The following is a 288,358-nucleotide window of genomic DNA, read 5'->3' on the forward strand; positions in this document are numbered from 1 at the left end:
TTGTCCTGGGTGATTGTAGCTCAGATCCAGCTCTCTCAGGTGTGAGGGGTTTAAACTCAGAGCTGAAGACACAAAACCACAGCCTTCCTCTGTCACCATACAGCCAGATAACCTGCAGACACCGAGAACAGTAAACGTGGTTGTTTTAAAGTAGTCTTTTTTTTCTCTGAGATCCACTTAGGTCTATTACTTTGACCTCTTATATGTCAAAAGTTCAAGGAAATTTTGATTTCTTAATTCATGGACCCTTTCTGGTAAAATGTACTTAGAATCTGTTCTCTGCATTTAACCCATATAAGTTAAGACCGGCTCACACTGTGTGATTTTGACCATGACCTGGTGGTATGAAAAAAAGGTTAAATCGTAAAAGATTCCTGTGATCATAGGCTAAAATCTGTGGCCTTTTATTGTTAGTTTGATATGTTCACCGAGAGCTACTTAATGGCAGTTGTGATAAAATGTTCCCTACAATTAAGTTCAAGTAGGGTCAGGGGATTTCAGACAATTTCCTGTGATGTGGCTTCTCTTATGACAATGTCAAACCAAGAATCAATGGAAGTGCTGATTTCGGTTGACCCCATCAGCGGGGAAACTACAAAACATGTCATGACAACTTAGATCTTACAGTCCGAGATGCAAGTCATGTTTGTACAGTCTGACAAGCTAGAATCATGAGGGATTATTAGAAAATGAACACTGTAAGCCCAGTTTACCAGTAAAGAATGAACAACTGCAGTAGTGGAGCAATTGGGAGTTAGGTGTCTTACTCATGGGTTGTAAGTATTCATTTCAATTTGGTTTTAGTTTTAGTTTGCAAACTGAACCTTTCAATTATGTATCAATATATGAATGAGTCAATGCTGAAATAATACCTCAGTATCTCCAGGTGACAGTTTGGACTCTTCAGTCCATCAGAGAGCAGCTTCACTCCTGAATCCTGCAGGTCATTGTTACTCAGGTCCAGCTCTCTCAGGACACAGTTTGAGGATTGAAGAACTGACGACACTATTTCACAATCCTGAGCAGAGAGATTACACAAGGCCAATCTACACAGAATGGAGAAGTAACAGAAATATATTTAATACAAATTCCAAGACTAAGAGTCAGATTGCAAACATTTGTAGTATTTTTTATGTTGTAACATTGACACTGTCAGACATGACAGGTAAAGATCTACTATGGGCTAGGTTAATATAGAATAACCCCATTCCATACTTTTTACAAGGATCGTCCACTGTCATCATTTACAACCTACAGGTCCATACTTTGGTAGCAAGCTAGTAGGTGGAATAAGACTGCACTGCAGAATGCATATCATCAAAGATTAAACACTGATATTAGAATTGATATAGCCATATATGATGATATAGTGGGCCAGGAGGCCTTGCTTTAATGAGCCACCTGAATTTTCCAAAGATTGCAGACTAGCCTCTGAGCTAGACTAGCTAGCCCAGGTGTGTCTGATTGTGGTTGAAACTAAACTTTGCAGGACACCGGCCCTCCAGGATAGAGTGTGGACACCCCTGGTCTACATCAACAAAATCTTTATTTTAATCCGTTAACCTGACTGACCATTGCCACCATGTCATGCAGGTCCTACAGGACCTGAGAGAACACCATCTCCATCTGAAGATGAAGAAGTCTAAGATCCATCAGTGCTTATCCAGGTCATGTGACACAGTATGTCATCAACATGGCCTGTGTTAAAATGGACGAAGGAAGGATGAAAGTAATCAAATATTGGCCACAACCCTCTACTGTGAAAAAGCTCTATCTTTCCCAAGAGTCTTTTATTGATTTATCAAGAACTTCAGTCTAATCTCTGCCATCTCACTTCTTTCCCACAAGGTAAACCCACACCCCTCTTCTAGACTCCATTGCCCACAAAGCCTTTTTTCTTGACCTTAAGACTTTTAGCACAGCCCCTTTTTATTACATCATCCTCACAGCTCTCTTTCACTATTGAGGTTGATGCTTCCACCACCTGGGTATTGGGATTCGACCATCTCCTCATTTATCGTCATGACTTCAAGAATGAGAAATCTGGGCCTCTCTCCAGAATGTACTATTGTAAGGATGGCTATATCGTTGGCTATTGTTACTTAAAGGAAGTAGCTTCCAGTTATATTCTTTGACTAAGCTAAATCAAACTTTCTTTAAGTATGAGCAAGCTTATTATTACTTAAAGGAAATTAGCTTATCTGCTAAGAATCAGAACTGGCGAGGATGTGTCCGTGAGCAGATGAAACTGGCCAGCATACTGACTCTAAGCAACTTTGGGTAAATTATGAACCATTAATAGAAAATAAGTATTTATTAGGTTAACCAATCTAAATTAGACAATCACGACCTATAAGGTAATCAGATTGAATTAGATGAATCTAAATCTAAAATTATTATAAATTGGAGTCAGATTAAAATTCGGAGTTGGAAACAAACTAAAATAAATTTTAACTAATAAAAATGTTTCTTTTCACATGTGCTAAAAGGCTTACACGCATTTAACCTTCACCCATGCTGTTAGTTCCGTCATAGGACTAATAGATGGACCCCTACACTATCAAAATTATCCCACTGATCCTGAACCCATAGTCCCCTCAACCACTATTAGTCCCATTAAAAGGAGTATGGACTAGGATATATGTGCCACAACCCTTACAAGCCTGCTCTGCTGGGATGACCAGAAGGAAGGACCTACATACTATCTTCATGTCACCAACACCTTCTGGGCACAGTTTATAAAAATTTGGGCTCTGGACACCTAGGGAGCTGACAGACCCTCTCACTAATCCAATTAAATTACTGGTAGCTCGGTATGACTAATGACCTTACCAGGTACATCCCTATTTGCTCACTCTGTGCCATATTCAAGACACCAAGACATTTGCTGGTAAGTAAGCTTGAGGAGGCATTCAGTAATTCAACAGAAAAGAGGCAATACACATAGTGCTAAAGAAGTTCTAATTAAACAAAGGAACTGTTAGTGCTCAGAGTAATGAGGGGGAGTGTTATGTTTTTTTAGTAGAGAGAAGAATGTTTCTACTTGTGTGAGTGTAACCCATCCTACAACGTCCTTTGTCATTTAAGGGAAATTCTGGATTCCTGATGCTGGGCCTCCTGATTAGAATACCTAATAGATTTAGAAGGTTATGGCCCTGAGGAGAGAACATTTATTCTCTGTAATGATAGGCCCAGCACTCCTGAAAGAATTCCATCATACGCAATCCAATTGTCACCCCTAGAGGTTGTGATTGTCCTTGGCATCGCAAAAAGGTGTCATGAGTCACAAATGGAAGAGAGGGTAAAATCAGACATTCACCAGCTACCATGCCCCCACAGCAATCCCAACACTCACTTTCACCTGACTTTTGATTAACGTTACTTGTGCACTCCCTAATAAACTTCACTAAAAAAGACACTCACCTCCAGTGTAATAGTGTCTGGTCTACCTTTTACACACCTTGCTCACTCCTGTGTTATTCCTCATTCCCCTTCTCTGTTTTCCATGTTGTCACTGATATCCTCAGGGATAACCTAGTATCTACAGTGTTCAATGTACCTGGTCTCCATACAGATCTCAAGATAAGCATCTCTAGGTTAGATCTATATCATCTAGATCTGCACATCATATCCATTGTTGTCAGTAAACTATTTAATGAATATAATAGATAAAGTTATATATTATATTTTAATATATTTACATCTACATCTACAAAACATATCAGCATTATCACCAACTGACTGTACGTTATGCTTTATATGTTCTTAATACCTCAGTATCTCCAGTTGACCGTTTGGACTCTTCAGTCCATCAGAGAGCAGCTTCACTCCTGAATCCTGCAGGTCATTGTTACTCAGGTCCAGCTCTCTCAGGACACAGTTTGAGGATTGAAGAACTGACGACACAATTTCACAATCCTGAGCAATGAGATTACAGAGCACTAATCTGAGCAGAACAAAATGGGGAAAGAATCATAAGAAATCACAATGTAGTAGTCATTGGGAAATAATATAAGCTTCTTTTGAAAAGTAACAATCCAAATAATGTTTTGTTCTCTAATTATAGTATTTCATCTATAGTAAATGCCAGGTTTGGTAACAAACTGGATGGCAATTAATTCGGACATTTTTTTAAATACCATAAATCATTTACCTCAGTATCTCCAGGTGACAGTTTGGACTCTTCAGTCCATCAGAGAGCAGCTTCACTCCTGAATCCTGCAGGTCATTGTTACTCAGGTCCAGCTCTCTCAGGACACAGTTTGAGAATTGAAGAACTGACGACACAATTTCACAATCCTGAGCAGAGAGATTACAGCCAGCAAGCCTAGGGGACAAAATATACAGTAAAATGTTTCTTATTAACAGAAATAATAAAATCCAATGCCATTTTTGGAATATGAAAAGTAACAAAATCTACAGTGTCACTGTGCCGTAACTCACAAAGCTCTTGTGCAGTTGCTGACGGCTGGTATCAGTCTTCTTCTGCCCTCATCTGATGTGTTGTATTTCTGGAGCTCCAGCTCATCCAGCACCTCCTCTGACATCTGAAGCATGTAGGCGATTGTTGAGCAGTGAGCAGGAGACATATCAGTTTTTGATATTTTACTCATTTTTAAAAATTCCTGAATCTCTCTGGACAGAGTCTGATCTTTCATTTCCAACAGACAGAGGAACAGATTGATGGATCTTTCAGTGGAGAGACTGTATGGAGCACTTCTTATGTTTTTAATTTTGTCTATAACATAAGTAATTGTTTTCCTGATGCTCTCTGAGCTCTTCTCTGTGTGTGTCAGTAGATCCTGTAAGAGTCTCTGATTGGACTCCAGTGAGACGCCCAGCAGGAACCGCAGGAACAGATCCAGATGACCACTCTTACTCTCACATGCTTTTTCTATCATTTCTTTATGGAGATTATGTATAACATCAAAAAAAACCATTGTGTCAACATTTTTCATTACATAATGGTAAAACACATAGAAAGCAGCGAGAAACTCCTGAACACTCAGATGGATGAAGCTGTAGACTTTCCTCTGATGAATCACAGATTCCTCCTTAAAGATCTCAGTGCAAATCCCAGAATACACTGAGGCTTCAGAGACATCTACGCCGCTCTCAATCAGGTCCTCCTCATAGAACATCACATTGCCCTTCATCAGCTGTTTGAAAGCCACTTCAGCAAGTTTGACAATCACTTCTCTGTTGGACTGCAGGAGTTTCTCTGGATCTCTCTCTTCATACTTCTGATTCCTCATGTTGATCTGAATCAGCAGGAAGTGGATGTACATTTCAGTCAGAGTTTGAGGGATTTCTGCACTCAGATCTTCTTCCAGGAGCTTCTGAAGCACAGTGGATGAGATCCAGCAGAAGACGGGTATGTGGCACATGATGTGGAGGCTTCTTGCTCTTCTGATGTGTGAGATGATTCTGCTGGCTTGATGCTGCTCACTGATTCTCTTCCTGAAATATTCCTCCTTCTGAGGCTCAGTGAATCCCTGAATTTCTGTCAGACGCTTGATGTATTTGGAGGGGATCTGATTGGCTGCTGCTGGTCTGGAGGTGATCCAGATGAGAGCAGAGGGAAGCAGCTCTCCTTTCATCAGCTTTGACATCAACACAGCCACTGATGAAGTCTCAGTCACATCACAAACTTTCTGAGCGTCTGAAAACATCAGTGTGATTCTGCTTTCATCCAGACCATCAAAGATGAACACAACTTTACACTCCTCATAAATCTTGGGCTCCAGATCTTCAAGTTCAGGATGAAAGTCCAGCAGAAGTCTGTGAAGACTGTACTGATGATCTCTGATCAAGTTCAGCTCTCGAAATGGAAGCACAAACATGAAATCTACATCCTGATTGGCTTTTCCCTCGGCCCAGTCCAGAATGAACTTCTGCACAGAGACGGTTTTTCCGATTCCAGCGATGCCTTTAGTAAGAACAGTCTTGATTTGCTCTTTCTCCTCTTTAAAGATGTCATTGCAGTAGATTGGAGTGTGTTGTGAGTGTTTTGTTCTGGCTGTTTTCTCCATCTGTAAAACCTCATGTTCTTCATTCACTCCTTCACTCTCTCCTTCTATGATGTACAGCTGGGTGTAGACCCCACTCAGGAGGGTTTCTGTCTCTTTTACTTTAATTCCTTCAAATAATCTCTTAAATTTGTTCTTCATGTGGGTTTTGTGTTGGTCTTTAATTCTTTGTAGTTCATCATTCTCTGGTTTGTCCAGTATTTCACTCAGCACCAAGTCAAATGTCATTGGTTCATCACTGAAGTTTGAAGGTGGGGTCATCGATCTGCTGCTCTTTACAGACACACCTCTGGGTTCAGGAGACTCTGATCTCTGTCTTTTTCTGCTGCTGATGATTACATAAGAGCAATTAAAAAACATTTTACACACACTTACTATTAAGCTTTAATGCACTATACATATCCGTTTATTCATTAATTAGCAAATAACATTTTAAATCATGTAATAAATCCTGTAATACTAAGTGTAAATAGTGAATTAGTTTACAGATTGCAGAAATTATACAGAGATTTGTAATACTTATTTTTGAAATAGACAAGAGGTACATTAATAGAATATAGGTGTCTTTTTTACTCTTAAGTTCAGACAAACTCCTCTGACAAAATCCTGAAATAACCAGTGTCTTACCCGAGGTCACAGGTCAGTGTATCATCACCAAAGTGAGGAGGAGTTTTCTCAATGGAGCCATCACTCTCTACAGATTTACAGCTTGATCCAGGAGATGCAGAATTCATTTCTGAGTCAATATCTTCTCTCTTCTTTTGACTCATTTTAGTGTTCACCTGCTGTCATTTACATAAAGTATTGAGCATAAGAGATTAATTTTAGATATTATATGCAGCAACACAAGAGTTATTTTGGCACAATGATACATCTTAATGTGAATTACATTACAGCTTAATAATTACCAACCCTATAATAACAATTAAAAATAAATTACTACAAAAATTATAGTAAAATAAATTACAAAGCAAAAGTATCTCTGATTAAAGTTGCTTTTAAAACATATTAGTGCCAAAATTGTTGTTTGCATGTTTTTTTTTTTTTTTTTATTGCTGACTGCCTGGCCACAATCAATATATATATATTCTGTGTTTTTCATATTTCTTTAAGCCATTGTAAAAGAAGTGTCATAATTCATAACTTTTGGTCTTGGCAAACATTATTGGCCTATCTATAATTTGACCAAAAAACAAACAAACAATAAACATCATTAGTTGATTTCTTTATTATTATTAATAATAAAAAAGTGATTAAAACAAAAATGACAAGGACAAAATATCATGGTATTTTGATGGTCCATTTGAGTGCTGATACTGCTCTTTCAACAGACATTTAACTGACTATAAGAAACTTTGCAAGTACATGTCAACTTACACTAACACTAACCTAACAGCCTACTTATAATCTAATGAGAATTAGTTGCAATGTAATTTAAATTCACTGACACTAAAAAGGCAACATGAGATGCAAATCTAGGCAGTAAATATCTGTGGGCCAATGCTTTTTTTTTAAATTACAAGTAATTATTCTTTATAAGTTTACAGCCCTCGTGGTCATTTAAATGCATTTCAACAATGATTTTTGCACAGTGTCAAATTTAGGCCCACTACTAGAATTAACCCACATGGAAAGAACCTATAAACATATATGTTTTAATATAGATTAGATTAGATTCAACTTTATTGTCAGTACACATGTACAAGTACAAGGCAACGAAATGCAGTTTCGGTCTAACCAGCAGTGCAATAGCAGCAAGTGCAGGATACAGGTATAAGTTATAAAGTGCAGTTATAGAAAAACTATAGTGATATTTACAGATGGATGTACTATCAACATTATATACAGGTTGTATTAGCTATGAACAGAAATTTACAATAAATGAATATATGTACAGGATACTATTAATAGGTTTATATTATATAGTATAATAATAATATAGGTATAATAATAATAAAGGTTTTAATATAGGTCTTTGATATATGTGACATATATAAAATTGGCCATTTTCCTATATTATATGCACATATATGGGTACACATATGTTTGCCTATATGTTAGTAAAATTATTAAAATACAGCTGCTAGACAACATTATTTACTTAATCAAATAATACAAGAAATATATACTGTACAAGAACAAAAATATGGCAAAAAAAAAACAACAATAATAAAAAAAAAAAAGAAACCATTTTGTTATACATTTCTTTTTTTTTTCACTTCATACAAGAAAGAATTGACCTTGTAAATGTTTCAGGAAAACATGTAGACATCATAGCTTACCATCTCCTCTCACTTATTTGCCATAGTTAAAATCCATAACATGCCAATTACAAGCGATACCAAATTTAAGTGGCACATACATAAGTTTTTTCATTTTTTAAGTTAGTTCTTAACCAGATAGCAGACCTAAGTTAAATTAACATTGAATAAATGTTAAAACATCAACCAAACTATCACTGAAACAACGTTAAAACTCATAAAATTGTTGAATTATCATTGTTGATTCAATGTAAGTATTTTTCAATGTTGGGTAATGGGTAAATTATCAAAATTTATCCAATATCAGTATTTTCAACAATGGCAAAATGATTTAATAATCAATGTTGATTCAATGTCAGTATTTTCAACAATAGTAAATGACCAAAATATCAATGTTAATTCAATGTAAGTATTTTCAGTGCTAAGAAATGTGTAAATTATCAACATTGGTTCGATGTAAGTATTTACAACAACAGGAAGTGATTGAACTATCAATGTTGATTCATAATTTAAATTAATGCTGAATATTAAACCTCGACCAAAATAATGATTCTGATAGAATTTCAACAGTTAATTAATGCCGCTCTGCTATCTGTGTAGTTACTGCCTTGATAATAGAAAATATGACCTATAGGCAAGGCATCATGCATGACAGTTGCCAAAGTGAGATATGAGCTACTGTATATAGGACACAAATCATGTATGAACATAAAGGGCTTAAATGTGGATATGAAGAAGCAATACAGGAGACCTATTTGGCCTGTATATGCACATATATGCAACTCAATTCTGCCTATATGTGGCATAAATACACATATATACAGCATATATGTTATCATATATGTGTAATTTCATATATGCACATCCTCATATAGATTCTTTCCATGTGGGAACATGCTTAATGACAACCTTTATTCTCTTTTGCAACAGAATCAGCGTGAACATATTCATTAAATTGCTGAGTTCGTGCACAAGTACAAGATACTAAATTATTTTGAATATGGAAATGTGTTAACCTCACATGTAAGGTTTTGGTGATATCACATACCTGAAGTATTTGTGTTAAGAATTGTGTCGTATGTTCCAACATAAAACCGAGAGAGCGGGATAACAATGCATTACGTGAAGATGTCGAACGTAAACACTTCCGCCATTTTAATTAACTAGTTTGCAAAGGTAGGCATTATAATTTGCGTTTTATATCAAATGTCGTTCAAAGAAAGTAAATAAAATAGCAGCACGTTTTTACATGACGTTGGTACATGAAGAATAGGCTATTTGAACTTACCAGAAAATATCCGTCTGTTCAGGCTTGCTGAGTAAAGCCACTGAATGGCGTCTCTTTAAACATTTTTACTTTCAGTTCTACCTGTTTAAGAATATACAAATCAAACCGAACTGCTCTCTCTAGTGGCGCAGAGCATCATCACAGGTTCAACACTGCAGTGCATCGTAAATCTTCATTACGATGGTAATAATGAGGAAAAAATAATTGATCTTTTTTGACTTTTCACTCAGAATGTCAACACTGAAAATGTCAATCAATATTGGTGGGCGGGGGGACCGCTCTCCTACGTAAAGTTGCGGTCGATCTGAAATCAGCTCCAATTGGTCCACTGTTTTTATGTTGTTAAATTGAAAAAAAAGCACTGAGTGTGTTTATATCACCCCAATATGACGGTCTATACACCATACATGCACATATGTCTGTCCAAACAGCTTGAAAAGTAGATTTTACAGGCAGAGGAGCAGCATTATCTGTATTCATTTGTGCGAATAATTTTTTATATTCATTCATTCATTGAAATTCACTCATGCTATGAGTTTGTAATTCCATTCATAATTAAATTAAACTATTTATTTACAGTTATTTCATAAAACATTATTACTAAACTAGTACAGTCTTGTGTTTGGTTTTGAGTGAGCTCAGTCTCCACAGGTAAGAGAAATACTGTATTTTGTGGTTTTTAATTTCACAGAATGAGGATGTGAAGCTGTCCATTTCCTAATTTGCTTTGCTGTAAATAGACTGGTTGGGTTTGTACTTGACAGATTCAACATTTACTCACAACTACTGTATTCATGAATGCATTCAGAGCTCCTCCTATACAAAGTAAAAAGGGTGGTAAACTATTTTTCTTTTCTTTATAGGTGAAAAATCATGAAAAAATGCTCGCAGAAGCGTGCAAAAAGAAAAACATGAAGAAAAAAAGCTGCAGGGGAGATGAAAAAACTGTAAAAGTTTAAGAGAGAAAGCTTCTGGGGTGGGGTTTAGGAGATAAGTACGGGGAAGTTCAGACTGAGCGTGTACTTACAAGAAAACTCTTCAAGCAGAATGTAAGTAGTGCACGTTTATTTTTCTAGCGTTTTATAAGACACAGATAAAAGCTGCTTTACTGTCAGCTAATACTAATGAAAATGTGATTAATTATCATTAAAGCAGCATTAAATACACAATACAGTGTTATTAATGTACAATTATTCAGTGACCCGAGCAAAAATACATAGCTTGGTTTTTTTGGAAGGGCAAATACATTTGCTTGATAATTTGCAAGGCTATAACTCATATCAGAAATTAACAGAAGCTCGATTTTGCTTCAGATAAGATAAAATAGTTACTAAACAACAAAAGTGAAATGCTCGCTATAAGCTGGGTCTGCAGAGAGTGTAAGTCTACAGTGTAAATGAAGCTACTGTAAATAGGCTACTGTACATTTACTTCAATGACTTTTCATGAATAAACAATATAATTACAGTATGTATCGATCTGCAAGTCTTTTACAGATTACTCTATTTACTTTTGCCTTATTTTATAGGTCAGTAAAATTGTAATTTAGTTTACTTTACAAAGTTTGGAAAGTGTTTTCGAGGTCTCTTTGTGCTCAATGTGCTTCCTTTATAAGATACAGTACACATGTGATCATCAAGAAATTAATTTAATGTAACTTTCCATCACCGCAGTAAAACATGTACATTTTACAACTGATTAATTTAATATGAACTAATATACAGCCTACATGCTGAATGCAGACTTGGTGAGCAGAAGAATCTTAGCGCATATCTTAGAAATCTTAGAAATCTATTAGTCTGGATTGTATTCCACGAATGCAAATAGTTTAAACATACCAAACTTGATTTTTTCAGAAGCGACTTTTCACCAACAGCCTGAGGCAAAACTGAGGCAAGCTCTTATATGCAAATCTGATTCAAGTCACTCAACAGAGTAGTGATGCTCTTTGGCAAAGTTGTTTTTCACCTAGAAATGTTTGTTTTGTCTGACTGCACACACAAAAAGAGCATTTACAGTTCAAGTCAGAATTATTAGCCCCCCTGTTTATTTTTTCCCCAAATCTTTGTTTAACAGAGAGCAGATTTCTCCAACACATTTCTAATCATAATAGTTTAATAACTCATCTCTAATAACTGATTTATTTTATCTTTGCCATGATGACAGTAAATAATATTAGACTAGATATTCTTCAAGACACTTCTATACAGCTTAAAGGGACATTTAACGGCTTAACTAGGTTAATTAGGTTAACTAGGCAGGTTAGGGTAATTAGGCAAGTTATTTTATAACGATGGTTTGTTCTGTAGACTATTAAAAGCATATAGCTTAAAGGGGCGAATAATATTGACCTTAAAATGGTGTTGAAAAAACTAAAAACTGCTTTTATTCTAGCTGAAATAAAACAAATAAGACTTTCTCCAGAAGACAAAATATTATCAGACATACTGTGAAAATTTCCTTGCTCTGATAAACATCATTTGGGAAATATTTAAAATAGAAAAAAAAAAAAAAAAAAAAAAGAATCGGGGGCAAATAATTCAACTGAACATCCGAATTAGTTGCTGATCTCCCACCCCAAACATAAAAATCAGAAATCGTGTAGAAACGAGTACCTTTTGAAAGGGTTAATGCTCTCATTGGTGCTGTTTTTGCCCCATTCACTTCCATTATAATCATATTTTTGATTGCAAAGCCATGACAGCAGATAATCAGGCATTCTTGAGTGTTGCTGGTTTTGTGACATTTTTGCTCTTGATCATCAGTTGCACTGCAAAAAAAAAAAAAGAAATAAAGCATAGTTTCTGGCTTTTATATGGGGTATAGTGTGTGTGTGTGTGTGTGTGTGTGTGTGTGTGTGTGTATATTAGGCATGGGCCGTTATAAGATTCTGATGGTATGATAATAATCTTGGATAAAGATATCCCGGTTTTACGATATTGTGATTACTGCTCTTAAATATACTCTAAAATATAAACTGCTTTTATTCTAGCCAAAATAAACCAAATAAGACTTTCTCCAGAAGAAAAAATATTATCAGACATACTGTGAACATTTCCTTGCTCTGATAAACATCATTTGGGAAATATTTAAAAAAGAACATAAATTAAATAGGGGGTGAATAATTCTGACTTCCACTTCTGAATTAGTGGCAAATCTCCCACCCCAAACATAAAATCAGAAATCGTGTAGAAACGGGTACCTTTTGAAGAGGTTATTGCTCCCGAACATTTATTTTATGTTATGTTACAGTGTTGGAGAGTTTTCATCCACTCTGGGCTGATTTGGAGTCTTAATTTGGCCTCAACTTTCTCTGTGTTTCAGCAAATGCAATGGTTTCACTGATTAATCTTACTTTAACACATCATTTGGGAAAATGCTTTGGAATTTCTCAAAAATTCAACACCCCAATCTGGCCAGATTGACTCCTCCTTGTTCATTTTGGTGGCTGTTTTCGCTCCATTGACTTCCATTATAATCACATTTTTGATTGCAAAGCCATGACAGCAGATAATCAGGCATTCTTGAGTGGGAAGAGGGACATTTTTGCTCTTGATCATCAGTTGCAGTGCAAAAAAAGCATAGTTTCTGGCTTTTATATGGGGTATTGTGTGTGTGTGTGTGTGTGTGTGTGTGTGTGTGTGTGTGTGTGTGTGTGTGTGTGTGTGTGTGCGTGTGTGTATGAGATAAAAAGACTTGTGCACTTAATATGTCTGAGAATTTTTTTTGCACACACTCTATAATCTGCTGTTTTACTCCACTGAACTCCAAATGAAAGACAGGTGCTTTTTGCCACAGGCCTATCTAAAGCAGGCGAGCCCAAACTTGTTTCCACTCGTTCACAGCATATTTTAGCTACAACTTTCCTTCAACACACCTGTCTGGAAGCTTCTAGTACATCTAGAAAGAGCTTGGTTAGCTGGATTAAGTATGTCTCATTGGGGCTGGAACTAAACTCTGCAGGACAGACTTCGTCACGCTGCAATAACGAAGTGCACTTCGAATGCACCCTTCGGAGGATGCAGCCTCTGAAATGAGACAGTGATTATAAAGCTGCGGTCACACTGGGCTTTTCCTCCCATAGACTTCAATTCATACGCACGCGAATACGTCAGACCGGAAACGCAAGGTCATGCGTCAAGTATTGCAGGTTGCTGCGGTGCAAAGTTCAAGCTTGGTGAACTCTGACCTGCGAAATCTCGCAACTTGACTGCGTGAGACCAATCGAGGATCAAAACATGACCTCTCTGGACAGAAATTTAAAGCATGGAGCAATCGCTGGCTTTTTTAATGTCTAATCATCTTGTCTAATCCCGCCCCTTTTCGCAGCACCGCGCAACAGAAATTCGCACACACAAAGCCCGGTGTGACCGCAGCTTTATGGTGTAATGCAGTGGTGCTTAACCCTGTACCTGGAGATCGACCTTCCTGCAAAGTTCCGCTCCAACCCTGATCAAACACACCTGAACCAATTAATTCGGACCTGAACAGCACTTGATAATTACAGGCAGGTGTGTTTGATATGGGTTACAACTGAAATCTGCAGGAAGGTAGATCTCCAGGAACAGGGTTGGTCACGCCTGGTGTAATGCATCGGCTGTGCATTTAAAAATGGTGCTTCATCTGTTTTCATTCTCCTGGCTTGTACACACGCTAATGATGTTTCTCTGTAAACCAATAGCATTCATCTGTGCTTCAAGTCTTCCTTCCCTACTGAAAAAACCAGCTTAAACCAGCCTTGGCTGGTTTTAGCTGGTCGACCAGCCTGGTTTTAGAGGGGTTTTTGGCTTCCAGCCATTACCAGCCTGGTCTTAGCTGGTCAGGCTGGGAGAAGACCAGCTAAAACCAGCTTGACCAGCCTAGGCAGTCTGGTTGCCCAGCCAAAACAAGCTATGTCCAGCTTAAACCAGGCTGGTCAGGCTGGTTTTAGCTGGATTTAGCTGATCATTTTCCAGCCTGACCAGCTAAGACCAGGCTGGAAATAGCTGAAAACCAGCCTGGAAATGGCCAAAACCCCTCTAAAACCAGGCTGGTCAACCAGCTAAATCCAGCCAACCAGCCTAGGCTGGTTTAAGCTGGATTTTTCAGCAGGGTTATGGTACACCTTTGTTGTTCTGGTGCCCTTTGAAAAGGGTACCCAAAAGGTGGTACAGTACAGTTTGCTTTTTGGTACCCCTTGACAGTGAAAACAGACATAAAATCTTCCTGAATTGTATTACTCAGTGGAAATGGGCCATATGAGGTTGCATAGAAAGTTCTTTGTAACCCAATCGCATGTCGGTGTGGTGTCCGAGAGCAAGGCAAAAGCAAAGCTTTATAGTTGCAGTAGGTATTTAAGTGATCTGGTTTGTCTCTACAAAAGTGTACATCCAACAGGATGGACATGGAGCACATGTCGGGCACATGGAGTCGTGCAATAATGTCTTGTGAGGCAAGGTTTGCTGTCGAAAGGCTTGTAGATCACCATTGTTGGTCAACCACATTACCAAATTTTGTGCCCAAATAGGGGTTCCCCAGAACATCTGCTGAAGACATATTAGCAAAACTAGTCAAATAAACTAGCTCTCCGTTCTCCTGTGATGGGGTTTTCTCTGTTCTTAAATGAGTGACACCAGACAATATGGCACCTGACCAAGATTTCAGATTCAGTATTGGACTGGTTTTGATTCTGCAATCTGCCAGTGCGTCCCTACACTCACAATGATTGTTTCTCTTCTAGTAACAGAAAATGGAGGCCATTAACCAGCTGGTGACTGATGTGCTCGAGGATCTTGTGGAGTCAGAGCTCAAACAGTTCACCAGGCAGCTGTGGATCGGTGTAAAACCAGACGTCGATCCCATTCCTCGGGGAAAGCTGGAGAATAAGGACCGTCAGGATGTGGTGGACAGTATGGTGCAGCATTACAGCGAGGATGCTGGGAAGATCACAGTACAGGCACTGCGCAAAATCAAGCAGAACGAACGTGCAAAGCGTCTCGAGTCGAATCTGCTGAAAGGTTAAAAAATAAAAATAAAGGTTTAGTTTTAGTTAAAGGGACAGTTTACCCCAAAATGAAATCTTCCTCCAAACCTGTTTGAGTTTCTTCCTTCTGTTGAACACTAAAGACGATATTTTGAAAGAAGCTTGAAACCTGTAAACATTGACTTCCATAATACACTGAAAAAAATATTCATTTGATTTACTAAAAAAATGTAAGGTAAGTATTTGCAAACCATTTATATGGGCTGAATTTAAACAGACAAATTAAATGTAGTAATGTTCAACATAATTTGTTAGTTTATATTCAGCCCGTATCAATAGTTGGCAAACACTTACCCTAAAGACATTTTTGTAAACCCAAGGAATTAGTTTTTCAGTGTGTCTGATTTTTCATGCTATGGAAGTCAGTAGTTACAGATTTTCAGTTTTCTTCAAAATATAAAGATTTTTAACCGGCTGAGTACATTTTCATTTGTGGGTGAACTTTAAAGGGCCACGAAACCCCTCCTGTCTCAGCAGGGTGTTTTCACACCTATAGTTTTAATAAAGTCAGGAAAGTGGGTGTGTCCAGCTCTGTTTAGGTGGGAGTGTCGGGGGAGGGCAATAGGGAAGGTGCATAAAAATGGGAGTTTCAGTTCAAGCACGTGCTGATTTTCACAGAGGCAACACAGACAGACACACACACACAGGGGAGAAAGACAGTGACTAGGTTTACATGGACATCAGTAATCAAATTATTTGCTTAATCATTAATTTGTGGACTTTAACTTCAGTTCGGCACTTTCAGTTTCATCCAAGAACATTTCATGCATGCCCCTGTGACGAACCAGATATTAGATGCGAGGAACTGCTGGAAGAGTGTTGTTTCAATGGTGTGTGTATAGACTATCCCAGGCATGGGCAAACTCGATCCTCGAGGGCCAGTGTCCCTGCAGAGTTTTGCTCCAACACTAATCAAACACACCTAAACACCCTAATTAGTGTCTTCAAGATCACTAGAAAGCTACAAGCAGGTGTGTTTGATTAGGGTTGGTGCAAAACTATGCAGGGACACCGGCCCTCCAGGATCGAGTTTGCCCATCCCTGGACTATCCTGTCACAAAATGCAGCGAAAATCCTACACGACGGTAATTGTTTAAGATGTTTGCATGTGTTTACATTCGGAGAGCAGCATTTACAGCAGATCTTTCAGTCCATAATATTGTATCGATGTTAACGTACTGTAAACTGTGTAACTGAATGATTTTGACTAAGGTTTGTCTTTAAAAACTGAAAGAGTGCTGCTGACGATACGATCTAACTTTACCTGTGAATAAACATGAGCAAAGAGCACAGATCACACACTTACCAAATCTGTAGAGACAGGACAATCAACACCAACTGGAGCTGGGTCATTTTTAAAAGGAGACGAGCGACAAATCCGGATTTTACCATTTCCAGATACGAAAAGCTCTCGGGTAAAAATGTTCCTTACAAACGTATTTCTGTCGAGAGAGTCCAGCTGCGCTCTCATAGCAGGAAATGAAAACAAAACCTTCATTGCAGCACATTTATAAACGAAACACTGACGACCCGTGTCTCCAAACAATTCTTGTTCCACTTGCTTTGGCAACACAACGTGGTGTCTCTCTGCCATCTGAACACTGTAATGCTTCCTATTCACTTTGAATGGGTGACTTCAGGCGTTGCTGAATTGCATTGTGGATCCGTCGGCGCCGCTTCAGTGGCGTTGCTTGCTGCAAAACTTGGGAACTTCTTAACTTTCCAAACACAGATGGAAGTGCCAGTCAATCAGATTGCTTTATGCAATTACACCAGCTCAGAGAGTAGCCAATTGCTGACTTAATTTCATTGGCTAAGACGATCGTGTCAGCCCCAACTTCAGACAAGCCCTCTGACGCTGAAGCCCTGTGTGAATAGGGCATAACCGGTAAAACCAGGCTTCGAAGCTATCATGCATATAATTGAAGTTGCACCTCATTCACAATAGAGGGCGCTGATTGGTCTGAACAAAGTCTTTCTCATGAATTAATGCTGAAAGACGTCACGTTGTACTCGCTGGTATAGACATCCAGTCTCCACGCTGGAATACATGCAAGGATCTAATCAGCTTGACGCAGCTTCAAAAATTAGTTTCAAACTGAACGAATTTGCTTGAAATAACGATAAAACAACCAATTTGTAACTTCTTTGTGAAATATATGTGTCCTAATAGTGTTTTTAGCAGCGTGGGACACATATATGACTGTCAACAGCTCAACTAATGTGTTCTGGTGTTTCGTGACCCTTTAAGCACTCTTTCCATATATACATTTGCATGAATATAAATGAACAACATGCTTTACAATCCACAACAACAGGTGTGTTTTCTGTCTTTAGTTCAGCCGCAGGCGCAAGAAAATGAGCGAAACCCTGAAGACCTGCAACCCATCCAGCAGATCATCCCGCAGCCCATTAACACTGCTGGGTCTGAGGATCTCCAACCCATCCAGTCTGACTGGCAGAGACCACGGCAGATCATTCCCTGCAGTCAAGAGTTTAAAAACAAACTTCTTAACGCAAACAGAGATGATGCAAGTATTTTAATCAACTTTTATGAACAGGGCACACTCAGAATCTTCAGAACTGCTTTCAGACAGCCATTTTACAGCACAGTTGGCCCAATAAGACATCTGCATGTCGCAAATTAATATTGTTATTGCTATTCTCAAACCGGCACAGGTGTCATTCTCACATTTTACTCCACTTTGTTTAAACAGCAAATGCATTTGCGCCACTTTGTGCGCTCATGGCCATGCTGATCTGAATAGGAGGTGTGTTTGGGCACATTGTTGGCATGTTGACATTTTGAGGCAACTCAAATAGACTGCACCACTGACCAACAAAAAGCTGCTCTACAGTCTATAGTGCAGGGGTTTTATTTGTTATTTAAAGAGTGCATCAGTGTTATCTACCTATGCGGATTCAAAACGCATGTGCACTTTGCTTAATACACACACAGGGACGTACAGCAACACACAAATATCTTTAAATATGAAAAATTAAAGGATATATAATGTTGTCCGCATAAATATAAACAACGCTTCTCCGTCTATGCCTTCTATATCTCAGGGGGCTTAGGTAGAATCCACCTCTTGTGGTCATTTGTAGTGAGTTTGCTCATTACTATAAATGTGTAACCTAAAGGCCTGTGCACACCGGGACGCTTTTTGCTCACGTTTTACATCAACGTTTAACGTCTTGTGAAGAAATAAAGGGCACCAATGTTTTTTAGAGAAACGCCTCATGCAAGGAGCTGCCAAAGTTACAGTAAACAGCACTTGGAGGCGCTTAAGCACAAAACTGTCAATGCGAGCGCACATTGAAGATGCCCAGAGGTGACATGAACGTGGAGCTGCTCATTGCATTGCTGAACAATAATCATTTCTTCATCGCTAGAGCTGGAGCTGCTGCTAGAACCATCCATACTTGTTGGAATCGCCAGTAACTTTAACAAGCACGTCAACTTTCTCTCTTCTTCTTCTTCTGTGTTACAAGCGGGTGTCAGAAGCTTAAAAGTTATGTAGAGCCATTTAAGGTCAAAGACGTGATACTCTTCTGCTCGACGCCAGTGAATATCGATTGGGTTTGAATCCGGAAAAACATCTCGAAAAAATGCTGACGGTAAACGCAAACGAAAAGCGTGTACGAGCCGTTAGGCTGCGTTTCGACCAAAGAGTTTTTTGGGTTGCAGAAATGCTAACACGGTTCTAAAAATGTTTAGTTGTGAAATGTTTTGCAATGCAGTGTTTTTTTCTGTCGGTGGCTGTACCATTATGCCTGATTCACACGGAGCATCAGCGTCAATGCTTCCCATTCACTTTGAATGGGTATTGTGAAGCGTTACAGAACTGAATTGTGAATTCGTCTGCGCCGCATCAGCAGCGTTGCTTGTGGCAGAAGTTGGGAATTTCTCAACTTTCAAATATCAACGGAAGTATCAGCCAATCAGATCGCTTTATGCAAATACTCCAGCTCAGACAGTAGCCAATTGCAGTCTGAAGCCTGGTTTATACTTCTGTGTTGAGTGATCGACATGACCCATGGCGCATGCAATGAGCGTAGCCGTGCATTTATACTTCTGCATGCTGTTTAAGTTGCTCTGCAGTAGGTTATGCTATGTTCCTCTGTGTCGAGTTTCTTCACTGGTGTTTTGTTTTTTCTGAACTCTACCTTAATGTACAAGTGGCTCAAACTCGCTCATTCTGAGGTAGAATCGACGGACGTGCAACAACTTTAATAATGAGTCAAACTGAACACAACAGTTTCTATGTGGAGCTCCTTCACGAGACTCGACACTTGTAAACATTCGCTCCATGTGGGTCTCGCCTCCACCCACACTCATCAGTGCTACCAAGCCGACTAATCACAGAGCGTCGTTGCGACGTGTAGTTAAATTTTTTGAGAGGTGCACGGCAAGGGCTATGCAACCGTGTGTAGGCTGTGGCGTACCATACGCAAGCGATTAACACTTAAATTGCTATGACGATCACGTCAGCACTGAGCTTCAGGGGCACCCTCCATCCAGCGTTGATTGTGACGCCCTGTGTGAATGTACCAGTACAAGTTAAATGTCTTTAGCAGATTTGTTGACAGTTGTGTGGTATTGTCCCGCCCCTCCTCCACTGTGATTGGACGGCTAGCTCAAGAGTGACACTAATAGGGGCTGCGTTTTTTAACTTTCAATGGCTGAAAAAAGTCAGGGGTACCCACATAAAGACGTAAATCGTTTTCGTTTGGAAAATGAGTGATGTAGTGACGAGTGTTTCCCAAAACCCCTAGTTTCTCTGTCGCAGATCCATTATTTGAACCGCGTTAGTTATAGCGTAAAACGCCCATAATGATGCTCTAAACGGGGCGGAGGAACTACTTCTTTAAAGAACCCCATCACTTCTTTGAGCAAATTATATTGCTTTACACGCACACGCATTTAAAATAAAATCCAATATTAATTTTGGTAAAAACATGCACCCACTTTCCATATTAATTAAAATATATATAAATGACACATATAGGGCCTGTGTTTACTTTACTAATATTATAGAGAATATTACATATTCTATTCTAAAACATAAAAATCACTCACAGAAGCTAACTCGGGCTCTTATCTCATATATAAATCATATAAATAAATAAATAATTAGGCTATTTATTAAGAAATAAAATGTAATATTTAATATTTATTAGGAAATGATAAAAAAATCTTACTTTAATAATATTAATGATGATGACGATTGTTGTTATTATTATTATTATTATTATTATTATTAAGTAGGATATTTTTTATATTATTTTTTCAACTTAACTTTTCAATTTGAAAGTACCACTACTTACTTAATTGTAACTACTTACAATTTGACATGTGCAAACCACTGCAGAAAAGTTCTAACCAGCAGGCCTATGTCATATACTGTACAGATGCTTAATAAAGAACCTACTATAAATGAAAACCATTAACATATGCTATGTGTTTTTTTTCACAAGCTTTGGAGACGTAACATACATTCCGCTTTTAAATAACAGGTCACCTATAGCTTTCATCGTAAGTCATGGCTGTGTTTAAAACGACATCAATGTTTTCAAAGTGCACTGCGAATGGAGCGTAATTGTAAACATAAAGAGAGATGACTTTAATGCTTTATTTAAAAATTTAAAAATTAAATAGGGCATAGGGGGGATAAGTGGGAATAGCACACAGCCAGGAATTGTGTTTCTAACTACAGCTCCAGAGGTGTAGTTGCAAGCATAAAAGTTTGCGAATGTTCATTGGAATGACGAATTTGGGAAACGGCAAATCAACAAACTTTGTTTGTAACGACAACTTGCGACCTAAATTGGCTAACAATGGTTTTCGGAAACGTACCAAAGCTCAAGAAAAACGCTTTGGTGGACAGGCATCCTAAAAGCCAGGACACACCAAACTAACAGTCAGCCATTGGGCATTTCCAACACAATCTCACGGCAATTCGTAACTTTTTAATTTAGTGGCTAATTCGTATGAATTCGTACGATTTAATTCGTACAATTTAGTACGATTTGCTCATCCCCCAATGACGGTTGGGTTTAGGGGTGGGGTTAGGTGCCACGCCTCCTTTTTAAAATCGTACAATTTCGTACGACTGCACTCATACGAATTCGTGCGAATTAGCCACTAAACTGACAAAACGTAAAATAATTACGTTTTCTTGTGAGATCAGGTTGGCATTTCTCAAATATTTCACAAAAAACAAACAGAAACATCCAATACGAGGCAACAACACAGCTGGTTTTCATCACCGTTATTTTTTTGGGTCACACTTTATTTTGATGGTCCGTTTGTTGAATTTAAGCTACATTGCATCTACATGCAGACTAATTCTCATTAGATTATAAGTAGACTGTTAGGGTTGGGGTTGGTGCAAGTTGACATGTTCTCGCATGTTTCTTATAGTCTGTTTAGCAACAGTATCAGCAGATATCAAGCAGACAGTCTACTAATACTCAAACGGACCATCAAAATAAAGTGTTACCTTTTTTTTTTGAGCTGGCAGATTTATAAGTAATCCGCCAGCTCTGCACACTGCCAGGCAATCTTAAGGGTTGGGAGGTTCTGATTCAGTTTATTTAGTGTAATCTTGTATAATTGTGTTTATTTTCTGTATAGATTTACACACCAGGGAGCAGTACTCAAAGAAAAGGCTTGGCTCTGTTAATCACCAACATACAATTCGCCAATAAACAACACAACCGAGCCGGAGCGGAGAAAGATGAGGAGAACGCGGAGTGGCTGCTGAGAGCTCTGGGCTTTGCAGTTATAAAATACAGAAATCTCAGTGGAAAAGTGCGTAAGATTTAATCCCAGTAATGCCCCCTGATAAAAGAGGGACTAATGAATGAATGTTTGGTGTGAGCTCCCCCTTTAAAGTGGCCTATGTTTGCTATACCAAGCATTTTTAAAACATTATATTTATTCTCAGGATATCAGCAGAGCAGTCGAGAATTTCTCTAGACGTCGTGAACATGAAGACGCAGACAGCACCTTTGTCGTCATCATGTCTCATGGGACTAGAATTGAAAATAAAGATGCCATTTTAGGTTTCAGTGACGACGTCTACTTTATTGAAGACACTTTCTCCCATCTGAACTCTGTGAACTGTCCTGGTCTGATCGACAAACCCAAGGTTATCCTCATTCAGGCTTGCAGAGGAGGTATGACACAGTTAATCAAATGCAGATATTTTGTTTGTACACGCCTGTGTGAACAGTAATTTTGTAAACCGTTTCTGTGTCCAGGGCAAGCCAGTGGAGTGTATGCTCAAGATTGTGCGTTTACATCTGACTCGTGGGTGCACATGGAGAAAGACTTTGTCTGTTTTATGTCCACCATGCCTAGTAAGTTTGTTAATAACACACGGACTGCTCTGAAAAGACTGATACCTGTTCATCTGGCACATATTCTCTGCAAAACAAGCTTCTCTTACTTTGAGTTTGTGTCTTGTTTCTAGTCCAAATATCAAAAATTCTAATATCAAGAAGCACTTTCTAGACAAGCAAAAAATATGGTAGATTTTACAGAAACAATGAGTCAAAATGAGGAGTTTTCCCTTAAAATAAGCTAAATAAATAGCCAATGAACTACACTGTTCCAATTTACTATGACCTCTTATGTGAAGCTGCTTTGACACGATCTACATTGTATAAGTGCTATACAAATAAAGGTGGATTGAATTGAATCAATGAGGCAAGCAAAATAATCTTGTTTATCGCTTTAGCATCCCTTTATTTTAGCTTACCCCATTGGCAGATTCTTTTGCTAAGGAAAAACTCACTTCATTTTGACTCGTTTCTGAAAACGAGACAATATTTTCTACTCGTCTGGAAAATGCTTCTTGATTTAAGATACTTTTAATATTTGGACTAGAAACAAGACAAAAATATCTAAGTGAGAAAAGCGTTTACTGCAGTGTGAATCAGTGTTTATTTTGACAGCAAATTTATTTATTTTTTTATTCTTATGACTAAAATTCCATTTTAATTTTATTTAGTCTTCTGAATCATTTTAGTTTTAGTCTAATTTTAGTCGACTACATCCAAATCTTTCACGCTAGCACTTTTGGTCCGCACCTGGGTTTGTTTGACGTCAGAGTACGATATGTTTAGCTAGTATGAATGTGTCTTCTGAACTCCTTATTTGACGTCTTTTTGTGTTGACATCTAACATGAATCTTCTATTTCTCTCAGCTGTTGCCATCTCATTATGCATAGTTTAACCAGACAGACGTCCCTATGGAAGATGTAATGGCATTCTGTGTCTACTGTGGACCAGTTTTCAAAAGTCACATTCTCGTCTCGTTTTCATTAGTCAACGAAAATGTCATAATTTTATTATAGTTGTCATCATCATCGCTTAATTTTCATGTAGTTTTTATAAGTAGAAACTTGTTCATTATGAAAATTATGACGAAATTAATGAAATACCGTGTTAATACCGTTAGACTGTCCAGAAAACAACACAATTTGTGTCTTTGCTTTATTTTATTCACGCTTGTAATTGGCATATTATATTTTACGTAGTTTAACTGTCCTAAAAAGTCACCCCAGTTAGACTAAAATTATGATTTCTTTCCAAATCCCAAGTCATTCTTTTTTGAATCCCAAGTCATCTTGGGAAATTATATGTAATGGAAAAAACAGACCTTGAAATATTGAGGTTTTCTTCTAATATCGTGCAGCGCTATCCTCAACAAAACCACTCTGTCTGATAAACTGCCATTAGCAAATATACTAATTTAAAAGGCACACACTATGTCTTTATAAGGTCCCAGGGTTGACAGTGCATGTCAAAGCACAAACCAAGCATGAAGTCAAAGGAATTGTCTGTCGACCTCCAATAAAGGCTTGTCTTAAGGCACAAGGCTGGGGAAGGTTAAAGAAACATGTACTGTATGTCTAAGAGCAAAGTTTGCTTTGTGAATTTAATAACCTGCCAATGAATCATTTCCACAGATACTTTCGCATACAGGAATCCAATCGAGGGAAGTTTTTTTATCAGCTACATAGTGGATGTGTTCTGTTCATCAGCCCACAAGGATGACATTATGGAGCTGTTTAGGAAGGTAAATGCTGAGCTTGCCATCTTATTTCCTTCAGAAAAACCTTTTAGATTTTTTTTCTTCACTCCAAGTGCTCTGCTCAGGTAAAATGAATGGATTTGCTGCTTTTTAAGTCTGTGTGAAACTAAATTCAGTATGTTAGTGTACGTCCAACTGAAACTGAATATTGAGTAGGGGTGGGACTTTCTTTTGCAGATCATTCCCTCATAGCTAACTAACAGTAAGGGCCAATCCCAATTCTACCCCTTAGCCCTTCCCCTTACCCAATTCTCTTTAGCTTGAAGGTGTAGGGCTAAGGGAAAGGAGTAGATACCTTTTCAAACTGAGATTTTTCAGGACCACACTCGAAACCAAGGGGTAAGAAAATTTCCTAGAATACACCAGCCACAACAGCAGCACTGCTGAACCCGGAAGTAAGGAGATACACAAATTAGTATTTTTTGTCATTATTACGAATTTTTCCAGAAAACAAGCACATGTTTTAATATATTCATAACCACGTTCATGTTTTACCGTCATGCTTTAAAAAAAAAAAAAAAGACGCTAAAATAAATTATTGCCACATAAGATCATCATGATAACATCATATATGCCTTCAGTCATTTCCTGAAGATAATTACCAATAAATAACACAACTGGAATAACTACAGCAGTCGCGATCGTCTGAGCTCATATAGAGCAAGAGATCGCGATGACATGACGACGTGTGCAGGTGCTGTAGTGCTGTCCCAATTCTTAGGGGTAAATTTTGAAGCCCTTCCCCTTCACACTCAGTTTTAAGGGCCAAGGGGAAGGTGTACAAAGATAGAATTGGGATTGGGTCTAAAAGAGGGTATCAAGGACCAGGGAGTGCCAAGTAAAAGCACTCACTCTGGTCTTCTGCGCTCTGCGACTGGTTGGGGAAATTTCAAATTGAACCAAAACAAGCCATAACGATTGGCAATCAAAATTCGGGACATTGCAACTTGCAGAACCTGGGAAGTTCAAAAAAAATAAATTAAGAGAGGGTATCAATCATATTAATATGCAGTTGCTATGGAAACCCTCAGGTTGACGTCAACAAAAGCACCGCTACTCCAAATGAGGAAACAAATGGTCAAACTTTGTTTAAAGATCACCAAAAAAAAAAAATTTTTATTCCAGTTGATTAACTTGCACAGATTAATTATTTACTTTAAGAGTTGAAACTGCAATACATGGAAATTCCACTAGTCCTGGCTCCATAATAGAGCACATTTCTAATGAGCTCACTGTTAAAATGGCCAACTTTACAGCAGAAAAAAAAGGTGTTTACAGCCTGGTACAAAGACAGATTTTGGTTCATATAGTTGACAGCTGTGAGGGGGATATGTAGTCAAGCATGTGGTCAGAACACAAGCGAGTCGCAGGTAATGAAGTATTAAGAGTTTCCTTTATAGTAAAGCCTGTCTAAGCAAAATGCCAGCAGGCGTCTGTAACTTTGCTTACGCTCCGCCTCTTTGCCCTTATTTGGTATCCCCAAGTTAGTACGATAACGCACGAACAAAATGGCGACAGTTGGCCACGCCTACTGTTAGCTTCTTTTGGGTTCTTCAGAAACCTATAGATGACGTCACGAATACTACGTCCATATCTTTTACAGTCTATGGCTTTTACACACACTTTAAAGTCTTCGATCAAAATCTGTCCATTTGCTTCCCTTCTGGAACAGTGGTCCTTCTCTGATGACTCTGCTGATTGGGTGAAATATGCTTAGCCACACCCCTTCAACTGTTAATATGCTGTGAGTGAAAGAATAAAGGAGGGGCTCTAAAATAAAGCCCCACCCCCTGCTCAATATTCCATTTCAGTTGGCAATACATCATCACACTAATATAAAGTATAATATATAACTAATATAAATTTCTAATAGATTACCTTACGTATGGAGAAAGACCAACGTTTCCTGGGTAAGGCGAAACTCTTGCCGTGCATTGAAAGGACGTCCATTTCAAAGAAATTCTACCTGTTTCCTGGACTGTGAAGACATGAAGAGTAAACCTGGTTTAGAGGAAAAACAGCACAGGTGATCAGGGTAAAACATGTATATCACCATGCTGAAGGTCTTTATTTCCTGGCAGAAAATTACCTCAATACAAGTCATTATTAAAAACACAGGTATTATCAGTTTTTATATGAACATACTGTTTCTTTGGAGAGTTCTTAGAAGACGGTACATTACTTGATTAGTCAATCTACTGTAAACACTGTAATGAGGGGCATTCTCTATTCATCTGTGGTGTTTTACTTTTCTTCTTATTCATTTCTTTATCATTTATCATGTAATCACTTTATTATAACATTTAATTGACATGAATTCAACCATATTATCGATTCATTTAATGATCAGTAATGTTATAGCATGTGTTATAATCTTATGATTGTGTGGTTTCCAGGGGATCAGTCTTAAATCTGTAGGAGAATTACTGTATCTCAAGGTGTTTAATGGTACTTTACTCGGTTATTAAACAGTATATTTTTATTACTTGTGCTTTAATATCACTGGAAGGAGTTGTGCTTGTCTGCTCATTCAGTAAACTGGTAAATAATAAATTGATTGGGTTTTGTATTCAGTAACACACACACACACACACACACACACACACACACACACACACACACACACACACACACACACACACACACACACACACACACACACTAGTTATATATTACAACCTCCCCAGTCTAGGATTGGGACAGATTAATAAAGAAAGTGGTGGAGGTTTGGATAAAGATTTTCCCTTCTACTGACTCAAAAAACAACAAGCTTAGCGCAAAAAAATAAGTGTACGTTTAACATAAGAAGCAAACAAGTCTTCAGGAGGGGTCAAGGCCAACGTAAAAAACAGAACATCCTAACTTCAATATTTCAGTCTAACTAAACTAAACTAATAAATAAAAGAAAAACTACAAAACAATACACTAACTCTCTTTCTGTTCGTACACAGGAGAAAACTTAAGACAAAAGAAAATGGCAACCACCTCCCTACAGCTTCCAGTAAATTGATCAACAAATAAATAAATCTTTTTACAACAAAGATAAAGACAGGAACTCTTTCTAACAGGTTAGGTGTTAACTCGCATGATTTGACAAATCCTCTCACAAGAGGAGTCAATCTGCGGTCACACTCGAGTTTGTGCACGTAAAATTCTGTTGTATGGCGCTGCGAAAGGGGGCGGGATTAAACAAGATGATTAGATATTAAAAAAAGCGAGCGATTGGTCCAATATTTTACATTTCTGTCTAGAAAGTTCCTGTTTTGATCTTCGATTGGTCTCACACACTCTCACACACACACACAAAAAAAAACAATAACAAGCCAGCAGAAGGGATTCTTGCTCCAAAGTGAACCAATCAGGACAGGAAATCCATCAGTAGAGCCAATTTACAGGGTTAACTCCACCTGATCAGAATGAAAGCCTCATTGAAGGAGAAAGAGGTAGAAACAAACACATGATATTCACAAGAGACATTCAGAGAACATAACTATATATATATATATATATATAAATAAGTAAACTGATAAACTGTATTAAATTTTATACAACAGTTCTGTCTGGTTCTCTTCTGACTGGCTGATAGCTGTGCAATATTGTAATAATATCAGCACTCGTACAGCCTCTGCCCACACCAAGCAGAGGAATAAACTCATTACAGTTTGACAAATATTGCCGCTGTTGGACAACAATGTACTACTGAGTTTTTTCGGCGAGAATTTTGTTGTTTAGATTGAAACTATGCAGTTTATTAAGAAGGACAATGCCTATTAAAAATCCGATTGCACAATTTCAGAGATTTCAAAGCGTCAGCAGCCATCAGCCTGTCATACTGCAAAGAAATTGATGGTTGATATTCAGCCACAAGGTGGTGACAGAGACTGGATAAGTCCTTAAGGAAGAAAAACTACTGAACAAGTAATTATAGAACAGGTAAGTGACAAGTCGATCCCTCTTTTTTGCATGTTGTATTTATACCATAGTAATCTAAAAGTGTTTACTTTGGCTTTCTTCAGGGAGAATTTTTGTTAATGTCCTATTGCAACAGAGAAATACTGGGAGATCTCTGCCAAATCAGCTGTGTTATCATCACTAGACATTACTATACTCTATATTATGCAGGAGAATTGTTCAAAAAGGGACATTTGTGAATTAGCAACGGTTTCTGCAGTTCTGACGCCAGCTGCAGATGTGAATGAATGGCGGAAGAAAGTAGTTCCTCTTGCAAAAGGGTTTTTGAGATCCTCTGTGTTTGATTTGCTTTATTATTCACATGATTATGCCATTGAACTGTTGTATAAACACAATATCACATGAGTAGCAGTGCAATATGGCTGTATATCAGCACTGCTGGGCCGATCCAGCACACACCTGATCCAGCACACACCTGCCCCAATGGGTTGCTCAGTGAACGCAAGTATGATACTGTGATAGGAGCCATCTGTGCAATACGCCCATTCATGAAATTTACAATATAATCCAAATATTTTACAGTCAGCTGCTATGTAATACAGTGGAACTGAAACTCTTTAGCTACACAGTTTTTCCTTTTCGATGTAAACACACTAGATGGACACGATAAGCCATTGCGATTACGTTTGTTTAGCGATGTGCACATTTACATTCGGTCATTTAGCATAAGATTTTGTACAATAAATTATTCCAATAAATTAAACCCAAAAACTGATTAAAGTGCTAACTACTTGTAATTGAACAACATCTCGGTTGTTTGTGATGTCTCAGTCTGCAATCTGACTCAGAGACACCGAGGATTGAGGATACGCTCTGAATCCAGCATAGAGGGGTTCAGTGAATGTGGTGTTGAATGTGTGTAAGTGTGTGAGTGTGTGTGTGTCAGAGACACTGTAGAAGGACAGAGAGCCGGACGACACGTCCACATACACTCCTACTCTATTAGAGGGTGCTGAAAGAGCTGGTATGGGATGGCTCTCATTTACATGCCATGCAGTGAATCCATTAGTATACCAATAGAGACTCCAGGATTTATCATTGTACCCAAACCAAGAGTCACTCCCACCTTTCTTGGTGATTTCCTTATAAGCCACTGCTATATCAACACCAGAGCCACTCCGTTCAACCTCCCAGTAACAGCGTCCAGTCAGAATCTCTCGACTCAGAATCTGAGGATGGTGCGCAAACCTCTCTGGATGATCAGGATACGGCTGACACTCTTCCACAAATGTGATTGTTCTGTTCTCCTCAGACAGGATGAGTTTATTGTGTGCGGTGTTGGAATCCAGCGTGAGATGAAGTGCATCTGAAGACAAGGACCAATGTATATGAAGACAATGTGTTTAAGCTGTGTGATTGAGTGAGAAAGGAAGAAAGCACTTACATTTTTTCAGTCCTGGTGCGATTCTTGAATGTTCTCCATGATCTAAACTAGAAAGACACAAATACAAAGTCTTAATTATTAATTCAACCATCCATCCATCATTAACCACTTATCCAGAACTAGGCATGGACGATAACCTAAGTTTCAAGGTTTACAAATGTTTGGAAAACATTAATACCACTGAAGTTTACTGTTATAGCGCTCCTACCATGAAACTGTGATATTTTTATCCAAGGTTATCCATACTATCAGAGTCTTATACCGGCCTATCCGGAACCAACGTGGGGGCAGTCTTAGCAAGAAGCTCCAGACCCACACTTCCTCCAGTTTCTCTGGGGTGATCAAGGTATTCCTGGGCAAGTAGGGAGACAGTCACTCCGGCATGTTTTGGGTCTTCCCTGGGGCCTCCTCCCCAGGTGGGCATCCAGGAGGCATCAGAATCAGATGCCCGAGCTTGCTCAACTATCTTCTCTTGATGTGGAGGAGCAGAGGCTTGACTGTCTGAGCTGGTGCATAAAGTAATCTGATTGGCTGACGCGTCCGTTGGCGTTTGAAAATGTTGAGAATTTCCCAACTACTACAGCAAGAAATGCCACTGAAGCGGCGCCAACAGATCCACAATGTAGTTTGGCAACGCCTGACGTTACCCATTCAATGTGAATGGGAAGCGTTGATGCTGATGCCCTGTGTGAATGGGGCGTAAGGGTACACCATGCGAACGAAGCTCGTTTCAGCCCCTTGTATGCAAGATCTTATCCTTTTGGTCATGTACTAAAGCTCATGACCATAGGTGAGAATAGGAACCTACTGTAGATTGAACAGTAAACTAAGAACTGTGCCTTTCAGCTCAGCTCAGCTCCTTCTTTACCACAATGGACCAGTACATCGGCTGCATTACTGCTGCCACAACACTGATCCATCTGTCAACCTCACGTTCCAGCATTCCCTCACTCATGAACAAAGCCCCAAGATACTTGAAATTCTCCAACTGGGGAAGAACTCTCCTCTGACTTTGAGATGGCAAGCCAACCCGGTCAAACTCTACCTATCTTTCTGGTCAAACACTATAGCCTTGGACTTAGAGGTGCCCATTGAACCGCAACTGAGATTCTGCTATAGGCAGATTCTACCCTCCAATAAACTGGAATAGATTTTTGCAGATCTGCACAAAAAGTTAGGCCAGAGGAGAACTGGTTGTGGCCAACTGAGCCTGGTTTTTCTCGAGATTTTTTCTCTTTCACTTTAGTCCATTGGTGATGTGTGTTCCTTACCACTGGCTAGCTTGGTTTGGAATCTGTGGAGCTGCGCATCGATGGATTTGCTCTTCAGTGTTTGGACTTTCAGCAGTGACATTTATATTACACTGAAGTGAACTAAACTGAACTTCAACACTGAAAACTGACAGTTTCAGTTTACTATAATCCAGGGGTCACCAATCTCGGTCCTGGAGGGCCGGTGTCCCTGCAGGGTTTAGCTCCAACTTGCCTCAACACACCTGCCCGGGTGTTTCAAGTATACCAAGTAAGACCATGATTAGCTTGTTCAGATGTGTTTGATTAGGGTTGGAGCTAAAATCTGCAGGACACCGGCCCTCCAGGAACAAGTTTGGTGACCCCTGCTATAATCTTCTGTGTTCAGCTGCTGCCACACAATCTACATTGCAAACAATATAGAAACAAAGATTAATTGAATTATCATCATGCCCTAGTTTATAAGATTAGCTGCATAACTAAAAACATAACTGCCGCACATACTTGAGTTTCTGTAGTGTATAGAGTGGATCCTCCAGTGTGTGTTGAAGCAGCTGGACTCCTGATTGTCCTGGGTGATTGTAGCTCAGATCCAGCTCTCTCAGGTGTGAGGGGTTTGAACTCAGAGCTGAAGACACAAAACCACAGCCTTCCTCTGTCACCATACAGCCAGACAACCTGCAGAGACGCACACAGATACATCTATGGATACACATCCATAATCATAAGTACTTTTTATATAATGTGGGCTCTCAAGGTAAACAGGATCTGCACTTCAAATGAAAAATAAACTACATGAAATTTGACGTGTGCCTGCTTTAATGTGTATTATCATTCCTGCTATCCAAAAATATTTGTAGAAATAAACTAACCTACAGAAACAACTTTAGAAATGGATATTCCAAATCACCCAGCCTCAATTGTACCTCCCCCATTATATGCACTTCATACTCCACACTAGAAAGACACATCCACAATCCATTTAGTTTAAAAGTAATACAGTATTAAACAGTTGTAAAGTCACTACAGTAACGAACTTCAAAGTCCGTATTGTAAACCTGTCTTGTCTGCCCCTGCTGTGGATCGACCGTTTAAAGGGTCACGAAACACCAAAACACATCAGTTGAGCTGTTGACAGTCGTACATGTGTCCCACACTGCTAAAAACACCATTAGGACACATATATTACACTAAAAAAGTGAAAATTGAGTGTTTTTTCGAGCAAATTCGTACTTCCGGTTTGAAACGAATTTTTGAAGCTGCGTCATGGCCATGAGATCTTAGCATGTATTCCAGCGTGTAGACTGGACGTCTGCACCTGGGAGTACTTCGTGACGTCTCTGAGTGTGCTGCATTCATTCATGAGTAAGCCGCACTCTAATGTGTATGAGGTGCAACTTCATTAATATGCATGATAGCTTCGAAGACTGTTTTTACTTGTACAGTGTTCAGACGGCAGAGAGACGACACATTGTTTTGCCAAAACAAGCAGGAGAACAAGAATTGTTTGGAGATACGGGTCATCAGTTTTGCTTTTATTGTTTGCTACAGTGAATGTTTTGTTTTAATTTTCTCTCTATGAGACCGCAGCTGGCTCACGTGTGGATTACAGAGCGCTCGACAGAAATACGTGTCTAAGGAACTTTTTTTTTTTACCCAAGAGCTTTTCGCATCTGGAAATGGTGAAATCCGGATTTGCCGCTCGTCTCCTTTTAAAAAAGACGCGGCTCCAGTTGGTGTTGATTGTCTTGATCTCTCTAAGTGAGCGATCAGTCCTCTTTGTTTGTTTATTCAGAAGCAAAGCTACTTCGTATCGTCAGCTGTACTCTTTCAGTGTTTAAAGACAGACCTCAGTCAAATGATTTCTAACTTAATAAAGTTTACCGTACGTTAATATCACTACAATATTATGGACTGAAAGATCTGCTGTAAATGCTGCACTCCGAGTGTAAACAAGCACCACAATCAAACTATTACCGTCGTGCAGGATTTTCGCCGCATTTTGTGACAGGAATAACACACACGGCTTTCTGACGCTACCTACAGAGTGCATCTAAGTTACAGAGAAATGCGGAGGGGTTTTTTCCTCTCATTTGCTGTGAGGTAACAAACATTGCATGAAAAATACACGCTTCCAGCAATTCCTCGAATTAAATTTAAAATAAACTTTCATTTGTCACGAGGGGCATGAATGAAATTCCTGAACGAAAGTGCCAAACTGCAGTTAAAGTCCATCATTTAATAATTTAGCAAATAATTCGATTACTGATGTCCATGTAAACACAGTCACTGTCTTTCTGCCCTGCGTCTGTGTGTTTGTTTGCCTCTGTGAAAATCAGCACATGCCCAAACTGACACTCCCATTTTTATGCAAATTTTTACAGACCTTCCCTCCTCTGACACTCCCCCTAAACAGAGCTGGACACGCCCACTTTCCTGACTTTTTCCAGAGTATAGGTGTGAAAAAACCCTGCTGAAACAGGGGGGTTTGATGGCCCTTTAAGTTAGAGGTGTATGCCAGCAAGACTGGAGTTGGAGCGGTCCTGCTTCAGGATGGTGCTAATGGTATCACTCACCAAGTGTCTTATTTCACTTCGAAATTAAATCGCCATCAAATTAATTATTCTGTTATAGAAAAGAAGACCCTGACAATGTTGCTTGCCTTGCAACATTTTGACATGTATTTTGGCTGTAGTTCTACTCCCATCATGGTCTATACCGGCCACGATCCACTGGCTTTCTTAAATAAGATGTACAATCATAATCAGAGATTATTGCGCTGGGTGTTGGTGGCCCAACGTTATAATCTAGAGATCCAGCACAAAAAGGGGCGTGACAATGTTGTTGCTGATGTCCTTTCACTGGGGTAAATTTAAAAAGGTAAGAGTCTTTTTTCCTTTTCTATTTACTATTATTTTCTGGTTGGCTTTTGGATGCTTCACCCAGAATCCTCTCCCTTTAACAGCAGATACTCACAGATAACTCACTGTTTGTTTCCTAGAGTCTGGTCCGCCTTTGCACATCTGCGGCGAGTTGCGCTATTTACAAATTGGCTATAATGGAGCGACGTTGAGCGCAGAGAAGAGACTTCACTGCCAGCCATCAAGCTTCATTTATTTTTAATTTCCTGCCTTTTTTTCTTTAAGTCTTTTTTATACTTTGTTAATCATTGGTTTGTTATGTTAGTGTTGTGTATTTGTTGGAGAACGTGGGTTTTGATTCTTTATTCATTTTTGCTCAGTTGTGACACAAGATATGTTTGATTGTTTAGTTGTAATAAATTTATTGGTTTAGACTACTTGATTCATGTGTACTCTTTATGTTGCGTTCCATTGATGGATTAATCCTTTTATTTTTGGAAAAAAAGGGTTCGTAATGCATCTAAGATATCAAATCTTACACACCTCAGTATCTCCAGCTGACAGTTTGGACTCTTCAGTCCATCAGAGAGCAGCTTCACTCCTGAATCCTGCAGGTCATTGTTACTCAGGTCCAGCTCTCTCAGGACACAGTTTGAGGATTGAAGAACTGACGACACAATTTCACAATCCTGAGCAGAGAGATTACAGCCAGCAAGACTGAAAGAAGAGCAAAACATATTATAATTCAGTTTTACTCAAAACAAGAGGGAAATCCATTTAGAAACGTCTCTCCACAGACACTCACAGAGCTCTTGTGCAGTTGCTGACGGCTGGTATCAGTCTTCTTCTGCCCTCATCTGATGTGTTGTATTTCTGGAGCTCCAGCTCATCCAGCACCTCCTCTGATATCTGAAGCATGTAGGCGATTGTTGAGCAGTGAGCAGGAGAGAGTTTCTTCTCTGACTGTTTGTCTGATTTCACAAACTCCTGAATCTCTCTGGACAGAGTCTGATCTTTCACTTCCAGCAGACAGAGGAACAGATTGATGGATCTTTCAGTGGAGAGTCCATGTCCATCTCTGATCTTCTCTTTAATGTACTGTGTGCTTCTCCTGATGCTCTCTGAGCTCTTCTCTGTGTGTGTCAGTAGATCCTGTAAGAGTCTCTGATTGGACTCAAGTGAGACACCCAGCAGGAACCGCAGGAACAGATCCAGATGCCCATTCTCACTCTCAATGGCATCATCTACAGCACCTTTAAGCAATTTTTGCAATGAAGCAAATGTCTTCAGTACCACCATAGTTGTGTTCACATGGTAGTAAAACACATGAAAAGCAGCGAGGAACTCCTGAATGCTCAGATGGATGAAGCTGTAGACTTTCCTCTGCTGAATCACAGATTCCTCCTTAAAGATCTCAGTACAAATCCCAGAATACACTGACGCGTCAGAGACGTCTATGCCGCTCTCAATCAGGTCCTCCTCATAGAACATCACATTGCCCTTCATCAGCTGTTTGAAAGCCACTTCAGCAAGTTTGACAATCACTTCTCTGTTGGACTGCAGGAGTTTCTCTGGATCTCTCTCTTCATACTTCTGATTCCTCATGTTGATCTGAATCAGCAGGAAGTGGATGTACATTTCAGTCAGAGTTTGAGGGATTTCTGCACTCAGATCTTCTTCCAGGAGCTTCTGAAGCACAGTGGATGAGATCCAGCAGAAGACGGGTATGTGGCACATGATGTGGAGGCTTCTTGCTCTTCTGATGTGTGAGATGATTCTGCTGGCTTGATGCTGCTCACTGATTCTCTTCCTGAAATATTCCTCCTTCTGAGGCTCAGTGAATCCCTGAATTTCTGTCAGACGCTTGATGTATTTGGAGGGGATCTGATTGGCTGCTGCTGGTCTGGAGGTGATCCAGATGAGAGCAGAGGGAAGCAGCTCTCCTTTCATCAGCTTTGACATCAACACAGCCACTGATGAAGTCTCAGTCACATCACAAACTTTCTGAGCGTCTGAAAACATCAGTGTGATTCTGCTTTCATCCAGACCATCAAAGATGAACACAACTTTACACTCCTCATAAATCTTGGGCTCCAGATCTTCAAGTTCAGGATGAAAGTCCAGCAGAAGTCTGTGAAGACTGTACTGATGATCTCTGATCAAGTTCAGCTCTCGAAATGGAAGCACAAACATGAAATCTACATCCTGATTGGCTTTTCCCTCGGCCCAGTCCAGAATGAACTTCTGCACAGAGACGGTTTTTCCGATTCCAGCGATGCCTTTAGTAAGAACAGTCTTGATTTGCTCTTTCTCCTCTTTAAAGATGTCATTGCAGTAGATTGGAGTGTGTTGTGAGTGTTTTGTTCTGGCTGTTTTCTCCATCTGTAAAACCTCATGTTCTTCATTCACTCCTTCACTCTCTCCCTCTATGATGTACAGCTGGGTGTAGATCCGGTTCAAGAGGGTTCGATTCTCTTTTACTTTAATTCCCTCAAATAACTGCTCATACTTGTTCTTCATGCTGGTTTTATGCTGGTCCTTGACTCTCTGCAGGTCTCCAGTCTCCAGTGTTTGTGTCTGCAGGACAGTTTCTGTGTCCTCCTGCATGACGTGAGTCTTATAGTGGGATGAAGAGGACACCCCGGGTTTGATCATCTGATCTATATCCTTCCTGAAAAATGAAAAGAGTGATCCATCACATGACCAGAACATTCTAAGGGTAATCAGTCTGAGTAATAATAAGGTCAACAATTATAAGTTTCACAATCTATGATAATAACAAACATTGTTTTATGCATTAATTTAAAGTTAGCAAGTGCACATGCAACTGGAATAGAAGAAAGGGATTGCCTAACATGACTGAAATAATAAGAGATTTGATTTGATCTGGTGTCTTACCTGGGGTCAGAGGTCACCAATGCATCACTAAAATTAAGAGGTGGATTAATAGACCAGTCACTCTTCACAGATACGCCGCTGGGTTCTGATCTCGGTGTCTCTCTCCTGTTGATACTGGCAAGAAAACAAAATACCACTTTGCACTTACTTTATAGTTTTAATTCATGTCAAATTTGCATTTATTCATTCACCAAACCACGTATGTAAAACAATGCACATGCAACTGGAATAAAACAAAGGGATTGCCTAACATGACTGATATTATAAAAGATTTGATCTGGTGTCTTACCTGAGGTCAGAGGTCACCAACGCATCACTAAAATTAAGAGGTGGATTAATGGACCAGTCACTCTTCACAGACACGCCGCTGGATTCTGGAGACGCTGATCTCGGTCTCTTCCGCCTGCTGATACTGATAAAACAGAGTATTTTAGACCTACTGGTAGTCATTCTTTCATAGGACTGGCGTAAATTGTTCTATCATCAATCTAAGAGAGTATAAATAACAGGTGATTAACAGAATTCAGTCAGATCCTTCCCAAAAAGATGGACTTGGTTACTCATTCAGTCAATCGGGATCAGTGAATCTTCTGGGAAGTGACTCTGTGCCCTTTATAATGGTATTATGGTTTGCTAATTTGACTGCAGGCATCATGAATATTTTCTTTTATTTGCCTTGAGTAGCTTACCTGAGGTTAGAGGTCATTGTCTGGTCACTGGGCAGACTCTCTGTGGGTTCATCAGAGTTTGATTCAGAGTCCGTGTCCTCGTCCTTCTCCTCCACTCCTTGCTTTTGGAGACTCATGTTAGATCAACAAACCTATACAAAGAGGAAAAACAGATTTAACATAAATGTTAAACAGACAGACATGTGGATAATACTTTGGGCAGTTTAATGTACAGTGGTTGTATGTTTTATTACTGCAGTTTGAATCCAAATGTTCATCTTACTAAGGAAAAAAAAAGGTTAATTGGCTTTATTAACCTATTTTTCCCTTAGTAAGAAGAACGTTTAAATAACAACAAATCTTTTCCTCTGTAAAGGACTTTTAATGCAAAGTTGCATGAATGTTAAAGTTTCTTTGTGGACTTATTATTGCTTCTAAGAGTCAAATCATCATTGAGAGGTGTGAGCAAGTCACTCCACAATATAAATAAACACAATGCATTAATTATGATCAAACTAGAAAAACTGTTCCATTAACTGGTTATGAGAACAGCATTGAGGTTAATGGGCAGCTTATTTTTCCATTACCGCTCTTCATTGCAGAAGTTCACATTAAAAAATATTACCATAGAGTGGACAAGGTTTAAAAGGCCATGAAATCCCTCTTTCTTTCAGTTCAAGTCTACCTCAGAAATTGAACCTCACTGAAAACATATCTTAGTAATGAATGAATATAGAACATACTGTGTCCTCAAGCCTTATAAGTTTCCTGCTCTTACCTGAAGCTGCAGGATGCCGAAGCTCAGCTGAACAACAGCATGCACACTAGCTCAAGATCACATGCTGATCTCACTGGTGTGATTTTAATGTACATGCACACAAATGATATGAAGGTCCAGCACATCTACAAAGACAACAGAAAGTTTAAAACAGTTTCAAAAAGGCTATTTATTTTTATTATTTTTTCTATTTTCCCAAATCTTTAGAAATGAAAGAATTTCCCTTGTGTGTTGTTCAAATTGACTCCACTTTGGTTATGTTTGTGCTGTTGTTGCCCCATTGGTTTCCATTATAATCACATTTATTGATGTCAAAGCCATGACAGCATTTAATCATGTTTTCTTAATTGTTGCTGGTTTTCCATGTTGGAAAGAAGGACAGTTTGTCATTTTTACCGTTAGCATTAGCACTATTTAATTGACTGAACAATCTTGTACTTTGATAGTTATTGACTGTTAATATAATTCCCCTATTTAGACTTTTCTGAAATATATTATTAAGGAAAAAGTCTGAATGTGCGAATATATAACCAACTCTACCTTAATCTACACAATATATACTGTACAACGTCAAATATTATGGGCGATAATGCAATTATTCTATCCCCAATAGTCAAATAGCAGGACGATTAGGGTGGTGTCAGGTTACAGTTGACCAAGAGCCACAGTTCTGCAAAGTTAATAATAGATGCCAAATACCAAAAAGAAATGACCGAGCTGCATGTGTTTCTATGGCCTGTGACTGTGTGAGCTTTTCCAATAAGTTTAAAGCATTCGAGCACAAGAAGTTGTATTGTTTGCAACTTTAAATCAACACAAATTTTGTTAAAGTATTTATGCTACACGGTGTTATTGTACATTTTAATCTTCGATTTCTGTACTTGATTACTGCTAGACTCCTCACAAGACCATGAAGCCCTGTTCATTTCATGTGTATCATTAGTCTATTGTATTTATCTACATCTGTAATTTGTTGTTTATTATACAGTATGATTGAGGTAAAGTTGTATTTATATTCAAACATTCGTTCAGTGACAACTTGTGACATGCTCCCTACATTGTTTACCATGGTACTTTGAATATTGGGTCTGGAATCGCATGCAAGTATGACTTTAAGACAACGTTAGCACTATTTAGTTGGCAGAATTATGTTGTACTTTAACAGCCACTGGCTGCTAATTTAATTTCCCTAATTAGAATTTGCAAATTAAACTCTTCTGAAATTATATTATGAAGGAGAAAGTCTGAATGTGTGAATATAAAACCAACTTTCCCTCAATCTACACAATATATACTGCACAACATCGAATATTATTGTCGATAATGCAATTAATGTATCCCCAATAGTCAAACAGCAGGATGGTTAGTGTGGAGTCAGGTTAACAGTAGTCCAGGGGCCAAAGTTCAGAATGCATGAGGCTTGTGGTGTAACTGCAAAGTTAATAATAAACACATTAAAATAATAATAGATACATAAAAATGTTCGAGCTGCACGTGTTTCTAATGAATGTGACTGTGTGAGCTTTTCAAATGAGTTTAAAGCCTTCGGACACAGGAAATTGTACTGTATGTAACTTTATTAAAGACAAAATTTGTTAAATTATTTATAACACACTATACAGTGTTATGTTTCAGTTAAATATTCAATTCCTGCACTTGATGACTGCTCGACTCCTTAGAAATTAGTTTATTTTATTTATCTACGCCTGTAATATGTTTATTATATGCACTTCAATGCAAAAAATCTATCTAAAATGCCTAAATATTTGATAATTGAGCTATTAAAGTCATCTGGTGAAATTATATTCATATTTTAAAATATTAAGCATGTGTCATTAACTAGAAAACAGGCAGAGGAGCTGCAATTAATAAGATAACTGTATAGAAACATATGTAAAATCAAGCCATGTGGTCAAATACTGATGTGTGTGGCCTATCATAGACCAGGCTAACGTTAAATGCTATGTTAGGCATACAGCAGAGCATAACGTTATTACATTTACTACATTACAGCAGAAAAACAGCAGAAATACAGCAGAAAAACGAGTCCACTTACTGTGCTGCAGTGTTGAGAAGCTGATTTTCATATTAAACTGAACTGCAAACGCTATCAGCTCTTTTTTTACGTTTAATGTGCTGCTAACGGCACTGAAATAGGAGTAAATAAGGAATGCACCTTCAGCTGTGACGTATCCGCCATTTTAAGGTAGAAGCTGTCGAAAAACCCGTGTAATCTTCATTTGTCATTTAAAAATAAACTCAAGCCTCAGAACACAATATGTACACGTTTAATAACCCATTCTGTTTCTTTCGCCGTTTTTATAGACCCAGACTGATCAGAAAATAAATAAATAAAATAAATAAATGAGCTCTCTCTAGTGGCTGCAGACGGTAAGGTCTAGAATGGATACAGCTGCGGAATCGGATACCCACATTAATATAGCATAATTTGTGTGATACAGTACAACAATAATTCATACTTTTACATTACTGTGAGGGTTGGATTTAGGGTAGACGTTAATAAAATACAATTCAATGGGTAATTTAATAAATAATATGAATTACACTCGGTATAATTAGTGGTTTTACATTACTGTAATGATTGGTTTTAGGGTTGGGATAGGGCCAGATGTTAATAAAATAAAATGAATGGGTAATTTTATAAATAATTCTCATTAACTTTTGGCGAAAGCGGTGTCCCTAATGCAGATAAAGCCAGATACTCAGATTTTACGCGCCATGTTGTTCCTGCTGCGTCCAAAAGAGGGAGGTATAACATGATATATGCTTTAGAACTTTTAATATTTACCACAAAAGGCTAATAAATGAGTCTAAAAACATGCTTCTTAAGAAATGTAACAAAATTGAGTATTTCTATGATTGTTATTTATATAAAATAAAATTAAAACATTGACATCTTTCCATGGTTTAAACACAGAAGAGGTTAAATAAGATAATGCACGTTAAAGTCTGTTTCTTTTAACAAATCCTCTGTTCATTCATGCTTTAATCTTCGTATAACTGTAGTAAATCTCTTTTGCGTTCACGATGAGTCCACACTTGCTTAAAATAAAAAATATTAATAAAGAACAAATAAAGATTTATTTTCTGTTATATTCATTTAATCAAATTCACTTATGATTTTGTGATTCCATCAGTCATAATCATTGTCATAATTACAAACCCTTAATTTACAGTTATTTTTTTATTTGACAGTATTTTTTAACATTTTAACCTGCACCTAAAATGCCTTACAGTTAATAAGGTTGCAGCAAAGCCTGTCACAATAAATGCTTTATACACTCACTGGCCACTTTATTAGGTACACCTTTCCAACTGCTGGTTAACACAAATTTCTAATCAGCCAATCACATGGCAGCAACTCAATACATTTAGGCATGTAGGCATGTAGGCATGGTCAAGACGATCTGCTGCTGTTCAAAGCGAGCATCAGAATGGGGAAGAAAGGGGATTTAAGTGACTTTGAACGTGGCATGGTTGCTGGTGCCAGACGGGCTGCTCTGAGTATTTCAGAAACTGCTGATCTACTGGGATTTTCACGCACAACCATCTCTAGGGTTTACAGAGAATGGTCTGACAAAGAGAAAATATCCAGTGAGCGGCAGTTCTGTGGGCGCAAATGCCTTGTTGATGCCAGAGGTCAGAGTAGAATGGCCAGACTGGTTCCAGGTGATAGAAAAGGCAACAGTAACTCAAATAAGCACTCGTTACAACCGAGGTCTGCAGAAGAGCATCTCTGAACACACAACACGTCCAACCTTGAGGCGGATGGGCTACAGCAGCAGAAGACCACACCGGGTGCCACTCCTGTCAGCTCAGAACAGGAAACTGAGGCTACAATTCACACAGGATCACCAAAACTGGACAATAGAAGATTGGAGAAACGTTGCCTGGTCTGATGAGTCTTCATTTCTGCTGACACATTCAGATTTACGATCGGAATTTGGCCTCAACAACATGAAGGCATAGATCCATCCTGTCTTGTATCAACAGTTCTGGCTGCTGGTGGTGTAATGGTATAGGGGATATTTTCTTGACACACTTTGGGTCCATTAGTATCACTTGAGAATCATGTCAACACCACAGCCTACCTGAGTATTGTTGCTGACCATGTCCATCCATTCATGACCACAGTGTCTCCATCTTCTGATGGCTACTTCCAGCAGGATAACGCACCATGTCATAAAGCTCAATCATCTCAGACTGGTTTCTTAAACAAGACAATGAGTTCACTGTACTCAAATGGCCTCCACAGTCACCAGAACTCAATCCAATAGAGCACCTTTGGGATGTGGTGGAACGGGAGATTGGCATTATAGATGTAGAGCCTGCAAATCTGCAGCAACTGCGTGATGCCATCATGTCAATATAATCTCTGAGGAATATTTCCAGTAGCTTGTTGAATCTCTGCCATGAAGGATTAAGGCAGTTCTGAAGGCAAAAGCGGGTCCAACCCAGTACTAGTAAGGTGTACCTAATAAAGTGGCCGGTGAGTGTATATGACTTTGACAGTGGTCATTTTCCTTGTAAAAGGCCTTTAAATGTTGCTGGAAGCGACATGCTGCTTTAAATTAGACACACTTGGACAGTTTCTTAAATCGGTCTTTAAGAAAATAATAATAGTTGTAAAAATCAGCTTTTCTTCAGCTGTCAGTAAGCACTGAATCTAAAGGAGTGACACCTCCAACAAAGATTAGATGAGACGATCGAGGCGATTCAGTCAGATCAAATGTTTCTGACATTTTCATTTAAACATAATGACCGATATATATTGCATATCCAAAAAAATATTGAGCTCATGCTCATGTATTGCATGATAATTTGACACGGTAATGAAGAGCATCTCTACCATCTACTCTTACTCTGATGAAGTTGTTGTACTTGACTTAATATCGGCTCCCACACCAACAACACCAACAGGAACACCACAAATAAAACCAATCCAACACAGATGAAAAAGAAGACTCCATATGTCTCCAGAGGGCACGGTTTCATTTTTTCAACAGTCACAATAACATCACTTGGCACAACACATAGTGGGGCAGACTGATCTTCTGCGATCAGAAAGGGAAAGATTTTCTCCTCCAGCGGTACTCTGTTAAATTCTGCAATACACAAGTCACTCCTGGCATCAGAAAAGATCACTTTCCTCCAGCATTTCAGTTCCAGTGGGTCCAGATGAAACTCGTAGTCATACACAAGCTTTACTCTCACTATGTCTGGATTTACCTTCACGTTTAATCTCGAAGTCCCAGTCGTCATCAATTTGTAGGAGCCTCCATCCCGTCTGAGACCCCAGAAGCCTCTTTCTGGAGTCAGCGGCTGCACAACAGATCTTCCCGCAGGTTTAAGACACACTCCGAGGCTCCAGTAGCGACTATTTCCCACATTAATATCCCAAGTATAAACAGCGTCGCCGTATCCCACGCTGCCCAGCACCAATCGGCTCCTGTGCAGAGCAACATTGTTGGCCTCACCTGAGGTCACAGAGGTCAGATCGTCTGACACAGAGAGCTCTGGTGCAGAAGTGTTTGGGTTCAGGATCACCGGGTTTGGGAAACACATAGCACATAACAAACAGCACAGAGTCAGATAAGTTGAACATCCCCAGGTAGCAAAGAATTTTGGCCCAGATTTGGCATAAAGCTGGCATTCATCTGTCACTGGTATACAGCATGTGGGCCAAACGTGGCTCGGGTTTGGCAGAGGGTGCTTTAAAGTGGCACACAGGATATGGAGGAGATGTTAAATGTAGTATTTGGCCCAGATGTTAAAAATCGAGTGCGTTCACATGGACACCAATAATACATGTTAATGCGATTAAGACAATACTCAGATTAAGAGTCGACCATGTAAACAGCGATCTTTGATTCATTTATTCCCATTAGGGTCATAATGGAACTAAAGAGAAAAGGAATTAAGACATGTGGAGTACGCAGGTTTCAGTGGCAGAATGACCTAGAGAAAATAATTATATATATATATATATATATATATATATATATATATATATATATATATATATATATATATATATATATATATATATAAAAAACACTCTTCCAGCAGTCCTTATGCGTCGTAGTCAAATACAATACCTGTTTGTCACGGGGGCATGCATGAAATGTTCCTGAATTAACGTGAAAGTCGACAAACTAAAAACGAAACACCTGAAAATAGATGAAACTCTGGGGGAGTCAGTGCAATAGCCTAGTGGTTAGCGCACTGACATATGGTGCAGTAGCACTTCAGGGCGTCCCAAGTTCGAATCCCGGCTCGTGGACATTTCCCGTCCCTACCCCCTCTCTCTCTCCCACTTCGCTTCCTGTCTGTAAAACTGTCCTATCCGCTTAATAAAGGCAAAAAGGCCAAAAAATAAATAAATTTTTAAACTCTGGGGGAAACGTGGATGGCGTGGTGACACAATGACGTTAATCGATCTCTGTGCTGTAATGTGTAAAACGGGATCATGAAAAACCATTCAAAAAGCAGCTCATGTAAACACCTTCATCATATTGTTGTCTTATTCACATTAAGACAAATCATTCCATTACTGATGTCCATGTAAACGTGGTCAGTGACGTGTGGGCCACGTAAGTTTGGCCTATCTTGAATTATGTTTTGAGTAAAGAAATATTTTAATACACACGGTCATTTCCATCGTCAAGTTTGCATCTTCTAATGCCTTGATTTTAATCCAGGAAACAATCGAGACTTAATTATTTGAATTATTATTATCTATTGTTTCCTGTATGTTGCAAAATAACCGAGTTTAACCTATATTATACATATTTTATTATCCAAATTATTATTTTACAAATGATATTATTATTAATCGACTGTCAAAATCAGTATTTACATAAAGATAGTAAGATAGAATTAGTTTTTTTTCAAGTCTGATCGTCTCATTTCATGCACAAGCACAGTAAATTGTTCTGCTTTAAAAGGAAAAAAAATCTACCAATCAGGTCACTTCAAGAAAAAGCACGCCCATAGTGACTACAGCGCAATGCTTTATCAACTCATGAACTTGCATGATGCTACAAGTCTGGCTTCCAGACAGTGGCCAAACATGGGCCATGTCTAGCCTAGTTCAGGCCCAGTTATGGGTTATTAACTTGGCTGAGATATGGCCCAGATATGGTCAATGCCTGGCCCTTGCCTGGAAGCCGACTTGGTTCAGTCATGTACCGTAATTCACTGCGACGTGTAGGCCAAGCAAAGTGTGTGGGCCAGAGCTGGGTCGGAGAAATTTTGCTATCACAACAGTTCTTACAGGAATAAATGAGTCCATTACTCACAGTAGGGGCAGATCTCCTTCATCTTCTCCCACACCTGATACTTCAAGTTTCCCAGATGTGTGGAAACACTTATCAGTGTTTCAGAACTCAGTTCCTGATCTGGGAGTGCGTTTTTAGCTCTAAAAACACACACACACACACACACCTTACAGAATCAGTTTTGACCTAAAGCTCATAAAAACTTATGTGATAATAAAATGTAGAATATACCTTTTGATAATGCCATCGTAATTCTGAACACCGGCGGGTGTTCAGGCTGGGCCAGGCAACACGAAGACTCGTCTGTCACAGGGGTCTTTCAGGAATCAGTCTGATTCTCTCCACTTCTCCATGACCGCCACAGCAGTAGCTCAGGATACAGCCTGGTCCAGAACTAATGTCTTAGAGGAAAATATCACTGCTGATTTCAAATTTATCTCAAATTAACGTCTGCTGCACAGCTTCTGACTTAAACCCTGCTATTTGACTTATCCTAATATGCATGTACAGTTGTATGAAGCTGATTTGAAACAGTCTGTGTTGCATTAATTGTTCAATTCTTCTTTATTTCTGTAGTGCTTTTACAATGAGGAATGTGTCGAAGCAGCTTAACACAGATGAAGCTCTCGTAAACGGAAACTGCATATGTTATATAAATCAGGGTATATGCAGGAATCCTAAAGGTAATTTCAATACCTTTTTAAGACTTTTTAAAGACCTTCTCAGATTATTTTAAGACCTCATTACCACTTCAAGTTCTAATCAGCATCAAACCTTTAACTTAATAAACAGTTGTTAATAAATAAATGAATGGAGCACAGCCATGCAACAGAACTCAGAAAAGCCCGGAAGAGCAAAGCATGTGAGAATAAATTACGCGGTTGTTTTCAGCGACAGGCTTCATCCACTGTTTAAACTCGTCTTTCTTCAACCAGGAGTACGCAAACTTACATTTTCCCATTTTGTCGTCTGTTATTCTCTATGGTTTCGCTACATGTGAAGAGCATCACATGATGCAAATTACGTGACATCACTCTGAGGGAGGAGCTTGGCCAGACACGCCCCGGCCTGAACCAATCGCGAGGATTGAGCACGTAGTTAATATTAGAAGTAAAATAAATATACTTATGCTTTTTTAGAGTCAAATATTTTGGACAACGCTTGAACAAAACTTTAGACCTTGTCAAAATGCAATTAAGACTTTTTAACACCCTTTAAGGCTTTAATTTTCTCATAATTGATTTATTCACTTTTAATACTTTTTAAGACCCCGCGGACACCCTGTAAATGTAATTTGGCATTATTTCTAATAACACAGTAACCCGAGACTGCCTTGAGAGTTTTCTTCCTGCTCCTTTAATTTAAAATCTCTGGACACAACTTAAACCAAGATGTACTTGCCAACCTCTAATCTATATGGCAGGCTTCAAATAACCAGCCAGTCTACAGTCCTCTGATAGCTGTAACCTGGCAACTAAAGTTTTGTAAACAATACATCTGTGAACTTGCTTCACTGGTTTATCCAGAACAGTAATCTCACCTGAATGTACCTGGAGATTTTGCCATTCGGTGATGTGTCATTCTGTAAGGAGACCAAACTCTTTTCAGCTGAACAAATGGCTGCTTTCAGCTCCACCTTCAAGGACAACACAAATGCTAATGCACACACTGATTAATACACATTTAGCATTTTATCATTAACCACCGGGGCTACCAAAGAATTAACTAATATTTATATAATATTAAATGAAATATCTCTTATGAAAACTCTCACCTTGCGTTGTCGTACAACTTGTCGCAAAGGCTGTGTTCTGTGATCATCATGTTCAAGACTCTTACACACCGAACAAATAGCCTTAAAATCCCATTCGCAGTAAAACTTTATTTTCTCTCCATGTATGTGACACTTCAGTTCCCCATTATCTTCTGTTCTCCTGTTTTGCTCTTTTAAGTACGACACACAGGTGCTTTTAAGGCTTAGATTGGACACCGGTTGCTGCTGTGGAACCTGCCAACAGACTGGGCATCTTTTGCTGGAGGTCCAGCGATCACGAACGCACTGACGGCAGAAACTGTGCCCACAGCTCAGCAACACCGGGTCACTGAAGATTTCCATGCACACAGGACACGACAGCTCATCCTCCAGAGAAAAAGCCATGAAGACAGGGACAGAGCAGTCGGATTGAGTGACTTCTTGAATCAGAAATTTCTGGAACTGAGCCATCGATGACAAAGTTAAAGGAAGTGAGTGTCAGTTTTATGAGAGGAGGAGTTCGCTGAACTGCATTATATAACATTCTTCAACACTAACTTGCATTAACAAAGCATTTGAATTAAGCATCTCCCCACATGAAAAATTACTATACTGTAGTATTTCAAGAGTTCACACTTAGATATTGCTTGATAATAATAGCAGGTTTGGCATGCTGTCCCGGGAGAGAACCCTGAGCTCGGAGATAATTGAGCCCAGGGCTTCCGACTGGTAGATGAGCATGTAGGGGGAGTACGAGATCAGGTAGTTCTCAAAACCTCCTCCTGGTAAAGGAGAAAAGAGGGAGATAGGGTGGAAGGGGGGATTCTTCCAAAACAAAGGGAGTAATTCTAGACAGGCTATTTAAAGTGAGTTTAGAATAATCCAATTGGCCTACTACTAATGATTACAGATGAGAGACCAGCTGCGATCAATCATGTCATGTGCTTCTCTCGAAATAAAGAGGCAGTCACACTGGACTTTTCTCCCTATAGATTTCAATTCATTCGCATGCGAATGCGTCAGACTAGAAACGCAAGGTCATGCGGCAAGTTTCGCAGTTCATTGCGTTGCAAAGTTCAAGCTTGGTGACTCTGACCTGCGAAATCGTATCACTTGACTGCGTGAGACCAATCGAGGATCAAATCATGACCTCTGTACAGAAAATTAAAATATTGGACCAATCGCTAGCTTTTTTTGAAGTCTAATCATCTTGTTTAATCCCGCCCTTTTTCGCAGCACGTTATGACAATATTTCGCAAGCTCAAACTCTAGTGAGACTGCGGCATAAAGCTGAGCTCACACTGCACTTTTCTCCACACAGACTTCCATTCATTTGCAAGCGAATGGGTCAGACTGGAAACGTAAGGTCGTACGGCAAGCTTTGCAGTTCGCTGTGGTGCAAAGTTCAAGCTTGGTGAACTCTGACCTGCGAAATCGCATCACTTGACTGTGTGAGACCAATCAAAGATCAAAACAGGACCTCTCAGGACAGAAATCTAAAATACGGACCAATCACTCGCTTTTTAAATGTCTAATCTTCTTGTTTAATCCCGCCCCTTTTCGCAGCGCTGCACAACAGAATTTCACGTGCACAAACTCTAGTGTGGCGGCAGCTTAAATCTAGCCAGGCTATTTATAGTGAGTTTGGATTAGTCCGATTGGTTCACTAATGATTACAGATGAGAGATCAGCCACGACCAATCATATCACATGCTCCTCTCACAATTAGTTTGTGAAACTTCACTTAAATTTCAATTGATCATTTAATATACATTAAAAATAATAATCAAATTTATATACACAAGACTTTTTAAACCATAGTGTATATTAGGTGTCTATATTATAGAATTTATACCTCTTTGTTAAAGCTAGGGATACTGTGGTATTGACTACAATGATATAATAAACAGATACTGTAGTATACTTTAGTTTTACTGCAGTAAACTGTGGTGTACTGTAGAATAATATACCCAACAGATGCATGATTTGGCCATCAGTAATATTGGTTGCATCTTTTTGTCTCGTGTTCTTTTTTAGTCGTACTTCACTTTTAATTATGTACACATTTAATTATTATTTTTTACGTGGCACATTCAAATCACTACTTAAAACACGTCTGTTTAGTTGTGCTGAATGAGCACTGTGCTATGTTTGACAGACCACACTTATGTCTTTCGATTCTCTTTTATTCCTTTAATACCCGTTTTACACATTTTTAATCCATTTTAAATTATTGTTATTCTGTTGTTTTTATTTCTTATGTATTCCTGTTTATGTAAAGCACTTTGAATTGCCATCATGTATGAAATGTGCTACAGTATATAAATAAACTTGCCTATGTACCAAATAAGGAAAACAACTGTACAGTGATGTATAAATGTATTTTAATAAGGATTTTATTGTTAAATATTAACATCCACATACAATTTTTACATTGTTGTTACAACCGGCTCAAAATTGTAACATTAGAGAGACAATACGGACCAGGTAAATCAAAAATGATTAACAAAAGCATTTAAAGCAATCAAAGTCAGTTGGAAGTCAGTAGTGAAAAGCGTGTACATGATAGTGAACTGAGCTCATGATCCAAGACAAACTAAAATAATCAAAACACCAGGCAGCGAAGTCAGGCTAATCGAGCCCTCCTCCCATGTCAAATGTTGGACTCTTTATAGCAGGGATCACCAAACTTGGAGGGCTGGTGTCCTGCAGATTTTAGCTCCAACCCTAATCAAACACACCTGAACAAGCTAATCAACGTCTTACTAGGTATACTTAAAACACCCAGGCAGGTGTGTTGAGGCAAGGTGGAGCTAAGCCCTGCAGGGCACCGGACCTCCAGGAACGAGATTGGTAACCCCTGCTTAAAGCTGCGGTCGCACTGGGCTTAGACTTCCATAGACTTCCATTCATACGCACGCGAATGCGTCAGACCGGAAACGCAAGGTCATGCGTTAAGTTTCACACGTTGCTGTGGTGCAAAGTTGAAGCTTGATGAACTCTGACCTGCGAAATCGCATCACTTGACTGCGTGAGACCAATCGAGGATCAAAACATGACCTCTGTACAGAAATTTAAAATATTGGAGCAATCTCTGGCTTTTTTAATGTCTAATCATCTTGTTTAATCCCGCCCCTTTTCGCAGCGCCTTACGACAGAATTTCGCACACACAAAGCCCAGTGTGACCCCAGCTTTACTAGGTATACTTAAAACACCCAGGCAGGTGTGTTGAGGCAAGGTGGAGCTAAACCCTGCAGGGCACCGGACCTCCAGGAACGAGATTGGTAACCCCTGCTTAAAGCTGCGGTGACACTGGGCTTTTCCTCCCATAGACTTCCATTCATACGCACGCGAATGCGTCAGACCGGAAACGCAAGGTCATGAGTCAAGTTTCGCATGTTGCTGCGGTGCAAAGTTGAAGCTTGGTGAACTCTGACCAGCAAAATCGCATCACTTGACTGCGTGAGACCAATCGAGGATCAAAACATGACCTCTCTGGACAGAAATTTAAAAGATGAAGCAATCGCTTGCGTTTTTTAATGTCTAATTGTTTAATCCCGCCCCTTTTCGCAGCGCCACACGACAGAATTTCACACACACAAAGCCCAGTGTGACCGCAGCTTTATAGGCACCACATAATGGGTCTCAGGTGAGATGACCCACCCACCAATCAGCAATCATGCAGGCTCTGCAAATCACAAAAAAAGAACCAAAAACAGCAGGTCCCACACAGGAAAATAAAACTGAACAAACAAAAAGCTATTTCTACATATGTTTGGTGATTTGAGGAATCTTTGGTTAACACAACTGTCTAAAAAACAGTACAGCAGACTTTTATTTGCCTGATCGCCATATCAGAATCACCAATATAACTATGAGAACCCAAAATAAAACATCAGTGAGCTCCAATTTCTTTTCCTCTTGCACAGCATATTCACCCGCCAGAGTGATTTTAGCAGGGACTGGAGTGACACGCAGCGGGATGGACTGATCTCCTGGGATCACAAACGGAAAAAGCTCCTTCCCCGAAGGAATTCCCTTAATCTCTGCAAAATGGGAGAAATTCCTGGCATCAAAAAAGCTCACCTTCCTCTGCCATCTGCCCATCGCGTCACGATCATCCTCCAGCCTGACCAGCACTGCCTCAGGATTTGTCTGTATGGAGAACTTCACTGGAGCGTGCAGGAAACTGTACAAACATCCATCTCTGCGGACACCCCAGAAACCGTTTGAAGAGTTTAAAGGCAGTGTGTTAGACTTTCCCTCCGATCTGAAACACATGCCGAGGCACCAGTGGCGACTCTTTCCCACCTCGATCTCCCATGTGTTAGTGCCAATCCCGTATCCCACGCTGCCCATAACCACACGGCTCCTGTGCAGAGAAAGATCGCTGGTTTTGTCCTGGTGATGGATTGAAGCGGTCACAGAGGTCAGATCGTCTGACACCGAGAGCTCTGGTGCAGAAGTGTTTGGGTTGAGGATCACCGGGTCTAAGGAGACCAAGGAAGAGATATAAAACAGTAGTCAACGTTTGAAGCAGTGGCGTTGCGGAGAGGGGGGGGGGGTTCTTTGGGGGCTTAAGCCCTGATTTATTGTCAAAAGCCCCTGATCTTTTATATGTTGCACTAAAAAAAGTTAAACAATCACTTTGTTATCCAAGTACTTAAAATTACCACATATATCAGGCGCATTCAACTTAACACAGCATTTGTATCTGGTATTTCAATAGTCAGCTGTTCAGCAGTACCTGTTTATACCAGCAGGTTGGAGTAGGATTGTTGTCACACGGCAAGAGTTAAAAAAAAAAAAATCCTGCCACTGCACCCTCATCATTCATACATTATTTTGAGGAGCTGAAGCTGATGAGGACCTTTATATTTGGCCAAATATTAGATATCCCTATAGGCTCCAAAACTGACAATTAATCAGCATAATATAACAATTATTACTTATACAATTAATCGTCAGGCAAATTTCAGAAATCGTGACAGCCCTATTTCCTACAATATAGAACGATAATAATGAATGTCCATGACTCACAGTAGGGGCAGATCTCCTTCATACTATCCCACACCCGATACTTCAAGTTCCCCAGGTGTTCGGAAACATCGATCAGATTTTCTGAACTCAGTTCCTGATCCGGAAGTGTGTTTTTAGCTCTAAACACAGACACAAGCATGACTCAAACTAATGCATCCGCTGATTATCTAACTATCTTTTTTATTTTTAGTAAATCCACAATACCTGTTCATTAAGCCGGTGTAATTCTGTGAATACACAGAGAGACCATTTTATAAGTAACATTAGAAATGCACTTAACACTGAATGTGTGAGTATGCGTTATATTTTCTGCACAAACCTGTAGGAATGTGATGTCGTCGTCTTTCAGTCCCTTCTGCACCTCTCGGAGCCGGTCAGTGAGAGAGCGTATTCGGCTCTTTGTTTTTCTCTCCATCTTTACCTTCTTTTCCTTCTCTTCATCATTTAGAGCTGCTATCCGGCTCTCCTCCTCCTTTTTCAGGGACTGATGGAGTTTCTTAAACTCCTCCCTGATTTTTCTCTCAGTCTGCTGAACTTAAACCTGGGTGACAATTAATTCATGTGTATGGTTTCTAAAATGTGACCAAACTCGGAAAATAAAATGTAAAATGACTTTAAAGGTGCAGTATAAGTTTGACACCCAGTGGTTGAACTAGGTATTGCACTCCTGGATCAAAATAAACGCAAGTGCAGGTTGCCAGATTGAGGACAGGAGCGAGTGATTTAAACGGTGCTCTAAATAAAAGCAACGGCACCTGAAAGAAGGAATATTCTCCAAACCAACACCTCAAATTAATATATATTAGAATCGGCTTCTATTTCTCACAGCTGAACAACAGAAAACTGACAATGATCAGCTTAGGTATACCTCATGTGCTTTATTCAGTGTTAAATGCTCATAATGTGAGTTTGAATGCCATTTTACATGATGTTTATTGCCATATACTGAAAGCAGCAGCAGATAGTTCAGCTCAGATCTGGACGATAAAACAAATAGTTTGAAATTGAAACTGAACAAGTGATTCCGCATCTACATTTAATAATGATAAAGAGGATTAATATGTATTAAATAGATTATAAACCTTACTATTTTTTAAGTGAGTGCATATTCTGTGCATCTGAATGGCTGTGTTTACATTTCTGTCGTGTTTCGTCTGGTGCAAACAGCCAAATTGCTTATCGCTGTGTATCTCGTCATGAAGCGTGTTGTTGAGACACGGGGTTACAATGTAACCTGCTCACCTAATGTTTACACTAGTGATATTTATATTATTTGATAATTAATAACCACCTCATGTGAAACTCTGAATCTGCGTCTGATTTCGGAGCCTGCTTCTGTCCACCAGAGGTCACAGACGCATGCTTTGAGAGCCTTTCTGAATGAATGAGTAAAATACGCTGTTTTCCACCATCTGGCAACCCGGGGTGCTGAAATATAATTGGCTAAACTGGCATTGGGTGGGTTAAATGACCAAATGAAAGACAGACGCTTCGGCACGGAAAACACACGTTTAAAGCAGAGTATCTGACTTCAGCATTGTTTTTCAGATTAATAAGAATGTTCACTGAGCATGTTTCTGAAATATCTGCAAACATATTATGGTATTTAATGCTTTAGAAGAGTCACAAACGTACATACAGCACCTTTAAAGTGGAAATCAAAATTTGAGAAAACCTACAATTTCCTAAAATTTGACATCTCTGAGCTGAACAATTAATCGAAATTCAATTTAGATTTCGAATGTTGGTTAAATCCGTGTCTGAATGCAGTGCTAAATCATGTAAAAATGTGTTAAAACATGCTGCCACACAAGCTCTCATTGTTGTGTAGTAAATGAACAGTTGAGAAGGAAAATGCATGTGTAACAGTCAATTGTATCCATGAGGCTCTTAAAGTGACAGTGCGCTATATTCCTGCTGCCGACTGTATATATGCAAATGTATATGTGTTATAGCAAGCTTATTTACAGAAGAAAAAAAACATTTGATTGTTGGTCATATGACCTACCCACTCAATCATTTTAAATAATCATAATTACAATACTGACTTAAATTATGACTTTTCAATAATCAAGCAATAATCAATATTTGAAGTTGCTAACAGGAGTAAAAGTGGAGTTAAGGACATTTCATGAGTTAAATATATTCTGATGCACAACATAAGACTTAATTACACATTTTTTAAAAAGTAGGCGCAGGTTTAGTGAACATTGTTCTCCTGGTATGTATATATATATATATATATATCCCTGATATATCTGACCTCTGGCATCAACAAGGCATTTGCGCAAACAGAACTGCCGCTAACTGGATATTTCCTCTTTGTCAGATCATTCTCTGTAAAGCCTAGAGATGGTTGTGCGTGAAAATCCTAGTAGATCAGCAGTTTCTGAAACACTCAGACCAGCCCTTTTGGCACCAACAACCATTTCACGTTCAAAGTCACTTAAATCCCCTTTCTTCCCCATTCTGATGCTCGCTTTGAACTGCAGCAGATCGTCTTGATCATGTCTAGTTGCTGCCATCTGATTGGCTGATTAGAAATTTGCATTAACGAGCAGTTGGACAGGTGTACCTAATAAAGTGGCCGGTGAGTATATGTATGGATAAATAAAAGCTTTAATCGGGTTACACCCAGTTTTTGCACCAGGCTAGAGAGCTTGAAGCTGAAATATAACTAAATCGGACATCTGACACCCTAACAAATGCATAAAATGAGATATGTTCACAAATTCATTGCAATATTTAATGAAAATATTTGCATATGAAATATAGGAGTAAGTAAAACAATGTGTCATCGTGCCACTCCCCGGTGTTCTCTAATGTAAACAGAAATCAAATATTTATTTTGGAATCAGTCACCTTATTGTGATTGGAGATCTTGGCATCTTGCGTTGAAGAATTCTGTAAAGTCCACAACGTCTTCTCAGCGGGACGAAGAGCTGCCTTCAACTTTTCCTTAATTAGACAAGAACTAAATGAACAGATATTGCTTTACAAACAAAAAAAAAATACACAAGGCGACGCAGTGGCGCAGTAGGTAGTGCTGTCGCCTCACAGCAAGAAGGTCACTGGTTTGAGCCTCGGCTGGGTCAGTTGGCATTTCTGTGTGGAGTTTGCATGTTCTCCCTGCGTTCGCGTGGGTTTCCTCCTGGTGCTCCGGTTTCCCCCACAGTCCAAAAACATGCGGTACAGGTGAATTGGGAAGGCTAAATTGTCGGTAGTGTATGAGTGTGAGTGAGTGAGTGAGTGTGTATGGATGTTTCCCAAAGATGGGTTGCAGCTGGAAGGGCATCTGCTGCGTAAAACGTGCTGGATAAGTTGGCGGTTCATTCCGCTGTGGCGACCCCAGATTAATAAAGGAACTAAGCCGAAAAGAAATTGAATGAATACACAAACATACATATGTATATAAATTGTTGACATTTTCACTGTCATAATGAAAATATAAATATATATAGTCAATTTATAAAGGAATAGTTGGTTAAAAATGTCTTTGTCTACCATTGATCGCTGTTGTGTTAATAATTTTATTTTACATTTTTGAGCCAAATCCCAAAGAATAGTTCAATAAATGAAAAAGAAAATAGTGTTCCTGAAGCCTTCTGTAAAGCCCATCGCACCTGTTAAGTTTTTGTCTCAGAATTAAAATTAAATATCAAAATAAGAAGATGAGTTTTAATTGAAATAAAAACACCCTCAGGCCATTTAAATATTATTAATAGTTGTTCTTCACACCATAAGACATCTTTACGGTGGCCTACAGTTCGATAAAAAAGTTCACAATAAGTCCATATAATGAAGTCTACTTCACAATAAGGTTTCACTAGGTAATCTATTTACCTATTTATCTATAACATGAACAATACCTGCACAGCATCTATTAATAATCTTAGTTTAACATTTTTTTTATAATTGTTTTTAAGTGTTTTCACCATTATTTTTGACAGGACAATAGAGAGTATAGACAGGAAAGTGTGAGGAGCAGAGAGAGGGGAAGGATCGGCATAGGCGGGAATCGAACCTGGGTTGCCGTGAACACCTGAGTGCATGTGTCGGTGCACATGATTAATGAACAACTTACTAATGTTATCTAACATGAACAAATGCTGTAATAAATGTATTGTTAATGGTTTGTTCATGTTAATAATTAACTAATACATGCTTGTTGTAAAGTGTTACCAAAAATAAAGTTTGGCCCCTTATACAGTGCTCAGCATAACTGAATAAAATGAAAATTTACATTTTTCTCCATTTCTAAGTGAATATAGGCAATGTATTTTGGTGCATTTAAACAAAACAGATGTATTAAACATGTATTTATTAAAAGAATATTTTAGTCACCAAATATATTTAGAAATTGAAAGATAATACAATTAAATTGAAGTTAAATACTTAAAAAAAAATTACAAGCTACAAAATTTCAACTATTTTTTATTTTATTTTTGCTTCTCTTGATTTTTCCTCTTTTCTAAATTTGTATTTAATATTTTCTACACATATAAATTAGCTTGTACTAGTTTTTGGAGCGTTACCGCAAGTTATTTTGTTAGATAAGCTCCAGATTTGGCTTCATTACTGACTAATCTAATGTATATGCACAAATATCATATTATATAGCCTCCTATTAAAAATATGACTTTAAAAGCTAGATTTGTGAGGGGTGAACTTATATATGCTGAGCATCAGAACTCAAAACTACATACACTTCAAATTCAACACTTGCTCACCTTGCGTTGTCGCACCGCCTGTTGAAGCGGCTGTGTTTTGTGGCCCCTGTGCAGTTTCTTACATTCTGAACATAACAGCTGCTCATCGTTTTGACAGAGGATCTCGATCTTCTCTCCGTGTATCGGACACTGTTGTTCATCTTCATCTTTGCGCTCTGTCCTGGTGTTTTGCTCTCTCAGGTAAGACTCGCAGGTGTTTCTCAAGCACAGGTTGGCCACAGGCGGCTGCGGGGAAACCTGCCGACAGACCGGGCAGTTTCTTGTTCCGCTGGAGGACCAGTGGTCATCAATGCACTGACGGCAGAAACTGTGCCCACAGCTCAACAACACTGGGTCACGGAAGACATCAGTGCAAACAGGACACGACAGCTCATCCTCCAGCGACATTAAAAGGAAAGAAGTCGAGTTTTAATCGAAAACAAAACTAAATTAGGCAAAACACTTGCGTTTGTTCCCTTTGCTATGAGGAAATGACATAAAAACTGGACTGGTAGAGAGCGAAGTCAGAAAAGATAATATCTGAACGACAGAGGGCGCCTCTTCTGATATGAAGTTTTAGACACCCACAGCGTGACATTCATTTGCATTTCATTCATTTTTTGATTGGCAAATATGACATTTTAACATGTCAATTGCAAACATATTTCAAAACCAACATTCAGAATTACAATTCTATGTTCACATTCAGATATAATGTGTTTTGGTTGAGATGTTTCCTTCAGGAAGTAGGCACAGATTTAACTGCGATAACCATGCTTAGTGCTGCAAAAATAAAGGCATCAAGGCAATATGTAATGTTTTGTATCTGTATCTGAACGCATGACCATACTTTAGTATTAGAAATATCTATTTTTATATAATTTATATTAATTTTAGTAGCCTAGGTTATTATTATTTAGACAAAATGATTGTTGCATTGACTTTTTTTTTTTTGGCTTTAAAACTTTTTATTGTTATTTTTTTTATTGATTAAACAGGGGAGTACAGGATTATACATAAAACAGTGTACAAGGGAATTAACAACAGAAATTAATCATGGACATTAAGTATTTTTTTCAGCAGTTGGGATGTCTTAATAGCTTTGGTATTGCTCTGTATAGAAGTGAGTGAATCATAAAAATTTTTTAGATCAATGAAGAATAGTTTACAATTTGGTACAGTCAGCATGCATTTTGTTTTGTGGATGTGATACTTTCCAAATAAAATAAGAATTTTTGTTATTTTATCCATTTCCAATATTCCAGAGTTGCAATCCATAAATAAAACCATTATATTAGTTATATTGATACATTTATAAAACACTTCAAAAAGAATTAAGGAAACTTGGGACCAAAACCGTTTTGTGTAACTGCAACTGAAAAATAAATGAAGAATTGTTTCCGGTTCCATTTTACAAAAACAACACAAGGGTGAAAAACCTTCTTTAAACTTACTAATAAAATCATTGCATGGATAATATCTATGTAATATTTTAAAATTAGTTTCTTTTATTTTATTAGGAATTATGTATTTTGTAATATCTGTCCAGATTTTTGAGGAAAAGAAGAATGTTGTTGCATTGACTGGAGAGCACTTTTAAATGTCGTTCTACTTGTGACAATGATATTAAAGTTCTATTTTCTATTGGCAACAATAGCATTACATTGATTTAATAAATACTGCACAGACTTTTGATGTAGCCCATCTAAAAATGTCCACAAAAATAAATGAATAGCAGGATATCAGTTGTTTTGATATTATGATGTATGTGGTGTTCATGCAATTGATTCTGTTGCACGATGCGTTTATCTCAAAATTTACTGATATTGCAATTACTTGTTCTTTCTGTCAGGAAAATGAGGAAACTTGTAAAATCTTACAAAAAAGTTTTGGTCAGATCTATATAATTATTTAAATAAACCACAATCATCAAAACAAATCTTTACATTGAAAGATATTATTTGTTATTAGGATAAAAATGAATATATATATGCAAAATTCTTTTTCCACAAACAAAAAATTTCTTAAATCCTCTTCCTCATTTGTCCATTTTTTTAAATTTACAAAAAAAAAATGCTGCAAATTAATAGAAACATATATATATATATATAAGTTTCTATTAATTTGCAGCATTTTTTTGTTGTTAGATAAACGTATCGCTTTAAGCAAGGAATTAATTTCAATTTAAAAAAATGCCAAATGAGGAAGAGGATTTAAGAAATTTTTTGTTTGTGGAAAAAGAATTTTGCATATATATATATATATATATATATATATATATATATATATATATATATATATATATATATATATATATATATATATATATATATATATATATATATATATATATATATATATATAAACAGTGTAGTTCAGGTTTCAGCGTTGAAGTTTAGTTCAGTTTAGTGTGGTTTAATAATCACTACTGAGAGTCCAAACACTGAAGAGTAATCCATCGATGTGCAGCTCTACAAGTCCCGAACTATGCAAGCCAGAGGCGACAGCGGAGAGAAAAAAAAAACATTACCAAGTGGCGAAAGTGAAGGATGAAACACCATAAGAAAAAACAGGCTCAGTTAGGCACAACAAATTCATTGATTGATAAATTGATTGATTTTATTTGACAATTTTAACAAAAATATACAAACAAGTCCAGTTAGACTAATTCATACATACTTTAAAAGCTGTCAAGGATAAAATACACAAAAAGCCACAGGCTTATTTCCATCGTAATCCTGAATATTTCTTTTTTTTTATTTTATTATTATTTTTTCAGGGTGTTACGTTTTTAAAGATGGTGAGTAAAGGGGAAGGAGAGTAACATTAATTTTGGGTGAAACACATAAGCAAACACACAATATCAACCAATGAGGAACAAAATACCAAGACTAACTAAATGCAATAAAGTGAGTCTATTTACAAAGATAGTGACAATAATAAATGCAAAACAATATGTAGAAAGAACATTAAATAATTACAAGAATATATTGAAACTACAGACAACAAAGGGGACACAAGATGGTTGAACAGATAGATGGGAGAGTTGAAGACATGAGAAGCGGGCGGCGTCCAAACAAAAGAAATAAATAAAACAAAAACAATCTATTGGCCCAACATCTACCCTAACTATCCAAAAGAAAAATACAGCAGTTATTGAAAAGAAATCTTGGCGTCTATTACGCACTACCTAACCTACTCTAATAAATACAATGAGAAAACAAAAGTACAGTGGGTGGAGCACGCCCATTACCTAGTCTAACAACAGTGAAATTCAAAACTACGTGTGCACAATGTATGTCGCGCGACATTCTTACCTGTCCCACTCTCCAACCTCAGATGCGCATAACACTGACGGCAGACAAATGGAGAACAGACAAATAACACACAGAAAACGGACAGCAAATTTCACAGACACACAGCATAAAAGAAATTCAGGGCCTCTCTAGTAGCGTCCTGTCACTACCTTTATGCCACGGTGGCAGCGGCTGGATTGGAGACCGTGGGTGACGTCAGGGGGGAACACGGCAAACAGCTGGGCAGCGGTAGCCAATCGGAGCCACTGTATGGGTGGAAGCGGGAGAGAGAGAGAGAGCGAGCACAGAGAGAGAGGGGAAGAGAGAGAGAGAGAGACTAGCGAGGGAAAATAATAATAATCACGCCACACAGGAATGTACAGGAACGTAACACAGGGTTTTCACCTTTATTAGACAAGACAGTAGAGGGTATTGACAGGAAAGTGTGGGGAGCAGAGAGAGGGGAAGGATCGGCATAGGACTGCGAGGTGGAATCGAACTCGGGTCGCCATGAGCACCTAAGTGCATGTGTCGACTCACTAACCACTACACCTCTGGCGCCGACATCCGGAATATTCTTAAAAATCTAACGAGCAAATCCTAAATGGAGTACAAACATCATCAGCTCACCAACTCGGCATAACAAAACCCTCAACTTCAACTGTAAAACAACCACTTTTTAATTTCCCCTCTAAAAACACTTTCAAAGTGGATCTCTTTAAAAATTGTAGGCAAAACATTCCAAGCAACAGAGCTGGTACACAAACAAGAGTTTCTACCTGATTCACTATTAAATCTATAAGAGTGATAAAGATCCCTGCTACTTGCTCTTGTAGAATGACAGTGTACCTCACTAACTAAAACATACGTGAAATACGTAGACGTGAAATATCTTGCTAAGGCTTAAATCTGAAAGTGCTTCGTGTTTAAAACTATTGATTCATTTAGAAAAGAGTCGACTCATAGTGCTTCAAATGAATCCTTTTGATAACAAGTCTTCAGCCATTTCGGCGTGACGTTGATACAAAACTTAAGCCCCGCCTAATTGTTGCACACTCAAACCCGGGGAAATTGAAACCTGCGGACCCGCCCACAAACAGACAAACACCGTAGCAGACAACGGTTGAATCAAGTCGCGAAGAGGCTGTGCTCAGCTGGATATTATTGGAAGTGTGAGGGGAAAATGACGTTGACTGAATCTTTGTCGCACACCACGCCCACCAAAAGGATACCATTGGTACCGACCCGTACCGTACTGTACCAGTCAGTAGAAACGAGACATAATAGTGACACCACAGATGTAGTCACATACAGTCATCAACATCTGAAGACGACCAAAAAGTTTTCCTAAATTGTCCTCAGACAAGAAGCGGGTGTTATTCGAACATTGTAGGACAACTTTGATTAAAGCAGGGTATATACAGAACTTCTTAAGTTGAATTTAATACATTTTACTGCCTTTTTTAAAACACCATTTGGAAATATTTTTCCAAAGATATGTGCCGATAGATTCTGTGTTGACATCGCGGCTTTGTTGCCAAGCTACCACCAGTGTTGCCAGATATAGCAAACTTTTTTCAGCTCAAAAGCTGCCCAAAACACACCCAAACGCACAAAAAAACACCCAAAATATTAGACTAATATTTTATTTACTTTTGATTTAAATCTAAATTAACCTAGTAACTTTAACTGTCATAATTGTTAACCATAGAGCAACCAACAGCAGCAGTCACAGAACCACAACATAACCGGATCGCATCGAAACACTCTCTCACCCACACACTGCACTACCTATTAGAGTAGGTTTTACTTTCGAATTGGGGAATCAATTCATCCCAGTTAATAATACCAATATAATTTAATTTAGTAATAAACCGCTGTGAGTTTAACTGCAGGCGCTGCATGATGCCCGTGCAAGCAAGGTCTTCTTGTAGATGTGGCAATAAGCCTCGCGGCTGTTGCAAACTACAGGCTTTAGCCAGTCTTTAAACCTTGAGTCTTCCAGCTAGAGGTCTGAAAACTTGCATTTCCCCATGTTTTAATTTAATTAATGAATGAAAGCGAGCTCGCCTATATGGTTGGCAGCAAGCCAGCCGGGTCCCCAGTTTGATATCGCATGATATTGCTCAGGGCCTACTCTCAACATATAAATAAATTCACGCAAGTTTTAGAATGAAGGCCTTCACCTTACACAAGTTGAAAATTCATCTAAAAAGTTTGGGCTTGAAAATTTACGTTTATTACTTTTTAATGCCCTTAATATTGGCTAATTTCATTTAATACCTTTTACAACACCCTGTAAAGGTTTGTTTGATTTGAGTTGACACCCTGTAAAGATTTTGATCCACTTCAAATGCGGACTACTGTACATAAACCACAGGAATGCTTTAGGATTATTTTTAGGTGCAAATAGGGGTGTGACGATAACCGCATCACCGCCATAATGAGATGTCAACCGCGGTGATGTGGTTATTACCGTCATCACCGCCCATTTTAGTTTAGTATTTATTTTTGCTTGTGAATCTTTCAGGATTGAATAGAAAAACAGAATAAACTAAATAAAAGGAATAAAAGGCCTGCCCTGAGTATTTTCCACTTAAATTACAAATTTAGATTACAAAACGCAAACACTGAATCCTTTTAATAACCAGCATAGGCTGTTTTTATTTGAAGCTTATTTTAATAAAGCAGGCCTACTAACTCAAATCAATCGCTCCACAGAAAATAAACATTTTTAACGCACCGCTGTAATTTCTATATCCCAATCCCTTTATCAACATGTTTAATACAAGTCATTATTTTAAAGATTATGACTTGAGAATATGATTTTACCTCAGCGCTGCACTTTTCTCCTTCGCCCTCGCGCTGAGTTCAGGTGACGGAGTGTTGTGAAGTAGTTAAACTATCAAACTGGCACAGGAATATCCAGCCTGATCTCACGAGAAAACGTAAGTATTTTACGTTTTGACAGTTTAGTGGCTAATTCGTACGAATTCGTCAAAATATATGTGATTGTTGACTCATCACCGTGGTCGCAGCATACGTGTCTGTTTTTAGCTTCTGTAAAAAAATACCTACATTTGACCAGCCTTTTAGCAAAGCCTATATTAATATACTGATATTCCTGTGCCAGTTTGATAGTTTAATTACTTCACAACACTCCGTCACCTGAACTCAGCGCGAGGGAGAAGGAGAAAAGTGCAGCGCTGAGGTAAAATCATATTCTCAAGTCATAATCTTTAAAATAATGACTTGCATTCAAAATGTTGATGAAGGGACTGGGATATAGACGTTACAGGGGTGCGTTAAAAATGCTTATTTTCTGTGGAGCGATTTTATATTTATATATAATACATGGTTTCCGCTACATTCATTCTTCCATGGTGGGGCGCCACGCCAGGATTCATCCCGCCACGGCTACATTACAGCTTCATTCAAAACATTTTTTTAATATGCTGGAGACATACTAGTTACATAAACGCACTAAATCGCACTTCAGCAACGTTTATTTGAGAGCGCACAAGAAGATCTGCGCGCTCTTAAAGCGGCTTATATTTGAGGGGGAGGCAAGGAGTTTTGTCATTAATGACATTTGTCATTGAAATAACGCCACAGGTAGTTTGTAGATCTGTGCCACAGCTGGAAAAAAATCCTAGAGGAAACACTGCATATATGTATATATATATATATATATATATGCCCGACATACCGCATGATTTCTTGCTTCATCATCGCGGTAACAGAAAATCCGTTACCGTCACAGCCCTAGGTGCAAAGCTCATCTCTCTGTAAGTTATCTGAGCTACAATCACAGTATGTGTGACTATTACACTCATTTCTTTTTTTATCTGCCTCGCTGCTCATTCTTCCATGAGAGAATTATTAATATAACCATGACAAAACCAAAACAGACCCTAAGCAAGAGTTCGTGTCTCTCCATGAAGGAGATTTTCTTTTCAACGGTCAGGATAACGTTAGCCGGAGCGACGCGCAGCGGGATGGACTGATCTTCTGGGATAAGAATGGGAAAGAGTTTATGTTGCAGAGGTACTTTAGTAAATCTTCCAATAACCTCATCACAGCCGGCATCAAAAAAGCTCACCCTACACCAGCGTTGTTTTTCAATTGTGTCATCGCAAACATAATCAAGCTTTACTCTCACTACCTCTGGATTTCTCTTAATGTTTAATCCACATGCCTCAGCGGTCATCAAGTGGTACATGTATCCCTCACATTTGAGACCCCAGAAGCCATTTGCAGGGATCAACGGTTGCGTAATAGGTTTTCCCTTCAATTCAAGACACACTCCGAGGCTCCAGTGTCGACTTTTTCCCACCTCAATCTCCCATGTGTGTTCTCCATCACTGTATCCCACGCTGCCCAGCACCAAAAGGCTCCTGTGCAGAGGAAGATCACTGGTTTTGTTCTGTCGATGGATTGATGAGGTCACAGAGGTCAGATCCTCTGACACAGAGAGCTGTGGTGCAGAAGTGTTTGGGTTCAGAATCACTGGGTCTGAAGAAAAGAGCAAACAGTCAGATATGCAAGTGCATACAAGTGCAAAACTAACCATATTGAAGTTGTTAGCTCACATTGCTGTGGTGAGCAATTCGTCTGTGCAGGTCATTAAAAACAAAAACAGATTGCTCTTGTAATCTTTAATTGAAATCTGATAATGCATTTCCTGTTTGTTTTCAGTTAAATTCTCAAATTAGGTCTGTCTAAGGTATTGGGTGTGGCTAACACGCTTAACCACGCCCCTCCAGGTGTCAGTTTTGACATTAAATTGAAATGTTGAGCAGGAGGAGTCTGTTGGGTTGAAATAACTCTCCTCAAACCCTTTACCACATCTTTCTGAATGAAACACCCACTTTACTACAGCCAATCAGCTTGCAGTAAAAAAACAAGCCACGCCCACTATTTTCTCATTTAATATTCCGTTTCTTGCAAAAACTGTCGCAGCTTTCAGTTCATGTGGACTTCAAAGACAGTTCACCCTATTTATTCACTTTTACACTCCCTAAACTGGTCCCAAACCTTCATGAGTTTCTTCTGTTGAACACAAAATCAGAAATCTTGAAGAAAGCTGGAAACTATTCACTTCCATACTTGGAAAAACGGTAAGACTTTAGAATGACGGTCCATTAGTTAATGTATTTACTAACATTATTTAAGTATGAATCATCTTGTAAAGCATTTATTAATGCGAGTTCAACATACAGCTGAAGTCAGAAATATTCACCCCCCTTTTATTATTATTATTTTTAAAGATATTTCCCAAATGATGTTTAACAGATTCAGGAAATGTTCACAGTATGTCAGCTAATATTTGTTCTTCTGGAGAAAGTCTTATTTGTTTTATTTCGGCTTGAATAAAAGCAGTTTTTAATTTTTTAAACACCATTTTAAGGGCAATATTATTAGCCCCTTTAAGCTATATATTTGTTTCAATAGTCTACAGAACAAACTACTGTTATACAATAACTTTCCTAATTCCCCTAACCTGCCTAGTTACCCTAATTAGCCTAGTTAAGCCTTTAAATGTCACTTTAAGCTGTATAGAAGTGTCTTGAAGAATATCTAGTCTAATATTATTTACTGTCATCATGACAAAGAGAAAATAAATCAGTTATTAGAGATGAGTTATTAAAACTATTATGATTAGAAATGTGCTGAAGAAATCTGCTCTCTGTTAAACAGAAATTGGGGGAAAAAAATAAACAGGGGGCTAATAATTCAGGGGGGCTAATAACTCTGACTTCAACTGTATACTAATGCATTACTAAAATCCAAAGTTGTTGTTAGTTAGTTGTTAGTTAACGCACAGTGTTAACATTATCAAAGATTATAAAATACCTTAATAAATGTATTACTGTATTATCAGGAGGAAAATAAATATATTTTTGCTTTTTTGGAGTCAAACACTTTGGACAATGCTTGAACAAAACTTAAGACCTCGTAAAAACGCAATTAAGACATTTTAAAGGGCCTTAATTTTCTCATAACTGATTCATCAACTTTTAATACTTCATAATAATACACTTTGCGGACACCCTGAACCAACAAGCGAGGTAAGCATCCACTTGTTCACTTAAGTGAGTGCGGCGAATGTGACGTCATCTCAGAGTTTGTGGAGGTTCGCTTTGGGTGTGCATGAAAAATCCTGATTCCGGCTGGCATGATTTTTTTTTTAAACTCGAGCGAACAGTGCGTGCGGCGCCACGTTTGATTTGAGTATGAAACACTGTGAAGAGATTTGAAACAGGTACGACTGTACAGATATCTTTATGATCCGTGATCATAGAGATAACCTAATGATCAATAATTATTGCCTAGAAATTGCACCTGCCATGGTAAAGGAGAAAGTTTTTGTTAAAAAGTTTGGAAAAACCTGAGGGATCAGTTTATTAAAACCAAGAGTCCATGGCAAAAGTGGAGACCCATGTAAACAACTACAGAAATCTGTTTTTCCAAGTATTTTTTTTGTAAGTGTAGGTTTTTCTTTTTTTTTTTTTTGCATTTCTTGCCATAATAAAAATATAATTGTGGAGCAACTCATATTGTGTTGTCATTAATATTTTAATAGACTTTAATAGGTAAAACTGTCCAATATATGAACAAAAGCAACTGATGCATAAAAGTTTAATGTACAAAAATCTTAAATGTTATAAAAATCCTTATAATCATTCAAATAATTCATAAAAATAATTAGTTAAAAAATATTAAATGATATTAATGATATGACGTAGTTCTGGAAACGTTCTACTTCTCCGTTTATCCTTCTAATTTTACGGTCAGTTTCTTTTGACCGCCCCCTGTCATTTTAAAGACTATCACAACGGCGAACGTGGCTAGTATAAAAACCTGGTCCATTTCGTGAGGTGCGCATGCAGTCAGCGGAGGTGCGTGATGCGGCGCCAGGCGAAAGTATAAATTCAGCTTAAGAGCCCCAAGAAGTCTGGTGGTCCCTAGTAAACATCTAGAAGCTTCTATAAATTATCTATCACACAGTCTATTGTGAGGGTCTTACAAAAAAACTTAACATAATGATCATGTCAATGCAAATGTGTCCCCCAACTCCCAATCATGGAGCAGTTCAGCAGTCAAATGAGGTAAAAAATTGGTTTTAACAACTATATTAATTCATTTATTTTCTTTTGGCTTAGTCCCTTTATTCATCAGGGGTCGCCACAACGGAATGAACCACCAACTTATCCAGCAATTCACCTGTACTCCAATTGTTTGAACTGCGGGGGAAACCGGAGCATCCAGAGGAAACCCACGACAATATGGAGAGAACAAGCAAATTCCATACAGAAACACCAACTGATCCAGCTAAGACTCAAACCAGCAACCTTCTTGCTCTGAGGCCACAGTGCTAACCACTGAGCCGTCCTTAAAAGCTAAATAGTTTATTTTTTCCATTGATTTTTAGTTCGTTTTTAAAAAAACAAATAATTTAAAATGAAGAGATACACGCAGGGTACACGCTGAATCAGGAGACCCTCCAACCGACATGATGATGAGAAACAAACTTGCTCGACAAACGTTTGGTGTAATAAAAATACAGTAATGAACAATCTAGAACTCACAGTAGGGGCAGATCTCCTTCATCTTCTCCCACACTTGATACTTCAAATTGCCCAGATATTTGGAAACATCGATAAGACTTTCTGAACTCAGTTCCTGTTCTGGGAGTGTGTACTCACTCCTAAACACACACACACACACACACACACACACACACACACACACACACACACACACACACACACACACATAGAGATGGAAGTCAGAATCAGCTTTTTATGTAAACACTCATGCACATTCTAAAGGGAAAACAGAAATCAAAATACCTGTTCATAATCCTCTGATAATTCTGAAAAAAAAGCACAAAAATACAGAGAAGTTATATTGAATAAAGATGAAAACTGTAAGCATCACCTCAGTGAGAGTTCACCACCTCATGCCAAAACCATTCTCTCATTGTAATACTACATATACACCAGGCCCGGATTGGCTAATCGAAATGACCGGGAGAATTCCCGGTGGGCCGTTCCGTTGTTTTGGCCGTGAGGGCCGGTGTCCCAAGCTGCTCGCACTCTCAGCAGTTGCACTTTTATTTATTTATTTATTTGACCATAGCCTCGCTCTTTTTATTCATTATTTTGCCGCAGCTCTGCTCTTTTTATTTATTTTTCTCGCAGCCCCGTGAGCAAAATGCAGCCTGCAGGTTAATGATGACATCGGCACCTTATGGCTCGTTTCCACTGACTGGTACGGTACGGTTCGGTTTGGTACGGGTCACCTTTATCAGGCTTGCGTTTCCACTAACAAGGGTACCATTTTGGTGGGCGTGGTGTATGACAGAAAGTTTACAGAAATGTCTACAGTAAAGCTGTACGGGTCACTTACATATTATATGAAAAGCACTTCTCACTAAACAGATGCTTCATACACATAAATACTTGTGTAGAAATGTTTATTACTAACTTTTCTATGACCTAAATGCATCATATATAAACACATACAGCCCCTTACAGTCTCCGATACACACAGCAGACATTTAGTCCTTATTTAGGATCAAAACAACACAAAATATAGCCTACAGTCAGTGAAAACCTCTCATCTGTATCTGTAATCTTCAGCAGCACATGTAGCCTCTGTTAGACAGTTATTCCCTCATTCCCAGTTCATAATAGTCCAAAAGGTGAAGATAATAAGTTAGTTATACATGGTATTTTGTTCGCGTTTGCTGAAAAAATAATGTGCTCCTGTTTTTCCGGCTTCTCCTTTGTTTCTTCACGCTTCACTCTCGCGTTTGTCTGACAGGATCGGGTTTCAAAAGCACATCAATAATCAAGCGCAGGTTATTATCATCAGCTCAAGAAGTTTGTTATTTCAGATATAATGTTAGACGCGCGCGAGCGCAAGCAAGAAAGCGAAACCGCTCGCGCCTCAGACTGGCTCGTAAAAAACTAAGGGGCACAGGGTAAATCTGCTCTTCTTCTTGGCTTTGTGGCTGTTCATCAAGACGACGACAAGGTTTGTTTGAGCCCAGATCGACCATGGCTCGTTATTATATGTATTTATAATCCCGCTATAATCTCTCGCTGTGTATTTTAAACATGGCGGGTTTTTTGTTTTCATTCTGGCTTGTTGCACAAGCGAATGACGTATCTCTGTAAACCAATAGAGTTCAGTTGCGCGTGTGGCTCCGCCTTTTGGTACCCTTTCTCGTGTTTGGTACCCTTTCGAAAGGGTGCCGAAAAAGTGGTACGGTACAGTTCGGTACGCTTTTTGACAGTAAAAACGGCCATAAAAGCGTACCAAACCAAACCGAACCGTACCACTCAGTGGAAACGGGCCATTAGTGAATACAAGACTTCGAATAATTAATATTAATGAATATTACACCTGCTTAATGAAAATGAGATGATTTACCACATTATCAAATCTGACATAAGTTGATCAGAAACCTAAAAATGGGAGAAAAGGTTTAAGCCATCAATAGAAAGTAATACTGTGGTTAAAAGAGTCTTGCAGATGACAGTGCAGTACTTATTTTTAAGTCCAAACACAGCAGTGTGATAGCGCCATTGTGGTCCTGTGGTCAGCATGTTGAGTTACCACGCCGCCAACCCGAGTTCAAACCTCACCTAAATAATAACTTGTTTTATTTAAATTTTTGTGTGTGTTAAGACATATAAACTGCTTGGGTTACTTATGTAGGTGTACATATTTTATTTTTATTTTTTGTGTGACCACCTTTACAAAGCACTGGAGATCTATAAAGAGTTCTGCACAGATATTCAGATATTGCAGGAAAGGACATTGTGATGTTAAGGAATAGTGTTGGAGATTTAGCCACCCTTTAATCTTCTCATATTTATGAAAAACTTGATAAGTTCTAAAGCAGCTGTGTCCTTGAAAAAGACGTGATCGTGTCATTAGGAACTGAATTGGAAATGACATTATTTTAATATAGTCAGTTGTGAATTGAGGTGGGTCGGTCTAAGGCTTGAAACTCCAGGGCTTAAACGGAGTCCCACTCCGGCCCTGATACACACTCACTATAAGATAAAAAATATACAAGAATGTAAATGTAATTTTTGCATATTTGATATTTCTAAATGAGCTGTGCATTAAAAATAGCATTGCATGAAAAATGAGAGGTGTCTGAGCTTATCAAATACTTTCTTATAGTCATTTTTACATTCACAAGGAAACTAGGTCACACTTTACAATAAGGTTTATTTACTAACAAGATCCAATTATGAAACTTCTACAGCATTTATTAATTATAGCTCAGCATTTACTAATACATTATTAACATCTAAATTCATGAGTGTTAACATTAATGCACCACGAGCTTACATGAATAATGAACAACTGTATTTTCATTCACAAATGTTAACTAACATGAACAAACACTGTAATAAATATATTGTTTATTTTTTGTTCATGTTAGTAAATGCACTAACATTAACTAATACAACATTATAGGGTATGTGCAGAAGTATGCAAAAGGACTATTCATTTTTCAGTAAACTGGGTCAAGCGCTTCCCGTGAACTGTTTGCAATAGGGTATAAGCTGAGCTAGTGTGTTTCCCATACTGATAAACTTCCGGTGACCTGTAATTGTGAGTTTTTTCCATTTTATACAGTTCCCTTTACAGCATTGACGTTGTAATGTAATTCAAATACATTCAGTTAAATAAACTTTGGCATTCATTCAGTTGCTCAAGCGCAAAACGAGACAAAAAGCCGTTTACTGGCACGCGCCCCTCAGAATCGGCAGGCTAGCGCAGAAGCTCCATTGATTATAATGGGGTAAAATAAATGCTCATATTATAAAGACATGGTGAGGGAAAATGTAATTGAATGCAGTGCTTCTTGTACAATCTGAGACCCACTTTATATTAGATATCACTCAGCAAGTGGAGATCGCTGATTTTTGAGGAAAACAGACCTTAAATGCACTGATTTTTGCATTGGCATACAGTTGACCGGAAGCGCTTAACCCAGGTTACTGGCAAATTAAAAGTCCTATTAGCATGCTTCAGCATACACCCCATTCCAAAATCAGCATGTTTAAGGTCTGTTTTTTTTTTTAATCGATGCTCTCCACTGCCTGATTGATATACAATATGAAGTGGGTCTCAGACAGTACAAGAATCATTGCGTTAAACTCAATTTTCCCACACCATGCCTTTAAAATATGAACATTTTTATTACTCAAGTATTTTTAATGGAAAAAAGTCACATTAACCGATCACCGGAAGTGTATCTGTATGGATAGAAACACTAGCTCTGCATAAACCTTATTGTAAAGTGTTCCACCAAATTACTACAGCGACTAAACAAAACCAAACAAAGTGGAAAAATACCTATGCACAAATCATAAACATTAAGCGTTACTCAATAATAACGAGACTTTAAAAATTAGTACGACTTATTATTGCTACTGTTAAAAGCTGATCAAAAGGAGTTTGATTGTGAGAGGACCAACCTGCAGAAAGCTGATGTCGTCATCTTCAATTCCTGCTTTCAGCTCTTTGATCCTGTCACAAATGGTCAGCATTTCTCCTTGTATTGATCGGTCAATTGTCCCTCTTTTTTCTTCCGCTTCTTCATTTAAAGACATTATTCTGCTCTCCTCCTCCTTTCTGAGGAACTGATGGAGCTTCTCAAACTCCACCTTTATTTTTCTCTGCGTCTCCTGAACCTGAGACTGAGCGTTAAGGGTAAAACTGTTAATAATGGACATGCACAAAATATCTCAATAACGTCAATAGTTACAGGTTTCCAGCTTCAAAATATCTTCCTTTCTCTCTTCACAAAAGCAGAACGTCAAAAAGCTTTAATGAAATAAGAGAGCTGATAAATACTTTCCCTTTACCAAGGTTTTGTGTAGTTATCTTTATTTTTAAGACTTTATTCTCACCTGAATGTACTTCGAGATTTTGGGATCCCGTGCTGTACCATTCTGTAATGACAACAAAGTCTTTTCGGCGGATCGAAGAGCTGCTTTCTGCTTCCCCTATGAAGATAACACACAATCACATTTGAAACCCGCCATCCTTGCATTGTTGAACAAACTACCATTGTTATTTGCATTTCTTTAATTTCCCTTATGTCCTTTAGGGTCATTTTCATCCACTCTGGGGTGATTTTAAGTCTTAATTTGGCCACAACTTTCTCTGTTTCAGCAAATGCAATGATTATTGGTGATAAATCATACTTGGACACATACTTTGGGAAAATGCTAGAACTTAAACTCAACAATACACTCTGGGCAAATTGACTCCACTTTGGTTATGTTGGGGGGTGTTTTTGTCCCATTGACTTCAGTTATAATCACATTTTTTGGAAAACCATTACAGCATATAATCATGCATTCGTGAGTGTTGCTGGTTTTCCCTCTTGGGAAGAGGTAAAATAAGTCAATTTTACTGTTGATCATCAGTTGCAGTGCAAACAAAGCATAGTTTCTGCATAGTTTCTGCATTTTGTATGGAGTATACTGTGTGAGAGAGAGACTTTTCCGCACATTGATATGTTTGAGAAAATCAAAATGTACCCCTCAGCTCTCACACTCTCAAAAAACTCGTCACTGGGGCAGTACCTTTAATGAATTGTACCTTAAGACAAAGGAACAAATGTGTACCATTGCAGTTTGTACCTTTAAAGGCATGATTTGTACCATGGGAAACCAAAATGTACCTTTGCTTTTTAATACCTGCAGATACAATATTGTGCCTTCATCAAAGTTACAAATCTGATCCATATTTACCACTACAGTGACAAGACACTTTGTGCCTTAACAGTGTCAAATGTGTTTCATCAAGAACAATTTAAAGGCTTTTTGTTTAATCCAAAATGCGTCAATTTATTTTCAGTAAATATAAAACATCAAATACATTTTAAACGATGTTTTTTAAAAGTTTATTTTTGAATAAATGCAGCTTTTCCATTTACAATAATCAGGTTCCTGGGCACCACCATCTCTCAGGACCTGAAGTGGGACACTCACATTGACTCCATTGTCAAAAAAGCTCAACAGAGGCTGAACTTTCTTCGTCAGCTGAGGAAGTTTAACCTCCCAAAGGAGCTGCTGAAACAGTTCTACACCTCCATCATTGAATCAGTCATCTGCACATCAATAACTGTCTGGTTTAGCTCAGCTACTAAATACGACCTCCAAAGACTACGTCGAATAGTTCGGACTGCTGAGCGAATCACTGGTACAACCCTTCCTACTCCCCAAGAACTGTACTTATCCAGAGCGAGCAGAAGGGCTGCCAAAATCACTCTGGACCCCTCACACCCAGCACACTGCCTCTTTGAACTTTTACCTTCTGGTCGACGCTACAGAGCACTGCGCACCAGAACAGCCCGACACAGAAACAGTTTCTTCCCTCAGGCAATCCATCTCATGAACACTTGATGATAATAATTGCGAAACCAACATCACTACTTGCCATACACTTTTATATACACTTATTTAACAACACACTTTACATGCCAATTTGCACAGAACAGCTGCACATATAACGCTGTATATAGTAATAAACATGTACATACACTTGTCAATCTGTATATTTGCACTCACTACTTCTATTTCTTTAAAAATATATTTATGATCTGTTTTTTGTCCTGTCTCTGTAATCCTGTTGCACTGTAGACGCTCTGTCACCAAAACTAATTCCTCGTATGTGTGAACATACCTAGCAAAAAAGCTCTTTCTGATTCTGATTCTGATAAAGAATAAAAAACCCTTTATTCAATCAAAACATTTCACAACCCTTTTCACAAAAATGTTACAGAAACACATTCTCCAATCTACAACAGAAAACATCTTTTTCTCCAGTTTTCACACGATACTTTTGTAAATCACTTAAAAGTTCATTTAATTTACTAAATTTTAAAATATTACAATACTCTTGCATAATTCTATTTCTGACATATGCACAATGTCTGATTAGTTTTACAGTACTAAAATGTCTGCATGAAAACTTTTCATATGCAGGACTGTTGCCAGCTCACGTGCATAGCGGAAAGCAAACGCCAAAAGGTGCGGATATCAATAATGAAAATGTTTTAAATCAGAAAATGCTCACCAAATGTTTATTAAAAATGCCTTAAAGTTTAATTTCCAATACCTATTGTTTTGTATTATAGAACTTAATAATTAATGTTGTTGAGTTTCTTTAAGCATATGCTTTTAAATGATGATTCTAGTTTTTGATTCGATTCGATCCAAGACCAACAACGAGATGATCCCAAGGTTTCCATATCCTGGACCAGGCCGTATCCTGAGCAGCTACTGTGATGGTCATGGAGGAGTGGAGAACATGAGACTGATTCCTGTGACGCTCCAGAGACAGACGAGTCTTCGCTGAGGCCAGCTTCCAGCCTCCGCCACTGAGACTGCAGCTCTGCACAAGACGTTTGGCCAGCGGAGAAATTAAAATGGTCGTGCCCAACTGAGCCTGGTTTCTCTCAAGGTTTTTTTCTTCACTTCCGCCATTTAGTGAAGTTTTTTTCTCTCTCCGCTGTCGCCACTGGCTTGCATGGTTCGGGATCTGTAGAGCTGCGCATCGTTGGATTTGCTCTTCAATATTTGGACTCTCAGTAGTGATTATTAAACCACACTGAACTGAGCTCAACTGAACTGATCTTAAACACTACAAACTGAACTACACTGTTCCTATTTACTGTGACCTTTTATGTGAAGCTGCTTTGACACAATCTACATTGTATAAGCGCTATACAAATAAAGGGGAATTGAATTGAATTTAATAGTTTTAATATGGAAATTATTCATAAAATCACTGCATTTACAGTCATATTTATTTTCATAGATATTGTAATAAAGGAGTTGTCCAACACATATGTATCCGTTTATGAGAACAATTGTGTACCTTCATTTCAGTTTTACCACAAAAGGTACAGAGCAGTATCATAAGAGGTCTTTTCTGTACTATATAAGGTACAACTTTTACAGAGGTACAAAACTGCTTCTTAAGGAACATTATTTGTACCACTGTGTACCTTTTGTTTCTGAGAGTGCAGAACACAGTAAACACAGTAAGTGTATTTATGCACACACACACTATATTCTGCTGTTTTACTCCAATGAACTCCATATAAAAGACAGAAACTCTTTAGCACAGGCCCATCTAAAGGGTTAATACTGACAACTGAAGTCAGAATTATTAGCCCCGCTTTTAATTTTATTTTCTTCTTTTAAATATTTCCCAAATGATGTTTATCAGAGCAAGGAAATTTTCACAGTATGTCTGATAATATTTTTTCTTCTGGAGAAAAAGTCTTATTTGTTTTATTTCGGCTAGAATAAAAGCAGATTTAATTTTTTTAAACCCATTTTAAGCACAATATTATCAGCACCTATAAGCTATATATTTTTCCGATAGTCTAACAAACCATCATTATACAATAACTTTCCTAATTACCCTAACCTGCCTAATTAACTAACCTAATTAGCCTAGTCAAGCCTTTCAATGTCACTTTAAGCTGTATAGAAGTGTCTTGAAGAATATCTAGTCTAATATTATTTACTGTCATCATGACAAAGAGAAAATAAATCAGTTATTAGAGATGAGACAGAAATTGGGGAAAAAATAATCAGGGGGGCTAATAATTCCGACTTCAACTGTATGTATGCATGTATATACACACACACACACATATACACATACATATATATATATATATATATATATATATAATTGCATTATAAGAAAAGTCAATGAGAAAAAAACAGCCAGGAGCAAAACGAAAGAGTAAACACCACAAGGGTTAATTAGGTCTAATTAGCCTCACCCTGCGTTGTCGTACAGCCTGTTGTAAGGGCACGGTCTTATGCCATCCGTGTCCACATTTCCTACACCTCGCACATAAAAACTGCTCATCGTTTTGACAGAAGAGCTCGATCTTCTCTCCGTGTATCAGACACTGCTGTTCTTCTTCATCTTTGCGCTCTGTCCTGTTGTTTTGCTCTCTCAGGTAAGACTCGCAGGTGTTTCTCAGACTAACATTGGCCACCGGGCGCTGCCGTGAAACCTGTCGACAGATCGGGCAGTTTCTTGTTCCGCTGGAGGACCAGTGATCATAGATGCACTGACGGCAGAAACTGTGCCCACAGCTCAACAACACTGGGTCACGGAAGACATCAGTGCAAACCGCACACGACAGCTCATCCTCCAGCGACATTTACACGGAGAAAACTAATCCGGACTAAACACTAGCGAAGACAGAAACATGCAAACTGCTTACTGATTTTAGCATACATGCACTTCGTATGAGGAAATGACGTGCCAAAATTCAATTGGAAGAAAGTTTGGGACTGAATCAATGGTAGGCTTGTACAGCAGAGGGCGCTGTTCAATGTTGATATGATGCTGATGATTTATTTTTATTATTAAGTGAGGTTTATTAATAAACTAACTTCGAGAGGATCATGTGCTTAAGATTCATCACAGCTGGTCTCGTATTAAGCTAATCAGTATCATCCAATCATATGAGCCATAAGCTACTATAAATAACCACAGTTTTCAGTCCACTTTATCTTCGTTTGGAAGAAACCCCCCTTCCTCCCCATTCTCCTCCTTCACTATAGATCGGGCGGCACGGAGGCCCAGTGGTTAGCACTGTTAGCCCCACAGCAAGAACACTGCCAACCCTGGTCCTGCCAGGTCAGTAGGTGTTTCTGTGAGGAGTTTGTATGTTCTCCCCGTGTCTGCGTGGGTTTTCCCCGGGTTCTACGGTTTCCTCCCACCATCCAAATATATACAACACGCATAACAATCAAGCATTTGTCTAGCCCCCTTTTTTCCTCACGTGTTCCCTTAGCTACTGCAGACGGGGAGTTCTGAGATCCACCGAGCTCAGGCTTCCCTCTCGCTCTGCAAACGGGAGGAAGCCCCGGGCTAGAGGATCCCTTGAGCTCGGGGCTCTCTCCTGGGACAGCATGCCAAACAAGCTATTGATAAATCATCAGCTAAGTGTGAACTCTTGAAACAGAGTACAACATCCCATAGAGCTAACAACATAGTATGAAACTAAGTTTTCCTCAGGCCATCTGCAAATTAAACAGCACATCTGTTGTTACCAGTTTTCTTATGGCCATAAACATATGGAACCCTTATTGTTTAAGGACTTTGTAAACAATAAAGCTGCTAGTTGAAAATACTTGTGTGTATTTCTTATTTATACAGTTAAACTCAAAGCACATATTGCACATAAACCATCTAGATTCACATACCCTATATTGAATAGGATATACATCTTTGTTTACTGTATTTAAATGTAATTCTGTTCCTGTGTTATTAATCTATCTATCCTGTGATCCTGAAAAAAATGTATTTGTGTCAGTTAAATCAGTTGTTTAATGAAATTCCAAATTTATAGAGTTATTAAATAACCAAATAAAGGTTTAAAATAACCCAACAAAGCACTAAACAGCTTTTTAACTCAACTGCCTTGAGTTCTTAATAAATAACCTAATAAAGGTTAAAAATAACCCAACAAAGCACCAAAAACTCAACCATTGGGTTAAATAAATAATTAGAGTTTTTTTAGAGTGTACTTTTTTTAAGTGCCTTAATGCTTAAAATAAATAAATAACAAATGAATAATAAATAAAAATGATTATTCTTTTCCCGAAGATTGTATATAAATAAAATAGTTTTAATTCTCACAACAAAAACAATGGCTTGGGGACTTTTTTCAGACGTGAAAGTCTGACTTGTGACAGATGTCCTCGGTTAACTCTGTAAACTCCGAATTGGAGTGTATTTCACTTTTTAAAGAAGAATTCCTTTACCTATTGGTCGTTTTTGTCCTTTTAATGTGTCCAACGCCTACAACCGATATACAGGTGCGACTCACGCTAGCGCATTACATTTACATTTAACATTACACAGCTACATTTGTTCACGTGTGTGTGTGTGTGTGTGTGTGTGTGTGTGTGTGTGTGTGAGAGAGAGAGAGAAAGAGAGAGCCACGCCCACAAACTTTCTGGCAGATTCCAGCCGAGCGCAGTTTCTCTTAAAGGGGCCGCCGCGAAATTAAAGGCGCACACACCGGATTAGCGGTTTGTCACTCATAACTCTGCAGTCGCTGCAGTTCAATTACCGCATAGTATAACAGCTCTGTCATTTACTAGTCGATCGAGATCAGTAAATCTTTCGGACTTCTTCCCTAAGCCAGCTTTTCTCTTTTTTAGAAACGGCCCTCCCCTTTAATTCTGCACAGGGGACCACCGTGGGTCTCTCCGTATTTAATGTCGGTGGGGATATTGGTCACTGGTCGCGTCAGCGCTTCACGATCAGTCTCTCTGCCCGATCTTCCGCTTTTTCTCCGGCCATGCATCTGCTGTGCTTCTTCTTCCTGCTGCTGTGGACCGGCCCGGCGCGCTCTTATTTCCCGGAGGAGCGCTGGAGCCCGGAGTCGGCTCTTCTGGCCCCGCGGGTGCTGGTCGCGCTGGTCTGCCGCAACTCCGCGCACTCCCTGCCGCATGTCCTAGGCGCAATCGACCGCTTAAACTACCCCAAAGACCGGATGGCTGTTTGGTGAGTTATGGAGGATTTTATGAAGCATTCGAGTAAACGAAAAGATTGGAGATATGAAGTCTTTCCGATTATTATTGCAATTTAATAAATGCGCATCGACTACCCCAATGGTATGGTTATTTGGTTCTGGAGGTTATTTGAGTAAACAGTAAGATTGATCACATCATCTCTTTGTGATTATGATTGTAATTTATTAATTTGAGCTTCTGTAAAGCTGATTTGGAGTGATAATTATCGTGAAAAGCGCTATACAAACCTGAAATAATGCGATTATACGCTCAGAAATGCTGTTGTTTTAACCAAACTTTGGGTCAAATATTGATAAACCCAACATTTGGGTTAATAAATCAATTTAATTAAAAATAGCCGTTGGGTTGTCCATGTTTGACGTTGGGTTATTGGAACAACCCAGCATGTTTTAGATGCGCATCTCGCAGGAATGATGCTTCGGTGTATAATATCACCGAGCTACACAGAATGCTTTGTTGTATTAACCTGGCGATGGGTCAAATATGGACAAACCAGACAGCTGGGTTAAAACGTAGTGTAAATTGCCCATTTAAAGTTGACGTATAGGCTATTTAATATACAAAGGCTATGCTAATACATTAGAGTGACTTTCACACTAGTCTTTCAGAAAGTAAACAGCAGTCAGATGTGTGTGTGTGTGTGTGTGTGTGTTTGGGGAACTGTACTGGCGCAGCTGTGTTTAGATTTAGTTGTGAGATGCATTTAGATGAACTCCTCTTCTGGTGACGTGTGATTTATTTCTGTTTGGAAACGAGAGAGGGAGGTTTGGATGTAGTTTATGCTGTGAATCGAGGAGAAATGAGCGCGTTCAGACGTGTCGAGGGCAGACAAACGCCCCTTCATACCCCCAGATCAGCTCTGCCCCTTCCGATCCCATCAGCCGACGTGTCTCTCTCGCTCTGTGTGTGTGTGTGTGTGTGTGTGTGTGTGTGTGTGTGTGTGATCTGAGAAAACAACAGTCACTGCATGAATGAGGGTCAATGAGCTGAAAACTTTCCCCGCGGCGACAGAATGCTTTTATGAAACACCTCTGAGAGAGAAAGAAAGACGTTGTGTATTTATAACCGGGGGACGCGTCTTAAGCACGCTATAACGCTTCCAAAATATGACTACTGTTTACCATTACTGATGTAGATTGGTAACTTTATTAAACAGTTATAACTGATTTATAATGAATAAATTAATGAATGAGAAAACATTTAAAGGGTTTATACTGTATATACTGTTAATACTTTTATGAATTATTTTTTTTAGATCGTTAAATGAATGGAAATGCAGTTATATGTTCCATAATCCAACTTAGAATTGCATTCAAGCGTTATACTGTAATGTCTTATACGTTTAAGAAGGCATTTTCATTCATGTTTTTATACTGTGCATGCTAGTAATATTACTGTTAGGGCTGTTTTTTAATGTGTTGAAAATAATTCACACAATATACTCCTTGTTACTAATGGCCGGTGGCTCAGTGGTTAGCACTGTGGCCTCACAGCAAGAAGGTCGCTGGTTTAAGTCCCAGCTGGGCCAGTTGCCATTTCTGTGTGGAGTTTGCACGTTCTCCCCATGTTGGCGTGGGTTTCCTCCGCGTGCTCCGGTTTCCCCCACAGTCCAAACACATGCGCTATAGGGGAACTGATGAACTAAATTGGCTGTAGTGTATGAGTGTGTGTGGTTCTTAATACTGAGTTGCAACTGGAAGGTCATCCATTGTGTAAAGCATATGCTGGAATAGTTGGCGGTTCATTCTGCTGTGGCAACCTCTGAAACAGAGACTAAGCTGAAGGAAAACAAATGAATGAATGACTTCTTTTTACTCATTATCCAAAATTCTTGGTTATTCACTGGCTTGTGTTTGTGTTTTTTTTAATAAGCACTTATTTTAGTTATTTGATGAAATTTCAAGTCTTACAAAGTTACTTTGTATTAAGTTTTTTATTTATTATTAAATATTACAAAGCATTTTTGGTTTTCAGCCAAGTCCTTCCAGCATTTTAATCATTATTTCAGTGCATAGATCTTACTCAAGGAGTTAACTCAAACTATTAATCTTCCTTAAATCAAGGAAGATAATCATGAGATGACCCCTTTAAATGAAATATGACAGAAAACTCTACATCTGTCAAAAATGTTAATGAACAGTTTCCATATTCTGTGATCCTCAAGTGTTTTGGGTTTATTTACGGTTGTGAATTGCATTATGGGGTGTCGATCTCTGCTCTGTTCACGTTTGACGTTAACAATTCAATTCTACAGTTTACCAAAGTGACCTTTATTGACATTTATTTGCTTAAAATAATAATATAACGTATAAGAAATAATATCTAGAGAAATAAATCTGTAAAATAACAGAAAATGTGCTGCAGTTTTTACAAGGTGTTTGTAGTGTAATATACAGAACAGACTACTATGAGCAGAAAAGACACTTTAAGTTTAACTTTAAGATTAAAAGTTGTTGGGGAAAAAAGGTCAAGATCCCATATAATGCAGTTCAAAAGCAGAAATAAATTAGGAAAAATAAAAACATGAGTCACAAAATATGGAAAACTGTTACTTAATGGAAATTTTTAACAGTGTACATCTGTAAACAGGGTTCACACACATGTTAACTAGTAAAATTCCATGACTTTTCCATAATTTTTTCCAAGACTTTCAAGTAAATTTTCAACACCTAATGTTTCATGCAATGTCTACATATGCCTGGTAAAAAAACAATGCATGTTAAATTAATAGACCAGTTCAATGTGGTCATGTGAATGGTCCATGAACATTTCCTGTTCTGTAAGAGGCAATTCAATCATAATCAGGGCCTGACGGAATCTGCGGACGTTTTTTGCTATTTCTGCTGAGAATTTTGGTAAAAATCTGCGGAATTATTTTGGGAGTATCATTACTAAAACCTTAATATGTGAAATAAAAAATAATATCTTTTTAACTTTTATTAAATATTTAAAATGCAAATCCAAATAGATTCACTTTATTTGGTAAACAAAGCAAGTCTCTCATATAATATCTCTACTAAAAGACAGAAAATATTACTGTACTCACTGTATTATACATAAATCAGATGAACATTTTCATATTAGTCAACAATTATTACTGTAATTAATAAAAAAAATATATAAAATATAGATTTACACACATTTACTCAAGTAAATAAACAGAATTAATGATGGGCTAAAAATCTGCGGAAAATCTGGGCCTAATCATAACTTAATGTTAAAACAGCTATCATAACCTTATCAGTCAGTCTTTCTTCATTTCCCAAAGGCAGTTTGGTTGCAGCATACAAGCATGTCACACATAATACACAAAAACACACTGTACAATACAAATTGTACCCTAAATTTAAAAACTTTACAGCTGAGGGGATCAATGAAAGTTTAAACCGATTCGTTTTACTAATAAGAGTTCTAAATCGAATACCAGAAGGGAGAAGATAAAACTCGTGGTGCATAGGATGGGAATCATCTGACAGAATACTCGGAGCTTGTCTATGGTATAACTGAGCCATGGTCAACAGTTTTCTCCCTGTTATTTTTCCTCCAAGGCTCTCGATTTTCTCCAAATAACTCTTATTTTTCCCACTTAGAGAATTGAACCAACAATTCAATATAATCAATATGTGCGATTAGTTTTGGATTCCCAGAGGCTGAAGAAATTAAAAACGTAGAACAGGAAATACGTTGGGGCCATTGTTTTTGTTTACATCCATCAAAATGCTCTATTACAGAATACTGTAACACACACAACAATCTATTTAGCTTCCATTTATATTTATTCATTCATTTTCAGCTTAGTCCCTTTATTAACCTGGGTTGCCACAGCGGAATGAACCGCCAACTTATCCAGCATATGTTTTACGCAACTGATGCCTTTTCCCATCACAGGGAAACATCAATACACACACTCATACACTACTGACAATTTTAGCGTACCCAATTCCCCTATAGCGCATGTGTTTGGACTGTGGGGCACCCGGAGGTAACCCTGGGGAGAACAAGCAAACTCCACACTGAAATGCCAACTGACCCAGCCGAGGCTCGAACCAGCGACCTTCTTGCTATGAGGTGATTGTGCTACCCACTGCACCACCGTGACGTCCAATTAATATTTATATCTAAATATTGATTTAGATAATGCTTACACCGCACTAATAACGTGAGGGTATGTGATTGGCCAAAGAGAGGAAAGAAGTAAAGACAACTAACCTATATTCAAGTGTACAGATATCTGTTTTCCATGACTTTACCAAAACTTTTCCAGGCCTGGAAAATGCCATGTCAAAATTCCAAGACTTTTCCAGGTTTTCCATGATCGTATGAACCCGGTGTATATCAGGTTATATTATTATATATATTTATAATATTATATTAAACTATTAAATAAGTGTATTTTGGCTAATCAAGTACATGACTACAAACATTTTCCAATATTGTGACTGTCTAATTGTCATGTTTGTTTAATATAGCATGCTACAGCACAGATTAGCATGTAGCATTTCGAGATCTCGTCACCTTGTGTGCTTCAAAAAGAGCGTTGGGCAACCAGAAGTGCAGACTCGCTCTCAGCATGTAGTTAACAATCAAAACCGAACCGCCAGGGTTTGTATCTCTGCCACAATTAGACCAGAACCAAACCACATGTGGTCCAAGACTCCCAGAAGGCATACGGGTGGCTCAGCGCTCGCTAGGGCTTTAGCAAACCCGCTAAACATCCAAGACTCGAGTCTAAAAAAGCTGCACTAAATTAAAACAAGCCTTTAATGAACAGACGGACATCTCCAGCACACGCTCGACAAATTCTATATAATCTCAAGGTTTATTACGGGAATGCTCTCTAAGTGCGCTTAAATCGTTTATGAGAGGCGCTAACCGCTAACAAGTAGGCGCGCTTCACAAGCATAGCATTACATGTGGAGATGGCTGCGGTTCACACGCTCACAGCAGCATCTGAAAACTCATCTGCTAAACACTGCAGTCTTCTCGTTTCTCTTAGACGTTTGATGGGTGTGTCTGCGGTCATGTGATTGGTTGCCACCTCAGAGCTGTGACCTCATAATGGAGGGAATCTGCGCTGTGGTTTGCCGCCTTTTTTCTACCGTGTCTTAATGACTTTAATTATCGAATGAGGGCCTTCGTTTGATGATAATCTATGAATAAGTTGGCCACATTACAGATGTGATTCTTCACATACATGCTTGTTTAATCACCGTAATTATGTTTAACATATAATTATCATATACATTGCTACTACTACTATAAAACTACTCCCTTCTGGGTCTGCAAGACTTATTCCATGTAGATTTTAAATCTCTTCAGTTCACAGTTTAATTAAAAATACTGTAAAGTCAGTACTATTATGAAATACTGTGTTATTTAATATTATAGTATTTTAAAATGTCAATGTCTGTTTTATATTAGGGATGCACCAATATCAATTTATTTTGGCCCATAATCGCTAACTGATAACTCTTAAGATTTGGAGGCCGATATACTATAGCTGATATATATAAATATTTTTAAAATGTTATATTTTTATGCAGTGATATTTGCTCGTTATAATCATTATATATATATATATATATATATATATATATATATATATATATATATATATATATATATATATATATATATATATATATATATATATATATGCCGATTAAACTGAATACAATCTTACATCAGCAACACATGGCAAGCAACGCGTTGATCAAAACAAATAATCATATTAAAATTACAAACAACCCAATGAGTTGTTTAGCACATGTGCATCCCTGCTGTTATGTTTACACATGTAATGTTTTTCCTGAGGCGATTTAAAGCAAAATACACAATGACACTATCAAACATATCTACAATGATGAGGAACATGGTGGCTCACTGAGTTATTAACGCACAGCAATACCACATGAAGAAAGGACGGACTTTGAAGGAATAAACAGTGTGAGGAAAGCTCCATTATAGTGCACTGGACAAGTCTGAACAAGTTCCATCCACACACGCGCGAGGCAGGTAGTTCTGTAAAACCTATCGGCTTCAGAGATTAGCCTAATTTTGATATGGGATCGGTAACAATAACACTAAAACTAGCATTTATTGGCCGATAACAATATGGCCGCCGATATATCGTACATCCGTAATTAGTACTTAAGAATGTAGTATAATTAAAGAATCATTTATTTCTTTAACTCCATCATAAAACATCCATTAATTACCAGATCTCCATATTTTGTGATTCATGTTTTATTTTGCTCATTTATTTCTGCTTTTGAATTGCATTATGGGATCTTTTTACAGCTTTAACAACTTTTAACCTTGAAAAGGTGATTTTTCTGAACATTTTTATTAGTCTTAACAGCAGGACGGCCTGATATATCGTTTCGGTATCGATATCGTAATGTGATTGTTCGCAATGATCACATCGCAAAATATGCAATGTTGAGTCTGGATTATAATTAGGGATGTCCAGATCAGGTTTTTTTTTGCCATGGAGTCAGAGTCATTTGATTTGAGTCTCTGCGATACTGATACCTGATCCGATACTTCTATAATACATAAAAAAAATAATAATAAAGAAGAGCAAAGAAACAAATCCAGGATGTTCCTTAGTTTTTATTTAATTCACCTTATTTTAACATTTAACAAAGCTGTTAACAGACAGAGCACTTCTGTGAGGGAGCATGAACAATCAAGTGATAAATAACATCAGTTCTTCACTTTTGGACTTTAGTGCAACAGTAAATATAAAACAAATCTAATATTAAAACAAAGAGCACCTCAACTTAAAATACCCAGCAGGCAATCCCAAGTTCACATCTCACAGTTTGCTATGGCAATGTTGTCATCATCAACTTTATAATACTCGCGCTTTCTGCATCAAGCTGATTCGGTGTCAAGAAAGAGGTCTAACTCTGCGCCACCACATAACTATAAATGCGTTTATAAAAATGATGAAAATATACATATATACATATATATCTGAGTCCTGATCGGGAGGTAATGTCCAATTGTGATAGACTCTCAAACCGCCAGGGCCTAATTATAATTTATCATTCATTCATTTTCTTTTTGGCTTAGTCCCTTTATTATTGCGGTGTCGCCACAGTGGAATCAACCGCCAACCTATCCAGCATGTTTTATGCAGCGGATGCCCTTCCAGCTGCAACCCATCTCTGGGAAACATCCATACACACTCATTCACACACATACACTAAAATTTAGCTTTGGACTTGTGAGGAAACCCACGCCAACAAGGGGCGTACATGCAAACTCCACACAAAAACAGCCAACTGACCTAGCCAAAGCTCGAACCAGTGACCTTCTTGCTGTGAGGCGAGAGCGATACCCACTGCGCCACCCCTCCAACATGTGTTTTTATTAAATTATTAAAAGCAGTTTTTTAAATAAATCGTTTATTATTATGTGTTTTTAAATGCAAGTGCTTATCTTTATTTAGGGAACATACGGGTGGGTCAAATGAGAAGTTTGGGGGGAGGGGTGTGTGGTTGATTTGATGTACAAGCGTTTGGTTGGAAGCTTGATTCTGCAGCTCCTCCTCTGGCTCCATCAGGCAGTCCTTCTGCGCATGCCCAGGCTCCAATTTCAGCAGTGTTTTGCGACAGTTTTTGCCTTCAAAGCGTTTAATTGGAAATGGAGCTGTTGCGTTGACTACACTTTTTACAGTCATTGGTCGCGAGTCTCTGGCATTGTTATTTTGGGTGTCGCAGGCTGAAAAGTTTGGGAACCCCTGGTTTCATGTATACTTGCTAAATAAATAGTTTTTTATTTTCAAATTCATGTCTGACCCCAACTCTTTAATAGTTTTTCAATAAAAGTGCACATTTATTTACCATGCAGGAAACATGTAGCTGAATGTAATGCAAATAAATGTCTCTTTTTAATGCGAACCATAAGATCAAATCATGTATCATCACCATCTATGTAGACTAGAGTGTGTTCAGATCGCAATCCTGACAGACATCAACTGACTGAGAAAAGAAAAAAAGAGGGAATGGAATGTGCCCGAGGAGGTGTGTGTGTGTGTGTGTGTGTGTTGGTTTTGCTATACTTGTGAGGACCAACTATTGAGAAACAACCAATGTTGTGAGGACATTTTTCTTTGTGAGGACATTTTAGGTGGTCCTCACAAATAAAATGCTTTAATGGCCTCCAAAGGGCCTATACTTGATGCTGTGCAAATTTCAGCAAAAGTCCTCACAGCAATAGTAAAACTGAAATTTGGTGTTTAGCCTTGTGTCCGCGAGCTCCCCCATCGGTCACACACGTGTACTGCAATCTTAAATCTCGGGAGGAGGAGCATGAGTGAGAGCGGATTTTTCCTATTGGACGACAGCTCCCTCGCTGGGGAATTTTTGTGATTGGCCATTTCAGTCCCATTACTACACTGTGGAGGGGGAAGAGGAGAGGAATGCCTGAAAGCATGATTAAACTAAACTATATGAGACCGGTTGGCAAACTGAAATGTCATGTTTGTAATACTACCTCACGAAAATTAACCAACTGAAGTCAATTTGCCAATAAACACGTTACTACACGTTTACTACATTAAAACCTTGGTTAATTTACTGCTGGATTTAATGTAATTACATATGAAATTATACATCATTAAAATGGTTCATCAAGACTCCATAATAACACCCTTATAATGTTAAAGTGAATGTAATTCCTATCTGGAGCCTTTGAAAAGCCTTTAGTTTCATACGAGCATCAGCCGCATTAGTGAAAGCACTCCTATATGATCGCCATGACATCGCGTGACAAAACTGCACCTCTCGACACTCAATGAACAATAATGAAATGTTTAGTGTCTTACCTTGTCTGATGTTATAACTCTAGAAGCTGACTGTGCTGTTTCGTCGCTTTAGTTTCCAGTAAAGTCAAAGATAAACTCTGTAAATTCTCTTTCCAAAGCCGTGTCCTGTTTATGAACAAAGGTTCGTTTAAAATGACTCTAGCGAATCAACGTCAATGATTCTAGCGAGTGAATCAGTGAATCAATTAAGCGTTCGTAAAGACGTCCGTTCATTCTAGAAAGCATCGGTTGTTCAAACAAATCAATTCAACTCAACTAATGATTCTGTGATGAAATTGACTCGATTTACTTCACTCGCCGTTTAGTTTCGATATTTTAATGTATAATTTCATGTTTCATCTATATCAATTTATATTAATCGTTAATTAAATAAGATCTTAATTAACATTAATCTCAACATGAATCTATGAATGTCATTGCACTCATTCACTCAGGTAGAGCCTCACTGAACGTCTGAAAATACATAATATCTACAACTTATCAAATGTTTTTCACCCTAACCCATCAGTCACCAGCAGCCTTAGTACATCACCATATTTTACAGTTGAATTTACATATTAACAGATGATATTTACACTTGTGCAAATGCCTAATGCTGTAGAGGTGTTATAAATGTTGAAATAAAATACATTAAGTACATATAATAAACAAAACAATAATATAGGCACTATAGGAGTAGTGAAAGTAGAATACTGCTTTAAGGAGCATTTGTTTCAGAGGGAGGCTTGGGGGAAGGAGCTGCTTCTGTGTGAGCTGCTCTGAAGCGCTGGGCATTCCTAGTCTTTACTCAAAATAGACTGTCTATACTGTTACAGGTTAACATAACCAAAAGTAGATAGATTTATAGAGCACATGCACACCGTTAGTGCTGAACAGCCGTTCACTAGAGATGTGGTGTGGAGGAAAGATGTACAAAACTGCTGGGTGAGAGTGAAGTGTGCCCAGTGAGAGAAATGAAAAGAGTAAAAAGAGTAATGCAAGGTAAACTAAAGCATTCAAACACTCTTCCAGTCAGGTGTGATGTCAGCTCTGTGTCAACCTTATTTAAAAACAACCAAGATTGATCAAAGTATTTCACAAAGTACAACACTAAAGCCGTAATATAATACATAATAAATCACAATTATATATATATATATTATAAAACACTGGTAGAGTTGTCGTGTCCTCAGCTAAGGTTGCCAGCCGCCCTGTATTAGCCGGGACATCCCATATGTTGAGCTTGCCTGGTTTGTCCTGTATGTGATTTCCCATGTATTGTTTATTGGTTGCTCCACAGATTGAAGCAGCAGTGGTGTTGAGAAGGCTTTACTGATTTAGCTTTTAGTTTTAAATGTTTTATAATGTACAGTACAGAATGTATCCTTTAAACAGTAAATGTAAATATGATGCAATGATGGAGTGCATATGCTAATTTGCATGGCTGCACTAGTCAAATTATGTCACATATTTCATAGCAACAAAGTTTGCAACCCTGTCCTCAACTTGACAGAAAAAGAGACGATTTAGAGTCCTTGAGAGTTCAGGCAATTCTAAAATGAATGGCGAGCTGCTTTACAAGTGATGGTCAGCTACAGCAAAGGCCTAACCACCTCTGGTGATGAGCCTTAGTTTAGGCTGCTAGTTCTGTTGAAGCAGACTGGCTGTGATATACCGTGTACACACTGATCCAGCACAACATTATGACCACAGACAGGTGAAGTGAATAACACTGATCATCTCTTCCTCAAGGCATCTTTTAGCAGGTGGCATATATTAGGCAGCAAGAGAACATTTTGTCTTTAAAGTTGATACGTTAGAAAGGAAAATGGACTAGTGTAAGGATTTGAGTGAGTTTAATAAGGGCCATAGTGTAATGGCAAGATGACTGGGTCAGTGCATCTCCAAAACTACAGCTCTTGTGAGGTGTTTCTGCAGTGGTCAGTTCACTCATCTAGTGAAATCTGTTCAAGGAGGGAACAGTTGTGAAGCGCAACTTATCACAGGCAGCCAAGGCTTACTGATGCTCATGGGAGTAAACGCTGGCCCGTGCCGTCTGACCCACACATGACTGCTGAAGAAGTTAATGTGGTTCTGATGGAAAGGCCACTAAATATACAGGACATTCCACTGAATGGGTAACATTTATGTCCCCAGAATATTAAATATATAAAAATGCATTAAATTAACTCAAAAATGCATTTTAGTAACAATCAAAGAGTCTTCAAATTTAACAAACTGCAAAATTTAGAATAAATAATTTAAATCATTATTAAGAACTATGTAGAACACTAAAAAGAGCAGCTGTTGCATGTCTCCACTCCCTGCTTCTAACATTTGCTAAAATATATAGTTTAAAATCCTTCCAAATTAGTTTTTTTTTGCATTTACATGCAGTTTTATATCCAATCAATGATTTCCTATTTAAAAAAAAATAATAAATCTGAACATTTTTGATAAAATACACATTTTAGTCGTGTCGCCAGGTTTTCACTCATTACTGTTACCCTAACACATTTACCCCTTTGATTAACTTGGGACATTCCATAAGGCATATTTTCAACAGGAAGTTGCATCATCCAGATCTTTTAAAGGCCATGGGAGAACAAAGGGGAAAGTCTTCTCATTTTATTAATTCATTTTAAAAATACATATCTTTGATAAACCGCTAAAACTTGCTCCATATCCTCATGCTATTAGCATATGTGCCATGTGGCTATTTAGCATGAATTTGATAATTTTATGCTGAAAACTCACCCTCAGACCCTCAGTCCCGTTACTCATATACTGTAAGCCATAACAGGACTGAGTAATAGTAACAGGAGTGAGATGCGTTCTCTGTTTCATAAATAATAATGCAAAACATTGTTAATGTAAGATGATTTACTTGAATCTTTTAGGTTTCAGTTACAAATACTTATATTGTAAATGTACACTCACTGGCCACTTTATTAGGTACACCTGTCCAGCTGCTCATTAATGCAAATTTCTAATCAGCCAATCACATGGCAGCAGCTCACTGCATGTAGGCATGTAGACATGGTCAAGATGATCTGCTGCAGGTCAAAGCGAGCATCAGAATGGGGAAGAAAGGGGATTTAAGTGACTCTGAACGTGGCATGGTTGTTGCTGCCAGACGGGCTGCTCTGAGTATTTCAGAAACTGCTGATCTACTGGGATTTTCACACACAACCATCTCTAGGGTTTACAGAGAATGGTCCGACAAAAAGGAAATATCCAGTGAGCGGCAGTTCTGTGGGCGCAAATGCCTTGTTTGATGCCAGAGGTCAGAGGAGAATGGCAGACTGTGTTCCAGCTGATAGAAAGGCAACAGTAACTTAAATAAGCACTCGTTACAACGAGGTCTGCAGAAGAGCATCTCTGAACACACAAACACGTCCAACCTTGAGGCGGATGGGCTACAGCAACAGAAGACCACACCGGGTGCCGCTCCTGTCAGCTAAGCTGACAGAATTTGGCCTCAACAACATGAAAGCATGGATCCATCCTGCCTTGTATCAGCGGTTCAGGCTGGTGGTGGTGGTGTAATGGTGTGGGGGAGATTTTCTTGGCACACTTTGGGTTCATTAGTACCAATTGAGCATGGTGTTGACGCCACAGCCTACCTGAGTATTGTTGCTGACCATGTCCATCCCTTTATGAGCACAGTGTCTCCATCTTCTGATGGCTACTTCCAGCAGGATAACGCACCATGTCATAAAGCACCAATCATCTCAGACTGGTTTCTTGAACATGACAATGAGTTCACTGTACTCAAATGGCCTCCACAGTCACCAGAGCTCAATCCAATAGAGCAGCTTTGGGATGTGGTGGGACAGGAGATTGGCGTCATGGATGTGCAGCGACAAATCTGCAGCAACTGTGTGATGCTATCATGTCAATATGGAGCAAAATCTCTGAGGAATATTTCCAGCAGCTTGTTGAATCTATGCCACGAAGAATTAAGGCAGTTCTGAAAGGCAAAAAAGGGGTCCAACCTGGTACTAGTGAGGTGTACCTAATAAAGTGGCCGGTGAGTGTATCACATGTATCATATGTATGTATTATATACTTGCAGAGTGCCAATCCACCTATAAGTGCTGCAGAAAAGCAACGACTTTATTGTAAACATGATGCAGACCCAGAGAAGAGACAGAAATATTTAGAGAAGGAATCTGAATAAGGGTGTCACGGTGGTGCAGTGGGTAGAATGATCGCCTCACAGCAAGAAGGCCACTGGTTTAAGCCCCGGCTGGATCAGTTGGCATTTCTGTGTGGAGTTTGCATGTTCTTCCCGTGTTGGCGTGGGTTTCCTCTGGGTGCTCCGGTTTCCTCCACAGTTCAAAGACACACAGTACAGGTGAATTGAATAAGCTAAATCGGCAGTAGTGTATGAGTGTGAATGAGTGTGTATGGATGTTTCCTAGTGCTGGGTTGCGGCTGGAAGTACATCCGCTGCATAAAACATATGCTGGATAAGTTGGCGGTTCATTCCTCTGTGGCGACCCCTGATTAATAAAGGGACTAAGCCGAGAAGAAAATGAACGAATGAATGAGTCGGAGAGATACAGGAAGGACCTAGAGTCAGGCAGGAAGAAACTGATCAATGACCTAAGAGAGAAAAGTGCAGACGCCACAAAAAGTGGAGAGAGATGTACCATAACATCAAAGACAAAAGAAGCCCTCAAACATCGCTCCACACAACCCAGTTATCACCAGACCAAGCTGAACATCCACAGTGTCTGGATATTCATTCCTGTTACTGCGTGTTCATTCCTGTTATTAAATTATTATTATTTTTTAATTAGGTTAAGTGGACTTTTTTGTCTTTGTTATGTTCATCATTTATTCAATAGTTCATACAGTGTATCCAATGTATTCTATCTACTTTATACACCTTAACTTTATTTAGTAATTTAAGTGCACTTACATTAATTTAATTTACAAATAACGTAAAACAGTGATATAAAACTGAATGTGGTCATAATGTTATGCTTTAGCTGTGTATGTACATTACTATATGTGTGTGGATGTGTAACACCTATAACGTGCTTAATTAAAATGATATTAAAACCACTTTATCAGTTAAATGTTTACCCCTTTTAGTAAATACATGCCTATATCTTATTACATATCATCCAATGTATTATATCTACTGTGTACACCTTAATTTATTTTGTAACTTAACTGCATTTATGCAATGATAAATTATTTATTTACAAATAAATAAATAATTGTCATAAAATATAAAATATAAAACAATATCAACTCAATTAATAAATTAATGAACATATAGCCGAGTGAAATGAAGTGCAAAAGTCGTGATATTGCTGAACCGGAGTAGAAGTCTTAATTGGTGAGACTGCTGCATGAACTTTTGAACTTGAGGCTGCGCTGGGGGAGGGGAGCTTGAGTTTCGAGTGGGGGAGGGGAGCCTGAGAGCGGGACAGATTCAGAACCGATCATTAACACAGATCAGAATTATGGCACGTGAACGCATGTCACGGAGGCTGCTAAAGCACATCACGAGACATGTGCTCGAAGACAGACGAAGCCAAGGAGGGAAACAGCGGAAAAGACGTCCAGCACTGTTACAGGTGAGGCTTAATTCATTTTAATTAACTTTAAACAAGGCTGAGGTGTTTTATAGTCTGGTCTAGCCTTCCTGATCGTCATTTAGCTAACGTTAGCATTAGCTTAGTTAACATTAGTTGGTCCTTACATGTGCTTCAACTAATACTGAAATTTGGTAACAATTTTGATGACAAATTAATTATTCGAGTCATTTTTGCAGCATAAAAGTGACCCTGGCTGTGAAAACTCTGCAAAAGTATTTGTTTGTGATTTTCTATGCAACTGTAACATGGATATATTTTCTATTAATGGTATGATAATTGTGGTGAAATTAATAAGTGCAATGAAACTTCAAAGTTATCAAGTTGATGCCTTATTCTGCTTTTAAATTTATTTAGGCTAAATTGTAGGAGCAATTAGCAAAAATATCCTGAATGGAACAAATTCATATTTGCCATAAAGTCATTTAATATTATACTAGCAATATTTAATGCATTCATGTGGCATAGAGGTAAAGTTGGTTTTATTTTCGCACATTCGTTCATTTAGAAGTCTCTTTATTGTTTACCATGTTACTTTGAATATTCAATCAGAATTAGCATGCAAGTATGATTTCTAAACAACATTAACACTGTTTATTTGACTGTGAACAATGTTGGTACTTTGATAGTCATTGCTGCTAATATGATTTTGTTATTTAGAGTTTGCAAATAATACTTTAATGAAATAATATTATTAAGGGGAAAGTCCGAATGTGCGAATATAAAACCAAATTTACCTCTATTCATGTGGCCACTATTTAAAATAAATGAATGAATTATACCACTGTGGTAATTTAATAATAATGTGTGGTGATCTTGCTGAAAGGTAATTGTTTTGTTTTACAGATAATGGGACAAAGAAAACCTTCTGGAATAAGCAGGTACAAATTGTTGTAGTTTCATGTACCACTGATTTTCTCATGTTAATTAAACATATTAAAACCTAATAAGCCTGGTGCTTAATAAATATTAATGTAATCACTTTTACACTTCACAGTAAATGTAAATGCTGAATTAAGACTGTTCTTTTGCTTATTATTTTATTTAAATTGTCAGACAGCTAAAACATTTCACAAAATGTGTTAAATCAGCTGCACAAAGGGATTGGTGTGGTTAAAATCTTATAAATTGATAAATATGAAGATTTTTTACATTTATCATTATAATTATCGATATCGACCGATATGAAAAAAATTATCGTTATAATTTTTTTGCCATATCGCCCAGCTCTAATATGATTGTTATTGAGTGTCTAACACTATATATTCACACAGATATCAGAGAAAGTTCAAGACAGAAAGAGACTAAGAGTGTATCACCACCCTGGCCAGGCTGAGAGAGATGATCATGATGAGCAGGTGAGTGTTAGCAGAGTGTTAATGATAGTGTCAGTGACCGCTCCTACAGGAGACACACACTTTATTATGATGCACCACTGCTAGCGCAGTGACCGCTCCTACAGGAGACACACACCTTAATATTATGCACCACTGCTAGCGCAGTGACCACTCCTTCGGCAGATGCACACCTTATTACGCACCACTGTTAGCGCAGTGACCACTCCTACAGGAGACACACACCTTATTACGCACCACTGTTAGCGCAGTGACCACTCCTTCGGCTGATGCACACCTTATTACGCACCACTGTTAGCGCAGTGACCACTCCTTCGGCTGATGCACACCTTATTACGCACCACTGTTAGCGCAGTGACCACTCCTTCGGCAGATGCACACCTTATTACGCACCACTGTTAGCGACAGTGACCACTCCTTCGGCTGATGCACACCTTATTACGCACCACTGTTAGCGCAGTGACCACTCCTTCGGCTGATGCACACCTTATTACGCACCACTGTTAGCGCAGTGACCACTCCTTCGGCAGATGCACACCTTATTACGCACCACTGTTAGCGCAGTGACCACTCCTTCGGCTGATGCACACCTTATTACGCACCACTGTTAGCGCAGTGACCACTCCTTCGGCTGATGCACACCTTATTACGCACCACTGCTAGCGCAGTGACCACTCCTTCGGCTGATGCACACCTTATTACGCACCACTGTTAGCGCAGTGACCACTCCTTCGGCTGATGCACACTTTATTACGCACCACTGTTAGCGCAGTGACCACTCCTTCGGCAGATGCACACCTTATTACGCACCACTGCTAGCGCAGTGACGGCTCCTACAGGAGACACACACCTTAATATTATGCACCACTGTTAGCGCAGTGACCACTCCTTCGGCAGATGCACACCTTATTACGCACCACTGCTAGCGTGGTGACCACTCCTTCGGCAGATGCACACCTTATTACGCACCACTGCTAGCGCAGTGACCGCTCCTACAGGAGATGCACACCTTAATATTATGCACCACTGCTAGCGCAGTGACCACTCCTTCGGCTGATGCACACCTTATTACGCACCACTGTTAGCGCAGTGACCGCTCCTACAGGAGACGCACACCTTAATATTATGCACCACTGTTAGCGCAGTGACCACTCCTTTGGCTGATGCACACCTTATTACGCACCACTGTTAGCGCAGTGACCACTCCTTCGGCAGATGCACACCTTATTACGCACCACTGTTAGCGCAGTGACCACTCCTTCGGCTGATGCACACCTTATTACGCACCACTGTTAGCGCAGTGACCGCTCCTACAGGAGACACACACCTTAATATTATGCACCACTGTTAGCGCAGTGACCACTCCTTCGGCTGATGCACACCTTATTACGCACCATTGTTAGCGCAGTGACCACTCCTTCGGCTGATGCACACCTTATTACGCACCACTGTTAGCGCAGTGACCACTCCTTCGGCTGATGCACACCTTATTACGCACCACTGTTAGCGCAGTGACCACTCCTTCGGCAGATGCACACCTTATTACGCACCACTGCTAGCGCATTGACCACTCCTTCGGCAGATGCACACCTTATTACGCACCACTGTTAGCACAGTGACCACTCCCACGGGAGATGCACTGCTAGTGCAGTAACAGCTCCCACTGCAGACGCACTGCTAGTGCAGTGACAGCTCCCACTGAAGATGCACTGCGTGCAGTGACAGATCCCACACCTTATTATGCACCACTGCTAGTGCAGTGACAGCTCCCACTGGAGACGCACTGCTAGTGCAGTAACAGCTCCCACTGCAGACGCACTGCTAGTGCAGTGACAGCTCCCACTGGAGACGCACTGCGAGTGCAGTGACAGCTCCCACTGGAGACGCACTGCGAGTGCAGTGACAGCTCCCACTGGAGACGCACTGCGAGTGCAGTGACAGCTCCCACTGGAGACGCACTGCGAGTGCAGTGACAGCTCCCACTGGAGACGCACTGCGAGTGCAGTGACAGCTCCCACTGGAGACGCACTGCGAGTGCAGTGACAGCTCCCACTGCAGACGCACTGCGAGTGCAGTGACAGCTCCCACTGGAGACGCACTGCGAGTGCAGTGACAGTTCCCACTGCTAGTGCAGTGACAGCTCCCACTGGAGACGCACTGCTAGTGCAGTAGCAGCTCCCACTGGAGACGCACACCATTATAATGCACCACTGCAAGTACAGCGACCGCACCCACCAGAGACGCAATCATTATTGATATAGAAATCATATCACAACACTGCAGATTACTGCCTCAACAGTGGCGGCTCCTTCTGGAGTACACATTTACATTTCATCACTGCCAAGCATTAACAGCTCCCAAGGAGTCACATCTGCATCACTGCACCCACCGGAGCCATTTTTCACTCTTTCCCAATGCGGTACAGCACCCCTCCAAATTTTCAAGGCTAGCATTTTGGGAGAGACCATGATATCTGTCTGGTTGCTGTCCTTCTATAAATTGCATCTTTGGGGAGCATTCTGAAGCCGGGCTAGACACTGCGCTCGGACCCTAACTCTCTCTATCCTGATAAGGGAAATAACACGAGTTAGGGTGTCTTCCCGAGCGCTCTCCCCGGACAGCACACCAAATATGCATATTCTATTTAGTCAAATATCTGTCAGTGTGAACTCGTGAACTGAGTGTTTGATAAGTAATGGACACAATATGATTGTTATTGAGTGTCTAACACTATATATTCATACAGATATCAGAGAAAGTTCAAGACAGAAAGAAACTGAGAGCATCACCACCCTGGCCAGGCTGAGAGAGATGATCATGATGAGCAGGTAACAGATTAACTCTATGGGCCCTATCATACTCCCATACTTTCTGTTTTGCACCACGTTGTTTAAATAGTAAATCCATGTGCGCTACTTTGTGGACTCATGGGTGTTCTGGTCCAAAATAGAGGTGTGTTAAGGTGTATTGTTGGCACATTGCTGAAGGTTGTTTTCAATCATTTGGTTCTGGTGACGCACAAAATTTAGATGGAGGGCAGGAACTAAAAACTGAATGGGAGTCATAGAGGAAGTGTATTTTGTGATTTATACCATATTTCAAAAGAAGATATAAATAGAAAATAAGCACATATGTTGGGCATGATCCTTATATCATGAAGAGGGCCGAGTTTTGTACTCAACTAAAATATGTTTGCCTGTCATCGAGGCAGTAGTAGCACTATATAAGCTATTATATCACAGAAAAAATAAATACTTTAATTAATTAACTGTCATAGTAATTGTTGCTGTGGGAAGACTACTGTAGTAATAAACTAATTATTTAAGAGGCTTCTCTTCTCTACGCTATAATCATACACGATCACAATGCAGCAGTATTACAGTTTATTAGTTTACTATGCTACAGTATTTGGTAGAATTCATTACCTTCGCTAGCATTCATTGTTCAATAAGAGTTCTACACATTATACACTTTACTATGTGGTTCAAAAACATCTTTTATTATAAATTACTATAGTTTTTCCCATGTGGATCTTCCAGACATCACAAAATAACAGATGAAAGCAGACAAAAGCGTGGACGCATAGTCTACATTATTATTTATTTATTTTTGTAAGGAGGTAAAGTGCTCCACAATAATAATCATCTAGTTTTGTCCAGTGAACTTACCATTAACAAACATTCACCGCTTCTGCGCATATAGACCTTAAGTAACAGGTGTTTATTCTGCAAACGCCAGTAAAGACTTGGATTAATGCAAAACAAGCCAGAGATTTCATTACAGCGATTAACATGGCAGAGTACGTTATTTATCTTTTCTTTGATATTGTATAAGTGTGCTGGTGTTTGTATCTGATTTTATATAACACATTAATATATTTATACACACAGCTAGGCCTGTATATAATCTTTATTGGTGCTGTTACGAATTATAGCGTTCAAAAAAAGTTTGTACACATAGATGTGTTGAGTAAATGTTATCACACGCCACCCTTTTTACATTTCTTGAACTTTTACCACTTTATGAGCAAAACCTTTTGAAGTCTATAAAGCTGTTCGGCATTTCTTTATATTAGCCACTTTAAACTATTAGAAACAACATAAAACAAATATTTTAATGTTCTGGTAGCGAATCTATGAAGAACCACTTCCTGCCCTCCATCTGAGTCACGTGTTCAGCAATGACGTCATGTGGAAAACAACCTATTTTGAGAACCTGAAACAGACTGCGCAATAAACCTAGGGCTGTGACGGTGACGATTTTTTACTACCGGGGTGGGAAATCACCAACAACTGCCGGTGGTGGGGGGGGGGGGGTAATAACAAGTTATTAAATAGGCTAACTAGATAAATAAAATCACAAGTAGCCTAATAGCCTAATTTTTTATTATTATTATTTTTTTTACAAATGCCAACCGGACAATTTCACGAAAAAAACCCCACTTATGATAGCATAACATACATTTTATTTTTACATTTAAAATTATAATAAAAGTTGTGCCTATTGAGTTGCGTGTTATCCATGCCTAACCAATTTTCACGGTAATAACAGAACTTTTTTTCGTTGAGGTCGCAGCCCTTTCTGTTGAGCGGGTGAAGGCAATGACCAATCATAAAGGTGTAAGACCTCAATTGACAGCGCTCAAAAAGCAAGCGGGATAATATTTACATTAGTTTATTTGCTATAAATGCTCATGCTGTCTTCTGTGCATGTACTGGAGTTTTGTTTGATACATTCAGAAAGAGTGTTTTCTTGAGCAGATCAAATTAAGGGTACAGTTCATATATCTGACTGCTGTATTTAAGAACAAAACTGTATTACAAATCAAATATAAATATTAATATATTTATAGATTTTAATAAAAAAAAATCTTGTGTTGTGAAGAAAAAATCTAATTATGTATGGAAAGCATCGTCAATGCACCGAGACATCGAATTGAACCAAATCAATGGCATGATATCATAACAGAACTGAACCTAGGACCAGTGTAGGTTCACATCCCTAGTATCTTGCTTCATTATTCCGCCGCCATTATTTCTCGGAAAGCAGGTTTCTCTACACCGCGAAGCGGCGCATTCTCAACTATCAAATATGTATGTATGTATATATATATATATATATATATATATATATATATATGCAATCAAGCTCATAAACACATAAACAGAAAAAAGGGATCTGAATATGTAGTTATTCAGATAATTAATGACCTTTTTCTATACAGATATAACTTGTGATAATCTGATGTTTATTTTCTTGTGTTACAGAGTTATCTAGAAGGCAGAAATGTAGACGTGAGCATGACGAGCATATTATTCCAACTTGGATGGTTTGCAGTTTTGATTATATACAGCTTAGACTTTCAGGCTTATAGAGTTCAGTAATTAATAAGTCAGTTTTTAGTTTATATATCACAAGCTGTCTCTTTTCTTTACCCAGAAAGCCCTGACTCCCACACAGACCAAAGAAAACAGAACGTCTAAGACTGGTAATGGAAATGGTAAGATTGTTAGCTATGTTATTCAGATAATTGATGAACTTTTTCTATACAGATTAGGGATGTCCCCGGTCCGGTATTTTTGCCCTCGAGTCAGAGTCCTTTGATTTCGAGTATCTACCGAAACCTGATCCGATACTTCAATAATAATGGAATAACTTTAAGGTTACAGTTACATTTTAGGTTACCTTATTAACTAATTTAAAGTCTCTAGGATGTACACTTTATCCTCATGCTGGTTGATCTCAACTCTTCAGCATTTTGAGTTATTTTGTTGTCACACTCCAACTAATTGATAATGCCATTAATTGACAACAAATGTCTATCAATGATTATCAATTAAGGCTGTGATGGTAACGGATTTTCTGTTATCGCGGTGTTGAAGCAAGAAATCATGCGGTATGTCGGTTACCCGCACACACACACATATATATATATATATATATAAAAATAAAATCGCTCCACTGAAAATAAGCAGTTTTAACGCTGTAATTTCTATATCCCAGTCCCTTTATCAACATTTTTAATACAAGTCATTATTTTAAAGATTATGACTTGAGAATATGATTTTACCTCAGCGCTGCACTTTTGTCCTTCTCCCTCGTGCTGAGTTCAGGTGACGGAGTGTTGTGAAGTAGTTAAACTCTCCTCAGTTTAATTTACAGTGTCAAACTGGCACAGGAATATCAGTATGTTAATATAGGCTTTGCTAAAATGCTGGTCAAATGTAGGTCTTTTTTTACAGAAGCTATACAGAAGCGCGAGCTGTGACCACGGTGATGAGGCAACAATCGCATATATGTTGACTTATTTAAAGTAGGCTATATGCTATAATAATTGTGTGTAAAGACTTATTTTTAAAAATGTAGCCAATATATCACAGGGGTTTGTGTAGCAGCAATTACAGTGGAGCATAATCCTTTTTTCCAGAGGAGCGAAACAAACACTGCACAGTTGTGTTTCAATTCATATATTTTTTACAATTAACGCATTTCGTTTTGTACAATTTATATCTTAGTTTTTGTCGGTCAGTAATCTATAAAATAAACAATAATAACTAATAGACTTTGAGGTGAAGCGATGTGCCTCAGGGCCTATCTACTGAAAGGGTTACCTACAACCTTAACGTCCCTGCTATGTAGCGCATATATAGCCTATATATACTCCATTGTAGGTAACCCTTTCAATAGATAGACCTCATCAATGACATATAAAGCATGGACATTTAAAGGATAAGTTATGCTTTGCGCTGTGAGATGCGTCCATGACTTTACACATTCAAGTAATAATCAAGTGTGCGCAGGTTATGTACCTTATGGAGTCACTCTCTTAATATTGGATATTTAAGAAGCAGAAAACGCTGTTATGAAACAAACTCTCTTATATCTGCTGGTGCTGCTGCTATTAATAATACGCAGATCTCGGTTATGCTGGTGCAGCCGTTAATACACGGTTCAGGTAATCAAAAAGCCAGCTCTCCTACATGATGTTTAATTATGGGTGGGTCGCAGGTGGAGAAGTTCAATCATTGGTTATGCAGACCACTTTGCCTAAAATATCAGAAAGTTCAAACTCTGATTAAACTAAAGCGAAACTGACCGATCAATGGATGTTTGTCATAAAGAGTGATAATATAGGCTGCTATTTTATTTTTGATACAGTTAACAAAGATTCAATATTCCAAACTGAATATTTCACTTTTATTTTATTTATATTACGATTGTATTTAACAGACCAGTTTGTGTTTTAGCCGCGGCATATAGCGGACCCTGAGGCACATCGCTTCACCTCAAAGTTTATTAGTTATTCTTGTTTATTTTATAAATAACTGACCGACAAAAACTAAGATACAAATTGTACAAAACAAAATTCGTTCAAAGAATATTTTTCTTCCAACAAAAATATCTGAATTGTATATTCTTGTGCGTCCCCATCCGCTACACAACTGTGTAGTGTTTGTTTCGCTCCACGGGAAAAAAGGATTTAATTATGCTCCATTCTAATTGCTGCTACACAAACCACTGTGATATATTAGCTACATATTTTTATAAATGTCTTTACACAAAATTATTATATAGCCTATAGCCTACTTTAAAGGGCACATAGTTTACCTCTTTTTTTATGATTTAATATTAATATTATGGCTCTTCTGAATGTGCCAGTTTAGGTTCAGTTCAAAACACAATTCAGATTGTTTTATTATAATGTGTTAAAAAGTGTCATGTTGGGGGCGTGTCCACAGCTCGCTGATTTATGGGTGTGTTGCTTCACATGTAAATTAGTTTCGGCTTCCCGCCCAACGTAACAAGGGGGCGGGGCCATGAGCTCACCCGCTCTGTGTTTGCAACAGAGGCAGACTGAGAGGAGAGGATCAGCATTCAGTCGTACATGTACAACTCTGACACAGACCAAGCAGAGAGTACAAAATCATTTGTGTCTTTGTACAGTTTTACAGCCAACTGTGTGCTAGTTTCAAGTGCCGAGCTTGTACACCGAGACTATTAACCACGCACACTGAATTAACTTTGACTGAGGCACCGGATGCGCCGCTCGAAGCCGCGACACGGCACACCAGACACTCTCTGTGGTGCGGCAGAGACATGAAGTGTCCCGAATCGTCGCGCCACGCATTTTTGAATTCTAAACATAGGTTTCTGCAGCGGTCCGCGGCACCCAGCCGTCGACTTGAGTGTACCCTGATAGAAACCGATGTTTAGAATTGTAAAACGCATGCTAGTTAAGATCACAGGGAGCTTCTGGGATCGTGAGAAATGCAAACGGCTGAAGTATAAGGTAGACTCAATGAGAAGTACACATGTTTGCAAACCTACCTAAAGATACAAGCAATAATTCCGATTAGAGCGATAATGTGGAGAATATTGATCTTGTGTTGAGCCCAATGAGCCTTGCATCTAAAAATAGAGCTAGCGTGTTCCTTTAGTGATATCGCTTCCACTCACGCTGAAAATGGCGGACGTGAATCAACAAACTGAGGATATGATGACACGCCTGTCAATCAATTTTGGTGGGTGGGGGGACCGCTCCAATGTAAAGTTGCAGTCGGTTGAACACCGCTCCAATTGGTCCACCATTTTTTATGTGTTAAATTGAAAAAAAAGCACTGGGTGTGTTTATATCACCCCAATATGACGGTCTATACACCATACATGCACATATGGCTGTCTAAACAGCTTTGAAAGTAGATTTTTTACCATAGGTGCCCTTTAAATAAGTCAAAATATATGCGATTGTTGCCTCATCACCGTGGTCGCAGCATGCGCGTCTGTTTATAGCTGTAAAAAAAGACCTACATTTGACCAGCATTTTAGCAAAGCCTATACTAATATACTGATATTCCTGTGCCAGTTTGAGAGTTTAACTACTTCACAACACTCCGTCACCTGAACTCAGCGCGAGGGAGAAGGAGAAAAGTGCAGCGCTGAGGTAAATCATATTCTCAGGTTATAATCTTTAAAATAATGACTTGTATTAAACATGTTGATAAAGGGATTGGGATATAGAAATTACAGTGGTGCGTTAAAATGCTTATTTTCTGTGGAGCGATTGATTTGAGTTAGTAGGCCTGCTTTATTAAAATAAGCTTAAAATAAAAACAGCCTATGTTGGTTTTAAAAAGGATTCAGTGTTTTCGTTTTGTAATCTAAATTTGTAATTTAGGTGTAAAATACTCAGGGCAGGCCTTTTATTCCTTTTATTTAGTTTATTCAGTTTTTCTATACAATCCTAAAAGATTCACAAGCAAAAATAAATACTAAACTAAATGGGCGGTGATGACGGTAATAGCCACATCACCGCGGTTGACATCTCATTATGGCGGTAAGGCGGTGATGCGGTTATCGTCACACCCCTATTATCAATTTTATGGATTAGTTTTAGGATCCCTATTATTTAGACTTTTTGTGATGTGTACTACATCAATATTTAAAATATATGCTCATAAAGCAAAAACATGAACCCTCATAGAAATTGAAATGATTGTCTCTCTGTCATCTTTACTACACTCAGTCATATAATTTTATGATTTTATTGTTATTATCCCTCCAGCAAAGTCATACTTACTTAATATACATGTTTACTTATGACTGATGGAATCATGTGCTTTTCTGATTCTTTTCTGTAGGTTCTTCCAGGCAGAACGAACATTCCCTGGAGTGATGCTGAAAAAAAGTGGTTTGGCGACAGCAAGGGACCTGCATAACACTAATGAAAGTTCCAGGGAAAGACAAATGTTTAAAGTGCCTACAGAAAGAACCAGTGCTTCAACCAGGGCTGGAGAGATGTCAGAAATCATGTTCACAATGTAATCTAATCACAAAAAGAAACTGATTGATAAATTTCTGTTCTTAAAGAAGTAAAGTAACCTTTAACTATCCTCTCTCCCTCATAAATTCATCCTGATTTTCTGACTCTTTATTCTGCACAACAAACAGAACTTTACGCTTTTCTTCCTTTAGTTTTGCCATCCAGATGTGTACTTTTAGAGCTGACTATGTTGTTAGATGTTGGGCTTGTGAACCTGTTTTTGACAGGTATTCTGTGTCGATTTTTTTATTAAATAAAATATTTCTGTTATAAATAAATTACCATCTTCTCTGATTTCTAATTTTGGAGCTTGTATTGTGGTGCTTGTCAAATAACCGGTTTTGTTTCTCTACTTTTTATCTAAGTGGGTATTTCACTGAACTGCTAAAACTAAAATAAACCTGTGACCAAGACCATGTCTGAGATTAGAGTGGTTTTTTATCATCAGCGTAAACTTTAACTGCAGTTTTTTTTGTCTTGTTTTCTGTGATTTGTAAACTCTTCAGTTGTGTAACTGCTCAAACTCACAGTGCGGCTCATATCACAGATTTTAATTCAGCTGCTATTCTTTATCATAATATAAGCCGGTTAGAGAATTTAATAAAAATGTTGTTTTGAAAGTACCCTGAAGATATCAACAGATTAACAAACTAATATTGGGTAACACTTTATTTTAAGGTGTCCTTGTTACAAATGTTACATGTACGCCAACCATAATCCTAACTATATAGTAAGTGCATGTAGTTAATTACTATTACTTGGTATTTAAATGTATAATAATGCTGTAACAAGGACACCTTAAAATAAAGTGTAACCAAATATTGTTTTTAAACAATTATGAGTTATTTATCATCTATACTGTCATTCAACATGCATTAAAAGCAATATCTACTGTAAAAAAATAAATATGAAAACATGCAACAGTAAACAGCTGACAAATCTCTGGAAAAAAAAAAATAACAAGTATTATTATTATTAGCCTGCTTTATAAGGTGTTTCGCATGGAGCAAGTGTCATCATGACTGACTGACTTTAGTCAACGCGACTAAAGAATCATCGTTTAGTGAATCATCATTTAGTGAATCATCAGTTTGCAGTGAGTCGATACTCCTGAAGTGCTGCGGCGCGCATGGATTCGTCATTTGCTCTCTTACTCAGTTTACGCAGCAGTTCAGATGAACGCGAGATGGACAGACATCATTCCTCCATGATGAATGAATTACAGTTAACCCGCAGCTCACGTGCGTTCTGTAGAGAAAGATCTGTGTGGATGGAATCAACCTCGATCCGTTTCATCACTCATTATAGTAAGTTCATTTCTTAAATCAACCAAATGTTGTCAGGGTTCGTGTTTATGGACACACAAAAATAGAAATGAGTGTCAATGACCATGACCGACCTAATGAAATGGCCATTGTGTGATATAGCAGAGTTTCCTTAGTCGAGACTATATTATCCAATCATATGAAATCAGCAGGCTATTAGCAAAATATATCCGCATTTTGAACCGTTTGAGTAATTAAAATGATAATCAAACTAATTATTCAGTGATTAAAAGTGTTATTTGGACTAAAATCAGCATCTCTGATCACTTTTAATAAGCGCTACCCATAACCGCAAAACTGAAATCTGCCTAGTAACAGTGCGGTCCTCGCAACCCCTCTCCCGACCTCACCATTTCTGTGAACATGGTGTTTTTACAGATTTAAAGTCATTTCCTGGTTGTCTGCTCCCCTCTAGTGGCACTACTATTTTTTTTATTTTCCTAGCATTAACAGAAAGGGGGGTCCTCACAACATGCTGCTGGGTCATGGCCCTCACAAGTATAGCAAAACACGTATGCGTGTGTGTGTGTGTGTGTGCGTGTGTGTGTGTGTGTGCATGTGTGTGTGTGAGAGAGAGAGAGAGAGATCCAGCACCTGTGAACCGTCTGTTCACCGCAGAACCTCCATCTCCAGCATTCATGATCTCAGTGATGATTAACTATCTTGATTCCTCAATCTGATCATCTGCTGAACACACACACACACACACACCTGTACACCACCTGTCCGGCCAGCAGTGTTATGGAGCTAGATTTGTTTCTTTATTATTTAATCAAAAATATTTACTTTTAAGGAAAAATTAAGCACATAGTAATTAAAAAATAAAAGATTGCAAATAAAAAAACATTTCATTCAAAAAAATATGTCAGTGATAATAAAATGTTTTGCATCGCAAAAATAAACTATGCAGTAAGCACAATTTTCATTGCACACTCATTAATTTTGCTCTCTGTTCTGCTGTCATTTATTGCACATCTAGAATCTTTGCTTGCGAATTGAAAGGTTTTGCTTGCATGTTGAAAAGTTTTGAACCACTGTATGCTAGAGTAATTTTTGTGTCTTTATTATTCAAATAAACATATTTAGTATTAGACCAAAACTAAGTACATTGTAATTAAAAAATAAAGATTAAAAGAAAAAAAAAACATTTAATTAAAAAAGTCATTGGTTAAAAAAAATCTGCATTGCAAAAAATAAACTATTGCCATTTTATTCAGTTACCAGTAGGGTTTTTATTCATTTTGCTTTCTGTTGGGTCAGATTTTTTTGCGGATCTTAAATTTTTGCTTGCGAGTTGAAAAGTTTTGAACTCTTCAGCGCAGGGGGCGGTATCTTCCCTCTGGGATGAGAGGCCTTTTTCTATTGGTCAAACTGGATTGACGTCACAGGTTGACCACGCCCACTACATGTTCGCGCGATTGGACTCCTAACAGTTAGATGAGCGAGCGATGGCGAGCAACAGGTCTACTTCGAGGTAAGTTAACAAAAACTGTATAACTTGTATATTATTATCCACATGTCCCATCGGATAACATAAGGACTGCTATTATTAGCTCGGAGTACTTCGTAATATGATGAATACTCTCGATTAATTTACATTTGCTGTCGGCCCTTCAGTAGTGCACAGCTGCAATAGGCAACGGAATATACAACGCTGTATGTCATTTTGGAAAATATACATTAATGTACCGTCACTGTAAAAACAGGCTTTGCTTATGTCTGTATGATGTCTGTAGATGAGGCCAGGTGTACCTTAACTTCCGGTCGGAAACTTTTGTAGTGAATTATCAAGGTTCACAAAACGAAGCATTCTTTTACCTGTAATGTTAGACATGTAAGAATAATATATAGATAAAGTTTCACATTTTTTAATTAAATATCTTGTTTAATTATGTAATACATAGTCTATGCTTTATATAAAATATTCTAACACGTTTTTTTCTTTTTGTGTTTACTGATTACTGTTTAAAAACCTTATTTTTCATAATTAAATTTATGTTAAATCTTCACTATTCCAAGCATGATGACATTCAAATAAGATTTATGCTGATGCTTATTTGCTTTACTTCTGTTACTGTAGTAACGTTAGGTGATATTTTCTATTCAGACAATCAAAATATTTAAGGATCAAATCTGAAATTATCTCAAATGCAGATATAACGTAAAATCCATGTTTCCAAATCCAAATTAGATCTATTGACCACAGAATTTGTTCTCTTTTTTATTGTATATACATAATCTCTGAAACTGAACATTTGATAAAGTACTGTAAGAAAATAAATATATATATTTTTAAATAAACATTTTTTGTTCAGCCAAATTTGAAGTTAAAGAAATGGCAATATTTTGTCTACAACTTACCAGTAAAAATTATACCCAGTCTTCCAGTGATAATAGGTTCAGTCAGGGTTGTACCATGCAGTCTGTGCTAAAGTAGATCATTCAATTTTACTTAATTTAATTTCTTTTCAAAAGATTACCTTTTGAAAAATCTTTTGTTTTTGTGAAGGAACATGATTTCATATCACATAATCAGGAAGAAACCATTATTTTGTAGAACAACATACCAGAAAATATTTTGAATTAATTTCAAGTCCATATCACCTATTCCTTCACATTTGATGCAATGCTATGCAATTCTTCTGAATGCCATGAATGTTACCTTTTCAAGTAATTTTGTTAATAGCTATATTGTTTATCTTTACAGATCTCTTCAGTGGGAGATTTGCGTAGGTCCACTGATAGACTGGGGCAAGTTATTGATCGGCAGCCCATTGATGTTGAATATCTGCAGTTGGTTTGCAGTCAAGAGCTACTGTTTCTTCGAACAGGAGCATCATATTTAGAAATTCCACAGTGCGTGGTGGATGCTTATGGACACTTATCTGAGGTCATCTCTAGCTACCTCTCACAGAGTTTTGTCCCTCCACTTTTAGAAAATGTAGCTGTGGCTGAAAGTTTTGGAAGTGTGGGGCATCCCAAGTTAAGCATACAAAGAGAAACACTTCAAGATTTGCTCAGCATGCACTTACCACTGGCCTCTTTGGCTAAAGTGCATGGTATTTCAAGATCTACCTTATACAGGCGAATGAAGGAGGAAAATCTGTCAGTAAGGAACAGCTATTCAGATATTTCAGAGGAATAAGGAAGAATGCCTCATATATTTATAATTTCTGAGAGACACAGCGTCAGTGGCCGTCAGCCTGTCATTAAGCAGAGCAAAGAGGGTTGATGTTGTCCATCCACAAGATGGCGACAGAGACCTCATAATAAGCCCTTAGAGGAGAGGAAACCCAGTGTAAATTTCATACTACAGCTGATCAAATCATTATAAAACTGGTAAGTGACTTTCTGAGTATCAACTTGTGATTGGTGTCTATGTGGAGAAGAGACAAGGGAGCAGGAACAGAGAAGTACTCCAGCACCATCTACACGTTGCATAGACATCTTTACTTGTCTCCATGTAACTCTGTGTCCCATTGCTTGTAGAGATCCCTTTACAAGCCTATATCCAGCATGAGGCATTCTTCCTTTTATAGATCTAACCTTCTGATCAAGCTCATGATCTGAAATATCTGAATAGCTGTTCCTTACTGACAGATTTTCCTCCTTCATTCGCCTGTATAAGGTAGATCTTGAAATACCATGCACTTTAGCCAAAGAGGCCAGTGGTAAGTGCATGCTGAGCAAATCTTGAAGTGTTTCTCTTTGTATGCTTAACTTGGGATGCCCCACACTTCCAAAACTTTCAGCCACAGCTACATTTTCTAAAAGTGGAGGGACAAAACTCTGTGAGAGGTAGCTAGAGATGACCTCAGATAAGTGTCCATAAGCATCCACCACGCACTGTGGAATTTCTAAATATGATGCTCCTGTTCGAAGAAACAGTAGCTCTTGACTGCAAACCAACTGCAGATATTCAACATCAATGGGCTGCCGATCAATAACTTGCCCCAGTCTATCAGTGGACCTACGCAAAATCTCCCACTGAAGAGATCTGTAAAGATAAACAATATAGCTATTAACAAAATTACTTGAAAAGGTAACATTCATGGCATTCAGAAGAATTGCATAGCATTGCATCAAATGTGAAGGAATAGGTGATATGGACTTGAAATTAATTCAAAATATTTTCTGGTATGTTGTTCTACAAAATAATGGTTTCTTCCTGATTATGTGATATGAAATCATGTTCCTTCACAAAAACAAAAGATTTTTCAAAAGGTAATCTTTTGAAAAGAAATTAAATTAAGTAAAATTGAATGATCTACTTTAGCACAGACTGCATGGTACAACCCTGACTGAACCTATTATCACTGGAAGACTGGGTATAATTTTTACTGGTAAGTTGTAGACAAAATATTGCCATTTCTTTAACTTCAAATTTGGCTGAACAAAAAATGTTTATTTAAAAATATATATATTTTATTTTCTTACAGTACTTTATCAAATGTTCAGTTTCAGAGATTATGTATATACAATAAAAAAAGAGAACAAATTCTGTGGTCAATAGATCTAATTTGGATTTGGAAACATGGATTTTACGTTATATCTGCATTTGAGATAATTTCAGATTTGATCCTTAAATATTTTGATTGTCTGAATAGAAAATATCACCTAACGTTACTACAGTAACAGAAGTAAAGCAAATAAGCATCAGCATAAATCTTATTTGAATGTCATCATGCTTGGAATAGTGAAGATTTAACATAAATTTAATTATGAAAAATAAGGTTTTTAAACAGTAATCAGTAAACACAAAAAGAAAAAAACGTGTTAGAATATTTTATATAAAGCATAGACTATGTATTACATAATTAAACAAGATATTTAATTAAAAAATGTGAAACTTTATCTATATATTATTCTTACATGTCTAACATTACAGGTAAAAGAATGCTTCGTTTTGTGAACCTTGATAATTCACTACAAAAGTTTCCGACCGGAAGTTAAGGTACACCTGGCCTTCATCTACAGACATCATACAGACATAAGCAAAGCCTGTTTTTACAGTGACGGTACATTAATGTATATTTTCCAAAATGACATACAGCGTTGTATATTCCGTTGCCTATTGCAGCTGTGCACTACTGAAGGCCGACAGCAAATGTAAATTAATCGAGAGTATTCATCTATATTACGAAGTACTCCGAGCTAATAATAGCAGTCCTTATGTTATCCGATGGGACATGTGGATAATAATATACAAGTTATACAGTTTTTGTTAACTTACCTCGAAGTAGACCTGTTGCTCGCCATCGCTCGCTCATCTAACTGTTAGGAGTCCAATCGCGCGAACATGTAGTGGGCGTGGTCAACCTGTGACGTCAATCCAGTTTGACCAATAGAAAAAGGCCTCTCATCCCAGAGGGAAGATACCGCCCCCTGCGCTGAAGAGTTCAAAACTTTTCAACTCGCAAGCAAAAATTTAAGATCCGCAAAAAAATCTGACCCAACAGAAAGCAAAATGAATAAAAACCCTACTGGTAACTGAATAAAATGGCAATAGTTTATTTTTTTGCAATGCAGATTTTTTTTAACCAATGACATTTTTTTAATTAATGTTTTTTTTTCTTTAATCTTTTATTTTTTAATTACAATGTACTTAGTTTTGGTCTAATACTAAATATGTTTGTTTGAATAATAAAGACACAAAAATTACTCTAGCATACAGTGGTTCAAAACTTTTCAACATGCAAGCAAAACATTTCAATTCGCAAGCAAAGATTCTAGATGTGCAATAAATGACAGCAGAACAGAGAGCAAAATTAATGAGTGTGCAATGAAAATTGTGCTTACTGCATAGTTTATTTTTTGCGATGCAAAACATTTTATTATCACTGACATATTTTTTTTGAATGAAATGTTTTTTTATTTGCAATCTTTTATTTTTTAATTACTATGTGCTTAATTTTTCCTTAAAAGTAAATATTTTTGATTAAATAATAAAGAAACAAATCTAGCTCCATACAGTGTGATTTGCTACTGTACACTAGCACATTCAGATAAGCCAACTGTAGGAAACTCTGTTATATACACCTAACAAATACTGTCTCCTGAGAGAACCCTTCATTCAGACAACTGATTCTAAAAGCTGCATCTCAACCAGCACCCTAGCTCCCAAGGTCGCCCGTACACAAATTTGTGCACCATTAAGGGCACTGATGAGCTTGGTTTACTACACATTGGGACAGTAGCATGAGAGTGTCCTCATTGTACATCATCAGAACTGGAGTTCATAAACAACAGCAGAACTAATCACTCATACATTAATTCAAGTATGTTTTAAGAGTCTTTATGACTGAATCACTGAATCATTGACTCAATTCGTTCAGAAAATGATTCATTCACTAGGGAAACAGCACAGGGTTGCATCCCATCTTTAAAATCTATGGAAATGTTTCATTGCAAAATAGAAATGATGCTTCTTTATCCAGAAACCCCCAAGTGCACCATGTGTCGTGCTTCTGTGCGGAGACACAGTATTTCTGATTCTCATCTGTAGCCAAAACACAAAAGACAAGCAGGACAATTTAACTCAAGCTAGAAATGAACAGCGAGCAGCAGTAATCACAGACATCTTCTGTCTCTTCCGTCAATCTGGCAACTGATCTCTGTGTCTGCTTTAGATGTATTATTTGTGGAATTATCAGTGGTTTATAACTCATAATTTAATGTTTATGTGCTCAGGGTGGCCACAGATCATAACTCCGACAACACCACAGAGATCCTGCGCGAGTGGCTGGTGAACGTGCAGAACTTCTATCATTATGTGGAGTGGAGACCTCAGGACGAGCCCAGGTCAGTCTCTTACTCACAGACAGAACGAAGACTTCAGATGGGAAAATAGACAAATAAAATCACAGCAGTAAATGACAGTGACAACTCTACTGTTTAAGTCAGAATTATTATTATTATATTTTCTTCTTTAAATATTTTCTAAATTATGTTTAACAGAGCAAGGAAAGTTTCACAGTATTTCCTATAATATTTTTTTCTTCTGAAGTCTTATTTGTTTTAATTCAGCTAGAATAAAAGCAGTTTTTAATTGTTTTTAAACCCATCAATATTATTAGCCCCTTCAGCAATATTAGTTTTGGATTGTCTCCAGAACAAACCACTGTTATACAATGACTTGCCTAATTACCCTAACTTTACCCTAATTAACCTAGTTAAGCCTTTAAATGTGACTTTAAGCTGAATACTAGTGTCTTGAAGAATATCTAGTCTAATATTATGTGCCGTCATCATGACAAAGAGAAAAGAAATCAGTTATGGCCCGTTTTCACTGAATGGTGCGGTACGCTTTTATGGCCGTTTCCACTGTCAAAAGGCGTACCCTTTCGAAAGGGTACCAAACAGAGATACGTCATTCGCTTACCCCTCAAGCCAGAATGAAAACAAAGGAACCGCCATGTTTGAAATACACAGCGAGAGCTTACAGCAGAATGATATACACATATAATAACGAGCCATGGTCGATCCGGGCTCAAACAAACCTTGTCGTCGTCTTGATGAACAGCCACAAAGGCATGGAGTAGAGCAGATTTACCCTGTGCCCCGTAGTTTTTTTTACGAGGCAGTCTGAAGCTCGAGCGGTTTCGCTTTCTTGCTAGCGCTCACGCGCGTCTAACATTATATCTGAAATAACAAACTTCTTGAGCTGATGATAATAACCTGCGCTTGATTATTGACGTGCTTTTGAAACCCGATCCTGTCAGACACTGACAAACGCGAGAGTGAAGCGTGAAGAAACAAAGGAGAAGCCGGAAAAAAAGGAGCACATTATTATTCAGCAAACATGAACAAAATGCCTTGTTTAACTATTACCTTCACCTTTTGGACTATTATATACTCAGAATGATGGAATTACTGTCGAACAGAGGCTACATGTGCTGCTGAAGATTACAGACACAGATGAGTCTATATATTGAGGCTATATTTTGTGTTGTTTTTGAACCTAAATAAGGACTAAATGTCTGCTGTGTGTAGTTCTTCTGTAGTTGGTAACATATCGGAGACTGTAAGGGGCTGTATGTGTTCATATATGTTCATTTATTTAGTTATTTAATATAATTACAGACGTTACAGTAGGCTATTTCGTCATTGATCTGCAGTTATAATCAACTCATGTCCATTGAAAAGTTTTTATGTGTATGAAGCATCTGTGTTGTGAGAAGAGCTTCTCATATGATATGCGAGCGACCCGTACAGCTTCACTGTAGACATTTCCTCGAGCGAGAATGACGTCGACTGAAACTTTGTCATACACCACGCCACCAAAAGGGTACCCTTGGTAGTGGAAACGCAAGCCTGATAAAGGTGACCCATACCAAACCGAACCGTACCGTACCAGTCAGTGGAAACGAGCCATTATTAGAAATGAGTTATTAAAACTATTATGTTTAGAAATGTGTTAAAAAAAAGTGAAATTGGAGAAAATAATACACAGGAGGGCTAATAATTCTGACTTCAACTGTGTATTAAACAGAAAAACATTTAAACATGCTTTTCCTGTGGGTTTTTCAGTATGTATGAGGGTGAAAGCGGCCCGAAGCACTGGACGAATCTGCGATACGAGCACGTGATGAAGCTCCGGCAGGCGGCTCTGGAGACGGCACGCGAGATGTGGGCCGACTATTTTCATGGTACAGCATCTAAAATCATCTATATGTTATTATCCTTCATTAAAGTCAGTGGCCAGCAGTAATATTGACCATAATCTGACAGCAGCGATCTTTCCATCCACCTGTTTTTACAGATTGTTGTTGTTTTTAAAGGCTGATTCTTATTGACCGTTTGTTTTTTGCAGCTAATTTGATTTGCTGATAAATTTTTTACATGCTGATTACGAGTGCCAATTGTATTTTATTTTACAGCTGATTTATTTTCATCTTCTGAGGTGCAAGTCATTTATTACAGCAGTAAAAATGCCCTTAATTTGATGTTTTTCCAGTTTATTCTGGTGTGATTTTTTGGAGGGATTCCTATTGTTGTTTTTTGAGGCTGATTTCGATGGGCAGTTTGTTTTACGGCAGATTTTATTTGATAGTTATATTTTTACAGCTTGATGATTTTTTTACAAGCATATTTGCCAATTCTGATTTATTTTCCCAAAAGAATCTTTAATATTAAAAGTAAAAACTCGATACCACTACCAAACAAAAAACAGCAAACAAAAACACCACAGTGGCTTCTTCTACTGCAGACAACGACATTTTTCTGTCTGATATTTGCCTCCAATTTATCAGGACGTGACAATGTTGTTCTCTTTTGTACATACTATTTTTACTATTTGTTTTATTGCTCTTTCCATATGTTAATACATTTTATTTTACATCTGATTCAGAGTAACGGATTTGTTTAATGGCTGATTCTGTTTGAAGATTTTATTTACTCAAGCTGATTCTGATTGACAATTCAACATTTTTTACAGCTGATTGATCATTATTTTACTAGCAAATTTGCCAATTGCGATTTTTAAAATATTTATATTGCTAAAGGCTCGTACACGGACGCTTTTCGTTTGCCTTTATCGTCAGTGTTTTGAGACGTCTGGATTCAAACCCAAGTAACTTTCTCTGCAGTCGAGCAGAAGAGTATGCAAAATCACTCCTTGATGTTAGATGGCGCTACACAACTTAAGCTTGTAACACTGAAGAAGACAAAGTTAACACACTTGTTGTTTAAGTTACTGGCGATTCGAACAAGTATGAATAGTTCTAGTAGCAGCTCTAGCGATGAAGAAATGATTATTGTTCAGCAGTGCAGTAAGCAGCTCCATGTTCATATCACCTCTGGGCATCTTCTTCAGTGTGCGCTCGTATTGACAGTTTTACACTTGAGCGCCTCCAAGTGCTGTTTACTGTAACTTCAGCAGCTCTGTGCACGTGAACAAAATTGCCGATCTGATTGGTGGAGAAACAAAAAAAATGAGCATGAGGCATTTCTTTAATGAGACTTTTACACTTGGCTTTTTGCGCATTGGTGTGCACGATCACATTGGCGTCCTTTATGTAGTCACGAAGCGTTAAACGTTGACGGAAAACACAGGGAAAAAGCATCCCATGTATATTCATATATATTCATATATATATATATATATTCATATATATATATATATATATATATATATATATATATATATATATATATATATATATATATATATACACATATATATTCAATATAACGTCAAAAAACGCTCCCTAACAAAAACAGCAGACAGGCTGAATAAAAATGCAGATTCAATCTCTGCCAGTAGATGGCGTTTCTAGAAAAGTGGTAATAACATAATATCTTTGGTTAGTGCTGTAAACAGCAGCTGCACTGGAAGTAATGGCTTTGTTCTCTTTCAGCATAAGATTAATTGACATCTTTTGATGTAAACACAGCTAGCGGCGACCCAAACTGACCCGCGTCAGGTCTCAGTGTAATAACAGATGCTGTTATTTCTGTGAGTGTTTATTTCTGCTGGTCTGTGATCAGCTCAATCCTCCGTCCAGTGGCTCTCAACTGTGTGTTTAACTCAAATGTCCAGTTAAACAGTTTCTGCTGAGCTGCCGTTGAATCGAACCAAACTCTGGCTGCTGTGTAAATCATGTTTAAAACTGAATTATTAATATCTACACAGTGTTTTTACTTTCATAACAGCCATTCATTACATTGGCGTCGTTTTATTCTTCTTTCTTCATTTAAAATGTCAGAATCAAGCTTGTTTAAATGAAGTGAATGCAGCTTTAAATTAAGGATCTAACCATCGTTTTGGTTTCACTACGTAAATGAGATGTTAAATTAGCCACAAGGATTTTTACATTTATTAAATGAAACCCCTTGAGCATTCGATAAGAAACGTTTAAATAAGCTGACTCTGTGTGTTGTAGTTGTTGGACTGTGATAACCTGCTGACCAATCGTGATGTGTTGTGGAAACTAATGCGGGAAAACAAGACGATTGTGGCGCCGATGCTGGAATCCAGAGCTGCGTACTCTAACTTCTGGTGTGGCATGACGTCTCAGGTACTGCCAACATTATTGAATAATATTCACAGTAATGTTTACTTATTTACATTTGTACCTTTTAGAATAATAATGTAAATAAAAATGTTTATTTTTATCATTTAAGCTGCACTCTCTACTCTTTGAGCTGTGAAATATTCAAGTTTATTTGTATAGCGCTTTTCACAATAATTATTGCTTCAAATATACATCGTCTAGATCTGAAATGGTGTAGAAATGGTACCCTGAATTGTTGAGTACTTTAAAATATTAAATATGTATTTGAATATTAACTATTTTTATGATGAATATTAACCACACCATTTTAAATATTAAAATATTAACCATTTGTCCATTTCATCTTTTGTTTGTTTTTATAAATATTACTCTGTTAATGTTAACGGTTACATTTTATCCTCAGGCATGTATTTTTATTGGAATTGAAATAATTCACTATTTTCCATTAAATGGGTCCTATTATCCTCTTAAGGCCCAAGGTGTTTTTTTTACATGCATTTTTTTTATTTCTCTCGTCTATTTGGGCTTATTGGAACCTAATTAGAATAAAAATCTAAGTATCATCTATTGATATGATGTACTTTTAGAGAAAAATGGTGTCTATATATGTGGACTCGTGGTCCCAATTTACATAACACTTTTTCCTGAATGCATATTTAACGTAGAATTTTTTTTGAACTTGTTTTGACTATCAGAGAGTAAAAACTAGATTTTTTTTCTCATTTTGGACAGTTAAAAATAGTGTTTGGGACATTTCATATGCAGCAAAACAGTTGCAGGATGACACTGTGTCTGCAACAAAATAGAAAACATTTAAAGTATTTTAAATAGGCCATAAGAGCTCAAATGTGCTGTCTACGTATGTGGACACATAAGGTAACGGCAACAGTCTGTGAATATATCCAGCTTCTAATGGTAAAAATTTATAAAACGTTATTTTTTTTATGATCACACTTGATATAAACAGTCTGCAGAAACACTTTGACATTCTCCCTTTGTACGTGTCATCAGAAGGGGAAGGCCCAAACCCAATAGTGACCATCTCTCGGTCAATAGCATAGGACATCTTGTTTTTGAATCTGCCACTATGCTGACACACAGGCATTTGTAGCTCTGCCTTTTTCTGAAAAGATCACCAACTATAAATAATTAAACTGTAAATTCTCGATAGTGTGAAGTTAATCTTCACGTTTGACTAATGTAAACAAAGATAGTGATGATGTTTAATATTTGATATTGTCTTCAGGGTTATTACAAGCGTACTCCGGCCTACATGCCGATCCGGCGTCAGGAGCGCAAGGGCTGTTTTGCGGTGCCGATGGTCCACTCGACGTTCCTGCTGGACCTGAGGAAACAGGCGTCCCGTCAGCTGGCCTTCTTCCCGCCACATCCCGACTACAGCTGGGCCTTTGATGACATCATCATCTTCGCCTTCTCCGCACGCATGGCAGGTGTGTCATGTTACATGTTCATTAGTAACGCACAAATCATGAATTTCCTCCTAGAGCTGATTTATGATTTTATATGACGATTATATACATTTTATGACAGTATATTACGAATCCGACAGACAATTTCATGTGATTTCTTTTTTACTGTCTGATTCAGAGTTGACAATTAATTTTTTTAAATAGTTGATTTCGATTGACAATTTTATTCATAATTTTACAGCGATTCTGATTGATGAATTTTTATTTGCAAACTACCAAATTCTGATTTCGGTTTCTTTTCCAATTAAAAAATATATATATACTTTTAACAAAAAACAAAAACATGAGGCCATTACCAAACAAAAACACCACAGGCTGAATAAAAATACAGACTCAGTCTCTGCCAGTAGATGGCACTTATACCAAAGCAGAAAACAAAGCAGCTGCGCTGGTATTTAATGAATTATACAGAGAAAAATTATGCGCCTTGAACGGCTACATTTACATCAATAATAGCTAATTCTAAATAATAAGGCATTCAATTTTCTTCAAACGTTCAGTTGTGGTCTGAATACATGTCCTTATACTACAGGGCTCGAAATTGCTACCATTTTGGTCGCATGAGCGCCCGAAATTTAATCTATGCGACCTCATAATATATTTGGGAGCATTTGTGTGTCTGAATATAATGGTTGTAGTGCAATCTGATTTGATTTTCTCTAAAAACTTGCTGAATCGCTCTACCCTGCTGCTGTATTGGTTCATATTAGCAGTCAGTCACTCAACGCTTCCCGCTGTCAGATAACAGGGAGCTTTTGTTACTGCAGGAAATGCAAACGGCTGAAGAGTGAAAAGTGCACAGGTTTGCAAACCTCACCTAAAGTTATAATAATAATAATGGCGCAGATGACAGCGATCATGACATGAGGTAAATGTTGATCCGCCAGCTGAGATCAATCGAGTGTTTTCGGAGAAGGTGCCCGAATCTTGTTGCATTGCATTCACCGCGTGTTCAGTGCAAATGTCCGCTAAATATAAAGTCTAATACTGTACACATCATCGCCAAAGAAACTCACCTTTACTAAGTTTACACTGAAACTACGGCTCATAACAGAGCGGTATTGCGCCGGTGGTCATCATGAGAATCCTGCTCTGTCTGCTCATAAATTGGTGCGGCTGACTCGCCTGCTTTATTCCACCAACACAGAGAAATGAAGATCAGCTCATAATGAGACTGATCATTTACAATGACCCAAACCAAAACTTTTAAAGAGTGATAGAAGTGAGACTTTCTTTTGTCCGTTCTTTCTTGAGATGTTTATTATTTTGCTATTGAAAGTAATACCATGATATTATACCGTCACCGTTCAAAAGATGAAAAATACAGTGATATTAATTTTAGGTCATATCGCCCACCCCTACATTATATATATTATATATATATTATATATATATTATATTCATTTGATGAAATCCTATTTTTCAGTTTTGCCTTTTATATTTGTGTAATATTTTTAAAGGAGAAACAAAAACACACAATTGGAGCAAAAAAAAAAAAGGTTTCTCTCTAGTGTTCATGCTTGTAATTTTTGTTGTTCAAAAATTGGTTTGTCCACAGAGGTTCAGATGTACATCTGCAACAGAGAGACGTATGGGTATTTCCCGGTGCCGCTGCGCTCTCAGAACAGTCTGCAGGACGAGGCGGAGAGTTTTCTGCACTCACAGCTGGAGGTTATGGGTGAGTTTCAGGAGTCTGGAGCTGCTCTGATCAAACCCAAAAGAGAAACTAAACGTCCCGATTCTTCTCTGTGTGTGTTTTTTCAGTGCGCAATCCTCCAATAGAACCGTCTGTGTATCTATCACTCATGCCAAAACAGACAGATAAAATGGGCTTCGATGAGGTGACCACAGTTTGATTTGATTCTGATTTTTTATTTTACTTGTATTTTGTATCATTTAATATTCAATTGTAAATATTTGATGTCTTATTTTATGAAATGACTTAAATTACTGTTATTTCATAGTCTTTTAATTATTCTAAAAATATTAATTATATATTATAATTATTATTCGATTTATTTTATGATTATTGTATGCAATTCTATTTTTTTAAATATTGCTTTATACATTTTGGTTTTGCAATATTTTATAAATATAAAATATATATATATATTTTTTTACATTTTTTGACAAATTTTAATTGTTATTTTTTTATTACAGTATTAAATATTATTATTTTAATTATTTATATTTTAATTATATTTACCTTTTAGATTTGATAATTTATAAAAATTATGGAAATTTCTTTTTTTTTTTACATTTTGACAAATTATAATTGTTATTTTTTATTACAGTATTAAATATTATTATTATTTTAATTATTTATATTTTTATTATATTTACCTTTTAGATGTGATATTTTATAAAATTATGGAAATTGTTTAATTTTGTTGTTGTGGTTTTATGCAATCCTATTTCTTTCCCATTTATTTTTGTAATATTTTATAAAATAAATGGAACTTGCTTCATTTTATTTTGCCTAATTTACAATTGTAAGATATTTTTATTACAGTATTATAATTGTATGAAATAAATAGGGAACCATTCTTTTATGAAATACAATTTTTTTTAAAAACGACAACTTAATTTATATAAAATTTTATATTAAATAAATCTATTTATATGTAAATGTTATATCTCAGGTGTTCATGATAAATCTGCTGAGGCGTTCAGACCGGCGCGAGCGCATGTTGAGGACGCTTTACGAACAAGAGATCGCATGCAAGATCATCGCAGCTGTAGATGGCAAGTATGTTTTAAACACACACACACTATAGACACACTTACTTTTAGGACTAAAAGAATTGGGATGCAGCATGAGTGTCAGTCATGTAATGCTTGAAAGTGTGTGTGTGTGTGTGTGTGTGTGTGTGTTTCAGGGCACTGAATGCGAGTCAGGTGGAGGCTCTGGGGATCGAGATGCTGCCCGGTTACAGTGACCCGTATCACGGTCGCCCACTAACCAAAGGAGAGCTGGGCTGCTTTCTGTCCCACTACAACATCTGGAATGAGGTCTGAGAGTAACTGCGTTTAAACTGACACATAATAATAATAATAATAATAATAATAATAATAATAATAATAATAATAATAATAGTAATAATGTTTAAAAATCCCTTCAGTTTTTTTTCCCACCCCACTCGTGTATTGTTACATACATAACCAAAAGGGAGTCAATTTGCCCACAGTTTATTGAGTATTTGTAAAATTTTAAAGCATTTTCCCAAAGTATGTGTCAAAATAAGGGTCGCCAGCAATTATCATCCCATTTGCTGAGACACAGAAAGTTTTAGCCAAATTAAGACTCGAAATCAGCCCCAAGTGGATGAAAACGACCCAACAGCACACAGGGCTTTTATTGTTGACTGAGTAAAATGCTGTGCTCTGCTCATTTGACAATATTGAGCTCATCGTCCAATCACAGTAGAGGATGTGTTTTGCATCAGAGTGATTTGATATATTATTTTGGTTCGTTTGTCGCCAGATTGTAGATCGTGGCCTGCAGTCGTCTCTGGTGATCGAGGACGATCTGCGCTTCGAGGTGTTCTTTAAGCGGCGTCTGCAGAATCTGATGCAGGAGGTTCGGTCTCAGCGGCTCGACTGGGACCTGATGTGAGCAAACACACACTCATTCATCCTCACTAGCTGTGTTTTTAAAATTAAACTATTTTTACGCATTGAATAAATTGCATTAAAAAAATAAGTTTAACGGAAAAGCCAAGATCCACATCAACTTTGAAAATGCACATTAAAAAAAAACTTCATTAGAAAAATGCATGAAGTATTTGATTATAGTGTAGTTTTTGACAGATGCTAATCAGATGTGTGTTTAAGGGGTCTTTGCATCATTATTGTTGGTTTCTAAATTTCCATCGTCGCAGATCTAAAATGTTGTTCTCCTGATAGTAAAAGGCCTCAGTCCTCCGTCAGTCCGTCATCACAGTGCTTCAGTATTATTCCTCTTCTATTATTATTCCCTCCAGAACTGTCTTGAGCATCTGTCTGCGCTCCCGTCTCACGCCTCCAAAAGCCACCGCATTCACTGCGTTTCATCTTCTGAGACGCAGCTCATTTATTAGAGGAGAACAAACCCCACAGTGGCAAATCCCACAGCATCATACTACACTTTTCTGACTCAGATTTGCTCTAGTTTATCAGGAAGTGATGATTTTGTTCTCATTGGACGGAAATGCTGCTTTAATCAGCTAATGTTTTATTCTCATCTTTGGACGGAAACACTATTGGTCTGTGTATGTGGCGCCCCCTACTGGACACAAGCTCACATGTTTTTCCTCTCTGTCTTCAGTTATATTGGCCGGAAGCGGATGCAGGTGGAGCGACCAGAGAAATCAGTGCCGAGGATCCACAGCCTGGTGGAGGCAGACTACTCGTACTGGACTCTGGGATACGTGATCTCGCTCCACGGCGCACAGAAGCTGCTGAGAGCCGAACCGCTCAAGAAGATGCTGCCGGTAGATGAGTTTCTGCCAGTCATGTACAACAAACACCCCATGTAAGATACACAAACCCTTCTGCTTGAGTTAGTTGAAGTCAAAATTATTCGCCCTCATATGCATTTTTTTCTTATTTATTTTGGCTAGAATAAAAGGTCAATATTATAAGCCCCCTTAAGCAATATTTGTGTTAGATTGTCTACAGAACAAACCACTGCTATATTGTTAAAGTATTTTATATTGTATATTACTGCATGTTCAGTGTTCTCCGTCTGATTTTTTGTGTTCTCCGTATCGCAGTGAGGAGTACATGTCTCATTTCCCACGAAGGGACCTGCGGGCCTTCTCTGCGGAGCCGCTGCTGATATACCCCACACACTACACAGGAGACCAGGGCTACATCAGCGACACCGAGACCTCCAGTGTCTGGGACAACGAGAGCGTGCTGACCGACTGGGACCGAGCGCGCTCACGAAAGAGCCGTGAGCAGGAGGAGCTGAGCAGCGAAGCCCAGAACACTGATGTCCTGCAGTCACCGCTCGACAGTACAGCCCGAGACGAGCTCTAGAGCCACGGGATATACAAAACCACAGCTATAGAGAGTTCTAGAGCCCAGAAATAAATAGACACACAACTACAGAGACCTCTAGATCCCAGAAAAAATCCAAACACACAACTATAGAGAGTTCTAGTGCCCAGAAATACACAGAGACACAACTATAAAGACCTCTAGATCCCGGAAATATACAAACACACAACTACAGAGACCTTTAGATCCCAGAAAAAATTCAAACACACAACTATAGAGAGTTAGAAATCCCGGAAATATACAAACACACAACTACAGGAGACCTCTAGATCCCGGAAATATACAAACACACAACTGTAGAGAGTTCTAGAGCCCAGAAATATATAGACATACAACTACAGAGACCTCTAGATCCCTGATATAAATAAACACACAACTACAGAGACCTTTAGATCCCGGAAACACACAAACACACAAATATAGAGACCTTTAGATCACGGAAATACACAAACACACAAATATAGAGACTTTTAGATCCCAGAAATACACAAACACTCAAATATAGAGAGTTCTAGAGCCCAGAAATATATAAAGACACAACTACAGAGACCTCTAGATCCCAGAAAAAATCCAAACACACAACTATAGAGACCTTTAGATCCCAGAAATACACAAACACACAACTATAGAGAGCTTTAGATCCCGAAATTACAAACACACAACTATAGAGACCTCTAGATCTCGGAAATATACAAACACACATCTATAGAGAACTCTAGATCCTTGAAATATACAAACACACAAATATAGAGAGTTCTAGATCCTGGAAATATACAAACAAACAACTATAGAGAGTTCTAGATCCCGGAAATACACAAAAACACACAAATATAGGAGACCTTTAGATCTCAGAAATACACAAACACACAAATATAGAGACCTTTAGATCCCAGAAATATACAAACACACCACTATAGAGACCTATAGATCCCTGAAATATACAAAAACAAAACCTTAGAGATCATGAAAATATATAAACACACAACTATAGAGAGTTCTACAGCCCAGAAATACAAACACACAACTACAGACTACTAGAAATACAACAGACTAGAGCAGCACTAAACAACAATATAAAAAAGACCTTGGTTCACAATGCTACATTCAAAGAAGAAAACACAACAACAAAATATTATTTATAAAGAAAACAGAACAAAAGCCAAACTCAATTAAATTAAATCCACAACAATGAAATGTAGCATAATCACAAGAAAATTAAGCCAGAACAGAACAAAAATCGAATGTAAACAACAACAGAACCAAGGCCAAACATAACAAATCAAGCCTAAACACAATGGAACTCAAGCCATAATGACCCAACAAAATTAAGCCACAAAAAACACAACAGAAATGCTCAAGACCACTGGGTTAGGTCAGTAGTAGGTCAACAGAAGTGACAATTGCCTGCATGTTTTTCTGGAATTGTCTGAAATGACTTACTGCTGCAATTAAGAGACTATAAATGCAGGAAAAAATGAAATATTAAAACACACGTTTAATTGTGGCACAGTCAAACACTTAAAACTATGTCTGTCTAATGCAAACATGCACACTAGTGCTCAGTAGTATTTCTGTTGTGTTCTTCCCCTTGATTGTGTTTTGTTTTGGCTTTCCACTGTGTTATAAACTTATATTTGCCTTTGAAACTCCATTGTGTTGTGCACTGCTGGGCCACCATTTAAATACAGTCAAATACAGAGCCTTCATGAGAGAATCGTCCACTGCTCAAGAGGATGTGTTACAACACATTTGAGAACAAATCAACATTTGAGGACGTGCAACATTATAACATGCTTTAGATCAGATAAAAAACGCAGATTCTCCTGAAATGCTTGACTATTGGGAGCATGAACGCGAGTCGCTCTGACTTATGCAATATATTTCTTTTTCTTTTGTTATTGGGAGCCTCAAGAACAATCATGATTTGATGTGGTCCAGTTAGCACTATTTTAAACCTGATCTGATGTCAAGCTTTAGCTAAACGTGGACCAGTGCTTGTGATTTGAACATTCCTTTATGATGATCTCCCTCTGAGCATGACTTTTATTATGTAAGGGAATCAGGTCGGCGTGTGAAGGCAGTTTGGATCTGATGGTTTTGCTTGCTGATGACTAATTTATTGCTTGTTCAGCTTGATCATAATCCTCTGTCAGTGTAAATATGAGCCGACAGTATGTGTTAATATCCCTGATGTGAACCGTACGGAAGTTGTTTTTTTTATTTTATGCATTTCCTCAGTTGCCTTAAGAGATTTTTGTCAGAGAATGCATTTTAAAGCTAACACAGATATTTGTGTGAGGCAAACTCATGTTTACATGATGCTTCGTGTGTCAGCTCAATAAATGGGCATCATATTTAGTTAGGAGAGAAAATGCAGTGTTTTTATTGAATCAGTTTTTCCTTTCTTTCATTTCTTTGACGGATGTTGTTCATCTGTACGTCTCCTGAATGTGCCTTTTATACCAGAGAATAAAGAATGTTTCTTAAAGTCTGATTCAGTCTCATTTTATGAGGATGTGCATCAAACACTATAGTTAGAAACAGCATATGATAAGAGTGAAATGTATTTTCATTACTACATAGTACAATGCAATGCAAATAATCACCTATACAGCTAATCATGTTGCAGAAACTGTGCATTTAGGCAAGCAAAATCAAACCAGAATAGAACAAAACAAGCCAAAACACAACAGAATTAAGCTCAAACACTATAAAATCATACCACAACACAATTAAAGCATGCCAAGCGCAACGGAAATGCTCCAGACCACTAAGGAATGTTGATCAGCAAAATTGGCAATTGCTTGCGTATGTTTTTGGACACTTTACTGTTCATTAAGATACATTATTACATTAGGCACAGCCGATTGGCTGTTTGTTAACACAAATATCTAATCAGCCAATCACGTGGCAGCAACTGTGCATGTAGAGGTCAGGAAACTCTGCTCAAGTTCAAACCAAGCATCAGAAAGAGGAAGAAATGCGGTTTGTGTGACTGTGGCATGGTTGATCTGAGTAGTTCTGAAACTGCTAAATGCTGAAGTCATTTCCGAGTACTTTCACACATACATACAAAAACAAGTCTAAAAAACGCTCCAAAAACAACATTGGATACATGAAATATAATGTAATTGGGAAGACAAAAAATAACTTCTCTGAATTTAGTATTGTCATGAAGGGCTCAATTTTTGCACAGTATTTTAGACAAACACTGTATACAAGTAACTAATTAAATGGCCTAAAAAGTAAACCATTTCAGTGAATATGTAATTCAAGTACAGTAACCAGCTTCCTTTCAGACTACTTACACAGGCAGTTAGCAAGTGCACTATGCTAACCAACTGAATAGTTTATAGTTATAGTGTGATTGGGGGGGTTGGGCTTAAACACAAACAAACAAAAAAAACAACAACTTCATTTCAATATAAGGGCATTATAGATCTGCAGAAAAGAAACTAAAATTCTCACACATTTATTAATTGTTTAATTGAATGTACAAATTTTCAGAAGTCTATTTTAGGTCTGGATAAATACGTACAAATTTTAACAGCATCACATTTTAGGTTTGGCAAATAAGTACACAATATTGTAGAATGGCATATTTCGTATGATGACAAATGCAGATTATTTTCAGAAAAGCATATTTTAGGATTTGGCAAATCTGAACACAATATTTTAAAAATGGCGTATTTTGTGTTACGGCAAATATATAATATTCATTTTTATGTTTTAGGTTTTGGTGAATGCGAACACCTTATTTATTTTCATAATAAGATTTTATGTGTGGGCTAATTCATACAAATTTTCAGGATAGCATAAGATTTGGTGAATACATACATCTTATGTTCCGAATAGCCTGATTTAGGGTTTTTTGGTGTAGATTTTCAGAATGGTATATTTTTGCTTTGACGCAAATATGTAAAATTTCTTTTCAGAATAAAATGTTTTAGGCTTTGGCGATTAAGTTTTAGGTTTTTTCAAAAGATTTTGTGTTTTGGCAACATTCACAACGTGAAGTTTCACAAACTAATTTCGAGAGGAGCACGTGATATGATTGACTACAGCTGATCCTCATTGCTAATCATTAGCTAGCCTATCAGATCATTCTAAAGCTACTATAAATATCCTGCCTAAACTTCATTCCTTATCTTCGTTTTTGGACCCCCCCATCCTCCCCTTCTCCCTCCTCCTCTTTCATGATCGGGCAACATGGTGGCTCAGTGGTTAGCACTGCTGCCTCGCAGTAAGAAGGCCAAAAGTCCAAGTTCTAATTGAGCCAGTTGGCACTCCCTGCGTGGAGTTTGCATGTTCTCCATGTGTTTGCGTGGGTTTTCTCCGGGTCCTTCGGTTTCCTCCCACAGTCTAAAAACATGTACATAAGTGAATCCTAATACAGTCACAAGCACTTAACTCATACATAGAGAAAGAGGGCACTCGAGAAACACCTGATCTCGTATCCCTCCTAATGCTCATTGACCAAGCGGGAACCTTGGGCTCATCTATCTGCGAGCTCAGGGTTCTCTCCCGGGACAGCATGCCAAACCTGCTATCATAGTCGAGCATTGTCTAAGTGTGAACTCTTGAAATACACATTTTCAGAATAGCTTATTTTTGGATTTGGTACATTTGTAGACTTACTATAGTTTGGCAAATACAAACAGTATTTTTATAATGGCGTAATTTGTGTAATGGCAAATATGTAATATTTATTTTTACAATTGCATGATCTAGGTTTTAATGAATACATGCATGTTATTTATTTTCATAATATGTTTTTGTGTTTCAGCAAATTCGTTCACATTTTCCGAATGGCATAAGATTGGCGAATACATTTTCAGAATAGCATAATTTCAGTTTTTCGTGTATACAAATACAATAGTTTTAGAATGACATATTTTTGTTTTGTTGCAAATACATAACATTACTTTTTAGAATTGTATGCTTTAGGCTTTGGTGATCAGGTTTCAGGTTTATTTTGTGTTTGGGCAACAGTCGCAATGTACACATTTTCAGATTAGCATATTTTAGGATTTGGGAAATTTGTAGACTTTAAGAATCGTGTATATTAGGTTTTTTGACCAATACGTACACAATATTTTTTTTAATGATTTATGTAGGTGTAATTTGTGTTATGGCAAATATGTAACATTGATTTTCAGAATAGCATGTTTTAAGTGTTAGTGATAGCTTAAACCTGATTTATTTTCATAAGATTATGCTTCAGCAAATTCGTACACAATTTGAGAATAGCATATTTTAGGATTTGGCAAATACAAACTACATATTTCCAAAATCAGCATAAATTAGGATTTAGCAAATTTATACACTTTAAGAATAGTGTATATTAGATTTTTTGGCGAATATGTACACAATATTTTAAGAACGACGTTGACATTTTTGTTTTGTTGCAAATACGTAAAATTCATTCTTAGAATAGCATGTTTTTGGTAATTAGTTTTTTTCATAATAAGATTTTGTGTTTCAGCAAATTCGTTTTCAGAACACATTTTAAGATTAGGCGAATACTCGCATGATATTTTCAGAATGGCATAATTTAGGATTTGGCAAATGTACACGTTTTAAAGAAAAGTGTATATTAGGTTTTTTGGAGAATATCTACACTATTTTTAGAATGGCGTCATTTTATTTCGTTGCAAATACGTAAAATGTATTATTAGATTAGAATTGCGTTTTTGGTTTTGCTTTAGGTTTTTTCAGCAAATTCGTACACATTTTCAGAATAACACATTTTAAGATTTGGCGAATGCATGCGTTTTTAAAATTTATTTATTTTTATTTTATGTTTTTTGGTGTATACACATACAATATTTTTAGAATTGGTGTATTTTTTATGTTGTTGCAAATACGTAAAATTTGCACGTTTTAGGTTTTTTCGTAATATTGTATGTTTGGCAAACGTCCTCACAATGTACACATTTTCAGAATAGCATGTTTTAAGTGTTAGTGATAGCTTAAACCTGATTTATTTTCATAAGATTTTGCTTCAGCAAATTCGTACACAATTTTAGAATAGCATATTTTAGGATTTGGCAAAATACAAACTACATATTTTCAAAATCAGCATAATTTAGGATTTAGCAAATTTATACACTTTAAGAATAGTGTATATTATGTTTTTTGGCGAATATGTACACAATATTTTAAGAACGACATTGACATTTTTGTTTTGTTGCAAATACGTAAAATTCATTCTTAGAATAGCATGTTTTTGGTAATTAGTTTTTTTCATAATAAGATTTTGTGTTTCAGCAAATTCGTTTTCAGAGCACATTTTAAGATTAGGCGAATACTCGCATGATATTTTCACAATGGCATAATTTAGGATTTGGCAAATGTACACGTTTTAAAGAAAAGTGTATATTAGGTTTTTTGGCGAATATCTACACTATTTTTAGAATGGCGTCATTTTATTTCGTTGCAAATACGTAAAATGTATTATTAGAATAGAAATATGTTTTTGGATTTGCTTATTAGGTTTTTTTAGCAAATTCATACACATTTTCAGAATAACACATTTTAAGATTTGGCGAATGCATGCGTTTTTAAAATTTATTTATTTTTATTTTATGTTTTTTGGTGTATACACATACAATATTTTTAGAATTGGTTTGTTTTTTATGTTGTTGCAAATACGTAAAATTTGCACGTTTTAGGTTTTTTCGTAATATTGTATGTTTGGCAAACGTCATCACAATGTACACATTTTCAGAATAGCATGTTTTAAGTGTCAGTGATGGCTTAAACCTGATTTATTTTCATAAGATTATGCTTCAGCAAATTCGTACACAATTTTAGAATAGCATATTTTAGGATTTGGCAAATACAAACTACATATTTTCAAAATCAGCATAAATTAGGATTTGGCAAATTTATACACTTTAAGAATAGTGTATATTAGATTTTTTGGCGAATATGTACACAATATTTTAAGAACGACATTGACATTTTTGTTTTGTTGCAAATACGTAAAATTCATTCTTAGAATAGCATGTTTTTGGTAATTAGTTTTTTTCATAATAAGATTTTGTGTTTCAGCAAATTCGTTTTCAGAGCACATTTTAAGATTAGGCGAATACTCGCATGATATTTTCACAATGGCATAATTTAGGATTTGGCAAATGTACACGTTTTAAAGAAAAGTGTATATTAGGTTTTTTGGCGAATATCTACACTATTTTTAGAATGGCGTCATTTTATTTCGTTGCAAATACGTAAAATGTATTATTAGAATAGAAATATGTTTTTGGATTTGCTTATTAGGTTTTTTTAGCAAATTCATACACATTTTCAGAATAACACATTTTAAGATTTGGCGAATGCATGCGTTTTTAAAATTTATTTATTTTTATTTTATGTTTTTTGGTGTATACACATACAATATTTTTAGAATTGGTTTGTTTTTTATGTTGTTGCAAATACGTAAAATTTGCACGTTTTAGGTTTTTTCGTAATATTGTATGTTTGGCAAACGTCATCACAATGTACACATTTTCAGAATAGCATGTTTTAAGTGTCAGTGATGGCTTAAACCTGATTTATTTTCATAAGATTATGCTTCAGCAAATTCGTACACAATTTTAGAATAGCATATTTTAGGATTTGGCAAATACAAACTACATATTTTCAAAATCAGCATAAATTAGGATTTGGCAAATTTATACACTTTAAGAATAGTGTATATTAGATTTTTTGGCGAATATGTACACAATATTTTAAGAACGACATTGACATTTTTGTTTTGTTGCAAATACGTAAAATTCATTCTTAGAATAGCATGTTTTTGGTTTTGGTAATTAGTTTTTTCATAATAAGATTTTGTGTTTCGGCAAATTCGTACACGTTTTCAGAACACATTTTAAGATTAGGCGAATACTCGCACGTTATTTTCAGAATGGCATAATTTTGGATTTGGCAAATGTACACGTTTTAAAGAAAACTGTATATTAGGTTTTTTGGAGAATATGTACACTATTTTTAGAATGGCGTCATTTTATTTTGTTGCAAATACGTAAAATGTTTTATTAGATTAGAAATATGTTTTTGGATTTGCTTATTAGGTTTTTTCAGCAAATTCGTACACATTTTCAGAATAAAACATTTTAAGATTTGGCGAATGCATGCATTTTTAAAATTTTTTTATTTTTATTTTATGTTTTTTGGTGTATACATGTACAATATTTCTAGAATTGGTGTATTTTTTGTGTTGTTGCAAATACGTAAAATTTGCACGTTTAGGTTTTTTCAGCAAATTCATACACATTTTCAGAGTAACACATTTTAAGATTTGGCGAATGCATGCTTTTTATTTATTTTATGTTTTTTGGTGTATACATGTACAATATTTTTAGAATTGGTGTATTTTTTATGTTGTTGCAAATACGTAAAATTTGCACGTTTTAGGTTTTTTTGTAATATTGTATGTTTGGCAAACGTCATTGTAACGGCATTGTATTTTGATATAAGGTGATGTGTACAGGTGCGTATGAGAAAGTATTGCACATATTTATTGCACAGTAGAGGAATATTTAACTGTTCATAAGGTAGACAGCCTGAGGAAAGAAACTTTCCTGTGTCTGGCTGTTTTTGTGCTTGGTGCTCTCTTTCAGAGTAGCATATTTTAGGATTTGGTGAATTATTTGCTTGTAAGTGTTTTAGTGTATAATTTAAATTAAGCGTTTGAATGTCATTAATGTTCATCCCACTGAACTGCTGTTTTGATTTAGTCCTGTTCATCCATTGCTGTCCTCTTTCCCGCACTCCTCCTCTGTCCATTGGATTAAGGTCTGGGTATATTTTCAGCCAAGAAGGATTATGGGATCTCTGACAATCATTGCTGTAATCCACGAGAGAGCGACAGGCTTCATTTTCACTGTTCAGTTTGTGAAAATCAGTTTTTGAATGTCAGCGATGCCTCGTGCAGGTGTTGTGCGTGTTATATTGATTTTCAGTAATTATCATCGGTCAGATTAAACACCCCGGGAGCCTGTGTTAGCTGTAATCCCTCTATCCCTCACTCTTTCTCTCGGCCAATAGGATTATGACGGTGGGTGGGTGTGGATTAGGTGGTCTGCTCGCCGTATCCTCACGTCTCTCTCTGGCGGGACGGTAAATAAACACACTGACTGAGGTTTTGATGCGGTGTTGCTTTAATTCTGTAATCTCGGGGAGTTTGGTGACGGTAAACGACGATATTCATCTGAACTCATGATCGCTTCGGTTTGGTTCATCTGTGATACTGAGGACGGCGAGACTCCATCATTGAAGGTGTGTCAGATTTGTGTTAGATTCTTTTAAATTAGTGCGTGATCTGCAGTAAACATTTGCACAATTTTGTGATTTCTGAGCTTGTGCATCGAGTCTCCTGCAGATGATATTTTACTCAGATTAATTTCAGATTATTGTTATTGGTTTTTATTGTTTTTGATGACAAAAATGCAATGATAATGTTTAATGCTTTTAATGTCTGGTCAAGTGCTCTAGAAAGGGATCTAGATTGTTATACCTTTACATTTGTAGAAAAAAAATAATTGTTTTTGTTTTGGTTCAGTGGCTGTTAATGGAGCCATTTAATTTAATTAATCAAAAATACATTTAAACAGTAAAATTGTAAATATCGCAATAATTTTACAGTATAATAAACCAAATCATGCGTGTGTGGCAATGCTTATAACATTTTTAGCATCATAACATTTTTCCGTCACTACACTTGACATAATAATAGTACCAATCTTCTTTCTGCAGACGCCGTCATGGTAGACTTGTTTCTGGGGAAGGTTTTGGTGAAAAACAACAAGGACCCGGGATGAGCTGGACACAGAGCGCGAGATCATCCTGCGGCTCCAGAACCGAATTCTCATGCTGTTCTTCGGCTCCGGCGAGAGCGAGAAGTGTCAGGATTTCGCACCGACGCTGAAAGATTTCTATAAAAAGCTAACGGATGAGTTTTACGTGGAGCGTTCGGCTCAGCTGGTGCTGCTGTACATCTCGCTGGACTCGTCAGAAGAGCAGCAGGAGAAGTTCCTAAAGGAGCTGCCCAAACGCTGCCTGTTCCTGCCCTACGAGGACCCCTACAGGCAGTACGTACACACTGTTCTCTGAAGAAGGGATTTTAGGTTGAGGAATGCGTACAACCTTATTTTCAGAACATCGTAATTTAGATTTTGATAATTGTTTCCACATTTTTAGAAAATCGGTAAAAAAAAAAAAAAAACGTAACCGTAATTTTCAGAACTGCATGTTTTAAGTATTGGTGATTAGCTTTTTTTCAGAAATTTGTATTTTAGGTTTTGGCGAAACCTTCATTTTCAGAATAGCATATTTGAAGTTTTGATAATAACCTAAAATACAAATTTTTTGACACTAATGTATTGACGAATGCTTACACCTTATTTTCAGAATATCGTAATTTAGGTTTTGACGATTGTTTTCACGTTTTCAGAATATAGGCGAAAACGTACATTTTTCAGAATAGCATTTTTGCTAAAGTTTTGGTGATTACCTTTTTTCAGAAATTCATATTTTAGGTTGACGAATACGTAATTAAACTAATTTTCAGAATAGCAAATTTTGGATTTTGGCAAATACTTACAACCTATTTTCAGAAATGCAATACTTTTACGCTTTGCTGATTGTGTACACATTTTCAGAAAAAGATATTTTAAGGTTTGGTGACTGTATACACATGATTTCAGAATATGTTTTACTTTTGGTGATTGCGTACACCTTATTTCAGAAGAACACTTCACATGTTGCTAATTATGTACATCTCAGTTTCAGAATAATATATTTTACGTTTTGGTGATTGCGTACACTTTTTTCAGAATAGCATTTTTTTAGATTTTGGTGATTACGTAAATTATTTTTCAGAGTAGCACGTGTTACATTTTTGAGGAAGACTTTATTTTCATAAAAGTGTATCTTAGATTTCGGAAAAAAAAATCATACAAATTATATTGAATGCTTCTTAAACCTTCAGTTAAATCACATTTTATTTTCAAATCTGTATTTTATTTATCTTTTTTACTTCAGTTTCATGTCTTAATATAATTCTGTATCAGTGTTTATGAGTCGAGTATGTTGTCAAGTGAAGGATCTCAGCAGTAGTGTTGGGTAAAGTTACTTTTGAATACAATGCATTCTGATATTGAGTTACTCCTAAAAAAAGTAACTACTTGCATTACTTAGTTGCTTAACAGTAAGTAATGCATTAAGTTACTTTTCTGAGTTACTTTTGCATTACCTTTCCTAACCTTTGCTGGGGCTTGATCTCTTTCAGAACTTGCAGGGTTTTTTTTCTCATTTAAATAGAGGAGTTCTGTACTTAAGGCACTGTATAACCTAATAATTAGGATGTTATCTTCGAAGAACTTCCTGACCCAGAGCTGAACATGCCACATATATACAGATTGTTGAAAGTATAAAGCAATGTGTTTGCTACTTTTCTACATTGTCTTATTAGTTACGTAAAATCTCTGTCCATTGAGACCATCTCCTTTTCTTTCAATGTATGATTCAACGTGACTGTTCATTTTTATTCAGCAATATATATATTTTTAGCTAATTAAAATAAGTAACTTTCATTACATTTTTTTTAAAAGTAACTCGATATTATTACTTTTTTAAAGTAATGCGTTACTTTACTCATTACTCAGAAAAGTAATATTATTATGTAACTTGCATTATTTGTGGCGAGTTTCCCCCAACACTGCTCAGTGCTGCTGTTGTGTGTGTGTTTATCAGGGAGCTGGGTGTGATGTTCGAGGTGCGGGATCTGCCGAGGGTGGTGGTTCTGCGTCCCGACTGCTCGGTTCTCTCTCCTAACGCAGTGTCTGAAATCTGCACGCTGGGGACCGACTGTTACCGCAACTGGCAGGAGGGAGCGGAGCTTATCGACAGAAACTTCATGATGAACGAGGAGTTCGATGAGGGAAAGATGCGCAGCATGACCGACCCCATCAGAAGAATCAAATATAAGGTGGAGGATGAGAAGAAGAAGAAGAAAAAGAAGGATGATGATGACGATGAGGAAGGTGGAGGAGGAGGAGGACCCTGGGGCTGAACATCAATGATGATGAATAATATTAGTGATGTGGGAAAGAACGAGAAACAATGCTGGACATGAAAGATGGATGATCTGTAGCAGTAGTTTAACTTTAAGGACCATCACTGTCCACAAAAACATCTGAAGGTCAATGGCTTCCTACGGTGGTTGAGAGAGCTTAAAGTGCAGTAGGGTTGCACGATACTGAAATTTTAAGAACATCCATTTCCCGCTAACATTTGAGCCCTGTTGAGCACGTTCTTAAACAAAAATGACTGTGATTGGCCGTGAAGGTCATCAGTACACCAAACTTACCACTGTTTACTGAGTGTAACCACTGACACGGCAGCATTTTAAAGCCGTGAAGATCGGCTGGTTTGTCTATAAGCTGTCATACCAGCGATCCGCTGGTAAATCACAGCTTTACAATGCTCCAGTGTCCCTGTATCTGTATTTTAAAATTTCAGTATTGATTGGTACCAAATTCCAGTATCATGACAACCCTAACGTGCTGTAATTTAAGAAAACATATGCGATTACAAAAATCGCACAATGGAAATGTTTCAAGGGCATCCTAAAACATGACAGACTTGGCTATTTATGGTTATTCAGGCTAATAATCAACAAAAGACAAGGGAAAGGTGTACTCAGGATGTTAAAAATCAAGAAAAAAAAAAAAATAAATCACCTTTCAAAGATCACCTACTACTTCACTGAGCAATAGTCCTGGCACAATAAACAAATCCCAGCCTGTTCCACCATGCTTTGGGGTTCCCTTGAAACATTTCTATTGTGTTGCCTGCTATTTGCATATGTTGTGAGAAAATGCAGCGTAATTTCTTAACTTGTTTGCAGCACATATGAAGTCAAACCGATGAGGATCTTTTCTTAATTTGCTGGTGTTTTTTTGTAAATGCATGCGTTTTCTTTAATTGCAGCATGTTAAGCTCTCTTGACCACTGTAGTTTCCAGTGTAAATGTATATGTTTTTATATAAACTAAATGTGTCCACAGATTAAGGTAGAAATTAAAAAAAAATCTAATATTACAATTTACATAATTTCATTTCAGGATTCCAGATATTGTCAAACACAGTTTTTAGCATTTTTCATACATTTTTTTCTTACAGTTCATGGTTTACTGTACAGGGTAAGTGCACACTTTAAAAATAAACCATTTGTTGCTTCTCCAAATAACTTCTATGAACAGTTCTTAGTTTTCATTTGTAAAGACCATTTTGCAAAAATAAAACAACTTTTTCCACTTAATATAAATATATGCAATGAAAGAGTTCTATGGATGTTATTTGGAGAACTATCAATGCCATTAAAAACCATTTATTTCAAGAGAGTATAAGGGTTTTAATCAGATTTCAACTTATTTGTTGAAATACCTTATCTCAGTTCCAAACAGAGTTGCTGTTTAACTAGTAAAATATATTATTTTAATAAAAATGCCCATTGTATGTTCTAGTTTTAATAATTTCTAATAATTTTATCAAAATTCACAGCTTTAAAAATTTCTGTCCTCATATAACCAAAGACTGTGGATATGTTTTTTGTTTTCAAAGACAAACTAACTGTCGAGAGGAAGAATTGAAACAAGAATATATTGAGATTTAGCCTTAGCTCATTTCTTGCTTGTTCTAAAAAACAAACCTTGACATCTTCAAGTCATCAGACTTCACCAGTGGTCATTGAATGATTAATACGTGAAACTCACTTCTCAATTTCAGCATCAGTTTCTGCTTTTCAAATGTTTATCAGATAATTTTTTTAACTCTTTATTTTTATATTTCCAGATAGGTGTACTTGCAAGGTTACATTATTAGATATCCTCAGATGGCCAAAATGGACCAGTAAATGTTGTCTTTTTCTTACCATGAATGCTTTTATCAACATTTCCATTACAATAATAAAGTCTAACATTTAAAAAAATGCCTATTTATTTGGACACTTAACAATATTTTAGATAGGAGTGTACAAGTGAAATTTGGGTGTTGCAAGAACTGGCAGTAGTTAGATTAATCTGAATATGAATAATCTGTTAATACGAATGTGAATATTGTGGCAAAAACACCCGAATGCTAAAGCAATTTCCCACATTTATCAAAGGCTTGATGTAAACATTCACTGTTGCGGTTAGCCAACGTAAATAACGCATAGAAAGCTAAACAAAACCCCTTAGCATAACTTACAAAAGTGTCATGAAATGGTTTACTTACGGTTTGCAGAGTCACGTTAGCTGAAGCTGATATAAATCCAGTCTTTCAACAAAAATCCTTTACCAGATTCATTCATTTCGTTCAATCTGCAGTTAAATGCTCGGAACAAATATATAATCCTTCGTTGAGATATTATAAAAGTTTACAATCGACGGTATACTCTATCTAAAACGGCTGTGTTGTGTATCTAAGGTTATATATTTGACGCTAATCTTTTTTTCTGACACAACGTTGCAGGTGTCAACCGTTAATGACTGAACGCTTGTGGGCGGGGCCTACACAACTATAACTACTACGGTTTAATTTCATTGGCGGTTGAAGTTGATTGACAGCTATTCGTCGACAGGTGCTTTTTAAAATATAAATCAGGATGTGTAAATTATTTGTACATAATTAATTTATGCTAGTATCATCTAATATATTAAGTTATTAATTGAAATTATTATTGCTTAAATTATTAATATTATTGTTTGTTTGTTTTTTTTATTTACAGTCATATTTGCTCTCATATGCCACATTTAGAAAACAAAAACGTTGTTGCACTGCGGATGTTACTTAAATTTCAAGTTCTTCACATGTTTCAGTCCCTCCCTGTTCACCACTCCACTATTAACTATTTACTAGATCTCGAAATGATGCAAAAATGCAAATATTGAATTAAAACGAGGCGATAAAACACGTGCACAATAATTCTAAAATATTTTGATGATCGTTTAAAAGAAGTCAGCCATGACCCTGCAGGTAATGTAGACTAAATCTCATTTAAACTATTTCAAACATAGCCTAATCACCATTACACACTAGACTTAAAAAAAGACCGTGCATAGAAACAGGATAAACATCCACATTTCTTCAAAATACTCATTTATTTGGTTAACCTTTTAATTAAAATGCATCATGACTGTATTTTTATTTGTTCTGGATGGTGCGTACGGAGAAAACGAAAGTGAAACCGGTCTGACTGACAGAGAAACATAACGGAAGTGGCACAACGATAACAACTTCGCAACGTAAGTACAACATGAATCTCATTTTAATCTCATTAGTCTACGCTATTGTTTCATATTACAAATATTTATACATTGCGTTATATTATCGCGTTATGCTATGCGCGTGCACGAGTGTGTGAGTTTACATAGTATAAGTATGTACTTATAAAGTTTAAAGTGTTTTCTAAAGGCCGTTTCCGTTTTCCTGCGAGGTTTGAAACTAATAAACAAACAGGTTTGCATATTAGACCTGTTACAAACACATGATCTGCAGTTGAGACATACTGTATAAATGCAGATATAGTATTAGAGAATTGTATAATATTTCAAGAATCTGAATGAAATCGTTTAACTTTGTGACATCTATGCAAATCTCCCATTTCCGTGTGTGTGCTGGCAATAGTTTTAATAGTTTCACTAATTTCAAAAGCGAAAAAAGGAAAGAAATGTAAATCCAAAGTATGAAACTTAAATCCATTCACACAGTGAGTCAATAAAAGGACATAAAAAAATCTATATTCTGGTGCCCTCTTGTGGACAACATCAGTATTACAGCCTTGCCATGTTTTACTTTTGTTTTTCGAGCATCAAAACTGTACCACTGCATGTTTAATGGTGTTTTTAAGTAAACTTAAGTAATCATATCCGTTATTTGAGTCATTTGAGTACATATTACAAGACAATATAAAGTCATTTAAATTCTTATGTTTGCAAACATCCTTAAAAGCATTAGCTTTTATTTGTCATCACGTTTTTGATCATCTGTTGTTCATCCATATAATTTTGTATGAGCTTGTTTTATAATAATAAAATAATAACCATTATAATTTAATAATAATGGTTCAGAGAAAGCTTTTTAATCAAATATATCTGACGACAGAATGTTATTGTAACCATATTTTGACTTTCTCCACAAGTTATTTAAACCATTACACTTTACTTGGCAAGGCATGGGCCGGTATAAGGTTCTGACGGTATGATAACCTTAAATAAAAATATCATGGTTTGACGGTATTGTGATTTCTGCTCTAAAAAATACTCTTTCTTAATGTCTGTGTAAAAACAGGCTTTCTGCAAGTTTCATCACATTAAATTTAAGACTTTAAGACATTTTTAAGAGCATTATCATTGAAATTTCAAACTATCACAGGGCAAAACGCTAATTATTTTCTGTAATAACCAGTGTAAATTTTTACTTGTCCAATTAAAATTCAGTAATTTCTTAGCCACATATTTTAAATAATGGGTCAAAACAAGCAAACTCTAGTTATATACATATATTTTTTATTAGCACAACCCTACTTAAAAAAAGTAAATAATAAAAGCTATAATAAACTAAATTTATGCTCAACATAAATTATTTTTTAAAATGTAAATTTGTTCCCTTATTGTTTAATAAAATATTTCCAGGATTCTAAGGGTCTAAATCAAGGTTAATTTTTATTTTGAGGGTAACTACACCTTTAACTTTTTTCTTTTTTGACTAAAAACACAGTATTTTTGGTGTCATTTATTTAATCGACACTCACAATGAGACACTAATCTAACTAAAAGTCTTTTGAAAATCAAACCAGAACAGAATATTTTCCACAAATGCAATGGAGCATTACTGTGGAGCACTACTCGGATGGTCATGGAAGAGTGGTGAGCATAAACAATATTAAATTAAAGACAATCAGAATGTCTCAAAGTTTTAAAAGCTATAATAAACAACGTTTATGCACAACATACATTTATGCGTAAAAACACGAAAACATGGAGACCTTTTAAACAAGTGTTATTTTAAGGACGTAAGGAAGACAATTAAACCACATTGCTAGATAGTTAATGAATGTTCATTTTGTAAACGTTTTTTTTTAGATGGATTTTATTTTTGTACTGATTGGCTACAGCTTTACATGGACAATTAGTAATAATAATGACGTCTTTAACTAAATCAAAAAGTTACGAATTACCGTGAGATTGTGTTGAATAAACTGCCGATTCGAGTTTAAAACGACTACATTCCCGCCTGAAAACTGTACACAGTAAAGGAGTATTTTTAAAACCGTGCGGGTTTTCTCCTCCACCATTAGCTTTTGCTGGTTTAGCTGCAATGAATTCTGGGATACCTGAGCTTCGCAAGTTCGCACAAGTCACCTCTCGATGCATCCTTGGCCAAAGGGGCAGAACAAGTACACATCCGGGAACTTTATCTGTACTTGGCAAGATGTGAACATTGAGTTGGACACTTTGTCGACGGTTGATAACGTTTCACGAGGACACAAGAACGCAAGTACAGACAAGAACGCGTATTGAGAAACAGCCCCTGTCAAGCTTTTCTGATCCTTCCTTTTAATAAATGGCTGGCGAATATCCCGTTGCAGGGTTATTATTGCATTAATCACCAGAATATTCACTCATTAATGTTCACTCATCTTCAGTCATGGTCAGTCCCACAGACTCCTGTAATCTGCTAGCATTTGAAGGGAAAGGCACGTTCACGTTTTACCGGATCCAGCACTTCATATTTGACATTGTTTTGTGTCGACGTCAATACAAACAAACAAGAGATCCTGACGAACGACAAATCATTTAAATGACTCTGAGCTTAATCTTTTATTTAAAATGTTGATATTTTTAAACATGGTGCACTTTCAGATTTAACCCTCAGCTGGATGTTTTCATTCACTCAGAGCTGTGTTACACACTGAATAAAAGGTCATTTTCAAAAACCCATAACAGGGGCTCTTTAAACTGTGCTAGTTGTTTACATTGACTATTTGTGTTTCTAGACTTGTATTGTTGTTTCTTCCCAACAGTGACTCAAAATGGCTTCAACCAAAACAGCGATTGTTGATGTGCTCAACAACCTTCTGGAAGGCGAGTTCAAAGAGTTTAAATGGCATCTGTCGAATAAGGAGACCCTTGAAAACTCCATTCCTCGAGGAAAACTAGAGAAAGCCGATCGGCAGGATGTTGTGGATTTCATGGAGCAGCATTTCGGCACTTCAGATGCGGGGAAGGTAGCGATCCGCGTGCTGCGCAGCATGAATCAAAACAACTTCGCAGGACAACTGAAGAAGACACTTACGGAGGTGTCTAAAGGTGCAGTATAGGATTGACAGCTAGTGGTTAAACAAGGTACTGCAGTACAAATTTAAAACATTGGAGTTTGTCCATGCAGGTTACCAAATTTACGATGAAGAGCGAGCGTGCCTGACAATCCAGCCTTACATCCGCTTGTTAAGTGGTGATGTAAGGAATATTGTTTTTGGGTCCAAGCCACCCTGCTGAAAAATCCAGCTTAAACCAGCCTAGGCTGGTTGGCAGGTTTTAGCTGGTTGACCAGCCTGGTTTTAGAGGGGTTTTGGCCATTTCCAGCTTTGTCTTAGCTAGTCAGGCTGGAAAATGACCAGCTAAATCCAGCTAAAACCATCTTGACCAGCCTGGTTTAAGCTGGACATAGCTGGTTTTGACTGGTCATTTCCCAGCCTGACCAGCTAAGACCAGGCTGGAAATGGCTGGAAACCAACCTGGAAATGGCCAAAACCCCTCTAAAACTAGGCTGGTCGATGAGTTAAAACCAGCCAACCAGCCTAGGCTGGTTTAAGCAGTTTTTTCTGTAGGGCACTACTCATTTGATTTGAGAAAATATTCATTTATGACTACTTTTTAATCAAATCACATGTTAAAGTAAATTTTATTAAAAAATAATGACACAGACACTAATATTTTAACAATTATAAGAAAAAATTATTACTTTCTGGACATCGGATGTTAGGCATGAATATATAAACATACATATATTGCGATTGTGATTTTTGAAAGTATTACAGCCCTTTGTAAACGTTTATTATTACCATTTGATGAGCCTCCTCATACAGTTTGATATGGTGCTTGGACCCGGAAGTCGCTTTGCGTGACGTCACACTTAACAAGCAGATTGTTAGCTGCTCAGCTAATGTTTACATTTTATATGTTTATATTATTTGCTAATTAATTATTTTTATAATTGTGAATCTGTAGCTGCGTCCCAAATGGCACACTATACACTATGCACTACGTACTTATGCACTTGCACACTCAACAGCATACAGTTGAAATCAGAAGTTTTACATACACTCTAAATTTTTTTTAAATGTCTGATGGTAAATCAGACTAAACGTTTACTATTTTAGGTCCGTTAGGATTACCTAAATGATTTACACTTGCTTAATGCCAGAATGATGAGAGAATGTTTTATTCATTTCTAGACAGTCAAAAGTTTACACACGTTTCCTTGGTATTTTAAGCTTTGCTTTTAAACTGTATAACTTTGGTCAGATGTTTTGGGTCTCCTTCCACAAGCTTCTCACAGTAGTTTGCAGGACTTTTGGCTCATTCCTCCTGACAGAATTGGTGTAACGAAGTCAGATTTGTAGGCTGTCTTGCTCGCACAAGCTTTTTCAACTCTGCCCAGAAATTCTCTATAGGATTGAGGTCAGGGCTTTGTTATGGCCACTCCAAAACATTCACTCTGTTGTCCTTAAAGCACATTTGTACTAATTTGGCAGTATGCTTAGGGTCATGGTCTGTTTAGAAGACCCATTTGTGGACCGTATGTATGTAGCGCATCCCAAATGGAGCACTGTTTTTTTTACTAAGAGGAATTTCAACCTGTTTCCCTGATGAGGTTTGACGGTTGCCAAATTAGTGAAATAAATTACCAAACGACCAAATAATATCTGACATGAGTATAACCACTTTCACCATCAGGAGGCGCTATAATCAATCTTGTAGGAGAATTTAGCTTTCACAATTTAAAATAAATAATGTAATCCAACATGTGCGCCCAAATGTCCGTGAAGTGTCCATCATTCCACTCATTTTACCAGTTGAATGAGTGCATCATCCGGGTAATGAAAGTGCACCATTTATTTTTAGAGTTTTCAGTGTGAACGCACTACTGACACTACTTATACTACAAAATGGCGTGGAATAGTGCATAAGTATGCGATTTGGGACGCACCTATTGTCTAATTTCGGAGACTGCTACTGCCCTCTAGTGGCTGCATTTTCTGCTGCGTCTGCATACATAGAGAAAGCATTCATGACTGAAATTAAACAGGCCGTTTACCACCATGGCAACCTGGTGTACTGAAATATAATTGGCTAAACTGGAAGTGGGCGGAGTTACACAGATCAAAGACAGACATTCTGAAAGCAGAATAACTGGCTTCATCACTGTTTCTCAGATGCATGTTCACTGAGCATGTTTCTGAAATATCTGCAAACATATTAGAATATTTCTATCATGGTCAAACTTGCTATTTTATTTTTGAGCTCAAATGTTCTGCACTGTGCGCTGACCTCAGTCTCTCTGTTAGTTTCAGATGTTGATTCTGGCTCTTCATCATCCCGTGGAACTCCTCCGACTGCTCCGAGTCCACCTGCAGGAGTTGTAGTGAACTTTAACAGTAGCGGAGGAAGCATACAGGCTCCTGTCATTCACGGCTCTGTGATTAATGGCTCAATGACCTTCAAATAGAGCTCGGGGGCACATCTATTCTGGATTCAAATGTTTACCATATATATTTTTAATATTTTTAAATATTTTAGAAGAGCCTGCATTAAAAATACTACAGTACTTTATAGTAAATACTAGTGTTTTTACCATATTATAATCGAGTGTATTGTAGTATAGTATACATAGCTTTAACAACTCTTTGTTAGCGAATGCTACATCATACTCCAGTATTATCCATAGTGAACTGATAAACTAATACATACCATAGTAGACTTTTGTTTTTACTACAGTAAACTGGTGTATTGTAGTATAAAATACTACATAGTTGTAGGAAACTACTATATTGGGTCATTTGTTTGCATAGCTATAGTTGTTATCAAAGCAACAACAGAATTATCACAGATTAATTACAGTACTTTACTATAGTATGCTTCAAAAACACTGTAGTATTTACTATGAATTACTATAGTATTATTTAATGTGGGTTTAAAGATCCTCCTTTTGCAAACGAATAATACCAATTGTTTACCAGCGTGATTTCTGCCAGTATTACTTACTTTTTTTATAAATTAAAAACATGTCTACATACATTTATACTTTACATTATATATTTTAGGGGCGTCACAGTGGCACAGTGGGTAGCAGAATCACCTCACAGCAACAAGGTTGCTAGTTTGAGCCCTGGCTGGATCAGATGGCATTTCTGTGTGGAGTTTGCATGTTCTCCCCATGTTGGTGTGGGTTTTCTCCGGGTGCTCCGGTTTCCCCCACAGTAAACACATGTGCTATAGGGGAATTGGGTAAGCTAAATTGGCCGTAGTGTTTGAGTGTGAAAGAGGGTGTATGGGTGTTTCCCAGAACTGGATTGCAGCTGAAAGGGCATCTGCTGTGTAAAACATATGCTGGATAAGTTGGCGGTTCATTCCACTGTGGCGACCCCTGATTAATGAAGGGACTAAGCTGAAGGAAAATTAATGAAGGATGTATTTTACAAATAAAAGCAAAGCTCTACATGAAAATGGTGCTTTGTTGTTTATTTCCACACATTCAGCTCTACATTTGTTTTCTTTACTAGAACATTAAACAAGATTTTTAATTAGAAAAATACGATTTAAATCATGCAAATCAGTGCTAGACGTCATTATGAGAGTCACACAAAAGCTGATCAGTGTGGCGTCTCAATCTACATTATAAAAACTGTAAAAATGTAAATAGCACAAGCTGTTTCATTCATTATCATTTCTGAAATCGATTTTCTAAAATCGTATAACCCAAAATATGGGTTCAGCCTTTATCTACCAACAGCCTCTACAATGTATAAAGCAGGGGTTCCCAAACTTTTCAGCCTGCGACCCCCAAAATGATAATGCCAGTGGCTCGCAAACCCCCAATATCCCCTGAGGTGGTTATAAATACAGTGGTCATAAATGCAATGGCGCACACACACCAATAGACCCAAGTCTATTCTTCGATTAATTTTTTTAATGTATGTCAGTGCTGTTAATGTGCCAGAAAGTTAAACCTGGTGTTATAAAATCAATCTGCTGCTATTGCTGTGTCTTTAATATAATGTAATTACCCCAGGGGTCGCAATCCAATAGAACTAGCAACTATAACCTACTATAGTAACTATATGGTAACCGTATAGTATATAGTAACTATAAATGACTATTTTTTCTCTTCAGTAGGTTATGGATAAATATGGTAATTCTTATGGTTTAATAAAAATAAATACATTTTTGGAAATGACCAGGCGACTCCCCTTCATTGTCCCCCAACCCCCACTTTGAGAACCACTGGTATATTGGACAGGCACATTACATACTGGATCATGATTCAGGACCTATATTTATCAATATGACTGGCTTTGATATATAAATGCTGAAGCTGCACCTTTTCTGTTATCAGCAAAGCTGATGTCGTTTTTTATCACTTCCCCATTTAAATTGATTCAGTGGGTTATTCTAGAAATCGGCCCAGCCAGTCGTACGGCACTGGCTCTGCAGGAAAGAGAAATGATCATTTCATTTTTACTTTTATGTGAATTAGAGGAAGTCAAAGAGCAAAACTTGGTTAATTTTGCTCAGCAAACACTGTAAAACTTTACCCCCACATAAAACAAAATACTACAGTATAGCATTTATAGTAAATACTACAGTATTTTTGATCCATGCTAGTAGAGTGTGTTATATTAAAGTCTTTTAAATGTTGAATATACCTATATACTGCAGTATTAACAATAGCGAACTGATAAACTGTAATAAATACTGTAGTGTACTTTAGTTTTACTACAGTAAACTGTGGTGTATTGTAATATAATTTACTATACCCTGTAGAAAAAACTGTAGAAAAACACAGTACTGGGTCATTTGTTTATATTACTTTAGTTCCAGTGTTACCACAGCAACTGTGGAATCACCACAACAGATCAATTACTGTAGTCACTGTGTTACCATAGCAACTATATAATCACCACAACAGATCAATTAATATATTTTCTGTTACCATAGCAACTGTGGAATCACCACAACAGATCAATTACTGTAGTCGCTGTTACCATAGCAACTATGAATTCGCCACAACAGATCAATTACTGTAGTCTCTGTGTTACCATAGCAACCGTTGAATCCCCACAACAGATCAATTACTGTAGTCGCTGTGTTACCATAGCAACTGTATAATCATCACAACAAATCAATTACATTAGTCGCTGTGTTACCACAGCAACCGTCGAATCTCCACAAAATATCAATTACATTAGTTGCTGTGTTACCATAGCAACTGTAGAATCACTACAACAGATCAATTACTGTAGTCGTTGTGTTAACATAGCAACTGTTAAATCATCACAACAGATCAATTACATTAGTTGCTGTGTTACCATAGCAACTTTAAAATCACCACAACAGATCAATTACTGTAGTCGCCGTGTTAACATAGCAACTGTGGAATCGCCACAATAGATCAATTACTGTAGTCGCTGTGTTACCATAGCAACTGTAGAATGACCACAACAGAACAATTAATATAGTTGCTGTGTTACCATAGCAACTGTGGAATCGCACAACAAATCAATCACTATAGTTGCTGTGTTACCATAGCAACTGTAGAATCACCACAAAAAAAATTAAGTACTCTAGTGTGACTCAAAAACACTGCAGTGTTTACTATAAGTTACTATAGTATTTTTTCTTAAGGGGGACTTCGGATTTAAAAGACTCTGTTTACGGTATCTGACAGACAGACACAGATTCTCCATCCACTCTGAATGCTGCATAGAGAGGCTGTGTGAAAGGCGTGAGGAAGGTGTACAAGTGTGTGAGTGTGTCAGAGACGTGGTAAAAGGACAAAACACCAGCGGTTGTGTCCACATACACACCCACTCTTTTACATGAGCCAGAGGATGGAGATTTCACATTAATATCTTCTTCAGCGTGAGAAACATGTGTGCGACTTCCACACGTAATCTTCCATGACATGATGTTGTTTCCAAGCATGCACCTGCCCGACAAAAGATCATCAGGTTTCCTCGGGATGCTTTCATATGTTACACCGACCGTCCCTTCCTGACCCGTCCATTCAGTCTCCCAGTAACAGCGTCCAGACAGAATCTCTCTGGACAGCACTTGATGGTCCTCTTCAAATCGCTCTGGATGATCGGGATACGGCTGTTTCTCTTTTAGCATCACCTTTCTGTCTCCGTCAGAGAGAAACAGATGAACGTGAGCTGTGTTTGGATCCAGAGTGATATCGAACGCATCTGTGAGACAGAAAACGCTTCTGTTATTGCCTCAGACAGACACTTGTAGAATAAATGACTGATTAAAAGGGATGATGATAGACCTACACTTTATTATCCCAGATTTGATGAAGTGGTCACCCATAGAAAAAGTTCTACGGGGGGAAAAGAATAATAATTAGTGATGGACCGTTATCGGCGCTAACATGCTGCGTTAACGTGAGACTCTTATCGCGTGATAAAAAATAAATAAAAAATCTATTCTCAAAGTTGGGTTGGGAGCTGGGTCTATTCTACGCAAGCTATGATGTCTTTCACCTTGATATTTTAGCGCAGATGTATACCTGACCGGTGAGCCGTCTGAAAAAAGTGCCCTTCTGAATCAAATCAGCAGGATGCCCTTCTGGATCTTTCTCTTACTTTGAAGACACTATTGACTACACTTACATGGACATCTGTAGTCTAGTAATTTGCCGTAATAGACAATAATAGAATTAAGGTGTTTACGTGAAGTGCTTTCATGTAAGAGTTTGGGTGACTTTAACTGCAGGTCGGCAGTTTCACATTCACTCATGAACATTTCATTCATGCCCCCATGACAAACTGGGGTATTATTGGGAGTAAGGACTGGTGAAAGTGTTATGGAATTTAATAACGCACACCAAATGGAAAGAAAAAAACGTGTGGGTGTGTGATCCTTTACTGACAGCCGTGTGTGTGGATCTTGTCGGAAAACATGGTGAAAAGTCCTACATGACCGTAATAGTTTGATTGCAGTGTTTACTTCAGTAATGCCACTAATATCTGCACTCCACATGTCTTAATTCCATTTCTGTTCACTTCAGTGATGACTTTAGTTGAATTAGGGCATCAAAAATGGCTGTTTGGAGCTTATGTAGGCCTACATATTCATATTAAACATTCATGTTTAACTGAATAAACAGTAAACACAATTACATCTTATTGATCATCATTTATTTTCATCACCGATTATCATAGTAGATCAGTTTCTCAAGCAGTTTGTGATGCATTTTGGAAACAGGAGATGAGCCCCTGCTCTAATGCGCCGTCTGGCTCGAGAAACCCGTTCTCAAAGACTTACTTTTAGTCATTATTTGGGTAGCTCACATATTCTGAATGCCTTCGGGAGAATTCAAAGGAGCCATTTTAATCTAGATTAATTCCTAGATAACAGTGAGAATCTAGATTTAAAAATGTATCTGTGCCCACCTATAATAATAATATAACAATCGAATAAATACACATATTTGCATAAACAATTAGGCTGAATGATGCACTTCAAATAAGCTTTTCTTACTTAAGACTTTGTATACTTTCTAGTCCAAATGCCCAAAAATTCTTATATCTAGAAGCATTTTCTAGACAAGCAAAAAGATTCCATGTGGATTCCTACTGATCAGATATTAAGTAGACATTCAACATACTTGAGTTTCTCCAGTGTATATTGAGGATCCTCCAGTGTGTGTTGGAGCAGCTGGACTCCTGATTGTCCTGGGTGATTGTAGCTCAGATCCAGCTCTCTCAGGTGTGAGGGGTTTAAACTCAGAGCTGAAGACACAAAACCACAGCCTTCCTCTGTCACCATACAGCCAGACAACCTGCAGAGAGACACACACAGATACATCATCTACAGACATCAACATAATTACATTAACCTTTAGATGTTCTTACACACCTCAGTATCTCCAGCTGACAGTTTGGACTCTTCAGTCCATCAGAGAGCAGCTTCACTCCTGAATCCCGCAGGTCATTGTTACTCAGGTCCAGCTCTCTCAAGACCGAATCGGAGCTCAAAATCGTGGAAAGCTGCTGACAGCTCATTTCAGTGAGGTTACACCAGCTCAACCTGCATCATTTCAAAATGAACCTTAAGCACTCATGCAGTGCGGCTAAAATTCTGTATTAGAGAGCAGTGTTAAAAGGACATCACCAAAAAATGAAGCTCTTCTATCACCTCACTTACTAATTGATTGCTTCAAACCTTTGTAATGCACTGTATAATCAATACTTTCCTCAAGACTTGAAGTCTGTTCTCTGTATTCTCCATCCCTTGTAGGAGCTTTTGGAGTCCTGAGTCCTGCAGATCATTTCTGCTGAGGTCGAGCTCTTTTAGATGATGTGAGATACTCTGAAGCGCAGAGACCACCTGCATACAGCTGTCCTGCCCTAAATGACACCCGGCCAACCTAAATAAATCAGAAGTACATTGGTGCCAGCTAATTTTGATTTTGAGGGACATTTTTATATATATTATTTGCTTCAGTTTTAGGGCTTTGCTGTGAAAATACACAAACAGCTTGTAAAATTGTATAGTGACACACTGAAATGCAAAACTGATACCAATAACTAGGCCCACACGGAATCTGCGCGCGTAGAAATCCGCAGATTTTTAGCCCATCATTGAGTCTATGTATTTACTTGAGCAAGTGTGTGTAAATTTATATTTATTCAGTTCATTTCACTAATATTATTATGATATAATAACAATTATATTAAAATGTTCATATGATTTAATTACAATGCAGTTTGTAAACTAATATGTTCTGTCTTTTTGTGGAGATTTTATATGAGAGACTTGCTTTGTTTACCAAATAAGTGGATCTATTGGGCTCTATGCACAGCTAGAGTTTTAAAGCCAACGATAAACTTCCGGCGAAAGCTTAATGTGAATATTTTCACAAGCATCGATGTTGTAATGTAAGTACAATACATTCAATTAAATAGACTTAAGCATTTATTCAGTTGTTCAAGCGTAAGACGAGATGAAAGACCCTTGTAACCAGTATCACCATCAGTAGCATCAGGCTAGCGCAGAAATTCCATTGAAAATACTGGGGTAAAATGCACTGTCATATTTTAAAGACATGGCAGTGGGAAATGGAGTTTAATGCAAACCCAATTCTTAATGTATATCTAATAGACAGTGAAGATGGCTGATTTTTAAAGAAACAGATCTTAAACGTGACAATTTTGTAATGGAAAGCCCTTGGGCTGCCTGGCTGAATATTAAACGTCTGTGTGCCTATAGCCCATTGGATTTGCAGTGTTAACATTAAATAAAAGAAAAATTGGATTATTTGTTGATTTCATATATTAGGTTTTTAGTTACGATACTCCTAAAATCATTCCACATAAATCCGCCGATATTTTACAAAAATTCCCAGCAGAAATAGCAAAAGATGTCCGCAGATTCTGTCTGACCCTACCAATAACCAATCTTTTGATCTGGAGGCCAATATCTGATATATTTTCCGATATATATACTTTTTTGGAATTTTTTCTGCACATTCTGAAAAACAAACAGCAAACACATGCAGTAAACCACTGTTTTTGTTGTAAATCTTGCAACCACTCTCTTAAATTATAATAAAATTGGTAGGAAGCAAGCACATGAAGTGTTTCAACAAGTGGAAAAATACACTGGCCATAGCCATATCACCCTGCAGCCCAAGAGCAGTTAGGGCGTACTCACACTATGTACAGTTGCCTTGAACCGGGCCAAAGCACGCTTGTCCCCCCTCCCGTCTCCCCCGACGGCCTGCACTCACATTACATTCGGACCTGGGCACGCTTACATCATCGATGATGCACTGGTCAGAAGCGCTCTCACTCAGCACAGTGGAGATTTCTTCAGTTATATCATCATTTAAGTCATTTGATATGCAGCGACACGCAGTCAAATATTTCGCCGAACAGATCAGCCACTTTTGACGCTCATAAACAATCATAAAGTCCTCGTGCTGCAGGTATTAGGAGGTTTGCTAAAGGTGCGGAGCTTTCGCGCAGTGAGGGGTTTGCGTCTTCAATAAACTATGACAGTTTGCGTTCATTGAACAGTAAGAATGATTAATAAACGCATATGAAACAGTCCCTTAAAAGTCACGTCTCGCTTTCAGTTTCGGTCTTTGACGCGTTTTGCACTCACACACAAGCGTACCGTGCCAAAGCCCAAGTGAACCGGGCCAGGGCTGGCCAAGTAAACCATGCCTGAGCCTGATTCAGAGCACTCACACTTTCAGGAAACAGGCCTTGGCACGGTTCAGATAGCATAGTGTGAGTAGGCCCTTACTCACTGAAGCTAAGCAGTGCTGAGCCTGGTCAGTACCTGGATGGGAGACCATATGGGAAACTGAGTTATTGTTGGAAGTGGTGTTAGTGAGGCCAGCAGGGGGAGCTCAACCTGCAGTCTGTGTGAGTCCTAATGCCCCAGTAAAGTGAAGGGGACACTATACTATCAGAGAGCGCCGTGTTTCAGATTAGACGTTAAACCGAGGTCCTGACTCTCTGTGGTCATTAAAAATGCCATAGCACTTCTGGTAAAGAGTAGGGGTGTAACCCGGTGGCCAAATTCACTCCATTGGCCCTTACCCATCATGGCCTACCAATCCTCCCCATCCACTGAATTGGCTCTATCACTGTCTCTCCACTCCACCTATAGCTGGTGTGTGGTGAGCACTGATGCTGTTGTCCTGTGGCTGCCGTCGCATCATCCAAGTGAAAGCTGAACACTGGTGGTGGTGTGCAGAGACCCCCTGTCAAGCTTGTGTATTGCTTTGGGTGTATGGCCATCCACAATAAATGCACTATATAAACACACACATTACATTACATAATTTATTGGCTTAATTTTGCCAAAATTTTGTTTTCTGCCGATATCGCTATGGCCGCCGATATATTGTGCATCCCTAAATTTGTTCTTTTTTTGACCTCAATAACTATTGCACTTGTAAAATCCTCTAGGGACTGATAAACGCTTGTATATTAGTAGAATGGTAATAACCTGAGGATCTCCAGGTGACAGTGTGGGCTCTTGAGTCCAGCACAAATCACGTTCACTCCCGCCTCCAGACTGTAGTTGTAGCTCAGGTCCAGCTCAACCAGAGGACAGTTCTCCAGCTGTAAAGCCAAAGCTACTGTTTCAAAGCATGTTTCTGTCAGTCCACAGTCTGAAAACCTGAAAACAGATCACAACAAAGATTACTTAAAAAGTAAAACCCTGCAACGAAAACAATAAAATGTAAACAGGACTAGGCAAGTTGATGCTTTATTATGACATTAAATTAATTAATGCAGTCAATTCCAAATGTTCTCATTGGTTGAGACACGTGATGACACCCATATATACAGCCACATATGCACAAATATATATTGCATGTATTGCATGTTTTTATTGTTGGTTGGGATGGGTGTCATCACATGTCTTAACCAATGAGAACATTTGGAAGTGGCCTAATGCAGTATTGAGTCTCTTGCACCAGCTTACTCGAGGGCCGTTTTTCACTTTAAGCTAATTTTCTTAAAATTGAATTGAATTACTTGAAATTGAATGCTGATTCACTAGTATCATTCAAAGAACATCTAAACCCCCTCTCTTCAGGAATCACCTATACCCCTGTGAAAAAAACCAAGACCCCCTCTTCTCTAACTCCCACTGCACCACACAACAACCTCAAAATATTATGCAATTCTGAGTGTGCCTCACATGGGTGAGTAGGCTTGACAAACCACCCGTAGAAACACTCTAAAAACACTCCCACTCCTAATTCTAGCACTTAATTCTCTGGGTACAAACAGTTCCTTTGCACAATGATTTGAGTATTTGGGAATAATTATCTGGGTCTACTTACAGGGCCTTTCTGCTGCATCTCACGGCTGGCACGAGACTCCTGCATCCCGCATATGTTTTGTTGAACAATTTTGGGTTGAATTCGTCCAGCACTTCCTCTGACATCAGAAGCACATACACCAGCGCTGAGCAGTTTGATCTGGACACGACTTTCAGCTGACCAGTCTTTGACCTCAGATAATTCATGATTTGTTGGTACAGAGTTCTGTCCTGCAGTTCCAGGATGCAGAAGAAGTGGTTGATAGATTTATCAGGGCATTTGTCATTGTTTTGCAATTGCTTGAGGTACTGAACTGTTTTACTGATGCTTTGTTTACTGTTCTTTGTTTCGTCCAGGATGCCGATGAGTAGCTTCTGATTGGACTCAAGAGAAATGCCCAGCAGGAACCGCAGGAAGAGATCAAAATGCCCTCGATCGCTCTTCTCCGATTTATCGATCGCCTTCTTCAGCAGAACGTACAACAGCTCCTTCTGTTTAGGACGTGAATCCTCCAGGAAGAACATCAGGTCACTAACAGTCCAGTTCATGTCTTTTTCCAGCTCCAAGTAGCAAAGAAACACATGCAGTGCAGCAAGGAACTCCTGCACACTCAAGTGTATGAAATAATAAACCTTCATCTCATGCAGAACAGAGTCTTTCTTGAAGATCTCAGTGCACAGTCCTGTGGACTCTTCGTCGGCGTTAATGCCGCATGCTTCCAGGTCCTCCCGGTAGAACATGACGTTCTCTTTCTTCAGCTGTTCGAATGCCAGTTTGGCCAACTTAGAAATCATGTCTCTGTTTGAGCTCAAAAGCACTGTACGATCCCGTACAGGTTTTTCCTCATACTTCTGGTTCTTGATGTTCATCTGTATCAGGAGAAAGTGGACGTACATCTCAGTGAGGGTGGAGGGAATGTCCTCCCTGTTGTTCTTCTGGAGAATATCCTGCAGAACGGTGGCGGTGATCCAGCAGAACACGGGAATGTGGCACATGATGTAGAGACTGCGGGACGTCCGGATGTGGGTGATTATCCTGGAGGCTTGATCTTTATCTGGGATCTTTTTTCTGAAGTACTCTTCCTTCTGCTTGTCAGTGAATCCGCGCACCTCAGTGAATAACCCTACGTGTTCAGGAGGGATCAGATTGGCAGCTGTGGGACGTGAAGTCACCCAGATGAAAGATGAACGAAGCAGCTTTCCTTTGATGAGGCTTGTAAATAAAGCATCGATAGATGCGCGCGAATGGACACGGTTCACTGATCTGAGGCTAAAGTCCAAATCCAGGCGACTCTCATCAAGCCCATCAAAAATGAACGCCAGTTTGCATTTTTCATAAAACTTTGTGTTTTCCACGTCAGTGATGTCAGGGTAAAATTCCAGCAGAAGCTCATGAAGACTAAAGTCTCCTTCTTTTATCATCAGGTTAATCTCTCGGAATGGAAGCAGAAACATACAGTCCACATCCGGATTGGCTCTTCCATCAGCCCAGTCCAGGATGAACTTGTGCACGGAGAATGTCTTTCCAATGCCGGCGATGCCTTTGGTCAGAACAATGTTTTCCGCGTCCTTCTCCCTCAATAAATTGAATATTTCATTACAGTCGATTGGTTTGTCCTCAAATCTGGGCATCTGCAAGGCTAGGTCAAACTTCTGAACCTCGTGTTCTTTGCAGACATCTTTCATGTCCCCTTCGGTGATGAACAGCTTGGTGTACACTTTATTGATGTCTGTTTTGTTGTCTTTCTTTCCCTCAAACACACGTGCACTGGTCTTCATGCTTTCCTTGTGTTTTTTGAGGACTTCTTGCAAGAAGTCATCATCTAGAAATAAAAAGCATAAGAATTGTTGTGACTATTGCTGAACTGTTGTAGACAATGATAAAACGATGTAAATGTGAGTCCAACACCTTATTTTAAAATATTTGTCAATTTTTTTGTACCTTCTTTCTGGGACGTCTGTCCTTTGCGTGGATGGGGTGAAAATTCTGAAAATGCATCAGACAAATGCCAAAGTAAATACACAACTTTGAAACAAATATATGTATCTATTAGTGTGCTAACAAATTTATGCAAATTGTAGGAAGGTTAGGATGGCAAGCTTTTCTAAAAAAAATAAGCAATATGGTCTGAAAAATGACACTGTACATAAATTACCCTTGGTGAATTGGAGGAAAATATGGAACAATAAGGGCACAAGTCCATTAAAGCACGTTTCAGAGAGCTCAGCGTTTCCTGTTAAACACAGGCTTAGTGCCACACCATGCTGCCTGCTTTGTAAAAAAACATGGCACGACCATTGTCAACTACAGAAAAATACGTTCAGCTTGAGAAAAAAAACGCTTCACTGGACATGCACCCTTTTGCCCTGATCACACAGGATACATTTTTTTTTTTAACGGTGAGAGCAATCTTTTTTCTATTGGCACATTACAAGCAGCTAGCTTTCTGAAACTCTCACATGGTTGCCCACTGAAGCTAAGCAGGGCTGCGCCTGGTCAGTATCTGGATGGAAGCCTACATGGGAAAACTAGGTTGCCGCCGGAAGTGGTGTTAGTGAGACCAGCAGGGGGTGCAAATCCTGACCAAATTTGCCCACTGGCCTCTGTCCATCATGGCCTCCTAACCATCCCAATATCATAATTGGCTTCAACACTCTGCCTGCATCCGAAACTGCCTACTACTGAGTAGGTACTGCATTTGAATTTAAACGTACTACTCGGCCGTTAGAAAAGTATGTTCTATACAGTATGAATGTGAGAAGTATGAATGGAATTCGAATGTACTACATCTGGCATTTTGTCATGATCACGTGACCTACCTGCATCATTTGCATCGCTTCACTCCCATTCATGAATTCTCACGTGGGGCATCATGGGATAGCGCAGCGTGCATGGCATGTGCACTTCAGAATCTCACCAGAAGTAGTCAGTTATCCGGGTACTTCTCGCATACTGATTTTCGAATTCTATGAATTCGGACATACTACTCGGCTCGCATACTGATTTTAGCGTACTATATAGTATGGAAGTATGCGATTTCAGACGCAGCCTTTGTCTCCTCTCCACCAATCAGTTGGTGTGTGGTCTGGCATAATATGACTGCCGTCGCATCATGCAGGTGGAAGCTGCACACCAGTAGTGGATGAGTAGATTCCCCCTAAAATATGTGTAAAGCACTTTGAGTCTACAGAAAAGCACTATATTAATGTAAGGAATTATTATTACATGCTGTTTATGCGCCCTGGGTGCCCCCGTGTCTTTGACAGTTGGAACTGTGTTGAAAATCACCTGATGTCATGCGCTCCAGCATCAAGACCATTGATACAGTGATTGCCTAGCTACATAAAAAAGCGCAGTGGACTGCTCTTTTCCAAAGGCAACAAAGAGATGAAGTGCATCTCAATTTTTCAGAACTGAAAAGTGGTGTGACCAGTCCTCAAGAGTTAGTTTACATGACAACATTTTCAACTATAGGCAGAAACCTTTAGGCCATTTGCTTTTGGGTTTCTGAAACTAATATTAAACCATATCCCATTATAGACATGTTTTCCATTTTTGGTAAAAGGTTTCCATTTTAAAATGCATTGTTAAAACTTTAAATGCAGAAATAAAATAGAAAGTGTTCCAAAATGAAGCTAAATTTTAGTAAAAAATAAAACAGAATTTGGTGGGAAACTAAACAAGCCCAGAGTCACCTAAGCAAACTTGGCAACTCTGTCAATAACCATATCATAGTTCTGTGATCTTACCATTGACACCAGCGTGTAAGCTGATGTTTACTGAACCTTTGATGATATTTCCAGAAAGAACCGGGGAAATTAGAGTTGCACCCGTTCCAGCATTCAGATCCACACTGACGGTGTGAGAAGGGCTGATCATCTGCAGGGACTCATCCACCGATTCTGCCTTCTCCCTTTCACTTTCAGACCTATTTGGTTTTTCATTGTCCAGCTCTTTCACTTCTTCTAAATGATGTTCAGGAGCAGACGCCATCTTGTCTCCCTAGATCTTTTACGAGGATAATTATATAACAGGTTGAACTTGATTTGAACTTATGTCAGCTTACTTCAACATAACTTGATGCACAATACATCAATACAGATTTCTTATTATCCTATATTATTCTATTTGAATATCTCTTAACCTTATATAGTTCCACTTTTAATAATTACAAACAATCAGAAAAGAAGATGGCTGATGTTTTGAGTAGCTACACACATAAAGCTATTTTTTTATTAAAACTCTCATTTTACAAATAATAAATTCTATTTATACTTTATATATTCTCCATAAGAAAGTAACATTGAACAGCAATATACTATTACAAAACAAAGGCTCTGAGTCACATTTTCAAGTCCTTTCTGCCACAAGGAAGTGATGTTTAATATTATTTAACAACATTTTGAGGAACAAGCTAAAAAATATACAGTATATTATGCAAAAGCGAATACATAATATTATTTACACCAAAAATAATTGACTTTTCTTTCACTTGTCATGTATTTTATACATTACAGACATCTATTACTGATATAGCTTCCAAATAAAGTAAAACACGTGCATATTAAGCGCTGTATTCATCATTAAGCACAGGCCTGGAGTGGAGACACAAATGGTGGTCATTTGTTTATATGTTTAGTATTAGATTTTTTTTAAATGCTCAAAAAGACTGCAATAATATCATTATCTATACTTAGGAAACAAAATGATCCTTAAATTCACAAAAGAATGGAATTAGCGGAAACGAAAAATTGCTAATATTTTAATTTATGCACAAATTCACTGTAGTTTTTATTAAATAATCACCCTGACAACATTTGGTACATTTCACCTTACAACATGAGGCTATATAACACATGTGCAAATAACGTTATATTTACCTCTCAAATCCGAAAGCATTAAAAGTTATACTCACCCGGAAAACCTCTCTGGCACACGGACAGTTTTTAAATGCGATAAAGAAACGAGAAACAGTAAATAATAGAGTCCGGATCTTACCGTTAACTTACTTTCACTTTTGCGCGGTCTCTCTCTCCCGCCGAGACGCACATTTCCGCTTTCGACCGGAAGAGGGCGCGGACCATCGTCCGATGCAACATTATTGAGAGAGCAAATGGAGCTCTAAAATCGAGCAAACATTAATCATTAACACGTTGACTGCCCGCTGTACTAAATGGTTGACCATGTTTTAAATAATGACTGTTAAAGTCATTTAAAGAATGGATGTTTTAAATAATGGTTTACACTACAGAGCATTGGTTGTTGGGAGTTAAATCCATTAGGAGAGCAATCCAAATCTGTTTTTCTAGCTGGGGCAAAACATTAATGTGCGACATTAATATGGAACATTACGACATATGGAAATTAATGTTCCAAAGTCAAATTCATTTGACTATGGAAGGTCAAGATGTTGCGTGTGGCTTTGCTCCAATATCTGTCCATGTGTCTGAAATATTCTGAAGCCGTTTTGTACTGTCGCTATAGTCAGGGTGCGAATTACAGGGGGGTTTGGACGGGTCTGAATGCTTGATTCCCCCCCCCCCCCCCCGAAAGACATCAAAACAAGATGTATGGTGGGGTTTGCCCTTTAAATGGTTGGTTTTCTCTGATTTGCATATTAAATAATATTACTAACTAAAATAATAGATTAATTTAAATATAAGTTTGAGCACCCCTATAACGGTTCATACCATTGTAAATGCATGCCCACGACAAACGCGTCTATGGCTGCAGAATAATATTCATTCAGCAGTTTGAAACCGGCAGATCTAGAGCCCTGACAGACATTGTAAGTGTTCACTATAAAATTATTGTAAAACAAGAGTTTATATCAACATGTAGCCTAAATGTAACATAAAACTAGCTGCATAGTGTATTTTATTATGCTAGCACATAATATTATTTTAAATAATAACATTCATTCATTTTCTTTTCGGTTTAGTCCCTTTATTAATCTGTGGTCACCACAGTGGAATGAACCGCCAACTTATTCAGCATATGTTTTATGCAGCGGATGCCCTTCCAGCTGCAATCCATCTCTGGGAAACATCCATACACACTCATTCACAAACACACACCCACCATTTTAGCTTACCCAATTCACATATACCATGTGTCTTTGAACTGTGGGGGAAATCGGAACACCCAGAGGAAACCAACGTAACGAACATGCAAACTCCACGCAGAAATGCCAATTGACCAGCGAACCAGCGAACTTCTTACTGTGAGGCGATCATGCTACCCACTGCGCCACCATGACGCCCCCTAAATAATAAGAGTTAAATAATAAATAACTGCAGTCTTTCATCATTCATCGTTTTATTGCCGCAAGAATGCAAACTTGCAAGCATTTCTTTAACTGATTTGTTTTACTATGTTTAAATATGTAAACATAATATAAACATATTTGTTTAAATATGTAAACAAATATAAACATGTTTAAATATGTAAACAAATATAAACATTGTTGTTTAAATATGATTTGTGATAATTAATGACATTTGTGATATTATGACCCACCCGATTGTCAATCTTTAATTCGCACCCTGGTTATAGTTAGCATGCGATTCCTGTTTTTCCCGCCCAAAATATATAACAATAATTCACGTAACATGCCAGTAACATTTTTATGTATGTCCCTGTAAGAAAACAGGGGCACGTCGTAAATAATTAATAAATAAATAAACAATAAATCCCATTGGCAGATTATTTAGCTTGTTTTAAGGAAAAACTCACTTAATTTCGACACACTACTTCTTATAACAAGACAATATATTTACATGTCTAGAAAATGCTGACTGATTTTAATATTGTCAGATATTTAGACTAGAAACAATACAAAAAATCTAAGCAAGATAAGCTTTTTTTGCAGTGTGTTACCTAATATGCCAAGCAAACCAGTCTCCAGTACTGACTCATCAAAACAATACAAAAGCTACACATCTATAATCACAAAACAAGTGAGATCTAGTTTACACATGGAGATATTGGAGTTCATACGTCCTTTAGAGATTAACGGTAGAGTAATCGCATGTGTCCAATCCACCAGAAGTCCTGTCTGAATGATGTGAAGCTGAAAACCTGACGGTGGAGTAGTTGAGATGATCAGAGGGGCTGCTGGGTAATTGTGCTAAAGCATAAACAGAGGCGTCCTGTTGACTGAAAGCAGGAGAGACTGAAGAGTAGATGGGATTATTAAGAGAAGAGCTGATCTCTTCATAATCACTGACACCATGAGTGGCCTGAGGAGAAGAAATAAACAGCAGAGGAAAAACAAATGGTTTTATAATGGAAAAGAGGAGTAGAATCTATAAACATGTGGTACTGCACTGTTTAAAACATCCGGAAATAAGCAGTTTTCCATATTTTTTTATTCATGTTTTTATTTATTTATGCTTTATTTATGCTTTTGAATTGCATTATAGGGTCTTAATCTTTCATCAAACATCTTTTAACCTTGAAAACCTAGTGTGCAGTGCTATATTGTCTGTGTTGGTGTTGTATATTACGCTCCTAAAGCCTTGTAATAAACTGCCAGCATATTTTCTGTAATTTTAGACACTTATTTCTCTAGATATTATTTCTTATACATTATAGTATTTCAAACAACTAAAATGTCAATAAAAGTCACTTTATTAAACATCCCATAATGCAATTCTCCACTGTAAATAAACCCCAAACACTAAATACTGCTATTGTTAATTAACAGATTTTTTTTTACAGAGTGATGATGGGCAGTTGAATTATTATAAAACAATGCACACAACAGAAGGTGATGCGATTAATGTGCATTATTTTACAGTAATGTAATGTAGTGTTGTCAATTATTCCGCTTATATTACTCATACAGTGCATTATTTTACAATAATTCAGCTGTTTAGCGTCAATTAATCTGCTTAAACTACTTATACTGTGCATTGCTTTCCAATAATCTAATGGACCTGTGTCAGTTATTCCACTTATATTACTCATACTGTGCGTTATTTTCCAATAATTCAACAGACCAGAGTCAATTATTCCACTTATACTACTGATATATATTTACTATATATATATATGACTATTTCAATGAGCTGGAGTCAATTATTCTGATTATACTACTTATACAGTACATTATTTTCCAACAATCCAATATTTCCAATAACAAGTTAGTTATTCCACTTATATTACTCATACTGTGGATTAAATTCTAATAATTCAATGAGCTGAAGTCAATTATTCTGCTTATACTACTCATACTGTGCATTATTTTTTAATAATTCAACTGCTTAGGATCAATTATTCAACTTAAAGTACTTTTAATGTGCATTATTTACCAATAATTCAACTGACTGTAGTCAGTTTATTACCCATATACTACTCATAATTTAATTAACTACTCATAATTCAATGGGTTGGAGTCAATTATTCTGCTTATACTACTCATGGTGTGCATTTTTTCCAATAATTCAATGGACCTAAATCAGTTATCCCACTTATATTACTTATACTGTCTATTATTTTCCAATAATTCAACTGCTTAGGATCAATTACTCCACTTAAAGTACATTTACTGTGCATTATTTAACAATAATTCAACAGACCAGAGTCAATTATTCCCCTTATACTACTCATATATATATATTTTTTTTTAATAATTCAGTGGGCTGGAGTCAATTATTGCACTTATATTACTCATACTGTGCATTTTTTTCAAATAATTCAACAGACCAGAGTCAATTATTCCCCTTATACTACTGAGATATATATATATATATATATATATATATATATATATATATATATATATATATATATATATATATATATATGAGTAATTCAATGAGCTGGAGTCAGTTATTCTGATTATACTACTTATACTGTACTTTATTTTTTTCAACAATCCAATGGACCCAAGTCAGTTATTCCACTTATATTACTCATACTGTGGATTAAATTCTAATAATTCAACTGCTTAGGATCAATTATTCAACTTAAAGTACTTTTAATGTGCATTATTTACCAATAATTTAACTGACTGTAGTCAATTTTTTACCCATATACTAGTTATATTTGATTTTTTTGAGTAATTCAATGGGTTGGAGTCAATTATTCTGCTTATACTACTCATACTGTGCATTTTTTCCAATAATTCAATGGACCTAAATCAGTTATCCCACTTATATTACTCATACTGTCCATTATTTTCCAATAATTCAACTGCTTAGGATCAATTACTCCACTTAAAGTACATTTACTGTGCATTATTTAACAATAATTCAACAGACCAGAGTCAATTATTCCCCTTATACTACTCAAATATATATTTTTAATAATTCAGTGGGTTGGAGTCAATTATTGCACTTATACTATACATTAATTTCCTATAATCCAATGGACCCGAGTCAGTTATTCCACTTATATTACTCAAACTGCACATTATTTTCAAATAATTCAATGGACCGGAGTCAATTATTTAGCTTAAAGTACTATTAATGAGGATTATTTTCCAATAATTCAACAGACTGGAGTCAATTATTCCCCATATACAGCTCATACTGTACATTATTTTCTAATAACTCAACATATCTAAGTCAATTATTTCGCTTAATCTACTCAAACTGCACATATATACACGTCAGACCATTTTATTCTGAGTGTTTTTTACAGGATATTAAAATAAAATGATCAGTTTTGTGTTGTGATTTGCATCTGTTTACACTGAGTGCTCCTGTGATTGCCCTAAAACATGGTCAACCTCAACTAGTAGATGTTCCCGAACTCTACTTTCCAAAAATTCAACTGCTTAGGATAAATTATTCTGCTTATACTACTCATACAGTGCATTATTTTCTAATATGATCTAAAAACAAAGCCTTCTCTTCTGTTTTGATGTGATTTCTGACTGTTGCAGCTGTGAAATAACTCAAATCATTCAGCAGAGTGATATAGAGCTGTAATGCGCCCAAAACCTGCCGGAACTACTTTAGCTGTGTGTTTATCTGACAACAACAGCACACCTTAAAATGCCCTTCAGCCAATCAGAATCAAGCATTTGACAGCCCAGTAGTGTAAATACAGCTGAGACTCACTTGTCTAGTTGTGTCTGTGTTTCCATTGGGCAGATTCACAGGTTGGTGATAGACGTCATCTTTGGTCTGCGCTCCTGTGTAGTGACATAAGAGTTTATTAGTTTGTTGCAAAATGTATTGATCACAGCATTATTACTGTTAAGACCCTTTAAAACAGTAGCCATGGTTTTACTATAGTAAAACAGTAGTAGCAGGTGGCACAGTGGCTCAGTGGTTAGCACTGTGGCCTCACAGCAAGAATGTTGCCGGTTTGAGCCTCGGCTGGGTCAGTTGGCATTTCTGTGTGGAGTTTGCATGTTCTCCCTGTGCTGTAGGGGAATTAGGTGAACAAAACCTAGGTTGCAGCTGGAAGGGCATCCGCTGTATGAAACATATGCTGGAATAGTTGGTGGTTCATTCCGCTGTGGCGACCCCTGATAAATAAGGGACTAAGCCGAAGGAAAATGAATGAATGAATGAATGGAAACAGTAGTAGCAATAGTGCATTGACCTCCATTTGTATAACTACAATCTTACTACAAAAAAACAAGGTCACTGGTCCCAAATGACCCATATTTGGATAGTGCTGGAGATTTATGTTTGATTTGTGTTTACTATATAACCAGTCGCCATGGCAACTACAAATAAACACACTTTTCTTAAGGAAGTGTGCGCACATTCTTTCTAGGGAGCCACGCCCCCTTGCGGCCAGAAGTGCACATAACTATAGGGTCATTTTTGTGACACTGTACAACACAAGTGTCAAGTCCAGTTCCTGGAGGGCCAGAGCTCTGCACAGTTTAGCTTTAACCCTAATTAAACACACCTAATTAAACTAATTGAGTCCTTCAGGCTTGTTTGAAACCTACAGGTAAGTGTGTTGAAGCAGGGTTGGAACTGAACTGTGCAGAGCTGCGGCCCTCCAGGAACTGAGTGTGACACCTGTGCTCTACAACAATAAATACTGTTCTTTCATTAATGTAGGGCTTAGTTCTCATACTGGATTCCTGGAGGGCCGCACCTCTGCACAGTTTTGCTCCAACCCTAATCAAAGGGTCATCCACTAGTCAAGGTGTTCAAGACTACTAGAGACTATTGAGCAGGTGTGAGTTGGAGGTGGTTGGAGCTAAACTGCAGGAATTGAGTTTGAGACCATTACAGTAAGGGGTAGATGTAGACATAAATAAAACACAAGCCAAAGCCCTAGGGGGTTTGTACAGCCCATTTTAGATCTCAGCCACCCCTACCCCCCTGCAGCTGTTTACAACAAACTCAGCTTTACCAGAATTGTATGTAAATAACCCTAAATATAGTTCTGAGTTTGCTTAATATAACCACTAGGTGGTAGGATTTTTTTTACAGAACATTATTTGTTGTGTGTATAATCTGATGCTTTCATTTTACCAGATTTTTACCTGTGAATACTACTGTTAAAATGTTTTTTTGCAGAAAAAAAGGAAAAATTAAGTGAATTTTTCCTTAAAACAAGTAAAATAAGATAGTTAATATTGTATATTTTACTTACACCACAGACAGATTATTTAGCTTTTTTAAAGGAAAAAACTAGTAATTTGTACTATTTATTTCTATAAAAAAATTATAATTAAAAAAAAAAAAAAAAAATATATATATATATATATATATATATATATATATATATATATATATATATATATATATATATATATATATATATATATATATATATATATATATATATATATATATATATATACACACACACACACACAAGTCAGAATTATTATTCCCCTTTGATTTCCCAAATAATGTTTATCAGTGGAAGGAAATTTTCACAGTATTTCCTATAATATTTTTTCTTCTGAAGGAAGTCTTATTTGTTTTATTTCAGCTACAATAAAAGCAGTTCTTAATTTTTTTAAAAACATTTTAAGGCCAAAAGTATTCGCCCCTTTAAAATATATTTTTTCCCGATAGTCTACAGCAGTGTTTCTCAACCCTGTTCCTGAAGGCACACCAACAGTACACATTTTCAACCTCTCCCTAATCAAACACACCTGAATCAACCTATCATAACGTCAGAAGAGACTCTAAAACCTGAAGTGAATGGGTCAGAAAAGGGAGACATCCAAAATATGTACTGTTGGTGTGCCTCCAGGAACAGGGTTGGGGAAACACTGGTCTACAGAACAAACCATCATTATACAATAACTTGCCTAATTACCCTAACCTGCCTAGTTACCCTAATTAACCTATTTAAGCCTTTAAATGTCACTTTAAGCTGTATAGAAGTGTCTTGAAGAATATCTAGTCTAATATTATTTACTGTCATCATGACAAAGAGAAAATAAATTAGTTATTAGAGATGAGTTATGGGGGGGGGGGGTTGCTAATATTTGAGGGGATTTAATAATTCTGATTGCAACTGTAAATGTGTTGAAGCAGGGTTGGAACTAAACTGTGCAGAGCTGTGGCCTTCCAGGAGTTTAACATCTGTGCTATACAACAATAAATTCTGTTTTTCCATTACAGTAAGGGGTAGATGTAGATGTAGACATGAATAAAACACAAGCCAAAGCCCCAGTAGGTTTGTACAGCCCTTTTTAGATCTCAGCACCCACAGCCGCCCTGCAGCTGTATATAACAAACTCAGCTTTACCAGAATTGTATGTAAATAACCCTAAATATAGTTGTGAGTTTGTTGATATAACCACTAGGTGGTAGGATTTTTCAATATCATTTGTTGTGTGTATAATCTGATGCTTTCATTTCAGTGTGCACCATAGCGTGTGCACCATACTTGTGAATATCACTGTAATAATAATAGCTTTGTTAGCAGAAATAAGTCTATATTAAGTGGGTTTTTGCTTAAAACAAGCAAAATAATCTGCCAGTTGGTTAAGTCAGGGGCTGCACGGTGGCGCAGAGGGTAGCACAATCACCTCACAGCAAGAAGGTCGATGGTTCGAGCCTTGGCTGGGTCAGTTTCTGTGTGGAGTTTGCATGTTCTCCCTGTGTTTGCATGGGTTTCCTCCGGGTGACACATGCGCTATAGGGGAATTGAGTAGGCTAAAATTGACCGTAGTGTATGAGTGTGGATGAGTGTGTATGGATGTTTGATGGGTTGCAGCTGGAAGAGCATCCGCTGCGTAAAACATATGCTGGATAAGTTGCCGGTTCATTCCACTGTGGCGACCCCAGATTAATAAAGGGACTAAGCCGAAAAGAAAATGAATGAATGAAATAAGATAATATTGCTTATTTTACTTACACCGCTGACAGATTATTGTGCTTTTTTATGGGAAAACTCACTTAATTTGGGTTATTTATTAAAAATTCTTTTGCTTGTCTGGAAAGCACTTCTGGATTTAAGACTTTTTTAGATATTTAGACAAGAAACAAAATAAAACATCTGAGTCAGAAAAGCATTTATTGCAGTGTTTAAATCAAACCTGAGTGCAGATTTTGTGTTGACATTATAGATAATCTTCTCTGAATGAAGCTAATCAGACCTGTGTTTTGACACTAAAGTCAAGCTTTACTATGGTAAATGAGAAAATAAAAGGTTTAAGAAAGAAATTTACCTTTTTTCTTTTGTTTTCTCTTGAGGTACAGGAACAACGAGAGTCCAAACACTGTCAGCATCACCACGACCATCAACATGATGATTATTGTAAACCCTTGAAAAACAGACAATAAAATAGCTTAATATGATTCCAAATGTCCTATTTTTTAAGGAAAAACACTAAATTAATCATACCTAATGATGTTTTTGATGACGCTGCATCGGTGGATGCATTTATAAACATTGAGATTGATGATGATGATGATGATGATGATGATGAAGGTGTGACGGGTCTGCTGGATGCAGTCTCTGCTGGTTTGCTGGTGTGAAATGAAACAGTGGTGGTATTTTTAGGAAGCCTCGTCTCAGATGTGGCTGAAACAGAAATAATGATTGAGTTTACTGCATTAAAGACTGTGGTTTATTCATCACTGCTGATATGATAAGAATAAAACTATTTAAAATGGTTTAAGCAGTGTTTTTCTGTGCGTTGAGCATGCGTGTCAGAATATATGTGCATGGTTATTTTTGCACAAGATCACGTGACTCTTCACACTTCCCCTCACAGCTCTTATTAACGCTTCGTTAGTGTGGAGGGTGTGGTGGTGTAAACAGTGTGACCAGAGACGTGTTTCAGTGCTTTCACTAGTGACATACAGACAATTAAACACTCTTTAGTTAATCATGTCCTTAAACATCACATATATTGTCGTCTCACCTTTAGTAATCTCCAGATTTACGGCTGAAATCCACGTGTACTCTTGTGTTTTATTCTTTACAGCTCCACACCAGTATATCCCAGAATCCTCCTCTGTCAGATTACTGATGTTCACAGTGAAAACTCTCTCAGAATCATCAGTCAGAGAGAATCGGCCATTAGTGTTTGTTTCTGATGAAACTTTGATGATATTCTTACAGTCGGACGGGTCGCTCCCTTTGCAGAGGAATCTGAGATGATCTTTCAGATCTCCTGTATAACTGCAGGTGATGCTCAGATGTTTTCCAGGTTCTCCAGACACTCGAGACACTAACTCAGCAGAAACAACATACACGGAGTGTTTAATCAGACACTGAGACAGAATAATAGCAGAATAATAATTTCTGCTCTACATTCAATCAGTTTTCATGGCAGCTTCACTTATAAAGAGTTATTTAGTGAAGATGAAATGATTACAGTTAATCACTTAATACAGATACAACATAACCACTTAATACACAAGTACACTTCATTGAACGTGTTATAGACATCACAGGGTTTTTTATTTTTTAGTAAAGACACAATATACCTGCAGGTTAACTGTGTTTATATACTGTCCACCCTGCACACATCTTAACTTCTCTAATTCTGACTGTAATGTAGTAATAATATGCACATATTATAAAGCTGCTTTAGACAGATAATTATTGTGCTATAGAAGTAAACTTGAACTGAACACCGCAGCTCCTCAACAAGCTGTTCAATGTAAATGACTTTAATATATTTATATATGAACACTTCTTCACGAGTTGTGAGAGGAGTATCAGAAAGAGGAAGTTTTGAAAGTTTTTTAAGAGTCAATAATGCGTTGCAGGAGTCTGATGGCTTTAACGCTTTACTTCTTAATTAAAACAGTAAGAATGTAAGTAGATTAGTTATGGTCTCTCTTTTTTGGCTATTTCTTCATAAATGAAACCGCATGTGTTTTGAGGAAGTGATGCGGGTCAGTGTTTCTGTTGGTGCCTCATATCAGCATCAGCAGAGGAAACTGTGGCTTCTGTTTCTTGTCTCTGTCCCTACAACACCAACAGTACACTTATACACACACACACACACACAACTATATATATATATATATATATATATATATATATATATATATATATATATATATATATAGAGAGAGAGAGAGAGAGAGAGAGAGAGAGAGAGAGAGAGAGAGAGAGAGAGAGAGAGAGAGACCAAACATCACTTGTTTAACAAGTCGACGCAAAGAGTGCTACTGCGGTGCCGCGTGCGAACCCATACTGTGGATACCTGTTACCTGTTATTACTGTTTTTTTTGTAGATATAATTGCAGTATATTTTTGCTGATTTTATTTTCCTGTTTGTTTGTTTTTTGGTACTTTTTTTTTTTGGGGGGGGGGGGGGGGGGGAGTTCTTTGTTAGCACATGTATATACATGTATATTCACTGTGGATGGACTTTTTGGCACTGTAAATAAACATCACCTTGCACGACAGTGCTTTGCGAGTGTTTATTTTTCTTACGAACTCACATTTTCCCCCCTGAATATATATATATATATATATTCACACACACACACATACACATTATTAGAGTATATTAGTGTTATATCAGGGTTTCTATCTCTATGTGTATTGCAGTATTTCATTATAACTGTATATTCTGACTTACCCTGTTTTATTTCCAGGTAAATCTCTTTATAGTCATCAGGTTTTAGCAGTGCTGTCTTCACAGCACACCAGTATTTTCCTTGATCCGCTGTTCTGAGATCAGTGATGGTGATGGTGAAGATGTGAGCTGTCCTGTTATCAGTCAGAGAGAATCTCTCATCTTTAGGTGCTGATCCAGATTCAACAGGAATGTCTTTATTAATATAGAATGGATTTATTGGGCATTCTCCTCTGCAGAGATACTTCTGATTTCCCTCATATTCAGACTCTGAATATGGACACTGAATCTTCACTCTCCCTCCTTCATGTCCAGTGAAAGTCGTCTTCATCTCAGAATCCACCACTATGAAGAAATAAAGACAGAAGTGCAGCTCAGTGCACACAAGGACCTGATTGAGAGCAGTCACTGCTTTAAAACACAGAATAAACTCTTACCTGTCATGAGGATCAGCAGAGTGAATATGAGCAGCTTATTATCAGAGATGTGGATCATTCTGCTGTGTGTGCCTGTGAAGATGAAAGACAAACTTAGAGAAGAGCTCAACCTCTTTCTCTCACACACTTGTTTCACTCTCTCCTCCTCTCTGTGACGTGTATTGTGTGTTTGAGCAGGAGCGCCCTCTGCTGACCGCTAAACTTAAATTCAGCACTGACATTAGTATATACAGTATATAACGTGCAAGATTAACACATTACAGCAATAATAGAACATTGTCAAGTCTCCAACACTAATATTTATAAGATAGCAGGCATTATTTAATAGTTCTCTACTGTTTAATCCCCACTTGTGACCACTAGATGATGATCCAGTAGTAATGAACTGTCTCTATGACCAGTGTTTATATTAGCACATTATACATATATGTGTTGTTTATGATAAAAACTGAGGAAATGAGAGAAGCAGAGAGTCTGTCATTTATTACCAATCCATTATTAGTTAATTACACACGTCAACTTAGTATTCCTCAATCTACTCATTATAAACAACAACAACGAGGAGGAAAAATCATTTTAGAGGCAGTCTGTTTTCTATTATCTTTAATAAAATGAATAGAGTCGATAATAACCTGACCTATGTTTACATTCACAATTAATAACTGCAATTCATCTTTATTCCTTAAGGTGGCAGTGTTTGATACACAGTGATGATGTCATATTTCATTCATAAATACAAAGGCATAACACAAGACAGATATCAAATAACCACTCATCAGTAACTACTGATCAGCCTGTGGTGAGCGCTCGAAACACTCAATGAAGCCAAAGTAAACAGCTGAATGTGTTTTTGCATTGGAGGAACATTAATATATATTAGCTTAATAAAGAAATGAGATGCCATATTTATGTTTTTAGGATGATAAAGCAATGCAGTGAGTAGAAAATATCTGCGAGCATGTGAAATGAACATAATAATACAGATATCATGGCTATGAAGTAAGAACATCCTCAGATATTCATCATGTTGAGCTGTTTAATTAGTTTGAATGTCTCTTGTGAGCTCAGTATATCACAGACTGATGTTACCAACCCAGGCTCATTCTGAAAACATACCTCCACGGACGTTTCTGGAGACCGCGTTTCTCTGCAGTTTTTGTTTTCACGAATCCGCCAGAGGTCACTGTGTACGCTTTTCGAGATCTCAAATTTCCCTCGTGAGTGCCATTTGCGCCTGCTGTTCTCGTGTAAACCCACCAGAGGCCGCTGTAGACTCACTTTCGGACAGACTTTCTGACTGACTGAGCAAACGATCGGCTGACCCACCCTCCTCCTTCCCTAAACCCAACCAATTTTATCGATTGACCCGCCCACCCACTTCCCTAAACCCAACCAACACGTTTCAAAAGCAATCCAAATAAATAAATAAAAGCCCTCATCTGATTTTTTTACCACGTTTACAGATTTTACCACATCCTCACCCTGCTATTCACCTGTTTGTTTTATATTTTGGATTCTGTTTTTGTCTTACCTGCTTTCTGGAACCGCTCTTCAGCAGAATTAAACCCCCGTCTTTGTGGTCAACTCCTCTCTGCATGTCAAATCCGCAGACGGACATGGCGCGCTAACGGGACAAACTGGTTGCAGCCGGAATGCCGTCCATACGGAGGTAAGCGGTTGGTCAGCTGGTAAGCGCGAAAAGGAACAGCGTCACACCGCCCCCTAGCATCCGTTTAAATAAATGAAATGCAGCCATACGTACCTCCGCCTACGTAATTCGCTGTCTCCAGAAACGTCCGCGGAGGTACGTTTTCACAATGAGCCTGCGTTGGATGTTAAAGGTCAGTCAGAAGTTTAGTCTGAATGGAGTCCAGTGTTAAATATGATGGTGGAGCAGGTCAGACGATCATGTTCACCAAATACAGGATGACCCAAACCCAGTTCAGCAGGATCATCAGTGTGAATTAGGCATGGGACGATAACCGTTTTCAAGGCATACCGCAGTTTGAAAAGGTTTTTTTAAAAATCTGCCAAAATTGTCTATAATTGCCAAGGTTAGATTTTTTTATTTACTTTTTTTTGCTTTTTTTAGAGCAACAGCATCTCCAGCAGAAAACATATCTAAAGATGCCATTTTAAAATGCAAATAAATCAGTGTTTTTGAAACTAATGAAGACAGCAGAAGTCAATGATTCATTTTAATTATTCAGCCTGACATGTTTACTGCTCCAAAATACTTAAAATCTTTTAAAAAAATAAAATATATTGTTTTCAAAGGGGGAAAAATGTTGTTTTTTATCCAGACATTTAAAAAGAATATATTTTAGAGCAGTAATCACAATACTGTGATACCGTGAAACTGTGATATTTTTATCCAAGGTTATCATACTGTCAGAATCTTATACCAGCCCATGCCTAGTTTAAATGAGCTCTTCATAATGACAGATGGTATAAATGTCCTGAAAGTAGAGAGAACAGAGCGTCAGCAGGATATAAACACAGTTCAGAGATGGTGATTTGACAGATGGAGGTCAGACTCACTCCTGGAGCTTCCTCAGTGTTGAGCAGTTTCTCAGTCATTTCATGAACAGCGTTTCTGTGATCGGTTCCTGATTCAGGATAAAATTCATTGTGAAACTGAAGTCCATTAAAGACACTTGAAAACAAGACGTTAAGTTACCTTTTTTCTGTGGTCTCCATCTGAGGAAGACGAACACTGAGAGTCCAAGCACAATCAGCATCACTGAGGTTATTAATGTGATGGACACTGCAAACACTTGAAAAACAGACAATAAAACCGTGTATATATGACTCAAAACGCCCTATTTCTGAGGAAAACAACTAAATTAATCATACCCAGTGGTGATTTCCATGATGAAAACATTGAGATTGATGATGATGATGATGATGAAGGTGTGACGGGTCTGCTGGATGCAGTTTCTGCTGGTTTGCTGGTGTGAAATGAAACAGTGGTGGTATTTTTAGGAAGCCTCCGCTCAGATGTGGCTGAAACAGAAATAATGATTGAGTTTCCTGCATTAAAGACTGTTGTTTATTCATCATTACTGATATGATAAGAATAAAACTATTTAAAATGCTTTAAGCTGTGTTTTTCTGTGCGTTGAGCATGCGTGTCAGAATATATGTGCATGGTTATTTTTGCACAAGATCACGTGACTCTTCACACTTCCCCTGTCAGCTGTTAGAAACACTTCATTAGTGTGGAGGGTACTGTATGGTGGTGTAAACAGTGTGACCAGAGACGTGTTTCAGTGCTTTCACTAGTGATGTACAGACAATTAAACACTCTTTAGTTAATCATGTCCTTAAACATCACATATATTGTCGTCTCACCTTTAGTAATCTCCAGATTTACGGCTGAAATCCACGTGTACTCTTGTGTTTGATTCTTTACAGCTCCACACCAGTATATCCCAGAATCCTCCTCTGTCAGATTACTGATGTTCACAGTGAAAACTCTCTCAGAATCATCAGTCAGGGAGAATCGGCCATTAGTGTTTATTTCTGATGAAACTTTGATGATATTCTTACAGTCGGACGGGTCGCTCCCTTTGCAGAGGAATCTGAGATGATCTTTCAGATCTCCTGTATAACTGCAGGTGATGCTCAGATGTTTACCAGGTTCTCCAGACACTCGAGACACTAAATCAGCAGAAACAACAGACACAGAGTGTTTAATCAGACACTGAGACAGAATAATAGCAGCTATTTCTGATTCAGTTTGTCATGGCAGCTTCGATATAAACAGTTATTTAGTGAACATGTAAAGACTCTCTTGAATCTCTAATATTCTGCATCTCCTCAACAAGCTATTAAACATCACTGACTTTTACAACAAATATATAAACACCTCCAAACACTGAAGTGCAAGTTCATGCTTCATAAAAACAAGCAAACACTGCCTTGGAGGAGTCTGATGGCTGAAATGTTTCATTATTTTTTATTTTAATAGTAATTAAACAAATAACTATTTAAGTAGATTAGATATTCACAACTGCATGTGGTGTGAGGAAGTGATGGGGGTCAGTGTTTTGTTGGTGTGTCTAATCAGCATTACCAGAGGAAACTGTGGTTTCTGTTTCTTGTCTCTGTATTTTCACATCATCATACAGTACAGTTATACACACACTACAATATATATATGTATTTTATTAGCGTATATTAGTGTTATATCAGGGTTTCTATCTCTATGTGTATTGCAGTATTTCATTATAACTGTATATTCTGACTTACCCTGTTTTATTTCCAGGTAAATCTCTTTATAGTCATCAGGTTTTAGCAGTGCTGTCTTCACAGCACACCAGTATTTTCCTTGATCCGCTGTTCTGAGATCAGTGATGGTGATGGTGAAGTTGTGAGCTGTCCTGTTTTCTGTCAGAGAGAATCTCTCATCTTTAGGAGCTGATCCAGATTCAACAGGAATGTCTCTATTAATATAGATTGGATTTATTGAACACTCTCCTCTGCAGAGATACTTCTGATTTCCCTCATATTCAGACTCTGAATATGGACACTGAATCTTCACTCTCCCTCCTTCATGTCCAGTGAAAATCGTCTTCATCTCAGAATCCACCACTATGAAGAAATAAAGACAGAAGTGCAGCTCAGTGCACACAAGGACCTGATTGAGAGCAGTCACTGCTTTAAAACACAGAATAAACTCTTACCTGCCATGAGGATCAGCAGAGTGAATATGAGCAGCTTATTATCAGAGATGTGGATCATTCTGCTGTGTGTGTGTGTGTGTGTGTGAAGCGGAAAGACAAACTTGTAGAAGAGCTCAACCTCTCTCTGTGACGTGTATTGTGTGTTTACAACAGCAGTGCCCTCTACTGACCACTACACTTAATAAATTTAGTACTGCATCTGGGAAGTATAAGATTGCCCGTCCACACCAGATATAGGATAACATAATACTAATACTCAAAACCATCTGTGTTACACAAAACTGTGTGTCTTCTATCACCAAAGAAGACTGAGAAAATTCAGAGAAGTTGAAGAGAAGAGCTTATTTGCGTATGTTTTATTGCCCATATTACATTATACCAGCATAAACAATTGAATAATGTAAGGAATAACTGAGGACAGCTGTTGAATTTTTAGGAAATAATGCACACCTGATGTGGTGAATCAGAATAGCCGTTACACTGAATAATTTAAGAGACCAGAGTTAATTATTACACTCATACTACTTATACTGTGCACTATTTTCTAATAATTCACCAGTCCGGAGGTCATTATCGTGCTTATCCTCTGTTGAATTTGAGAGTTTATTTGTCAGGTTTTTGTCCTCAAACGTCTCCTGTGTGTAGCACTAGTGTCCTCCACATCTTCTCCTCCTCCTTCTGTTGTGTTTTGATGTGATTTCTGACTGTTGTAGCTGTGAAATAACTCGGATCATTCAGTGGAGTGATTATGGAGCCGTAATGTGTTCTAAATCTGCCGGAACTACTTTAGCTGTGCATTTATCTGACAATAACCAAACACCTTAGAGGGACCATCAGCCAATCAGTATCAAGCATACAACATCTAAGTAGTATAATCAAGTGCTGATCAATAATTTATCAGTCAGTCATCGATTATTGCTTGGATAGGTGTAACGGGGGCCAGCTAGTGAAGCGCTGTGCAGGTAAACCTCACTCCTCTGAGCCTGGAAAGGTGCTCTAGTGACAGCCATGGTCTTTAGTCATCTTGTTAGAGCAATCGACTTATATGTGGAAGAGTTGCAGATTTTGATCACGGCTCGGGGCGAGTTGGGTGGTGTAGGACCAGCGGGCGAAACATAGATAACACACACTGTTCATTTTATACCAAGACAATTTTATTTTGAAATATCAGCCTAATTTAAATGATCAAAAATCACAAATAACCAGCAAAAATACATACAAATATACATGTTTTCATATAAAAAGGTGATCACATACTGAATTACACACAGAGAGAGTGTATTGCGGATTCAGCTCTTCATAGCGAGTGTGTAGGGATCACTGTCAGAGAGGACTGTCTGTAATTGTGCCGTGGCATAAACTGTGTTCATACTCACAGGCTTCTGAGCAGACTGCTCTTTGATCGATGAGTAATAAACAGAGGAGTTGATCTGAAAGTGGCAGATAATAACATTTGTGTTGTGTTTTCAACTGCGCATGCTGTATATCATTCTGAATCGACACAGATATAATAGAGGGCGATAGCAGGAGTCATATAAACAGATAAACCATGAAGATCAAGAGTGAATGACAGATTTACCTCATCAACCTCTACTGTGCTTCTCTGATCTGAAGAACCTGAACCTGTATAGACAAGATAATGAAAGTGAACATACAAGAAAACATGCTAACATGTTCATCAAACTATTAACTAAGACTTTTAGCTCACTAATTAACTAATTCACTGCTAACTAACTAACTAATTCACTGCTTATTAATAGTTAGTACACTGAAAAAAGTGTTGCATGCAAAACTGTTGCAAACAATTTATTTGTGTTGAATTTAAACAAACAAATTAAATTTAATCATGTTTAACTTAATTTGTTTGTTTAAATTTAGCCCAAATAAATTGTTTATAACCACTTAACGTAAAAAATTGAGTAAATCCAAGGAATCATCTTTGAATAATTTTTTTTCAGTGTAAAGGAGTATGTGTTTAGGTATTGGGTACACTGAAAAAAAAAATCCTGGTTGCATTCAGATTTAAGCTGAATCAAATTAACCATATGAGTCCAATGAACTTATATTATGTGAAACTGACTTAAAACAGCTTGCATAACTTCTAAAATTAAGTTAAAACTAAATTAACTTAGTTTAGTAAGATACCATGACCTAAAAACATGCTGTCAAGACTAATTGATCATAGATTTTTTTTACAGTGTAGGATAAGGGATGTGGAATAAGCAAATACTTTATAACTACTAATAAAACAGTTAATATCTCGATAATTGGCAGGTAATAAGGAAGTTAATAGCATGAATTCTGACTTAAACTATCAAGTGCTACCCAAAACATTACAGAAACATGTCTGGTTTCTGTTTATAAACCCAGAGTGTGTGTTTGTACCTTTTGTGTTTGTGCATTTCTGCCGGAGCAGCAATAGACTCAGTATTGCAGCGAACAGCAGAATCACACACACAGACACTGTAATGATGATGACGGAGAGATCTGGAAAACACACACACACACATACACACACACACACACACACACACACACACACACACACACACACACACACACACACACACACACACACACACACACAACATTAAAAAACAGTCCGATCTCACAAGAAAACAACTATTTAATGTATATTAGCAGAAAAGCGGCTGATTTGTATTCATGATTTGTTAAAGAAACCATGGCCCCAAACCCCACCTCTAACCCTCACCCATTGGGGATGGGCAAATCACACTATAATGTATGAAGGAAATTATTAATTTCATACAAATTAGCCACTAAATCAAAATGTTACTAATTGAGTTACAATGAGATTGTGTTGGATGTACAGCTTTGTCATAAAGAGCCGTAAATATTAGCAATTATTGACAGCAAATTCAGGATTTATTAATCTAGAGAGACATAATGCCACCATGAATTTTCTATAGATTCTCAATCAGGTTTAGGTCAGGACTCTAGGTTGCCATTTTATTATTTCGGTATTTTCAGCTTCAGAAACTGATTTTGCTGTTCGGGTTTGCTGTTTTGGTGTGTTTAGGGTTAATTATCCTGCATTAAATCCCTGTCTGATTCTGCCACGAACACTGAAACATTTAATCTGTCATGAATCTGATAAATATAGTCATTTTAGGTCCAACAACATACATTCAGGAGCTCGACTGTTTACGGAGACAATCCTAAAGTTTCTGTACATTTTTATAAAAGACTTATAAATCTTAAAAGGAAAGACTTTTTGAAGATCTACAGTATATGTACTGGAGAAACACCAGATTGGCCCAAACTGTGCTTGATTTTAAAAGATGAGATATCTTAGTTTGTGTTCAACAGAAGAAAGAAACAACTGAAGGCAGTAAATGATGAGTTTTAGATGAACTGTCACTTTAAGAAATTGTAGGTAGTTCTGCCTTTTTAATTTTCACTCCCTTACAAAAATAGCCTACAGGAATCCTGCAGGATTTCCATTTTTTTCTGCAGGAACCTGCTGGTATTCTGTAGGAATTATGAAATCCTGCAGGACAAAATGACAATATGTGCAGACAATTCCTACAGGTTTTAGAATCCTGCAGTACTTTTTACAGGAATCCTGAAGGATTGAATTTTTTCCCCTGCAGGATAGCTGCTGTCCTGCAGGAATTATAAAATCCTGTAGGACACATTGAGGATATGTGCAGGAATTTCCTACAGGTTTTACAATGAATCCAAGCAAGTGACAAATCCTGCAGGATTTTATTATTCCTGCAGGACTTGCAGGAGTTATTTGTTGTAATTGGAACGAAAGAAAGAAATTCTGTCACTTGCTGTTGGTAGCAATTTAATATGAGTTAACAGATAAACAATAAAACAAACAAACAAAAAATGAAGAAATACATAAATAAAAGTTTACGAATAGACTGTAGGCAATTATAAAAATCAACCATTACTCTAAACCAGGGGTGTCCAAACTCAGTCCTGGAGGGCCGGTGTCCCGCACAGTTTAGCTCCAACTTCTTTTCTTCCTTTAACACTCCTGCCTGGAAGTTTCTAGTATACCTAGAAAGAGCTTGATTAGCTAGTTCAGGTGTGTTTAATTGAGGTTGGAACTAAAATATGCAGGACACCGGCCCTCCAGGACCAAGTTTGGACACCCCTGCTCTAAACCATTCAAATTATGCATTTATGCAAACAAACAAGCTCTACACTTTGTTTTATTTCTATACTTTTTTAATTTCATTTATTGAAATGTCAATCCAGCTATTTTAATTCAACTCCCATCTGTTTGTTTGGATGCAAAAAAAATAAATAAATAAAAACTGCAAGACCGGTCCTTGAGCTAGACACATGTTGAACGTATGTCTGTGCATTTTATGAGTTCAACAGAGTCTATCCCTCTTTCTTTTAAAATGTTGGTTGCTGTTATCCCTGATTCTCTGTCTTTTTGACCTGAGCAACCTGTTATTCTCTGTCCATTGCCTTTTTGTGGCAGCTGGAACTGGTGCCTCTTTAAGTACACTTTTTATTCCATTTTTATCCTTTACAAAAAGCAGGTTAGGGTTATTTTTAGTTGGATTGGTAAACATAATGTGTTTTCTGCAGTGTTAGAGTAAAATTAATTAGTAAATTATTATAAACATTTTAAATAAAATAAGATATAAATGCAAAATTGAAATTAGATACATTGCTGCCAATAATGTACAGGTCTATATTATAAACGTATAATAATTACAATTTTTTAAGTTAATAATGACTACTACTAGTATATACTGTACATTGTGTGTGTGTTAATAAAGTCATTACGAGCTGGATGTTGCTGCAGACTTTTATTTGAGCATGATGACAACTGAGGAGAAAATTAAAGAGCCCATATTATGGGTTTTTGAAAATGCCCTTCCATGTAGTGTGTAACACAGCTCTAAGTGAAGTGAAATATCCAGCTAAGGCTTAAATCTGAAAGTGTACAGTGTTTAAAACTATTGATTCATCTATAAAAGAGTCGACTCATAGTGCTTCAAACGAGTCATCTTGATAACGAGTCATTAGGTGTTTCGCGATGACGCAGCCACGAAACACAAGCCTCGCCAGTAGTTACGCGTGCAAACCAGGGAGATTTGAAACCTGCGGCCCCGCCCACTAACACAGAAAAAACACTAGACACACACACACAGACGCCGCCGGTCGAATGAAGTCACGCTGTGCTCAGATGGATAATATTGACAGTCTCAACCCAAAGATGAGTTGTGAACTGTAAAGAGTCAGTGGTTGAGGTTTATTCACTAGTGTAAGTAAGTGCGATTAAAATTGTTGCCTCTTTTAACTTGCAAATTATGTATTTATTGTGTTTTGTTACTTGTTAACCTGGTACAGTACACGCGGTTACTCTTTATATTCTCTTATCACATGTAAGCCACGTTAAAAACGCGACGCGTGCCGCTTTGTTTACGGATTTAACGTTAAAGGCTTTTGTGAGCTCGCGTTCCACTGCTGTTTGTCATTGCTATGGCGATCGTAAGCTAGGAGACAGGAGACTCGTGTCACTTTCCCTAGTTCTTCTGAGGAGCGTTGTGTGTGTGTGTGTGTGAGAGAGAGAGAGAGAGAGAGACTCGCGTCGCTTTCCCTAGTTTTTCTGAGGAGCGTTGTGTGTGTGTGTGTGTGTGTGTGTGAGAGAGAGAGAGAGAGAGAGAGAGAGAGAGAGAGAGAGACTCGCGTCGCTTTCCCTAGTTTTTCTGAGGAGCGTTGTGTGTGTGTGTGTGTGTGTGTGTGTGTGAGAGAGAGAGAGAGAGAGAGAGAGAGAGAGAGACTCGCGTCGCTTTCCCTAGTTTTTCTGAGGAGCGTTGTGTGTGTGTGTGTGTGTGTGTGAGAGAGAGAGAGAGAGAGAGACTCGCGTCGATCTCCCCAGTTCTTCTGAGGAGGGTTGTGTGTGTGTGTGTGAAAAAAGCCTTACACTATGAAGCGTGTGTGCACTGTGACTACTTTTATATAGTTGATTACCAGCTGGGCATTTCACTCTGTCTCGTGCTGAAGCCTGTCACTGTCGACCAATCGCAGCAGGCTGTCATCGGTCCAATCAGCGCAGATTAGCTTCGCGCTGAGGAGGGGGTTGGGAACAAATGAATCGCTGAACGATTCATATGGGAGTCGCTGGGATAATTAGGTAAAAATAAATGCAGGTTATAAGACCATCAAAGTGTTTTATGACCTTGCATGCATATTAGACTGTTGTTGGAGACCCTTACAACCTAAATATGACCCTATTTCATGTATAATATGGGCTCTTTAAGTAGAATAAATAAATATATTTGATTTCCAACTGATAAATGTAGTAAAGGCAGGGTTTATTTTTGAGCTCCACCTCTTATCTGTTACCCATAGCAGATTAGTAGTTCTGGGGCAGAAGCAGATGGTCAGATTTTTTGATTAAAGATTAATAAAGCAAACGGTTTCCTTTCAGTGGATTAGTTTGCACTTATTAATTGTTCCCCTTAATATGTACAATGTGCGCTAATACAATAAATAGACTTTGATTTCATGCAGACCTTAAAGAACTCACCAGGCTGTACTGGAGCATCTGTATGTTCCCGAGTGTTCATTGTTGACCACAGATGATATGTTCAGTCATTAAAATGACATTATTGTGTTATTAATTGTGCATTCAATGTTTACTTTGTTATAGATTGTTTCTCACCTGTAACATGAAGTTGAATCTCAGAGAAAATCAGACTGTAGCTATTTGGCATTACTGCATGAGCTGCACAGAAGTAAAGTCCTTCATCATGTCTGCTCACATTAATAAGAGTCACAGTAAAGAGGTGCTCCTCGCCATGATCCACGTTCATAGAATATCTTGGATCACTGGTTTCCATAGGTGAAAATACACCTTTATATGTAAATACAGAGTGCAGTGATCCATTCTGCAATTTGAACAGCTGCTTGGGATAATCGTGAAGTGTTTTTGGATATCTGCAATGGATGACAGCAGCTCCCAGTTCATAAGCAGTCTGTTCCTCTGATCTCCCACAACACGGCTCTGAAACATATAGATATATGTATGGATATATAAATGAAGAAATAATAGCATTCCAGATCATGTTGGAGTAAAATGATGTCTCAACAATCAGTATTAAACTGATATTGAATTGAACTGAAAGACTTTACTGTTATTATTTATGCTATTTTTTCTCATTTGTTTTTGTTGGTGGTTCTTCTTTGTGTTTGTGTTGTCACTAGTTGCTCATGTGATTGTATTCTTTAAGCTTAAAAATTTAAAACTACACTAAATATGGTATAAAATAAAATATCAGCATTAAAAAACATGAGCCTCATATCCGAAACATTTGTGAATACAGTATTTTGTGCATAAAACAGGCTTTTTCTTATGATTTCAGATTTTGGACTCCCATTTAAAAGTTTTGGTCTCAAGGTATTTTATAAAAGAAAACATTTTCATCCAGTTTCAAAATGCCACACACTCTTCTGATATAGTCCAGCAGGGGGCACTTGAGGGGGCACAAGCTGAGATGCTTTCAACACAGGCTCATTCTGAAAACGTAGCCTATATACCTATATATAAAACCTATATCCATTTCTGGAGATTGCGAATTATGTAGCCTTTATGTAGCACATAGTTTACCTCTTTTTTATGATTTAATATTAATATTATGGTTCTTCTGAGTGTGCCAGTTTAGGTTCAGTTTAGAACAATTCAGATTATTTTATTATAATGTGTTAAAAAGTGTCATGTTGGGGGCGTGTCCACAGCTGGCTGATTTATGGGCGTGTTGCTTCACATGTAGACTAGTTTCGGCTTCCCGCCAACGTAACAAGGGGGCGGGGCCATGACCCGCTCTGTGTTTGCAGTACTTGCAAACTTCCTGTACTGTGCTTGCACAGACAGGCAGATTGAAAGGAGGAGGAGAGGTTCAGTAATCACTCGTACATGTACGACTCGGACACAGACCAAGCAGAGAGTACAAAATCATTTGTGTCTTTGTATAGTTTTACAGCCAACTGTGTGCTAGTTTCAAGTACCGAGCTTGTACACAGAAACTAATAACCACGCACACTGAGTTAACTTTGACTGAGGCACCGGATGCGCCGCTCGAAGCCGCGACACGGCACACCAGACACTCTCTGTGGCGCGGCAGAAACATGAAGTGTCCCGAATCGTCGCGCCACGCATTTTTGAATTCTAAACATAGGTTTCTGCAGCGGTCCGCGGCGCCCAGCCGTCGACTTCAGTGTACCCTGATAGAAACCGATGTTTAGAGTTCTAAAACGCATGCTAGTTAAGATCACAGGGAGCTTCTGGGATCACGAGAAATGCAAACGGCTGAAGTATAAGGTAGACTCAATGAAAAGTACACATGTTTGCAAACCTACGTAGAGATACAACCAATAATTCCGATTAGAGCGATAATGTGGAGAATATTGATCTTGTGTTGAGCCCAATGAGCCTTGCATCTAAAAATAGAGCTAGCGTGTTCCTTTAGTGATATCGCTTCGACTCACGCTGAAAATGGCGGACGTGAATCAACAAACTGAGGATATGATGACGCGCCTGTCAATCAATATTGGTGGGCGGGGGGACCGCTCTCCTACGTAAAGTTGCGGTCGGTTTGAAAACTGCTGCAATTGGTCCACCGTTTTTTATGTTGTTAAATTGAAAAAAAAAGCACTGCGTGTGTTTATATCACCCCAATATGACAGTCTATACACCATTTCTTGCTGTTACCAGTTTGTCCCGTTAGCTTGCCATGTACGTCGGCGGACTTGAGACGCAGAAAGGAGTTGACCACAATGACAGGGTTTGAGTCAGGTGATGTACGGTTACAGAAAGCAGGTAAGACAAAAACAGAAGCCAAAAAATAAAAAAAAAACAGTAAATAACAGGGTGAGAGTGTGGTAAAATCTGAAAATGTGGTAAAAGTCAGGCGAGGGATTTTTTTTTCTTCTGCATTGCTTTTGAAAACACTATTGGTTGGGTTTAGGGAAAGAGAAGGGTGGGTCAGTCGATCGTTCAGTCAGTCAGTCAGTCGACAGCGGCCTTTAGTGGATTTACGCAAGAAAAGCAGGTGTGAATGGCACTCGTTAGAGAAATTTGAGATCTAAAAAAGCATACACAGTGCCCTCTAGTGGGTTCGAGAAAACAAAAACTGAAAAAACATAGCTCCTGGGATGTATTTCGGGATCTCCAGAAGTGTATATAGGGGTACAGTTTCAGAATGAGTCTGGGTTGGATGCTTTGGTTAATATGATTTGGAATCTACGTCTCTTTCGTTATTTAGTTCTACAGTAAGAGGACTGGTTGATGTGATGAGTGCTGTTTAAAAAAATATATATATAATTACTTTTTAGGGGTTTTTCAGCTTTATTACATTGGACAGTGGAGGAAGGACAGGAAAGCATTGGAAGCAGAGAGAGGAAGAATCAGCACAGGACCTTGAGCCGGGAATCAAACTCCATAATGCCATATGTCGGCGCACTAAACCACTAGGCAGTGTTTCCCAACCCTGTTCCTGAAGGCACACCAACAGTACACATTTTCAATGTCTCCCTAATCAAACACACCTGAATCACCTAATTAGAACATAAGAAGAGACTCCAAAACCTGAAGTTAATTAGTCAGGTAAGGGACACATCCAAAATATGTACTGTTGGTGTGTCTCCAGGAAAAGGGTTGGAAAACACTGCACTAGGCTATTGGCGCCGACAATGAGTGCTGTTAATGTACATTAATGAGCATTGCCCAAGGACATCCCCTTGCCAGATGTTAGAGGGATATGCCAAGAAAAGAGGCTTCACTTTATTTTGATGGACCGTTTGTTGAGTTTAAGCTACATTGTATCTACATGCCGACTAATTCTCATTAGATTATAAGTAGACTGTTAGCTTGGGGTTAGTATAAGTTGACATGTACTCACAAAGGTTCTTATAGTCAGTTGAACGTCTGTTTAGCAGCAGTATCAGCTGATATTAAGCAGACAGTCTACTAATACTCAAATGGACCATCAATATAAAGTGTTACCAAAAAATAAAAATAAAATGCAGATTCAACCTATAAACAATCCCAGCAGGCACACAATGCCATAAGACATTAATATTAGGTTAGATTTAGGTTGTGACAGAATTGTGATCAAAACTGAATGTCTAGCCAGTGTCTAAGGGCAATAATGATGTCCAGTGATGACGTTGATATTTGGTTAATTTTTGGTTGTGTTAAAAAAGTAACTAAAATCCAACGTCTTAAACCAATGTCATATTGACGTCAAATACTGACATTTATTCATCTGGCAACCACAATCCAATGCCTGATAGACGTCATTTGACAACGTCAAGCTATAACATCCTTGATATTTTGGCTGATTTTAGGACATTGACGTCGGCCTGACAGTGGGTTCTGATGTCAACCACAACAATCATTCATATATTAATTTTCTTTTCAGCTTAGTCGCTTTATTATTCCAGAGTCGCCACAGCGGAATGAACCGCCAACTTATCCAGCACATTTTTTACACAGCGGATGCCCTTCCAGCCGCAACCCATATCTGGGAAACATCCATACACACTCATTCACACTCATACACTTCAGAATATTTAGCCAACCCAATTCACCTGTACCGCATGTCTTTGGACAGGGGGGGAAACCGGAGCACCAGGAGGAAACCCACGCGAACGCAGGGAGAACATGCAAACTCCACACAGACACCAACCCAGCAGAGGCTTGAACCAGCAACCTTCTTGCATTCTCGCAATGTTAATTATTAAGAAGCCATGTCATATAATTACACTCAAATTAATTAAAAAATGCACATTCTTTAACAAACTGTGGTATCAAACTCCACTGATTTCTGTTTCTGTAGCATTCACACATGGTAGGAAGCGGATATACACTTTTTATTTTGTACAAATTAAAATTAGGAACAATACGAACACATTCACACATCTAAACATGAACATCAGGACAGCTTCAGCTATGGATGATTTACCCAAAAATACACTCTGCCTATGTTTGATGATCAAGACCTGTTGTGAATATGTGAATGTTTTTACCTTGTTGAACATCTAACTTCACCTCCTTCAACCATTTATTGTTGGCTTTCCATCCGTACATTCCTCTGTCATTGATGGTCAGGTTTCTGATGAGCACGCTGAGAAAGTCCACAGATTTATCCTCAGTCATGGTGAAATTCTTCGCTGGTAGATATAAATGACTCTGTGCTTTAGTGCATTCGCCATCTGAGACTCTGCAGAAGCTCTTCGCACTTTCTTTAGTCATTTTGTTTGTGTATTGAAAGTTGAGGATGACACTTCCTCCTGCAATGCCTGTCACGCTGACAGCATCATCGCCCATGTGACCTGTCAATCAAAATACCCTTCCTCTATTAAGTGCCTCATGGCCTAATAACAATACATTAAAAAAATACAATAAGACAAAACATGAACACACACACACACACACACACACACACACACACACACACACACACACACACACGCACACACACACACACTCATGGTTTGAGCTCATTGAGTAAACAGTAGAAATCGGTCTTCATTCAAGATGTGATGCTGTACACGAACATGCATCTTACCTTTAATCAGGCAGATGGTAAAGAAGAGAAAGGTCTTCATCTTCATCATCATCATCATCAACTCCAGCTCTTATAAATCAGTGTGACCTTCTGCTGTCAGAATTTTTCTGTCGTGAGTTTTTCTGCTGCTTTTCTCTTTGTCTCTAATATTTATAATCAGCTCCACCTCTTCCCTTTCCTCCTCTCGACTCACTGCTGTGATGAAATAAACTGATTCTGACTCACTAAACCAGTGACTGTTAGCATGGTCGCGCAGTTTTAAAAATAAAATATATAATTAATTTTCATTCATTCATTCATTCATTTATTTTCCTTCGGCTTAGTGTCTGATTCATCAGAGGTCGCCACAGCAGAATGAACCACCATATATTAAATAATAAAATAAATAATAATAATAAAATAATTTAAAAAAACGAACCTGTTAAATAGTCAAATTAAGATATTCCTAAAATTATATATTTATATTTCTGTTCAAAATGTTGACATTGACTGGTTTATTGGTTTATATCCCTGACTGTTCCTCTCAGTCCTTTAATATTTCTATCTATAAGAGTCAATGAAAGTTGCAGGAAGTCAGTGTGAAATCTAAAGTCACAATGTTTATTTTGCTAGCACACACTGATGTTCTTCATTTGAACAGATAATCTGTGTTAATGTACTGAAAACAAGATGTTTTGCTAAGTGTTTTGTTTTGGCTTCATCTCTGTTGACGTCAGCTTCATGCTTCAAATGCAATCTTTTTAGCCACGCCCCTTTGTTTCTTTGACACGCCCCTCTCATCATTAGTTTACAATGAGGGAATGTAATGCAAAATGAAAGCCCCGCCCCCTACTCAATATTCAGTATCAGTTTCAAGTGCATCAACATTCATTTCTTCTACTTCAGCCTAGTCCAGGGGTGGGCAAACTCCGTCCTGGAGGGCTGGTGTCCTGCACAGTTTTGCTCCAACACTACTCAAACACACCTGAACATGCTAATCAGTGTCTTCAAGATCACTAGAAATCTATAAGCAGGTGTGTTTGATTAGAGATGGAGCTAAACTGTGCAGGACACCGGCCCTCCAGGACCGAGTTTGCCCACCCCTGGACTAGGCTAAAGGAAAACAAATGAATGTTGATGCACCCCTGGCCTAGTCTCTTTATTTATCAGGGGTCACCACAGTAGAATGAACCACCAACTATTCCTACACATGTTTTACACAGTGGATGCACTTCCAGCTGCAACCCAGTACTGGAAAACACCCAAACATTCATCATTCATGTGCACACACACTCACAATACGGACAACTTAGCTTATTCAATTTCACTATAGCACCCGGAGACAACCTAGGCCAATATGCAAACTCCTCACAGAAATGACAACTGAGCCAGCCGGGACTCGAACCAGCGACCTTCTTGCTGTGAGGCCAGAGTTCTAACCAGTTTTAATCATATAAACTTGCCATCATGGAATCTGATTGGTCAGCTAGAATGACAAATTAAGCCAGCAGCTTCAGACACAATATTTTAGCCACGCCCATCTTTTTCTTTGACACGCCCATCTTAGTGTTCATTTGCTATGAGGGATTGATATGCAAAAAGAAAGTCCCGCCCCTTGCTCAATATGCAGTTTCAGTTGGAAGTGCATCAACATTCATCTGCATTTTGCTTCGGTTCACAGTGGAATGAACCGATAACTATTCCAGCATATGTTTTTTCACAGCAGATTTCCTTCCGGCTGCAACCCAGTACCGGGAAACACCCATTGATCAACTTCAACTAGCTTGACAAATAAAGCCAGGCTTGGGAAAAAAATGAAAAATGGCGGCATGGTGGCGCAGTGGGTAGCACAATCGCCTCACAGCAAAAAGGTCACTGGTTCGAGCCCCCAGCTGGGTCAGTTGGCATTTCTGTGTGGAGTTTGCATGTTCTCCCCGTGTTGGCGTGGGTTTCCTCCGGTTTCCCCCACAGTCCAAACAAATACAGTACAGGTGTGTTTGTGTGTGAATGAGTGTGTATGGATGTTCCCAGTGGTTGGTTGCAGCTGGAAGGGCATCCGCTGCGTAAGACAAATGCTGGATAAGTTGGCGGTTCATTCCACTGTGGCGACCCCAGATTAATAAAGGGAGTAAGCCGAAAAGAAAATGAATAATTCTGATGAATAATGAATAATTCAATAATAGCATATGAATAATTCTGGGATACTAGGACCATTTTTTGGCATAAAAAAAACAGAAATTAAAGAATTAGCTTCATATTTAATATATGCTAATTCTTTAATTTCCGTTTTTTTATGCCAAAAATGGTCCTAGTATCCCAGAATTATTCATTTGGAGAGTTTAAGTTATCATTTCGCATGCACGTTTTCTGATAAATCACACAGTAACACCGCTGACCTGGAGGTGGTTTAAACTGCAGGTTTAATGCTGAAACAGTAGAGGGCGACAAACTCACACAGAACATGAACACGGCAGTTTCATCAACTAAAATCACAACGTAAGTGTTCAAGTTTTCCAGGTTTTCCTTCAGCTCTGCTCAAACCTGATAAAGTCTTTCGAGGTCTGAAAGATGCAAAGGCACATCTCATTACGCTTTACTGCACCGTATATACATACACTTCCAACAACAATTATCGTGGCTTTTTTGACTGTCGCTTTAAATTCAAATGAGATAGAGGGTGGAGCTACAGACGCCTGTGTGTCAGCATAGTGGCAGATTCGAAACAGGACTAACATCATCAATGCTGGTCCGGTGTGCTTCCTGCTTATGAAGACTCCTGTCACACTTCATCTAAAACTCCACATCTATAATCCTCTTAAGGCCCGTGCACACTGAGACGTTTTTTGCTTACGATTTTAAGACACGCCGAGTCAAAACCTTCACCACCAATCAGATTGGCTCTTTTGTTCATGTGCACAGAGCTGCTGAAGTTACAGTAAACGGCACTTGGGGGCGCTCAAGCGCAATGCGAAAACTGTCAATGCAAGCGCACACTGAAGAGGCGATATAAACGTGGAGCTGCTTATAGCACCGCTGAACGATAATCATTTCTTCATCGCTAGAGCTGGAGCTGCTACTTGAACCGTCCAGAACAACAAGCGTGTCAACTTAGTCTTCTTCTTCTGTGTTACAAGCGGGTGTCAGAAGCTTAAAGTTGTGTAGCGCCATCTAAAGTCAAGGAGTGATTTTGCACACTCTTCCGCTCGACGCCTGTGAAAATCCCTTGGGATTGAATCCAGAATAACGTCTTGAAAAACGCTGACGATAAACGCAAACGAAAAGCGTACGTGTACGAGCCTTTAGTCTCGTACACACCGATAGTCTCGATAGTCTATGCTGACATTATCTTCAGCAGCTCAAACACTCTGATGGCTAATGGACAGACGGCTGCTTCTCACTCAGGGCTGCTGTTTATGCTAATGAGGGAGAGATGGGCACTAGTGGGCGGGGCTTCCCCCCTCTGATGACACGTACAAAGGAAGAATGTCAATCAAAGTGTTTCTGCAGACTGTTTTTGATCAAGTCTGATTAGAACAAACACAATTAATTACTGTTGGCTGCTGGAGAGATTCACACACTGCTGACACACACACACACACTACTGGGATTAAACCCCTTAAAACAGTTACTTTTGCATAAAAGGTCCTCTTTAAGTCTTAAAAATTTATTAATTAAGTATTTCTATGTTAGATGAACAGATAATTGGGTCTAATAGGTTATGCAGTGTATAAAATAGTAATTTTTAACGCATGTTTTGCTGTATTTACATGGTTTTGTCCAGCAGGTGTCTCTAGTGTTCATCAAATCTGACTGTAATCAGGACTGCTCTCTGACCGTGGTGTAATCGCAGTAAAGCTCATCATTCAGGAAGACTTTCGCTTCACCGTGAGACTCTTTGTGCTTCTGGAAATGGACGGAGGAGTACAGGATCTCGTCAGAGGAGTTTTTGGGACGCTGTACTGTAGAATAGAGCATTTCCTGTGCGTCAGAAGAGTCTGTGGGACGATTAACAGTGGAATATAACACAGTTTCCTCAGTTCCTGACGCTAAATGCTGTTTGACGTATGTGATGTTCTCATATTCACATGTAGTTTGAGAAGCCTGAAAACAGAGGACAGAAATTAACTCATTAATTAAAGTGAAATTGCAAAGCCTGTGATTTATAATTCAGTAAATATGTGCTAAAAGTGAAACACAGGACTGATTTTTATCAACACGTCAGCAACTTTCAGTGTTATGTTAGCTTAATTGCTAAATTAAGATTAGAAATAAATAAATTTTGTTAATTACAATTAATTTAACTTATTAATATAACATGTAATACAATTTTACTGCAATAATATACATTTTAATCATTTGTATATTTTGATTTATTATTATTATTATTATTATTACTATTAATAAAAATATTAATGATAATAGCAATAATAATAACAATAATAATAATAATAATAATAATAATAATTATTATTATTATTATTATAATAGCAATAATAATAAAATAACATTAACAATAATGATAATAACAACAATAATAATAATAGCAATAATAATAATAATAATAATAATGACAATAGTAATAATAATAATAGCTATAATAATAAAAATAACATTAACAGTAATTATATTAATGACAACAACAACAACAACAATAATAATAATAATAATAATAATAATAACAACAACAATAATAACAACAACAACAACAATAATAATAATAATAACAATAATAATAGCAACAATATTAATCATAAAATTAATAATAATAATAATGACAATAGTAATAATAATAATAATAATAAAAATAATAATAGCTATAATAATAAAAATAACATTAACAGTAATAATAATAATGACAATAATAATAATAATAATAATAATGACAATAATAATAATAATGACAATAATAATAATAACAACAACAACAACAACAACAATAGCAATAATAATAATCATAAAAAAATAATAATAATAATAATGATAATAGTAATAATAATAGTAATAATAATAATAATAATAATAATAATAATAATAATAATAATAATGATAGTAATAATAATAATAATAATAATAATAATAATAGCTTTAATAATAAAAATAACATTAACAGTAATAATAATAATGACAATAATAATAATAATAATAATAATAATAATGACAATAATAATAATAATAATAATAATAATGACAATAATAATAATAATAATAATAATAATGACAATAATAATAATAATAATAATAATAATAATAATAATAATAATAATAATAATAATAATAACAACAACAACATTAATAATAAAAATAATAATAATAACAATAATAATAAAAAATAATAATAGCAATAATAATTAAAATAACAATAATAATAATAATAATAATAGCTAAAATTATAGCTATAATAATAAAAATAACATTTACAACAACAATAATAACAATAACAATAAGGATTATTGTTATTGTTATTGTTATTATAAAATCTGAATTATTATCCCCACCTCAAAAATTTTTGTTTCTTTTTTAAATATTTCCCAAATTTTGTTTAACAGAGCAAGGAAATTTTCACAGTATGTCTGATAATATTTTTTCTTCTGGAGAAAGTCTTATTTGTTTTATTTCGGCTAGAATAAAAGCAGTTTTTTATTTTTTAAACACCATTTTAAGGTCAATATTATTAGCTCATTTAAGCTATATTTTTTTCAATAGTTACTATTCCTCCAATTCTCTGCATTAGTTTTTTATCACTTTGATTTACTAATTCATATGAAATGTGCTTAATAATAATATTAATAATATTGAATTAAAAACTAATTTTGCACAACAAACTCTGATTTCGTAATTGATCAAAGTGTATATATTCTTATGTTTCTGCTTTGCATTGCAAATGATCAAACATTTACCACTGAGTATCAAACGATTGTATATTTAGTTTTATTTTGAGTGTTTTTTCAGCTATTTTCATGATTTAAGTACATTTCTATATATTTTATTATAATTATTTCATTGCAATATTATGTTATGTTATTTTATATATCATATCAGTATTTATTATGAATTATTATCATTGTTTTTTTTACAATTCTCTGCTTTAGCTTGTTTTTTTTCTTGTTTCTGATTCTGAGGCTTTCTATCAGCGCTACTTTGAATTAGCACAGCAAATGAAATGTGCTTTAAATACTCCAGTTTTGACCTGAAAGCGAATCACAAGTTCTGTATATCCTGAAATCTAGTGGAAAACACAGCCAGCAAAATACACAATGAACTGCAATATAAAAACAATCCTCACCTCTCCACGGCTCGTGTCTGTCACTGAGGACGAATGATGATCTGTGGGGTAAAACCAGAGTAAAACTGATATCAAAAGCCAGAATATACAACAATACATTACAGTTTGATTTATGAGATTGGGTTGGGTTTTTTTGGTCAGATTGGAATAATAGTGATGTGTCTTCCTGAATTATTCATACATGTTTCTCTTGCTCAGTCTCTATTTTAGAGGTCGCAACAGCCAAATGAACCACCAGCTTATTCAACATATGTTTTACGCAGCGGATGCCCTTCCAGCCGCAACCCAGTACTAGGAAACACCCCCACACACCCATATACACACACACACACACACACACACACTACGGCCAATTTAGTTCATCAATTCCCCTATAGCGCATGTGTTTGGACTGTGGGGGAAACCGGAGCACCCAGAGGAAACCCACACCAACACAGGGGGAACATGCAAACACCAACTGACCCAGCTGACCAGCAACCTTCTTGCTCTGAGGCCACAGTGCTAACCACTAAGCCACCTCTTTAAGAACTAGAACAGAAAAAATTAGCTGCTGCACACAACTCTTCCAGGAAATCAGATGAGAAAGTGCATGAACTGATGGTGGTGATATTTAAATATGAAGGCTGGAGGGGGAAAGTAAAAGAGTAGCAGGTCACAGAAGACCAGCAGAGCGTTAACTTCACCTCGTTTCTTGATGAATCCTGATATATAAAACAACAGGACAGCAGCTCCTGTCAACAGCAGAGTCACGCTGACACACAAGATCAGGGTTCTGGCTAAAACACCTGCAATTATAACAATAAACACATTTAATTACACAAAAAAATATACATATAAATAAAGTCTGCTTGACTTTTAGCTTGCAATTTGCATCTGTGAGTTTCCAGTCATCTATTTGCGGCAGTTGTGTTTGTTTCACTTCTGCTTTTATACACTAAGGAAATGAGAAACCACTCAACCGCTCGCTGAACGGTTTCATCTTTAACCTACCATTATCTGTGAGGTCAACACTCATACTGATGCTAATCATCACCAAAAACCAATATTATAGTACAGAATGGGCAATAGAGAACTATTAGTTTAGCATTTGTTGCATTTTTTAGTTAACTATGGAGGTTTCCCTCATTTTAACTAAGCCCACAGTAAGAAAAATAGGAGTCAATGTGGTTTAAAGGTAAAAGATGTGAAGCTTGCATTTTTATCTGGAATACACTAGAATTTTATATTAGATTTTTGCTTTTGTGAGTAGAGTTTGACAACTCAGTGAGACATACCATGCCTTACAAAAGTATTTATACTGAAGCTGCTGTATTTATAGATACATTATACTTATGTTTACTACTTAGGTGACTTCTGAAATGAATTGGCTTCACTGGATATTAGTTAGGGTGATAGGAGTAATGGGGGTGAAAACATATGCACGCCAATTTTAATTCGTAAAAAATCTGAAAATTGTTAATCAGTTTCCTCCTCTTCATAATTAAGTGGCATTTTGTGTTGGCATATCACATGAAGTTAATATAAAATGCAATTATGTTAGTGGTTATAGCAGGATACATGTGGAAACGCTCAAGCTGCAAGTCGCTGTATCTCAGAATCTCATTGTCATTACTAATTGTAAATTTAAAGGGCTAGTTTACGAAAAAATACAAATTTTGAATAACACTTTATTTTGTTGGTCTATTTGAGTATTAGTAGACTGTCTGCTTAATATCTGCTGATGCTGCTAAACAGACATTTAACTGACTATAAGAAACTTTGCAAGTACATGTCAACTTACACTAACCCCAAGCTAACAGTCTACTTATAATCTAATGAGAATTCGTCGGCATGTAGATGCAATGTCACCTAAATTCAACAAACGGACCATCAAAATAAAGTGGGGCCAAATTTTGTCATTAATTATGCTCATGTCATTCCTATACAACGATTCATTCATACAGTGTTATGACGATGACTTTTGTTCGTCTTCATAACACAAATACATTTTTTTTAGATGAAATCTGAGAGCTTCCTTATCCTCCATAGGCAGCAAGGATCATGACTTTATCAAAGTCCAGAAATGTACCAAAAACATCCTTAAAACAGATCATATAGCTTAAGGCAGTGTTTCCCAACCCTGTTCCTGAAGGCACACCAACAGTACACATTTTCAACCTCTCCCTAATCAAACACACCTGAATCAACTCAGCAGAACATCAGAAGAGACTCAAAAACCTGAAGTTAATGGGTCAGATAAGGGAGACATCCAAAATATGTACTGTTGGTGTGCCTCCAGGAACAGGGTTGGGAAACACGGGCTTAAGGCACTGGTACCGGTAAGTGGATCAATTGGTACCAGGCCGCACAAGAAATCATAGATTATTTTCATTGTATTTATTATATGAACAAGTATTTATTTTGAAAAATGACCATATTCTCTTGTTACATCTTGGTCACTTGAGTGCCCAAAATTAAACCCACAAGATGCAAAATGAGTAAGAACCAGGCTTTTATTGGAGAGTTTCTTTGCTAAGGGGAAAAGGCCCAGTGAACTGCCAAGCAATGGATCTGCAACCCATTTGTTAACAAATCAGGTGAATCCAGCATGTCTGTGCAAGAAGATCAACGGATGGAGATCGCAAATGATGGCGGCCTTTTAGGAGCCATTTGCATATCGCGCCTTTTCAGTTCACGCAAGTCTGTTATTTCCAATGGAGGTGCAAGGCATGACACACTCGCGCTAGAGGTCTACATCCCATGGGAGCTGTGGGACCCAACCACATTTCATGAAGAGCGAGGAACAAATTTCCGAATAAAACCCTGTAGCGGTCGGCAACTCTGGTCTAATTTGAATGGGAGCTTGTCTAACAATATAGCGCTGCCGAGAGATAGGGAGGGAGAGAGAGAGCGCATCCGCTGTGGTGCTGTGTCTCGCTTGTTATAGGCTGTCTGGACTCTGTAGCATCCAGCTGGGTGTTTTTTAGGAGGCCTATTTAACTATACATTTTACATTCTTCCTTGGCCCAATATGTACCAGGCATGTGTATAGAAATAATGCTGATATGATGTATAAAACACAATCAGTAGTTGGCAAATATATTGAGTGGACATGTTTGTAAATCTGACTTTGAAAGAGTCAGTGCCTTCACAGCCATAAACCTCACCGCATGTCACGCGGCACTCATGTCTCATCACAAAGGGGCAAACATATTTTGGTAATACTCAATTTTAACATGAGATTTTGGAAATCAGATATAAATTTAGCAGGAACGGTTGGGTCTGGTAGGAAATAGGTAGGGTCGGGCAGTGGGTGAACAAAGGCTAAATATACAGCGGGAGTGGTCTGGTGTGGTATAAAACCTGGCATGATTAAAAATTCAACCCCGCGCAGATCTCTAACTCGCGCCTTCCAGATGCACCCAGCTGAATGAATGCCCTAAGCGCACCGCGACTCACGTAACAAGAACTAACCAATCAGCTTCATACTTTGTATGCAATATACACATTTCGCTAGACTAATTATCCCAGACAAACACAGGACACCCAAGCACTGCAGTGCTTTGTAAGTTTTCTCCATAAATAAGAGTTGCATAAGCGTGACAGCAATGTTTTGTCAGCTTGTTCCTCGGAGAAAACGGCTGATGGTCCTTGACCGGTCCGCGGTTATAAAAAAGGTTGAGGATACTGCCTTAAAGCACAAGTGTCAAACTCTGTTCTGGGAGGGCAGCAGTTCTGCACAGTTTAGTTCTAATCATAATTAAACACACCTGATCAAACTAACTGAGTTCTTTAGGCTTGTTTGATACCTACAGATAGGTATGTTGAAGCAGGGCCAGAACCAAACTCTGCAGGGCTGTAGCCCTCTTGGAAATGAGTTGGACATCAGTGACTTAAGTGGATTATTATCAAGCTATAAAAATACTAATGAGCATAAAACTTGAAACAATGACTTTATTCAACTGTAGTGTCAGTATATTGTGCAACTCATAACCGATGTGCAGTGAAGTATTTTGGTATTGTTCTGGACTTTGATTTTCTCAGGAACATTTGCTGTCTATGGAGGATAAAGGAGCTCTCGGATTTCATCTTAAAAATATGTGTCTGAAGATGAACTAAGGTCTTAGGGGGTTGGAACTTATCTGAGGGTAAGTAATTAATTACAGAATTTTCCTTTTTGGGTGAAGTACCTCTTTAAAGAACAATCAGCCATAATTTGCAGCAAAACACTCTACTTTAAAAGTAAAGACAGTACTTACTCTTTTTGACTTCTAGGTTGACTTTAGTGATGATGTGAGCTCCACACCAGTAAACTCCAGAGTCGTCTGCTCTCAGATCAGTGATGTTGACAGTAAAGACTCCAGCAGACGCTTCATCACTGATAGAGAATCGAGCATCTCTGATGGTCTCCAATGAATCTCCATCCTTCACACACGTGGAGGCTTCGTGTGCTTTGCAGAAGCTTTTCTGATCTCCATCATGATGTCTGCACTGGATGGACACGTCGTCTCCTTCATACTTAGTCAAGCTCAGCTCTGGAAATGATCAGAAACACAAGAACATCAGTGGACAGGCCTAGTTTTCCACATTCAGATGTGTGAAGTTTCCTCACCCTGCTTGATGATGACCATCAGATGAGTGTAAAGATAATTCAGCTCTCTGTCTAATGTCACTGCGCACCAGTATTTCCCAGCATCCTCTGCTGTCAGTCCAGTGATGGTCCCAGTGAAGACACTTGCTGTGACGTCTTCATGCAGAGTCAGTCTCTCTTTCTCTTCTCTCACAGTCTCATCCAGAGGATGTGTGTCTCTAGTGGAACACTTACCCTTACAGAGAGACTTTGACTTTGATTGATAGATTGAATCATAAGGGCAGAAGATCTGAGCAGATTCTCCTTCACGTCTCACTACTGGAGACACTGCACACAAACACACACATTTAACACACAGATGATGGTGCACAGACTGGATTTACTCCAGAATCATCTGAATGGACTCACTGATGATGCTGAGCTGGATTTTAGTGGTCAGGGAGATGAAGGTCAGATGTGTGTCTCTGGTTTCTGCTCCACACCAGTAAACTCCAGCATCTCTGACACTCACATTACTGATGCTCACTGTAAAAACTCTCTCTTCATTTCCCACAGATTCTGCAGGAGTCTTTTGGGGCTCTTCAGCTGAGCTGATGTTTTGGCAGATGGGGTTATATATGTCATTATCATCCTCTTTGCACAAATAAGCATTATGTTCATCTGGGATTTGACAGGTGATGTTGACGTCTCCACCAAGATGAGTTGTTTTATTCATGAACATTGCTTCTATAAATGATTAGGAATAAGAAAATTAATAAAAAACAGAACAACTATTTTACACACTCACTAGCCACTTTCTAATAGCAGATCAGCAGAGGAATACAGGAGCCAGTCACCCCTAAAGACAACTGCCACCTAAACACAAGCAAAACTGCAACAGAAATGTCCCATAAAGTAGTATGGAGCACAGGCGATACTTGTGTCACCGTCGCATCTCCGCTACCATGGCTCTTGGCCTGAATCCACTTACTACCTAATTTCCTTCAAAGGCCAAGAGCACCTCAAAGCTGTGCTTACTAAGTGTGAAGTCATAGTGGCTGCAAGACCTGGGGAAGGACAGACGAGCTGAGAGAAAAGTAGAGGGAAGGATGAGGCGAAACAAAAGATTAGGGTTGGTTCCCTAAACACACTGCTGCTTGTTCCTGAGAGACCCTTAATGGTGGTGCCTGACAGCAGCACTGCTTGCCCTTTAGTGGACCTCTTGTACTCCATCTCCGCATGGTAGGTGATATTCCCTTCAGTCCATAGACCTCCATTACCTTGCTCTCCCTGGTCCTTCCCATGATGGTAGATGGCAGCAAGTCTTGGCCTTCAGTGAGTAGCGGCGACTCCCCCATCCTTTCAAGGCTGACAGTCACCATGCTGTGGCAGACTGTGGCGTGTGTATCTGTCCCCCAAGCAAATTATTCCAATAATGGTCTTGGGTGTTCACATTGGCAAACTTTGATCCTCCAGCTCAGAACTGCCAATTTCACCCAGCAACAAGGGCTCTCTGACAGCATGCTTCATTCTCATTCCTCCCAGATTTCAACATCAATGTAGTAAGAGTCAAACTTAATACTTAAAGGGATAATGGAGGCAAAAACCAGCAGATGTTTTATAGTTGATCACTATAAGAAAACTGTGCTGTGCTTGTATGCTTTTTACACAATAGATCCATCCACAGCACACCTCCAGATTCAAAATTTTCCAATTTTCCAGAGAGACCCACAAACTCTATATATCAGGGGCGTGCAACCTTGATCCTGCAGGACCACTGTCCTGCAGAGTTTAGCTCTAATCCTAAAAATTGACCTGCCTGAATCCAGAGGACCTTGGTTAGCTTGTTCAGTTGTGTTCGATTGGGGTTGGATGTAAACTCTGCAGGGACATCGGCCCTCCAGCATCAACATTCTGCACCCCTGATCTAGGTCCTCAAGGTTAATAGGAAACTTTGCAAAATGAGCATGATACCCCACAATAATACAAAAAAACATAAGAAAATTGAATAAGCATTCACAGCCCTTGCTCAATACTTTAAGCACTTTTGGCACAAATTAAAGCCTCAATTCTTTTTGAGAATGACGCCACAAACTTGGCACAGCAATTTCTGGGCAGTTTACACTATTCTTTTTTGCAGTTCCTCTGGAGCTCCATCAGGTTAGATGGAAAGCATCGGTGCTCAATCATCTTCATACTTTTTCATAGATGTTAGGGTTCAGGTCTGGACTCTGGCTAGGGCATTTCAGCATGTTCACAGAGTCATGCTGCAGACACTGCTCTGTTATCTTGGCTGTGCTGAGGGTCTCTATATTGCTGAAGATGATCCATAACCCAGTCTGAAGTCACGTGTTCAATTATGGTTTTATCAGACCAGAGAATTTAGTTTCACATGGTCTAAGACTCCTTCTAGAACCTTCAGTCCAACTCGAGGACATTTATTATCTCCATCTAGCCGGTCTACCACAGAATCCTGTTTGGTGGAGCACTGCAAAGGTGTTAGTTCTTCTGGGAGGTTTCAGCCTAAAGCAGACACTTTTATTTAAAGTGACTTACATCCGTGAACACACACCTGGAGAGCAGTTGGGGGTGTGGTGCCTTGCTCAAGGTAATCACCTCAGCGGTATTGAGATGGATATTTACGCTTTATTCTATGGCTGCCCCCAGTGGTCTTTAGACTCCTCCAACCAAGTAATCTTTTTACATTTGTAATCTTCTACTGTACATTTTTGTTGAGCCTGTGTGAAAGCCTGTGTGAATTGTGACCTTACCTTAGTGGATAATATAAATCCCAATATAGCAGCAATTTCTGAAAAGCTCAGAGCAATGTATCTAACACCAACAACGTTATATATAGACTTTCAAGTTGACCACATCTACATGCCTAAATGCATTGGTGTACTGTTGTGACTGGCTAAATTTTTGTGTTAAAAAGCAGTTGATCATTAATAACTAATGAAAAAACTGATAAGTTCATATCCACAAGTTAAAGTATCTGTAGTTTCCTCACCATGTGTGATGTTGAGCTGAATTTGAGTGAATCTCTCAGTATATTCAGAGTCCTTCACTCCACACCTGTATGTTCCTGCATCTGCAGCTTTCAGCTCTCTAAAAAACACCATCAAGACTCCTGCTCTGGTGTCGTCATCTACAGAAACATCTCCATTCTTCATCCATTCCTCCTGATCTCCTGAACATCCAGCTGATGATTCTTTACAGATGTATTTTGTCTTGGTTTTGTGTTCAGGATGTTCACACTTGATCATCAGAGCAGCTCCTGAGGAGCCAATCACTTTGGATACGCCCACTTTAGCTGTCGATAACAAATATTACTTCAACATCCATGTCAGTGTGACCTCTACATACAGTAAATGTTTAATGGCTTCATTATTCTTCATCTGAATGGACTCACTGATGACGCTGAGCAGGATTTTAGTGGTCAGGGAGATGAAGGTCAGATGTGTGTCTCTGGTTTCTGCTCCACACCAGTAAACTCCAGCATCTCTGACATTTACTGTAAAAACTCTCTCTTCATTTCCCACAGATTCTGCAGGAGTCGTTTGAGATGCTCTCCTGATCTGGCAGCTCTTAACATCTTCTTTGCAGAAATAAACGTTCTGTTCCTCTGGGATCTGACAGCTCATCTTCACTTCTCCATCAAGCTGAACAGATTCTTTCATGACTTTGGGATATTTTCCAGCTATAAATCAAGATAAAAGAAAGTCAGAACAGATTCTCCAAACATTAAGGCTTAAAGTCCCAAGAATTGCTTTGAAATGTGCATTTTTATTCAATGTTTAATGTAATCTCCACTGAAACATGAAGACAACATGACAGGAGACTTCATTCACCTCAAATGAAGTCCTATTTCCATACTTTATTCACCAAATGAGTATACACACTCTTTGAATTTTGGTTCTCCTTGTTCCCTGCATGCTGACTTTGTATTTGCGTGTGCAATGTATTTTCCCTATCGGGGCTAGCCATGGCACATGGCATTTTAAAAATGAAGATGGAGTTCAGATCATTTCTGATTGTCTTATATGTGCAAGTGTTTACATTTGAGCACTATTTGATGTAAATAAATGGCTGATTTCATCATGTGAAATTCTTGAAGGGCACAGGACTTATCCAATACTAGAGGTCCAAAGATTTCATCAGAAACTGAAGTATGAGGTGACGTAAAAAAAATTGATTAATTTAGCTAGAACTGACACATCTTAAGATCTTCTAAATGCTCCTAAACTCTGTTTTGGAGGCCACTAGATTATAAATTATTTTAAGACTAACATATTGACACTAACACCTAAAGAACATCCATTTTGATTCCACAGGGACTTATTACTAATATAGTATTAAAGGTTTCCTCACCGTGTGTGATGTTGAGCTGAAGTTGAGTGAATCTCTCAGTATATTCAGAGTCCTTCACTCCACACCTGTATGTTCCTGCATCTGCAGCTTTCAGCTCTCTAAAAAACACCATCAAGACTCCTGCTCTGGTGTCGTCATCTACAGAAACATCTCCATTCTTCATCCATTCCTCCTGATCTCCTGAACATCCAGCTGATGATTCTTTACAGATGTATTTTGTCTTGGTTTTGTGTTCAGGATGTTCACACTTGATCATCAGAGCAGCTCCTGAGGAGCCAATCACTGTAGACACGCCCACTTTAGCTGTCAATCACAAATTTCATCAAATCAAACGCAGATTTTAACTTTAAAAACAGATTTCATTTGAGTTTACATAACTGTGGAGATAAACAAGTTCAGTCCTGGAGAATTTTGCTTTGGTTAATTAAACACACCTCAACAAGCTATTCAAGGTTTGAGTGTTGTTTGAAAGCTACAAGCAGGTGAGTTTAATGAAGACCGGATCAAATCTCTGCAAGACTGTGGATCTCCAAGACCAAACTTGCTTACCCCTGTCTTACTTACTAATAATCTCCAGATGTACAGTATTAACAATGTAGTAACTGTACGAGTGTTTGTCGACCCGTACTCCACATAAATAAACTCCTCCATCATCTGCTGTCACTGCAGTAATGCTCACACTCAAGAGCTTTCTCTCTCCGTCATCAGAAACTCTGAATCTGTCTTTTTTATTCCATCTGTTGTAAATCACCTCAACTGAGTTTTTTCCTTCTCTGATTATGATCTTGTAATTATCAATCTGACTGTGTGAATATTGACAGCTGAAGCTGGCCGTTTCTCCACTGTTCACCATCACTCTTGTGGAAACTTCACAACAGGAATCTGTCATTTACATAAATAAGATATACAGTATATATTTTTAAAACATGAAAGCTTTTTAATGATCTGTTACTCTAATTAAAACAACTAACACAACTGACCTTGGTTCACTCTTAAATTCATGTTGATGGACCACTGGTCTGCTACTGTAATCCTGTATGTTCCAGCATCTTCTGTCATGAGTTCTTTAATGTAGATCATGAGGTTTCCATAATCATTGCTCAATAACGTGAATCTTCCTTCATTAATCCACTGATGATGTTGCCTGTTGTTTATTATTGTTCTACCTGGTAGTTTTCTCATGAATTTAGCATAATTTTTATTCCAAGGTTTCCATGAACTAACAAGAAGGCTTCGTCCAGAGTATCCAGTGACATCAATATATCCCACCTCAGCTGTGGATCAGATTGATAATCAGAAAACAGCATCATTACAGCAGTGACTGAAAGTGAAAATCTCTGACCTGAGATCAGCTGTAAAGTGAAGACGAAGATGATGAGGAGGATCTTCATTGTGACTTGAGTTGAGCGTGTTGTTGATGCTGAATGATGTGTGTGTGTGTGTGGATCTCTCTGTCTCTCCATCAGTCTGCTTTCGTGACTTCCTCATTCTTTAGCTCTTTATTAGTAACGAGCAGCTTTACTGGCATTACTCACTAACAAAGCAACACCTACAGGACAAACACAGCAGTCACATTCAGCACTCACACAGTGACACCTAGTGGACATGATGAGATTTACAAGACACTTCTGGATTCATTATTTAAAGTATTCCTATTTTTCCCCTTTTACAAGATGTCAGATAAGACTTTGGTGTCTCCAGAATGTGTCTGACAAGTTTCAGCTCAAAATACCCATGTACATTTTGGAGTAAAATTGACATTGTGCCTATTTTGTAGCCTGTGCCTTTAAATGCAAATGAGCTGATTCTCCCCGCCCATGTCCCACAGCAGTGTTGCCAGATATAGGGCGCTATTTTAACGATCTAAGTGCAAAGTCTAAATTGCAGGGGTGCAAGAGATTTTAGGCCTTGTCTGAATCCACTTTTGTTATTTTAAGGATGGGAAAATCTGCTCTGCGCCGCGGTGCATGGTCTAACAGGGTTGAGCTTATTCTCTTAATGAGTTATAGGTGTGTTTTGAGAATAAACCAATCAAAGTCTCATCTCACATTTCAGAGTCAGTTGTGTCACGCCATGGTGCATTTGCTATTCACTGGCGGACTATGTTAGTGGAAAAACTGAACGCTTCACTAGAGAGAAAACAGTTAAACAGAGCATCTACAGCAGGCATGGGCAAACTCGATCCTGGAGGGCCGGTGTCCCTGCAGAGTTTTGCTCCAACACTAATCAAACACACCTGAACACCCTAATTAGTGTCTTTAAGATCACTAGAAAGCTACAAGCAGGTGTGTTTGATTAGGGTTGGTGCAAAACTATGCAGGGACACCGGCCCTCCAGGATCGAGTTTGCCCATCCCTGATCTACAGCATGAGAATGAGAGATGAGCCTCCTCATTCTTTACTTTCCCTTTCTCTCTTTTGTGGATAAGGAAACGTGTTGTACGCACAGACATCCATTAGTCTACATAATTTCGTTTGTTAAGTGCAAAAAATTTGTTTCAGAACTATTTCTAAATTCCGTTCTAATTTCCAGCAAACGAATAAATGAAAAATAATAACGAACTGAGTTCTATCCAAAAACATGTCCTATGCCTCATATGGTCCAAAACCTGACAGGTGGACAAATCTAAGCTTGTTTTTAATAAAACAAATACAAATATGCAAATATTAAATAATACTGCTAATAATAATAACATTATACAAAAGCAAATTGCCATGAATAAACTGAACCCCCCCCCCCTTTATCCTTTAATTCTTCTTCATTTGTAAAGATATCTGTGTATTGCTGTACATCCTGTGTGTGTTTAGCAATGTGTAAGCGAGGCGCACAACTAACGGACTCTACGCTGGACTTTTAGTTCCTCAAAATAGCAATGCGCCAGCAATACGCCTTAACACACCTCCTTTATAGATCAGAACGCCTATGGGCGCACATCTGAAAGACTCTCTGCCATCCACACTAGACCCACATCAGTTTGCCTACCGTGGCAACAGGAGCACAGAAGATGCCGTCTCCATAGCACTGCACTCTGTCCTCACACACCTGGACAATAAAAACACTTATGCACGAATGCTGTTTGTTGACTTCAGCTCAGCATTCAACACTGTCATACCCTCTAAGCTACTGATCAAACTCAGAGACCTGGATATCGACACGTCTCTCTGCAACTGGGTTATGGACTTTCTGACTAACAGACCTCAGAATGTTAGATCAGGCCACATCTGCTCCACCACCGTCACACTCAACACTGGTGTACCACAGGGCTGCGTGCTGAGCCCCTTCCTCTACTCCCTTTTTACCATCGACTGTAGGCCTGTGAACAGATCCAACACCATCATCAAATTTGCAGATGACACCACAGTGATTGGTCTAATCAGCAATAATGATGAGACTGCCTACAGGGAGGAGATACAGCATCTGGCCACCTGGTGCACCGACAATAATCTGCTCCTTAACACCAGCAAGACCAAGGAGCTCATTGTGGACTTCAGGAAGGGACGAACAGGCTCGCATGATCCCATCCACATTAATGGGATGGCCGTTGAACCTGTCTCCTCCTTCAAGTTCCTGGGGACCCACATCTCAAAGGACCTTTCCTGGACCACCAACACCTCCAGCCTGGTCAAGAAGGCTCACCAGCGCCTATTCTTCTTGAGGCAACTTAAGAAGAACCAGCTTTCATCAGCCGTCTTGGTGAACTTCTACCGCTGCACAATAGAAAGCATCCTGACCAACTGCGTCACAGTCTGGTATGGAAGCTGCTCTGTTGCTGAGCGTAAGGCACTGCAGCGGGTGGTGAAAACTGCCCAACGCATCACAGGGACTACACTGCCAGCCATTGAGGACATCCAGAAGAAACACTGTCTGCGCCGAGCACGCAGTATTCTTAAGGACACCTCTCACCCTGCTCACAGACTGTTTTCTCTCCTGCCTTCCGGCAGGCGCTTCAGGCTCCCCCGGACAAAAACCAGCAGACTGAGGAACAGCTTTTTCCCCAGAGCTGTCTCCCTTTTGAACTCTGCCCCTCACTGACTCTTTTGCCTCCCCAAGACACCCCCCACATTCCTCTAACTTATACTCCTCACAATCACTGCACTATTTAACACTTGCACATTTAAAGTTTGCACATATTCATTGCACTGATTCATTTATTGAACTGTACATACCCACTGCACATGGACATTTGTAATTGTTTATCTGCACACTCCTGATTATTAATAGCATCCTGTACATATATTCATTTATTGTAAATCTGTTCATAGCTAATACAACCTGTATATAATGTTGATAGTACATCCATCTGTAAATATTACCATAGTTTTTCTATAACTGCACTTTATAACTTATACCTGTATCCTGCACTTGCTGCTATTGCACTGCTGGTTAGACCTAAACTGCATTTCGTTGCCTTGTACTTGTACATGTGTAATGACAATAAAGTTGAATCTAATCTAAAAATCTAATATAAACGCAAAGGCATTTGCTATTTAAACAGTGTGGTGCAAAATGTCAAAATGACACTTTCTCTGAGCTTGAAAGCAAATAACATTTGCGTCGCGCCTTGCACCGCATTGTGCCGGGTGTATGATAGGGCCCATAGTCTTTTTCCAGCCCAAAAGCTGTCCAAAATCCGCCCAAACGCACAAAAAAATGCACAAAATATTAGACTATTTTATTTAGTTTTAACTTATTTAAGCTGAAATTAACCTAGTTACTTTAACTGTCAATTATTTTTAACCATACAACAACGAACACCAGCGCGCTAACTGAAGAGGGGTGTAATTCCGGGAGTTTTCCGGGAGACAGAACAATACAGGAGATGGGCGGGAGATGGTTCTGAAATACGGGAGACTCCCGGGAAAAACAGGAGTGTTGGCAGGTATGTCTTGCTGTCAATTTGTTCCTGCTGGATAAAATGATCAATAAAAGTGTTTAACTGCAGGCGATGCATGATGTGCGCACACATGAATGGAAGTCAGATTTGCTCGGGGAGTCTGATTTTGTTACAGCTTTCCTTCACCTCCTGTTGCTGGGGGCCTGGTCACTGGTCACTACTAACTGAATGGAGTAGGAGGACACAGATATGTTTTGTTAATTGAGTTGCATATAAAATTTACGTTTCAAAACCGCTCAAATTTTGTCAACGGGTCTATGCCATTTTTTACCCGCACAATCAAATTCAAACCACCCAGTCTGGCAACACTGTCCCACATGAGTGCCTCTCTCTGTCAGATAAACAGCAGTCAGTGACAGAGACAGCAATGAAGCAGAGATCCAGTTTATGAGTCAAAATACCAAGTGAGTTTATTTGATGTATTTGTAATGGAGTTTATTCAAGCCTTTCTGCAATGATGAGTCCCACACAAATGCTGTTACAAAGTTTGCAGTACACACATTTAACTTTGCACTGCTTTCGCACATCTACTTGAAGCAAATATAACAGGATACAAGTTAAAATACAAGTTAAAATACACTCCCAAAGTGAGGGTTGCGGGACAGTAATGGGGGGGGGGTTGCTTGGTGATTTCCAAAAATCAAATTAATTTGATCAAGCTATTAGAATTACCACATTTTATCCACAACCTACTGAAGAACAAAATAGTAAGTAATAATAACATTGTTGACATGTTAATAATAAACGTTAAAAAACAACATGCAAATAAAAAGCCATCAGCCTTGCGATTTTTTTTTGCCGACCCCTGGGTTAATTAAGCTATATTAAAGACACAGCAATAGCATCAGATGCAGCACGTTGATTTTATGACACCAGGTTAAACTTTGAAACCTTTACACACTCACGCACATTAAAAATAAATACAGGCCACAACTGAACATGGAGGATGGTCTCTAAGTGGTGTTCTCTAAAATTAAACAATGAATAGACATGGTCCTATTGGTGTGTATGCAAGGTTTATATATTTATCACCACTTTAATATTAATAATAATAATATATTTTATTTATAACGCTTTTCTAAGACCCAAAGCATTTACAAGAAAGTAAAAAACAACAAAGCACAGTAAAACAATAAAAAATACAGTAAAAAACACAGTAAGAATAAAAGAGATATTACAAATTAAAAACAGGCCAATGAAACAGCATTCCTAATGTCTGTGGGAGGAGCATTACAAAGTTTGGGGGCACGGAAAGAGAATGCCCTCAGTCATGGTGCAGAGTTTGCACCGAGGCTGAAACAGCGTAGGACCAGAGGCAGAGCGTAGACAGCGAGAGGCAGAGGAAATGGATGTCAGGTCACAAATGGAACCGGGAGCAGAACCATGAACCGCTTTATATGTTAAAATCAATGTCTTAAAATCGATACGAGACTTGACGGGCAGCCAGTGAAGCTGTTGGAGTACAGGAGTGATGTAAGACCGAGATGATGTATGTGTCAACACACGTGCAGCAGAATTTTGGATGTATTGTAAAATCTTGAGAGAATTAGCTGGTAACCCACTTGCAAAAATCCAAACGAGATGTGATAAAAGCATGGACGAATCTTTCAGCATCAGGGCTCGAGAGGAAAGGATGTATGCAGGCTATATTTCGAAGATGATAAAATGCGATGACATTGATGCCGATATATTGTTAGAAGTGCTAATATAAATCTGCGTGTCATCAGCATAGCAATGATATCTAATTCCAAATTTTTGCAGGATTTGACCAAGAGGCAACATATAAATACTAAAGAGAAGTGGACCAAGTACTGACCCTTGGGGGACACCATGACATAAAGGTAAAGTATGCAATCTGTGATCCCCCACATAGATAAACTGTGACTGTCAAGAAAGATAGGATTTAAACCAATTTAGCACAATCCCATCTACCCCAACCCAGTTATGAAGTCTGTCCAAAACACTAAAGATATTGGGGGTCGCGAGTCACTGGCATTGCTATTTTTGGGCCGCAGGCTGAAAGGTTTGAGAACCCCTGAATTATGCTACTGTACAAAATTAACCAGATTTAATGTCTCCTGTTTTATGTATGAAGTGTCCTCTAATGCGGCTGTGGTGATTGCACGGTTATGAATTACATGGCAATTTTACTGTCTGTTCTTTATTTTCTTTAGCTCATCTAATCCCAGTTTCTTTGCAAATCCTGTTCTGTTTATATGCGTTACTACCGAGACATGTTAATGCACGCCTGTCAGTCAATTCAGTGGGCGGGAAAAACTGAACTCCTACGTCAAGTTGTGGTGGGCCTCAAAATTACTGGGATTTGGATCATAATTTAACGTCAGGACATTGAGAGATGCTGTGTTTTATCACTCCAGTACAACTGTGGACACACTACACTACACACGGGTCTGTCCAAACAGCTTACAAAAGTTGATTTTGCATCATAGGTGCCTTTTAAATGAGTCTAGATTCATTTATTTATGTTATTTTCATCAGCAACAGGGTGGCTCAGTGGTTAGCACTGTCACCTCACAGCAAGAAGTTGGCATTTCTATTTTGCATGTTCTCCCCATTGTGGGATACACTATAGGGGAATTGATGAGCTAAATTGGCCATAGTGTATGTGTGTGAATGAGTGTATGGGTGTTTCCCAGTACTGGGTTGCAGCTGGAAGTGCATTCGCTGCTTAAAACGTGCTGGAATAGTTGGCAGTTCATTCCGCTGTGGCGACCCCTGATGAATAAAGGACTAAGCTGAAGGAAATTAATAAATGAATGTTATTTTTAACTATACTCTTTTAAAACCTGATGAACCCAGCATTATTATGCTTCAGGATTGCTTATGCTATCAATGATAGTCCATGGAATTAACTGTACCACCTGTTTTCATGATGCAAAGCTGAATAATACGAAAAATCATCTTTTTAACAGGTTAGATTAGAGTGCAAGTGTTTATTCTTAAGCCCAACCCGCTTAACCCGAACACTTGGTTGAACTTGTGTCTGTTTGAGAGCTGTTATTATGTGGAGAAGAAGCTGAAACATCTAGAAACGTCCCTTTGGGCTTTTATTTCTGTCTTCATCATGACCTCAGATCACTTTAGATGACATTATTTTAATCATGTGAAAGAAGCAACACGAGCAGCAGTGGAAACTTTAAAGTGGTCCCATGGTTTCAGCAGGCCACAGGACATCTGTATAATAATACATGTGAATAAAACTCTGGGTTACATTTTATAATAACCGTACATGAATAATGATGTATTAATATGTAAGCTAAACATTACTTTATTATGAATTAATGACGAGTTAAGGCTTGCGCTAACATTAACTACAACATGAGTCACATGTTGCTAATGTATTAACATTTAAATGTAAGCTAAATGTAACTAGCATGAACTCATGAGCTGTTAATGTATACTTGTCATGACTTTACTTGGAGGGGCACATCATCATTACCTCATCCTTAACTCATCATGAACTGTGTTTAAACTGTAGATGTTGACTGGATTCTGTTCTATTGTTATTCAACTAGATGGCGGCGCGTTCAGATCGCGAGGCCCAGCGTCTCTCCAGTTTCTGCAATTTTGCAGTATTTTTCCTGCTCATTTCGGGTCTGTTCGTGCAGAACAGCAGCGCCTTTACATCGTACACCCGACAGGACATCTTGGATATTATTCCAACCCAGGCTCATTGTGAAATGTAGTCCCGTGCACATTTCTGGAGACTGCGAATTATGTAGCCGGAGGTACGTATGGCTGCATTTCATTTTTTAAGCGAATGCTGTGGGGCGGTGTGACGCCGTTCCTCTTAGCGCTTACCGGCTGACCGCTTGCCTTCGTGTGGAGGGCTTTCCCGCCACAACCAGTTTGTCCGGTTAGCTTGTCCTGTACGTCGGCGGACTTGAGACGCAGAGAGGAGCTGACCACGACGACGACGACCGGGTTCGAGTCTGGGGAAGAGCGGTTCCAGAAATCAGGTAAGACTAAAACAGAATCCAAGAAATAAAGTGAACAAGTTCATAACAGGGTGAGAATGTGGTAAAATCCGAAGACGTGGTAAAAATAAGATGAGGGCTTTTCTTTTTCTGGACGGCTTTTGTAAATTGTTGGTTGAGTTTAGGGGAGTAGGTGGGCGGGTGGGCGGGTCAATCTGTAAAATTGGTTGGGTTCAGGGAAGGAGGAGGGTGGGTCAGCCGGTCGCCCAGTCAATCATTCAGCCAGTCGGACAGACAGACGGTCGTTCGACAGCGGCCTCTGGTGGGTTTATGCGAGAACAGCGCGGGAGACATTTGAGAAGCGAAAAAGAGCACACAGCGGCCTCTCGCGGATTAGGGAAAACCAAAAACTGCAAAAATACGTACCTCCCGGGACGTATTTCGCGGTCTCCAGAAATGTCCACGGGACTACATTTTCAGAATGAGCCTGGGTTGTGTTATTCAGTGTAAACGCACTAGACGGACATGCTCTAGCAGTTCATAAGTAGTTAGAAATGGGTTAACAATGCTCATAAGTTCATGATGGTTAAATTTAGCATAAACTAATGTGGTAATTAATACAATAATTAACTAACAAGCATGTACTAACACGTAATTAAGGTAGTCGTTATTCACACGTTGTATTTAAAGTTAGTTCACTGAATAAAACTGCCCTCGGATTATTTACAGTAATATTTTACATTGGATTTTTCTTCGGTCGGCGTCAAAGATTCACATGAACTTTGAGTGAACTTTAAATTGTCAAACAGACGCCTGTTAGATCATTCCATGCAAATACCCTAGAGTAGATGCTAGCCAATCACGTTTATGCAACCCTGGAAAAGTAATGTGATTGGCTGTTACCCTTTGTGAAGCGTAGACATGGACATACTTTGTGAATGAACCGTTAAGCGCACAGAAAGCATGAAGTGCGCAGCCATGGGCAGGTGACAAACTTCACAGCGTGTGTAAACATCATGCCCGGTGAACGCGGTGAAGATTTGCAGCGAGGAGACGTCTCATAACCAAGATGAGTCAGTAACTGCGAAAAATGCCAGACTTGAGCAGGATTTTGAGCAGCTTTCCAGCGTGCACGATCATAACGATAAAATATTCGTCTGAGCAAGTCTCTGAGAGTGTAATAAGGCTTAACGTTATAGCCTATTATGTTATGAATAACTTTACATGAATCTGTGTGCTGAGGACGTATGCGTTATTTCTGCTCAAAAAATCTGTTAAATTAATTGTTGTTACATTCTGACTCGAACGTCCAGTGATTAATGTGTTGACTGCATTTATTTAGCAGTAAAATATCCCGTGTTCTAATGTTGCATTATTACTGAAAAGAAAGTGCTGACTGCGTTTGTTTTGCACTAATCCTGTGTTCACACCACACACAAACATTTGAGTTTACTCACTTCATTCACATGTGAAAATCCAACACAATCTCACGGCAATTCGTAACTTTTTCATTTAGTGGCTAATTCGTATGAATTCGTACGATCTAATTTGTACAATTTAGTATGATTTGCTCATCCCCCAATGACGGTTGGGTTTAGGGGTGGGGTTAGGTGCCACGCCTCCTTTTTAAAATCGTACAATTTCGTATGACTGAACTTGTATGAATTCATACGAATTAGCCAATAAACTGACAAAACGTAAAATACTTACGTTTTCTCGTGAGATCAGGCTGGAAAATCTGCTTCATTCGCGCGTCAAATTCACTTCAGAACAGACCCGGATTCGCGTCAAGGGCAGGGCTTCTGTCTGCCCGGTGACTGTAGCTTCATTGCTTAATGGCTAACATGGATTTTATTGAGAAAATAACAGTTTATTTGCTTTATGAAGGCTGAAAAACAGCGTCGATTCGAGTCCACTAGATCCTTTCAGAGGTGCACTCAGCTCTGTGAGCTCAAAAGGATTTCCCCCCGGGACACCAATAACAGGCGCTACGTCAAAATCACGCCCCCATAAGAGCAAGCTCCTGATTGGTTAACGAATGTCCGCTGAAGTTCAGATTTTCGAATTTGAGCGCTTTGTGCATTTCGCGCGTTAAGTGTGCAAAAAGCTCGAGTCCGGCCGCACCATTCGCACAATTTGCGTCATTCACGCGTATTGTGCTGCAGGATGTCTATTCTCGCCTTTGCATTAACTTAACATGTAAATCACTCGCGCTTGACGTGTCTGGTGTGACGACAAAAATAAGTCGTTGGTAATGTTGTATTGTTTTTGCAGCGTGTTATGAGCTCTCAAACAGCACGTGTATTTCTTGCAAATAAAGGGCAGATTGTGGGATGTTGCAAGACATTTGCATCTTGTGTTTTATTCACCAGCGACTAGTCGACGTCGACTTTAATAACATAAAAGTCAACATCCAAAAATCTAAAATCGTTTAACCCCTAGCGCATATATTAATTAATTATTAGTTCATAATAAACTAATGTTTAGTGTCCACATTACCACATCTTTACTCATGTACTGTTAGTGTAAAAGGTTACCAAATTCTGTTATAAAGATACTAGTTCAGTTCAGTGTGGTAAATGACCACGGTGTAATCAGAGTAAACCTCGTCTGTCCTGAAGACACCGAGAGACTCTTCATGCTTCTGGAAAATGACGATTGTTTCATCAGAGGGGGTTGTGGGTAACCGTGTGTGAACTCCAGCATCACTTTGTATCCCGTGTCCTAATTTACACACCGTCAAAGTGAATGCACCGATCAACGACACAGTCACACACACAATAATAACGAAGATCATGGAGACATCTGAAAGAAAACACACAAACAAGATAGTTTTAATTTAATTTGTGTTTGTTTACAATAAGTTTACACACATCTTCTCTTCTGATTAAGGCCTGTCGGACGTTTGTTATTAAAGGTGCGGTGTGTAAGTTTGACACCCAGTGGTTGAACCAGGTATTGCACTCCTGGATCAAAACAAACGCAAGCGCAGGAGTCTGAATGCCATTTCACATGACATTTATTGCCATATACTGAAAGCAGCAGCAGATAGTTCACCTTAAATCTGGAAGATAAAATAAACCGTCTGAAATTGAACTTTAGAACTAAACACATATGATTGATTCAGCATCTACATTTAATCATGTTAAAGAGGTTTAATAAGCATTAATTAGATTATAAACCTTCCCATTTCATGAGTGAGTGCACTATTCTGTGGTTCTGAATGGCTGTGTTTACATTTCTGTCGTGTTTCGTCTGATGCAAACAGCCAAATTGCTCTTCACTGCGTATCTCATCAAGTAGCGTGTTGTTGGGACACGCGGTTACAATGTAACCTGCTCACCTAATGTTTACGCTCCTAATATTTTTATTATTTGCTAATTAATAACCTCATGAAACTGAATCTGCGTCTCATTTCAGAGTCTGCTACTGTCCACCAGAGGTAGCATTTCGGTAACAAGCACATGCTTTCAGAGCCTTCCTAAATTAAAAGCCTTTCTGTTTTCCACCAAGTGCTGAAATATAATTGGCTAAACTGGCATTGGGTGGGTTAAAATTTCCAAAACAAAGACAGCAGCCGTTCCGGCACGGAAAACACATGTTCAAAGCTAACTATCTGACTTCATCATTGTTTTTCAGATAAACAAGAATGTTCACTGAGCATGTTTCTGAAATATCTGCAAACATATTATGACGTTTTTATGCTTTGCAAGAGTCAAAAATGTACAGCACTATACAGCAGTGAACTAACACGTCTATCTGAGAAACAGTGTAAGTTATTCAAGTCAGTTATTCTGCTTTGAGAATGTGCGTTCCAATTCGCAATGTCCGTCTTTGATCTGTGTGACTCCGCCCACTGCCAGTTTACCCAATTATATTTCAGCACCTCAGGTTGCCATGTTGGAAAAACCTTTTTATTATTATTTTATTTTTTTTCATTGCAGTCATGAATGGTTTCTCAGATACACTGGTTTCAATGTATGAGGATGCAGCTAAAAATGCGCCCTCTAGAGGACAGTAGCTCCTCCAAAATGAGAAGCAGATTCAGAGTGGTAAAACTAAACATGTTGTGCTTTTAAATAAGCAAATAAAACAAATATGTCAAACATAAAGCCGAGCAGCTTACAGTATAATGCTCGGATCACAACAAACACGGAGCACAGCGTCACTAGCTTTAGTTTACTCATGGAATGTTTTTCATTCATTCATTTTCCTTCAGCTTATTCCCTTTATTCATCAGGGGTCGCCACAGTGGAATGAACCGCCAAATATTTCAGCATATGTTTTACACAGCGGATGCCCTTCCAGCTGCAACCCAGTACTGGGAAACACCCATGCACACGTTTACACACACTTATACACTATTTAGTTCATCGATTTCCCTATAGCGCATGTGTTTGGACTGTGGGGGAAACCGGAGCACCCGGAGGAAACCCACGCCAACACAGGGAGAACATGCAAACTGCACACAGAAACGCCAACTGATGCAGCCAAGACTCGAACCAGCGACCTTCTTGCTGTGAAGCAACAGTGCTAACCACTGAGTCAAAAATTTTCATCTGGTTTATGGTAAAAACTGATCATAACATTAAAATTCGCCACAGAGCAAAACTCTTTTAGATAACACACCAATCACAAACACAAGACTTTTATATGTGACATGAGAGAAAGTTTGTTCTGCTCACTCATAATCTGCAGATGTACAGTATTAATAATGTAGTAACTGTACGAGTGTTTGTTGACCCGTACTCCACATAAATAAACTCCTCCATCATCTGCTGTCACTGCAGTAATGCTCACACTGAATGAGTTTCTCTGTCTGTCATCAGATATATTGAATCTTTCTTTCTCATTCAGTGTGCTGTAAATCATCTCAATGGAGTCTCGTCCTGGTTTGAATATGACTTTTGCATCATTAATATGATTATGAGAATATTCACAGCTGAAGACAGCAGTTTCTCCACTGTTCACCATCACTCTCTTGGACACATTACAGCATGAATCTGTCATTTACATAATAAAGATAACATTTTAGGGGTATAAACATGATTTAAATAGTATTTGATCAGAATTGTTAAAACACAGAGTAATAAACTGACTGACCTTCTTCCACATTCACCCTCATATATATACGCCACTTCTGGTCAACATCAACTGCGTATCTTCCAGCATCATCTGTGTTCAGATCTCTGATGAAGATCATGAGGTTTCCATCAGTGTTTTGAAACAGAGTGAATCTTCCTTCATTAATCCATCTCTCATGTTTTGTATCATTAATTATTGTCCTCCAGTCTGGTAATTTGGCCATATATTTAGCAGAATCACTGAACCAGAGTTTCCCAGAATCCAGCATCAGGCTTCCTCCAGAATATCCAGTGACTGAAAGAGAAATGATCTGACCTGAGATCAGCTGTAAAGTCAAGAAGAAGAAGATGATGAGGAGGATCTTCATTGTGACTTGAGTTGAGTGTGTTGTTGATGCTGAATGATGTGTGTGTGTGTGTGGATCTCTCTGTCTCTACATGAGTCTGCTTTCGTGACTTCCTCATTCTTCAGCTCTTTATCAGTAATGAGCAGCTTCACTCACTCACAGAGCGACACTTACAGGACAAACACTGACTGAACATCACATTCAGCACTCACACACACAGCGACACCTACAGGACAAACACTGACTGAACATCACATTCAGCACTTAAACAGCGAGTGAGGAAAACCGGAGCACCCGGAAGAAACCCGTGCCAACATTGGGCCAACACATACAAACGCCAACTGGCCCAGTTGGGTCTCGAACCAGTAACCTTCTTGCTGTGAGGCCACAGTGCTAACCACTGTGCCACCGTGCCGCCCACCAGGGGCGCAACTGCAATTTTAGTGAGGGGTATGCGGGTTTTATAAAACTTTTATAAGTTTTATAAATAAAAATAAAATAAAAAAGTCTAAATAAAAAAAAGACTTTTAAATGTTTAATGTAAAAAATAAACAAAGACAAACTGCCCTGAGATGTTCTATTTTATCGCCAAACTTTTTTGTAACTAAAATTAAAATAGTTTTGAGCAAAAAACATTACCAAAGGGGCGATGTATCTATATGATACATACACTGTAAAAAAAAACCCCGTAATTTTACGGTTTATTTCCAGCAGCTGGGGTGCCGGAAAATAGAGTAAAATAATAGCCGTTAAATTACAGAAATGTACCGTAAAATAACAGATATTAAATTACAGAAATGTACCAAAAATTTTAACTTAAGCAAATTTCTGTAATTTAATATTCGTTATTTTACGGTATATTTCTGTAATTTAACGGCTATTATTTTACTTTTTTTCTGGCACCCCAGCTGCCGGAAATAAACTGTAAAATTATGGATTTTATAATATATAGGGGAATATAATATAATATATAATTTATATAGGGGAATTTTTTAACCCAAATATTAGTTTCAATTTTTTTATCCAGCTGCAATGAATCAATCAAATGGTCAACAGAGGGGGAGGGGAAGTATGATTTTCTTTATTTAATAAAATACAATTATATACTTGTATAAAACGAACGTAAAATAAATATTTTAAACAAAAAATATTTATTTATTTTGATTATTTGAAACTTTTAGTAAGGATAATTTCAAAAATAGTTTTGACACAATGGCGCCCCCCCATGTGTGGCGCCCCTATGTGCCGCATATACTGCATACCCCCTTTTTGCGCCTCTGCCGCCCACAACACAAACACTAAGGCGCCCTATCATACACCTGGCGCAATGCGGCGCAAGAGTCGTTTTGATGTTTTGCACCACGCTGTTTAAATAGCAATGCATTTGCACTCATATGTGCACACATAGGCGTTCTGGTCCATAAAGGAGGTGTGTTAAGGCGCATTGCTGGCGCATTGCTATTTTGAGGAACTGATCTAAGCTCAACCCGGTTAGACCATGAATCGTGGCGCAACACAGATTTTTCCGTCCTTAAAATACCAAAGGTGGATTCTGACACGGCCTTAATGCTTTTGCGCCCTGCACTTTGCGCATGGATCATCAAAATAGCCCGAAGACTTAAAGGGATAGTTCACCCAAAAATGAAAACTCTATCATCATATAGGCTACTTCTCCTTTACTTGTTTCAAACCTTAATTAGTTTTTTGTTAAGGTATTTTGAAGAATGTTGTAAACCTGTAACCGTTGACTTCCATAGTCTTTGTTTGTCCTACTACGGAAGTCAATGGTTACAGGTTTCCAACATTCTTCAAAATATCTGCTTTTGTGTTCAGCAGATGAAAGCAACTCATACATTTTTTAAACAAGTGTGAGTATATCATGAGAGAATTTTCATTTTTGGGTAAATTACCACTTTAAACAATTGAAAATCAGGTTCCTTCACCTTGACTAGGTCAAAATCATTGTAAATAGTTAATTTAATAATAATAAATAATAATAAATTCAAGCATAGATATGTAAATTAATGAAAACCCTTGACTAAAACACAAGATAATAATTTTAATGAAACTAGTATAGCTTATAATAATTTTAATTGATCAAAACATTAACTAAACATTGACTAAAACACAAGAGAAATATGAAACTAATAAAAATGAGGCACTCATATTAAGGATTTCAATGAACTACATAGGTATGTACACTAGATGGAGACAGAGATTTTAATAAGTATTATGTATTTCTTTCTTAATATTTATTCAAATATTAAGTATTTTGAATATTAATTAAACACTCATCCTGTTTTAACATTAAGACCCATGACTGCATCTAGTTTTACATTCAAGCATTTGCTTTTTTTTAAAAAAGTACTTCAAGTTTGATGTGAATCTATTTATTATTATTATTATTTTTATATAAACAATTAATTTTTGTTTGACACACCTCTGCATGTTTTAGAGCAGTGTTTCCCAAGCCTTTTTGGATGTCTCCCTTACCTGACTAATTATCTTCAGGTGTTGGAGTCTCTTCTTATGTTCTAATTAGGTGATTCAGGTGTGTTTGATTAGGGAGACATTGAAAATGTGTAGTGTTGGTGTGCCTTCAGGAACAGGGTTGGGAAACACTGTTTTAGAGAATGCTGGCCCTTTATACAGTGCTCAGCATAATTGAGTTCACCTCATTTTGAAAATGAATATTCTTCTCCATTTCTCAGTAAATATAGGTGATGTATTTTGGTGCATTTAAACAAAACAGATTTATTATACAGATATATTTACTGAAATAATATTGTAGTCACTCAACATGTTTAGAAATTAAAAGATAATACAATTAAATTCAAGCAAAATATTGCAAAAATAAATTAAAAACTACAAAATTTCAACAGATTTTTTCAATTGTTTTGCTTCTGATTTTTACTCTCTTAAATTTGTATTTAATATTAATATTAGCATATAAATTTGGCTGTACTAGTTTTTGGACCATTATTGTAACTTATTTTGCTAGATAAGCTCCAGATTTGGCTTCAGTACTGACTAATCTAATGTATATGCACAAATATAATATTGTAGAGAGTCCTTTTACAAATATCACTTTGAAAGAGAGATTTGAGAGGGGTGTGCTTGTATATGCTGAGCACTTGCATGGTGCATGTTTATTATTTTTTCATTGTCATACAACAGTGTGGTTAAGAGTAAAAAAAATAGTGTGAGAAATTCTCGAGGCCTGCAGCTTGCACTTGCCTTAATCTTTAGAACTGTTCCACAATGACAAATGAGCTCTGTGTGAAAATCAGCTGTAAGTTATAATTAATATGTGACACCAAACACCTCAGAGCTTCAAATGGACATCATGTGCCCTGCGCTATATAAGGAAAAAGGGAAGGAGTTTGTTCCTGTTTGGCTCTCGTGGGTTTTGTTGAGGTCATACCATGTTATAATATTCAGAATCTCAAAGAGAATGGACTAAATAAAACTCTTCATAGACAAAACAGAGATATGAAGGTTTTAATCTTGCTGGATATCACACACGTGTACAGTAGCATATTTTCATGCATTGAAAAATTTAAATACTAAAAAAAATAACATTTCCTGTAAGTGGTTAAAAGGTTTATTGGTTTGAGCCAAAATATTAAAATACAAGAACAAAAGGTTGTAAAATATATTGAATAACACTGCAAACATAAAACACTGGAGCATTTATGATAAAAGGCGGAATATTGTGTAATGCGGAGGCTGAGGCTTTATTTAAATCCATGTGCGGAAGTTTATTAAAAGGGTGAGACTGAGACATCAACGTATTAACAGGCAAATAGTCGGTAACAGGAAAGCAGTCCAAACCAAGCGACAAGCAAAGGGGCAAATCCAGAAGATGTAGTAATAATGCAGGCAGAGGATCAGTGCAACAACAATCAGTCCAAAACTAGGGATGGCTGACGTGAAACTGACGTTTCAACACTGTTTCAAAACACTTGCGCTTTGGGATCTCGATACTCTTGCACCGAAGCAGGATCCGAAACACCCAGGTCACGTGACTAAAGTGTTTCGAAACACCTGGTCACGTGACTAAAGCGATTCAAAGCATCGATGAGTTCAGAAGCGCTCCGAGACCTGGCGGATCTGCGTTTAACTGACAGGGTCAATAATGGCTCGTTTCCACTGAGTGGTACGGTACGGTACGGTTTGGTACGCTTTTATGGCCGTTTCCACTGTCAAAAAGCATACCGAACCGAACCGTACCACTTTTTCGGCACCCTTAAGAAAGGGTACCAAACACGAGAAAGGGTACCAAAAGGCGGAGCCACACGCGCAGCTGAACGCTATTGGTTTACAGAGATACGTCATTCACTTGCGCAACAAGCCAGAATGAAAACAAAAAAAACGCCATGTTTGAAATACACAGCAAGAGATTATAGCGGAATTATAAACCTTGTCGTCGTCTTGAAGAAGAGCAGATTTACCCTGTGCCCCGTAGTTTTTTACGAGCCAGTCTGAAGCTCGAGCGGTTTCGCTTTCTTGCTTGTACTCGCGTGCGTCTAACATTATATCTGAAATAACAAATATCTTGAGCTGATGATAATAACGTGCGCTTGATTATTGACGTGCTTTTGAAACCCGATCCTGTCAGACACTGACAAACGTGAGAGTGAAGCGTGAAGAAACAAAGGAGAAGCCGGAAAAAAGGAGCACATTATTTTTTCAGCAAACATGAACAAAATGCTTTGTTTAACTATTATCTTCACATTTCTGACTAATATGAACTGGGAATGATGGAATTACTCTCTAACAGAGGCTACATGTGCTGCTGAAGATTACAGACACAGATGAGAGGTTTGCACTGACTGTGGGCTATATTTTGTGTTGTTTTTGAACCTAAATAAGGACTAAATGTCTGTTAGATGTAGTTATTCTGTAGTTGATAACATATCGGAGACTGTAAGGGGCTGTATGTGTTTATATATGTTCATTTATTTAGTTATTTAATGTAATTACAGACATTACAGTAGGCTATTTTGTCATTGATCTGCAGTTATAATCAACTCATGTCCATTGAAAAGTATTTATGTGTGTAAAGCATCTGTTTTGTGAGAAGTGCTTCTCATATGATATGTAAGTGACCTGTACAGCTTTATTGTAGACATTTCCTCGAGTGAGAATGACGTCGACTGAAACTTTCTGTCGTACACCACGCCCACCAAAAGGGTACCCTTGGTAGTCGAAACGCAAGCCTGATAAAGGTGACCCGTACCGACCCGAACCGTACCGTACCAGTCAGTGGAAACGAGCCATAAACTTTCTGTCTCATATAGCCTAGTGGACTGTACGTGTACTTGTTGTTGCTGAAGTTCAAATGACTTTTGGGTTCGAATCATATACTCCGAATTCATGATTTTATGTATTTTAATAATGTTACTGTTTTATAGTGTAGTCTAGAAAGGATACAGCTGCTGATACACCATCAATATAGCATCATTTTTGTAACACTGTAAAACAATAATCAATATTTTACAGTACTGTGATTGGGTTTAGGGTTTGGGTAGACGTTAATAAAATACAATGGGAAAGTTATTGAATAATATTAATAATAATAATTATTGTTAACTTCTGGCCCCAACCATGTCTGATCTGGCAACAACCCTGTTTTATTACCAAAACAAGCCCTATTTATTCACAAAGTGTTTACTCAGATGTCAGACCAATGCTGAAACAAAACGATACAAGAACAGAGCATCTCTAACTGATATTAAAGCATATCAAAATAGCTTTATCAGTCTGGATCTGAACCCAGTACCCCCACACGACAGCCAGGAACCCTAACACTCCACCAGATCCAATCTTACAAAGTGGGGTTTAATACCTCAATTTGCTCAACTGTCCTTTGCTGAAGCCATTTCAGTGCAATACATAAAAAATGACCACTAGGTGTCACTGTAGAGTGGGGTTTTGAAACGTTTCGAAGCTTCGACACATTTGCTTCGACTGTTTCAGTGTTTCTAGAAGCCTCGCTTTGCCCACCACTACATATCAGAAGGGCAAAGACAGAGAACGTACGTGGTCAAGATAGGCAGGGTCATACACAGGAATGCAGTCAAGAAAGTCACTAGGAACAACGCTTGGTATGACAGCTAAACTGGCAATCCTTCGCAAAGAAGCATGGCCTGAGCACTCACTGAAATACAGCACAAACAGGAAGTAGGGAGCGGAGCTGAGTCAGTAGTCGGGCGAGGGCTCCCTCTGCTGGCGTGGCGTTACATATTCTTTATACTAACGAGTACATATCAGTTATCTGAAATTGCACAGCCTTGGGTGATAACAAATGAAAGAAAAATAAAGCAGGATTAAACATCAGAGCATAAAATAAACTCTGTTATTGATCATCCCACTTTATTACTTACATTTCACTTAATTTGTGAACTCATGATTTGGATTTGGTTCCTGATTATGAATGTAAAACTGTTAAATCCCACATTAAATCTTAGAATTTACTTTCAAATAATCGGTTTTAGTAAACGAGCAACTGAGGCTACGTCAACACAACAATCCAGATACATTTAAAGAATGGTGTTTACGTCTAAAATGCTCCATGTCCACACTCTCGTTTTCAATTCTTTCCTTCATCCACACCTGCTTTAAAATAAAGTTTATTTACTTCCTGTCTCTTGGGAACGTGTAAGTAAAATGAGTGAGCTGTGATGTGAACAACAGCTCCAGTAAACATTCCCTGTGCACTAAAGAGAGGCAATATGAAGCATGTCCAAACACATATTCATCTTTAATAAAGCCTTCAAAACACACAGCATCCAAAACATCTGCTTTACAGAGTCCTCCACCATGTTAGCTGAGCTGGTCACATGACTACAATGCGGCATCGTTTTCCAAAGCCTCCGTTTCACACACGTTTTCAATTTTTGGACAGCTTCTCAATAAGATACATTCATTCATTCATTTTCTTTTCGGCTTAGTCCCTTTATTTATTCCGAGGTCGGCACAGTGGAATGAACTGGCAACTTATCCAGCACATGTTTTACGCAGCGGATGCCCTTCCAGCTGCAACCCATCTCTGAAAAACATCCATCCATACTCACTCACACTCATACACTACGGACAATTTAGCCAACCCAATTCACCTGTTCCGCATGTGTTTGGACTGTGGGGGAAACCAGAGCACCCAGAGGAAACCCACACGAACGCAAGGAGAACATGCAAACTCCACACAAAACCATCAACTGACCCAGCAGAGGCTCGAACCAGCGACTTTCTTGCTGTGAGGCGACAGCACCACCTACTGCGCCACCCATAAGACACACTTTCGTTTCCTAAAAACATCGTCTCAGTGTGGACAGAAGGCCAAAACAGAGAGAAAAACGTGCGTATTTAAATGAAAACGATTAGTGTGGATGAACATCTTTAAGGGGCTGTTTACACCTGGTCACCTCATGTGTTTTTCTGGTCAGATAGCTGTAAATCACATCCAAAACGCATATAAATTCGATCACTCAGACCACTTCAATTCCGAAAAATTAGGGTTATTAGTTACCATATTTTCATTAGTTACTAAATACTTAAACTAATTAACCAGTAACTAATAACAGTTAAAGGTATTATGCTGTATAAGCGTAGTTAACCTGCAGTTATATTCAGGAAGTGGTTTCCAGATGAAACTGCACAGGTTTGAATGCATCTGGTTACCAAAACCACATATGTCAATTCAGTCCTTAAATTAAAAATATAAACATGAGAACGGACATGTTGTGGGCTACATATGACATATACAACCACAAATGCATAAGCAACGGAAAGCCACAGGTGACAGTTTGAGATGTTTGTTTTCTTTTATTGACATTTGTGTGTTTCATTTTTGATTGTGAAACGATGAAACGGTTAAATTACTATCAGATGGCAGCATTAACAACAGAGACGCAGCACTGTAGGATATCTCTGTGAAAAGAGAGGGATAATAAGAGAAAGATATAGTGTTTAGATCATTTACAGATTCATGTTGTTTTGTTTTTAGGAGATTATGTTAAACACAAATGACTTTAAAACCTTTACAGTTATAAATAATGTCTTACATGTGTCTATATGACAAGTGTTGATGCTTGATTTAGCCGATAATGAAAATGATCATGGAGCCGGCTTGTGTGCCTTTAATGATGTTTTACAGCCTGTGTATAAAATAATTTGAATGCCAAATAAGACATATAGCTGGGGCCAGATGGAATCTGCGGACGGTTTTGCTATTTCTGCGGAGAATTTTGGCAAAAATCTGTGGATTTCTGCTGAATTATTTTGGGAGTTTCATAACTAAAACCTTTAATGTTTAAAATGCAAATCCAATTAGATTCACTTCATTTGGTAAACAAAGCAAGTCTCTCATATAATTTATCTACTAAAAGACAGAAAATATTACTGTACAAACTGCATTGTACATAAATCAGATGAACATTTTCATATTAGTCAATAATATTCACTCATTTTCTTTTCAGCTTAGTCCCTTTATTAATCCGGAGTCGCCACAGCGGAATGAACCGCCAACTTATCCAGTATGTTTTTTATGCAGCGGATGCCCTTCTAGCTGCAGCCCATCTCTGGGAAACATCCACACACACACTCATACAGTACGGACAATTTAGCCTACCCAATTCACCTGCACCGCAAGTCTCTGGGCTTTGGGGGAAACCGGAGCACCCGGAGGAAACCCACGCGAATGCAGGGAGAACATGCAAACTCCACACAGAAACGCCAACTGACCCAGCCGAGGCTCGAACCAGCGACCTTCTTGCTGTGAGGCGACAGCACTACGTACTGCGCAACTGCGTCAATAATATTACTGTAATTAATTTAAAAACTGAAGGTAAATACTCAGGTAAATAAACAGAATTAATGATGGGCTAAAAATCTGTGGAATTCTGCACGCGTAGATTCCTTGTGGGCCTACAGTAGGTGAGAGTTCAATGTGGCCATTACCTCCACACGATCGACCGCCGCCGCTTGAAATAAAAAAAGAACTGTTTTTTAGGTATGACCGCAGTTTGCAACTATGCCGCCAGGTGGCACAAAGGGACGAGATGCGAACGGACAGAAATAGACTATACATTAGCTGTAAATACTCTGCTACTGGTAAATAAAGATAAATGTGACGGGCTGTCTTTTTACTACATAGTGTACAATGGAGACAAACAGCGCGTGTAAATAGTTGCTGGTTCATAAAGAACATGTCTACTTCCACAGCAATGCTTCATTAACTCTGCTCTGTTTTATTTAAAACAGTATTATATATTTTTTATATGCCAATGAATTACTTTTAACTTTGTGATCGTATAGTGTAAATTTTATCAGTCTGAATATGTGAAACATAACACACTTTGAATTATAAATGGCAAATCAATGAATGGCAATACTTAATGTACAATCACTGAGTAGTACAGAGCAATACAATTCAACTCAAAAAGAAAGTAAACATCCCCACCTAGTGGAGACTTTTAGCAACTCGCTTTTAATAATACAGAAAGAGTTTCAAACAATTGATAACATTTACCAACATACCTGTACAATGGAGACAGACAGCGCGTGTAAATAGTTGCTGGTTCATAAAGAAAATGACCACTTCTATATAAAACACAAGACAGCATACAAATTGATTACAATCAGGCCTCGTTATATAAACATGTTATAACTCAAGATTGAGCAACACACTCGACGCCAAACACAACTCAACAGTGTCCCATCATATTCATTGAAACATTCAGTCACAATAAAGCAAATATTTATGTGCTTTAAACACTTATAAATAGTCATTTTCCACCCGGGAGAAACGTGCGACTTACCAACAGCAACGCTTCATTAACTCTGCTGTGGGCGGTCTCTACTCCACGCGCTTATTACACCACGCACACTGTAGAGGGCGCTGTCCCCATTTAGGCATTAATTTAACACACTTCTTTGCTCCTTTACATAAACAATTAAACAACGCATTATAAGTCCTTCATTAATCATTAAAAAGACAACTAGGCTACATTATTTAAAGGAATAAAGAATAACAAATAACCTTTGGGATGAACCTTCAGATCTTCCCTCAGACTATCAGGCTGATGAACACTTAACACACCCCACACAGACTCTTCCATTCCCCTCACTGCACACCATCAATATGGAGCATGCACTGCACTTTAACCAATCCATACTTGAAACAATACTGCCTCCAACTATGTGTACACCTACTCATTGTACATATCGCTGTCAATTTTACATTGTCCTGTTTTTTTTTTTTTTTTTTTTTTTGCGGTGGGGGGGGGGGGGGGGGGGGGGTGGGGGATTATGTTGGGGTATGCTGTTGTATTTTGTTTTTTTTTTGTATATTGTCGTTATACTTGCACTGTCTGTATTTTGCACTGTCTAGACTCTAGAGCCAGCACCTAAGCTTTTCACTCATCATAGCACACGTGCTGCTGATGATGTGTCAATAAAAGTGATTAGATTTGATTTGAAGTGTTTAAGTCCGCTATATGCTTCAGCACAAGTAGCTGTGAGATTGCAGCCTGATCTCATGAGAAAACGTAAGTATTTTACGATTTGTCAGTTTAGTGGTTAATTCGTACGAGTTCAGTCGTACGAAATTGTACGATTTTAAAAAGGAGGCGTGGCACCTAACCCCACCCCTAAACGTCATTGGGGAATGAGCAAATCGTACCAAATTGTATGAATTAGATCGTACGAATCACGACTTGCCGTGAGATTGTGTTGGAGATTGTGTTGGTTTGTTTAATAAAATAATAATAATCTGGCCTAAATAAAATGAAAACAAAATATTCACCGTTTCATAGAAGCCTATATTAATATATTTCTGATCACAGTTTGACACAGAGGAGAGGAAGCGCTGATGCTGTTTGCCTCTGTGCTGAGGCAGTGTCATAAACTCAACAAATAGACAATTGGTGATTTAATGCAGGGGCGTAGCAACCGGGGGGGACGGGGGGGATCCGTCCCCCTCACTTTTAGAGACAGACCATTTAGAAACAGGTGATTAATAATTATATGAACATATAATCTCATACAGCCGACCCCCCCACTTTTAAAATGTCCGCTACGGCCCTGATTTAATGTATAGTCTACAACCAACAAACCAACCTTTTTCCATTTGGAAAATTACAGTTATTAATAGTTCTTATATAATATACTTGTTCAATAGCCTACATAGCCTAATCTACGAATCAAACTAATCCAAAGTTTTTCTTGATGTTTGCATAATGATAACTTCGCACCAAACTAATATAAATAGCTTACGCTTCTGTAAATATATTCATTAAATAAAATGCAGTTTATCTGAAGCTTTAGTCCCAGTAACCAGATTAAATTTGCATATAGTGCTCTACTTGAAGATCAGAAATATATCTGTGGTCAAATCTGTGGACGATGTGGTCAAATATAAACGCTAACGTTTTCACAAATCAGAAAAAGCACATGAAGTGACCAGGCGTAGACAGAGCTTTTAGTCTTTGTCTTCTTCTCATTTCAGTGTTCAGTCTCACTGTGAGTTTCCTGACTGAATACAGAACTGAGAACTGAGAGTATAACCCTCCACCTGCTGTCTGTGGCTTTGAGCTGCATGTAAAAATAACACACACACATACAAGCAAACACAAAACACACTAACAATATACATGAAAAACTTTCAGACAAACACAACTAAAACTCCTTTATAAATGTTAAATACAGGGGGAAATAAAAGACTCTAAGACTCATTTTCATTGATATGGTATAGGACATGGGTGTCCAAACTTGTTCCTGGAGGGCCGATGTCCTGCATAGTTTAGCTCAAACTTACTTCAACACACCTGTCTGGAAGTTTCTAGTATATCTGATTAGCTAGTTCAGGCGTGTATAATTGGCGTGGGAACTAAAATATGCAGGACACCGGCCCTTCAGGACTAAGTTTGGACATCCCTGGTATAGAAGTATGTGAATATTTAGATCTATCCTGAAAAAAATCATACAAAATAAATGTCGTGAAACAATCTAATTCATTAAGCTACTTAGTCGAAAAACATTATATGAATGTGTTAGGCCCTGTTTATACGGTCAGGTCTTGATGCCCATTTCTGATTTGTTGCCTATATCTGATTGTTTCGCCTGTCTGGTTACACGTTTTTTTAATTGCAACTCATATTTGATTAATGGGTTTACATTTGCTAAACAATTTACTATGTCACGCATGTGTAAAGGTGGGTTTTAGCATCTGCGCCACACTAGCCACGATGGAAGAAATAGTTTTGTTTTTAGCTCTGCGTAATATGCGAAGTTCGCCTTACTCTAAAATGATTTTGAGGCGGAGGAGGAGGGAAAGGGCCGCCATCGCAGCTTGCGCCTATAGTTTATATATGGTGTCCTCCACCATTCAGAGGAATTTGTGGGTACGAGAGATATCTCAGTATGGTGGGGCAAATTGTGGCGACTGACTTCTTTCCTGCTCTATGATTCCTCTGCTGTTTTTGTTTACCGGGTCAGCGTCTCCTCTTCTTTCTACGCCATTAAACTGCAGAGACATACCATAATGTCGCAAGTTTAATGACGTACAAAACAGACTGCCTCAATAAACCCAATTAGGGCTGCGTTTCCCAAACAGTGATGTAACTCGCAGCTGAACTATCTGCTCCATCGTTTGGGAAAAAAAACGATGTATAGTGATGAGTGTTTCCCAAAACTCGTAGATTCTCTGTTGCAGATCCATCATTTGAACCACAGTAGTTATAACGTAAAACGTCCATAATGATGCTCTAAACGGGGTGGAGTAACAACTTCTGTGGCCTGTGGCCAAGGCCTGTGTTTCCTTTACAAATATTATAGAGAATATTCCATTTTCTATTTTAAATTAACATAAAATCACTCACAAATATCTGATATAAATCATATAAATAAATAAAGAAGCTATTTATTAAGAAATGAAATGTAATATTTATTATTTATTAGGAAATGATAAAAATCTTACTTTAATAATAATATTAATCATATTAATGATGATGGTGATGATTAATATTGTTATTATTATCATTATTATTAAGTAGGATACTGTTTATTTATTTTTATTTAAAGTCTACTTTTACAGTTTGACACATGCAAACCACTGCAGAAATGTTCTAACCAACAGGCCCATTTCATATACAGTACAGATACTTAATAAATAACCTACTATAAATTAAAACGATTAAAGCTATGTTTTTTGTTTTGGAGACGTAACATAAATTCTGCTTTTGAATAACAGGTCACCTATAGCTTTGTCATGAGCTGGGCTGTGTTCAAAATGACATCAATGTTTTCAAAGTGCACTGCGAAGGGAGCGTAATTGTAAACATGAAGATCGCTAAAACTGAACTTTAAAAATATTTTGAAAGCAAATTACACCCTAAAGAGATGACTTTAATGCTCTTTTAATAAAAAAAAATAATTCCAAGTTTAAATGTTAGAATGTTCTAAACGAATAGGGCATAGGGGGGGGATAACTGGGAATAGCACACAGCCAGGAACTATGAACTACAGCTCCAGAGGTGTTGCATGCATGGAAGTTTGCGACACAGTTTGCTAATGTTAGTTGGAATGCCGGATTTGAGAAATGCCAAATCAACGAACTATGTTTGTAATGACACAACTTGCCACCTTAGATGGCTAATGATAGTTTTTATGCACCCCTGTCTGTTTACATGATAGTCGCATTGTCTCATATCCGATTTATATCTGATTTATTTTCTCATATAAGGAGGCCTGAAACCCTCAAATCTCAGAATCTCTGAATGCATGTGTTTATTTTGTGTTTACACGATCATAGAACAGATCCGATCTGTACCACATATGAGCAAAAAATTGGAATTGGGTCACATTTATGTGGCAGTGTAAATGGAGCCTTAGAAATATTAACAAGGAAGTTCACTTATTATCGGACTAACAACATTATCAAGAAATGATAATAAAGATTTTTTGGTGAACAAAATTGTACAATAAAATTGTAAGCGCTTATATAAGAAACAATAACTAAGAGCAAATGATAAGAATGAACTGAAAAAGAGGTAAAAGCAAAAGTATAAGAAGGTTAATGCATAAAGCAAGATGGTAAAATAATAAGGTTATTAAAATTATCTGTCATAATTAATATTCAGAAATTAATTAATTCATTTTCTTTTCGGCTTTAGTCCCTTTATTAATCCGGGGTCGCCACAGCGGAATGAACCGCCAACTTATCCAGCATTTGTTTTACACAGCGGATGCCCTTCCAGCTGCAACCAATCACTGGGAAACATCCATACACACTCATTGACACACATACACTACGGGCAATTTAGCTTCACCAATTCACCTATATCACAACCAGCGACCTTCTTGCTGTGAGGCGAGAACTGCGCCACCGTGCAGCCCTTCAGATCTTCATACATTTATCATTTTAAAATCTCTTAAAAAGTACAAATAATGATTGTCAAGCTTCATCATTGAGGCAGGCTCGAGTCTGCTGAGAAGCTGCTATTAAAATAGTTTGTTTACTGTCAAACGCTACTGCTGTGTTTAAAGTGGAAACAGTTTATTGTTGAAATGTCTCATTTGGGGTATTATTTCCTGTCATCACCATGAGCTCAGATATGAAGCGAGATGAAGAACTATTTTAGTGGTGAGTGGTGTGGTGTGAAAGAAGCAACACGAGCAGCAGTGAAACTTCAACACACTGAACTGAACGACAATCAAACCAAACACAGTTTCAGATCAGCCACCTGTGCACGACAGCAAAATATCAACTAATAAATGAAGAACTACTGCTGTACCATGATGATCTGTGATGGGTGAGTTAGTCTAGTTTACTGTGGTAAAACGACTAGGGTGTAATCAGGGTAAACCCGACTTGTCTTTAAGGCGACTGCAGCTTTACTGAGAGACTCTTGCTGCTTCTGGAAAGTGATGAATGTGTACTGAAGCCCATCAGAAGATCCTTCATCAGGACTGATCATTTCTGCTGATCCAGGATCAGGATCCAGGCTGTCTGATGACTGAACATGTGGAAACCAAGAGAAAACGGGCTGAGAAACAAAAAAAAGCAATGCATTTCATATGTGCAAACACACACATACACACGCCGACTTGTTCCTAAATCCAAGTGGGGACTCTCATAGACGCTATGATGTTTTTACTGTACACACTGTATGTTCTCTCCCACGGTGACACAAGTCTCCATGAGTCTGTGTGCATTCAGTCCCCACCGGGATATAAAAACAAGTACACACACACACACTGTAACTCACTGTATTTGTCTCCCTGATTCCCACCTCTGATGTACAGGTTTTTTCTATGGAACCCAAAAAGAAAACGAATCAGTGAGTATGATGAAGATCAAACCAATCAAGAGTGAGGAGACTGAACAAAATGTGTGTTGTGTGTGTGTCACCTCATCTTGTGTGTTATTTTAATCATATTCAAGAGATAAATGATCAAACCTGTTGTCTTGTGTCTTAATTTACACACAGCCAGAGTGAATCCACCAGCCAACAGCGCAGTGATGCACACATTAACAATGATGATGATCCTGGTGAAATCTGAAAGAAACACAGCGTGATAATTGAAGCGAAACACAAAAAACTTTATGATTTGTAGATAAAATTATAAAGACAGATGGTCATGAAGAAAAGGTAGATGCCATACTGAATTATATGAAAGCATCACAGTGATTTTCTATTTATTGTGGTGAGACAAGGATGGTACGTGTAACACAAGATTCCCCCAGAGGGTGGTTTATTTACAAAGCAGTGAGGTGGAAGTGAAGACATACATAATCTCCTGGCGGAGAAGGTGAGGGTGCTCTGGAGAATAGGGAATTTTAGCTCCAGGGCTGCCCATTTGATGCCAATGCCTCCTTTTTTTACAGCAGCATAGTCGGACTTTGCATAGGAAAAGCTTTCAACTATGGGGTGTTCCCTGCCATTGTGGACCTAGGAGAGGACCAATCCCAGGCCAGAGTTGGAAACACTGGTCTGGACGATGAAGAGGAAGCTGAAGTTTGGTGTATGTAGGACCAGGGATGACGCAAACACTGACTTGAGGCACTGGAATGCTGTTTTTCGCTGCCGGGCTCCAGGGGATCCTTTCTGGATGCCCCTTCTTTAACAGGTTGGTTAGTGGGATGGTTATGGATGAAAAGTTGTGGATAAAACATCGATAGTAGCCTGCTAACTCCAAAAAGGCATGTACCTGGGTCTTTGTTGTTGGACGAGGGGTCATTTGCAGCGTCTCCCATTTGCCTGTTGGGGAAGAGCAAGCCCCAGTCTAATGTGGTACTCCTGGTACTGGTGCTTCAGTGAGCCCCAGATAACATTTCCTGGGGTTACCAGTTAGTCCAGCCTGTTGTTATTCTAACAGCATTCTCCCCGGATGGGTAAGATGGTGGTCCCAAGACCTTGAGCGCCGACCACATCATCCATATATGTGGCTACATAGGCTTGGTGTGGGTGAAGGAGGATGTCCATCATGTATTAGAATGTTGCCAGGGGCCTGTGGAGCCTTGATGGGAAAGAATCTGGTAGTGCCAGTGTACACCAGGTGTGGAGAAGGTGGTCTTCTCTTTGGCGTGCGGGGTGAGAGGCACTTGCCAGTATCCTTTTGGGAGATCTAACGTCATGATAAATCGGCTCCACCGAGCCGATCCAGGAGTTCATCCACTCGAGGCATGGCTTAACCATAGGAGCTGGAGAACTCATTGAACTCTCGAAAGTCATTACAAAAGGAGAGGGTGCTATCAGGCTTCAGGATGATCCCCAACTTTACGGTCTTCTGGATTTCCCCATTCGCTGCCATATAATGAGCCCTGGTGAAGTAGAGATTTCATGCTGGATTACTGTAGTCTGCCCAGGCTGCTGTGAGAACACATCCTTGAACTGAACAACCAGGGCTTAAAGCTCCACCTCCTGAGAGTTGCTCTGTGATGTGGACAATGGGATAGTCTATCAGGAGGCATAATCGATGATGATGTGTTCATGCCTGTGAGTGGACTTTGGCAGCAGCCTGACCAGGTCTAGTCGGATTCGATCAAAGGGCACCTCAACAATGGGGAGCAGGATTAGTGGGCTGGGGGAGGTTGGTGTGGAGAGATGTGCTGGCAGGTGAGACATCCTCATGCTGTGCTTGGCTGAACAAGCCTGCTGCTTGTAAATCTGTTGCAAGAGTTCAGAGTACAGATTAGCTGGTAAATTGTGACACTCACCAGCTCTGTCACTTTCAGTGGCCAGCATCATTGGCTGGTATTCACTATGAGCCTGAGGTTGGGGTCAACGTCATTGTCAGGAGATTAAACCTTCAAATTGCAGCCAATCTCTTCCCAGGAGCAGGGGGACCAGTAGATTGAGGACAATGCCAACTTCCAGGGGCCATGCGCCGGAGCCGGCTGCAATAGTAATGTGTTGAGCCACGACATAGCAGATATTTCTGTGTGCGCAGGTTATTGGAAGGATGGCTTTACTCAAAGGGTATGGTGCGATGCATTAGGCAGCTGGCCAGCCAGCTCTTGAGGTGGGGTATAGATTTGTTTAAAGACAGGTTTGGTGGTGTGTTTAGGTTTAAGGGTGGGTTAAGGTGTAAGGGATGTTAAACAGTGTAATTACAAATGTAATTACAAAAATACATTTTTAGAATATGCTGCAGGCATTTGGTAAGATGTTTTATGAGCTGAAAACCATTTATTGAACACATTGTGCCTCTGGGGGGCGTATTATGGGACATTTCCACTGAGGAGTATGGTACAGTGTGCTTTTTTTGTCCATTTTCACTGTCAAAGGTACCAAACAAGTGAACATATCTTCTTTTGGTGTACCCTTTTCAAAGCTTACCTAGCACAACAAAACAGTACCAAAAGGGTGGAGCTGGATGCTCAGCTGAACGCTATTGGTTTACAGAGAATCATCACTAGCGCATGCATCAAGCCAGAAGAGTGACCGGTCTTCACTTTCGTCCACATTACCCACCCCCACGGTCTTCACTTTGCGATAGTCCACACCACCCACCCCCATGGTCTTCACTTTGTGATCGCCAAACCCCCCCCCCTTTTTTTTTCTTTTTTGTCCCCGTGCCTTGTTCATCACTTCCAGCACATGCCCCTCGAAAGGTCTCAGCACAGGGCAGTTACACCAACATAATAAATTAAATGATGAGCCACGGTGAACCTGTGCTCAAATAAACCTTGCTTTCTTGTGACAAACACCCACATACCAAGAAGAAGAACAGAATCTGCCGTGTGTCCTCTATTGTGGTTTAAAGCATGTGGAAATGAGTAGTTTCACTTTCTCTTTCTACTTGCATGAGCTCACCATGCATCTATATTTGAAATAATGAACTTCACCTCATGCTAACTTGATTATTGAAGTGCTTCTGGACAAACGCGAGAGAGAAGTGCAAGAACAAACAAACGAATAAACTCTTTAAAATGTAAAACACAAGTAAACTGCCATTTTTAATATATTATCATCGCTTTTTGGACTATTTTTCAGCAGTAAACAGGCCCTTAATTTAAATACTTTTAAGTTAATCAACCCATCAATGTTCTATAAAAAAAATAATAATAATAATCGCAATTACCGTCACTGATGACGCTGAGCTGGATTTTAGTGGTCAGGGAGATGAAGGTCACGTGTGTGTCTCTGGTTTCTGCTCCACACCAGTAAACTCCAGCATCTCTGACATTCACATTTCTGATGCTCACATTAAAAACCCTCTCTTCAGAAGTCAATTGTGGCTCTTCAGAGGCTCTCGTTATCTGGCAGATCCTAAGATCATTTTCCTTGCAGAAATATATATTTTTCTTTTCTTCTGGGATCTGACAGCTGATGTTCACTTCTCCGCCAAGATGAACAGATTCAGTCATGACTTTTGGATATTTTCCATCTGTTAATCAAGATAATAAAAAGTCAGAAGAGATACTTTATATACTCAAGATAAAGTATCTGCTGTTTCCTCACCGTGTGTGATGTTGAGCTGAAGTTGAGTGAATCTCTCAGTATATTCAGAGTCCTTCACTCCACACCTGTATGTTCCTGCATCTGCAGCTTTCAGCTCTCTAAAAAACACCATCAAGACTCCTGCTCTGGTGTCGTCATCTACAGAAACATCTCCATTCTTCATCCATTCCTCCTGATCTCCTGAACATCCAGCTGATGATTCTTTACAGATGTATTTTGTCTTGGTTTTGTGTTGAGGATGTTCACACTTGATCATCAGAGCAGCTCCTGAGGACCCAATCACTGTAGACACGCCCACTTTAGCTGTCAATCACAAATATAACAATTGATCACATTTTTCCACAAACAGAACACTTGTATAATCAGAGATTATTTGACGTACTGATAACATGGAGATTAATAGTGTGAAGAGTTGAGTAATTGTAGGAGTTTTCTCTGATCCAAACTCCACATAAATAAACTCCTCCATCATCCGGTGTCACTGTAATTCTCACACTCAAGAGGTTTTTCTGTCTGTCATCAGAAATATGGACTCTTCCTTCTTCTCTGATCGTGGCCGTGGTGTGTAGTACAGATTTAACAGAGTCTGTTTCCTCTTTGAATATGACTTTTGCATCATTAATATGATTATGAGAATATTCACAGCTGAAGACAGCAGTTTCTCCACTGTTCACCATCACTCTCTTGGACACCTTACAGCATGAGTCTGAAACATTACACATAGTTAATACCTTTCAAATGATTAATAGCTTTTGGGCACACTTTATTTTGATGTTTATTTTGATGGTCCGTTTGTTGAATTTGAGTTACATTGCATCTACGTGCCAATTAATTCTCATTAGATTACAAGTAGAATGTTAGGTTGGGGTTAGTGTGAGTGTAAGTTGACATGTACTTGCAAAGGTTCTTATAGACAGTTAAATGTCTGTTCAAGGAGCAGTATCAGCTGATATTAAGCAGACAGTCTACTAATACCCAAATAGACCATCAAAATAAAGTGTTACCTAGATTTTAAACACAAAAATATTTATTTTAAACTGACCGTCTTCCACCTTCAGCCTCATATATATACGACACTTCTGATCAACATCAACTGCGTATCTTCCGGCATCATGTGGATCAAGGTTTCTGATGAAGATCATGAGGTTTCCATTCTTGTTTCGAAACAGAGTGAATCTTCCGTCATTAATCCATCTCTCATGTTTTGTATCATTAATTATTGTCCTCCAGTCTGGTAATTTGGCCATATATTTAGCAGAATCACTGAACCAGAGTTTCCCAGAATCCAGCATCAGGCTTCCTCCAGAGTATCCAGTGGCTGAAATATCAAAGTTCTGACCTGAGATCAGCTGTAAAGTCAAGAAGATGATGAGGATCTTCATTGTGACTTGAGTTGAGTGTGTTGTTGATGCTGAATGATGTGTGTGTGTGTGGATCTCTCTGTCTCTACCTCATTCTGCTTTAGTGACTTCCTCTTTCTTCAGGCTTAACTCACTCACACAGATCGACACCTACAGGACGAACACTGAATCTGCTCTGGATTAGGACTACGTCACACTCAATGTAATCAGATCTGCATTATTTAAATCTTCCACAAGAGGGCGACTGTGAGCTGAACATCTGCTTGAACCGAGTTCATTGAAAATGTGCTGATACATTGCATTTTTTCTATGACTGATCTACATATTAATAAGTCAGCACCCTGAGCCGAGCACCCACATCTATGGCAGAAAGCCAATCTTTCATCTACTATGACTGAATTTGCTAGTATACCATGAATCTTCAATAAGTTCTCTGATAAGCACGCATGCAACATGGCTGAATAGAAATGTCAAAATCTCACGTGCAACTGCTGGTTCTTTTAAAAAGCATGCACAATTGTGTAAATCATACCTATTTATGTGTGCCATTAGGTAGGACTGGTTAGAAAACTGTTTGAGGTGCAGTAAAAACAAAAGTTACACATTCATCAAAGGCAACGTGACCTGTGGAGAACATATCAGACATCTAATATAAAACAGTTTGTAGACAGAAATGTAAATGAAAGTTTTTGATTTTCCATCTACAAAACTACACAACTTTTGAGGTGTGGAAAATTCTTTCCAATAGCCCACCGGTTGCATCATCAATGCAAGTGTTTCCTGTTTTTATCACACCCATGTGCGGCTGTAGGGCTTCTGGGCAATGATTCAAACAACAGCAAACAAAACCACGCTGATCTCAAACACATCCACAGAATTATGCAGCCATTCAAGCACAAGGTAACATGTTATTTTGATGGTCCATTTGAGTATTAGTAGACTGTCTGCTTAATATATGTTGATACTGCTCCTTCAACAGACATTTAACTGACTTTGCTAGTGGATGTCAACTTACACTGACACTAACCCCAACCCTAACAGTCTGCTTATTATCTAATGAGAATTAGTTGGCATATGGATGCAATGTAGCTTAAATTCAACAAAATACAGTGTGACCTAAGTGTGACCAAGCACTTTGGATGCATCATAAGTTAGTTAAATATGAATAAATGGTCTGATATAACATTTTAGCCCAATGGTTCTGCTTGTTTGATCCAGTCTAGTCAGCATGGATATGACTTCATTTTCCATGGTGATCCTGGTAACAAAACTCTCCTTCGAATGCCCTCGCAAGTGTAATGTAAACAGCAATATGGATGACAATTAAATGTTATTATTAATATTATTATTATTATTTTCATTTTTGATCTGATACCTTGTTAAATAACAGACAAACAATGTTTACCGTCTTTCTGATGCGACGTTAAATTGAGGTTTTGACTCTCTGGGGTCATGAAAAATCCCATGGCATTCCTGGTAAAGAGTATTTAACCCTGTAACCCTGACCAAACACCCTCCATTGGCACTTACCCATTATGGATCCCAATCATCCCAATCCACAGAATTGGCTCTATCACTGTCTCTCCACTCCACCTATAGCTGGTGTGTGGTGAGTGCACTGGCTTCATTGTCCTGTGGCTGCCGGAGCATCGTCCAAGTGGAGCGGCACACTGGTGGTGGTGTGGAGAGACCCCCCTCATGATTGTGAATCGCTTTGGGTGTATGAACACACACGATAAATGTGCTATATACAGTAAATACACATTACATTACACTATATTGATGTCATAAAAGATGTCAGACACATGTCAAAAATTGCAAATCGATTGGATGCCAACATCAACATGACATCAAATCAAAAAAGATGTCCGAGCCACCTCAGCTGACTTCTCTCAATGTGGAGGAGCAGCGGCTCTACTCCGAGCTCCTCCCAGTTGACAGAGCGCACTATCTATAAGGGTGCGCTCTGAGATCCTGCGAAGGAAGCTCATTTCGGCCGCTTGTATTCGAGATCTTTTCCTGTTGGTCATGACCATAGGTGAGAGTAGGAATGTAGATTGACAAGTAAATCGAGAGGTTGCCTTTTAGCTCAGCTCCTTCTTTACCACAACAGGACGGTACATCGATGATACAACATTTGTTATATTATTGTTCATTTTAGTCATTATTTTGGTGGTCAAAAGAACATGTGTGGATTTCAAATGAATGTCAACGTTTTGACATCAAATTGATTTGCATTTTGGATGTGTTTCATGCTTGATGTCAATTTGATGTAATTTTGAAAAATAGCACACATCCACTTTGCCAGCTATGGAGAAATTGGCAACCAGATAACAGTGGTGACATCACACACACACTTTACCAGTACAGCTCAGCACTGTCATCTAACCATGTGTAGAATTTAGTACTGAGAATGGTTTATAATCATGTCATGCTTTACCAGGCTCACATGGACATACAACTGGAACTGTACAGACACTGTTCATACATCTGGAAAACATTGTATTTTATGGGTGGTAGGGTTGTCACGATACTGGAATTCGATACCAATCGATACTGAAGTTTTAAAAATGTCGAGTGTCGAGTTGAGTGTGTTCTTAAACATTGCTGATTTGCCATTGTGTTCACATGCTCAACAGAAATGACTTTGATTGGCCATGAAGGTCATCAGTTCACCAAACTCACCATGGTTTACTGCGTGTAACCACAGATACAGGCAAACTAGAGCGTTTGTATAAGCGGATCACTTGTACGTCAGCTTATAGACAAACCAGCTGATCGACATGACTTTGAAACGCTCCAGTGGCCCTGTATCTGTGGTAATCCTCAGTAAACAGCGGTGGGTTCAGTGAACTGATGACCTTCACAGCCATTTCTGTTGAGCATGTGAACACAATGGCAAATCGGCACTGTTTAAGAACGTGCTCAACAGCGATCAAATGTTAGCGGGTAATGGACATTTTTAAAACTTCAGTACTGATTGGTATCGAGTTTCAGTATCGTGGCAACCCTAGTGGGTGGTGAAACAAGAGGGGTTTGTCAGAGGATAAAAAAGTGGATTCCATCCAGATTTATAATCAAAATTCATTCGTTCATTTTCCTTCTGCTTAGTCTTTGATGAGGATGCCCGCTGGGTCTTAAAAAGTCCTAAATATACTGAATTATTGTGCTGTAGGTATTAAATTAATTTAAACAGGTCTTAATTTCCCTGTCTAAGTAAAGCTATCCAATCTGGCCAACACCCAATCACCTATAATCCATCTCAAATTTATTTTTAAAATTTTATTTAAGTTTTTCATTGCAAAGAGGTACGATTCACAACAGCTTTTAGACATGTTTACAGCAAATTCTCCAAATTAAATGTCCTTATCAGGGAATGAAAACTAAAGCAACACATCCCTTTATGGTCTTTCATTAATACTAATAAAAGTACAGAAGTAACCGGGCCATTAGACCAAATCCTTAGTGTTTAACCTTGTATGTCTAAAAATTTATTCCATTATGGTCTTAAAAGGCTCTTAAAAAGTCTTAAATTTAATTTGAGGAAACCTGCAGAAACCCTGTTGAAGGGGTCACCACAGTGGAATGAACCACCAATTACTCTGGCATATGTTCTATGCAGCAAATGCCCATCCAGCTCCAACCGAGCACTCTTTGTGAACCCCCAGTTCTGGGAAACATATAGTCAGGACGTTAAGGATAAAGGGGGTCCAGCCGCACACCAGAAGCGCCGATCGGCGATGCACCACGCAGCGCCATGCATTTCAGAATTCTAAACAAAGGCTTTAGGTTTAAACAGGTCCGCAGCGCCCAGCCACGACTCAGGACACTGTTCATATTTCAGTCGCACCACAGAGTGCCATCTGAATAGTTTCATTTTAAATATCATGCGAATGTGCGCGTCTGGTCTGCGATACTTCCAACTGTCACGTGCGCGCTGTGTCGCTGTGTGACCTGCTTAAAACCTTCCGATGGAAGACACAAGAACTTCAGAGCAGAAGATGAAGATTCACCAGACTCGATGATAAACTCATCATCATTTATCATCGTTTTACATTAATTCACAACGCGAGAGAGAAGAAACGGCCCTTTGAAGCCTTTTTGTGTTACAAAAAACATTGTCCTTTATTTTAGGGACTGGTTTGGGATAATTATAAGCTCATTCTTATTTAGGTTTAACTTACAGTTAACCAAAGTGAATCCACCAATCAGAAGTATCGCCGAACACATACAAATGAGGTTGATGAAGGTGAAATCTGAAATAAAACACACAGTTATACAGTAATTAGTGAGGGGCATGCAAACATACACAGTATGACAAATAGAGTCATCATACAAAGTTGTCAATGTGAAGCTGCTTCTGCATCAGTATTGCAGATTTTATATCTGATTTATAAAAGAAAGTGTATATTTATGTTTGTATTACCTGTTTTAACCCTCAGGTTGACTTTAGTGACAGCATGAGCTCCACACCAGTAAACTCCAGAGTCGTCTGCTCTCAGATCAGTGATGTTGACAGTAAAGACTCCAGCAGACGCTTCATCACTGATAGAGAATCGAGCATCTCTGATGGTCTCCAATGAATCTCCATCCTTCACACACGTGGAGGCTTTGTGTGCTTTGCAGAAGCTTTTCTGATCTCCATCATGATGTCTGCACTGGATGGACACGTCGTCTCCTTCATACTTAGTCAAGCTCAGCTCTGGAAATGATCAGAAACACAAGAACATCAGTGGACAGGCCTAGTTTTCCACATTCAGATGTGTGAAGCTTCCTCACCCTGATTGATGATGACCATCAGATGAGTGTAAAGATAATTCAGCTCTCTGTCTAATGTCACTGCGCACCAGTATTTCCCAGCATCCTCTGCTGTCAGTCCAGTGATGGTCCCAGTGAAGACACTTGCTGTGACGTCTTCATGCAGAGTCAGTCTCTCTTTCTCTTCTCTCACAGTCTCATCCAGAGGATGTGTGTCTCTAGTGGAGCACTTCCCCTTACAGAGAGACTTTGACTTTGATTGATAGATTGAATCATAAGGGCAGAAGATCTGAGCAGATTCTCCTTCACGTCTCACTACTGGAGACACTGCAGATGAAGAACAGGGGAACTGAACATTCATTATTAAGGTAATAAAACTATTTCTGTATTTGCTATATAATACAACTCCTCAGGGTCCTCATGACTATAATCACACACCATGTTTGTTCTACTCACTCATAATCTGCAGATGTACAGTATTAATAATGTAGTAACTGTACGAGTGTTTGTCGAGCCAAACTCCACATAAATAAACTCCTCCATCATCTGCTGTCACTGCAGTAATGCTCACACTGAATGAGTTTCTCTGTCTGTCATCAGATATATTGAATCTTTCTTTCTTATTCAGTGTGCTGTAAATCATCTCAATGGAGTCTCTTTCCTCTTTGAATATGATCTTGGGATCATTAATATGATTATGAGAATATTCACAGCTGAAGCTGCCAGTTTCTCCAACAGTCATGATCACTCTTTTTGACGCACAACAGGAGTCTGTAAATAACAGAATGACTTTAATTAAGGCTCTAAAATGATCATTAATTTTCTATTCAGAAAGGTTTGCATATTATTAGATCACTGACCTTCTTCCACATGTAACGTCAAATCTGCACCCCAGTTATAAAGAGCACCGATCCAGTATTGTCCAGCATCATCTGTGTTCAGATCTCTGATGAAGATCATGAGGTTTCCATTATTGTTTAGAAACAGAGTGAATCGTCCTTCATTAATCCATCTCTCATGTTTCCTATCCTTTATTATTGTCCTCCAGTCTGGTAATTTAGCCAGATATTTATTAGAGTCACTGAACCAGAGTTTCCCAGAATCCAACATCAGGCTTCCTCCAGAGTATCCAGTGACTGAAAGAGAAAAGCTCTGACCTGAGATCAGCTGTAAAGTCAAGAAGTTGATGAGGAGGATCTTCATTGTGACTTGAGTTGAGTGTGTTGTTGATGCTGAATGATGTGTGTGTGTGGATCTCTCTGTCTCCACATCAGTCTGCTTTAGTCACTTCCTCTTTCTTCAGGTTTGTCTCACTCACACAGATCGACACCTGCTGGAGGATTTAAGATGGTTCCGATTGAAAATAAAATTAAACATGTTCACAGATCTTCAGCACATCTTAGAGATAGTAGGGAAAGTTCACAATCACACAAGATCTCCCCAATTTAATACATTTACTCTAAACATTTGAGCTGAACTTATTTTAGCTTATTTTAAGTCACTCTGGATAAACGTGTCTGCTAAATGACTAAATGTAATGTAACATTAGTTGTACAGATTTCAGAACTGTAAATACTAAATGGCTGTAAATGTTGAAACAAATATTAAACCCTTTAAGACTTTTTTCTCACCCTTTTCCTGACCAGTAAAATCATCTTATTTATGTGGTTTGCACTTAAAAGTAAAAGTACATAAGAGAAGCTAGAGGACAATTTACTCAGTATAAAATGATATACAGGTTTTACTTCACACCTAGTCCATGCTTTTATGACTTCTAGGCTGGATTACTGTAATGCTCTGTTTGCTGGCTGCCCAGCATCCTCTATTAACAAACTTCAGCTAGTACAAAATGCAGCTGCCAGAGTTCTTACCAGGTCTAGAAAATTTGATCACATCACCCCAATGTTATCCTCCTTACACTGGCTGCCTGTTAAGTTTCGTATTGAATTTAAAATATTGCTTCTTACATATAAAGCTTTAAATAATCTAGCTCCTGTTTATCTAACCAATCTTCTGTCTCACTACAATCCAACTCGCTCTTTAAGGTCTCAAAACTCAGGACTTCTGGTAGTACCTAGAATAGCAAAGTTGAGTAAAGGAGGTCGAGCCTTCTCATTTATAGCTCCTAAACTCTGGAATAGCCTTCCTGATAACGTCCGAGGCTCAGACACACTCTCCCAATTCAAAACTAGATTAAAGACCTATCTGTTCAGTAAAGCATACACTTGGTGCACCACTTAGGGGGCTTCCACACAGGTTATGCATCTTGTTGATATACACTGTGAACATCAGCTACGCTAATTATTTTCTTTATTCTCCATTTCCACCTGGGGATACTCTTCCCGAGGCCCTCAGACTATGCAGAGTCACTGATTCGATCCAAGACCAACGACGAGATGATCCCAAGGTTTCCATATCCTGGACCAGGCCGAATCCTGAGCAGCTACTGTGATGGTCATGGAAGAGTGGAGAACATGAGACTGTGACGCTCCAGAGACAGACGAGTCTTCGCTGAGGCCAGCTTCCAGCCTCTGCCACTGAGACTGCAGCTCTGCACAAGACGTTTGGCCAGCGGAGAAATTAAAATGATCTTGCCCAACTGTTTTTTTTTCTTCACTTCCGCCATTAGTGAAGTTTTTTTTCCCTCTCCGCTGTCGCCACTAGCTTGCATGGTTCAGGATCTGTAGAGCTGCGCATCGTTGGATTTGACCTTCAATATTTGGACTCTCAGTAGTGATTATTAAACCACACTGAACTGAGCTCAACTGAACTGAACTTAAACACAAGCTAAACTACACTGTTCCTATTTACTGTGACCTTTTATGTGAAGCTGCTTTGACACAATCTACATTGTATAAGCGCTATACATATAAAGGTGAATTGAATTGAATTGAACTGTTCGACTCAATAGAATGGGCTTGGCAAATAATAATGTTTGCTGGAAATGTCAAAAATAAAGAGGCATGTTTATTCATTGTATTTGGGACTGTTCACTAGTTCAGCCTTTTTTACACCAAACCCTAAATATTCAGAGTAAATGGCTTGGATCATTATGTCACCAGCTCGGTCCCAGTCATTCCCCTCACTGGCCAGCAGAGGTCTCTCTCACCAGACTTTTAGCACTACATCCCCCAGAAGCCCTGTATCTGCAACTGATTGCGCTGCACCTGACTCTCATCACACACACACACACACACATATAAGCAGCACACACGCTCACTTCATTGCAAAGTCTTGTTTGCCCAGTCAACATTATCGAAAGTTTCTACATATATACTGTTTGCTCTCCTGTTACGGACCCGGCCTGCTCTCGCCCTTGTTTTCCTTGCTGCCTGCCCCAAACCTCAGCTTTCCTCTCCATTACTGAGTTACGACGCCAGCCCTGATTTACGCCTCTTCCTACGACCAACGAGCGTTGTCCACCTACCATTCGACTCATGCCTGATCTTCATATGAGTGTCTCTAACAGCACTTGGTGTGTGTTACTGATTCAACTGTGTTTAATAAACATACTGCAGATGGATCCCTCTGTGTCAGCCTCCTCGTTACACATTAATACCACTGTCATCCAAGGTTATGCGTACTGGGAGATGGAGAAAATATGCCAAACATTACAAAAGGAGAGTTCACTGTCATCATGCTGGGCATTTCAGTGACGCCTAGAATCATCTAACATGTGCTCCATGCAGGTTTTTGCATCTCATTTACATACACTATGAACAGCAGCCACGCTAATTATTCTCTTTATTCTGTACTTACCCTTGGGGATACTGATCCCGAGACCCCCAGGGATTATGCAGCACCACTGATGGGATCCAAGACCTGTGAAGAGATGATCCCAAGGTTTCCATAATCCTGGACCAGGCCGTATCCTGAGCAGCTGCTGTGGTGGTCATGGAGGAGTGGAGAACATGAGTCTGATTACTGTGATGCTCCAGCGACAGATGAGTCTCGCTGACGTCCAGCTTCTCCAGCGCCTAGACTGCAGCTCTCCACAAGACGTTTGGCCAGTGGAGAAATGGTCATGCCCAACTGAGCCTGGTGTCTCTCAAGGTTTTTTATCCTCCACTTTCGCCAATTGGTTACGTTTTTCCTCACTTGTATAGTTCAGGACTTGTAGCACTGCGCATCGATGGATTTGCTCTTCAGTGTTTAGCCTCTCAGTATTGAATATTAAACCACACAGAACTGAACTAAACGTAAACACTGAAAACTGAACTGACACTGTTTAGATTCACTCTAATCTTCTATGTGAAGCTGCTTTGACACAATCTACATTGGAATTTTGGGAGTTTTCCAGTTTTTACAGAGTTAAAAGAATGGGTTAATGACTAAAACAGCTTCGATTGAATGTTTACTTTACAAATGACATAAGGACAGAGCAGGGGTCCCTGTATGTATCCCAGTAAGGTAAGACTTTTGGTCTTATGTGACGATGTCCTGTAACACAATTTAAAATGACCAGGTTGTTTTTATAATATTGTACTTTTGTCCATAGTAATCACTGTATACATCCTGGCTTTACATTTAGTAGGCCTACCAGTGATCATTTGCAATATGTGTTTGTATTATTTTGACATGAACCAGAACAATAAAAAAACAGTAAGATTATTTAACAGTCAATTAAAGAAAACAATGAGCATTTGTCAGCAAAAACACCGTGCCGGGCAGGTGAGCAACTGTCCCAGGCTTTACAACACATTTCAAGATGGCTTGAGATGTCTAATTTAACGTTGAATGTCAAGAAAACAGTTTCTATGTGCTTTTCTATTAGAAATAGGCTTGTACGGGATACATTTGAGGTGCTGATTAAAAATAAAGTTATTAAAGAAGTGAATGAATTTAAGTATTTCGGCATAACTCTAGACATTAATTTAAAATTTGATAGTCATGTTCAAAATATGAGGAAGAAAGTTAAGCCAAGTCTAAACTCTTTTCATCTTATTAGAAGGTTTTTAACATATCATACTGCAAAATTATACATGCACACAATGATATTCTCTCACTTGACGTATTGCATTACATCGTGGTCACAAGCCTCTTTAACTACATTGAAGCCTGTCGACTCGATATATAAACAAGCAGTTAAAATGATGGACTTATAGCCTATGCGACGGCATCATTGTGAAGTTTTATGTAAACATAACCTTTTTAGTTTTGATAGTTTTATTAAATTTAATGATTTTAAATTGGTTTTAAATGTTTAAATAATCATGTTCCAATCCTGTTTTCTGATCTAATCAGTAGACATCAAACCTCTCTCAGAGTCACACGGGCAACTGCTAATGGTGACTGTCTAGTGCCAAAGTGTAAGACCTCTTTTGGCCAGTCTGTTAAAGGGAGCCAAACTGTGGAATGATTGACCTGTTAGCTTAAAATCAGAAAGTAATCTAAATATTTTTAATAGTGTTCTTAAAAAGTGGTTAAAAGCAAAACAGCAGTGTTTGCACAAATAGTCTACTGTTAGTTTGTTGGATCATGTCGCCTTTGCTTTAGCCTTTGCTCCAGTAATTTTATGTAAAGAATTATGATGCTGTGTATATGTTTTTATTATAGTTCCATTTTGTCAAGTCTCCTGTGGACAGGTGTTGAGAGTTAGCAAGTTTGCTAAAACACTTAAACAAATGCATGTCCATGTCAAATACATAAATAAATAAATAAATAAATAAATAAATAAATAAATAAATAAATAAAGAAATACTAGATTAAACTGGCTGACAATTTCCTACTAAATTAACAGGTCTGCAAAGCCCACACCACGCTTTACTAAAAGCAGAAATGAAGTTCATTTCTATTTATAAAGCATCTTCTGCTCATCAACAGAAGTCTCTGAACTATAACACAGAACAGAAGAAGATGAGCTACTGCAACGCTGCACTTTGGTCATGCTAAACACATGCCTGTGCACAAACACACTGCAAACATGAGGCTTATCCTGGAACATACGTGTGATGAAAGAATTATAACCATATTAAACAGTAAGTGTCAGCCAATTCTAGTCTGTTATGAAGCAACCAGTTGAGTCTGAAGATGATCGGAGTAAACCTGACGTGTCCTGAAGGCAATTGCAGATTTACCGATTGCTCCACCTGGTAGATCCCCATGGTACAGATTGATCAGATCCTGAGGAAGGCTGAAGATGTTGAGTCTGAGTGGACAATGCTTTCCACTTTCATCATCTACAGAATATTTAAACACAGTCCGGGGCAGTCTGATTCAGGAAAGACAGGTGTAATCCATTTGGATGGATCCCTAGGCACAGGGAAGAGAGAAAAGGAGAAAACATTGGGTTGAGGTCTCCATGCATCAAGGATCCTGCTAGCATTACTAATCTATCTGCAATCTTGGGAATAGCAATAATGCAGATAGATTCCCACTCGCCCTCCTGTAAAATGTAGCAGGATTCAGCTCTTTGGCAAGCTCTCTTGTTGTCCTCCCAAGATTCTTCCACGGTGGTGAGCCTCCTCCTACTTCCTTCTCCCTGTGTGGGTGGATGGAAAACACTGAATCTGCTCTGCAAGTAAATCAGATCTGCAGTTTTTAAATCCTCCACTAGATGGTAATAGATCTCTAAAGTCCTCTAGAGTGCACTGATGGTACTACTGGAAATAAATTAAAGACATAATCTGATATTTGTTATTTAATATGAATACTCTGGGTTTTAATAGAAATATGAGCAGTAATAAGCAACAATATTGACTTTCAGGTGTAAATAGACCTGGATTTGTTTGCATACACTGTCAGTGATGTGGATTCAGCACCATGGACAGCAGCCGTCAGTCAAACTTCAGCATTAAAAACAAACATTCATTCATTTTCCTTCAGCTTAGTCTCTGATTTATCAGAGGTCGCTAAAGCAGAATGAACCACCAACTATTCCAGCATATGTTTTACACAGTGGATGGCCTTCCAGCCGCAACCCAGCACTGGGAAACACCCATACACACTCATTCACACACAAATACACACGGACAATTGAATTCAAGCAATTCACCTATAGCGCATGTGTCAAATAATGAAGACATCTAGAATATTCAGTTCAGAAACACTGCTATAACCTACACAGACATCAGCTCACTAAACCCAGCCAAATGAACAGACATTAACACATATTCACCACTAGATGGTGCCAGAGGATTTAATCAATAGTAAACGTCAATAGTTGATGCTCTCTGTGAATAATTTCAGACTCTATAATGCTTTTGTGTCTTCATTTAAATGATACTATTCACAATAAATAACTCTTCATGGTATTCATTTATTATACTGTTTACTATATTACATATGACCACAAGTTATGTGTGCAGAGTTCACATTTCTTTTAGAAAACATAGATGTAGGCCTATTTGATATCCCAGGGTATTGTTTGCATATATTTTAAAAGTGAAATGTTTAATATAATAGTTTATAAACTGATAAAGTTAAATTTAGTAATTTATTGAAGCCATTTATCAGTTTCTTTGTAAATAAGAGTGAGATTCCTGATCCTCAGCTCAACATTAAACCATTGAACAATTAATAATCATTAATATACATTTTAGGTCGTAAATGCATTTGTGTTCAACTAAAAACTTTGGTTCTTTTATAACAATTACTTCGAATGACAAGTGGGATTTTATTAAATGAGCAAGGTATAAAACTGTATAAAATTCTTTATGAATAACAGGGAAATTATATTTATCCATAAAATCACCATATGAATAGAAGTTCCCTTGTGGATCAAATAAATCACAAACATAATTAATATGTTTTTCATGCCAATTCTTATAAAAAATCAGCAATTTGAACATACCTCTTGATGTGATTGAAGCCATTTATCAGTGTTGCTTTGTAAAAATGTAAATATGAGTGAGATTCATGATCCTCAGCTCAACATTTAAACCACTGAACAACTAATAATCATTAATATGCTTCATTATGTGTAACAGAAAGTCTAGTAAAGACAGAAAACCTCTCTGTGTGAGAAAACTGTTACTCTGTCCTGTCATTCAGGGGTCTGAGGGAAATGGGAGGGGTCAAATGTCTGCTTGAACCTCATTGGCTCTCACATATTTGAATGTTCAGAGTTTTAACATTTAAAAACAAGCAAAAACTTGCTTACTTTATAGTGCAGATGTGTTTGTTTGCAGTTGTATTCTCCTACCAGCAAAATAAGATGCACTTCCCTCTTAAACACATTTATTTATTGATCTTTAGTTTATTTTATTTCATTTTTCAAATAAACAGAATGCTTTTATAGAGTTGAAAGTGTTTGACCATCATTTTTTTAAATATCACACCTGCAGATGACTAGTGTGGGGTTGTGGTTTGAGCAACACACAGACAGAAATAGACAGTCCTGCAAACACACATACACACACACGCACGCACACACACACACACACACACACACACACACACACACACACACACACACACACACACACACACACACACACACACACACACACACACACACACACACACACACACACACACACACACACACACACACACACACACACACACACACACAACTAAAAGGCACTTATCAGAAAGTCTCTTTATTCTTGCAAAACAAAAGGCATTACCTTCTGAAACTACACAATTTACATCTTAAAAATGCTAACATAATTAAACTCTTTAAAATATGTTTATGAACATCTAAACACCTGTGCAAACATTTCACATTCAACAATACTGTTATATCTCTGTCCAGAATATGTTTACATCTTTCTTGAACTCAGAAATGGAAAGTGGACGCTGTAGACTTTCATATAAAAATATTAAATAATATTTTAAATTCAAATTTGCAGCTCGTTGTTTTCTTTTAACGTGTTTATTGTGGAAGTTTGTAATGTTCAGTCAAACTAAACCGAGAGCCTGAACCTTCACCTGCTTCTGTGGCTTTGAGCTGGACGGACAAACAAAACCTTTTCATTTCACAAGCATTAAGACAACAACAAAAAGCAGGTCATGTTTAAGACTACTGATCACAATAACCACTAATAATCCATTTAGCATGATCATAATCATTTAAAAATTCAGTTTTATTATTGTTCTGACTGGACCACAGAGGTGAATATGTGAATATACAGATCTGTTATTAAAACACAAAATAAATAAATATATAGATAATTATTTTCTCATACTGTATTTCTGGCTCTCTGGAACATTTAAAATGTAAATAATAATCTCTGATTCTACTAATTTGATTTGGACCATCAACAGTAAACAACAGCAAATCAAGAATATTTATATTGTTCAGTAAAATATAGGATTATATAGTGCATTGTTTTTAAAATGATGTTCCTAAAGAGAGTTTCTGAATGGAGTAATGCCAGAAAAGAAACATATCTGAATTCCTAAAGAAGCTTTCAGTGAATTTCTTATGGAAAAGAACATTTTAATGATCTAAAAAAAACTTTTACCACTTTAAAAAAGCATTTTTTGACAGAACTGATGTGAAATATTCTTCATGAAATCATCAATGGCAAAAAAAATCATTATTTTAGTATTCAACAGAGCATGAATGAACAACACACAAGTACAAATCTACAGCTAATAAAAGATCAGTATTCAGAGAGGTCATTTATACAGCTTTAAGAGCTGCTGTTAACCCTTTGAGCAGTGCGGTTCTACATGCGAGATGTGGAATGTTCAGAATTTAGAATGCAACTTCCAGAACATCAAACAAAACATTCAAATCAGCCGGAATACAGCGTCAGGTTCTACAACTTGAGACAGTTGAGACATTCTAAACCTACCAGTGAAAAGATTACAGAGACCTCATTATAGCTAAACGTGTGTCTGTGTCTGGAGTGGAAACTTCTAAGTGCTTTACTTCCTGTGTTCATCACACCCTCAGACAAAGCGAGATCACAAACAAACATTTCACACAGCCGCTGTTTTAAACATGTGAAAGAACATCATCATTGGAAACTAAACAGTGTCTCATGGGTCAACTCTGATCTGAATGAGCCTGATTAAAGCAAATGATGGATTCAGTACATTTTTCATCATTAAAATGACTGTAACTGTACACATACACACAGTGGTAAGGTTTAATTAGTTGTGTTTACTGTGGTAAAACGACTGTGGTGTAATCAGAGTAAACCTGATGTGTCCTGAAGGCGACTGCAGCTTCACTGAGAGACTCTTGATGCTTGTGGAAAGTGACGGATGCGTACAGAAGCTCATCAGAAGATCCTTCATCAGGACTGATCATTTCTGCTGATCCAGGATCATGTCTGCTGTCTGATGACTGAACATGTGGAAATCAGGAGAAAATGGGCTGAGAAATCAGACAGAAACACTCTCTCTCTCTCTCTCTCTCTCTCTCTCTCTCTCTCTCTCTCTCTCTCTCTCTCTCTCTCTCTCTTTCAAATGACATTTACAAGAGTGATTTGGATAACATTTAAACGCAAATAAAGCTTTACTCATTAGTGGTGTGATGGAAAAGCATAAAAATTGCACTTAATGAGTGTTTTGGGGGCAAGAGGTGATTCTTAAATATAGTTTATTAAATTATTCTTGTTCTGAATATTCATGAGGAGGTTTTTAAACATAAAATACTGTTATATTTAATAATATTGACATCATTGTCATAGATTGTTCATGTTCATTTAAAAAGTCATGGATTGTTATTTTTATTACAACAAAATATAAAACGAGAAATAAACAAAAACTAATTGTAAAAGTAAAGCACACACACTGTAACTCACCGATGTGTTTTTCACTTTATTTCTCTTGTCTGATGTTGAGTTTTTTTCTAATTAAACAAAACACAATGAATTAATCGGTGAGAGAAAACAAACATTGTCAAACACAGAATCTGATAAAGAGAGATTTACTGGAGCAGTTTACAGACTCAAACTTGATTAAAATACTTCATGACATAAATGATCCAACCTGTTCTCTTGTGTCTTGATTTACAGACAGTCAGAGTGAATCCACAGATCAGCAGCACAATCACACACACACTAATGATGATGATGATCAGAGAGAAATCTGAAAAAATAAAATAATCAACACACAAACATCAATAATTAAAGACAAACAGAAATATATAGAACATTACAGAAATAATACCTACTTAATTACCAAAATTCAAGATATTAAAGGGCACCTATGGTAAAAAATCTACTTTTCAAGCTGTTTAGACAGACATATGTGCATGTATGGTGTATAGACTGTCATATTGGGGTGATATAAACACACCTAGTGCTTTTTTTTCAATTTAACAACATAAAAACAGTGGACCAATTGGAGCGGTTTTCAGATCGACCGCTACTTGAAGTAGGAGAGCGGTCCCCCCGCCCACCAATATTGATTGACAGGCGCGTCATCATATCCTCAGTTTGTTGATTCACGTCCGCCATTTTCAGCGTGAGTCGAAGCGATATCACTAAAGGAACACGCTAGCTCTATTTTTAGATGCAAGGCTCATTGGGCTCAACACAAGATCAATATTCTCCACATTATTGCTCTAATCGGAATTATTGGTTGTATCTTTAGGTAGGTTTGCAAACATGTGTACTTCTCATCGAGTCTACCTTATACTTCAGCCGTTTGCATTTCTCGCGATCCCAGAAGCTCCCTGTGATCTTAACTAGCATGCGTTTTACAATTCTAAACATCGGTTTCTATCAGGGTACACTCAAGTCGACGGCTGGGCGCCGCGGACCGCTGCAGAAACCTATGTTTAGAATGCAAAAATGCGTGGCGCGACGATTCGGGACACTTCATGTTTCTGCCGCGCCACAGAGAGTGTCTGGTGTGCCGTGTCGCGGCTTCGAGCGGCGCATCCGGTGCCTCAGTTAAAGTTAATTCAGTGTGCGTGGTTATTAGTTTCTGTGTACAAGCTCGGCACTTGAAACTAGCACACAGCTGGCTGTAAAACTGTACAAAGACACAAATGATTTTGTACTCTCTGCTTGGTCTGCGTCAGAGTCATACATGTACGACTGATTGCTGAACCTCTCACTCCTGCTCCTCCTCTGAGTCTGCCTGTCAGACTCCGTTGCAAACACAGAGCGGGTGAGCTCATGGCCCCGCCCCCTTGTTACATTGGCGGGAAGCCGAAACTAATTTACATGTGAAGCAACACACCCCTAAATCAGCGAACTGTGGACACGCCCCCAACATGACACATTTTAACACATTATAATAAAACAATCTGAATTGTGTTTTAAACTGAACCTAAACTGGCACACTCAGAAGAACCAGAATATTAATATTAAATCATAAAAAAAGAGGTAAACTATGGGCCCTTTAATGTTCAGTCTTTTTCTATGCTTAAACATGCACAAACATCTGATTTAACACTTCAGGTTTGTATTTACATTTTATAGAATAAAATTATCAGTAACACTTTAGGTCACAATACGTGCTAATTAGTACTGGCTTATTACCTGCCTATTATTAAGATATTAACTGTTTATTAGCACTAAAGTACGATCTTATTTTACATCCCTAATAAACTTCTACATTACTCATTATTAATAAGCAGTTAATTATGAGTTTATTAAGCTAGTAGTGTTAGTTAATGGTTTGTATGAATTGTGACCTAAACTAAAGTGTTACCAAATTATCTTCAATAGAACTACAAATTGTTTTTTATAAGAAGCTAGTTGAATAAAGGTGAATAAAGGTACTTGTGAATCTAATGTGTATACATTTAAACTCTTCCTTTTCCTGCAGTAAAATGAGTGTAATTGATTCTCTGCTCTGCAGATTTGCTACCGCCTCTGCTCAGCTTCTTCTTCTCTCTGTTCACTGTGGGTTTGCTGAATAAAGTCTGTTGCTTCTTCACAGACCAAACCAAGACTGTTCACCTTCAGCTCATGTCTGTGGTGTTGAGCTGTTATGAACACTTGTCCATCAAACACACTAAAGAAAACTGTCAGAATACCAAATTTCTAGATGCAGCCTTAGGCCAAAAGAAATCTGATTCGGGGACCAGAAAATTTTATCTCTGATATTTGCAGATGATGTTATCCTGTTGGCTTTATTCTGCCTGAACCTTTAATGTGTACTGGGACAGTCTTAAGTCAGGTGAGACAAAGCAGGGATGAAGTTCAACAACTCCAAGTCTGAGGCCATGTTGCTCAACCAGAAACCAGTGACTTACCAATCGGTAAATTGATGAACCACTCTCCTGTGGTCAAGGTGCTGAGCTGAGAGGCAAAGCTCTTGATTTAATGATCAATGTATATTTTTAATCTCACCTATGGTCATGAGTTTTGGTCATGTTCAGAAGGACAGGACCTTGAATATAGGAATATCGACTTTGTCTCCCCGCTTGTCTGGAAATGTCTTGAGATTCTGCCAGAAGCTAGAAGAAGTGTCTGGGGTGACCAGCTCAGTTCCTGAGGGGCTGCAGACCTGTGTAGTTTAGTTCTAACCCTGCTCCAACACAGGTACCTTGTCGTTTTCAAATATGCCAGAATAATTTGATTAGCTGAATCAGGTGTTATGGTTAAATCTAAACTCTGCAGGCCTCCAGAAATAAGTTTAGAAACAAGATGAAGGATAGAAACAATATTAAACAAAAGAAAAAAATTATATGTAGTGTGCTCTTATCCCACCCTTTTTAACCCTGAGGTTGACTTTAGTGATGACGTGAGCTCCACACCAGTAAACTCCAGAGTCGTCTGCTCTCAGATCAGTGATGTTGACAGTAAAGACTCCAGCAGACGCTTCATCACTGATAGAGAATCGAGCATCTCTGATGGTCTCCAATGACTCTCCATCCTTCACACACGTGGAGGCTTCATGTGCTTTGCAGAAGCTTTTCTGATCTCCATCATGATGTCTGCACTGGATGGACACGTCGTCTCCTTCATACTTAGTCAAGCTCAGCTCTGGAAATGATCAGAAACACAAGAACATCAGTGGACAGGCCTAGTTTTCCACATTCAGATGTGTGAAGCTTCCTCACCCTGCTTGATGATGACCATCAGATGAGTGTAAAGATAATTCAGCTCTCTGTCTAATGTCACTGCGCACCAGTATTTCCCAGCATCCTCTGCTGTCAGTCCAGTGATGGTCCCAGTGAAGACACTTGCTGTGACGTCTTCATGCAGAGTCAGTCTCTCTTTCTCTTCTCTCACAGTCTCATCCAGAGGATGTGTGTCTCTAGTGGAGCACTTCCCCTTACAGAGAGACTTTGACTTTGATTGATAGATTGAATCATAAGGGCAGAAGATCTGAGCAGATTCTCCTTCACGTCTCACTACTGGAGACACTGCACACAAACACACACACATTTAACACACAGATGATGGTGAACAGACTGGATTTACTCCAGAATCATCTGAATGGACTCACTGATGATGCTGAGCTGGATTTTAGTGGTCAGGGAGATGAAGGTCAGATGTGTGTCTCTGGTTTCTGCTCCACACCAGTAAACTCCAGCATCTCTGACACTCACATTACTGATGCTCACTGTAAAAACTCTCTCTTCATTTCCCACAGATTCTGCAGGAGTCTTTTGGGGCTCTTCAGATGCTCTTGTTGTCTGGCAGCTCTTATGATCCTCTTTGCAGAAATATAGTTTTTTTGGCATTTGACAGCTGATGTTCACTTCTCCGCCAAGATGAACAGATTCAGTCATGACTTTTGGATATTTTGCATCTATAAATAAAGACAATAGAAAGTCAGAAGAGATACTTTATATACTCTAGTTAAAGTATCTGCTGTTTCCTCACCATGTCTGATGTTGAGCTGAAGTTGAGTGAATCTCTCAGTATATTTAGAGTCCTTCACTCCACACCTGTATGTTCCTGCATCTGCAGCTTTCAGCTCTCTAAAAAACACCATCAAGACTCCTGCTCTGGTGTCGTCATCTACAGAAACATCTCCATTCTTCATCCATTCCTCCTGATCTCCTGAACATCCAGCTGATGATTCTTTACAGATGTATTTTGTCTTGGTTTTGTGTTGAGGATATTTACACTTGATCATCAGAGCAGCTCCTGAGGAGCCAATCACTGTAGACACGCCCACTTTAGCTGTCAATCACACACATCATCAATTCAGATCCACTGATGTTTATTATCACGCAGATTTTAACTTTAAAAACAGATTTGATTTGAGTTTACATAACTGTGGGGATAAGCAAGTTCAGTCCTGGAGAATTTTGCTTTGGTTAATAAAACACACCTCAACAAGCTACTCAAGGTTTGAGTGTTACTTGAAAGCTACAAGCAGGTGAGTTTAATGAAGACCGAATCAAATCTCTGCAAGACTGTGCATCTCCAAGATCAAACTTGCTTACCCCTGTCTTACTTACTAATAATCTGCAGATGTACAGTATTAACAATGTAATAACCGTAGGAGAAGCCATTGACCCAAACTCCACATAAATAAACTCCTCCATCATCTGCTGTCACTGCAGTAATGCTCACACTCAAGAGCTTTCTCTCTCGGTCATCAGAAACTCTGAATCTGTTTTTTTTATTCCATCTGTTGTAAATCACCTCAACAGAGTTTTTTCCTTCTCTGAATATGATCTTGGAATTATCAATCTGACTGTGTGAATATTGACAGCTGAAGCTGGCCGTTTCTCCACTGTTCACCGTCACTCTTGTGGAAACTTCACAACAGGAACCTGTCATTTACATCAATAAGATATATATATTTTTAAAACATGAAAGCTTTTTAATGACCAGTTACTCTAATTAAAACAACTAACACAACTGACCTTTGTTCACTCTCAAATTCATGTTGATGGACCACTGGTCTGCTACTGTAATCCTGTATGTTCCAGCATCTTCTGTCATCAGTTCTTTAATGTAGATTATGAGGTTTCCATAATAGCTCAATAACGTGAATCTTCCTTCATTAATCCACTGACGATGTTTCCTGTTGTTTATTATTTTTGTACTCTGTAGCTTCTCCATGAATTTAGCATGATTTTCATGCCAAGGCTTTCGTGAACTAACAAGAAGGCTTCCTCCAGAGTATCCAGTGACATCAATATATCCCACCTCAGCTGTGGATCAGATTGATAATCAGAAAACAGCATCATTACAGCAGTGACTGAAAGAGAAAATCTCTGACCTGAGATCAGCTGTAAAGTGAAGATGATGAGGATCTTCATTGTGACTTGAGTTGAGTGTGTTGTTGATGCTGAATGATGTGTGTGCATGTGCATGTGTGTGTGTGTGTGTGTGTGTGTGTGTGGATCTCTCTGTCTCTACATCAGTCTGCTTTAGTCACTTCCTCATTCTTCAGCTCTTTATCAGTAATGAGCAGCTTTACTGAACATCAGTGGACACCTGCTGGACAAAGCTGGAGTATTCTCTGTACGTAAATCAGACCTGCACTATTTAAATCCTCCACCAGATGGTGATAGATCACTGAAGTCCTCTAGAGTGCACATAGTGTTATATAGTAAGGCGCTACTGCAAATAATACTAGAAATCATCTGATACTTTTGATTTGATATTCATACTCTGGGTTTTGATATGAATATGAGCTATAGACTTGGATTTGTTAAGATAATTATGCAGAGATAAAACTAAATCACTGATGTGGATTCAGCATCACGGACAGCAGCTGTCAGTCAAACTTCAGCTTTAAAAACAAACACACAGAGTGAAATGCTGGAAGTTTCTTCATCTCTGACTTTCATCATAATAAAACATCTTCATGAACAACAATAACTCAGTGTGATTATTAAATATACAAAAGTGTGTTCCTTCAGATTGAATCTTCTCTTTCAAACACACACACACACGCACACACACGCACACACACACACACACACACGCACACGCAGAGATGACTTATAAACCAGTGTCATTCACAATTCATCAAAATAAACAGAAAACAAAATAAGATGTTCCTGCTAGTATACCATAATTTAGTATTTCCCAACTTTGTCATGAAGATGCATCAATAATACACATTTTCCATCTCTCCATAATAAAACACACCTGATTCAGCTCATCAGAAGAAATTCTAGTCCACAAGTCCAGATATATATATTGTCTATAATGAAGACATCTAGAATATCCAGTTCAGACACGCTGCAGTAATCTATACAGACATCAGCTCAGTAAAAACAGGATAATGAACAGACACATATTCACCACTAGATGGAGGCAGAAGATAAATTTAATCAATAATAAACATCAATAGCTGATGCTCTCAGGGAATAATTTCAGAGGATCTCTATAATGTTTTGTTGTCTCCATTTAAATGAGCTATTCCAAACAACAACAAAAAAACTCCACATGGAAATGATTAATTATAATATTTACAAATACTATTAAGATGTGACCACAAGTTGTGTGCAGTGCTTACATTTGTTTTAGAATTTTTTTTTTCAATTTGATATCCCAGAGTAATATGTTTTATATTTTAAAAGTAATTTAATAATTTATTGAAGAATTTATTGATTTATCAATTTAGAATCAACTTATAGTTTATTGATTTATCAGCATTGCTTTGAACAAAATGAGTGAGATTCCTGATCCTCAGTGCAACATTTAAACCACTGAACAATTAATAATCACTGATACATTTACATTTACATTTAGTCATTTAGCAGACGCTTTTATCCAAAGCGACTTACAAATGAGGACAAGGAAGCAATTTACACAACTATAAGAGCAGCAGTGAACAAGTGCTATAGACAACGCAATAGATACGCTTCGTTATGTGTAACAGGAAGTCAAAAACATTTCAGACACAGACAAAAGACAAAATATTTCAGTGTTAGAAACAGATCAAAACGTAATTCATCACAGAAAAACCGTCCTCTTTCTTTCTGTCCTGTCATTCGGAGGTCTAAAAGGAAATGGGAGGGGTCAAAACTCTGCTTACACCTCATTGGCTCTCGCATATTTGAATGTTCAGAGTTTTAACATTTAAAAACAAGCAAAAACTTGCTTACTTTATAGTGCAGATGTGTTTGTTTGCAGTTATATTGACTCACCTACATAACCTTAACCCAATAATCTGCATTTCCCTCTAAAATAAAGAATCTTAAATTATTTTTGGTACTGTACAACTTTCTGTAGAACTTTCTGTAGAAGAGCTGGGATATTGTATCACTGATACTGTATTGTTTACAATTTTATTACCTACAGTATGTATATTTTTTAGACCACATTATGTGCAATGTATATACTGTAAATTTTCTTTTTCTTAAACTCCACTATTTTTTATATATATTTTTTATATTAATGTTAAGCACCTTGGGTCTGAGAGTAACGCAATTTCGATTCTCTATATGTCTTGTACATGTGGCTGAATTGACAATAAAGCTGACTTTGACTTGACTTTGATATATAGAGCTGGGATGTTTTTTTATAAATTGTTTGCATTTTAAGCCTTTTAATAATAATAAAAAAATGTTACACACATCCAAACTTTGAAGCTCAATATCTCAAAATCATTCAGAACCTTATAATTCCCAGGTGACGACATGTGTATGTATATATATATATAAAATGAACAGAATTATTTTATAGAGTGGAAAGTTTGTGACCATCATTTTTTTAATATCACACCTGCAGATGACTGTACTGTATGGTTGTGGTTTGACCAACACACACATACTGACAGAAATAAACAGTCCTGCAAACACACACCACTTAAAAGCACTTACAGTTTCAGAAAGTCTCTTTATTCTTGCAAAACAAAGGTATTTTCTTCTGAAATTACACTATTTACATCTTTCATGCTGTAAAAATTAAACTTTTGTGCTAAAATACGCTTGTGAACATTTAAACCCCTGTACAAACATTTCACACTCAACAATACTGCCATATCTCTGTCCAGAATATCAGGCAGATTATGTTCGCATCTATCTTGAACTCAGAAAAGCAAAATGGACACCACTGACTTTTATACTCATTGGCCGAATTAAAAATAGTCAATGATATTTTGACTTTAAGAATTAAAGATGAGCTACAGCATTTGCAGCTCTTTGTCTTCTTTTAATCTTCAGTGTCTGAGAGTCTCTGTAATGTTCAGTCAAACTAAACCGAGAGCCTGAACCTTCACCTGCTTCTGTGGCTTTGAGCTGGTCGGAAAAAACAACCTTTTCATTTCACAAGCATTAAAACACCGACAGAACGAGAGTCTGCAGATCACAATAACAACAAATAACACACTCAACATGATCATAATCATTAAAAATCCAGTTTTATTACTGTTCTGACTGAATCATTGACAGTTCATATGTGAATATTTAGATTTTATTTTATTTTTTTAGAATTTCTTATTGAAAAGATCATTTTAATCATCTAAAGATACTTTCACCACTTATAAAACCCTAACTGATGTAAAATGTTCTTCATGGAACCATCAATGGCAATAAATAACCATTATTTTTACAAAAACGACCGACAATGCAAGAATGAACAACACACAAGTAAAAAAAACAACAACAACTCTACAGCAAGTGAAGTATATAGATCAGTATTCAGGGAGATCATTTTTACAGCTTTAACTGAGGCTGTTGAAGAGCTGCTGTTAACCCTTCGAGCAGTGTGCTTCCACATGGGGGATTTAGAATGTTCAGGAATTAGAACATAACTTCTAAAACATCAATTGAAATCTGCCACCCTTCTTAACTGAACAAAACTGATGCGTTGCCATGGAAACTGCGGAATACAGCGTCAGGTTCTAAAACTTGAGACATTCTAAACATTCTAAACCTACCTGTGATAAGATTACAGAGACCTCATTATAGCTAAACGGGTCTTTGTGCTTGAAGTGGAAACTTTACAGGCTATTTTAAGATTCTCTCAATGCTTTGCTTCCTGTTTTCATCACACCCTGAGACAAAGCGAGATCACAAACAAACATTTACACGGCAGCCATTTTAAACATGTGAAAGAACATCATCAGTGGAAACTAAACAGTGTCTCATGGGTCAACACTGAACTGATCTGAATGAGCCTGATTAAAGAAGAAGAGGAACAGATTAAGGTGCTCACTTTTCATCATTAAACTGTGAGCATGAGTGTACAGTAAATATATACTGAGTAGGTAAGAGTGAGCTAGTCTAGTCTGATGAATGAGTTAGTCTAGTCTGATGAATGAGTTAGTCTAGTTTACTGTGGTAAAACGACTGTGGTGCAATCAGAGTAAATCTGACTTGTCCTGAAGGCGACTGCAGCTTCATTGAGAGACTCTTGATGCTTGTGGAAAGTGACGGATGCGTACAGAAGCTCATCAGAAGATCCTTCATCAGGACTGATCATTTCTGCTGATCCAGGATCCCGTCTGCTGTCTGATGACTGAACATGTGGAAATCAGGAGAAAATGAGCTGAGAAATCAGACAGAAACTCTCTCTCTCTCTCTCTCTCTCTCTCTCTCTCTCTCTCTCGGTCTATGTGCACATCAAATTATATTAACAACAGTGATTTGCACAGCATAAATACAAATAAAGCATTACTCATTAGTGGTGTGATGGAAAAACATTGGAGAAACATGGAGAAACATTACAAACTACAATTGATGAGTGTTTGAGGCAGGAGGTGATTCTTACATATAGTTTAATTAGTCATGAAATTATTCTTGTTGAAGTATTTATGATAATTTTGAGGACATAATGAGAGTTTTTGGACATATATATGTAATAAATGTAGACACACACTGTAACTCACCGTTGTGTTTTTCACTATATTTGATGTGGAGTTTTTTGCTAATTAAACAAAACACAATGAATTAATCAGAGAGAAAAAGACAAACTCTGACAAACACAGCATCTGATAAAGAGAGATTTACTGGAGCAGTTTACAGACTCAAACACAAATAAATGTAATTAAAATACTTCATGACACAAATGATCCAACCTGTTCTCTTGTGTCTTGATTTACAGACAGTCAGAGTGAATCCACAGATCAGCAGCACAATCACACACACACTAATGATGATGATGATGATCAGAGAGAAACCTGAAAAAACAACATCAACTAACAAACAGCAACAACTAAAGCAAGCAGAAATATATAGAACCTAAAATAAATTGAACTGAAAATACTTGTAAATAAACTATACTTTTAAACTCTCTATTTTTCAGCAGTAAATGAGTGTAATTTATTATCTGTTCAGCAAATGTTTTGGTTTATTCTCCACAAACTGCCATCTTATTGTAGCTATGTTGTTGGGGGCCAAATGCTGCTGGTTGGGTCTCCCAAGAGATCAAGGTCCTAGGTGACAGCCCAGACTAACAGTAGTTTAGAAGTGCCTTATGAGCAAAATCAAGGAACATGATGCTGCCTGATATGGAGCAAATGGGAATCTGCCCTGGTGGCCAGATCTTTCCCTATGAGCCACAGTGGGCTGGTGCAGTGTGTATTAGGTGGTGGTCAAAGACCAAAGCCATGACTACATAAACTTTGGACATGCCTATAGTGAGAGTTTGAGCTCGCTTAGTTCCCCAGCTCTACCAGTTTAGTTTAGTTTGTGCATTTGGACCATAAAGTAGCACAGAGTGCCCAGCTTTCACCCAGTTGTCATTTCATCTGATCTCCAGCAGTGAGTCTTGGACACTCCATTGAAGATAGGAGCAGATCTATCAACTGATCAACACCTGGTGCTGGTAGAAGAGGAAGCCGGACAGGTTCAAACATATTGTGGCTGTCTTGCTGAACCATGTGTCAGGGGGATTTTAACAAGGCTGGAGATATTGAGTCAGAATGGGAAACTTGGGTATGGGAGTAGTCTGGTGAGATACGGTGCCACTGTATTGCAAAACATTTCTTCACCATCACTGATTACAGTGGGGGTGGGAAGATGTTGACCTCAAATGGGGATGTTACTTGACAGCAGAGGCTATACTTTGTTTAATATACTCCTCAAAGGTCAAATTAGATTAGATGTAGTGTGCTCTTATCTTACCCCATTTAACCCTGAGGTTGACTTTAGTGATGACGTGATCTCCACACCAGTAAACTCCAGAGTCGTCTGCTCTCAGATCAGTGATGTTGACAGTAAAGACTCCAGCAGACGCTTCATCACTGATAGAGAATCGAGCATCTCTGATGGTCTCCAATGAATCTCCATCCTTCACACACGTGGAGGCTTCGTGTGCTTTGCAGAAGCTTTTCTGATCTCCATCATGATGTCTGCACTGGATGGACACGTCGTCTCCTTCATACTTAGTCAAGCTCAGCTCTGGAAATGATCAGAAACACAAGAACATCAGTGGACAGGCCTAGTTTTCCACATTCAGATGTGTGAAGCTTCCTCACCCTGCTTGATGATGACCATCAGATGAGTGTAAAGATAATTCAGCTCTCTGTCTAATGTCACTGCGCACCAGTATTTCCCAGCATCCTCTGCTGTCAGTCCAGTGATGGTCCCAGTGAAGACACTTGCTGTGACGTCTTCATGCAGAGTCAGTCTCTCTTTCTCTTCTCTCACAGTCTCATCCAGAGGATGTGTGTCTCTAGTGGAGCACTTCCCCTTACAGAGAGACTTTGACTTTGATTGATAGATTGAATCATAAGGGCAGAAGATCTGAGCAGATTCTCCTTCACGTCTCACCACTGGAGACACTGCACACAAACACACACATTTAACACACAGATGATGGTGAACAGACTGGATTTACTCCAGAATCATCTGAATGGACTCACTGATGACGCTGAGCTGGATTTTAGTGGTCAGGGAGATGAAGGTCAGATTTGTGTCTCTGGTTTCTGCTCCACACCAGTAAACTCCAGCATCTCTGACACTCACATTACTGATGCTCACTGTAAAAACTCTCTCTTTATTTTTCACAGATGCTCTTGTTGTCTGGCAACTCTTATGATCCTCCTCTTTGCCGAAATATACTTTCAGTTTTTTTGGCATTTGACAGCTGATGTTCACTTCTCCACCAAGATGAACAGATTCAGTCATGACTTTTGGATATTTTGCATCTTTAGATAAAGACAATAAAAAGTCAGAAGAGATAATTTATAAACTCAAGATAAAGTATCTGCTGTTTCCTCACCATGTGTGATGTTGAGCTGAAGTTGAGTGAATCTCTCAGTATATTCAGAGTCCTTCACTCCACACCTGTATGTTCCTGCATCTGCAGCTTTCAGCTCTCTAAAAAACACCATCAAGACTCCTGCTCTGGTGTCGTCATCTACAGAAACATCTCCATTCTTCATCCATTCCTCCTGATCTCCTGAACATCCAGCTGATGATTCTTTACAGATGTATTTTGTCTTGGTTTTGTGTTGAGGATATTTACACTTGATCATCAGAGCAGCTCCTGAGGAGCCAATCACTGTAGACACGCCCACTTTAGCTGTCAATCACAAACATCATCAATGCAGATCCACTGATGTTTATTATCACGCAGATTTTAACTTTAAAAACAGATTTGATTTGAGTTTACATAACTGTGGGGATAAGCAAGTTCAGTCCTGGAGAATTATGCTTTGGTTAATAAAACACAGCTCAACAAGCTACTCGAGGTTTGAGTGTTGAAAAAGCGATTCTCAGTGATTCGGATGCGCATGCTCGAGTGACGTCACTGTCGCTGTACGGTAGCCTAGCTGCATATGTTTAGAGTTTAGACTCGCAATTTACATTGTATCATAAAATACCTCCTCATTCGCTAAATATTCGCTCCATATTCGCTAAATATTTGTCTCTCCTACTTAGGGTGAACAATCCCTTAACACACTCATACAAACAAATCTACTTTCAAACGTTCTGTCTCTTGAGCATCCGCCTGTTGCTTGTAGATTTAGCCTGCTAGCACCGCTGCCTCTTTTATTCACTTATTTTCTCACTTACTGGCTTTGCTCTTCACCTTGTACAATGTCGCTTGCGTGTCTGTCCTTGAGTGCAGGAGAAGCATTGATGGAGGCGCTGGAGCTGGAAGCAGTGGAGTCCCAGATTCGCTCCCTCGAGACGAAGCGAGTGCAGCTCCGGGAACAACGGGCTTTGCTCGTAACCGGTACTCGCTCGTCTGAGGTAAGTGTACAATACAATCACGATACTCCGTCTTCCTCCACCCCGCGTGTTTCTCTGTCCAGGCCCAGTGCACCTAGGACGCGGTTTGCCCAGGCGTCGTTCACAGAACGTCTCCTCCTCCGGTGTTTGAGATCCCCACGGAGAACGGCTTCACCCCTCTCCGCAAGACGGGTCGCGATGTGGCCATCATCGGTGACTCCATCGTGCACCACGTCTGCTCCGCTTCCTCCAAAGGTAACAAAGTACGCACTTTCTGCTTCCCTGGTGCCCGAGTTAAGAATATTTCTGCACAGATACCTACTATCCTGAGCGCTGCCGAGAGCCTCGGTGCCGTCGTCCTCCACTTGGGGACGAACTACACCGGGCTTCGGCAGACGGAGATCCTGAAGAAAGACTTCAGGAGCCTGATCCAGACAGTTCGACGCACCTCGCCCGCCACGCAGATCATCGTTTCTGGACCGCTTCCTACCCACTGCCGAGGAAATGAAAGGTTCAGTAGACTTTTTGCTCTGAATGAATGGCTATTAACATGGTGTGAAGAACAGAAATTGCTCTTTGCCAATAACTGGAATCTTTTCTGGGAGCGTCCTAGGCTTTTCCGCGCTGACAGGCTGCACCCCAGTCGAGCTGGAGCTGAACTCCTGTCGGACAACATCACCAGAATACTTCGCTCTATCTAACTAGTAAGTCAAAATTCACAAAACTCACAATTTAGCCATACAGAGTCCTATTCGTCCCACATAAATAACAGTAATGCATACCTAGCTAACCCCATAGAGACTGTGTCTGTTCCTCGTATTATTAGATCAAGAAACAAACGTACTGTGTGCTCCAGAAATAATCTATTAAGAATTAAACCAGAAAAAACACCAAAAAGTGAAAATACAAATTTCATGAAGCTTGGTCTCCTAAACATCAGGTCACTAGCACCTAAAGCACTTATCATAAATGAAATAATAACAGATAACAATCTTAATGCACTCTGTCTCACTGAAACCTGGCTGAAACAAAATGACTATATTAGTTTAAATGAAGCAACTCCTCCAGGATTCTTATATAAACATGAGGCTCGTCAAACTGGTCGTGGTGGTGGAGTCGCGTCAATCTTTAGTGATATTCTTAATGTTAATCAGAGAAACGGACTTATATTTAGCTCCTTTGAAGTATTAGCGTTTAATGTTGTCCTTCCAAACTCTATGCAAAAACCTATGTTATCTCTCGCTCTAATCACCATATATAGACCCCCAGGACCCTATGTCAATTTTTCTGATTTTATCTCTGACTTACTAGTTAAAACTGATAAAATACTAACTGTAGGAGACTTTAACATCCACATAGATGACGCTAACGACACATTAGGGCTCGCGTTTATGGACTTATTACATTCACTAGGGATAAAGCAAAACGTTGTTGGTCCAACCCATCGCTTAAAGCACACATTAGATCTAATTTTGTCTTATGAAATTGTAATAACTTACAGAGACAAGAGTCAATTTTGCTTCAGCATTTACTTGAAGGTTTGGCACCAAACAATGTTTTGATTACATCACAGGTGGCTGGCAAACACACACACAAGGTATTCTTCTTCACTGCTTTTTAAGCATACACAAAACCATTAGTCTGCCCTCTACAGGTCAACATGTAAAACCATCTGACAATGCAACAGGAATTGAGGTCATTGATGTAGACATTATACCACAAAGTGATGATATTACAGACCACTACCTCTTACTATATAAGCTGTGTTTACCTGAAATTAGCAGATCCGCTCCGATATATCGCCCTAGTAGAACTATTGTTCCATCCACTAAAGATGAATTTATAAATAACTTACCTGATCTTTCTCTACTTCGAAATGCACCCGCAAACGCAAATGACCTTGATGTAGTAACCAGCAGTATGGATGCCATCTTTACTAGCACTCTAAATACTGTGGCACCCATCAAACTAAAAAAGGCTAGAGAGAATAAAACTACACCGTGGTATAATAGTCATACCCGCGCTCTCAAAACAGCAACCCGTTCCCTGAAACGTAAATGGAAAAAACTAATTTAGAAGTTTTTAGAATTGCATACAAAGACAGTATGTCCAGCTATAGGAGGGCTTTAAAATCTGCCAGGGCTGAGCACCTCCGCAAACTGATAGAAAATAATCATAACAATCCTAGATTCTTATTTAACACCATCGCTAAATTAACAAATAATCGGTCATCTTTGGAACAAAACGTTCCACCGCAAATTAGTAGTGATGACTTCATGAATTTATTCAGTGATAAAATAGAAGGCTTTAGACAGAAAATAGGAGATATTAAACTTTCTGCACCGCCTTATACTTCAGATCCAGTAAACACGTCTCTGAATCTAAATAACCTACAGTGCTTCAAAATCATAGAACAGGAAGAGCTAGACAAAATTATAAATAGCTCTAAACCAGCTACATATCTGTTGGACCCAATTCCAATAAAGTTACTGAAAGAATTGCTACCTGTTATAGGAGAACCTCTTCTTAACGTTATCAACTCTTCTTTATCTTTAGGCCATGTTCCAAATCCTTACAAGTTAGCTGTTATTAAACCTATTATTAAGAAACCACAACTGGAACCCAGCAACGTCCAATGTCCAAACTTTCAAATCTTCCATTTATTTCTAAAATGCTAAAAAAAAGTTGTTTCTGCTCAGTTATGCTCCCTTCTGCAGACGAACAATGTTTTTGAAGTGTTTCAGTCAGGTTTCAGAGCTCATCACAGTACAGAAACTGCATTAGTGAAAATAACCAACGATTTACTCTTAGCTGCTGACCAAGGGTGCATCTCGCTATTAGTTTTACTTGATCTTAGTGCTGCATTTGACACCATTGACCATGGTATCCTCATTAATCGCTTAAAGTCTACAGGTGTCCAGGGACAGGCCCTACAATGGTTTAAGTCATCCTTATCTGACCATTACCAGTTTGTGAATATTAATGGACAGCCTTCACAAATCAGCCCAGTAAAATACGGGGTGCCTCAAGGATCAGTTTTAGGCCCTTTGCTGTTTACAATATACATGCTACCCCTGGGAGACATTATTAGAAGACATGGGATCAGCTTTCACTGCTATGCAGATGATACTCAATTATATATTTCAACTAAACCTGACGAGACGTCTAAACTGTCTAAGCTAACTGAGTGTATTAAAGATGTTAAAGACTGGATGACCAACAATTATCTTCTCTTAAACTCAGACAAAACAGAATTATTACTTATTGGGCCAAAATCCTGTACACAGCAGATCTCACAACTCCACCTACAATTAGAGGGATACAAAGTTAGCGTTAGCTCTACTATAAAAGATCTGGGTGTCATATTAGACAGCAATTTAACTTTTAAAAATCATAAATCCCATGTCACAAAAACTGCTTTCTTTCATCTGAGAAATATTGCTAAGTTAAGAAGTATGCTATCCATCTCAGATGCAGAAAAGCTAGTCCATGCTTTTATGACTTCTAGGCTGGATTACTGTAATGCACTGTTTGCTGGCTGCCCAGCATCCTCTATTAACAAACTTCAATTAGTACAAAATGCAGCTGCCAGAGTTCTTACCAGGTCTAGAAAATTTGATCACATCACCCCAATTTTATCCTCCTTACACTGGCTGCCTGTAAAGTTTCGTATTGAATTTAAAATATTGCTTCTTACATATAAAGCTTTAAATAATCTAGCTCCTGTTTATCTAACCAATCTTCTGTCTCGCTACAATCCAGCTCGCTCTTTAAGGTCTCAAAACTCAGGGCTTCTGGTAGTACCTAGAATAGCAAAGTCGAGTAAAGGAGGTCGAGCCTTCTCATTTATAGCTCCTAAACTCTGGAATAGCCTTCCTGATAACATCCGAGGCTCAGACACACTCTCCCAATTCAAAACTAGATTAAAGACCTATCTGTTCAGTAAAGCATACACTTAGTGCACCACTTAGGGGGCTTCCACACAGGTTATGCATCTTGTTGATATACACTGTGAACATCAGCTACGCTAATTATTTTCTTTATTCTCCATTTCCACCTGGGGATACTCTTCCCGAGGCCCTCAGACTATGCAGAGTCACTGATTCGATCCAAGACCAACGACGAGATGATCCCAAGGTTTCCATAATCCTGGACCAGGCCGTATCCTGAGCAGCTACTGTGATGGTCATGGAGGAGTGGAGAACACGAGACTGATTCCTGTGACGCTCCAGAGACAGACGAGTCTTCGCTGAGGCCAGCTTCCAGCCTCCGCCACTGAGACTGCAGCTCTGCACAAGACGTTTGGCCAGCGGAGAAATTAAAATAGTCGTGCCCAACTGAGTCTGGTTTCTCTCAAAGTTTCTTTTCTTCACTTCCGCCAATTAGTGAAGTTTTTTTCCCTCTCCGCTGTCGCCACTGGCTTGCATGGTTCGGGATCTGTAGAGCTGCGCATCGATGGATTTGCTCTTCAGTGTTTGGACTCTCAGTAGTGATTATTAAACCACACTGAACTGAGCTCAACTGAACTGAACTTAAACACTACAAACTGAACTACACTGTTCCTATTTACTGTGACCTTTTATGTGAAGCTGCTTTGACACAATCTACATTGTATAAGCGCTATACAAATAAAGGTGAATTGAATTGAATTGAAAAAGCTACAAGCTGGTGAGTTTAATGAAGACCGGATCAAATCTCTGCAAGACTGTGGATCTCCAAGACCAAACTTGCTTACCCCTGTCTTACTTACTAATAATCTGCAGATGTACAGTATCACCAATGTAATAACCGTAGGAGAAGCCATTGACCCAAACTCCACATAAATAAACTCCTCCATCATCTGCTGTCACTGCAGTAATGCTCACACTCAAGAGCTTTCTCTCTCCGTCATCAGAAACTCTGAATCTGTCTTTCTGTTTCCATCTGTTGTAAATCACCTCAACTGAGTTTTTTACTTCTCTGATTATGATCTTGGAATTATCAATCTGACTGTGTGAATATTGACAGCTGAAGCTGGCCGTTTCTCCACTGTTCATCGTCACTCTTGTGGAAACTTCACAACAGGAATCTGTCATTTACATAAATAAGATATATATATGTTTTTAAACATAAAAGCTTTTTAATGATCAGTTACTCTAATTAAAACAACTAACACAACTGACCTTTGTTCACTGTTAAAGTCATGTCGATGGACCACTGGTCTGCTACTGTAATCCTGTATGTTCCAGCATCTTCTGTGATCAGTTCTTTAATGTAGATCATGAGGTGTCCATAATAGCTCAATAACGTGAATCGTCCTTTATTAATCCACTGACGATGTTGCCTGTTGTTTATTATTGTTCTACCTGGTAGTTTTCTCATGAATTTAGCATAATTTTCATCCCAAGGCTTCCGTGAACTAACAAGAAGGCTCCGTCCAGAGTAACCGGTGACATCAATATATCCCACCTCAGCTGTGGATCAGATTGATAATCAGAAAACAGCATCATTACAGCAGTGACTGAAAGAGAAAATATCTGACCTGAGATCAGCTGTAAAGTGAAGACGAAGATGATGATGAGGATCTTCATTGTGACTTGAGTTGAGTGTGTTGTTGATGCTGAATGATGTGTGTGTGTGTGTGTGTGGATCTCTCTGTCTCTACATCAGTCTGCTTTAATCACTTCCTCATTCTTCAGCTCTTTATCAGTAATGAGCAGCTTTACTGAACATCAGTGGACACCTGCTGGACAAAGCTGGAGTATTCTCTGTAAGTAAATCAGATCTGCAGTATTTAAATCCTCCACTAGATGGTGATAGATCACTGAAGTCCTCTAGAGTGCACATGGTGTTATATAGTAAGGCGCTACTGCAAATAATACTAGAAATCATCTGATACTTTAGTATTTCCCAACTTTGTCATGAAGATGCATCAATAATACACATTTTCCATCTCTTCATAATAAAACAAACCTGATTCAGCTCATCAGAAGAAATTCTAGTCCACAAGTCCAGATATATATATTGGTATATAATGAAGACATCTAGAATAATCAGTTCAGACACGCTGCAGTAATCTACACAGACATCAGCTCAGTAAAAGCAGGATAATGAACAGACACATATTCACCACTAGATGGAGGCAGAAGATAAATTTAATCATTAATAAACATCAATAGTTGATGCTCTCAGGGAATAATTTCAGAGGATCTCTATAATGTTTTGTTGTCTCCATTTAAATGAGCTATTCCAAACAAAAAAAAAACCTCCACATGGAAATGATTAATTATAATATTTACAAATACTATTAAGATGTGACCACAAGTTGTGTGCAGTGCTTACATTTGTTTTAGAATTTTTATTTTAATTTGATATCCCAGAGTAATATGTTTTATATTTTAAAAGTAATGTAATAATTTATTGAAGAATTTATTGATTTATCAATTTAGAATCAATTCATAGTTTATTGATTTATCAGCATTGCTTTGATAAAAATGAGTGAGATTCATGATCCTCTGAACAATTAGTAATCACTGATACGCTTCGTTATGTGTAACAGGAAGTCAAAAACATTTCAGACAAAGACAAAAGACAAAATATTTCAGTGTTAGAAACAGATCAAAACGTAATTCATCACAGAAAAACCGTCCTCTTTCTTTCTGTCCTGTCATTCAGAGGTCTAAAAGGAAATGGGAGGGGTCAAAACTCTGCTTACACCTCATTGGCTCTCGCATATTTGAATGTTCAGAAGAGTTTTAACATTTAAAAACAAGCAAAAACTTGCTTACTTTATAGTGCAGATGTGTTTGTTTGCAGTTATATTGACTTACCTACGTAACCCTAACCCAATAATCTGCACTTCCCTCTAAAATAAAGAATCTTAAATTAATTTTGGTACTGTTCAACTTTCTGTAGAACTTTCTGTAGAAGAGCTGGGATATTGTATCACTGATACTGTATTGTTTACAATTTTATTACCTACAGTATGTATATTTTTTAGACCACATTATGTGCAATGTATATACTGTAAATTTTCTTTTTCTTAAACTCCACTATTTTTTATATATATTTTTAATATTAATGTTAAGCACCTTGGGTCTGAGAGTAACGCAATTTCGATTCTCTATATGTCTTGTACATGTGGCTGAATTGACAATAAAGCTGACTTTGACTTGACTTTGATATATAGAGCTGGGATGTTTTTTTATAAATTGTTTGCATTTTAAGCCTTTTAATAATAATAAAAAAATGTTACACACATCCAAACTTTGAAGCTCAATATCTCAAAATCATTCAGAACCTTATAATTCCCAGGTGACGACATGTGTATGTATATATATATATAAAATGAACAGAATTATTTTATATAGTGGAAAGTTTGTGACCATCATTTTTTTAATATTACACCTGCAGATGACTGTACTGTATGGTTGTGGTTTGACCAACACACACATACTGACAGAAATAAACAGTCCTGCAAACACACACCACTTAAAAGCACTTACAGTTTCAGAAAGTCTCTTTATTCTTGAAAAACAAAGGTATTTTCTTCTGAAATTACACAATTTACATCTTTCATGCTGTAAAAATTAAACTTTTGTGCTAAAATACGCTTGTGAACATTTAAACCCCTGTACAAACATTTCACACTCAACAATACTGCCATATCTCTGTCCAGAATATCAGGCAGATTATGTTCGCATCTATCTTGAACTCAGAAAAGCAAAATGGACACCACTGACTTTTATATTCATTGGCTGAATTAAAAATAGTCAATGATATTTAGAATTTAAGAATTGAAGATGAGCTACAGCATTTGCAGCTCTTTGTCTTCTTTTAATCTTCAGTGTCTGAGAGTCTCTGTAATGTTCAGTCAAACTAAACCGAGAGCCTGAACCTTCACCTGCTTCTGTGGCTTTGAGCTGGTCGGAAAAAACAACCTTTTCATTTCACAAGCATTAAAACACCAACAGAACGAGAGTCTGCAGATCACAATAACAACAAATAACACACTCAACATGATCATAATCATTAAAAATCCAGTTTTATTACTGTTCTGACTGAATCATTGACAGTTCATATGTGAATATTTAGATTTTATTTTATTTTTTTAGAATTTCTTATTGAAAAGATCATTTTAATCATCTAAAGATACTTTCACCACTTATAAAACCCTAACTGATGTAAAATGTTCTTCATGGAACCATCAATGGCAATAAATAACCATTATTTTTACAAAAACGACCGACAATGCAAGAATGAACAACACACAAGTAAAAAAACTCTACAGCAAGTAAAGTATGTAGATCAGTATTCAGGGAGATCATTTTTACAGCTTTAACAGAGGCTGTTGAAGAGCTGCTGTTAACCCTTCGAGCAGTGCGCTTCCACATGGGGGATTTAGAATGTTCAGGAATTAGAACATAACTTCTAAAACATCAATTGAAATCTGCCACCCTTCTTAACTGAACAAAACTGATGTGTTGCCATGGAAACTGCAGAATACAGCGTCAGGTTCTAAAACTTGAGACATTCTAAACATTCTAAACCTACCTGTGATAAGATTACAGAGACCTCATTATAGCTAAACGGGTCTTTGTGCTTGAAGTGGAAACTTTACAGGCTATTTTAAGATTCTCTCAATGCTTTGCTTCCTGTTTTCATCACACCCTGAGACAAAGCGAGATCACAAACAAGCATTTACACGGCAGCCATTTTAAACAAGTGAAAGAACATCATCGGTGGAAACTAAACAGTGTCTCATGGGTCAACTCTGAACTGATCTGAATGAGCCTGATTAAAGAAAAAGAGGAACAGATTAAGGTGCTCACTTTTCATAATTAAACTGTGAGCATGAGTGTATAGTAAATATATACTGGGTAGGTAAGAGTGAGCTAGTCTAGTCTGATGAATGAGTTAGTCTAGTCTAATGAATTAGTTAGTCTAGTCTGATGAATGAGTTAGTCTAGTCTAATGAATTAGTTAGTCTAGTCTGATGAGTGAGTTAGTCTAGTCTGATGGGTGAGTTAGTCTAGTTTACTGTGGTAAAACGACTGTGGTGTAATCAGAGTAAACCTGACTTGTCCTGAAGGCGACTGCAGCTTCACTGAGAGACTCTTGATGCTTGTGGAAAGTGACGGATGTGTACAGAAGCCCATCAGAAGATCCTTCATCAGGACTGATCATTTCTGCTGATCCAGGATCACGTCTGCTGTCTGATGACTGAACATGTGGAAATCAGGAGAAAATGAGCTGAGAAATCAGACAGAAACACACACACACACACACACTCTCTCTCTCTCTCTCTCTCTCTCGGTCTATGTGCACATCAAATTATATTAACAACAGTGATTTGCACAGCATAAATACAAATAAAGCATTACTCATTAGTGGTGTGATGGAAAAACATTGGAGAAACATGGAGAAACATTACAAACTACAATTGATGAGTGTTTGAGGCAGGAGGTGATTCTTACATATAGTTTAATTAGTCATGAAATTATTCTTGTTGAAGTATTTATGATAATTTTGAGGACATAATGAGAGTTTTTGGACATTTATATGTAATAAATGTAGACACACACTGTAACTCACCGTTGTGTTTTTCACTATATTTGATGTGGAGCTTTTTGCTAATTAAACAAAACACAATGAATTAATCAGAGAGAAAAAGACAAACTCTGACAAACACAGCATCTGATAAAGAGAGAGTTACTGGAGCAGTTTACAGACTCAAACACAAATAAATGTAATTAAAATACTTCATGACACAAATGATCAAACCTGTTCTCTTGTGTCTTGATTTACAGACAGTCAGAGTGAATCCACAGATCAGCAGCACAATCACACACACACTAATGATGATGATGATCAGAGAGAAATCTGAAAAAACAACATCAACTAACAAACAGCAACAACTAAAGCAAGCAGAAATATATAGAACCTAAAATAAATTGAACTGAAAATACTTGTAAATAAACTATACTTTTAAACTCTCTATTTTTCAGCAGTAAATGAGTGTAATTTATTATCTGTTCAGCAAATGTTTTGGTTTATTCTCCACAAACTGCCATCTTATTGTAGCTATGTTGTTGGGGGCCAAATGCTGCTGGTTGGGTCTCCCAAGAGATCAAGGTCCTAGGTGACAGCCCAGACTAACAGTAGTTTAGAAAATGGGAATCTGCCCTGGTGGCCAGGTCTTTCCCTATGAGCCACAGTGGGCTGGTGCAGTGTGTATTGGGTGGTGGTCAAAGACCAAAGCCATGACTACATAAACTTTGGACATGCCTATAGTGAGAGTTTGAGCTCGCTTAGTTCCCCAGCTCTACCAGTTTAGTTTAGTTTGTGCATTTGGACCATAAAGTAGCACAGAGTGCCCAGCTTTCACCCAGTTGCCATTTCATCTGATCTCCAGCAGTGAGTCTTGGACACTCCATTGAAGATAGGAGCAGATCTATCAACTGATCAACACCTGGTGCTGGTAGAAGAGGAAGCCGGACAGGTTCAAACATATTGTGGCTGTCTTGCTGAACCATGTGTCAGGGGGATTTTAACAAGGCTGGAGATATTGAGTCAGAATGGGAAACTTGGGTATGGGAGTAGTCTGGTGAGATACGGTGCCACTGTATTGCAAAACATTTCTTCACCATCACTGATTACAGTGGGGGTGGGGAGATGTTGACCTCAAATGGGGATGTTACTGGACAGCAGAGGCTATACTTTGTTTATTATACTCAACAAAAGTCAAATTAGATTAGATGTAGTGTGCTCTTATCTTACCCTTTTTTACCCTGAGGTTGACTTTAGTGACAGCATGAGCTCCACACCAGTAAACTCCAGAGTCGTCTGCTCTCAGATCAGTGATGTTGACAGTAAAGACTCCAGCAGACGCTTCATCACTGATAGAGAATCGAGCATCTCTGATGGTCTCCAATGAATCTCCATCCTTCACACACGTGGAGGCTTCATGTGCTTTGCAGAAGCTTTTCTGATCTCCATCATGATGTCTGCACTGGATGGACACGTCGTCTCCTTCATACTTAGTCAAGCTCAGCTCTGGAAATGATCAGAAACACAAGAACATCAGTGGACAGGCCTAGTTTTCCACATTCAGATGTGTGAAGCTTCCTCACCCTGCTTGATGATGACCATCAGATGAGTGTAAAGATAATTCAGCTCTCTGTCTAATGTCAATGCGCACCAGTATTTCCCAGCATCCTCTGCTGTCAGTCCAGTGATGGTCCCAGTGAAGACATTTGCTGTGACGTCTTCATGCAGAGTCAGTCTCTCTTTCTCTTCCCTCACAGTCTCATCCAGAGGATGTGTGTCTCTAGTGGAGCACTTCCCCTTACAGAGAGACTTTGACTTTGATTGATAGATTGAATCATAAGGGCAGAAGATCTGAGCAGATTCTCCTTCACGTCTCACTACTGGAGACACTGCACACAAACACACACACATTTAACACACAGATGATGGTGAACAGACTGTATTTACTCCAGAATCATCTGAATAGACTCACTGATGACGCTGAGCTGGATTTTAGTGGTCAGGGAGATGAAGGTCAGATTTGTGTCTCTGGTTTCTGCTCCACACCAGTAAACTCCAGCATCTCTGACACTCACATTACTGATGCTCACTGTAAAAACTCTCTCTTTATTTTTCACAGATGCTCTTGTTGTCTGGCAAGTCTTATGGTCCTCCTCTTTGCCGAAATATACTTTCAGTTTTTTTGGCATTTGACAGCTGATGTTCACTTCTCCACCAAGATGAACAGATTCAGTCATGACTTTTGGATATTTTGCATCTATAGATAAAGACAATAAAAAGTCAGAAGAGATAATTTATTTACTCAAGTTAAAGTATCTGTAGTTTCCTCACCGTGTGTGATGTCGAGCTGAAGTTGAGTGAATCTCTCAGTATATTCAGAGTCCTTCACTCCACACCTGTATGTTCCTGCATCTGCAGCTTTCAGCTCTCTAAAAAACACCATCAAGACTCCTGCTCTGGTGTCGTCATCTACAGAAACATCTCCATTCTTCATCCATTCCTCCTGATCTCCTGAACATCCAGCTGATGATTCTTTACAGATGTATTTTGTCTTGGTTTTGTGTTGAGGATATTTACACTTGATCATCAGAGCAGCTCCTGAGGAGCCAATCACTGTAGACACGCCCACTTTAGCTGTCAATCACAAACATCATCAATTCAGATCCACTGATGTTTATTATCACGCAGATTTTAGCTTTAAAAACAGATTTGATTTGAGTTTACATAACTGTGGGGATAAGCAAGTTCAGTCCTGGAGAATTATGTTTTGGTTAATAAAACACAGCTCAACAAGCTACTCGAGGTTTGAGTGTTGAAAAAGCGATTCTCAGTGATTCGGATGCGCATGCTCGAGTGACGTCACTGTCGCTGTACGGTAGCCTAGCTGCGTATGTTTAGAGTTTAGACTCGCAATTTACATTGTATCATAAAATACCTCCACATTCGCTAAATATTTATCTCTCCTACTTAGGGTGAACAATCCCTTAACACACTTATACAAACAAATCTACTTTCAAACGTTCTGTCTGCCTGCTAGCACCGCTGCCTCTTTCATTCACTTATTTTCTCACTTACTGGCTTTGCTCTTCACCTTGTACAATGTCGCTTGCGTGTCTGTCCTTGAGTGCAGGAGAAGCATTGATGGAGGCGCTGGAGCTGGAGCTGGAAGCAGTGGAGTCCCAGATTCGCTCCCTCGAGACGAAGCGAGTGCAGCTCCGGGAACAACGGGCTTTGCTCGTAACCGGTACTCGCTCGTCTGAGGTAAGTGTACAATACAATCACGATACTCCGTCTTCCTCCACCCCGCGTGTTTCTCTGTCCAGGCCCAGCGCACCTAGGACGCGGTTTGCCCAGGCGTCGTTCACAGAACGTCTCCTCCTCCGGTCTTCAAGATCCCCACGGAGAACTGCTTCGCCCCTCTCCGCAAGACGGGTCGCGATGTGGCCATCATCGGTGACTCCATCGTGCACCACGACCGCTCCGCTTCCTCCAAAGGTAACAAAGTAGGCACTTTCTGCTTCCCTGGTGCCCGAGTTAAGAATATTTCTGCACAGATACCTACTATCCTGAGCGCTGCCGAGAGCCTCGGTGCCGTCGTCCTCCACGTGGGGACGAACTACACCGGGCTTCGGCAGACGGAGATCCTGAAGAAGGACTTCAGGAGCCTGATCCAGACGGTTCGACGCACCTCGCCCGCCACGCAGATCATCGTTTCTGGACCGCTTCCTACCCACCGCCGAGGAAATGAAAGGTTCAGTAGACTTTTGCTCTGAATGAATGGCTATTAACATGGTGTGAAGAACAGAAATTGCTCTTTGCCAATAACTGGAATCTTTTCTGGGAGCGTCCTAGGCTTTTCCGCGCTGACGGGCTGCACCCCAGTCGAGCTGGAGCTGAACTCCTGTCGGACAACATCTCCAGAATACTTCGCTCTATCTGACTAGTAAGTAAAAATTCACAAAACTCACAATTTAGCCATACAGAGTCCTAAACATCAGGTCACTAGCACCTAAAGCACTTCTCATAAATGAAATAATAACAGATAACAATCTTAATGCACTCTGTCTCACTGAAACCTGGCTGAAACAAAATGACTATATTAGTTTAAATGAGGCAACTCCTCCAGGATTCTAATATAAACATGAGGCTCGTCAAACTGGTCGTGGTGGTGGAGTCGCGTCAATCTTTAGTGATATTCTTAATGTTAATCAGAGAAACGGACTTATGTTTAGCTCCTTTGAAGTATTAGCGTTTAATGTTGTCCTTCCAAACTCTATGCAAAAACCTATGTTATCTCTCGCTCTAATCACCATATATAGACCCCCAGGACCCTATGTCAATTTTTCTAAAAGAGTTTTCTGATTTTATCTCTGACTTACTAGTTAAAACTGATAAAATACTAATTGTAGGAGACTTTAACATCCACATAGATGACGCTAACGACACATTAGGGCTCACGTTTATGGATTTATTACATTCACTAGGGATAAAGCAAAACGTTGTTGGTCCAACCCATCGCTTAACGCACACATTAGATCTAATTTTGTCTTATGGAATTGTAATAACTTACAGAGACAAGAGTCAATTTTGCTTCAGCATTTACTTGAAGGTTTGGTACCAAACAATGTTTTGATTACATCACAGGTGGCTGGCAAACACACACACAAGGTATTCTTCTTCACTGCTTTTTAAGCATACACAAAACCATTAGTCTGCCCTCTACAGGTCAAAATGTAAAACTATCTGACAATGCAACAGGAATTGAGGTCATTGATGTAGACATTATACCACAAAGTGATGATATTACAGACCACTACCTCTTACTATATAAGCTGTGTTTACCTGAAATTAGCAGATCCGCTCCGATATATCGCCCTAGTAGAACTATTGTTCCATCCACTAAAGATGAATTTATAAATAACTTACCTGATCTTTCTCTACTTCGAAATGCAAACGCAAATTACCTTGATGTAGTAACCAGCAGTATGGATGCCATCTTTACTAGCACTCTAAATACTGTGGCACCCATCAAACTAAAAAAGGCTAGAGAGAATAAATCTACACCGTGGTATAATAGTCATACCCGCGCTCTCAAAACAGCAACCCGTGCCCTGAAACGTAAATGGAAAAAACTAATTTAGAAGTTTTTAGAATTGCATACAAAGACAGTATGTCCAGCTATAGGAGGGCTTTAAAATCTGCCAGGGCTGAGCACCTCCGCCAACTGATAGAAAATAATCATAACAATCCTAGATTCTTATTTAACACCATCGCTAAATTAACAAATAATCGGTCATCTTTGGAACAAAACGTTCCACCGCAAATTAGTAGTGATGACTTCATGAATTTATTCAGTGATAAAATAGAAGGCTTTAGACAGAAAATAGGAGATATTAAACTTTCTGCACCACCTTATACTTCAGATCCAGTAAACACGTCTCTGAATCTAAATAACCTACAGTGCTTTAAAATCATAGAACAGGAAGAGCTAGACAAAATTATAAATAGCTCTAAATCAGCTACGTGTATATTGGACCCAATTCCGACAAAGTTATTGAAAGAATTGCTACCTGTTATAGGAGAACCTCTTCTTAACATTATCAACTCTTCTTTATCTTTAGGCCACGTTCCAAATCCTTACAAGCTAGCTGTTATTAAACCTATTATTAAGAAACCACAGCTGGACCCCAGCAACTTAGCTAATTATAGGCCTATTTCAAACCTTCCATTTATATCTAAAATACTAGAAAAAGTTGTTTCTGCTCAATTATGCTCCCTTCTGCAGACCAACAATGTTTTTGAAGTGTTTCAGTCAGGTTTCAGAGCTCATCACAGTACAGAAACTGCATTAGTGAAAATAACCAACGATTTACTCTTAGCTGCTGACCAAGGGTGCATCTCTATTAGCTATTAGCTATAGCTATTCGCTATTAGTTTTACTTGATCTTAGTGCTGCATTTGACACCATTGACCATGGTATCCTCATTAATCGCTTAAAGTCTACAGGTGTCCAGGGACAGGCCCTACAATGGTTTAAGTCATACTTAGCTGACCGTTACCAGTTTGTGAATATTAATGGACAGCCTTCACAAATCAGCCCAGTAAAATACGGGGTGCCTCAAGGATCAGTTTTAGGCCCTTTGCTGTTAACAATATACATGCTACCCCTGGGAGACATTATTAGAAGACATGGGATCAGCTTTCACTGCTATGCAGATGATACTCAATTATATATTTCAACTAAACCTGACGAGACGTCTAAACTGTCCAAGCTAACTGAGTGTATTAAAGATGTTAAAGACTGGATGACCAACAATTATCTTCTCTTAAACTCTGACAAAACAGAATTATTACTTATTGGGCCTAAATCCTGTACACAGCAGAACTAACAAACCGACCTACAACTAGAGGGATACAAAGTTAGCGTTAGCTCTACTATAAAAGATCTGGGTGTCATATTAGACAGTAATTTAACTTTTAAAAATCATATATCCCATGTCACAAAAACTGCTTTCTTTCATCTGAGAAATATCGCTAAGTTACGAAGTATGCTATCCATCTCAGATGCAGAAAAGCTAGTCCATGCTTTTATGACTTCTAGGCTGGACTACTGTAATGCACTGTTTGCTGGCTGCCCAGCATCCTCTATTAACAAACTTCAGCTAGTACAAAATGCAGCTGCCAGAGTTCTTACCAGGTCTAGAAAATTTGATCACATCACCCCAATTTTATCCTCCTTACACTGGCTGCCTGTTAAGTTTCGTATTGAGTTTAAAATATTGCTTCTTACATATAAAGCTTTAAATAATCTAGCTCCTGTTTATCTAACCAATCTTCTGTCTCACTACAATCCAACTCGCTCTTTAAGGTCTCAAAACTCAGGGCTTCTGGTAGTACCTAGAATAGCAAAGTCGAGTAAAGGAGGTCGAGCCTTCTCATTTATAGCTCCTAAACTCTGGAATAGCCTTCCTGATAACGTCCGAGGCTCAGACACACTCTCCCAATTCAAAACTAGATTAAAGACCTATCTGTTCAGTAAAGCATACACTTAGTGCACCACTTAGGGGGCTTCCACACAGGTTATGCATCTTGTTGATATACACTGTGAACATCAGCTACGCTAATTATTTTCTTTATTCTCCATTTCCACCTGGGGATACTCTTCCCGAGGCCCTCAGACTATGCAGAGTCACTGATTCGATCCAAGACCAACGACGAGATGATCCCAAGGTTTCCATAATCCTGGACCAGGCCGTATCCTGAGCAGCTACTGTGATGGTCATGGAGGAGTGGAGAACACGAGACTGATTCCTGTGACGCTCCAGAGACAGACGAGTCTTCGCTGAGGCCAGCTTCCAGCCTCCGCCACTGAGACTGCAGCTCTGCACAAGACGTTTGGCCAGCGGAGAAATTAAAATAGTCGTGCCCAACTGAGTCTGGTTTCTCTCAAAGTTTCTTTTCTTCACTTCCGCCAATTAGTGAAGTTTTTTTTCCCTCTCCGCTGTCGCCACTGTCTTGCATGGTTCAGGATCTGTAGAGCTGCGCATCGATGGATTTGCTCTTCAGTGTTTGGACTCTCAGTAGTGATTATTAAACCACACTGAACTGAGCTAAACTGAACTGAACTTAAACACTACAAACTGAACTACACTGTTCCTATTTACTGTTACCTTTTATGTGAAGCTGCTTTGACACAATCTACATTGTAGAAGCGCTATACAAATAAAGGTCAATTGAATTGAATTGAAAAAGCTACAAGCTGGTGAGTTTAATGAAGACCGGATCAAATCTCTGCAAGACTGTGGATCTCCAAGACCAAACTTGCTTACCCCTGTCTTACTTACTAATAATCTGCAGATGTACAGTATCACCAATGTAATAACCGTAGGAGAAGCCATTGACCCAAACTCCACATAAATAAACTCCTCCATCATCTGGTGTCACTGCAGTAATGCTCACACTCAAGAGCTTTCTCTCTCCGTCATCAGAAACTCTGAATCTGTCTTTCTGTTTCCATCTGTTGTAAATCACCTCAACTGAGTTTTTTACTTCTCTGATTATGATCTTGGAATTATCAATCTGACTGTGTGAATATTGACAGCTGAAGCTGGCCGTTTCTCCACTGTTCACCGTCACTCTTGTGGAAACTTCACAACAGGAATCTGTCATTTACATAAATAAGATATATATATGTTTTTAAACATAAAAGCTTTTTAATGATCAGTTACTCTAATTAAAACAACTAACACAACTGACCTTTGTTCACTCTTAAAGTCATGTCGATGGACCACTGGTCTGCTACTGTAATCCTGTATGTTCCAGCATCTTCTGTCATCAGTTCTTTAATGTAGATCATGAGGTGTCCATAATAGCTCAATAACGAGAATCGTCCTTTATTAATCCACTGACGATGTTTCCTGTTGTTTATTATTGTTCTACCTGGTAGTTTTCTCATGAATTTAGCATAATTTTCATGCCAAGGCTTCCGTGAACTAACAAGAAGGCTCCGTCCAGAGTAACCGGTGACATCAATATATCCCACCTCAGCTGTGGATCAGATTGATAATCAGAAAACAGCATCATTACAGCAGTGACTGAAAGAGAAAATATCTGACCTGAGATCAGCTGTAAAGTGAAGAAGATGATGATGAGGATCTTCATTGTGACTTGAGTTGAGTGTGTTGTTGATGCTGAATGATGTGTGTGCATGTGTGTGTGTGTGTGTGTGTGTGGATCTCTCGGTCTCTACATCAGTCTGCTTTAATGACTTCCTCATTCTTCAGCTCTTTATCAGTAATGAGCAGCTTTACTGAACATCAGTGGACACCTGCTGGACAAAGCTGGAGTATTCTCTGTAAGTAAATCAGACCTGCAGTATTTAAATCCTCCACTAGATGGTAACAGATCACTGAAGTCCTCTAGAGTGCACATGGTGTTATATAGTAAGGCGCTACTGCAAATAATACTAGAAATCATCTGATACTTTAGTATTTCCCAACTTTGTCATGAAGATGCATCAATAATACACATTTTCTATCTCTCCATAATAAAACACACCTGATTCAGCTCATCAGAAGAAATTCTAGTCCACAAGTCCAGATATATATATTGGTATATAATGAAGACATCTAGAATAATCAGTTCAGACACGCTGCAATAATCTACACAAACATCAGCTCAGTAAAAGCAGGATAATGAACAGACACATATTCACCACTAGATGGAGCCAGAGGATTTAATCAATAATAAACATCAATAGTTGATGCTCTCAGGGAATAATTTCAGAGGATCTCTATAATGTTTTGTTGTCTCCATTTAAATGAGCTATTCCAAACAAAAAAAAAACTCCACATGGAAATGATTAATTATAATATTTACAAATACTATTAAGATGTGACCACAAGTTGTGTGCAGTGCTTACATTTGTTTTAGATTTTTCAATTTGATATCCCAGAGTAATATGTTTTATATTTTAAAAGTAATTTAATAATTTATTGAAGAATTTATTGATTTATCAGCATTGCTTTGATAAAAATGAGTGAGATTCATGATCCTCAGTGCAACATTTAAACCACTGAACAATTAATAATCACTGATACGCTTCGTTAAAAATATTTCAGACAAAGACAAAAGACAAAATATTTCAGTGTTAGAAACAGATCAAAACGTAATTCATCACAGAAAAACCGTCCTCTTTCTTTCTGTCCTGTCATTCAGAGGTCTAAAAGGAAATGGGAGGGGTCAAAACTCTGCTTACACCTCATTGGCTCTCGCATATTTGAATGTTCAGAAGAGTTTTAACATTTAAAAACAAGCAAAAACTTGCTTACTTTATAGTGCAGATGTGTTTGTTTGCAGTTATATTGACTCACCTACGTAACCCTAACCCAATAATCTGCACTTCCCTCTAAAATAAAGAATCTTAAATTATTTTTGGTACCACACAACTTTCTGTAGAACTTTCTGTAGAAGAGCTGGGATATTGTATCACTGATACTGTATTGTTTACAATTTTATTACCTATGTATATTTTTTAGACCACATTATGTGCAATGTATATACTGTAAATTTTCTTTTTCTTAAACTCCACTATTTTTTATATATATTTTTTATATTAATGTTAAGCACCTCGGGTCTGAGAGTAACGCAGTTTCGATTCTCTATATGTCTTGTACATGTGGCTGAATTGACAATAAAGCTGACTTTGACTTGACTTTGATATATAGAGCTGGGATGTTTTTTTATAAATTGTTTGCATTTTAAGCCTTTTAATAATAATAAAAAAAATGTTACACACATCCAAACTTTGAAGCTCAATATCTCAAAATCATTCAGAACCTTATAATTCCCAGGTGACGACATGTGTATGTATATATATATAAAATGAACAGAATGCTTTTATAGAGTGGAAAGTTTGTGACCATCATTTTTTTAATATCACACCTGCAGATGACTGTACTGTAGGGTTGTGGTTTGACCAACACACACATACTGACAGAAATAAACAGTCCTGCAAACACACACCACTTAAAAGCACTTACAGTTTCAGAAAGTCTCTTTATTCTTGCAAAACAAAGGTATTTTCTTCTGAAATTACACAATTTACATCTTTCATGCTGTAAAAATTAAACTTTTGTGCTAAAATACGCTTGTGAACATTTAAACCCCTGTACAAACATTTCACACTCAACAATACTGCCATATCTCTGTCCAGAATATCAGGCAGATTATGTTCGCATCTATCTTGAACTCAGAAAAGCAAAATGGACACCACTGACTTTTATACTCATTGGCTGAATTAAAAATAGTCAATGATATTTTGACTTTAAAAATTGAAGATGAGCTACAGCATTTGCAGCTCTTTGTCTTCTTTTAATCTTCAGTGTCTGAGAGTCTCTAATGTTCAGTCAAACTAAACCGAGAGCCTGAACCTTCACCTGCTTCTGTGGCTTTGAGCTGGACGGAAAAAACAACCTTTTCATTTCACAAGCATTAATCATTAAAAATCCAGTTTTATTACTGTTCTGACTGAATCATTGACAGTTCATATGTGAATATTTAGATTTTATTTTATTTTTTTAGAATTTCTTATTGAAAAGATCATTTTAATCATCTAAAGATACTTTTACCACTTATAAAACCCTAACTGATGTAAAATGTTCTTCATGGAACCATCAATAGCAATAAATAACCATTATTTTTACAAAAACGACCGACAATGCAAGAATGAACAACACACAAGTAAAAAAAACAACAACTCTACAGCAAGTGAAGTATGTAGATCAGTATTCAGGGAGATCATTTTTACAGCTTTAACTGAGGCTGTTGAAGAGCTGCGTTTAACCCTTCGAGCACTGCGCTTCCACATGGGGGATTTAGAATGTTTAGGAATTAGAACATAACTTCTAAAACATAAATTGAAATCTGCCACCCTTCTTAACTGAACAAAACTGATGCGTTGCCATAGAAACGGCGGAATACAGCGTCAGATTCTAAAACTTGAGACATTCTAAACATTCTAATCTACCTGTGATAAGATTACAGAGACCTCATTATAGCTAAACGGGTCTTTGTGCTTGAAGTGGAAACTTTACAGGCTATTTTAAGATTCTCTCAATGCTTTGCTTCCTGTTTTCATCACACCCTGAGACAAAGCGAGATCACAAACAAACATTTACACGGCAGCCATTTTAAACATGTGAAAGAACATCATCAGTGGAAACTAAACAGTGTCTCATGGGTCAACTCTGAACTGATCTGAATGAGCCTGATTAAAGAAAAAGAGGAACAGATTAAGGTGCTCACTTTTCATCATTAAACTGTGAGCATGAGTGTACAGTAAATATATACTGGGTAGGTAAGAGTAAGCTAGTCTAGTCTGATGAGTGAGCTAGTCTAGTCTGATGAATGAGTTAGTCTAGTCTGATGAATGAGTTAGTCTAGTCTGATGAGTGAGCTAGTCTAGTCTGATGAGTGAGCTAGTCTAGTCTGATGAGTGAGCTAGTCTAGTCTGATGAATGAGTTAGTCTAGTCTGATGAATGAGTTAGTCTAGTCTGATGAGTGAGCTAGTCTAGTCTGATGAGTGAGCTAGTCTAGTCTGATGAATGAGTTAGTCTAGTCTGATGAATGAGTTAGTCTAGTCTGATGAGTGAGTTAGTCTAGTCTGATGAGTGAGCTAGTCTAGTCTGATGAATGAGTTAGTCTAGTCTGATGAATGAGTTAGTCTAGTCTGATGAATGAGTTAGTCTAGTCTGATGAGTGAGATAGTCTAGTCTGATGAATGAGTTAGTCTAGTCTGATGAGTGAGATAGTCTAGTCTGATGAGTGAGTTAGTCTAGTCTGATGAATGAGTTAGTCTAGTCTGATGAGTGAGATAGTCTAGTCTGATGAGTGAGTTAGTCTAGTCTGATGAATGAGTTAGTCTAGTCTGATGAATGAGTTAGTCTAGTCTGATGAGTGAGATAGTCTAGTCTGATGAATGAGTTAGTCTAGTCTGATGAGTGAGATAGTCTAGTCTGATGAATGAGTTAGTCTAGTCTGATAAATGCGTTAGTCTAGTCTGATGAATGAGTTAGTCTAGTCTGATGAATGAGTTAGTCTAGTCTGATGAATGAGTTAGTCTAGTCTGATGAGTGAGATAGTCTAGTCTGATGAATGAGTTAGTCTAGTCTGATGAATGAGTTAGTCTAGTCTGATGAGTGAGATAGTATAGTCTGATGAATGAGTTAGTCTAGTCTGATGAGTGAGTTAGTCTAGTCTGATGAATGAGTTAGTCTAGTCTGATGAGTGAGATAGTCTAGTCTGATGAATGAGTTAGTCTAGTCTGATGAATGAGTTAGTCTAGTCTGATGAATGAGTTAGTCTAGTCTGATGAGTGAGTTAGTCTAGTCTGATGAATGAGCTAGTCTAGTCTGATGAATGAGTTAGTCTAGTCTGATGAGTGAGTTAGTCTAGTCTGAAGAGTGAGTTAGTCTAGTCTGATGAATGAGTTAGTCTAGTCTGATGAGTGAGTCTAGTCTGATGAGTGAGTTAGTCTAGTCTGATGAATGAGTTAGTCTAGTCTGATGAGTGAGTTAGTCTAGTCTGATGAGTGAGTTAGTCTAGTCTGATGAATGAGTTAGTCTAGTCTGATGAATGAGTTAGTCTAGTCTGATGAGTGAGATAGTCTAGTCTGATGAATGAGTTAGTCTAGTCTGATGAATGAGTTAGTCTAGTCTGATGAATGAGTTAGTCTAGTCTGATGAGTGAGTTAGTCTAGTCTGATGAGTGAGTTAGTCTAGTCTGATGAGTGAGTCTAGTCTGATGAGTGAGTTAGTCTAGTCTGATGAATGAGTTAGTCTAGTCTGATGAGTGAGTTAGTCTAGTCTGATGAGTGAGTTAGTCTAGTCTGATGAATGAGTTAGTCTAGTCTGATGAATGAGTTAGTCTAGTCTGATGAGTGAGTTAGTCTAGTCTGATGAGTGAGTTAGTCTAGTCTGATGAGTGAGTTAGTCTAGTCTGATGAGTGAGTTAGTCTAGTCTGATGAGTGAGTTAGTCTAGTCTGATGAGTGAGTTAGTCTAGTCTGATGAATGAGTTAGTCTAGTCTGATGAATGAGTTAGTCTAGTCTGATGAGTGAGTTAGTCTAGTCAGATGTGTGAGTTAGTCTAGTCTGATGAGTGAGTTAGTCTAGTCTGATGAGTGAGTTAGTCTAGTCTGATGTGTGAGTTAGTCTAGTCTGATGAGTGAGTTAGTCTAGTCTGATGAATGAGTTAGTCTAGTCTGATGAGTGAGTTAGTCTAGTCTGATGAATGAGTTAGTCTAGTCTGATGAGTGAGCTAGTCTAGTCTGATGAGTGAGTTAGTCTAGTCTGATGAGTGAGTCTA

General features: G+C 38.1%; 17 protein-coding genes, 2 long non-coding RNA genes and 1 pseudogene across 21 annotated transcripts in view; 6 read left to right on the forward strand and 14 right to left on the reverse strand.

Annotated features, from left to right (window-relative positions):
- The window catches only part of LOC130222495 (NACHT, LRR and PYD domains-containing protein 12-like), an 8,961-nt gene extending 2,609 nt beyond the window's left edge, over nucleotides 1-6,352 (reverse strand). The window contains exons 1-5 of the mRNA XM_056455071.1: nucleotides 4,444-6,352; nucleotides 4,154-4,327; nucleotides 3,773-3,946; nucleotides 873-1,046; nucleotides 1-112 (exon numbers count right to left, since the gene is read on the reverse strand). The exon at nucleotides 1-112 is cut by the window's left edge and continues 62 nt beyond it. Coding sequence (XP_056311046.1) covers nucleotides 1-112; nucleotides 873-1,046; nucleotides 3,773-3,946; nucleotides 4,154-4,327; nucleotides 4,444-6,290 — 2,481 coding nt within the window. The 5' untranslated portion in view covers nucleotides 6,291-6,352. The remainder of the gene's footprint in view (nucleotides 113-872; nucleotides 1,047-3,772; nucleotides 3,947-4,153; nucleotides 4,328-4,443) is intronic.
- Nucleotides 6,353-10,523: 4,171 nt separating this feature from the next.
- On the forward strand, nucleotides 10,524-27,260 carry LOC130222317 (caspase b). The gene is made up of 8 exons (XM_056454901.1): nucleotides 10,524-10,627; nucleotides 15,298-15,574; nucleotides 17,938-18,131; nucleotides 22,241-22,417; nucleotides 22,554-22,785; nucleotides 22,870-22,968; nucleotides 24,583-24,692; nucleotides 26,581-27,260. Exons 2-8 carry the CDS (start codon nucleotides 15,307-15,309, stop codon nucleotides 26,689-26,691), a joined length of 1,191 nt encoding a protein of 396 aa, XP_056310876.1. The 5' UTR covers nucleotides 10,524-10,627; nucleotides 15,298-15,306; the 3' UTR covers nucleotides 26,692-27,260.
- A 1,680-nt stretch (nucleotides 27,261-28,940) lies between these two features.
- On the reverse strand, nucleotides 28,941-41,321 carry LOC130222555 (protein NLRC3-like). Its single transcript, XM_056455111.1, has 9 exons — nucleotides 40,575-41,321; nucleotides 37,762-37,892; nucleotides 37,362-37,484; nucleotides 37,073-37,186; nucleotides 34,980-36,845; nucleotides 34,718-34,891; nucleotides 31,818-31,991; nucleotides 30,064-30,110; nucleotides 28,941-29,985 (listed from the first exon to the last, which is right to left on the reverse strand). Exons 2-9 carry the CDS (start codon nucleotides 37,875-37,877, stop codon nucleotides 29,447-29,449), a joined length of 3,153 nt encoding a protein of 1,050 aa, XP_056311086.1. The 5' UTR covers nucleotides 37,878-37,892; nucleotides 40,575-41,321; the 3' UTR covers nucleotides 28,941-29,446.
- A 387-nt stretch (nucleotides 41,322-41,708) lies between these two features.
- On the reverse strand, nucleotides 41,709-44,372 carry LOC130222409 (nuclear factor 7, brain-like). Its single transcript, XM_056454998.1, has one exon. It carries the CDS (start codon nucleotides 44,102-44,104, stop codon nucleotides 43,385-43,387), a length of 720 nt encoding a protein of 239 aa, XP_056310973.1. The 5' UTR covers nucleotides 44,105-44,372; the 3' UTR covers nucleotides 41,709-43,384.
- Nucleotides 44,373-49,993: 5,621 nt separating this feature from the next.
- On the reverse strand, nucleotides 49,994-57,807 carry LOC130222580 (E3 ubiquitin-protein ligase TRIM35-like; annotated as a pseudogene).
- A 6,106-nt stretch (nucleotides 57,808-63,913) lies between these two features.
- LOC130222266 (E3 ubiquitin-protein ligase TRIM35-like) lies at nucleotides 63,914-76,934 on the reverse strand. The gene is made up of 6 exons (XM_056454869.1): nucleotides 76,469-76,934; nucleotides 72,567-72,662; nucleotides 72,132-72,353; nucleotides 68,475-68,497; nucleotides 68,211-68,329; nucleotides 63,914-65,133 (listed from the first exon to the last, which is right to left on the reverse strand). The coding sequence occupies exons 1-6, from the start codon at nucleotides 76,856-76,858 to the stop codon at nucleotides 64,463-64,465; spliced, it is 1,521 nt and encodes a 506-aa protein (XP_056310844.1). The 5' UTR covers nucleotides 76,859-76,934; the 3' UTR covers nucleotides 63,914-64,462.
- Nucleotides 76,935-78,738: 1,804 nt separating this feature from the next.
- colgalt1b (collagen beta(1-O)galactosyltransferase 1b) lies at nucleotides 78,739-126,219 on the forward strand. Its single transcript, XM_056455121.1, has 12 exons — nucleotides 78,739-79,218; nucleotides 112,868-112,978; nucleotides 114,707-114,830; nucleotides 117,061-117,195; nucleotides 118,439-118,643; nucleotides 120,241-120,360; nucleotides 120,447-120,523; nucleotides 121,325-121,431; nucleotides 121,562-121,694; nucleotides 122,167-122,294; nucleotides 122,989-123,195; nucleotides 123,437-126,219. Exons 1-12 carry the CDS (start codon nucleotides 79,013-79,015, stop codon nucleotides 123,702-123,704), a joined length of 1,821 nt encoding a protein of 606 aa, XP_056311096.1. The 5' UTR covers nucleotides 78,739-79,012; the 3' UTR covers nucleotides 123,705-126,219.
- LOC130222615 (uncharacterized) lies at nucleotides 94,958-100,340 on the forward strand. Its single transcript, XR_008836523.1, has 3 exons — nucleotides 94,958-95,035; nucleotides 97,779-97,860; nucleotides 100,300-100,340. It is a non-coding gene; the product is annotated as an uncharacterized LOC130222615 (long non-coding RNA).
- Nucleotides 100,340-104,797, forward strand: LOC130222609 (uncharacterized). Its single transcript, XR_008836520.1, has 3 exons — nucleotides 100,340-100,361; nucleotides 100,472-100,532; nucleotides 104,671-104,797. It is a non-coding gene; the product is annotated as an uncharacterized LOC130222609 (long non-coding RNA).
- Nucleotides 126,220-133,495: 7,276 nt separating the features above from the next.
- On the forward strand, nucleotides 133,496-135,804 carry nxnl1 (nucleoredoxin like 1). The gene is given in 3 exon segments (XM_056455009.1): nucleotides 133,496-133,543; nucleotides 133,545-133,822; nucleotides 135,486-135,804. Coding segments are annotated over 3 exon segments (645 nt in total).
- Nucleotides 135,805-138,976: 3,172 nt separating this feature from the next.
- On the forward strand, nucleotides 138,977-145,489 carry si:ch211-114l13.9 (uncharacterized protein LOC796649 homolog). Of its 3 annotated transcripts, none has more exons than XM_056455048.1 (3): nucleotides 138,977-139,020; nucleotides 141,801-142,086; nucleotides 144,348-145,489. In XM_056455048.1, the coding sequence occupies exons 2-3, from the start codon at nucleotides 141,810-141,812 to the stop codon at nucleotides 144,506-144,508; spliced, it is 438 nt and encodes a 145-aa protein (XP_056311023.1). In that variant the 5' UTR covers nucleotides 138,977-139,020; nucleotides 141,801-141,809; the 3' UTR covers nucleotides 144,509-145,489. The 3 variants fall into 3 exon arrangements, with proteins under 3 accessions (XP_056311023.1, XP_056311035.1, XP_056311027.1); XM_056455060.1 differs by having other exon boundaries at nucleotides 144,354-145,489; XM_056455052.1 differs by lacking the exon at nucleotides 138,977-139,020 and adding an exon at nucleotides 141,615-141,699.
- Nucleotides 145,490-146,852: 1,363 nt separating this feature from the next.
- On the reverse strand, nucleotides 146,853-157,984 carry nlrp3 (NLR family pyrin domain containing 3). Its single transcript, XM_056455101.1, is given in 9 exon segments — nucleotides 146,853-148,247; nucleotides 148,335-148,381; nucleotides 149,672-149,845; nucleotides 149,923-150,122; nucleotides 150,268-150,433; nucleotides 153,028-153,201; nucleotides 153,875-155,675; nucleotides 155,795-155,839; nucleotides 157,603-157,984. Coding segments are annotated over 9 exon segments (3,387 nt in total). The 5' UTR covers nucleotides 157,847-157,984; the 3' UTR covers nucleotides 146,853-147,711.
- Nucleotides 157,985-160,342: 2,358 nt separating this feature from the next.
- LOC130222296 (CMRF35-like molecule 8) lies at nucleotides 160,343-170,340 on the reverse strand. The gene is made up of 7 exons (XM_056454873.1): nucleotides 170,276-170,340; nucleotides 169,842-170,183; nucleotides 168,165-168,473; nucleotides 167,642-167,821; nucleotides 167,466-167,561; nucleotides 163,924-163,997; nucleotides 160,343-161,094 (listed from the first exon to the last, which is right to left on the reverse strand). Exons 1-7 carry the CDS (start codon nucleotides 170,331-170,333, stop codon nucleotides 160,858-160,860), a joined length of 1,296 nt encoding a protein of 431 aa, XP_056310848.1. The 5' UTR covers nucleotides 170,334-170,340; the 3' UTR covers nucleotides 160,343-160,857.
- Nucleotides 170,341-171,668: 1,328 nt separating this feature from the next.
- Nucleotides 171,669-175,030, reverse strand: LOC130222332 (polymeric immunoglobulin receptor-like). Its single transcript, XM_056454921.1, has 7 exons — nucleotides 174,964-175,030; nucleotides 174,530-174,871; nucleotides 173,630-173,938; nucleotides 173,132-173,281; nucleotides 172,956-173,051; nucleotides 172,817-172,884; nucleotides 171,669-172,734 (listed from the first exon to the last, which is right to left on the reverse strand). Exons 1-7 carry the CDS (start codon nucleotides 175,019-175,021, stop codon nucleotides 172,696-172,698), a joined length of 1,062 nt encoding a protein of 353 aa, XP_056310896.1. The 5' UTR covers nucleotides 175,022-175,030; the 3' UTR covers nucleotides 171,669-172,695.
- Nucleotides 175,031-176,252: 1,222 nt separating this feature from the next.
- On the reverse strand, nucleotides 176,253-186,289 carry LOC130231561 (polymeric immunoglobulin receptor). Its single transcript, XM_056461298.1, has 6 exons — nucleotides 185,989-186,289; nucleotides 181,625-181,966; nucleotides 181,490-181,507; nucleotides 177,349-177,450; nucleotides 176,543-176,586; nucleotides 176,253-176,393 (listed from the first exon to the last, which is right to left on the reverse strand). Exons 1-6 carry the CDS (start codon nucleotides 186,287-186,289, stop codon nucleotides 176,253-176,255), a joined length of 948 nt encoding a protein of 315 aa, XP_056317273.1.
- Nucleotides 186,290-194,807: 8,518 nt separating this feature from the next.
- Nucleotides 194,808-198,083, reverse strand: LOC130233255 (polymeric immunoglobulin receptor-like). The gene is made up of 4 exons (XM_056463603.1): nucleotides 197,771-198,083; nucleotides 197,384-197,689; nucleotides 197,031-197,306; nucleotides 194,808-194,911 (listed from the first exon to the last, which is right to left on the reverse strand). Exons 1-4 carry the CDS (start codon nucleotides 198,081-198,083, stop codon nucleotides 194,808-194,810), a joined length of 999 nt encoding a protein of 332 aa, XP_056319578.1.
- A 252-nt stretch (nucleotides 198,084-198,335) lies between these two features.
- LOC130234101 (uncharacterized) lies at nucleotides 198,336-202,835 on the reverse strand. Its single transcript, XM_056464666.1, has 6 exons — nucleotides 202,693-202,835; nucleotides 202,277-202,594; nucleotides 201,713-202,015; nucleotides 200,754-201,041; nucleotides 200,352-200,654; nucleotides 198,336-198,427 (listed from the first exon to the last, which is right to left on the reverse strand). The coding sequence occupies exons 1-6, from the start codon at nucleotides 202,790-202,792 to the stop codon at nucleotides 198,336-198,338; spliced, it is 1,404 nt and encodes a 467-aa protein (XP_056320641.1). The 5' UTR covers nucleotides 202,793-202,835.
- A 27,811-nt stretch (nucleotides 202,836-230,646) lies between these two features.
- On the reverse strand, nucleotides 230,647-242,374 carry LOC130235024 (polymeric immunoglobulin receptor-like). Its single transcript, XM_056465807.1, has 10 exons — nucleotides 241,923-242,374; nucleotides 241,588-241,833; nucleotides 241,084-241,389; nucleotides 240,731-241,006; nucleotides 240,489-240,560; nucleotides 234,944-235,246; nucleotides 234,564-234,869; nucleotides 231,437-231,535; nucleotides 231,245-231,288; nucleotides 230,647-230,992 (listed from the first exon to the last, which is right to left on the reverse strand). The coding sequence occupies exons 1-10, from the start codon at nucleotides 242,263-242,265 to the stop codon at nucleotides 230,804-230,806; spliced, it is 2,184 nt and encodes a 727-aa protein (XP_056321782.1). The 5' UTR covers nucleotides 242,266-242,374; the 3' UTR covers nucleotides 230,647-230,803.
- A 12,230-nt stretch (nucleotides 242,375-254,604) lies between these two features.
- On the reverse strand, nucleotides 254,605-255,915 carry LOC130235929 (polymeric immunoglobulin receptor-like). Its single transcript, XM_056466850.1, has 4 exons — nucleotides 255,753-255,915; nucleotides 255,373-255,678; nucleotides 254,984-255,289; nucleotides 254,605-254,906 (listed from the first exon to the last, which is right to left on the reverse strand). The coding sequence occupies exons 1-4, from the start codon at nucleotides 255,913-255,915 to the stop codon at nucleotides 254,605-254,607; spliced, it is 1,077 nt and encodes a 358-aa protein (XP_056322825.1).
- A 19,781-nt stretch (nucleotides 255,916-275,696) lies between these two features.
- On the reverse strand, nucleotides 275,697-276,151 carry LOC130236810 (natural cytotoxicity triggering receptor 2-like). Its single transcript, XM_056467921.1, has 2 exons — nucleotides 276,076-276,151; nucleotides 275,697-275,998 (listed from the first exon to the last, which is right to left on the reverse strand). Exons 1-2 carry the CDS (start codon nucleotides 276,092-276,094, stop codon nucleotides 275,697-275,699), a joined length of 321 nt encoding a protein of 106 aa, XP_056323896.1. The 5' UTR covers nucleotides 276,095-276,151.
- Between the last annotated feature and the right edge of the window lie 12,207 nt (nucleotides 276,152-288,358).

Source organism: Danio aesculapii, chromosome 1 (assembly GCF_903798145.1).
Source record: "Danio aesculapii chromosome 1, fDanAes4.1, whole genome shotgun sequence".
Classification (NCBI taxonomy): Eukaryota; Metazoa; Chordata; class Actinopteri; order Cypriniformes; family Danionidae; genus Danio; species Danio aesculapii.

What these genes read in the sequence shown, in the direction of transcription:
- LOC130222317 (XM_056454901.1), top strand. Translation starts at nt 15,307, where the DNA reads ATGGAGGCCATTAACCAGCTGGTGACTGATGTGCTCGAGGATCTTGTG. An exon ending in CGAGTCGAATCTGCTGAAAG is followed by an intron (nt 15,575 to 17,937) that starts GTTAAAAAATAA and finishes TTCTGTCTTTAG; the next exon opens with TTCAGCCGCAGGCGCAAGAA. An exon ending in CATTCAGGCTTGCAGAGGAG is followed by an intron (nt 22,786 to 22,869) that starts GTATGACACAGT and finishes TTCTGTGTCCAG; the next exon opens with GGCAAGCCAGTGGAGTGTAT.
- LOC130222555 (XM_056455111.1), bottom strand. Translation starts at nt 37,877, where the DNA reads ATGAGTCTCCAAAAGCAAGGAGTGGAGGAGAAGGACGAGGACACGGAC. An exon ending in TTGGTGACCTCTGACCTCAG is followed by an intron (nt 37,187 to 37,361) that starts GTAAGACACCAG and finishes TTTTCTTGCCAG; the next exon opens with TATCAACAGGAGAGAGACAC. An exon ending in TTGGTGACCTCTGACCCCAG is followed by an intron (nt 36,846 to 37,072) that starts GTAAGACACCAG and finishes TTCATTTTTCAG; the next exon opens with GAAGGATATAGATCAGATGA.
- LOC130222409 (XM_056454998.1), bottom strand. Translation starts at nt 44,104, where the DNA reads ATGTGTTTCCCAAACCCGGTGATCCTGAACCCAAACACTTCTGCACCA.
- LOC130222266 (XM_056454869.1), bottom strand. Translation starts at nt 76,858, where the DNA reads ATGTCGCTGGAGGATGAGCTGTCGTGTGCGGTTTGCACTGATGTCTTC. An exon ending in AGGCTGTACGACAACGCAGG is followed by an intron (nt 72,663 to 76,468) that starts GTGAGGCTAATT and finishes TTATCTTCATAG; the next exon opens with GGGAAGCAGAAAGCAGCTCT. An exon ending in AAATCTCGAAGTACATTCAG is followed by an intron (nt 72,354 to 72,566) that starts GTGAGAATAAAG and finishes CTTAACGCTCAG; the next exon opens with TCTCAGGTTCAGGAGACGCA.
- colgalt1b (XM_056455121.1), top strand. Translation starts at nt 79,013, where the DNA reads ATGCATCTGCTGTGCTTCTTCTTCCTGCTGCTGTGGACCGGCCCGGCG. An exon ending in AAAGACCGGATGGCTGTTTG is followed by an intron (nt 79,219 to 112,867) that starts GTGAGTTATGGA and finishes TTATGTGCTCAG; the next exon opens with GGTGGCCACAGATCATAACT. An exon ending in GGTGTGGCATGACGTCTCAG is followed by an intron (nt 117,196 to 118,438) that starts GTACTGCCAACA and finishes TATTGTCTTCAG; the next exon opens with GGTTATTACAAGCGTACTCC.
- si:ch211-114l13.9 (XM_056455048.1), top strand. Translation starts at nt 141,810, where the DNA reads ATGGCTTCAACCAAAACAGCGATTGTTGATGTGCTCAACAACCTTCTG. An exon ending in ACTTACGGAGGTGTCTAAAG is followed by an intron (nt 142,087 to 144,347) that starts GTGCAGTATAGG and finishes TCTCTCTGTTAG; the next exon opens with TTTCAGATGTTGATTCTGGC.
- LOC130222296 (XM_056454873.1), bottom strand. Translation starts at nt 170,333, where the DNA reads ATGATCCACATCTCTGATAATAAGCTGCTCATATTCACTCTGCTGATC. An exon ending in AAATCTGGAGATTACTAAAG is followed by an intron (nt 167,822 to 168,164) that starts GTGAGACGACAA and finishes TTTCTGTTTCAG; the next exon opens with CCACATCTGAGACGAGGCTT. An exon ending in GAGAAAACAAAAGAAAAAAG is followed by an intron (nt 163,998 to 167,465) that starts GTAAATTTCTTT and finishes GTCACTACACAG; the next exon opens with GAGCGCAGACCAAAGATGAC.
- LOC130222332 (XM_056454921.1), bottom strand. Translation starts at nt 175,021, where the DNA reads ATGATCCACATCTCTGATAATAAGCTGCTCATATTCACTCTGCTGATC. An exon ending in AAATCTGGAGATTACTAAAG is followed by an intron (nt 173,282 to 173,629) that starts GTGAGACGACAA and finishes TTTCTGTTTCAG; the next exon opens with CCACATCTGAGCGGAGGCTT. An exon ending in ATGGAGACCACAGAAAAAAG is followed by an intron (nt 172,885 to 172,955) that starts GTAACTTAACGT and finishes ATCCTGAATCAG; the next exon opens with GAACCGATCACAGAAACGCT.
- LOC130231561 (XM_056461298.1), bottom strand. Translation starts at nt 186,289, where the DNA reads ATGGGCGATGATGCTGTCAGCGTGACAGGCATTGCAGGAGGAAGTGTC. An exon ending in GAAGTTAGATGTTCAACAAG is followed by an intron (nt 181,967 to 185,988) that starts GTAAAAACATTC and finishes TATATGTTTCAG; the next exon opens with AGCCGTGTTGTGGGAGATCA. An exon ending in GAAATGCACAAACACAAAAG is followed by an intron (nt 176,587 to 177,348) that starts GTACAAACACAC and finishes TTGTCTATACAG; the next exon opens with GTTCAGGTTCTTCAGATCAG.
- LOC130233255 (XM_056463603.1), bottom strand. Translation starts at nt 198,083, where the DNA reads ATGTTCATGAATAAAACAACTCATCTTGGTGGAGACGTCAACATCACC. An exon ending in AATCCAGCTCAGCATCATCA is followed by an intron (nt 197,690 to 197,770) that starts GTGAGTCCATTC and finishes GTTTGTGTGCAG; the next exon opens with TGTCTCCAGTAGTGAGACGT. An exon ending in CAACCTAGAAGTCAAAAAGA is followed by an intron (nt 194,912 to 197,030) that starts GTAAGTACTGTC and finishes CTTCAGGAACAG; the next exon opens with GGTTGGGAAACACTGCCTTA.
- LOC130234101 (XM_056464666.1), bottom strand. Translation starts at nt 202,792, where the DNA reads ATGATCTACATTAAAGAACTCATGACAGAAGATGCTGGAACATACAGG. An exon ending in GAATTTAAGAGTGAACCAAG is followed by an intron (nt 202,595 to 202,692) that starts GTCAGTTGTGTT and finishes TGTAAATGACAG; the next exon opens with ATTCCTGTTGTGAAGTTTCC. An exon ending in AATCCTGCTCAGCGTCATCA is followed by an intron (nt 200,655 to 200,753) that starts GTGAGTCCATTC and finishes TGTTATCGACAG; the next exon opens with CTAAAGTGGGCGTATCCAAA.
- LOC130235024 (XM_056465807.1), bottom strand. Translation starts at nt 242,265, where the DNA reads ATGAAGATCCTCCTCATCAACTTCTTGACTTTACAGCTGATCTCAGGT. An exon ending in GCTCAGCGTCATCAGTGACG is followed by an intron (nt 231,536 to 234,563) that starts GTAATTGCGATT and finishes TGTTTCTTTCAG; the next exon opens with ATTTCACCAGGATCATCATC. An exon ending in ATTAAGACACAAGACAACAG is followed by an intron (nt 231,289 to 231,436) that starts GTTTGATCATTT and finishes TGGGTTCCATAG; the next exon opens with AAAAAACCTGTACATCAGAG.
- LOC130235929 (XM_056466850.1), bottom strand. Translation starts at nt 255,915, where the DNA reads ATGAAGAATGGAGATGTTTCTGTAGATGACGACACCAGAGCAGGAGTC. An exon ending in AATCCAGCTCAGCATCATCA is followed by an intron (nt 255,290 to 255,372) that starts GTGAGTCCATTC and finishes GTTTGTGTGCAG; the next exon opens with TGTCTCCAGTAGTGAGACGT. An exon ending in GATGGTCATCATCAAGCAGG is followed by an intron (nt 254,907 to 254,983) that starts GTGAGGAAGCTT and finishes GATCATTTCCAG; the next exon opens with AGCTGAGCTTGACTAAGTAT.